We start from the raw sequence: 242,487 nt of genomic DNA on the forward strand, positions 1-242,487 counted from the left end.
TCCTCCATGTTCTGGAGCCCAGATATGATGTCCCAAGCCGCCGCTACATGACTGACACGGAGCTGCCTAAACTACACGACTCCGTGAAAAAACATATCCATAGCCTACTGCAAGCCTCCTCTGCGTTTAGTTTCACCACGGATATTTGGACAAGCAGTGTTAGCCCCGTGTCGCTAATTAGCCTAACCTCCCAGTGGATAGACGAGAGTTTCTTGTTTTTTTTGTTAAATTATATGACTAAAGCTGTTACCTGTAAATTTAAATCATGTTTTTATTAAGTACTCGGTATCGGCAAGTACTCGGTATCGGCGAGTACTGAAATGCAAGTACTCGTACTTGTACTCGTTTTCCAAAAAAGTGGTATCGGTGCATCCCTAATTATTACAAATACTAAATCTGGACAGCAGGCGCTTTGAGGTTCTGCGTTATTAAAGCCGCCAATCATTACGTCTAAAATTCTTGTGCCCTGCTATTTGTAAGGGTATCCCAGTTAATACTGGTGTGATTAAAGACCCCCATGACTAGAACACCCCCTTTTTTTCCTAAATGAACTTTAATGTTTAGACCTCACTCTGGTCGTCGGCTGTGTAGAGACTGCATTGTCTCCATGCCCCTGCCTTGAGCTCAGTGCTGACTCCCCTCAACCCTGAATTAGATCACAAAGGCTCAAGAACGTTCTTCGATGTGAAATGTTGAGTGGGACACATCTGCTAGGTGGGACACATCTGCTAAGTGGGACACATCTGCTACAGCTTTATCTGTTTCTTTTGGAAACACAACCCACAATGAAGCAGAAAGATGCCCTCTTAGACAAACGCAGTAATCCAGAGAGACAATGAAACTGTTACCCAGAGTAGTTGGGTGAGCTTGTGGTCTTTGAGATCCCATGTTGGCCGGTTGAAAACTTGATGACCTTCCTCCATCAGCTGTAGTGTACTTCTGCTGCCTGATGGGAATTGTAGTCCCTGTGTCAGAGCTGGTTTTCGAGTTGCCCTTCCGTGGTATGACATTCAGTCTTGTATTTTAAGTCGGACCAACGGCAAGGCACGAAAATCATTTCAGTCGTTTTAAGTGAACGACATCCAGACAGCTTACGACTTCACTTACGTAGATGGGCAGACATGGAGTTGTCATTGACAACCCGTTTTCCTTACAGATAAATATTTGACTTTTGAGGAGCAGAGCTGAATGATCACGAGGCCCTCACTTTAATGGAGTGCAGTTGAAGTAGAACTTGTCCTCACTTGCTGGAGCTTTGCTGTATGGCCAGCGCCATTTACGGGGCTGGCCTCATCGTGGTTACTTCTTAAGCTAGTGTCTCATGATTTTCAGTCATAGCCTTAATGAGTCGAAGGCAGTCGGCAGCATGCTGCCCATGAAGCTGATCGTCTAATGCGACACCCCAACTAGCCTGCGACTCACTGACTGATAAAGTCAAACAACTTAATTTGTCTTCAGCTGTATGGACGGCTCTGTGTACGCGAGAGCTGACAACCAATGACTGCTCTTCAGGAAGTACGATGCATAGAATGCAGCAATGCGGAGTATGGAACACGTGTGTTTTGAACCTCGCAAACCAAAGAGAAGCTCATCTGTCTGATGTCTTTTGGTTTACATACTAAAACTGAATGGAAAAAAGAAAAATAAAGTGCAGAGACTGTGGCTGAACTCGCTCTTCCTGTTAACCCTTCGTACAGCACCGGCTCTGTCAGGCAGCATGCTATTGGCTGTCACCAAAAGGGCCGAGCAGAACTGCATGGAAGTTTGGCAGACAATCACTAAATGTGTCATTTACAGTGATGCGGTCCGGCGACGAGAACAGCGACTGCGCTGTCTCTGCAAATCTGACATAGCGCATGACTAGAAATTGTGTAATGTGACATCGGCTTTAGGAGGCCACTAACACATCCTGCTGTTTTTTCATCATTTATTTAAGCATGAGGTTAAGTGTGGTGTTTTGAAGACTTGTTTCTCTGGTCCTTGGCACTGCAGACATAATCCTAAAAGCTGCAGCAGCCATGTGTTCTCCAGCAAGGCGCCTGGTGTGGCGGCATTGTTTTAATCTGTCGTCCTCTCCTCCTCAATTAAATCGCAATTCTTGACTTAGTAAAAGCTTTGCACGTGTTCTGATCAGCTGCCATGGCCCGCTGAGAAGGGTTTTTACGCTGCCCACTTGTTTCACAGCACTATGTGAGGTGGGCAATGCCTAGTCGTGTGTGAAATCTGAAACGATGCTGCCTCCTGTCTGTGTGATGCGGCATGAATGGTGTTGCCCCTTGAATGGATGAGTTTGCCATCTCTGGGTGTCGCTGCCAGCCTTCTTCTTGTTATAAATGAAGTCTCTAGAAGCAGAGCATGTGAGTCTCGCACTGGCATTTCAAAGAGCTCACTGATATCAACGCCACTTTACATGAAATCTGACCTGCTGCTGGCATTTTTTCGTGCTGAGCTTCCACTGTCTTTGGTCTGTGTGGTAGTGCTGCCATAGCAGAAGGTCTGCTCAGGAGAGTCTGGCACATGTCGCAACTGGAGCCCAGGCTGTGGGGCAGCTCTCAATGGTTTTTTTATGAATATTAGAGAAGGTCATATGCACTGACGCCTGAACATAAAACCTCCATCCATCCATTATCCCACCCGCTATATCCTAACTACAGGGTCACGGGGGTCTGCTGGAGCCAAACTCAGCCAACAAAGGGCGCAAGGCAGGAAACAAACCCTGGGCAGGGCACCAGCCCACCGCAGGGCCATCATGTCTAAGATAGCTGGATGGTGGCCAGTCTATAGTTACAAAACCCTGTGACTGGTAACAAGAATTGAAGTGGTCCGTGGTACTCGATTTCACTGCTACGGTCCATAAAGAATGTACAGTAAAACCTGTTGTCAAGGTGACCCGTTTTCCTTGGTCCCTGGTGTTTTATATGGTAAGATGTTTGTGTAAAGCGACCGCCTGCCTATTGTGACCATAGACCACCTCTCCTTGATCCCTAGGAAGAAAATATTGGCTATAGTGACCAGATAAAAAAAATAATTTGGGAAAATATAAAAAATGTGGTCCCTTTATTCTCTGTAGGTGTAATAAATCATGTTAGAGCTTCCGGAAGGGACAGGTTTCTGGGAAACTGCTGCAATGGCCCTAACTCCCCACCCCTCATTTACTCGTGTCGACTCTATGTTGCTTCTGCAGATTACTCATTGATTTTGCATTCTTTCTTTTTTAAATATTATTTGAATGTTTTATTTTATTTCAAAAAAAGAATTAACATTGAAATATTTTTTCTTTGTTTTTTGCAGCTAAAATTTAATGTTTTTAAGAATTATTATTACTACCAGTCACATACATATTGTATTCATACTACATAAGATTTGCTCAATATGGTTTCCCAATATTTTTAACAGTATAAATGGCAAATTCCCATTTTTTCTTCAATATTAGTACTTTTTTTGTTTTTCCTTGTTTGTTAGTAATAAATAATGTTTTCATGCATCCCTTTGAATTTTTATTCTGTAGAGCCTTGATTTTTTCCTTCCATATGTCCTTCTTTGTTTAAGGCGACCATTTTAGGTCGGTCCCTTGAGTGGTCACTATAAGCAGGTTTTACTGCAGTAATAATTATGTTGATAAGAACTTTGATGGTCGGTGGTACTTAAAAATAAACATACAGCAGCTGGAGGGCATGTGAAATATCTGGCGAAAACTAAATAAAGACCCTTGTAGATCACTGGGTCACTCTACAAGACACCATGTTGAATGTTTGAACCACTGAGCCACATCAACAGAGGCATCATTTTCACTGGTCAATGGAGGGATGGTGTCATACCCACATCATAGAAATGGGGGCTGCCCTATCCAAGCTAATAATAGAGAAGACAGAAGATGGTCTGAACATCATGGCATACATATTGAAAGCTGAGCCTGGTTGAAGGTGCTGCCTGGTGTACTGAGGAACTACAGACTGATCCACGTCTCTGTGGATGAGGATCACATTGTGCAGCATATTGAGGATATTCTGTGCCGAGGAGCAAAGAGCCAGGATACTGAACACAATGACTTCCATACTCTGTTGTGCCTCTAAAAAGTGCAGAAGAACCGAAGACCGAGCTACTCCATCAGAGATGGGAACAGCAGAGTTCACAGTGGAGTTCTGATGGCAAAGTCTAAGCTAAGAGTCAGGATTAACAGAGGGTGCAGAACATGACAGCTGCAGGGTTAACAGTGCAAATCGCAGCTCCTACAAAGAGATGAGATGGTTGAGAAGTTCTGGGCTACTAAAGGTCGCATACAGCCATACGTCAGCCTTTGTCTGGTACCCCATTCTCCCACTTCGGCTTGCTCGGGCTGCAAACATCAAATATACGACAATAAATCAAAAAGTACAGTCAATCTGAAATAGCAATAGATAGAAATGGCTTATGGGTAGTTCAAACACGCGGAGGGCTGCACTCTGCTGATAGTCAAGTGGAAGCCAAACTCAAATAAATATGGACACCCTGCTATGGGTTTGCTCCATTGTTGAACAACACACCGTAGTGAAATTTCTTTAAGCAGAGGAAGTGAAAATTGCTGAAATTCACCAATTTTCGTCGAATGGTGGATAATGTACAGTACAGGTGGGTCTCTGGTTTTCTTCTTAAATTAATTTGCATCTAGTGATTTCAATTTTTTTTATTTACTAATAAAGCAAACTCGTTTAAGACATTGTAGAAAATGAAGCAGCCAACACAAATGGCGGAGACTATTACTACACACTGTGGCCTTAGTCACCTTTTTCTGTCGTTTTGTTTTTAAAAGCACACACACCACATGCCGTAAGCTCAGTCGCAGGTAAGCAGCTCGAATGGCCGCCGGCTGTATTAAAGAATTCTTCAGTGCGCAGTCGAAGGTCAGGCCCTGCCGGGAGAACTCCGGTGAATAGCAGCGGCAGGAATGTTTCTGTGGGGGCCAGGACTCTCTCCGTCTCCCTCGCTCTTTGTTAGCTGAGATGTTCTGGATACTTGGGCTGTCATCTTGTGCAGGTGCTATTAGAGCAGACAGAAACATCTCAGGGGTGGCAGGTCAGTAGTGATTGACCAGCTCCGAGTACTGTGGTCCTGCACTTTCCTCCATCCACTCTCCACACGCTGTCCACACAGTCTCCACACACTGTCCACACGCTGTATTCAAGCTTAGTTAATGTAAAAGGGCAGCACAACTTACTAACATAGTGCTTACTGAAGTGGATTGACTACATGCTAAGTTGTGCCGATTGTCCAACACACATCACAGAACTCCATCTGTTTCACGTCTTCTGGTGCTCAGTAAACTAATCTTCTGTTGGTCCAGAGACCTTCCTAATTCATGCAGACACACTAAACAAGGGAGCAAGTCAAAGTTGGTTTGTTCACAAAAGCCATAAAGACGCTCCCTACAACCCAGGCCTTTCATCTGACACCTAAAGCGCTCCTCACAGCCTATTAATGACGACATTGTGAACTTTTATTGGCGTGAGCAGATGCACAAGAGCTGCTGGTTATGAAGCCAACGTGTTGCTAAACGGTGATAAGCTCATTATTTTCACATGGCTTTCTCATAGCTTCATTTTAGTTTAACCCTGATACTCTGTACATGCATTTAATTATCAACATCATTCCTGGTGGCTCCGTAATCCACACTAACGCCGACTCTTTCTGGTTTTGTGTGGTGGTGACCTGCGCCTCCACCACCTGTTCAAAGCACTGTGCAGTCCTTACATTGACGGATTGAAGGCCAGACGTTCACATGACCGTCATCATCAAGTTCTTCCACATGAACTCTCAACACCATGAGGACTGATTGAGGTCATGTATGTTAGGTAGAATGCCTAGAGGAGGCTGGGTGGTCTCGTGGCCTCAGGACCCTTGCAGATTTTATTTTTTTCTCCAGCCGTCTGGAGTTTTGTTTTTGTTTTTTCTGTCCTCTCTGGCCATCGGACCCTACTTTTATTCCATGTTAATTAGTGTTCCCTAATTTTATTTTCTTATTTATTTTCTCTTTTTTTTCTCTTTCTTCATCCTGTAAAGCACTTTGAGCTGCGTCATTTGTATGAAAACGTGCCATACAAATAAATGTTGTTGTTGTCGTTGGTACTGCAGCTTGGGTCCTGCGTCTCTTTTGGGGGCTGCCAGGTGCCTTTCACTTGTCAGAAACCTCTCAGTGGGCTCTTCGTTTGCCATCTAAAGTAAGTACTTCACACCTTCATGTGCCAGTCCAGTCTCCTTCATTCTTTCTTGTGGTAGGGATGGACATGTTTGATATTGGGGAGGACCAGGAGTGAGGTGTATTACGTCAACATTTATTACCAGTTTTCTGTGAGCTGAATGTCTTTTCCTATTCCACTTAGTTTGTGTGTTTTTTCTTGAACTAAACTTTAATGAATAACAAAAGAAACACAAACAGAAGGTCCAACTCAAAACAATCACCAAGATGTGCGCTTAAAGCACAAAATTCTAGACACTACTGACATTCTGGGCAATAAAATGGACTTACAGTATTCTCTATATCTTTTGATATTTACAGGCAAGAGGCCCTTGAGCGGGTATAAATCATATTACAATATACAGTGGGCATACAGTATATACACTCCCCGCCCACTTAATTAGGTACACCTTTTAACACAAATATCTAATTAGCCTATCACATAGCAGCAACTCAATGCATTTCGGCATGTAAACATTGTAAAGATGACCTGCTGAAGTTCAAACTGAGCATCAGAATGGGGAAGAAAGGTGATTTAAGTGACTTTGAATGTGGCATAGTTTTTGGTGCCAGACAGGCTTGTCTGAGTATTTCAGAAACTGCTGCTCTACTGGGATTTTCACGCATAACCACCTCTAGGGTTTACAGAGAATGGTCAGAAAAAAGGGAAAATACCCAGCGAGTGGCAGTTCTCTGGACAAAAATGCCTTGTTGATGCCAGAGGTCAGAGGAGACTGGCTGGACTGGTTTGAGCTTATAGAAAGGTAACAGTATCTCAAATAACCACTTATACTTTTAACTGAGGTATGCCGTAGAGTCTCTGAATGTATAGCATGTTGCACCTTGAAGCAGATGGGCTACAGCAGCAGGAGACCACACCAGGTGCCACTCCTGTTAGCTAAGAACAGGCATATGAGGCTACAATTCACAGAGGCTCACCAATGGAAAACACAAGACTGGAAAAATGTTGCCTGGTCTGATGAGTCTTGATTTCTGCTGCAGCATTCAAATGGTAGGCTCAGAATTGGCATCAACAACATGAAAGCATGGATCTATGCTTTCACAGGCGGAGTGGTGGCTCTGAGGCTAAGGATCTGCGCTGGTATCCCGAAGGTTGCCGCTTCGAATCCCCGTCAATGCCAAAAGAGATCCTACTCTGCTGGGCCCTTGAGCAAGGCCCTTAACCTGTAATTGCTCCAGGGGGCGCTGTACAATGGCTGACCCTGCGCTCTGACCCCAAGGGGTATGCGAAAAAAAACTAACAAACACTGTTGTAAGTCGCTCTGGATAAGAGAGTCTGCTAAATGATGTAAATGTAAATGTAAATCCATCTTGCCTTGCATTAACAGTTCTGGCTGCTGGTGGTAATGGTGTGATGGATATTTTCATGGCACACTTAGTACAAACTGAGCATCATTTAAATACCACAGCCTACCTGAGTATTGTTGCTGACCACGTCCCTCCCTTTATGACCATCTTCTACTTCCAGCAGGATAACACGCCATGTCACAAAGCTCAAATCATCTCAAACTGGTTTCTTGAACATGAAAATGAGTTCACTGGACTCAAATGCCCTTCACCGTCACCAGATCTCAATCCAACAGAGCACTTCTGGGATGTGGTGCAATGGGAAATTGTGCAGCCAACAAATCTGCAGCAACTGTGTGATGCTATCATGTCAATATGGAGCAAAATCCCTGAGGAATGTTTCCAGCACCTTGTTGAATTAATGCCATGAAGAATTACGGCAGTTCTGAAAGCAAAAGGGGGTCCAACCCCATACTAGCAAAGTGTACCTAATAAAGTGGTCAGTGAGTGCATACTGTATATTATACCATCCATCCATCCATTATCCAACCCGCTATATCCTAACTACAGGGTCACAGGGGTCTGCTGGAGCCAATCCCAGCCAACACAGGGTGCAAGGCAGGAAACAAACCCCAGGCAGGGCGCCAGCCCACCACAGGGTGCACACACACACACACACACACACACACACATACCAAGCACACACTGGGACAATTTAGAATAGGTGATGTTGCTGATATTGGTGTCCTTCTGACAGATTCCCCCATTTCAGCAGACGACTCCTGAAGCTCTGCTAGGGTGACCATTCGGTTCTTCGTCACCTTCCTGATGAAGGCTCTTCTTGCTCGGTTACTCAGTTTGGCCAGATGGCCACCTCTATGAAGAGCCTTGGTGGTTCCAAACGTCTTCCATTTCACAATTATTAAGACCACTGAGCTCCTGGGAACACTCAAAGCTTTAGAAATGTTTTGAACCTGTTGCCCTGATCTATGTCTCACCACAATTTGATAATGGACGTCTACAGAGACCTCCTTGGTCTTCATGCCTTAGTTTTTGCCATGTGAATTGTGGGTCCTTCTACACACCAGTGTGTGACTTTCTAAATGAGGTCCATTCAATTCAGCTGGCCACAGGTGGACTCATCTCAAGGAGAATTAAAGCAGACATGACGTACCTGACCACACGCTGGAGTGCCACAGCAAAGGGTCCGAGTTCTTACATGACTGGCAGATTGCAGTTTTTTGATTTTTAATAAATTTGCAAGCCTTTCTGAAAGCATGTTTTAACTTTGTCTTTACAGTTTCAGTCAGTCAGTCATTGTCCTAATCCAATGTATATGCTAACACAGGGTCACGGGGGTCTGCTGGAGCCAATCCCAGCCAGCACAGGGCGCAAGGCAGGAACAAATCCCGGGCAGGGTGCCAGCCTACCACAGGGCACACACACAGTCCAAAGACATGCAGGTTAGGTACACTGGCGATTCTAAATTGTCCCTGGTGTGTGTGGTGTGTGTGTGTGCCCTGCGGTGGGCTGGCGCTCTGCCCGGGATTTGTTACACACACCCACACACACACCACACACACTAGGGCCAATTTAGAATCGCCAGTCCATCTAACCTGCATGTCTTTGGACTGTGGGAGGAAACCCACGCAGACACGGGGAGAACATGCAAACTCCACGCAGGGAGGACCCGGAAGCGAACCCAAGTCTCCTAACTGAACACAATAAAGAGTGCAGAAAGTGAAGGGGGCCGAATGCTTTCTGAATCCTCTGTGTATCTGTCAATCTTGCCTTTGCTCAACTTGGGTCACCCAATTTTAAAGCCATAATGGCAATGCTGGGAGACACAACAAGAGCCCCCCGAAGGGTCCACCAGCTGACAGGACAGTTCAGAGCTCAACCAAAGGACGGGGAAAACTTCAAGGTCACTTTGGTCGTGTAAACAGGGACATGTTTTGTGACATTATAATTCACCACATAAACAGTAAATCACAAACCTACATGTTAAGGCCTGGCGTCAGTGGATCGGGTCAGGCCGATGATATCAGGTCTGATGTTTGTTCTGTCATTTCACCAACAGTGTAATCCAGAAAACGCCTCACTAACAAAACCAAAAGGCGCACACAGGATCTCTGAGAAAAGACCTAACGTTGTGTGAGGCTTGGCAAGAGCAGTCGGGCACTTAGCAGCGGCGAATATTGTTGAAGGCACCTTTCTTTAAATCAGCACGTGCCATCCAACGGGTGTCAGCACATTAAACATGACCAGGCATGGAGGGAGATTAGGAGCAGAGCTGTTGAAGGTTTTGTAACACCACGTGTGGACAACATCCTTCATCAAGTCAAAGTCTAGCAAGCTTCACATTTTAGAATTCCAAGTAACAGTAGGCAGGTGCTGAACCACATGGGGGGTCCCACAAAACAGACACTAGCAGGCACAACAGTCGTAGTCCACTTCAGACCAGGAGAAGCAATGGAAGTGCTTCACATAAGAGCTTATGAAGCTCCAGCAGTGAATACTGAAATTGAACGCACTCTCTTGTGGTCTCCTGCATTATTTCATTTTTACTTTGGCCTCTAATTTGAATCTTCCATCCCATCCATGCTGGTTCTGCTCACCAGCCATCAGGTCATATTTATTTGCACAGCTTCATTGTAATATACCAAATTTTATTGACATTCCATTTGTCTTAAATCAAGAAGATGTTGCATTTTCAGCACAGCACCCTCTGGTAAAGTTGCTTTCAATCCGCCGTCAGTTCGCCTTTCCAATTTTTGTCCTGTTGATTTTACAGCAGTGCACCTCGGTGTTGTCACGCACAGAGGGACAATTCAGGAAAATAGTTTAGTTCTAATCACACCTTAATCCGAACTGTCAACACAACAACACCGTGTCCAATTCTATACGAGTAACGTACGTATTACTCATGTGATTGGCCAGCGGACACATCGCTATCTCCACCGGTGTCACAGCCATCTTCATCAGGGACCTTGTCCTAAAATGCCATTATCATTGTCTGCATGCACCATGAGAGCTGCAATCTGGAACTCCATTATTTAAAACAAAGGCTTTCTAAATATAAACAGACAAACATACAGCACCTTCAGAAAGTCTTCAGTCTCCTTCACTTTTTCACATTTTGCTTTGTTGCATCCTTATGCTGAAATCATTTAAATGATTTTTTTTTCACTCATTAAACAACACTTAAAAATCCAGAATGACAAAGAAAAAACAGGACTTTAGAATTTTTTGCAAATGTATTAAAAATTTAAAAAGGGTGAAATATCACAGTGACACAAGGATTCAAACCCCTTACTATGAAATCACATTCTATTGATTATCACTGAGATGTTTCTACATGGAGTTTGGAGTCCACCTGCACTCAGTTTAATTAACTGTCTACAGAAGGTCCACGGCCGACAGTGCATGTCAGACCAGAAGCCAAGCCGTGAGGGCGGAGGAACTGCCTGCCGAGCTTACAGACAGGACTGTGTCGAGGTGCAGATCGGGGAAGGCTGCAAACAAACGCCTGCTGCATTCAAGGTTCCCAAGAGCACAGAGGCCTCCACAATTCTTAAATGAAATACGTTTGGAAGAACCAGAAGTCTTCCTAGAGCTGGTAACCTGGTCAAATAAGCAACTGGGGTAGAAGGGCCTTGGTCAGAGTTGTGACAAAGGACTCAATGGTCACTCTGGCTGAGCCCCAGAGAACTTGAGTGGAGAATGAAGAATCTTCCAGACGGACAACCATCACAACAACCCTCCATTAATCCTGGGCTTTATAACAGAATGGGAGGGCAACACATGAACGCCCTCTCTTGGAGTTTGGAACAAGGCTCCTAAAGGACTCTCAGACTGTGAGAAACAACTTTTTCTGATCTGATGAAATCAAGATTGAACTTTTGGGCCTCAGTTTTAAGTGTCACATCTGGAGGAAACCATGCATTCCAGCCGTGAAGAATGGCGGTGGAAGCATCGTGCATGGAGTTGTCATTCAGTGTCAAGTACCAGAAGAGAAGGCACAGCTGAGAGAGACCAGAACAACAAAACCTGCTCAAGAGTGCTCTGGACCTCCGCCCGAAGATTCGCTTTCCAAGAGGACAACAACCCTAAGCACAAAGCAAAGACAACACAAGAGTGGCTAAGGGTTAAGTCTGGGAATGTTCTTGAGTGACCCCACCAGAGCCCAGACTTGAGGACAATCAAACATCTCGGGAGAGACCTGATATTAGCTGTCCACCGGTGATCTCCATCCAGCCTGTCACAGACTGAGAGGATCTAAAGAGAGGAACAGCAGAAAATCCCCAAATCCAGGTGTGTGAAGCTTGTCATGTCACCTAAGAAAATTCTGGGCTCCAATCGCTGCCTACAGGGCTTCGACAAAGTAAAGGGGTCTGAGTGCTTGTGCCAATGGAATGTTTCATTTAGTCAGTCAGTCTTTATCCAACCCGCTATATCCTAACACAGGGGTCTGCTGGAGCCAATCCCAGCCAGCACAGGGCACAAGTCAGGAAACAAACCCTGGGCAGGGTGCCAGCCCACTGCAGGGCACACAAACAAGCACAATTTAGGATCGCCAATGCACCTAACCTGTGTGTCTTTGGACTGTGGGAGGAAACCCACGCAGACACGGGGAGAACATGCAAACTCCACGCAGGGAGGACCCGGGAAGCGAACCCAGGTCTCCTTACTGCGAGGCAGCAGCGCTACCACTACGCCACCGTGCTGCTCATGCTTCATTTAGTTAGTTTGAATTAATTTGCAAAAGCTTCTAAAATCCTGTTTTTGCTTTGTCATTTTGAGGCACTGAGTGTTGCCTGATGATGGAAACAAACAAATTTCAAGGATGTTAGCACAAGGCAGCAGCACATCAAAATGGGGCAAACGTGAAGGGTCTGCGTGATGTCTGAAGGCGCTGCTTGTGTGGCCACTTTGGGATTTTGGTCTTCGTCGTTCTCTGGGTTTTGCTGCCTAACATTTTGCGTTTCCTCCACAGCACTGAAGGAGTGGCCGGTGACTTGGTCACTCTGACCTGGTCCCATGTGGACTCTGTGGTGGGCTGATGGGTCCAGCATTGTGGCCAGTGTTGCCAGCAGAGGCTTCACCTACCAACATCACCACCCAAATTACATGGCGTGGACTGAAGAGGTTTTTGTGTCATTCATTTATAATTGCATACATATATTTGGGCTTATTAGTGAAAGTACGCGTTCAATTATTACATTGACATAAATTAAAGGAAATTATTTTGTTAATTTAACCTGCATTTTTGTGACATGCTTTGAGATTGTGTGTTCTGTGTAGAGAGCATTTGAGATTAAAAATCAACTTAAAGGTGCATGTGGAGTCAGGGAAAAATAAATAAAGATTAGTCTTCAGAAATCCATAAGAATCCTTCACACAGGCAGCTAAGCCGCGGTCTCCAAACAATTTTCACTCCAAGTCGGTTAGGGGGAGGCCGAGATGATCAGCCCTGGCCAGGGTTGCCATTCGAATTCCTCCAGGGCCAGTTTTCCAAACCATACATGTTGTAATTTACATTTGCAATATAAGTTTGGATATAAATTGCATTTTTTTGTTTAGCTCAAAGTATATTACAAAATATCAGAAAGACAAATGTGATGCAAGAGGGAATCACAAAAGCCAAAGGAGCTGCTTTGGAATCTGTTAGATGAGAATTAAAACAGAAGAGAAACTCAGGAAGAGCAAATCCTTCAAGGAAGTCAGCCGAGCAGGTCACGAAGTCGCGCCACGCCTGGCGAGTTGAAAGCCGCTTTTATTGGCGATGGCACGCATGTTGCTGCCCGCTGACCACTGCTTTGGTGCATCTTTGTGATGTTTCTCGGGGGTCTCATCCACGGGTTTTGGTTTTTTACTTCCTTTGTATTTTGTGCCTATGTCATCCTGGTTGATTCTCTTAAGTCTTTTGCTGTTGTTAATTATGATATGAATTCTTAGTTCCTTTGTTACTTTTAATTATTTCCTCTCTGTGTCTTCTTGTGTGTTAATACAGACTTTGATGATCCCTCTCAATTTTGTGGATTTTGAGTTTATATTCTTCTGCTTCTTCTTTTTCATTGTCGCTGTTTATTTTTTATACGTCAAATTTGTTTTTTTGTATCCAGAAGTTTTGTATTTTTAAATTTTATATCTTTTGCTTTTGAAATGTCAATTTTTTGGTTTCTGAATTTATATTTGTTATTCCTTAATTTCTGAAATGAAACAACTAGAAGTTGCATGACCGGGGATGGTTTTCCTTGTTTTCCGGACCTACACTTACAGCTTTAGACATCTTTCAAATGGAGACAAATGTCAGCTCAGCGTCTGCTCTCCACTCACCTGATATGACGCGCACAGATTGAAAGTCTTTCATACATGCTGCGCTTTATCGCTTTATTCTTGCACAATCATTTCACACCCATAATGGCAGAAGGAGACATAAATCATCAGAGAACAGAAGTCTTAATTATTTCCCCTGCAGCCTCTTGTCATCAAACTCACATTTTATTCAAATGATTGTTATTTTGGGAACATGAGATCAGACTCTGTTGCCATTTAAAATACATTTAGCTCATTTAATTGAAACACTATAATAAGGTTTATAGTTTCTATATAAAACTAGAGAACTTTTCTTTAGACAACTTGTCTGACCATATAGTTTAGAAATTTAAGTAAATAACTCCAGGAGTACAAATAAGGAATAGTAGAATATTGCAAATGTACTGACTAAAACACACACAGAATGGAGGAACATGATTCATGATATTACAGCTCTCTGAATAATTTAAATACTGAGATGTCTACCTGATATCATTTTTATGATGATAAGAGTTAAAGCATGTTATTAAACACGGGAACACAGTGGCGCAGTGATAGTGATGAGCTGGCGCCTCATCCACAGATTGTTCCTGCCTCCCACAAGATGCATGGTGCGCCGTGCGCGACCTTCGATGAAGTATTTTATTGTAGCAGTATTGTCTCTTTCAAACGTACTAACCCCCAATTCCTATCCTTCCTTTTCTTTCTCCCAGTAACCAATCGCCACACAATCAGCTCTGTAATAGACGTTAAGCCATCTGTAAGCTTAGAATGCCGATTCTTCAAACCTTTTAAGGAACATTGAAATATCTTCGTAGTACGTGTTTAATTATTCTATCCATCTATCCTGCCAGTGTTGCCAGCCCCAGAAAGAATACGGCGCGAGGCAAGAACAATCCCAGAATGGGCACCAGCTTGTCACTAGCGCTGCAACACCGTGTCCTTGCATGTTTAATTATTAACAATATAGATTATTTAAATGATGTTAACATTTTATCTGTATAATGTAATAAACATTTTGCTGCATTTCATCTTAAAAATGATATTGTCATCATATGCAAATACGCACTTTATAAAGTGGCTCAGGTTGTGCAATATTATAACTATCGCAAGTTTACAGACAGGTAATCGTACTTATAAGTACAAACAGTTCTACAAGGAGCACTTGATGGACTGATTGAGTGTGTTTATAGTTCTTGGGATGAAACTGCTTCTGAACCGCGAGGTCAGCACAGGAAAGGCTCTGAAGCATTTGCCATATGGAAGCAGTTCAAATAGACAGTGCGCATGGCTGAGGCAGAGTGTTCTTGATGCTGTATACCGATAATTCTCTTTCTGATCAGCTGCTGTAGAGCTGTGACTCCACACTCAGATACAGTGATATAAATACTCTGAGTGGTGCAGTGAGAGGAACAACGCTAAAGCAGCTATGGTATTTGGAATACTTTGGCCATTCCATGGACCATTATATTGTCACAGGTTAATTACAATCAGATGCCTTAAACTAATAAACAATATGTGGTTAATTTCAGTGTATATGATAAAGCCGCATGAGGGACGTGCATCTAAAAAAGAAAGGGAAACCACACTGGAACAAAAGCACTGCTTTGACGCTGGGTGCCGCCAGTTTGCAAATCCGAGTGAAGAACTTGCATACGCCAGGGATTGAGCTAGTGTGAAAATGTGCATAGCTATACGCCATGTTTAGTTTTTATACATCGCGATGTGAGCGTGGAAAAGGGCGTACGCAACATTTTTGTGCGTATGCACCGTTTATACCTGAGGCCCCAGGTCCTAAGATTTGACGAATTTACCTTAGAGCAGGGGTCTTCAAACACGATCCTGGAGGGCCGCAGTAGCTGCAGGTTTTTGCTCCAACCCAATTGCTTAATAAGAAACACTTACCGCTCAAGTAACACTTCTGCTTCACTTTAGTTGTCTCGCTTGTTAAGATTTTGAACCCTTATTGCTTATTTTAGTCTTAAACAGCTGTATTATTGGTTTTTAATTGCTCCTAATTAGCAATAGAATGCAAATGACAAAAGAGACCAGCATTTCTCCATTTAGCTTGTTACCATTTACACCTGTGTGTATGTATCATGCACTATTGGATTTAATTTAAATACTTGGAAGGGAAGTGAAGAGAAAAAAGTGAAGGACTGAGAATTACTCCTCCATTTTAGCTTTCAAATCGTTTAGATGATATCCTTAGAAAGGGGAGGAAAATCTAAGACATGAGAATTACCTGACACAGCAGAGTTAAAGCACTAACAAGCCATGAAATTAAATTGTTGGCAAGAATTGCTTTCTAATTAAACAACCGGGTTAGAACAAAAACCTGCAGCCACTGCGGCCCTCCAGGACTGTGGTTGAGGACCCCTGTCTTAGAAGGTAGAGCTGCCATCTCACAGATCCAACATTCAGGATTTGGACCTCACAACTGATTGTCATCTCTGCGGATTCTGACTGCTCTCCCTGTCTGTACGCCAGGTGTCACCAGTTAGGCTGACTGGCCGAGTTCAAAGTGACCTGCTGGGAGTGAAGTTATAAGCAGAAATGAGCCTTGAGGTGGATGGACACACAGTTTGAAAATATTGTGTTATTCAACAATAAAAAAAAAGATGTATTTGCTAGATCTTAGCACTCTTATTCAAAGTTGGGTTTGTGAGGACTAAATCAAGGTCTTCAAAATTTTTTAAAACAGATGATTCCACTGTAAAATACTACAACAATTGCTTAAGGACATCAGTGGAAAATAACGGGAAATGAACACGACATGAACAATCAGCATGTTTACTTGTGCTTCAATAACCGGATTATTCACAGAAAATGCCTTGCAGACCCTTATTCTGATTCGAGAAATCAGGCTTTTGGCCTTTGAGAAAGCTGACTAACAGAAGTCGACTTCTCCTTGAGTGATCTGATTATGTGGCCATGTAAACACTAATTCGGGTTACTGTTAAGGATTTTGTGGTCTACTGCACTCTGTCAGCCTGCTCCTGTGTTTTCCTCACACACATTTTCAGCTGCCACGGGTAGAAGCCTCTAAAAAACACATTTTCAGAGACAAATGTTCAGACGATCACATTATTCTTTCTCCTGGCTGAAATTTTTGGTCTCAATATTTCAGAAATCACTAAATTTCTGATGAGTTGAATGTTCAGAGCTACACTCAGCAACACAATCTTAAGAGCAGTTGGGTAACACATTAAACGTAACCTAATGCAATACTTATCTTACTGAAGTAAAAACACCTGTATTGTTATTTTTCTTATTATTATTCCAGCAGTACTGGCTATAAGGTCGGGTCCATTGCTGGGCTCAATGGCACGGCCAAGCAGTGTGTGCTGTGTGCAATCCGGTAACCAGAAGCTAGACACAAAGCGTCACTTTGACTAAACATCTCTTATATTATTATAAAAAATACTTGCGACAAGACGAGACTTTTTTCCTGCGAGGTGACATGATCTTTGGAAGAGAGACAGAGACACTTTCACTTCCCACGAGACGGACAAGTCATGTCATACTTACATCCTTCAGACGCAAGTCCTGTGATACACATGCAGAGCAGGTTAGAGATAATGGAAGTACTAAAATCCGAAAGTCTACAAAAATGAGAGTAAATATCACATTAGTGCAAACAAACTGAAAATATTACTCGGTGAAATAACAGTGAAAAGAGATCGAATATTCAGGTGCTGTACAGGCTTTTAAACGTTTGAAGCTCCACACCAAATGCAGATCACGCGGGACGGCAGCAGCAGCAAGCTAAGAGCTGATTGAGCAAAGAGGAGGTAAAAAAACACCTGTTACTTCTTTCCCAATGTCTCACCGTTTAAGAGGGGTTTTGGAGGAGCGGCCGCGTCTCCTTGAGGTGCGCTCAGCCCCCCTTTTCATAACGGCGCCTACCACTGGTGGGGGGGGGGTGGGGGAAGGGTAGGCGAGCGAATTGCAGATCACGCGTGAGGGCAGCAGCAGCTCGAGCAAAGAGGAGTTAAAAATAAACAATGTATTTGTTTCCCATTGAATCACCATTTAAGAGGAGTTTCGGAGAGGTGGGCACTGGCGGGGGGGGGGGGAGGGGTTGGCGAGCGAAGCCCCCTAGTATTTATAAAACACAAGATAATTATCACAAGCGTCATGCTTATTTTCGGATTCATGGTAGCCGATGATGACGTTTAACTCTTTTTTGCACAGTTTAATGATGCCGGAGCATTTCGCCTCAGGAGGACTCCAGAAGATTACTTGCGTGTGTAAACGTGGATTATTGAGAAATCAGGTTTCTGCCTTAATCCACTTTTGTGCATGTCAGGCTCGCACTGCCTGATGCGCTCTTTTATCCAGAAGGTATTGGGAGTCTGAGCTGTGGAAGACTGAAGTCATGCCGTCTTATATTAAGATATCGCATGTTGGTCAAATCTGAGAACCTGGTCATTCCAGACAGCACTGCCAGCCTGTGACAGCCCTGGAGACGGGTGTGCTGATGTTAACAACTTTTCCCTTTCTGAGAATTTTTCTCTGTTATCTCTTAAACCTGTTCAGCTTGTTTCCAGAATGTGGTTCTGACTAAGCGCATGTGTCACACCAACATGTTCTGCTCTTGCTTAGGTAAGCAAGCAGAGACATTGACACATTGATCTAATATCAGTTAGCCCAAATTCACATGGACAGTTTTTGTAGCAACATTACCTTCCACTGTGGGAGAAGCTCACATAAACGTAGGCACATCATGCAAACTCTGAAAAGAGGTTTATTAGCAACACTACTTTCTGTGTCACCCTCTTATCCACCTATCCATAATATCTATCTTCTTTGGTGAGGATACCAGTCCATTGCAGGGCAAAATTTACAGTACAGACATGTCTTTGGATTGTGAATGGAAACTGAAGTAACTTGAGATACATCATGCAAACTCTGAGATGAGGGGGAAGCTTCACATCCAAGGTGGGATTTGAGTCTTCGGGTGTCATTGCCACGTTCCCGAGACAAGCTTCCTCCCGGCATGAATATTTGTGTATGGTGGTTACGTTGTTATTCAAATTGTGGTGAACTGCTTGGGGGAGAAGTGTGTGGGACCGAAATTGGCAGACTTTGGTGAATTGTTCATTCATTCTGAGAATTCCCTCCACCCTCTGTGGGTCTTTAAAATTCAGGGTGGGAATTTCTCAGAGGGGATTCTGTTGGAACATGGCTGTCAAGTACTAAATATATTTGTAAGGCACAGTGCTTTGATCCCAGTCTGTACACAGATGGACCATCAGCACTCACACCAGCAGATTAAGTGAAGGAGACAGACAGAGAGTTCTTATTCATGGCCACTCGTACTAACAAATTGTTTCTTGTATATATATATATATATATATATATTGTGGCAGACAGCTGGGGACCCTACCCAGCCGGGACGCCTGGACTGTCCACAAGAGGGACAATACCATCCCTGGGCCACGAGAAGGCAGCTGCCCTGGTCTGCTTGGGGGCCACCGGAAGAGAACTGGAAAGCTCATCCCTGTGGGAGGACGTGGCCACTGCCAGGGGGCGCCCAGACAGTCATGGAACCCTGGATGGCAGCACTTCTGCCACACCAGGAAGTGCTGCCGGAAGAAATCCCAGGGGCACCCAGAGTGCTTCTGGGTGCTCATCTGACACTTCCGCCACACCAGGAAGTGTCGTTGGACAGAGCACCTGGAGCCCTTCCGGGGTCGCCTCCCTCCAGATGAAGAGCCGGAGCTGGGAGGAAGGAGATGGAGCTTGTGAGGTGGGGAGTAGAGGCGAAAGAAAGAAAGAAAGAAAGAAAGAAAGAAAGAAAGAAAGAAAGAAAGAAAGAAAGAAAGGACGAGTCTGTTGGTGACTAAGGCATTGTGGAACTATTTGTTAATAAAATGTGTGTGTTTTGGACATTCTGGTGTCTGTCTGTGTCCAGGGGCTGTCTTTCCACTATATATATATATATATATATATATATATACACACACATACTGTACCTTGGATATGAATATCACATTCAGTGTATGACGTTGCAGTTATTGTCTTTTTTTGTTCCGTTGACATTGTGTTTTTGTCATTAGTCTGTGCAAGTTAGGATTTTGTCGTTCATAACAATAAACTTGAATGGATTTATTTAGGGGATGTGCATGGAACGGACCCCTTAACCAGCAGACCCAAAGTTGCAACCTCACATTGTCCACCTGTACATGCAAAGTGTGAAATATTAGCAACTTACAGGACTGTTTCAGCAAGTTTCAGTCATGGACAAGTCAAGAAGTCACCGCCACTCCCACGACAGCCGGCTGTCTAGTGTGACATACCCAGCAACTCAGCCTGACGAAAGCAACAAGTCGGGTTGTGTCTTAAGTTGCAGTGGTCGGCTTTAAGAAGATGAAGAGCCCTAGTGTGTCGTTGTTTACTTGCCCTTCGGCTGAGGGCGATGCCAACCATTACAAGCGGTATGTCAATGACTGTTCACACTTCTTGGGTACCGCACTTTGTGCTTGGCCCAACTTTCCTGGCAAAGATGATTGTGATGGGTTACTATTTTCACAAAAGGGGCACAGTCAGACAGAGTCCTTCTCGTTAGTGTGAATGTCTCCCACCCATTCATCACCTCTATTCAAGCGTGTGACAAGTAAGAGGCGATCACAACCAAGATGGACATTCTGACTTCTACAACTTCAGTGCCCACCAAAAACACACCAAGGCACATACATCATCCTTCACTTTTGGGGGCTAGCTCGCTTGTTTGCCCCCTCACTTATAAAGAGCGCTGTTTTGCTTTGCCTCTCCTCAGCTCTGTCCGTTGTGACACCACTGAACGGCTTCGCCCTCTTGGCAGGGAGCCGCTGTTCCTCTGTACTCCCAAGTCCAAATATGATGAAGGGTGGGGCGCTGCTGTTCAGAGCGCTGGATGAGGTAAAGTGAGGGGCTTTAATGTTTAACGCTGATGCTGCTGCTGCTGCTGCTGAAAATGGTGTCCCTCAAACTTGAGAAATGTGCTAAGCTCTTAACAACAGAAATCTGATAACACACGCATCCCCACCCCTACGTTTTGTGGGTCCAAGTGGGACGCTTTTCAGAATGTGTGCAGCCTGAAAGCTTCTATTGATTCAGCAGATGAATAAACAAAGATGAAAAACTAATGATGCAATGTGCCTCAGCCCAGCTGCCACAGTGTCAGAATGTGAAAACCTGGGAACAGGACTGAAATTTGCTTTGCCATCCCATAGCAACCCCTCGGTTTTTTTTTGTTTTTTTTTGACACACACACACATTTCTGAGATGTTTTGCCAGGAAGAGGATTATGTGCTCCAAGGATATCTGCAGCAGTAGAGCAACCCGAAGCAAATCCATTTAACGTGAGCTGCAGCGCTGCCCCCTTGCACCCCACTGCGGCCACCCCAATACCAGCATTGGTGCCCTGGTGGCAGCGCTCTTCCTCCCCTAAGAAGCCGCTGCCATGCTGCACACCAGTGACCTTGGTCATTCAGTCGTAGTGAAACATTTTTTTTATTGCACTCCCTTGATGTTAAACAGGATGTCTCTATGGATACAGAAATAAACAGAGGATAACAGCCCTTCAGCCTTTAAAGGAGCATTTCATTATAGGAGGACCCAGGGAGCCGACTCGAGAGGGCTTGTGCGCTGCGGTGCAAAGAGGTAGGAGCGAGCACAGTGCCTCCGTCAGCATGCGTTGCCTTTATCGTCTTCTTCTTTTTCTTTTTCTTCTTTTTTAATTTTTTATGTGTATCCTACAACCATACACACTGTCACTGCTGTGTCTATCCGAAATAATGACCAGTCACTAAGTACATGCATTAGAACTTGGACCTGAGATAGTTAATAGGACTTCTACACCTCTCGCTTTTGGTAAGTGCTGTGCTCTCCGTGGTCATGGAGCACTCAGCCGAAACCAGCAGGAGGACCTGCTTCAAGACATGCTAGACAGTCACAACAGCAGGCACAGTAATAACAGCAGCTTAAATATGACTGAAGGGACTGCGAGGTGTCTCGCTGCCTGCCTCTGCCTGTAAGTATGGTGTATGTTTTTATTTCACACAAGAGATGCATTTCAAGGTGTTCAGTCAGGCGTAACTTTATCGAGTAATTACAGCTGGGAAGCCATCCTGCTCCCTACAGATGAGTGCTTAGTGGAACTTTTTAAAATAAACTTACAAGCAAAACAAGATTAGCCGCTTAGACTGTATCTGACTGTCAAAATAAATAAATTCATTTAGAGACCCCACATGAAAGGGGGAACAGCTTTGGAAGAAGACGAAGAAATGGATATATTATCCGCTCACCAGGCACACAACAATATGACTGAATGGAGTTGTTTGGCCCAACAGCACCGAGCAAAGGGCCACGCTGGCGAGGGTGCTGGGCACACACTTGTTAGTGCCACCCGTGTATGGCATTGGTTAAAGAATACGGCCAGGGTGATACAGGATGGCAAAGGACGCGCCATTTCGTGGTAGTTTTGAGTTTAATTGTGCACTTGCTCTTTCATTTTACATTTTATATATATATATATATATATATATTAGTTTTATATGCATATTGGTTCTGCACTTTATAATCTTATATATTTACAAATACAAGCAGTAAAAATATTTTAAAGTATTAATTGAAACAGTTACTATATTATACATACTTTGCATTTTCTCTTTGAAAATGAATGGATGGTTTATAACATCTGAATAATACAACAATGTAAATCTAATGTAGAAATTAGATTTAGATTCTTACTGTTGTATTATTAAAAAACACCACCACACTACAATATCTGTGTAAAAGTAGAATGATATTTGTCCCCATGGGAAAATTTGCCTTTTTACAGAAGTTCTTTGAATAAATAAATACTTGAATGGGTGGATATGTTAGCAAGTAAATAAACAGAGTATAAGCTAAATAAGGTTTATTTCAGTTTTGACCGGCATCCCATATGTAGTAGCCATGTCTCTATTTAAAATTCTCCCGTGTGATTTATTTGCCACCATTCTTTAGCAGTCAGCTCCACCCCATGCGACTCTTGTAAACGTGTGTTTGTGACTGCGCAGACTTTACCGTCTTTTTTGTACTGGAAATTTAAAAGAGTCATTTTCTGCGTATAACTCTCCACAGATACTGATAAAGCATTTGAAGAAGTGTGTTCGTTCATTTAAACGGGTGTCTGATGTTAAGCACGCCAGGCGTGTGTGTGTGTGTGTGTCGGGGGTTTATGTCGGCTTGTGCTGTTAAACGTGTTCTTCTTGACCAGGCACTTTTTAAATTCATTTATTTATTTTACTTGCACCACTGGAGTTGTTCTGCTCTTCGGGATGAACAGACGAGCAAATGCCTTAAAATGTACTTGTAGATCATTTGCTCTTTTTCTTTAATTATACTGATTTATGTGCAAAACACCCCCTCGATAGAGGCTGCCATGCTGCGCAAAGCCGACACTTACGTTACAAACAATGAGGTAGCGCGTGTGATAATCAACGAACAGCAAACTAATTTCGGGGTGGAAGCGAGCGGCAGGATGCTCCTTCGGATTGGACACATGGCTGAATGAGCTGCCACCAAACCGGATCGCATCCCGGGAGACTCCCCTCCAGACCTGCTTCAGTATTCTGCCGATGCGACTGTACCCCTCGTCCCTTCGTGGCTTCTTCGTACCCGTCTTGCTCCCACTCATCCGACGTCTGCCGACCTGCACCGAGATGGGCTACCCGTAAATTCCCTTCCCTCTTTGGTGCGATGTTGTGCGTGTGACCCTCGATTGTGTCCATCTTTTAAATGATAGCTGTCGGTCACCGTGTGCTGTTTAAATGCAGATTAAAACGGAATGTGCAGCGATAATAATAACAATAATCACTGTCTAGAAATGTTAGTATCTGCGATTGCAAGTACGCCGAGAGAGCCCGACGACGGTGCAGTTTCAAGTCGCAATGCAGGAAGCAGAGGAGGGCGCACAAGTCAGCAGATCTTCGCAGACAGTGGCGGTGCTCGAACGCATAAAGCGGCAGACGCGCGTTCACAGGGTGCCCGGTGGTCCCCGTCCGACCCCCGACTCGAGTGTACTGGAAATGCGCTCATTAGATCGGACAGATATGAATCTGCTGTAAAAAGTATGCAGCGTCTCCCGGAGGTGCACGTCGTGTCGGTCTACCTGGGCTTTAGGAGCAGAAATCGAAGATGGGGGATTTAAATTGCACTTGTGCTCTATGAAGCTTTTAAGGCCACCAAACCTTGCTATATATAAATAAATACCTTTAGAATAGAGAGCCTCGGGCTACCGCCTCCGGGGTCTTCTTCCTTCGGCCACAGGTGCAGTTCGGCATTCTGTGCACATCGTGTCTGTGCCCCTTTACATCATCCTGTTGTGCTTTCTCTCTGTTCAAATCAACGTTACAGGAAGGATGTTAGGCCAGGGGTCTTCAACTGAGGTCGTGGAGCGCTACAGCAGGTTTTCATTCTAACCCTTTTCTTAAATCAGTTACCAGTTTTTGCTGCTAATTAACTATTTTGCCTTCATTTTAATTGTCTTGTTTTTATAAGGTTCAGTCCTCGGAATTGCTTCATTTTTTTTCCTTAAACAGCACCCAAACAGAAATGAGATGTGAAGTGAACCAACAGAATAAATCGGGACTTTAAACTCCAAACATCTTCACTCCAACCTGTTTCTTCAGCAGATGCCGGTTCTAGTTGTTCATTAAACCCGTTATTTAATTCCACGCTTGCTGGTGCTCTCATTCTGCCAGACTAGACATTTCCAACCCTGTTGTTTTTCTTTTTTCCTAAGTTCACCGTCAAAATGTTTTGCGGACCTGAGCAGATCAGCATCACCGAGACCTCCGCCTTTCTGTACGATGGACACAGGTTAGGTGGTCAAGTGTTGGCTCGTTTTGTATCTCATTATTGTTTGACTGCTAATTCAAGGAAAACGAAACAACTGAGAGGTTTTAAATAGCAAGTCAATTAAAATTAAGGCAAACGAGTTCATCAACAGTAAAAACTGTCCGCTAATTAAGAAAATGGTTTCAATGAAAACCTGCTGCCACTACAGCCCTCCAGGACCGCAGTTGGAGACCCCATGCGTAGGCTATGGGAGTGATGTTATTTTTTAATGTATTTACTTTGAGTAAATACGAGCAGAGTGGTGGGTAGACATTGTTAAATAAACACGGGATACTCCACGGATATTGGAGCGTCCCATTTGCAATCAGCCACACAAACGTTTACATACATCTCGTAATGTACTCTCGGCTGCCAAAAGGGTTTGCGAATATATGTCCAAGTATTATGGTCTGCTGCTTTGCTAAAATACAATACATTTTCTGTCGTATTATAAAAAGCTGTATATTAATTAGTTCTTAAAATATCTATTTCAGAAGTATTAAATACATGAGGATAAACACATGAACAAATGTATTTATAAAGGGCAGCAATGCAATAATAGTACGGCTTTTCACCTGCAGGTGGCGCTTTAATAGTTACAAACACAAAACAATCCCTTTATAGTTCGTTCGTTTCATGATGTAAGTTGTTGTGTGTTTTTTTGTCATATTTATAATGCAAGTTGCTAACCGTTTCCCTGGAAACATCGCCATACATTCCCTTATACGATACAAACAGGATGAGCTACAACTGTTGTACATCTGGTTTGGATCAACAACTTTACTTCACTCACATCCCGGATATTTTTTGCAGCCGTGCTTCCACTTTGAAAGGCATTATGCAAAATAAAGATTAATAAAATGAAGATTATTATTGATAATAATTATTATTGATATCGTGTTCGGGTTCATGACTATTCCACACTCTCCTTTCATATACAGTCGCAGTCTGGTGCCACTGTGAAAGGCACTATAAAATATTTAATCATATCCTTGTTTGGGTGAAAAACATTCTGACATATGGAATGATTCTATTTTTAATCACTACTTTTTTCATTCTTACATTTTACCATATTGCTTTGAAATCGTGATGACACAACGAAGAGCGCCACGTAACGAAGATTACTTCACTAAGATGTGGCCTGATATACTTTTGGAGCAATAACTTTATTGTCTTCTGCTCAATGGCCTGATTTTATATGTCCCCCTGCATGAGCTAACTAGGAAAAATGCTCATTTTTCCAGACTCACAATCGTATTTGTTTTGTTGCCCTACGCCACCATACTGATACCGAAGTCATCTTTCCATCAAAAGCACTCAACTGAATGTTACAAGTAACTCCATCCCCACTACCTCTGCAAGAAAAGGCACTATTGAAAATAAAGATGAATGGACTCAGATTCAGGAGTTACGCCAGGCTTAAACAAATCATTTTATCCAATTAAAGGAACTTTAAGTCCGCCTTAAAAATCTGTAAATTATACATCACTGAGAGAAACGTAAACGGCGCATGACTTCTAATGCTAATGCACCTGCCTGGTATGAACAAGCTATAAGAAAGAAACGCACTGCAGTTTAATTTTCTGAAAGTTAATAAAACGTATTACAATGGACGATTGGCACACATTTATTGAGATTCCTGTAAATGTATTATTGCATCACAAACTGCAGAGAAAGCATGGCAAGAGTCTTTCCGACTGACAGCTAAAGCCACGGACTTGTGCCAAAAATAAATAAACAACGATACAAAATAAACCAACGTCTATTCTCTTTATTCTTATTTTGATTTTTAACGACACAAATGGTAATGCCACCGCGCCACTCTTTCCCTGTAGCACACCAGTGCAGCTGTATAGTCCTAACATCCACATTCCCACTACCACTGTTCTAATCCAGTTTAATTCGATTTGCACAAAACATCCACTTCAAGTATTCTGTGCGTAACGATAGATAGATAGATAGATAGATAGATAGATAGATAGATAGATAGATAGATAGATAGATAGATAGATAGATAGATAGATAGATAGAAAGCTTTCCTCCAATCCTCACCAGGCTGTCCTGGTGTGTTTGGCTGTCCCACGACATTCCGGCTATCCCGGTCACAGCAGTCCTCTTATGCTGAACTGCTCCTTGTTTCCCCCTCGCTAATTTAATGGCCTTGCACAAGAATGTACAAAATGCTAAATAAAATCATTCTCGAAATCACACGCTGGATTTTCATGTGTCTGTGGGCTCACACTCCCTCTTTTTCAAAAGATCCAACCCCGAACCCTGTTACTAAGTAAACCGAATAAAATGACAGATTTATGTAAATTCATTTGAGATTCAAAACCAACCACGTGCATATTAAACTATTGCACTATATATATTTTACACAATTGCAATATATATATATCCGAGGTTCAATTCCCGTAAGGGAGTGCAGTGAGTGTGTACGCCTGATGAGCCCAGAATTAGGGCGAAACACGTGTCGTGTACTCTTTGCATTATTTGACAGTAAACTATTTCAACCATATATATCCATCCATCCATCCATTTTCCAACCCGCTGAATCCGAACACAAGGTCACGGGGGTCTGCTGGAGCCAATCCCAGCCAACACAGGGCACAAGGCAGGAACCAATCCCGGGCAGGGTGCCAACCCACCGCAGAACCATATATATATATATATATATATATATATATATATATATATATATATATATATATATATATATACATACAGTATATATATATATATATATATATATATATATATATATATATATTGTTTTCAAACAAATTATGCCATATGTTTAAAGACAGTAAACGTCCCACCCGTGCAAGCGGCTGACGATGAAAGAAATGCGACTACACCTGCCAAGGGGGTGGGGAGGTCCGCCCCTCTCACCACGTGTGCCGGGCTAATCAAGTGAGACTTTAAGTCCTGACTGCTTTCTTGGGGTTCTTCCTTTTGTGCTGCTGAAGATGTTTAGAAGCCAATCACAAAGTTTTACAGTCCTGCTGTCCCCACTGGAGATTCGTCTTTAAGACTGCGGACATATTGTGCCACTTGGGCGAGGTTCTCCTTAACTCGTACTTAATTTTCTGAACTGATCCATGCATCCATTTGCTGAACCCAATTTTTGTGTCAGGAGGAACCAAAACCTGTGCTGCAATGAATGAAATGGCAATAGTCCACTGCGGTGGGTCATTTGCAAAGCAATAAACCCAACTTGTGGGAGAAGAATGCAATCAGAGCTTTCTATTTGTGGACAGGGGAGGATGGATGAATTCCACACAGACGGTGCTTTAGCTGACATTTCACCTAAAAGTCTGGTGCTTTAAGGCAGTGCTCCGCAACCGGTGTGCCACGGCACACTGGTGTGCCTTGAGCCGATACAGGTGTGACGCGGTCAAATAAGACAATTTTCTAACTAAATAATATTTCAACGGTCCTCCTTAGAAACACAATAACGAGAATACGTGCAATGAAATATTCGCGTAAATGGCCTTTTAAAGGTTTAATAATTTTATGTGTCATTTCTCTGAAATAATAAATCCCATCGCCTGTCGCCTACGACGTAGGCCCTACGTAGTCGCCAGACAACTCCGTAGTATGCTTTGATAGGCAGAGCGCTCCGTGCCCTCACCTAGATTCAATTCAAGCTGACGTATTAGTCGTGCTACGTCGCATTCACTCGTCTTGCGACAGTAGTTATCATTCATTACTATTAGTTGTGTTGCTGAATTGTGTATGGTTAACGTTCTTCGTGTGATTCATATTTAGTTTTATACCCCTTTAAATATGGATAAATATTTACGTGGAAAAGATTCGTCTTCACGTACAGATGATGAAGAACCCAGCACAAGTGTTGCAAAAAAAAACAAAGAAGATTGTGAAAAGGAAGTACAACGAAGACTACATTCGATATGGATTCTCGTGGTGTGGTGACGAAACGGCTCCAAAGCCACAATGCATCATTTGCGGCGATCAGCTATCAAACGGGGCAATGGCACACAGTAAACTAAATCGCCATCTAAATTCAAACCATCCCAGTTACGCCAAAAAAAGACAAACAACTCTTGTGTTAATTAAAAATGATAAGCGGTCATGCTTAAAAGATCTTGACCAAGAACTTCGGGTTGCGCTGACAAATATTGAGCCGAATATAAAACTTTTGTGTTCATTGAAACAAGCGCAGGTATCACATTAATCAGTCATTATGTTATAATAATTATTAAGATTGCATAAAAGTAAATATAGTATAGTTTTTATGTATGTATACTTATAATAAATGTATACTTATAATAAAAAATGAAAATTTATTGTAAAATTTGTGTATTAAATTAATATCTATATATCAGTGGGGTAGCTGGAGATCATGTTGCCCGGGGCGGTGAAAAATTTGACGCCCCAAAGCTGAAAGAAATTTTTTTTGCGCCTCCTCAAGGAACAAAAAAAAGGAAACTGCAGTAGTTTGGACGCCCCTAAATAGCTGGCGCTCGGAGCGGACCTCCCAAAAAGCTACGCAACAGCTAAATATTATAGGTTTTGACGTGCCGCGGAAATTCTAGGAAGAACTTTGGTGTGTCGTAGGTGAGAAAAGGTTGCGGAGCACTGCTTTAAGGCACCTCATTTAAACCCTGGTTAGCTTAGTCACTTCTTAACTTAATACGATAAGCCAGTCCATCCCTTTACACAAAATGGACACAAGCCAGCCATCTAGTCATTCTTTAAATTTGTGTCACTAAAGCATATTTCACCAGCTAAATTTAGAGTGCAAAGACAAATTGTAAAACTTAATGTGTGATAAAATGATGACTTGAACATTTGAGGTAACAGATTTCCGATATTTCTTCCTTCAGCTTGAGGAAAACAAAATATTTTGTGACCTTGTAGCACTGGCAGTCCATCCAGGGTGGGTTTCTGCCTTACACCCGATGGACAAGTGGATATTACACCGTGTCTGGCTGTGGTATCAGGCTATGCCAACTTTCTGAGAAGGCAATTCTTTGAAAGTAATCCTCCCCTTTTGGAGGTGACAGAATGCAGGGACATAAAACTCAGAGAGAGATTAAAATGGCCCCCAGTTTACAAAAGTAAAGGACCGCAGGGCGTACGCATCCAACAGGCAGATTCAATGTCGCTTTTCATTTCAGGCTGCTTTTTATAGCTTAATGCATCTTTGCCATCAAATATGACTTTTGGTCAATGGCTGCCCTCATGAAAGTAGAAAACAAAAGCAGCCCAAATCAGTACTAAACTTAGCTGACCAAATCAAGTAAAACCTTCCATAGTTTGATTGTGGAGATGAAATGTAGTTTCCTTGGTAAGTGTGATGCATGGACATGAAAGTCACCGCATCACATCTCTGCACCACCATAGAAGACGGCCTAGCGGGGCCACAGAAGACTCACAGACCCAGAAGGTCAAAGAGACCTCAAGTCCGTCTTCATATAAAACCTCAAGCACGGCTTGTGCCCATACAGTATGTTTGAACGAGACTCACTTTCATATGTTTTCTTTAATAGCTCTCCTGATGAGCAATATATCCTCTCCACAATAATAAATCCATCTAGAAGTGTAATCCCAAAATTTCCTGCTTATCCTCATTAAACATTACCACAGCAGGGCTCATGTGTCTGGTGCTGCACAAGCCCCAAAGTGGCAAAGGAAAATGAGAAAAGAGAGCGGGCCTTCCCACTTTACCCTGCTGGTTTCTGTCCATCTCATTGCAGTTCTTCAAAGAAACAGAAATGGTATGAAAACAGGTGAGTGCCTTGTAACCGCTGCAGCTACCGTGTGTGTGTGTGTGTGTGTGTGAGTGTGTAGCAGACACGGGCCAGGGCACTGGACTTAAAAGCACAAGGCTGCCACTTCGATACCCACATCCAACTTACAGCATAAACCCCAAGCAATTCATTTAGCATTTCATTGTACAACTGGGGGAAAAAATTAAATATACGTAAACACTTGTGATGCATTGTGATCCTGTAGTCTGAATCAGGTACATATTTGCAATGTGAACTGTCGTTATTAAATGTATATTTTTTGTGGGAATTTGATGTTTTTAACATTTGTTTCTCTTCAAATCTCTGAAGCATGAATAGTCATGTCAGTGAGCTCAGTCAGTGCATTCAGAGGCACAATCCTTTCTCAGAAAAGATTGTCGTGGGCCACAGGATCCTCGGTGACTTTGCTCACAGTCAGTTTTTTTAACAAAGATATGAAGTGTGTGATCATAAATCATCCATGTAAGCCAAGAGTGAACAGCACACTAACATCTCCTCAGGGCTCAGTGAAGTTTGGCCTGATGAGGAGCATCAATTTATCCCAAAACACAGATTCAGGTCACTGAGAGATGCAATGATGCTAGCGTGATGGCAGGAGGAGGAGATCAGCTGATTGTATTTCAGTTTTTCTTTGGAGGCTGCTAGAAGAGAGGAGATCCTGAAGGGGACACCAGCAGTAATATGAAACCTGACCGGCTCACTAATTCTTTTGTTAATTTTCCAAACCCTTTTACGCCAAGACAGTATTGATGGAAATCACAGCCTGTCCCAGCAACTGCATTCACGAGAGGGTGCACTCATGCACATATCCATGATCACTCATACCTGAACAATTTAAAATGCATATCCTTGGGATGATGGGAAGAAAACCCAGAGGAGAAACATAGAAACGAGGAGAATGTGTGACGTTAACATCCATAAAGTTAGAGTGCAGGGCTTAAGCTTAAGGTAGGTGTTGTCCTATTTTGAGCTTCTAGGATAGATATTCATCTCCCATTAACTAAGCAACAGAAACTATAACTATAGAGTGCCCACCGAAATATTAATATACCCAGATGTATGGTGGAGTGGTGGCTCTGTGGTTGCCGTTTCAATTGCCATTATTACCAGGAGGGATCCTACTCTGTTGGGCCCTTGAGCAAAGCCCTTAACCTGAAAACTCAGGATCTCCACTATCCAAGTCCTGTCCATGATGCTGACATCTTCACAAGCCCAGTCCGCAACACTTTCTCTGCAAATGTGACTGCATTGTAAAGTTCACATTGAAAAAAAACACAGTTTTTTAAATATGAAATCGATATGCATTGTGCTTTTATACTTGAAGAATTTTTGAGCCATGATCCCAAATCATATATATAATGGCTTTATACTTAGCCGCCTTAGAAGTTGACATACTCCATGTCAGACTCCTACTGTTATGTGTATGTCGGAAAATATCATTCATCCGCACTTGAGCATCTTGGGCAAATGGCATGCACACAAAGGCGTATTGTATGACAGCATGACATTCAGGCCATCTCCTCCATTCTGAAACATGAACCTGCCAGAAAGTCCGCATACCAGTCTAGTCTGTGCCCAGTGAAGAGGCCACTTCATATCCTTGTCTTCAAAATCACTTTAGAAAAATCCACCAGGTTTGTTTCTCACCCATAATGTATGTGCAAACAAACACACACTAAGAGCTAAAGGTCTATGCTTCCAATAAGAAGACTGACCCGTTTTTGTCCTTGTCCCCAGTTATAAAGACAACACAGTTGGAAGGCAGATGCAGTGTCTACCTTTGGCACACCAAATCTTTGGGTAAAAATGCACATATTAGATGCATTGAGTTCACAAAATACACAAGAACACAAGGAGAAGAGTTAAATGAGAACACACTATTCATTCCGCTCAAGACGCAGTAACTTATCAATTCCTATTCACAGAATGATTGTTAGTGTGTGTTGTCATTTATAGGCCGTCAAAGTATCAACTCAACTTCCTGATAAGTTATTTGATGTACTTGATCTACGACTCTCTGCTTGAATACCTGAATGCCAAACACACATATCATTATTGTTGTGGATTTGATCAGATATCACTGATCATCTTAGGAAAAGCAAAAAGACTTTAATTTAAATGATTAAAAATGCGTATATCTATATTAGCAGAAGAATTTACTTCATAAATCTCATAATTCTAACATAAATTTGAAGGAAGTTGTTGCCTTTAACTATACATTGAATTCCCTAATACTAATTCTAGAAACAGAAAAGAGCGACTTTCGACAAAGAGGGACATGATAAAAAACTACTACCACTGTATTGGACAGGGAGAGCCCTTTGAGTCGTGGGGTACTTTTTATCCCAGCAGGCTTTTGTGAGCCACAGAATGGTTGGAGTATGGATGGTAATAATTGCTTATCTTACAAGGGGACAACCTGCAGCTACAAAAACTTATTATATTGGTGTCAGCAGTGGGATGAGCTTCACCACAGAAGGCAATTTAAGATGAAGAGAAAGTAGCAGAAACAAAAAAACAAGTCTATTGAAGGAATTGAAGTGAAATCACTGACCCATTGCTTGGTAGTGAATAAAGCTCCAAACTTACACAGCTTCTTTTACCTCATAAGCCTGAAGTTTCACTTTGTCAAGAATTTTAAGTTCAGTTCCGTATCAAAGGTGCCAATGTTGGCAGTTAGCCAGCCTGAGATTTAGTTTTTCAGTTTATACAAGGCAGATAGTGTAGGAGCAATGGACATTTTCTGGAGTAAGATGTGGAACGTTAGAGGAGTTGGTGTCTGAGATCCGGCTGCATATTTAAAGACCAAGGCCAGTATTCTTGAGACCACCCACTAGACTCTAGTGACTAGAGGAAAGCATTTGGCCTACAGATTCTAGGAGTGGGAACATATTACCAGTTTAAGAGAACAGGCAGCTGGGGGGCTGTAATAGAGACCTAGCATTTTAAGGGCTACACGTCAGTTAGTGCTGCAAGAACATCAAGGGCTGGTAGGGAAAGCTTGACTCTGGAAACCCTGTAGCCCAGGAAGGCCATCTTTTCTCTGAAAGTTATTCTGTGGCTTGGCGCAAAAGTGACTTTCGGAGTGAAGGCTTACTGGAGGAAGGAAGAAAGGCTGGGGTGACATAAGACAGCAAGATCAGATATGAAAGGAAACGTTTTGGTGTGGTCCTCAAGAATCTGGTAAGTGGACAAGCCACCCAACCTCAAATAAAGATATTTTGTAATTAAAAGGGCCCAAGTGGGCAGCAGGATTTTAATTATTTGGTTTTTTTTTTGTTTTTCTATACTTTGAATTTTCACCTGTGTTATGCCTCTTTGTAAAGTGTGCTGTTTAATAAATAAATACATACTGTAGCTTTAGCTTCCTTCATATCATTTGGCCGAAAGGTTTTTCTTAATTTTCAATGTGCTTTGATGGCTCATTGTAAGGGCGTTAAACAAACATCAAGTGTGTGTGTCCACTCTGTTTCATTTATGTGTTGTCAAAGGGACACCATTCTGTCCTCAGAGACTCAACCAGCATTATTCTGTTATTGCCTTAAAAATTGGATATTAATAAAATATAAATCAGACACTTGGAAAAGCATCAATGACTTCGCATGTCATATGTCCCCTGGGTTGGACATGAACCAAAAGTCCAGTCTATGCTTAACACACTTGGAGAAACAGCCATACAAACTCCACAGAGACAGTGGCTTTTTCCAAGGTTCAGACATGTCCTCCTGAAGGGATGAGGCACCAGTGCTACCCTCCATGCCAGCAGGCCACACTCTGTCACTGTCTTTTCTAATTCCTCACTTGGAAGCAGAGGTAGCTAAGTCTGGCCACAGAAACACCTCAGCAGACTGGAGTGCCCAGAGGACTCATCACTTGGTGGCCTTTGTACTGACCTATGCTGGCTAGCTGGTACTTTCTAAGTTGGGTTTATTTGGGATTACCCTCGTTAGTTTTAGTCTTATTTTAAGTTGAGGATGACTTACACTAACAGAAATTTTACAGAAGTCGCTAACTTTCAGGGCTCTTCTTTTGCACACTTCATTGCAGGCCTGAATTCCAATTGTCCCTTCTATTTATTTTTCTTTAGTGTTGCTCAAGATGGCACAAAGCACAGACATGTCCGAACTGCAGGAAGCCTTTAAGAAGTTTGCCATCCATGGTGACACAAAAGCAACTGGCAAAGAGATGAATGGTAAAAACTGGGCCAAGCTGTGCAAAGACTGCAGAATTATTGATGGCAAATCTGTGACCAGCACTGACGTAGACATTGTCTTCTCCAAAGTGAAGTAAGTTTCCTCTGAGCCCTGTAATCTTCTTCATAATGACTAACAATTAGCTCCTTTTTTTGCTAAAATGTCACTGAAGTAAACAAGACAGTGCAGCCTTCTCCATAAAGCCAGTCGCGGTGCATGCCAGTGCAATAAGCCTCCCAAGATTTGACAAATTAATCCTGAATTACCAGGTTTCATAATCCATTTAATAAAAAACAAATCAGTCTCTTTCCTTTATAATAATCTTCTTGATAGACCAGAGAATTCGATTCAGGGTAGGGTTCCTATAGGCTCCTTCAGCACAAGAACTGCTATAAGGTAGTCTCCAACTGTTAACATCAGTGCCCCACTGTTTCTTGAGCTGCATAATGAATCATCACTAATGACTCACCCAGTCTCATAGCATCCTCACTATGCTGTCCACAGAGCAAAGACGGCCCGAGTCATCACATATGCCGAATTTCAGAAGGCCTTGGAGGAGCTGGCACCAAAGAGGTTCAAAGGAAAGAGCAACGAGGAGGCAATTCAAGACATATACAAGCTGGTAGAAGGGAAGGAGCCTGCAAATGTTGGAGTGACTGTGAGTGACCGTTAAATCGCCTCAGGATGGGGACAAGACAGATGGGGAGGGCAGAATGGCTCAAATAAATTATTATATTTAATAAAATAATCTACAGTACATACAGTGTAGACTTCCACTTGGTGACTAACAGTCTGCTTGTGTGCCCTGACAGACAGACAGACAAATAGATAGATAGATAGACAGACAGATAGATAGATAGATAGATAGATAGATAGATAGATAGATAGATAGATAGATAGATAGATAGATATGAAAGGCACTATATGATAGATAGATAGATAGATAGATAGATAGATAGATAGATAGATAGATAGATAGGAAAGGCACTATATGATAGATAGATAGATAGATAGATAGATAGATAGATAGATAGATAGATAGATAGATAGATAGATAGATAGATAGGAAAGGCACTATATGATAGATAGATAGATAGATAGATAGATAGATAGATAGATAGAGAGATAGATAGATAGATATGAAAGGCACTATATGATAGATAGATTTGCTCTTTTGATTAAAGATTAACAGCAGCTTTCAGACATTAAAATATGCAGCTGCCCCAGTGCCTCCCAGGGCACTTGAACATTTCAAATGTGTCTCATTCAACTATCCCTTACCCTAAAATATGTTCTATTTTTTCTTTCACAGAAAGTGACCAAGGCAGGAGCAGTTAACCGGCTGACTGATACCACAAAGTACACAGGGTCGCACAAGGAGCGCTTTGATGAGAGTGGCAAAGGAAAAGGAAAAGGCGGTCGAGAGGACCTGGTGGAAAACACGGGATATGTATCGGCCTACAAGAATGCCGGCACGTATGATGAGAAGGCAAAGGAGAAGTGAGCACTCCCTGCCAAACATGCAACTTTGTGGTAGCACACACACACTGGCACCTATGGAGGTTTAGACGTGCCTGTGTGCGTTCGTATATATGTATGCATTAGAAACACGTGCATATATGTATATAAATCTATACTGTATATATATGTTGTGGCAGGGAACCCTCCCCAGAGGTATAAAAGGGTCAGAGGCTTTGGGTGAGTCCATCATAAATTTAAGACTGTAAATCTTCAGTATAAGTAAAATGAAACAACTCGGCTAGTGCCCTCAAGGGTCTTCCTTGCCTCTTTCAGGAGCTCCTCCTAGCCTGTGAGCTAAACAACTCTCACTGATGCACCCTTTCTGACACCCTGAGGGGCTCTGAGGGACTCCGTTCTCTCAATGGTGCCTGGTAGGATTGGACACATTTTAAGGACTCACAGAAGACCCCCACTCCTCTGCTCTGGTTTAGCTCTACTGCTGCTCTTCCTTTTTTCTTTCTCTTTCTCTCTCTCTTCACCCTCCTTCCCCTTTGCTAATGTGATGTTGTTCTTTGCTTCATGATTTATTTTATTACCTGGATATCAAATCATAGCCAAACTGGAACTGGAACTTATTGAACCAAATAAAGTATTTTTTATTAAACTGGATGCACATTGTGCATAATGGAGTACTGGTTTAATCTCCATATTAAATGCATCCATGTTTTAATGCACTGATCAAGTTAAGAGCCATGGGGGAGCTGGGAACCAACAATGGACAGGAAGCCAGTCCACCACAGCACGTACTCACACTGGGTCAGTTTACACTAACACAAATATCTCTGGAAGAAAAACCCAATAGTGCCAGGAGTAAAAGCATTCCATACATGTGGAGAACGTGCAGATTGCACCCAGGCCATGTCCCAGACAGGACTCCCAGCACTCTGAAACTGCACACACCAACCTCTGCACCACTATGCTATGCCCAGTACTGACACAATAATGTGATGACAGTAAAAATGCTCTGATTGCTAAAACGTTACATCTGGAATGAGCCTGGACTGTCCCCGTCGATACCCCTATGGCGGCCCAGCTCACTCGCGGACCACTGCTTCCTGTATCTTCTAGCATTTCATGCATAGCAACCTCAGCTTTTCCTACAGCTCACAAGCTCAAGGACGTTCACTACCATCCCTGCTCCAGGGCTCCCTGGCTCAACTACATCAACTTTTGCCAAGTTTCCTGCCTTTCACTATCAGCTTATTGACAATGATAAATGAGCATTAATGATTAATTAATTAATTAATCAATGATTAACAAGATTAATGGCACCTCAAAAATAAAATTACAGACACGTGGGTAATTCAGCAACTGCAGTTTCAGAGAGTAGAAATTTTTTAGATGTTTGTTCGACACTCCTAGAAAATTCAAGGCCCGTAACAATAAAGACCGCATTACCAGGCATCAAATAACTGCTTTTTGAGACCTTGGGCATCCTTCCGGCCTCCAGATCCAAATGTCTGCTTTTCAGGACACAGTGAGCCCAGAACAACATCTGCAAACACTTGTATTGCATTCTGGACAAGTGAGACCCTTTGAGAACGAAAACACTGGACACAAGTATTTTAAAAATGTCCAAGACTGCAGTTTCAGACCCCTAAGGCTACAGGGGTGCAGTGTCTGACCACTGCAAGCCACAAGACTGCAGTTTTAAACTTTTAGGACTTCAGCAATTGTAACCTAAAATTCCTGAAAACCCCTGTATCTATATTTGTACACCCATGAAGCCCATGAAGACCACGGTCCTAGACCTCACTGAAGTTTGAAATGCTAGGCAATGCTTACACTGAATGCAGTTTCTGTCCACCAGAGCTGAAGTATCCAAAAGAATAGCAGTTGCAGATGTTTGACACACCTGACACCCCAAGGACTACGATGCTATACCCAAAATGCTTACAGGACTCCCAAAATTGAAGATTGAGTTCTACAGTTTCAGACCCTTGAAATGTTTATTCTTGGGAGTGGCAAATAACTAAAAAAGACACACACTAGACTTCTCATTCAAGTCCAAAAAGACCTCCAGGAAGGAAGTTTCAGTCCCTTAAGAGTTTAAAGACAGCGGTTTTAAACTCACAACACCCCATGTACCGTCTGGTCAGATGGATTCTTCAATGTCATTTTAAAAATTTAAATGACATTTAAAAATGGCCATTTTAGGCCTGTGAAGCACACCAGACTGCAGTGTGAAACCTGCTAAGCTCCATGGATAATGTTTGAGACATCTGAGAACCTGAAGACTGCAGTTTTAAACCTGAGACCCTCAAGATTGTAGTTTTTTTTAGAACCCAGAGACACAATGCACTACAGACTGCAGGCTCAGATACCCTCAAGACTGAAGTTTTAGAAACTTGAGACCCTGAGCACAACAGAATCAGCTGTATTAGACTCTTGAGACCCCCATGACCTCTTGTTCTATCCCTTAGCTCTAGAAGCTGCTGTTTTGTCATGTTTATCGTGTCTTTTAAACATTTATCGGGGATCACTCCCCCATTGACTTTATAAGAAGTGCTATGGTACCTTGTAGGAGCACATTATGATCCACTTCTGGGGATGGAACAGGGTCTTTGGGAGCCAGGGTCCAAACACAACTTAATTATTTCAAGGCACATGGATGCAGGAAATGAAGCTGTGACCACATGGCTTCACGACTCAGACAGGCTCCAGGAAGCCCATGCGGGTCTCTGTTGCCATGGCAGTGGTTGATACACAAAAACACTCCAACACCTGGCTGCAGCCGACTCTTAGTGTTGGTAACCAAACAGATGAGTTCATGGCAACGCTTGTTTGGGACAGATCCCTCAAAGCCCTAATCAAAAACATATCTATCCACAGTGAGTGCATAGGAGTCGTCTATCAGCCTCTGTCACAGATTGATAAATGAAACTGAAGACAGTGTGCTGTACTCAAATAACCCCCAACTAACTCCCCCTCCACACACCCCTGGGCGCCTAGCTGCTCTGCAGAGCCACAAGACACTTGTGATGAATGAGCACCTTTAGCCCCTAAAAGCTCACTCGGCTTGCACAAAGCAGTTAATGCGGTGGATCTGGGAGCACAGGACAGAGATGGGAAGAAGGAAGGCTGAGAAGGTGCTTGATGGAGTTCTCATAAGGCATTAAAATTATGAAGGTATGAAATGATTAAGGGGGCCTTGCTCAGCCTGGCTGGATGTGCCGCTCCCAGTGTATGGCACCATCCCAGTGTCACTCACGGCTCATCCATCAGCCCCTCACCACCTGTTTGCTTACTGGGTTGGGTGCAGGTGTTCTGCTGTCCTTTACATGTGACCACATTCTGACTAAAACCTTTACTGTTTCCCCTCTGCAATGTGTCTGAGTTTTCTTCTGAACATCACTGAGACCTTTTTAATTTTGTATAAACAGACTGCATTGTATTCAACTTACTTTTATATTTGTTTATAGTGCTCTCCAAAAGTGGGTTAGCTCTAAACAGCACACCATAACAAGACACTCAGTGCTGTGGGAGGCTGTAGCCAATTTTAGCAGCATTGGGGTCAAAGCAGGAGCTAACTCTGGACAGAGCTCAGGTCTCTCTCTCTCACACACACACACACACACACACACACACACACACACACACACACACACACACAGAGAAGGAACTCTAAATTTCTGTGAATGTAGTCTGCATATACTTTATTATTTCTCCTTTTGCCTAAATATAGCATGTTTCACTTGTTCACATTACACTCCATTTTGCAGTTATTTTGCCTAGTTTTGAAGACTGTCGCCTCAACATTTACTTTCTAATCAATTTTCTTATCACCTGCTGCTTTCATTTATTAATTTACTATATCCAAATCTATGTTTGTAACATAATTTAGAAGGAAACAGGATGAAAGCAGGAAGACTTCTCAGCTCCGCTTGTGAGGTCACTGTGATGATCTGTCAAGAAAATGCCTTGGTTGGTTTTAGAGAAACAAATGCATAGAAGGAAGTCTAAAGCACCTCATTTTCATTTTAACTTACAAAAGGTGCTCCAAGACAGCCAAAAGGCCAGGCAAGAACAGAAGAACTTTGACAAATGAGAACAGATCATCCAGCCCATCAAGTTTATGTATTTAGTGGATATCTAAGCGGTCCCAATATCTCATCCAGAACCTTCTTAAAGCTTTATCAGGTTTCTGCTTCAACTCTGTGTCTCGGTAGTTTGTTTCAGATTCCAACAACTGTTTGAGTAGAGATTGGCTTCCTGGCTTCAGTCCTAAATGCACTTCTTAATTTCCACTGGTGTCCTTGAGTAGATGATTCACTATTAAGATAAAAGAATTCTGCCAGATCTCCATTATCAATGCCTTTGAGAATTTTGATGACCATGATTACGTCCCTATGCAGCCTCCTCTGCTCGAGACTAAGCAAGTTTAGTTCTCTGAGTCTGTCTGAGGCAAGGTATGGTAGAGGTAAAGCTTATCCATAGACATCAGGGTTATACCAGGGTACACTACAGACTAGCTGGCAAATGAAGAGATCAAAGCAATCTGTCTGCAGGTCTGTGTCACTTGATGTCATCTCACAATAAACCACACTCAGTTTTGCTAGCCAAACGTTTATGTAGTTCATGGTCTCCTGAAGCTGTAGAACTTAATGCATTGGATGACATGGTGGTGCAGTGGTTAGCAGTGGCATCTCACTATTTTGGGGAACCAAGTTAATTTCTCAGTTTTGCTTCTTACTCAGTAGATCTGCATGTTCTTCCAACGTGAAGTCTAATGACTGTGGAAATGGACTCTGGACAACACTGCAAGGTCACTTTTTGGACATATTTCTTCAATTCAAAGCTGGAGCCTTTGTAATGGTAAACTTTATAAGTAAGATTGTACACTGTTAAGGATTAAGAAGGCACTCTGGGATGACGCTCAATAAAAAAAGTCATTAAAAAAAAGATGACCTTCTTTTTTAAGATGAATTAGGACAACTGGTGACTAAATGTGCCTCTGCATGTGTGTGTGGGTGTGAGTGTGTGAGAGCGTCCTTGCTCCTCCAATGATCTGCCTCTTGCCCTTCATTATAGTTTTCCTCCACCACCACGACTTAGTTCCTGCCTTTCTCCCTTTTGTAAGGATGTGCCTGCATTCTCAGGGAGCCCACATCTGCTCACTTCTGGGTTTTTATCTCTGTACAGAGCAGGCGCTCACTCACTAGCGGACGCTTACCTGACAGACGACTTTAGGCAGAAGACCGGGGCAGCTGTGCTTGATGAGCCGCCATTCTGTCATAAACGGATTCCTGGCTTGTTTCTGAAACTTATGTCTAATGTTTTGAATTACTCACAACCCGGTAACAGAAGGTGAAGATTTACAAAATGGAAGCATTAGGGGGTTGGTTATAATGCTTTGTGTCTGCAATGTCTGAGTAAAAGTCAAAGGAAAAAATCATGTTAAGGGTTACATGCGCACAAAACAGAGATACCAACAGTAGTTTCACTTGTGCTGTATGTTTTTATGGGGTGGATCTACACTGAGTAACACATTCCTGTCATTCTTGACTCGCTCATGTAAATGTCAAGCCTGCCAGAAGTTTAGTGATTATTTGAAATTTCACTGTATCATCAGGAACAAGCAGCAGACACTTCATTTGTATAGACATTAAATATGACAGGGCCTTGCAATGGGACCTCCAGAAAGTGAGTGATAGGCTAACCCTTAATATGACACAAAACTAGGAAAATGAAACCAAAGAAAGACGACCTGAGAGAATTTGTGCACACGCAGAGCCTTTCCACTTAGGAGGTAAAATACTTCCTGAACTGAACCAGCATCCCAGCGCTGAAGTACATGCATTAAATGTGTGCATCCTGTGCATTATATTATGTTTAAAATAAAACTTGTGCAGGAGACATTAAGAGTCAACTCTAAATTACCCAACATGAGTGACTGAAAGTGGCCGATGGACTGGCACCATTTCCAGATTTGCTTCCTGCCTTACACACTGCACTGCCAGGTGAGTCTAACTCAAAATGACGTCTGGCACAAAGTGTGCCATCTAATTAAAGGGCATAAATCAAAAGACGCCACTTTTATCCTTGAATGCCAATGTGACCCATCAGGACAAGGACTGAGTCCCTCTATTGATGCTGGGAAGGGGGCTGCCATGTTTCAGCTGAGTTGATTAGCACCCTGCTGCATCAACAACTCAAATTGTGGCCCGTTTACGACTCATTTTATATTCTTTCAAAGACTCCAGTGTTATTTAAATGGTGGGACTCATTCCGGCTTGAGCAGTGTGTTTGAACGTACCCCTTTAATTTGATTTCTAGATATACAATTACATTCTTGCAATAGGAAATGACAAGCTGTGCTTGACTGAAAGGGCTGCCTAATGGTCCTCTGTCCTCATGTGCCAAGTAGAAGATTGCCAACTGTATGACTTTAGCCTGCTTTATCTCCCCTCTCCTAAGATCACTAAATGGCTACTAAGGTTTATTATCATGAAATATAAAGAAGAAAACACCTGTTTGTATAGTTCATTCATTACTTAGGTAGGAAATATTTTTTTTAGACTTGCATAGGTCAAAAAGGGTATGCTTCTGTGTAAGCAAAGGTATCCAGTATGGCGGAAACAATTTTTTTGCATTCACTGTAAAGTGAGCAGTTCTAATTTACATATATTTATTCCAAGTTTGATTCTCAAGATCGATTACCATGTTGTGGACTCTTTTCCCCCTATCTCACCATCATTTACCCTTACTGCCCTACCCATTGGAGGCATTGCCTTCAACAGATGTTCCAACACACATCCAGCTTGTTCAATGAATGGTCTTCATTGCCACCCACACAAGCGTCTTGCTACTAGCAGGAAACGATGAGAATTGCAGCCTTTTTCTGCTTCATGACTGGATTTATATTTGTTCCTGTGTTCTCCCAATATTTGTGTCAGTTTCAAAAGAACAGGCCTTTAAGTTGAAAGTGGACTCCATATACCCAGACCGGACACGTACACTGCATTGGCGGACATCCATGGATGGCTTCCCTTAATGTCATCTTGCACAAGACTCTGTCAGGCACATATCACTTCAGCACTTTTGCACATTTTCGAGTTTCTTTAGCCTATTAATCAAACTGACCTTGTCATAAGTTTGACGTTTTATTTAAACTTATTAGGAAAAGCCCTATAGAGCTTAAAGACTAAGTATAGATACTGCGCCCGTAATAAAGGCGTGAACAGCTGCAAGGCTTTGTGGTTTCTGGGATGAGCTTACATACATCTTTGTAGTTTTGGTTTACATAACATGTTGGCATTTCTCCACCAGCTCTTGCTAGAACTTCTTATTGTTTTAGAAGGCGATGTAACTACATTTGGTACAAGTTCTTTTACATTTTTTTGTTACTTTTCAGTGTTTACTCCTAGTCTGTTAAATAAGTGTGTTTAAGGGGGCACTTGACAGCTCACAGGCCCAGGCCTGACTCCTGGCCTTGGTGCTAGTAGTTGTATTGTCCTGTGTATGGAGGCCAGTGAAAGTTTTTAATTGCATATCTGATGAACATGCATCACATCACCACTCATCAGTACCATAATAAACAAGAAAGTATTACAATACAACATTTCCTTTTGTTTAATAAAAACCCAAATTATCTAACCTGATGCCCTCCTTCCCCTCTGTGTGATTGGTGGTGTGTATCTGTAGCCTTAATGACTGGGTCTGTGTGTATGCATGCGCCCCATGATTCTCTCATGCAGGCTTGGTATCTACTATGATACATTCACCCTTCACCCTAAACTGTAAATGGGCACAGTAGATTCAGAAAATGAATAGATGGATAATCAGCAGGAACCATAAATGAAAGTAACCCCAGTGTGATGTTAATAGCACTGTCATTGAGTGTGTTTACATGCACACACGAAAGAAAATTAAAGAGAATAACTCAGTTAAGGCAGAAACCTGATTTCTTAATAATATGCATTTACATGTACAAGTATTCTTCTGTAATTCTCTTTTGCTGAAATGCTCCAACATCATTCAACTGTGCAAAAGAAAATTAAACGTCATCATCTGCCAACATGAATCCAAAAATAAGCATGACGTCTGTGATCATTTTCTTATATTTTATAAATATCTTTAGTTAAATTGACACTTTATTTATAGGTTGGCCCTGCAAGTGCTCCCCCAACTTACATGGAAAACCTGAGGATTGGTGACAGGATTGGCACTTCATTACACAGCTCCGAAACAGCAGACAGGACTCCTTTCTGCTCTCTGCGGGAGTAGCTCTGCTGCAGCCACCCACAGGAAGGCTGCTTGCATAATGAAGGCAATGGGGGTAAGCCTTCAGGAGCCTCATCTCCAGAAGAGAAGGGTTGAAACTGCCGGAGAGCTAATAGAGTTAGGCCTGATGGGGATAGGAACTGGTGTGGTGCTGAGGTGTCACCCGCTGAAAAGCAGCACTTGGGTCCCAATTTAACGTGGCCCTTCCAGGCAGGCACATGGACCTGACCTGACCTGTTACCAATTGCACACATCACACTCTTCTGCTTGGCCGTGCAACTGAGCCTGCAATGGACCTGATGTACATATGCTTCTTGCCTTACACCCAGCGCTGCTGGAATAATAATGCAGGTACAGTGGAACCTCGTATATCAAAGCGAATTTCCCCATAAGAAATAATGGAAACTCAGGTGATTCGTTCCACAACCCAAAACTATTAATATAAAAATGATTAATACAAAATATAAAGTAAAAATAAATAAAACAAATTAACCTGCACTTTACCTTTGAAAAGAATCATGGCTGGTGTGAGTGAGTTTCTAAATTCTTGTGGGATTCCACCCAACGGGACGACACGCGGAAGAGCGTCCCAAAGCAATTGCAGTCTCCAAGCGCTGTAGCAGTTCACTGTAAAAGCAAATCCGAAAAGATCGCAGACATGCTACAAGCGCCTGCCGTCGATGGGTGATACAAGGAACAAGAAAAATGCACACGGCACAGTACTACTTGGCCACAACCCTGCCTGACTGCTGTGTCTGTTTATTGGAGAGTGGCAGATCCTGCTACAATAAATAACCGCGCTGTTGCTGTTACAAGCTGAATAAAGCTGGTGTTGCTAAAGTACTGAGACTCAGCTTCGTGTTTTGGGGTGCAAGATGGGGACTTGCACATCACAGCACACACGTGCTCACACGCACACACACACACACACACACACACAGTCACAATGCTGTAGTAAACAGTATACGCTCGTACGGATGTTGACTATATGAGTGAGGCACGCCGACTCAGACAGAGAACAGGAGACGATTGCCCACAATCTCGCAGCGAGAGAGAAAAGAACCATTAGCTCAGTTGTGATCACATGACGCTCAACAGACAAAGCGTATACATACTACTTGTACTGCAAGACCTCGCTCATTTATCAAGTCAAAATTTATTAAAAATTTTAGCTCGTCTTGCAAAACACTCATAAACCAAGTTACTCGCAAACCGAGGTTCCGCTGTATTTTATTTGTAAAGATGCGTAATCGGACTACTGTACTTAACACAAGATACTTTAAACGTGTTACCCTGCTGCTCTTGACATTGTGTTGCTGAGTTCAGCACTGTATGCTCAGCTCATCATCATAAATTAAGTGATTTCTGAAATATTGAGATAGATTATTTCAACCAGGTGAAGTAATAATGTGATCGCCTGAACATCCATCCATTTAGTGAATCCAGTTTCAGGGTCACTGGACACCAAAGCCAATTGTACTGTCTTGAAGTGGCAGATCTTCAGTTTTAATTTGTAGATGCTTATATTTTATTTTTTGCTCAAACAAATAAGGTGAACCTAACTTTATAGAGTCAAATAACATCAAGGTATCTTCTATTCCTGAATTATATCATCTTAAAATATCAGTTTCAACAGTTTGCGTCAGGCTGTGTTGATTATCTTATCACTTAGAAACAGAACTTTGACAGTCAACAAATCAAAGGTATGTAATATCCCAAGTCATGAAACCCAAGTCACAAAGATGAAATTACAAAGCCCAAGTCACGTAGCCCCATGTGGAATTTTAATATTTTTTAAAAATGTTAAATATGGCTAGTCTGGCGGACCAAGGGAGAGAAGAACAAGGAGGGGCAATGAGAAAAAGGACATCAGAAGAGGGCAAAGGCTACATCAGAAAAGGAGACCTAGAGACATGCGACCACTTCATCTAAACATTGGAGGATGTAAATCATGTATTCCACCAATTGCTGAATCAAAAGTTGCCCCAGGACAAACTTCCATTCCTTGACATTCTTCGTAAGCTTTTTCTAAAGACATACAATATATATATATATATATATATATATATATATATATATATATATATATATATATATATATATATATATATATATATATATACAGTACTGTGCAAAAGTTTTAGGCAGGTGTGAAAAAATGCTGTAAACAAAAAATGCTTTAAAAAATGGAAGTGTTAATCATTTATTTTCATCAATCAACAAAATGCAGTGAATGAACAAAAGAGAAATCTAAATCAAATCAGTATTTGGTGTGACCACCCTTTTGCCTTCAAAACAGCATCAATTCTTCTAGGTACACTTGCACACAGTTTTTGAAGGAACTCAGCTGGTAGGTTGTTCCAAACATCTTGGAGAGCTAACCACAGATCTTCTGTGGATGTAGGCTTCCTCACATCCTTCTGTCTCTTCATGTAATCCCAGACACGCTCGATGATGTTGAGATCAGGGCTCTGTGGGGGCCATACCATCACTTCCAGGACTTCTTGTTCTTCTTCACGCTGAAGATTGTTCTTAATGACTTTGGCTGTATGTTTGGGGTCGTTGTCCTGCTGCAGAATAAATTTGGGGCCAATCATACACCTCCCTGGTGGTATTGCATGATGGATAAGTATCTGCCTGTATTTCACAGCATTGAGAACACCATTAATCCTGACCAAATCTCCAACTTCATTTGCAGAAATGCAGCTCCAAATGTTCAAGGAACCTCCACCATGTTTCACTGTTGCCTGCAGAAACTCATTATTGTATGGCTTTTTGGCTGCAACTCTTACATGAAGACCACTTCTGGCCAGACTTCTCTGGGTCCCACTGGTTTCTGCCAGTTCTGAGCTGATGGCACTGCTGGACATCTTTTGATTTTGAAGGGTAATAAGCTTGATGTGTCTTTCATCTGCTGCACTAAGTTTCCTTGGCCGACCACTGCGTCTACGATCCTCAACGTTGCCCGTTTCTTTGTGCTTCTTCAAAAGAGCTTGAACAGCACATCTTGAAACCCCAGTCTGCTTTGAAATCTTTGTCTGGGAGAGACCTTGCTGATGCAGTATAACTACCTTATGTCTTGTTGCTGTGCTCAATCTCGCCATGACATGAAACTGTCTTCCACAACCTCACCTTGGTAGCAGAGTTTGGCTGTTCCTCACCCAGTTTTAAGCCTCCTTCACAGCTGTTTCTTTTTCAGTTAATGACTGTGTTTCAACCTACGTGTGACATTGATGATCATTAGCACCTGTTTGGTATAATTGGTTGATCATACACCTGACTAGAATCCTACAAAATCCATGACTTTGTGCAAGTGTACCTATAAGAATTGATGCTGGTTTGAAGGCAAAAGGTAGTAACACCAAATATTGATTTGATTTAGATTTTTGATTTGTTCGCTCACTTTGCATTTTGTAAATTGATAACAATAAACAATCATTATTTATATTTCTGAAAGCATTCTTTGTTTACAGCATTTTTTCACACCTGCCTAAAACTTTTGCACAGTACTGTATATATATTGTAACCGATAGCCCAGCCACAGACAGACACAATACCAAATGTCCACAACACATGTGTTTATTTACAAAGTGTACAAACTGGTTCCACCAACTCACACAAGACTACTCAGTCCAGTTCCTCTCTTTGGCCGCCTCCACTCCTCTCTCGCAAGCTCCGTCTATCTCCTCCCGACTCCGGCTCCCCGAAGGGAGTGAGGCGACCCCTTTTATAGTGCCCCAGATGTGCTCCAGGAGCTCCGAGATGGTCTTCCGGCAGCACTTCCTAGTGTGGCTGAAGTGTTGCCCTTGCACTTGGAAGCACTCTGGGCATACACAGTTCCTGGAAGGGCAGCACTTCCTGGTGTGGGCGGAAGGCGCCCCCTGAGGTTGGCCACGGACCCCTACAGGGTTGAGCTTCCCAGCTCCGTATCCGTGGTCCTTGATGGGAATCGGGGGGGCTGTTTTCTTGTGCCCAGGGGAGATATTGCCCCTCTCCCGGTCCTTCCCTGGTCCAGGTGTTCCAGTGGGGCATGGTCCCTGGTCGTCTGCCACAATATATATATATAATATAAAAAATCTTGGGTCGAGATGTGATCATCTCAGAGAGACACTTTGACGTCACGCGAGACTAGACATTACAATCTTAGGAAGCAAGACCTGTGAGACGGTGACTTTTGTACATTACGTCCTTCTTACAAACAATTTAAAACAAGTTCATGGACATCTAACCTCACAGTTGTTGGAATGCTTTTGGCAGACAAACTTCATGTGCTCCCAGGTCTTAAAAATGTTATACTTTCTAAATGGCACGTGAATGACTAAGCGAAGAAGAAAGGGCAGCACGTCGAAAAGAGACACAAAAGCGTTGGAGAGAAAAGAAGGCAAAAAAGGATGCACAAGACAACAATAATAATCTATGTGCAAATTCAGAAAATAAGGAAAGTAATAATCAGCCGGATGGGGGGGTAAGCGAGCGAAGCGAGGACAGCTGCTGTACAGACTTTGAAATGATCGACGCACAGCACGAAAAGCAGAACACGCAGCACAGCAGGAGGAACAGTAAGCAAGCAGCTGATCCATCCGAAGCGTGCATTCAGCCCCCCCACCCCTTTCACAACGTGAGTGGCAGAGAAGCGAAGTGGCTGGCGCGTGGTGTGCCCCGGGGTAAGGGGGGAGGGGGCAAAGCCCTCTAGTATATATATATATATAGACCTAATGCTGTCTATATTTTCTTTTATACTTTCTTCTACTGGTATTATTATTCTTTAATAAATACCATGTTGCTTTTAAATTTCTGTACTTTGTCCTTATATCTAGAGTGACTGAAGTAATAAAGTAAATATTAAGAGCACCTGGAGCAGTAGGAAGTTGCCATACGCTCTGAACTGCGGGGTTTATCAGGCTGAGGAGGGGAGCTCCATCCAATAGAAGGAACAGTACAGTAACAGTAAGACATCATTGGTTGATAAATGGTCTATAGCCAAAGATGTTGAGCCTTTGTATGTTTAAATATATTCTTGAAGATCAAAGTAATATTTACATCTCTCTCTCTCTCTCTCTCTATATATATATATATATATATATATATATATATATATATAAAATCCATCGCCCGTCTGTCTGTCTGTCTGTCTGTTTTCCAGAACTACTTAACAGATTTAGATCGAGTTTTTTTCTATAATTTGCTTGAACATTCTGGTTGATTTTGCGACTTCTGTCAGAGTGCCAAGTATCATAGTTCGCTTGCAGGAGCGATTTATTTTAGCTAATCCAAGGCAGAGACTGCAGGCTGAGGCAAGAGCAAAGCGTGACGTCAGGAGTGGGAAGCCAGGCTGGGCCCTCCTCAATCACTTTCCAGCCTCGGAGCGTACCTTTCCTTTGCTTGGCTAGCAAATGAGAGAACTACTTAACGGATTTAGATCTGTTTTTTTTCTATAATTGGCTTGAACATTCTGGTTGATTTTGTGACTTCTCTCATCGCGTTAAGTATCATAGTTCGCTACGGTACCGATTTATTTGCATGACTCCGAGAGAGCGGCTGTGGGCCAAGGAGAGGGGTGCGGGGCCCTTCTCACTCACGTGCCAGCCTCTGTTTGAGTCGGTCTACCTCTGGTCACGTTTTGGAGAGTACTTTGCCTCTGCCTAGCTAGTGATAACTGTTCATTTATTGATTTTTAAAGTTTGTCCTTCTTAACTGCTATTTGGGCAGAGTGGCGGGGGAAAGCTAGTCTGAGATATATCTAAGACATCATATGTTGTTCATGCCAATAATAAGTAGGTCTCTTAAAGTGCTAAGGAGTGACAGGCTGTGCATATGCCATTCATACAGCACTTAGGTGGTTAGGGTCTGTGTATATGTTTATATTTATCTATGTGTGTGTTAATCTTAAGGTTCAAGAGTAGACCAATCTGGTAACAAACTTGGTGAGTTCACTTATCCCTGGAAAATATATTTAGGCCCAACAAGAAAGCAAGTAAGAGTAAGTCAAGGGTCATATAATAATACATCTATCCTGGCAGCATGAGCACAATGCGGCTGGAGTCAACTCCATCACAGAGTACATGTATGTATAAATACATTCATTCACTCTAGGACAATTAACAGTTAATAACTAAAAACTCAACCAACATAAACAAGGGCTGGAATTTATACCTGTTGATTTGAGCTGAGAAAGCAGTGCTATCCATTATTTTATCTTTTGAATAGTTGTAAACTATGGCTCTGAATTAATGTTTCTAAAATAATAACTACCATTACTTAACTTAGGTTAACATCATGGGTTAACAACCCATCAAATGGGTTGTTTAGAACCCATTTAGTCCAATACAGATAAGCAGACCTATGGCTACTATAACATCAAAATTATGAGGACTTGACTGGCAGTTATGTCAGGTACCTCTGGATGTTCTGTCTTGTTTTAAGCCTTTCAGTATCTCAACAGTCCTCCTAATTTCCTCCTTCCTCAGCATTGTACAGCTCCTTTCCTCTCTATGCTCCATCAGTTTTAATTCGGATTGCTTGCTGACACTTTCGGTTTCCTCAGAGTTTTGCACTTGGCTCCTACCCAAATGATGTCACTGTATAAAATATCATCTTAGTAAGGTGTAGGCACTTGATCATTACCACGTAATTATCAATATGATTCTTCAATGTAGTAATGGCATTGTACAAAATGCATAAACCCAGAGTAAGCAGGGTGCAAATTCATTGTGGTGCACACACACTCACTCACAAAGAGTCACAAATCAGCCCAACCTACATAGTGATGGACTATGCCCTATTGATATGAAACATGTATCATTACAGCCTTTCGAACTGATTGCCTAAATTGACATGCCCAGCGACTGAGAACAACAAGCCAGTGATTGGCTACAATACAATCAAACCTTAATTTTCTCTTTGCCAGAGGGGTGGACTCCTTGCATGTGAGTTAAGAACCAATGAGCGTTCATCTGGAAGTACAATGTGGTAACAGGAATAAGGAACACGCATGTTTTGAACCTCACAAATAAAAGTGAATCATGTCTGTCTGATGTCTCATGTTTTATGAACTAAAACAGAATGGAAACAAGAAAAAAAGGCAGAGACTGCGACTATACACACCACAGCTATTAACCCATCATGCCAGTGCCGTCAGGCAGTATGGAGAATGTGGACCTCACAAAGAGAAAAGAAGCCTGTCTGTCATATGTCGCATATTTTACATATCATAACAAAATGGAAAAAATAATTAAATGTCACTTTAACGATCATTTTACTTTTCTGCAGTTGCTGCAACCTCTCATTTTTTAACTTTCCAAAATGTATCCGGCCATAAGCTCTCCATTAAGGCGCAGATTGATTCAACGGGATAAAATATATATATACATAAATATATATATATATAGTGAGACCCGTTGAGACCCCCAATTGTCGAAACATGGGTGATACGTCTATCGAGGGTTGTTTGTCCACTGTGAAGCAATGGCAGGTTCACTGGGTCAACAAGGCTACCACGAGGCCGCAGCCCTGCCGCGCAATGAGTCCATCAGCCAAGGTTGATGTGGGGAGTGCTTTAATCCAACCACTGACCTGACCCATTTTTTCTTTTCTCTCTCCCCACTGATCTACAGCCACGGGACTGACCTTATGAGGAGGACTATCTGTTCTTAAACTGAAGAAGGCAGCCAAGGCAGGATCACTGATAATGTCACTGCTTGTTTGCTGTGTCTGTGTGTAGTGAAGTGGTAGCTCCCGTTTCAATAAATGCACTTGTTGTTCCTGTTGTGAACTGAATAAAGCTAGTTTTCCAGACGCCCGTGGACTCAGCCTTGCTTTTCAGGTGCAATACAGTGACTCACATGTCACTACACATACTGTATATATTATTATATTATTTTCTCATCCATCTTTTTCCAATACAAGTTCTCAGGAAGCAGGCATCTGCCTTAGCAGCATGAACAGTGTAACTCCAGGGTGGGACGCCCATTCATCACAGGACACAGTACACACACATTCATGCTAGGCCAATTAGCCACATTAACTTTTGGTAGATCACACAAACTACCCAAAAATATCGAGTAAGGCAGAAATTCGAAGGCAGCCTACTGGAGCTGTGAGGCATCAGAAATAACAATTGGACCACTCCACGGTAATCCACTACATACCCAGATATACAGTGTCTTTGTGTCAGATCCTATTCAGGACAGTCATGGTAAGATGAAGAAGACCAAACTCTGGACAGTAAGTATCACTCACATCCTCACTTTATGTTTTTCCTTTTTTAATGTTTATTATCAAAATTGAGTTTTAAACTCGGTCTGTTCAGCCATCCATTCTAAAACTTTCATTGTCCATTTCAGCTAACCAAGCTTGACTGTCTCCTTGTCATTGTCATTTTTAGGCCACCTCTTGCCCCATTAGAAATGAAGAAGGTTTGAAACTGGCTACAGTAATTCGTGTGGATTAAAACAAAAACACCCAAATCCTAAATGACTTCAAACCAGTTGTTCCTCTGACATCAGCAGTAATTTATTTGAAAAACATATAAAGGGGAACCTGATAAAGAAACTGGGCCTTTGTGAGATGTTTTTTTTTTTTGCTTAGCAGGCTAGCCGAGGAACAGAGGACACGGAGGTTCTATAACCACTAAGAACTCCCATGAAGCTCTTGTTTGTAGACCACCCAACTCCACCTCCCAGAAGAAAAGTTTAAATCTGGACATTAACTTGGCAGAACATCTTCTTTACATGTTAAGAAGCAGAACTCAATGAGTGAACATAAAAATGGCTGTGTGTCCAACATGCTGTCCTCATGCACAGAGTCCCCACAGAGGTTTGATTTTTCAAGTCAATACTCTAAAGGGCGTCACAGTAAATATGAAAAGAGGGTCACCTTAAAAATTGTTGGGTGTGAATCGCTTCTACAAGTTATTTTTAGGAAAGCCACAGAACTAATAGTTGACTTTAGAAATACCAAAAAAATGAACTCAACAGTTTGCAAGTAGCTGTTTGAGTTACATCATCTTCTTTTAAAATTACGAACCATCACACATCAAAGAGTAGGGAGAATCAGCTTTTACTTTACAATCAAAACTGTTTTTAATTACCAAGTACTTAAGAATTATAAACCAAAGTTGGCTACACAAAAAAAAATTTAATTGTTCCAAAGAACTTTTTTCTTAATATGTAAAGTATTTTAAGTATCATCCATTTCGTAAACCCACTTACCCAGGGCAGCATTTATCCCAGGAATTACCAGGCATAGGCAGGAACAAACCTTGGTCAGGTTGCCCACCCATCACAGGGTCAACACACAGTCATAGACACTTGGACCCACACACCGGGGCCAGCTGAGCACTAATACATCTAACCTGCATGTCTTTGGATGTTGGGAAGAAACTCAGACGGCCACAGGGAGAACATGCCGAGTCCACACAGGGAGGAGTGGGAATGCCAGTCCTAGTCTCCTTATTGGGAGGAAGCAGTGCTACCACCACGCTACTGTGCTTCCCCTCAAGGCACTGACAATGTTACACACATTTAAGTTGTTACTAATAGTTTAATCACCTTATTTGTAAGCACTGTCAAGTTAAATAGTGAAAAGGAGAGAAACCATATCTCCCAACCAACTTGATTAAGTTACCTCAACATAACTGTGTGGAGTTAGTAAAGTGGAGCTCAAATGACTTACAGTAAGCTGAAGTAATTACTATTATTACTGTGTCAGCACATCTTACTACATAATATTTGCAGGTTTAACAAAATCATTATATTTGAATTTTTGCCTTCCAAATTTCAATGAATGCATTTAAGTATTGTGGTTTAGAGTGTACCACGGGCACACAATAAATAATCATCAAAGACCCAGCAGTAGCCATTGTTGAAAGTTATAAATACCTGGGGACATTTAAAGGCTCGAAGCTGACTTGTAATCAAAATACAGAAGCCATCCACAAAAAGGGACAACACCACCTCTACTGTCTCAGTCTTTAATCTAATATTCTGTTATTTTCTTTTTTACAAATGCAGTATTAAGTCTATCATAGCTTTTGTTTCATTGGTTTGGTTTGGAAATGTAAACATTAGCAATAAAAAAACAATAAATCAAATTGTAAAACTGATCTCTAAAATAAGAAGGTGCTAACAGTCGGTTTTGTGGACAGCAGGACTCGACTACTGCATTCACAATTCCAATTGTTGCTATCCAGTCAAATATCTGAGGACAGAAATGCTATTAATTATCTCAATGTTAAAAACTTTCACTTTAATAAACATCCACAGACTTAACTTGTAGTTCAAAAGTTCTCATTTTTGTCAGTCACTGGGCAAGCCTTAAGGCTAGTTTAATTTTCATATATTACATGTATGACCTGGTATGACATCATAAGTACAGTATTACATTCTCTTCTGTATTTTGTTGATTCATATCATTATTATTATTTATTTGTACAAAGTTATGTTTGATGGCTGAGTTTTTGTTTCCTGTGCTTATAATGTGATGTCTTGGCCCTTTTGGGACAATAAATCCGAATGGAGCGATGAGCCTGGCAAAGCAGAGCTGCTTTATATGACAACTCTTATTGTGCAGAATGATGCGTGTGTGTGAGTGTGTGTGTATGTGTGTGAGTGTGTGTGTATGTGTGTGAGTGTGTGTGAGTGTGTGTGTTGCTGAGCCTTTGAACAGGAAGCCGGCTGTTTTCAGTTGCAGAGAGGGAGGCTTTCCGCCTTCACGGCCATCAGCTTTACCTGTTTAGTGGCTTGGCTGGGTACTGTAGTTGCCGTAGCGACCAAGCCAGTTGCTGGCGTCCCAAAGAAAGTAAACAGCTCACTTGCTTTTTGGCAATGCTTAGATAAGGTTCTGGAATATCTTCACTCTGGTCTTTTCTCAAGCTAAAGTTTGTCTGAAAAATGGCAACACGAGTCTTTTTGCGTTCTGACGAGGAGTTTATGAAGGACCGTGAGAAGGACATTGCATCTCTACACCTTAACAGCCCAGAGTCCTTGGGTAAAGGCATCCAAGATAATGACAGGTGAGGCTTCAGCTGTCCACTACCCATCTTCTTGTCACTTTCAGATGGCTTTTATGTTTCGTTTGCAATTTCTGATGTTTTGTGGACTTTGAGATATCTCATAGCCTGCTGTGATTTGTGGAGAGAAGTAGGAAAGCTCATTAGGAGTCAAGAAGGGCCTAAACACAGTTGCTGGTTATAAATAAAATTAAACTACCAAGTGTTTATAAAGAGCCCAAGTAAGATAGCATAATGTGGGGATGTGATTCATAGGACCCTACATTAGACGACGTGTGCAAATGACAAACCGCAGTAGCTGGTAAGGGGAGGAATCTGATAATAGATGGCTGACCAAAAGAGAACTGAGGAACATGGCCTTAATCAGAAGCGGGCTGGTGTATTGTGTCTGGATTTGGGACACTTTCTCAGTATTCATGTAGGTTTTCTTTGGAAAGCTGCCACTTTAAATGTGAATTTTGAATCTGTGAGCGAAGTTGGTGGAAGGCACCAATTTCTTCTGGGACAGGCTTTGATTTTCATGGTTGTGACTAAGATTAATCAAATATGATAAAGGATGGGTAAATGGGGATTGTGTGATTGTTTTTTTTGTATGTTCTGGACAAGTATTTGTACCATGTGTCATCATTCATTCATTCATTCATCGCCTCTACCTGCAAGAAAAAAGGGCAGAGACTGCGACTATACACACCACAGCAGGATTAATGTTCACCAGAATGAACTTTATGACATTCCCACTCAAATCATGTGTGAGTGACAATCACAGAGTCAAAACTGACTTTTAAATCAAAATAAAGAAGAAATCTGCCACCTTTACTGTCTGAAGAAGGCACATCTTTTTAGTTTTAATCTCAACATTATGTAGACATTTTTAATAAATCATGAATTGAGTCTGTATGGGCTTATGCTCAGTTGGCTTGGCATACAAAACTTAATATTTCCAACAAAAATTGAACAAATCCAATTGTAAAATGGATTAACATAATAAAGTCCCAACACTCAAATCTGATAGACCTGCTTAATAAGCAGGTGTTGTGTGCAGCAGCATGGCTTCTCTCAGAGAAAACTCACCTTCTGATTTCACAATTTCAGTTTCTGCCAGCTCACCATAGTATCACATTTCCAAGGAAACAAAGCAATCCTCCTTCAGTACCTGGAACAGAGCACTGATTTTAGATCTGGATAGCCGGGTGTGACCTCTCTGACTAGAGATGTATACTTAAGTTGCACTCTTTTCTTATCTTAGAGATCTCCTGAAGAAGAAATCCGGACTTGAAGGTTTTCGAGGTGTCAATTTGCCAGATAAGTTTAAGTGGAATCTTGGCTACACAACGGAAAATGGTAAGGATTCTGTTTAAGACACACGCAAACATATGAAATTTATTTGGTATGTACAGGGTACCCCAATCATTCATGTGTCAGATCACCATATAATAAGGGTGGGATCCTCCAAAATAGGAAACAAGAAGTTGAAAAGAATGCCCTTTCCTTGAGGATGTTTGCCACAGAGAAGGTTCAGAACACTTTGTATTTTCCTCTGTGCACTTATGGAGCTCCCTTCATCTGATAAGGGCCCATCTGATAAGACACCAATCTTCAGCATTTCTCTCTCTCTGTGTCACTATGTGTTGTAACAGTGTGCTCTCTGGTAAAGATTTCCTTACTGCTATCTGTACCAATTTAGAGCAAACTGGTTTTACTATGGAGACCGGTATTGTCTATGCTGTGGTGCATGCAGGCCTAAAAAATTAGAACAGAGGAGACCAGACACCGAACCTCAAAATCCATGAATACAAATTATGTCAACCTTGATACCTGAGACCTTCAAGTCTAGGTTCGGTTTTAAATGGCTGTGAAAGGAACAAGACAAGTCCAAGGAGGTTCTGCTCATGCTTTATAATACACTGGTGAGGCCTCATTTGGAGTACTGTGTGCAGTTTTGGTCTCCAGGCTACTAAAAAGACATAGCAGCGCTACAGAAGAGCGACTAGGCTCACTCCAGGGCTACAGGTTTAAGCAAAGGGAGATTAAGAGGAGACATGATTGAAATGTTTAAAATTATGAATGGAATTGGTCCAGTGGATTGAAACTATGACTTTAAAAAGTGTTCAGCAAGAACACAAGGACATAGCTGGAAACTTGGTAAGGGTAAGTTTCACACAAACATTAGGAATTTTTTCTTCACAAAGTGAACCGCTGACACTTGGAATAAATTACTGACAGTAGGACTTTAGGGACCTCCAAAACTCAACTTGATGTTAATTTGAAAGAATTACTTGGATAGAACTAGCAAGCTTTGTTGGGCTGAATGGCCTGTTCTTGTCTAAATTGTCTAGTGTTGTAAAGACAAAGAATGTGTCAAATTGACCACCCCATAGTTTGCTTGTGGTACAGGGAAATGCATTTTGCAGGGAAGACTCATATCTAATTCTGCTGCCCTGTGGTTTGGACAGAGAACATCTAGCATAAGAACTGATGTCATGAACCCCAACCATCAGCACTCCACAATCCACTGTCTTTCCCACCAAATTCTTGTAGGCTTGACAACAAGATCGAATCAAAGCAGCACACACAACTATAGCACACTAAGTTAAAAGAAAATGGGTACTTTTTAATGGATATATAGTTTAAAACTGGTTACCCTGGAGGGGGTATTGTGTGTTCTTTCAGCTGAGGTGTCCTTTCATCTCTGTAAAATTGTAATTTTACTTTGTATCACAGGCATTCAGGAGAGCATCACACAACGGGACCCCCAGCTAGCCCTCAGGTCTACGGAGAAGGTCAGTTCTCTTTCACAGTGGGCTTCTTCTGGATAGGATTGGTGAGTGGGGAGTTGGGGATGGGTGTCATGCCAGTGTTGTGCAAAACAGAGGAAGCCTGTGGAGATTCAGTTCTGCCTCTTATGACAAAAGAGACACTGCTTGGGGAAACATTGGAAATTGTCCAAACAACTCCAGGCTAAGGGAAAAAAGTAGAAATCTGGGATAAAAAATGATTCTGGGATTAAAAATTGAGCAGTGGGAACTAAAACTATGTATCTAGAGACACAACTGAAGCAGTAGAAACAAAATCAATGCTTAGAGGACAAAACTCAAAGACCATGAGAGGAAACCTACGGCGTGTGAGAAAGAAACTGCAACATATGAGGCAAAACTGGCAATTTGAGGGACAAAAAGGGTGTTATGTTGGAATGAAGTCAACTCTGCAAAACCAGAGCTGATGTTGTGAAAGAAAACAGCTGTTTCAGGACAAACATGGTATTGTGAGGGTGAAATTGGCCTTATAAAAACGAAATCACTTTAGAGATGAACTCAGCCCAGCGGGAACAAAGCTGGGACTGCAGGAATGAAATACTTTAGGGAGAATAAAAGTAGCATAAGGACAGAACCAGAGTTGTAAGATTAAAACCAGCGTGGTGACAATGAAACCATCACTGCTGGGATGAACTGAGTCTTGTAGGAGCGAAAATGAGCAACGTCGAGACAAAATCAGCTGGGCAGGTTAAAAAAGTTGTGAAGGGGCAAAACGCGTGCTGTGAGGATGAAATCAGCACTGAAGGTGAAGTCATCTGTTCTTATGATGCTCTCATCATGAAGCCAGCATTTGAGGGATACTTAATCCTGAAAATAACATTTTTGGGAAAGTGATGCTTCAATGGTAAAAGAGGGATTGTGGGGTTCAAAACCAGTACCGTGGGGATGAAATCAGCATGGCAGGTTCAAACCATGGACATATAAGAGATGATCAACACTCTAAGGATAAAGTGATGTTATAATGTTGAAATGAGGGCCACTAGGTAAAAAATTCTTTCTTAACAGTGCTAATTTATTAAAAAAAACACACACACACTTTTCTACTTACTGTATCATCTCTCATTTTGTAGACTTATATTTAGGTGGTGAGAAGAATAGTGATGTTAAAATTCAAGAAATTTGGTAAACAGCTTGTATAAAGAATCAGAAACATGTACTGTACATGGAATTCTAGACTTGATGTCAAATTGAAGCAACTAGAAAAAGGCAGATTTTAATTTTCATGTTATTCCGGGCTTGTTCTGCTGAGCACCAGAAGGCCCACAGTGTGCCTCCAAAATGTCTGCTAGACATTTGACAGAAAGGAGCAGCAATTTATTTCATGTTTTATGCTTATGTGGGGGGGTGGCTAGGTGGGCTTCAAATGTGCACCATGCGTTGTCCTGTTTGCTACTAAGATGCCTTACTCTTTTTCCCGTTCTTGCTCTCTTGCTGTACCCTATCCTTGCTCCACTATATGGCAGATGTGAAGTGGGTTATATAGCAGCTTGTCACACAGAGCTAATTCTGCCTGCTTGGTTGTTTTTCAATTCAGTGTGTGAAAAGAAGAAAAAAGTAAAAACAGTATTTGAATAGTGGACTTTAATCAATTAGTGAGACTTATTTACACAATGCAGAGTATGTCTGTTCTTAGTTAATACCCACATGAACTCGCCTCCCATACAGCAAACGTCAAGAAGTAAGTGACCTGTGCAAGGAAATTTTACTGATTTACTGATTGATCGTTGATTTGCTGAGGAACACTACATACTCTGAAATGGAGGGACGCTCCTGTGAGCCACTAAAACACATTTCAAAGGACAGCAGTAACAACAATATGAAAGTTTAGAATCAAATTACTTTATGAAATAAAACAAAAATAATAAAGCATGAAAGGCACTCATGGGCTCCTAAACGCCTACAGTCAGAAAGTCACAACTGTGTTGTCGCTCCAGTAGGAACCAAGAGGGATAAAACCATAAGACCACAAACATAATATTTTAAAAACTCACTACAATGTTCTTTTATGAAAGCTAAAACACTGAACAACCTACCAATCTGCACACCACCAGTCTATCAATGCTCCTGTAAGCAGAAAAAGTAGCTCAGTGAGACCCTCAATGCTTCTAATGATTTAAAGCAGCTGGAGCTCACTGGCTGCTATGCAGTATTGTACAAATATGATGATAAACATGGATTATTGTACCCACTTCTGTTCTTAGCGTGCCCATGCTACACATTCCTGTATCTCAGTCTCGCTGACATTCGCCTTCTCTCTAATTTATTGCTGGCTGCTAAACCATAACCTAATTTCCTTGTTGCCTCCTTGCCTGTGTTGTAAAATTTCCTGTGCGGCAATCCTTTCTGTTTTTACAATTTCTGATTATGTACATCATTAAGGCACACAGAATGAGGGGGTCTGGCAAAGTAGGCTTCCAAAACCTTTTTACCTGGGACGGTCAGTAGTTGCCTTTTAATAATACTTGATTTGATTCAGTTGTGCAAGTTTGACAAGATGGCTATGCTGGAATCTCATTTTCTCTGTAAAGTGCATTATGATTGGGTGTAAAGAGAAGGGGCGGGGCTCAGGTGCTAACCATTTTGAGGTGCTAAGCTCAAATCAGGTAAACATTTAAACATTTTTTGTTCATCCCCAGTAAAGAATCATATAAACAGTGAGGTGAAGGTGGGTGGTTAGTGTTGTGATCTCCGAGTTTGTCTTGTGTTAATGTATGTTTTCTTTGAAGTTTTTTTAAGAATTTTTGAAATCCTGTTTTGAAATGGCATGAGCACCACCACTTTGTGATGTTTGTTGTTTAGGGTTGCATCGTGTGGGTTCTGACATCATAGTTTTGTCAAGGCCCTAATCACCCCACACAATTTTCTCCAGTGAGACATTTTTCGTCACAGACTTCATTTACACAATCTTAGTGAGTTGCTGTGCACTCCAGTGGGCATCTGTTGTGTAGTTTGACATCCCCAGTAACTCAGTCCACCCAGTCTGCAACTCATCCTAACTAAATCAAGCATGCTTGATTTTGCCTCAAGTCGTACGGGCAGCTCTGTGTATTCGAGAGCTGACAACCAATGAGTGCTCACACAGAAGTATGGTGCATGCAATGGGAGCAGTAAGGAAACAGTGAAAGAACGTGTTATGGACCTCGCAAGCAGAAGAAGGCTTATCTGTTTGAAATCTAGTGATTTAGGTCTAGTGATGGCTGCGGTGGGCTGGCGCCCTACCCAGGGATTGTTTCCTGCCTTGCACTCTGTGTTGGCTGGGATTGGCTCCAGCAGACCCCCCGTGACCCTGTAGGTAGGATATAGTGGGTTGGATAATGGATGGATGGATGTTGAGATGGTGGTGGAACTCGCCATACCTGGAAAGCATGCATACAGGACTGGCGTGGTCAGAGAGCGCATTATTGGTAATCAGAGAAAGGGTCAAGCTCACAATACTTTGGAAATGTAAAGCTGTGCTGGAAAGTCGCCACCGTGACATGTAATTTGTCGTCCTTACCAACCTACGGTCACGTAATATGACGTTCTAAAGTGCCAAGATCAACAAGAGCTGTCTTCTAGTCTGACATCTTCTCTGACTAGAAGTAATGTAATGAGGCGTTGGCTTCTGTAAAAACAAGTCAGCATGCTAGTCTTACTATCCAGACTTATGGACTTACTAAAAACAGGCAGCAATTACAGTTACAGATCTTTTTTATTTATTCATTACTTTATCAAGAGCATCTCTGACTTAGATTTTTGGATTTTGTTTTGGTTTTGCAAACCTTGTACTTTTTGATTTTCTGATAACAGACCATTCATTACCTTTTCTCTCACTCTTTTCATGTCCTGGTCAGTTTGCTTTTTTTTCTCTGCAAAGACATAACAGAAAGTGGCAACTAACAGAAATGGCTGTGTGTGTTCACACCTGCAGCTGTATGGGTGCACCACCAACTAATGACAATTTGCACCTCGTACCAAAACCTCAAGTCTAACATATCTCATGTTCACAGGTACAGGATGTGCGGAGGTCCAGAGAAGCTCTGTATAATGACCTTCTTGAAGGTACGGTAAATTTCATTTTCACATTGCTAGCCTGTAACAGTGAGTAGAAGAGATGATAGTGGAGTTGTCGCACTTGGTCTAAACAGAAGCTATGAATGGAAAGCAAACATTTGGCCGTGGATGATATAATGCCCATCTTGAGGCAATTGCATTAAGGCTTTGGACCCAAGACTTCAGACCCTGAGGTTATGGGTTCAAATCCCAGTACTGACATTTTGTGACTATGAGCAAGTCACTTCACCTGACTGTCCTCCAACTGGGAAAAAAGACCTGTAACCAAATGCACCTCAAATGTCGGAAGTTGCCTTGGATAAATCAATATTATTATTATTAATTATATATCTTATATATAAACATCTATGTGCTTGGGGGGGTGGTAGAGAGAGAGAGAGAGAGAGAGAGAGAGAGAGAGTCAGTCAGTCTGTCTGTCTGTCTGGTCCGGAAATGAGAGGTGGAGTCAGGGTGAGGGCTTCTCCTCCGAGGAAACAGAAAACTTGCTTAGCCACCAATAACACAAGCGAGGCCAGCATGTCAGCAAAACAAAACCTCAGAAGAAAGACAAAGTCACTTAGCCGCTAACATCGGCAAAATGGTATCCCTTTTACTTTTGCATAAGTGATGCGAGCACGAATCCTCCTAGGAGAGAGATGCCCAGAGTAGTTCCTTTCAATTATCTGACATCTCTATATTTCAATTTTTTTCTGACAATTTCAATAGTTTCTAGGACCCCGGGCTTTTTACAGCACCAGCTTACACAGCTAGTATTATAATAATAATGAATGGTGGCAGTGGCTCACTGGAGGTTTGTCAACTGCAGTATCATACTTCTTGCACATGGGTTTAGAGACAAAGAAGAAGCAGGAGTATGACGGTGCTTGGGACCGTAAAAAAGAAAGAAAAAAGTGGGACTTCAAGTGTACGCAGAATACACCTGCCAGATTTTTAGGTTTAATGTTTTGGATTGGCCATTCAGTGAAGGCAGTTTCAGAATCTTACTGATCTTATGTAGACTAAGATTGAGAATCAGGAAGTAACGTAAGTTTTTGCCTTCCAGAATACAGACAGCTGCCTTCTCCAGTTCGGTCTTCACTCCGATCTCCAGGGAAATCTCCCACTCGGCTCAAGGAGGGCTTCAGGGTGACATTCGCAGACAACACCACTTTGGACTCGGCCTCTAATGGTACTGTGAAGCCAGCCTGGACATCTACAGCTCAGACTTCTGTGTCCAATGGAACAGAACGCTCCTTTGCTTCCAGAGAGTCTCAGACTGCAAAGTCTGCAAAGATGGCTGATACTGATGAGAAGGCAAATAATTTGAAGGGTGGGTCGCTACTTGAGAAGCCCTACCAAACACCCTTCACTAATCTTCTCAAGAGTCAGATCAACAAGACTGATGCTGATGTGGATGCAGACAAGGCAAAGAACCTGGAACCAGGTGGGTGTGTGGTAGATGGATGGATGAATGGAGCTGACGGATGTAGATTACTCTTAAACTGAAGTCCTTCTCCCATGTCCTCTCTGTGTCTCATTCTCCTCTGTTTCACTAACTCATTTACCATATTAAAGCTGCCTCAAAATATCACCCATCCTTCAGACAGCCCAGTCTATTGGCCAATATAGAGCCCAAGCCAACTGCTTATCAAAAGAGCACATCAGGAAACAGAAGACATTGTGCCATGATGGCCATCCTGCCCCAGTACTGCACACAATAGGTGGTGTTTCACAATATAATTCAGACCCTCAACAGGAGATGTGGAAAAACAATAATAATGAGACTGATGAATGAAGGACACAATTAACATTAAAGTCTTCCCCCATCTAAAACTGTCTCTATTTCTCAGACAACATATGAATATTTTGCTTGGTCTTCTGCTTCATGAACATTTGAAGCTGCAACTGATATTAGGAAGAGCAGAAGTCCAAAGTTAACCTTGTTTGCCCACCTGAAAGTCTCAAGCGTGTGGAGTACTCTTCTCTAAATGAGAACAGTTCTTGGTGGCTCCTCATCTGTCACTGACTCAAACAGGCTTATCTTGCCTTTTAAACCCTTTGTATTTGGGTAGAGCAGATTTATTCTTTTTCTCTCATATAGTTCCCTGTACTGTATCTCCTGGACTTCTTGTTCTCACAGCCCAGGTGCAGAAGCTATAGGTGGCCCACTAACTGCTTCAGAATCCTTATCAAGCTCACTCTTCATTACCAAGGATCTGAAATAAACAGCACACAATTAGTTTTCCGACTACGCTACGTAATTCAAAGTGATGCCCAAGAACTCATCGACTCAGCTCTCATGTCATGGCTGCCTGAATCCCGAACTATTCAATTATTTATTGCTGATTTTACTTTTCATCTTTTTCTTTAATGACATCCTTGTTTTCTTTTATGTCATAGTATGAATTTCTGTGTAAAGCAAATTTCCATAGGACTCAGAGTAAGCAACAGCTTTAACACACATTTGTGAATGGCTAAATCAGTTATTGGCACTATGAAGAAGATTTTCATCTCTTCTTTTCTTTTAAAACCCCTTAACAGGCCTATCCTCCAAGTACCTGGATCCTACTCCTATCTACTCTGCTGATCGGGTGTCCTCTCGTCAGGGCCTGGGTGACAGATTCTCCTCATTTCCTCTCAACTCCTTCACTTTTCCTTCCACCGAGGAACTCCTTAAGAAACCTTTGACTTGGTCCCAAGAGAAAACACAAAGGAATCGCCCTCAGTACCAATCATCCAGTTCATCTATACGGAGAACTGGCAGTTTGAACAGTCTGCTGACGAAGCTGGAGCAGCGAGCACCTGTGGTGGAGGTAAGGTGATAGGTGGCAACGGACTATAAGGCCGAACTCTTTACTGTTTAGTAAGTTTCATCTGCCCTCCACACTTCACAAGGCAGTGGGATTTTAAGTACTGAGACTTGACATCTTTCAGCTAATAATCTGGATGAAAGCAATTCCCAATCAAAGTGATACACCAAGAAGGTTGTCTGGAATAAGTATGTGGACACATGAACAAAACATCAGGTAGCATGGCACTATAGAACAGGAAGCTTCCCAAAAAGCAGCACACCAGTTTAGAGTGCTTCATTTGCAGATGACTCTCCACTTGTGCCTTGAGGATTTTATCAGACCTGTCATCACAACAAGGCAAAAAAAAAAAAACCACAATGCAGAAGACAGTGACCATCGATTGTCCAACTGGGTCTTTTTAGAGCTGATGCCAATCACCAGTTACACTCCCGATTCTAATTTTTGTTTTGTACACTAAACTCCTGCATAACCAACCGCATAGAAGCCTTATTTTATATTAAAATGGTACAATTTTACAATTAAACTGCAGACCACAAGTGTTAACAGCTCATTTTTTAACAAAATTAAATCCTGTAGGCTTATGCATTTTTACTAAAAAAAAAATAAAATCCCCTCAGAATATCCTTTCTATAACTAATAAAACATTTACAGAAAATAACACTTATGATATAAAATAAAATAAAATACCACAATTGAAATAAAATGTTTAAAAGAAGTTTATCAGGAAAATACAAGGCTAACATCCTAAAGAGAAGTTTACACGTGAAACAGACAAATTTGGCTCTCAAACTGACAAGCTTATTGTTTACTAAGCAGCAATTTCAGATTAATTTTTTTATCTTTACTTTATCGAATTAAAAATGTGAGCTGCTCTACTAAACACCACCCCAATCACCATTCAAACTCTTTAATTAAGGGACAAAATGAAAAGGTGTGAACTCATTAAAGAAGCTTCTCTTTTAATTTCTGCTGGAGATGTGTCTGTTGTAATACACTTTATTTGTCATATGTTTGTCAGATGTAATTTATGGGTCATGCGACTGTGATTAATGTGCTTGTGATGTAAATGGAAGTTCCAGTGTAAAAACGGCCGTGGTGCGAGTCGAGATAATTCCTCAGTCAGATTAAAAAAAACAACAAACTTTAGTGTCACTTACTTCCAGTTCTAAGGAAGCCATTTCCTAGGTGTGTTTGGGTTTTGATCTTCCCTTTGCTTTTGTTGGTGTGTTTTGCCTCAGTTCCTTGTTTGCTGGACCTACTCATTGATCTCCTGGTTTTGATTTTTTGCCTGGACTGCGACAGTCTGGGTCAGCTCCAAACTCCCTTGTCATTTGATGGAGGCTTTTCAACCTGAAACCATTGATAGACATGAACCGAGATGACCCGGGAAAATGAGGACACACACACATCTAGGAGGGTTTGGTGCAAAAAGTGTCAGTGTTTTTATTAAAAATCTCAAACCAAAAACCAAAATGCAATTAGTGCAGTGCAACAAATTTTTCTTCAATAAACAGCCAATTAAGCAATAATCCAATAAAACCAAGGTGACTGTGGAGGTTAAAAGTCATTAAACATTTCCATAAAAATAAGGATAAAGTTCACAGGCAGGAAGCTGTTCCATAAAAAAAACTCACAAGCCCTGGTGCATCCTTTAAACCCAATGGGATCCTGCAGCCAGAGGAGACATCCTTACCGACAGGCACAACCAAGCCTTTGACTGGATCAGGCCCTTGCTGTTGTCATTGACTCCTGTCAGGGTGCTGCACCGAGCCTAGCTCATCCGACTCTCACTGCCATCCCCGGCCTTGTGAAGGAGCCGTTCCTGGAGCAGTCTGTCACTCCTGCTCCCTCAGATTACTCAGCAAGATTGACCCTCAGTCCCCTCTTGAGCGGCATTCACTTGCTTCTCTCCTGGGACTCCTCCCAGCTGCCTGCCTTCTTTCTCTCACATCTTTAACCTCTGACTCTCTTTTTCTTTCTGGCCCCCTTGTCTGTTATGCAGGCCTGATCGGGTGGAGGTGTGCTATGCTGCTACCTCCAAGCTGTGAATGAGGCATCTGACTGATCTGCACGCCTTTGTATGTACGATCAGCCAAGCACTCCAATCATCCCTGGAGCCTGCACTTCATGGGACACAATTATTTCTTTAAAAACCTGCACTGTGCCACAGAGCACTCATCACACTGACTACGATTCTGCCACATGTTGTTAAGTCCTGTCATAACTCAAAATACATCTAGGGACTCATATCCAAGCTGGGCAGCATATGCATCTTCCTTTCCACTCCATGTAAACTCGGATTCCTTTTTCTCAGTTTATTATTTTATTTTCTTTAATTTAAAAAGGCAATATTCCTGTCGGCACTCTCTCCTAAAGTCTGATTGTCAGCTCTCTGTTTCCAAAATGACATGTGTCCTTACTCAAGTTTGTGTAAAGGAGCACTTCAATTAAATTACAGTAAAGCTTAGTAAAGGAAATTGTTAAAAAATTGTTCTTGAGACAGGACAATTTACTGATCACTGAGCAAATAATTCAGAGAGAAAATCAGCCGATTTAGATCAGCAACTGATCGATTGCAGCATCACTAATTGTGATTCAAGCCTTAGCCAATTATGGCGATTTGGATATGGGTCCCTGATATTGGACAAAATCATGAAGACTGAAATTCTCAAAAGTTGTTTCATTATATAAAAAAATGCAATGACGCAGATTCTGATAACCACAGGCTGGTAAGCTTAACCTGCATCACAGCATTGAATGAAACCAAATATTCATGAACATATTAATAAGGCACACTGTGTCTTGAACTCTCACATTTTTAGTTTAAATTTCAAGCCTCTCATGTGGTACTTTATCAAAAGCTTGCTGAAAACAAAGATGAATAATATCATGCACCTCTTTGATTGTGTGCTTTTGTAGCGCCCTCATTGAATTCCAGCATATTAGTGCAACACGATCTCCCACGTCTAAATCCCTGTTGACATTTCACTAATACACTTGCTCATGACATATGATGCTTGATCTTTCCTTTAATAATTGCTTCCATTATTTTACCCATGATGCATGTTAAGCGATCCTATAGTTTCTTGGATCAGCCAAATCACCTTTTTCATATAATGGAATAAAATCATCTAACTTCTAGTCCTTAGGAATTTTTCAAGTGTATAGAGGTTTTTGAAAAATACGTGTCAAGAGATTGTATATGTACTCAGTAACTCCGTTAAGTGCTTGAGGATAAATTTGATCTGGTCCTGGTGACTTGCTAAGATTTAAGCCTTTTTAATCCAAGTAGAACTTCCCTCTTTACAAGTTCCAAATCATTAAGAATTAGTACTAAGGATTCCAGCTGTTATTTTAAAACGAGTTCTTCAACAAGTGCATGGCGGCACAGACGGAACACATTGAAGTGTTAGAAAGTTCTTCTTAGAACATAAAATCATAAGAAATTTTACAAAAGAGAGAAGACCATTCAGTCCATCAGACCCATAGCTAATGGTTGAGCGGTCCCAAAATTTCATCCAGATAATTCTTAAAGGTTGTCAAAGTTTCGGCTTCAACTAAATGACTCGGTAGTTTGTTCAGATTTCCACAACTCTTTGAATAAGGAAGTGCTTCCCGGCTTCAGTCTTAAATTGCTTTGCTTTAATTTTCTCTGGTGTCCTCAAGTACGTGATTCGCCATTAAGCTCAAAGAATTCACCTGGATCTACTATACCAATGTCTTGGAGAATTTTGATGACCTGGATTAGGTCCCCATGCAGCCTCCTCTGCTCAAAGATAAACAGGTTTAATTCTCTAAGACTGTCTGAGTATGACATGTCCTTCAGTCCTGGGATGTTGTTCTCCATTTCATATCATCAAGTGTTGCTATGTCTTTTTAACTGTGTGGTGATCAGAACTGCACACCATACTCCAGATACGGTCTATCTAGTGCATTATGTAGTCTAAGCAGAACGTGCCTCAATTTATATTTAACAGTTTTTAAGATATAATCTAAAAATTTTACTTGCCATTTTGGTTGATCTTTTCATTACTTAGACAATTAAAACACTATGTTGACATAAACCTCTAAATCCTTTTCAGAGGTTGATCCTTGTAGGATGGTGTCTCCCATCTTGTATTTATAACTCACGTTCCTTTTGTCAGCATGTAGCACTTTGCACTTTTCTGCGATAAACTGCAGGGAAACATAAATTTGTGGAATAAATTAGCAGGTAAGGATGTACAGTAAATAGAAGCTATAAATGGGGGCTTTAAAATTCAATTTGATAATATTTAACACAGTTGAGGTGTATAGTGATGGACAAACTGTATTAAGCTAAATGTCCAGTTATTCTCAAACTTGTTATCTTTTAGAGTTCCACTTTCTGCACTGAGGTCTTCCCCGATAACCCCTCACTCATTCATCTCACTCAGGCCTGTGAACTTCAAAGAAAACATCAAGTGCATCTTCTGTATTCCTTGTTTCTTTCAGGTTTCTGAGAATTTGGATAACCCGGTGCCACACAGCACCAGCCCACTTCCTATTTCAAATATCCTTTCAGTGTTGAAGCAACTCCTGGATCTTGTTGACCGCCACTGGAATGGCTCCAAATCACTGCACCAGAATCACGAGTTCTTGAGTAAGTTCTTCCTGACTGGTACTTCAGTCTCCTTTGCATGTTCCCATCTTGGCGCTCTGGCAGCAGATGCCCTTATAGCAATCAGCTTTATGTTTTTGAAACTCTGAAGGCCTCACACAACAGAGATGGAAGGCCAGTTCACTTTTGTCTGTTTTCTTGCAGCTCCAGCACATGATTTGCTGGCAGGACTGAGCACCTCAGCAAGTGTAGATTCTCAGCAAATAAAGAAGCTGGAGCAGAAGATCCAAGAACTGACTGAAGAAAACAGGTCCCTGAAGAGTCGACCCAGTATGATGCTCAATTCACTGGAGCTGCAAAAAGTTAGGCTGCAGCTGACAGAGACTGAGGATGACCTGGTAAGTAGCAGACAGCTTCATATTACCATTATTGCCATCCAAGTAGGGAAGTATGATGGGTATACATTTTTCAAAATTGATCTTGTCTACTCTTTTAAAGAATTTGTATCCTTGCAGGATGTTACTCTGCTTTCTGCTGTTATAAATCGAGAGTATTTTATCCAGCATTCTGGGGTCAGATTCAGAATCACATTAGCTGGGTAGAGATGCACTGGGACTCGGGGTGGGATGAAACAGTTAAGTAGTTTGGATAGTGTAGGGTAATAGGTGGCATTTGGAGGGAGCTTTGGGCTCGGGTTGGAAGGGGTGAGGTGGGACCCTGTGTTTGGAATCAGTCAGGTGACATGTTTCCATCACGTGTAATCAAGCACAGTGTTGTGAGGAGAGGTTGCATGGAATATTGAGGTTGGTTTGGAGTGGGGCTCTTGTTTAGGAAGGAACTGGAACAGTAAGAACTTTGAGGTTGAAAGGAATAAAGCATGATCTAAAAATAAGGTTTGTAGTATAGTACATTGAGGTGGTACCTTGACAATGACAAGGATTGAACTGGACTCCAGGATCAGGCAGGCTGGTATAGAACAGTGACACGGACCAGAATCTCATCCATCAACTTTTGCTAACTTTAGAAAAAGGGAACCGGGAACTCTCAATGAATGAAAGACAAAAACGTATGTACAGGATTTGTGTTTCATTCCACCCATTCTCCACCTTTAGGAAGCCCTGAAGACAAGATTAGCTGATGTGGTGCAAGAAAATAACAATCTGAGGATGCAGATAATGAAGACAGAACTGAATTCCTCATCCTCCCTGCTCTCTCCTGGAATGGGTACTAACTGATTTGGGGTTTGCTTTACTGAGGATATGAAAAAGGCTTGTTAGAAACTAGGACAGCTTATGTCATTTTGTCATCTACAGGACATCAGCAAATGTGGGGAGGCTGTTAGTGCGCTGGATTTATGATTCTCAAGTCTTAAGCTAAAGTTCTTCATGCTGGTTGTCCCTAAATAGGGTAATTCAGAAAGAATGGAACACTTTTAAAACTGTATCACACAGTAACTAGGTATTCCATGAATAAGTAGACTAAAGCAGTCCGTAATGAACTCTCACAGGTTTTTCTTTAAATTTACAAATCCTCAACCTGTGCCCATTTACTCACATCAACTCTGCAATCTAATTCAGCCCAGGCCCTTTTTATCGAATCACCACTGATGATCGACACAGGAGCCACAACATGTTCCTTCATTTCCTCAAGTGGCAAAACCATAATAAAAAAAATAAAGGTAACTCTACAGTTTAGTGCCTACTATGTGTTCAGGATACACAGTTATTGAGTAATGCAGTTTTGAAAATGTTCAACTCTGAATACTGAAGCCATCATCTCTGGGAGCTTAAACCGCAGAGGCTCAGGGTCAGCTCTGAATATTTGCCACTGGCTATTGCAGATGACCCCCTGATCCTGAATACAGAACTACTAGAAGGGACACAAGCCTTGGTGTGAGGGCTAGGAGTGAGCAGGAGTGGGTGCCAGGCTGATACAGGGTATTGGCAGGGGGACTGTCCTGAGCTGAGGGGGACGAAGGTCAGCTGCCTCTACTGGAATTGGGTGACACAGAAAGAAGGAAGACAATGTAAGCATTGCCAGACTTTACGTATCATCCTATCCAGTTATCAAGGCTTGGCATGAGGTGGACACAGAGTTGCCATGGCACATAAGCATCAGCTGCTGTGGACAATATCTGTGATGTGCATGCTGCCATTTCTACTGCACACAATGAAGAATTTTGCTGTATGCACTACACTCAACAAAACCACTACTAATTTCGTTATTATTATTACTATCGTTATTACTCCTAGTAGTTGCGGAAGCAGTAATTCAGATTCAAGTACCCTTTCAAGTACAAGAACCCTATTTTTATTAGTAGTAATAAAAAATTATTACTACTACTATTGTTAATAGTAGTAGTAATTATAATTATTATTAGTAGTAGTAGAGATAATTTATTACTACTTGTTGTCACTCCACTGGGTGGAGGCAGCATGGTGTGCCCATTTTCCAGAACTTTTTCTATAAGTACCCTATTATTAGTAGTAGTATTAATAACAATAATCCTCTTTAATAAAACCCCTGTGTGCGTCCAGTGTCCGTGTGTATGTGTCTTCTGGTGAAGTGTGCATGCGCGGGGCATGGTGTGATGCTTCAAAGGCCACCTGACACGTCACACAAAACAGAGAGGGCGGGACATATAAAATATTGCGCGGCCGATTCAATCGGATTTCGGTAAATGAGGTAAAACCTAAAACATAAGGCACGAAAAATCCAATCGGGTACTGAGACGCGGAGACCAGCTTCCCCAAAGAGGTGGGATTAGTGTTTGTTGTTGTGCAAGTGTTCACTCTGAGGATGTCAGCTTGGCCCGGTAAAGTGTCAGTCGTTGAAGGGGTTTTCCTAAATATACGAATTTTCATTATATTACAATAGGATGACTTTTAAAAGTAGATTTATTTGCGCGCACATAAAATCCATTGCTGGGGAGACACCACACATACAATAATCAGCTGTACACAAGCACAGATTAAAATACTTGCTGGGGAACTGCACAGTACTTGCTGGAGAGACGCAACAGGCATGATTATCAACTACATGCCACACATTACATCAGTTGCTGGGGAGAATCTGCTGATTGCCCACCGTTATGACAGAAAATTAAACGCATATTACGGACATCTAAGCCAGTATTACAGGCATTTTACGGAAATACAAACCAGTATTACTGCGAGAGAAAAAGAAAGGCACACAATACAGTGACGCATATTACAGCCACATACAAGCCAGTACATATACAGCCATTTAATATAGACTGTTCCTACTAATGTTTATGCACTACTGTTCTGGCGCCCGTTATTGTAACGGGCTTAATGTCTAGTCATAATAATAATAATACTCTCCGGCACCATGATGAAGTTCATTTGAAACAGAAGGTAGAGTCATGCTGTCCATTTACGCTCCCAGGTCAAAATATATAATAGAAAGTCTTGGATATAAAATTGCGTGAAAAAACATGAAAAACCAACTTATCAAAAGAATTCTGACTTTTAAAAATGAAACTAAATCTTTTGTTTGCTTAGTATCTCACAAGTAAGAGACACTTGCTGTCGCACACTTGTTTGCATAAATTACCGTATTTCTCCAAGTGGGCTAACTCACCTGCTCAGGGTAGGAAGCAGGAAGCAGATGAGCGCAGTCGGATTTAGATTCCTAGCTGCTATCCATCACATCAAAACAAACAAACACAAATCTTCAAGGCAGGCACTAACAGTCTTCATGTTCCTGTGTCCAGGTACTTCCCAGAAGATGACAGATCTAACTGTCAGTCAGCAAGTAAAGCATTTTGGCAGACTGGAGGAAGCCATGAACATGCTGCGGGAGAGCCACAGGTACGACCCACCGGGACTGCAAGCGTATGCCAATGATATTCAGTTTAACAGGGGGGTATTTAAGAAGGTCCGCGGATCACTGTGGCCTTCCTGTGGTTGCTTTTTGTGATTCTCTGTTTGTTTTGTTCAGCTATGCAGCCAGGCACAACTCTGAAAAAATATTTAACTTTAAAAGTAAATTTGGAATTTGATGCTATGCAATACGTGAATTGAGACTGCCGTTTTAGATGTATAGTTTGCAGTAGTCAGTGCTGCTGCCTCTCCATACCAGTTGAGGGTATTAAAGTCCCAGTTTGTCATTGTGTGTGTGTGTGTGGAGGCTAGAGGGTGTTTCTCTTCAGGTACCTTTCATTCCTGTGGGCATTCATAAAACGTGTGTGTGTGTGGAGTTAAACTGAGACTCTACATTGACCTGGCATGTGAGTGTGTGTGTGTGTGTGTGAGGAAGGCTGGAGGCCTCTCCAGTGTTCCTGACTTAAACCCGTGGTTGCCAAGCTAGGCTTTGGCCCCTCCATAATCTTGGACTGGAATGAAACTGGATGGGCAGGTACAGTATGTTTGATGTTAGCTGGTAAATTATCAAACTCAGCTGCCTCACGATTTCAGACACTCACATCAGGTTCCTGTCCCGTCACTGTCGGTGTCAAGTCTACACAAACTTACTGGTGCCCTCTCACAGACAGGTATATTGGGTCAATCAGAGTCTCTAGGTTGTGTGTTTATGCCCAGCCATTGACTGGAATCCTGCCCAAGGTGTGTTCCACTCTGGTCGTCTTGTAATAGTGAAAGTAGGATTGGACACAAACTGAGAAAGATGAATGATTATTTTCAGAATGTTTGCCTAGATTGCTCTTCTGCTGACTGCATATTTAATGTCTTTGGTTTTGCAGGTCCTTGGTTTCCACAAATGACTATTTACTCCAGCGGCTTAGCAAAAGTGGGGAGCCAGCCAGTCACCCTCTTGATGACTTCTCTTCCAAAGCCGTTGCGTCTCGCCGTGCCACAGGGTCACCACCTCTGGCGTCTGCTACACGAGTCAGTCAGTACAGCCGGCTCAGCACATGCCCCATTTGACTCAGTTAGACCTGATTTGAGTCTTGAAGACAAACCGAACCTCCAGACAAGACTTGGTCAACGTATTTAGTACCATAAGCATTTAAAAAGATTGCAAAGGGAGCAGAATTACCTCCAGCCTTCCAGCTTGGGCTTCTGTGACTTTGGATGTGACCTCATGTGTCCTTCAAGCATTGCTATCCGACTGACCACCACAAAGGTCATACTGTAGTGGGATTTCTGATTGTACCTCCACGCTCATCAAGGAGGATGAGGACGTCACTGAACACAGAATATTGAAAGGATGATAAGCAGGTTAAGACCAGCCAAGCTTGACTGTTCATTTACCTTCCAGAATTTCTGAATGCATGTCCTTCAGTCCTTCAGTCCTCCCGCTTGAAAGACTCACACCAGGGAGGGTGGGCTGCCTGGACACGTAGTTGGATGCAGTCTTGCAGTGACTGCCTTTACATCAGGAGTCATTCAATGGCTGAATATTCAGAATGGATTCCTGGTCCTGGTCCTGGAGGAGCCACTGAACAACCTTCTTAAGTACGGCCAGCTTCTGCTTTTCATTAAGCCTTTGCTTGATTGATGATCTGCTTTTTCTGGCTCATCTTTTAGCCATCCAGCTCAGGAACTCCTGCTATGAGCTGCAAACCTTAGCAAACTGTGTGTGTGAGTGAAGTTCCACCGAGTACAGGCTCAAAACACTGGAATAAGTCCACAGGAGAAACACAACAACTCTGACAAGTTTCATGACTTACACTCATAAAACTTCATATTAGTATCACCCACAGCACAACAGGTTGCTGGAATTGGGTTAAAATAAGCATGAAGTCCATCTGCTCATTCTGAAATGTTCACTTTTTGATTTATTTCTTTACAGATTGTAATGAACTGATAATTTAAAAACGTCTTTACAGATTTGAGGGCACTGAATCTAAATCTGGTCACGGAATTGCTCAGGCACATAAAGCTTTTGAGAGGGAGAGATTTAAAACGAAGAAAAGCTATTATTTTAGAGAAAAATGTAATATATTTTTAAAACAAATTATTTACACTTGAAAATTTAGAAATTACACACATCATTTTTTATTTTTAATATAATTATGACTTACAAAAAGCATCCACTTGGTAGATTCTTCCTCTTATAGTCCCCTGAAGGTGTTTCACCATGATGGACTCACTCAGTCCACTGTCCACCAGACGTCTGTCCATGTGTGTGATGTCCTGGTGGGACTTCTCCCCGTGTTCATCAGAGACCACTTCTCTGTTCTCAGGGGGACAAAATCTAAAGGAGAGTGCAGGCAGTGGATTGTAAAAGACAAGCTGCATACAAGAAGTAGGCACAGGAGGACAGAAGCTCCTCAAGTTGTTCCTCACAGTTTTCCATCTTTGAATTCCCACGAATATCGTGGCCCAGGCTTTTTGTTTTTTTTCAGTGAAGGAAGGCCGTGACAGCTTTTACTATTTGCTTAAGACAATGGATGGATCAACCAAACCTTACAAATATCCATAAAAAACATTTAAACAACAACTTTCACTGTTTTGGACAATAAAAAGACATCTTTGTAACCTTCCAATTTTGAATGTACAAGAAGAAAGACAAAAAATACTGATAAAGAGCAAAACATGTAACAAATACTTGATTTTGGGTTTGTTTCCACCTCAACTAATGTTAAGAACAAGGAAGACTGCCATTTTCCATCTCAAACTATACTTCAAATAATATTCTGAACATAAAAAATACTTATGCCATAAAACAAGCAACTTGTTCTTCAAAATAGTGCTCTTTACTGAATTTGACATCTCACTAAAATGATTTCACATAGTGAAATTCCAATTTCAGAAATACACTCGGTACACCAAAACCTACACTGATTTGTTTGGGAGAGAGCAGACCAGTGGGGTTCGTGTTCATGAAGTGTGATGGCCCACGTGAGCAGCTGACTGAAGAGCCACACCATGGCAGGGCAGGCAATTGGTATCAGCGATGCCATCAACAACACTGGGGCACAATAGGAAGTTAGGTAAGGCAAAAACATGAGAACGTCACACTAAGAGACAAGTGTACTACACCATTACACAAATACTGAACATAGTGCCCTCACAATAAACTACTATAGAGCCAAAAAAACTATAGACCCCCTGTTTTTGGGGTTTAAAGTTGTTTAATGCGAGGGCACTATATAATTGTGTAATGGTTTTCTATTGAAGATATATGATGAATTTTGCACCCGGTGTATATTGTTGAGGTGCAATTCTCATATCAGTAAATGGGTTTAAGATATTAATAAGTGTATTGGTGGGTTTCTCTTGACTGACAAGGTTTAATCCAATCTTAGGAATTTGATGCATTGTTGAGTTAAAGACACAATATAAGTTTAAAAATAGTATTATAGTTCTCTCTTATTGTGACATTCGTTTCTGAGTAAGCGTATCTTTGAATTTTTCTGACCTTTATAGTGATTCCTCGTGAGGAACAACACAGTAAACACAGGCCTGATGAATTTACTCCTCAGACACGTCTTTGATTTTACATTTTCTCCCTGTGCTTGCCAGGACTTCTTTTACACACTTACAAATAAAGGTACCCGAGGGGTTTTTCAGGAACCATTTTTGGTGTCCAAAAGACCCATCCATGTGAAGGCTCCAGAAAGAACCATTTATTTATTTAGATCCATAACAGGCTCGACAAATAACCATGAATGGATTCCACGAATGGCCACAACTGGACGGTTACAGATTTGTGAAATACCAGTGGCTCATGATTTTAAAAGGACTCTCACTGCATACAATAACACTTCTTAAGTCCACGTTTTCTTAATCCGTTACTGTCCTGCCTAGTAACCTACCATACACTAAAGATTTCAGGTTTCTTCTACATATTAGGAAGTTGTTCAAAGCACAAAGAAACAACTTCATTTGCAAAGAATCCTTCGCTGAATGAAATGGTGCTTTGTCAAGCAATAGTTCTACAAGGAACCACACAACCCAGTAAAGAACTATAAAGTGCCATTAAAGAGGCCATATTTTTAAGATTGTAAGGACTCAGGAGACAAAGCATTGTTGACTACACCGTCCTGCTGTGAGTGAATCACTGTGTATGTGTGTGTGTACTTCTGAACATAAAGGGGACTCACTTAATTAAGCAAGGAAATATACTACAATGAAGGAACTGCTTGGACTAAAAATTAAGAAACAATAATGTGAAAGATCTGCACAGTGCTTCATAAATATTTTTATACAAAAATCGACATTTTAAAATTGAGTGTGCACCACAGATTTATGTTTTATATATATATAAATAACCTTGTATAACTGCTAATGATTTGGTGTGACCTGGATGGTTTTATATTTATGTATGCATTTTATTGTCGAATATCACAATGTACAGACGCACAGTACTACAATAAACTGTGTTAAACTTGACTTCACGATCGTGTCGTTTTAATCGAATTCATCAGACCGCCTCTCTTTTCAGGCTCCCGCTGCTCTCGAATCAATGGCAAGTGGGACGGCGGGGTCCATCAGCACCAGGTCAGCTCCGCGGGCTCAGGGGACGCGACGACCTCCGTCCTATCGTTCGGCCGCTTTGGCACGACACGCCTGCTAAGAACTTGCAAAGCTACATCGAATGTAACAATGAAAATGAAAAGCCGTCTCGCTTCTGCAGATATAGCGCCTCACCGAGCATGTTTTAAGCGCAGTCAGCTATCTTGACATAGACAATAGCTCCTAAGAGCGCCGAAATGCGCACTCGTTTTCAATGGACTGGCAACTCCCTCTCGTGTTGAGAAAATCTGCCTTGTTTTCAGTTCAGGACTCCGCGCAGCTCTTGTCAGCTCACGCTGCGTTCCTTACTCAGGCAGAATTAGCCCATTGGAAAAAAGATGACCGCTAGAGGGCAGCAGCACGGCATTTTGGCACAGTGCAAATGACAAAAGGACAAGCGAACGGCTTCGTTAGTTGATAGCAAAGAGGGGCCGGGCAGGTCAGAAAGGCCGCCGAGGTTTCATGGCAATTAAACTCTTAATAAGTAGTGTAACACAACACTCGGCTTGGCTTGCCTGCTTATTATCCCGTTGAATCGGTGCATTCATAATCAATCGCCTGTGACACTTAGCAAGGCCACATTGTCACTCTGGGAGCCTTGAACTGTGTGTCAATTTTTTGTTTCTGAATTGCAGGCGAGTCCCATTTGTGAGACTCAGGTGTGAGCAAATGCTAAGTATTCTTGTTAGTGTTTTAGGCTTTATTGTCATATCATATGTACACAAAAATAAGATGTCACACATGTACTGTATATGTACACACAAGGAGGTCACACTTGGTGCAAAACAAGGCAGTGCCTATTCAGAGATTGCCTACAAGCTTCAAAAAGTGAGATTAAACACACCAATACAATGACATATCAACCCAAGGAGACATATTAGTGCAAACTAAAACAATGTGGTGTTGATGTGCCTGACAGCCTGTGGAAAGACTGAGTAGAGGAGATAAAATAGATGCTTGGGTGCCTTCTTCCAGACAGCACGTGGGCAAAGAGTCCATAAGAGGGGTGGGAGAGGTCCCCCGTGATGTTGGAAGCACTGCAGATGGACAAGGGTGCAAATAATTGAACACTCCCTTTCTTGGAACTGTACACCCCACCTAAAAAAAACAGGATTCTCTTCTGTGAGTGTCCGTGAGTAGTGATGTATTCACTTCACCTCAAGTCTGGCAAAATCGTACCAATGTCTGAGAACTTCCCCAAACTGAGCAAAATGAAGTCAATGGGGAAGAAGACTGAACAAGTTTTCAGTGGATTATAATGGCCCAGTGGTCTTTTGAGTGTCACCAACAGCCAGAAAAACATCTGCCAACTATGCTTGACGGATTATTGTGGCCAGAAATGTGACCTGAGCTGTGCTAACCACTGCACCACCATGCTTCCTCGAGATAAGATTAATACAATTAAATATCAGAACAGTATGACTTCTTGCAGACAGTAAGTAAGAATTCACCTGGACTTGACAGGTACTCACCTCTCTCAAAGCGAAAAGTGAAGTTTGTGTTTTTTCTCCCTGAGCATTTGCTCATTCACTGCTGCTGCGACCAAACAGGTGCAACGCTAAAGCACACAAATTGTTCACTCCTTCCTGTCTGCATCAACTGCACAGCACTCTGGGTGAATTTATTAAAGGAGTGATACAGACAGGTCACATTCAAGTGCATACAAAGAGATATTACCATTAAGACATGAATACACCAACACACTTCCAGTTTCCTTTGCATGGACATTTTGAATTTAAATATATTTGCAAGTTGTTCTCTAATTTTTGGCCCTTGATGTTACATACTCAGGGGGGCTGCTTCAGCTCTCCGATATCATGCGCGCCTTGCAAAGCATCATGGGACACTGGCGAAAAAAATAGTTCATCTAAGCCATTTGGTGAATTTCTAAAATAAATGTTCATCAAACAAGGTCACCAGCAAGCCCAACAGATTCGTTGTGATAAAACCCTTTGGCAAGTTTTGCCAACTACCACTGTTTGTGAGCAGGCCTCCTTCTTATTAGATGACTTATAAACGCAAGAGAATCTATAAAATTAATCAGTAAGACCTTTGATTATACATCCTGATGAAGAAGGAGCAGACAGGACAATCAGGTTACAACGTAAACCCGTAGCCCTTTATGGGCTGAGCAATTGAGCAGAGCTTTGGAGAGGGGAATACAGAGCTCACAGTGGGATTTTGTTTGTTTGTTAGCTTTAAATATTTATTTATTCAGGCAAATTTAACATCACCACTGGTGGAATGTGAAATTCAGACCACCTGCCCATTTGTTGCAAATCAGAAGAAAACTGGTGTGGCGTTAATATAATAATGATGAAATGTTTGGAGAGGCTCATGTTTTTACTTATTTATTTACTTACTTATTTATGTTCAAATACTACACATCGTTATTTCTATCTGACCTGAGGCTGGCAAGTCACTTGGCACGCCTGCATTAATAAGCTCATAGTCAGTGGGCACAAGGCCTGTGGGGGAGACACTTTGGCTGAACAGCTAAATCTCACACGGCTACTACAGAATATGTGATAAATAAGACCTGGAGATTGTTATCAGTTTGATATGGAGATCTTAGGCATACAAATTGCTTGATATGCAGATAGGCAGTCTGCAAATAGAAAAACACACCAACAATAGGAGGAGAAGCCACTTTTTGTGACATATACAACAGAAACACTCTCCATCAAAGGCGGCCGCAGCTTCACCTGGACCATTTCGTTTCCCACTAGAGCTCTACGGGTGTGCTAAAGCGCCTGCATGATGTGTCAGCCTCGTTTGACTACATGTCTAAAGTGCAGGCGCCGTCCGTCTGCTTCATGACTCGCGCTCAGGTCGCTTACGATTGTGTCTGCTTAAAACTAAATCGTTATTGCCAGAGGAGAACTCGGTCTTTGATCATTCCCTCGCTCATCATACAAACACAATACAGCAACATCAATATTAGAATGTTTTGTATAATGTTTGATTGGAATTGTCTTAAATAGAATATTCAAACACAACATTAAAGTAATACATGTATATCCCTTTGTACAGTCATGAAATTACTCCCACAATACTGAACCTTTTGAAAATATTATTCACATTTCTAACAATGATTTGCTTTCAGCTTTACTTTAGCACACACTTTTTATGGCTCATTGAATGCACCGAGTTACATTATTCACGGATTCTTTTGAGTTTGAACTAAATCATTACCTGAGAATGAGTCACAAAACTCTTACTCACTTGATTCCAAAACTTAGTGTCTTATTTTAATTATGTTGTTTCACTATATTGTCATGCTTTGTATTATCAAGGACATGAACAGTTTACAATATGAATTACCAACATGATTACTATACATAATGTAATAAATATAACATTATAATTAAATAAAAATAATTTGCTCCTCCTTGGAATGTGGAAGGAGAAGCAAGCAGCAGGAAAGAGTGAGAACTTGTAAACACCACAGGGATGGCGAGGGACCCAGGAACTGAACGCAGGTCTACCACCCTGAGGAGAGTGCAGTCTTACCAGTGGAGCCTATTAAATAGGATTTCTGCCTCTTCTCTTGGTAAGCAAGTGACCCTGGCCTCTGACCTTTATATAAAAAAAAAAAAAAAAGGTCATACAAAAAGGCAATTTCCCTTCGGTGATTAACAAAGCGTATCAATATCAAAGACTTTGTCTGCACCAAAACATGCATCCTGCTCCAGGTAACACGCAGTAATTTCACAGTTTTTGAATTCAACATAGAATAACAAAGCTGCACTGAAGGACCTGTTCAAAGGTGCAGGGGCGCCCCTGAGGCTCCGCATCTCCCTTCTCCACATTCTGCCTTTATTTGATTCTGTGTTAAGGTCAGCAGACATCCATTTATGCTGAAAAAGTATTCAGTACAAGAAAAGAAACCCCTCCATTATATATGTTATAGCTAAAGGGGAGTGCAAGTGAGGCAACAAAATGATCGACAGTAAGCTGTGGTGGGACGACTGCTGAGCCCTGATAGCAGCTTTGTAATCCCTGCCTCAAGTGTTTGTGTTAGCCAAGGGGGGCATCTTGAATGGTAAAAAGGTGAAGAAATGAGCCAAGAGGGACATGAAACAGCAGGAGGTGAGATGTGGCCTGGAGGAGGGCAGCACAGACATGGACTAGCAGCTCCACACTGATTAGGTCCAATGGCCTCTGTCTGCTTTGATTTGCCAGACATGCTCCTCTTGGTGCTTCACGTGTGTATAAAGAAGGATCCTCAAACTGAGCAGTTGTTCTTAGTGCATCTTGAAAGCCAAGTGATCAGAAACCTGAGACTCTTTAGCTTGTCTGAGCTGTTTAGTTCTCCACCACCATGATAACAGAACATCTTCCTGCCTGCCTACCCCTGCACTGGGTGCCAGGCAGAGAGCAGAACATGGGCACCAGTCCATACTAGAGCCCACTCACACATAACAATTTGGAGATTTTGGTGAAGTGGTTAAAAAAAAAACCTATAATGACGAAGGGAGAACATAGAGACTGCATTCACACAACAATCATCTGTGGGCCTTGAACCCAAGGCTTTTAATCCATGATGTAGCAGCTCTGAAACCTGCTTACCTCACCTGCATCATCATCGACAGTCTTTAAAACTGTCACTGCACCTATTAATGTGGGCCACTGGGTGGCGGCAAAGAACTGTTAAGCCCCCGGCAAGCCTGACTTCAGAGGACAATTAACCGGGTAATAAAACGTGTGAGGAAACTGGAGAAGAGATGCACAGACAAAGGTGGGGCCAGGACTTGAACCTGGATCTCTCATTTCGGGATGCGGCAGCGCTGACCACAGGGCCTTCACTGTGCCATATCACGATATTACAATCGGTATTAACGAACTTATTTAGCTATATGTAGTGATGAGTGAATCCCACTGAATTCGCTTTGCCTTCAGTTTGGCAAAATCACCAAAATGTTCAGGAACTTGATTACATCTTACCTGAAGAAGAAGAGTTGCCTCGACAGCTTGCATATTGTAATCTTTTTAGTTAGCCAATAAAAGGTGTCATTTTGCTTGGCTTTTCTCTACAGGAACTTCGCCAAATTCATTGAAATGCATTAAAGTCATTGGGGAAGGGGAAACTAAACTAGTTTTACGTTAATTATAATGGTGCAGCGGTCTTTGAAGTGTGCCTGAAGGCTACGGAAACAAATGCCAGCTATGCTGGAACGATTAGTGTGGACAAAACTGTGACCTGAGCTGTGAGGCAGTACACTGTAGTGCTAAACACTGCACCACCCTGTCACTCGGAGATAAAATTAATAAAATGAAATACCAGAGCGGTCAAATTACTTGCATTCAGGATGCATGAATTCACTAAGGCTTGGCCCCCCGATATTCGATAGCTGGTACTCACCTCTCTTAAACAGAGAAGTGCGGTTTTTACCTCCGAAGACTTTGCTCCTTCACTGCCGCTGCGGCCTAACAAGCCGGGCACTACAGCACGTGGACTCTTCACTGCTTCCTGTTTACATCAAAGGCACAGCACTCTGGGTAATGCAATTAAAGCAGGATTGGCGCTCGTCGAAACCTAAGCCGGGCTCCACTAGTCAATACGAGTTTTCAGTATTTTAACATGGCATTGATTTCGAAATAATTGAATGACAGAGATGACGATACGCTAATTAATCAAGCGCTTGTGTGAAGAGATGATTTGTTACGGGAGGTTGGTGCCACTCTGAGCAGCAGACGCACTCATATCAACAGAGTGGATCTCTCGCACAGACGCCGTCGAAGAATAGTATTAAGCCGAGGCTTCCATAATAATCATGAAACCAGCCAATAGACGCGCAGTGCAAGTTCAGAATATAGTGAATTTCCCCTCGGGATTAATAAAGTATCTATCTATCTATCTATCTATCTATCTATCTACCCAGATAGCAGCCGCAAGTGGGCCACATCTGGTTTAAAACTGGCACCTCTGGTTCACTTCTGGCAGCGGCATGATGGATATGGGCCACATGTGGCGCACAGTTTATGAATCCGCCAAATCAGCTTCCGGTACGGCATATGTGGGCCAGTACTGGGCCATTAGCATAGTTCTGCGATTGGATGCATGACTCAGAATAGGGCAGTGACGGGTCATGGTGAGGTGTCTTTAAAATAAAATGCAATATTTACAGTTAGCATATGTCAATATATATTTTTTTTTCATTTCAAAATCGAAGATGGTGTGGTTAAGAGCCGGCTACAAAATGCATGTAAATATCAGACTGACCACGGAGTTTTTTTATTTATTTATTTGAGAAATCTCGTTTCTTTGTGACAAGTACAAACAAAAACACATCTCAAGGATGAAATATCGTGAACTTTACAAACTTTCTCCAAATTTTAAACACTATAAACGGCGGGCAGAATTTTCAACAAGTATCCAGCATCTGCCATGACTGCTTTCAGCCTTTTTGTGGATTCGAATTTTCTCAATCTGTGCTTAAAAAAAAAGGTAATTTCTTTGATTGACATTGTGGCCAGCCATTGAGATAATTATCAGACTGCCTTCTGACGTTCACGTTAGCCAATGAGGGAACACCTTGAGTGACGAACAGTTGCCCGTTCAGTCAGACACTAAAGTTTGTAGTTGACTGATGGTGAAACGGTAAGTTAATATTCGATTATTTAATATATTATGTGTTGGTTATTATCGTTCATGTTAAAATGTTTATATTATGAAAAACGTAACCAATTAATTGCATAGTATGCAAGGTGCTGTAACGTGCTTAAACTGTTATATAAGCCATTTTAAATTATTCGGCGGGCTTTTTTTTTTTTACTTAAATACTTATGATATCCAGATATTAAATATAATAAGCGGTGACGAAGGCAAGCAAGTAACGTTAAAATTCGGTATTTATTTTAGCACGTGATATATTAAGTTTTTAACCGCTTAGAAACACCGAGATTTTTCGCTGTTAGTGCGTTTAGTTAGCATGAGCGGAAGTGCAAACGTAAAAACCCGCGAATGTGAGTTTATTTTTATAGAGTGAAAGACGCACAATGGTGGAGGTGGCATCAGACTTAAACTTTGTTAAGGTATGTCTTGACAAATAATGAGTGCTCAATTGGAGCTTTTTACAATGTTCCAATCAGAACGGAGGCAACGTTTATCTCATAATGTAGTTTGTCACTGTATAAGCCTTGAATCGTAGCACTATGTATACGTTATATAAATAATATTTTCTTGTCCCTTGAATAAGTTGATAGATTCATTGGAGAATGAAAGGCAGGTTAGTGGTGGGATTGAAATCACTCACAGTGAAATACATGTGGATGAGATTCAAACTTCTCAGTTTGGTTGTTCTTGTGATGATTTGGAATCCAGTCAGTCAGAGAGTGACAGTGATGATAACTTTGATTGTGGGCAGAACGATTACCAGGACACCCTCCAGGCAAGTTTGAGAAATTGGGCTGTTCAGTTCAGTATCCCTTTAATTGCCTTATCTGCATTACTAACTATACTCAGAATTAATCATGCTTTTTTGCCAAAAGATGCAAGGTCCTTACTGAAAACTAAGACTGCTTACACAGTTGAAATGCTTGGTGGTGGTTCATTTCATTACTTTGGCATTAAACATTCTCTGAGAGCTTTCTTTGAAAAGGTATGGTCAACTGTTCCAAGTGGACACACTTTTAATTTGCAACTTAATTTTGATGGGCTTCCTATTTTTAAGAGTTCTTCACTTCAGTTTTGGCCAGTTCTTGGAATTGTTAAGAATTATACTGTATCAAGATTCCAGTTTTGATTGCATTGTTCTGTGGATGTTCAAAACCAAACTCACTTTCTGAATACTTGAGTGCTCTAGTTAATGAGTTAAAAACAATTGGAAAAGGATTTCCTGTGAAAGGAAAAACATTTTTCATCACTTTATCTTCAGTTGTTTGCGATGCACCTGCTAGAGCCTTTATTAAGGGCATAAAATCACACACTGGATATCACAGTTGTGATAAGTGTGTACAAAAAGGAGTATATGTAAACCACCGTATGACATTTCCAGAAACCACTGCAAGTCTTCGAACAGGTGAATCATTTAAAACATTAGATGATGATGCACACCATGTAGAATCTTCACCTCTCTCAGAAATCATAGATATGATTAAGGGATTCCCGCATGATTACATGCACCTTGTATGCTTAGGAGTAATGAGACGTCTCTTGGATTTGTGGATAGGAAGCAATGGCCCACTACAGTGCCGTGTTTCAGCCAGTCAAGTGTCGTTAATTTCTGATAGGAATGAAACCACGTAACACTACCAACTTAACGAGTTTGCAAGGAAGCCCCGTTCACTTTTTGAAAGACTACGGTGGAAAGCAACTGAGTTGAGACAATTCTTATTGTACACGGGTCCAGTTGTTTTGAGAGAGATATTTCACTCTGAGGTGTATCAAAATTTCATGCTGCTCTCTGTGGGTATATACATTTTAGCAAGTCCTGAGTACTGTTCAACTATGAATGATTTTGCTAACTCTTTGCTAGTGGCATTTGTCAAGCATTTTAGTGAGTTATATGGTCCTGAGTTTGTCAGCTATAATGTACATGGGCTAACTCATTTAAGTCAAGATGTTAAAGTCCATGGTAGTTTGGATGTTATATCAGGTTTTCCATTTGAAAATTATCTAAGAAAGCTAAAGAAAATGGTTAGACGACCTCACTGTCCTTTAACACAGGTTATACGTAGGATTTCAGAGCTTGACTTCTTGCATTTAAATTCTGATTTTAGCATACACCCTCAAAAGAGGTTTAAAATGCAACATTCAGATGGTCCAGTTCCATTACACTTTGAGGTAGTACTCCAGTTTAAAGAGGTGGAGTTTAATGGATTTGTCATCAAAGTTTCTACAGGGGATTCCTGTATTAAAATTGATAATAAAATTGTCATAGTTCAAAATATAATTGTGCATGAAGACAGGGAATATGTTGTCTGTCAGGAATACCAACACAAGGCCATATTTTTTGAATATCCAATTGATTCTTCATACCTGGGGATTTTTGTTGTGTCCAAGCTTTCCTCAAATCTTCAGTGTTTACCTATTGGTTCTGGCATGCTGAAATATGTCCGTTTGCCACTAGATGACAAATATCTTGTAATCCCCCTACTTCATATACAGTAAATACAGATTAATTGGTACAGTATTTTTTTTTGTTTGTTTCTTCCTTCCTGTTGTGTTACAGAGTTCATAAGTGCTTTTTCTAATTAGTTTTTTAAACTCTCATCACCCCACCACTTGCATTCTTTATATTCTGGACTGATTTATGGTGGTGTGTGAAGTTGCTAGGTAAGCAAATTTGATTATTTCAACTGTACAAATGAAATCATGTTTAACTAATATAATTTACTGTATACAGTATATTAATCATATGTATTATTATTGTTACTTATATTTGATTAGTAATTGTAAGCATGCATGCATGTTGTAAGTGCATTTATCAAGGACTTTTATAAATGTTTTAAAAAAATCTTTGTTTTTAGTAATTTTTGTAGGCTATGTATCACATTGTGAATTTTTCGGAATGCAATGAAGTTGAGTTGGTGCCATCCAATTGGGTATCCAATGGAGTGTGTGCTTGGCCACCATATAAAACTGGAGATATCCATAAGGCTATAATAAATAAAGAGCAGCCAAAAGAAAACTGAAAATCATTTAAGGTTGAAGTTATGTACACGACAGGTTTGTATTTATAATATTTGGTATAATTGTCATATCATATGTCATCTTCCAGCCCACTATATCCAGAAAAGGGTCACGGGGGTCTGCTGGAGCCCATCCCAGCAGGGTGCAAGGCAGGAACAAACCCTAGACAGGGCTCCAGTCCATCGCAGGGTGCACACGCATACACACACTAAGGCCAATTTAGGATCTCCAAATCACCTAACCTGCATGTCTTTGGGAGGAAACCGGAGCACCCGGAGGAAACCCATGCAGACACGGGGAGAACATGCAAACTCCACACAGGGAAGACCCAGGACAGGAACCCAGGTCTCCTTACTGCGAGGCAGCAGTGCTACCACTGTGCCACCCTGGTATAATTGTATTCCTGAGTACTGTATATCCATATTATAGACTAAATGCTCTTACATCTGGAATTTAACAGATAATTACAGAACTGCAAGACTGAAGCTTCCAGTTGCCGAAAGACACTCAGATTTGCAGACAGCAGAAGATGAAGAAGATGATGAAATTCCAAAAAGGACAAAAAGAAGGAAAATGTAAGCCTGAAATAGTTAATATGCTTGAACTGTAGCAGCACCTGCCGACTGTTGCTTGTGTTAATACAGTGAATTTTCAAGCTGTAATACTTGATCTTTTAAAGAGAAAACACTAAGTTTAATGATCCAGTTATCTCATTTTATCTATATACTGTAATTTAATTTAGTATAACTACCACAAGGCTAATTCATGAAAATTTGTCTAAATTGGTAAAGCATTTTTTCTCATAATTGTACAGTTGTATGTTGTATAACTGTGTATTTTGTCAATAATTTCTTAATCTTTTCCCAAAGAGCAAACACAAGATTTGATAGTGATAGCTACGGTGATGTCTGTAGCAAACCCAAAAGCCATCTACCTCCACCACCCAAGATAACCCCTCCTCAAAAATTTTCAAAATCAACCACCAAGATATCTGCTGACCTTGGAGAACTTGGACGAAATGCAAAATCAATGTGCAGGATGCATCAACCTGACAGTGTTCAGCTACATTCTGAATGTAGGTACACTGAATGTGGAAGATGCACTCAAGAAATGAAAAGCCTGAGAAATGATTACAAAAATCAAAGTACATCTACAGTGGAAGAGCACCTAACCCCAGAGTGTGTGGAAATTGCAAATACTGCATTTAGACACTGGTCTACCTCACAACAAAATGATGGACCAAATCAAGACATTTATGGCCGTAAGTGTTTTATCTCAGTTTCTCTTTAATATAGCTGCCTCTGTGTTTGTCACTTTAAATAAAGCCCTGATAACCAGACTCAACTGTGAAGCACGAAAATAATTACCCTAAATGTTTTACATTTTGAGTAAAAGAATTATGAATCTGTGCAACTTTGTGTGTGTATTTAATGTTTCTCACAGGACCCACTTTTCATTACCTTTATTCATTAATACAGCTAAATTGATTTTACCTTCTCTTTTCATTCCACGTCCCAAGAGCCAGCTTCTGTAGCCGAGGATCGGACCGCTAAGGTCCCCGCCTTCAGCCACCACCCAACTCACACTGCACCCGACCTCCTTGGCCGCTCCCATAGGTGGTGAGCCCATGGGAAGGGGGACTCACGTTGCCTCTTCGGGCTGTGCCCGGCCGAGCCCCATGGGTGCAGGCCTGGCCACCAGGTGCTCGCCTTCGAGCCCCACCTCCAGGCCTGGCTCTAGAGGGGGGCTCCGGTGACCCACGTCCAGGCAAGAGAAAACGCCGTCCCAAGTTTTCATTCATCATAGAAGGTTTTCAGAGTAGAGCCGCTGCTCCTCCACATCGAGAGGAGTCAGATGAGGTGGCTCGGGTATCTGATCAGGATGCCTCCTGGACACCTCCCTGGTGAGGTGTTCCGGGCACGTCTAACCGGGAGGAAGCCCAGGGTAAGACCCAGGACACGCTGTAGGGACTATGTCTCTCGGCTGGCCTGGGAACGCCTTGGGATTCCCACGGAACAGCTAGAAGAAGTGGCCGGGGAGAAGGAAGTCTGGGCATATCTGCTCAAGCTGCTGCCCCCGTGACCCGACCTCAGATAAGCGGAAGAGAATGGATGGATTCTCTTTTCATCTGTTTCCTTTATTTTTCCACTTTTCATCATGCCAATTTTTAGTTTACATTTCATCCCCTTTGGTAAATGTCTGTGACAATTATGATCTTATTTTGTTTGATATTAATTTTGTGGTGTTTGTACATTGTTTTAGCCATTCTTCGAAACATTCAGGTTAAGCAGGAAATGATGATGGAGCAAGTCAAAGTGATTTTAAAAACCGTACAAGACCTACATGAGAAATGCTGTAGTGACAGTGGTTCAGATCCAGTGCTGGAAAAAGACATTCTTCCACTTCAAGATCTCACATCCATGCAACAGCTTGAAAGTGACCTAGCGGTTGGTGGAGATTTAAAAAAAAAACTAGTAAGGAAGAACTTTTTTAATAACAACTGAAACATATACCTTCAAACAACGACAGCTTCAAGTTGTATTGTCTTAAATGCCCAAATGGTGCTCATCAGATATGCACAAGCTGTGATGTGTAGTCAAAATCGTAGGCATAGTTAAAAAATAAATATATTGTTAATTATTTAAGTCAGAAAAGCTTTTAACAGTCTACAACATTACATTTTTAAAAGGACTGAAAAAATTCCTATCCGAGCATGGTTGTCAGTTTTTGGGAGTATTGAAGACTGCTACTGTAGTCAAATCTTTGTTGAAAATTAAATGAAGTGCTCATAACTTGACATGTCTGACCACAGATAACATCTGTAAAGGCCGTCAGTATTGGGCATGACAATATGCTAAAGGACTGTCAAAAGCTTTTTTTTATTTGACACTGCTGGCATATCATATCAAATGGTGCTTGGAGTCCCATGTCCAAGTTTACCCCAAAGATTCAGCATGTACATTTTATTATATAGCTCCACCTATATTAGCTTTATTGGAAAGCTACCTAAAAACATAGGTGCTTGAACTTCTAGTATATTTTACTTTGTTGCTTGTTCCGATTCCTCCTAATGTTTCTATTGCATCGAGCATTTTAAGAAGTTATGAACTCCAGTGAATTATTTTTTTTTCTTTCTGTAAACCTTTGGCAGATTACATTGCTTGGGATTCAAGGAGGCATTGATGTGAGAGACACGGTGTGGAGAATCATGAGGCAAACTTTCACCAATTCATTGGCCAAACAACTTAACTGGAGGGGAATAAATGGAAAAACATGTTTTCATAGCCTTCACATTAAGGATATTGTGATTGGTGAGTATTTATAATGATTTCAATATGCATACACTGCCATTTAAAATGAAGTAACCTGTGACTGAAAATTTCTGTGAGATGAGTATCTTTTTGTTGTTTGTTTACAATAAATCAAGCTATTAAAGGTAAACTATATGCATTATGACCAGATAAAAAGTGTACATGTTCTCTGCATTAACCATCTTAAGTTTCACATTGACATGGACAATTGTTCCTTATTAAATGTCACTTTCCTTGTCAGAAACTACTGTTTGAAAAAACCTTAACACACAAACACTTTTTTAATAGCCAGGTCAAGATGTAAACAAACTAAGTGGCTGCTCAGGGCCCTCCGGCCACCAAGGAAACCCCAGTTGAATGGGGGGGGGGGAGATCTAATGTTTAACATTCAACATTAAATGAAATATATCAGGCAAAATACTAAATGGTGTTAAAAAATAAAGGGAAATTATAGCCATGTATGATAACTACTTTACTTTATTTTCCATATACAAGTTCTTACATTAGGAATTTGTCATTTTTGCATACCCCAGCTTGTTCTCCAGAGACACAGAGAGAGGGAAAGAAGCTTTTGCATCAGAGTGCAATCTATTTGTACAGAATAAAATTCTACTTTGGGTCTTAAAGTCTTCAGCCAGCAGTGATGCTAACCTGTAATCGGGTTAAACATTAGTGATAAGCAATTGGTCATGTTTGTGAACTAACTACAGGGAAGTATTTAAAGCCAGTCATTTAGGCAGTAACGAATGCAAATACTGTATTGTACAAATATCTCTAGTTGTAAATATTGTTTCTTGTCAGAATACAACTACATTTTATATAGTCGCTTTGTTTACTGAAAATAAACAACAAAGACATAGCCTGCACTTGCAGCCTGTTTCTTTACCATTATGGTTGGATGCAGTCAATGCTCATGTCTGACAAATAACCAAGTATCAACTGCTGATTGACTCAGACTGTATAATGACTGTTCTTTAGATGCAGTACGAAGAAACTCTGTAACATCAAGAGCCACAACTCAGGAAATAGAAATGTGGATTAAGAGACGGCTTCATCTGGCTGCAGATAGGGATGGAGGGAGACGAGCAAGAATGGAGCGTCAGAGAAAGAACAGCTATCAAGAATCAGGTGAGCACTATCAACCCTCAAACACGTCTAGTAAGAAGTTAATTAGGAAATTGTATAATTTCAAGTAACTGATCAACTGTTGATTTCTTGGCTGCAGGTGAAATGCATGTTCTTTCAAGTCATCATTAAGACCAGCCTTCTAAACCTTTGCTGAGGACAAGCTGGACAAATGTGATACCTTGATCTGCCACAACCTTCCCAAAGAGATTAGTGCTCATTCAATGCTTTCTGAGTTCTAACATCAGGCACCATCTGGAACTGTGTGTAATAGTGGGTATCCAATCACGGACTTTATAAAATTAATGTTTGTACATTTTGTTGACTGAAATTTTTACCATCACTGTTTGATACATTCTTGTTTTGTGCTTGTTTTAAAGATTTACATTTAGGAAACCTTTCCCTGTTTGTTTATTTAAATAATTCATTGTGCAAGACAACAGTTAAAATTAAGTTCAATATGTAAAGTAAAAATCTATTTTATAATATGTGTATCTCACCTATGTGATGTTTTTTAGGCACATACAGGCTTATTTGTTATTTTTCCATGTGTATGCTCACATGATTCATAAGAAAATGGTAATGTAAAACTGTATAAATTGTAAATGTATTATAGACTATTTTGTCATGGTGGTTTATTTATTTGGATATGTCAGAAACGCAAGGAACTTTGTTTTGTTCGTTTTCTATATAAATAAAACATTTACTTTTATTATTGTCACATCTACAAACTTTAGTATTAGTAATTTTGTTACTGATTATGTAATGCAGATTCAGGATTGTTCTGTTTGTTGAAATGCATTACACTGTATATGACAATAAAATGTAATAAGTTTAAATATGCGTATTTGGGTTTGTTTGTTCATATTAAAGATATGCAGTAGATAATAGTCGGATAGCATATATGGAAAGTAAGAGTAAATAATTGGTATTTAAATAAGTAATAGTGTAACTTAAAATACTATATACTATTATACTATGTAATACTATAGTCATATAGAATATAGAATAGTATAGAACTATATAGTATAGTATAGTATATAGTTATAATATTATTTACTCCATATTTACTACTACTTATAATTATATTACTAGGGTGTATAATTATATTTAAATTATAAATTATATTTATAATTTATAAATTATATACAATTATATTAATTATATATTTAAATTATTTTAATTATATTTAAATGAGCAAAGTGAAAATCTGACCTGTGGCCCACATGAGGCCCAGTTAATTTTCATCTGGTTCAGTGCTGGGCAGACTTCGGCAGTTTTGGCTGAGTTTTGGCTGAGTTTTAATTTTGTTTTGGCTGGGATGCGGCATCCGGATGTGGTCCACTCTCTTGCCATCAATCCATGTGGTAAGTGGGCCAGAAAGTCCTAGCAGAAGTGGACCAGATTTGGGCCAGATGAAATTTGCTATCTGGGTATCTATCTATCTATCTATCTATGCGCTTTGAGTACTGAGAAAAGCGCTATATAAATTGAATGAATTATTATTATTATTATCTATCTATCTATCAGTTTCTACAGACTATATTGATAACACACTGGACATCAGAATAGTGCATCAAATAGTCGGACAGCGCGTGTACGCAGAAAGCAAAAGAGACAACGTGGCGGCGGCTACTGCTGGACGCGCACACTCACGCACCAAAGCACATAAACAGACCATCCCCGTAGGGCACTCCGCTTTCTTTCTTCAGTACCGTTTGGTTAGAATTGTCCGTGCACATGTCATCCGCAGTGATTGAATTTGGCACGTTATTCAATTCGGCGTCTTCGTCACGCAAAATCCGTTCCGCTCCTACCACTTCATGGCTGAATTCTAGTGCCAATATGAGGAGAATCTTCTGGAGAAATATCGGGTAGATGGCCATGTAATTAAAGAGCGGCGGCAGTGTCCAGTATTTTCCAGTATCACTAGTGTAATTGTTTGAAACTGATGTGCTATTACTGACGGTCAACGTTGGTGACTTTGGACAAACGCACAACCTCCTGTCCACGTCGATTAACCAGTTTGAGAATGAAATGTCATCACACTCGCTAGAGGGGCGCATATCAATCAAAACTCCCCGATTCAGTTATTTGTGAGTCTACAACTATGTTAGTCTATTCGTATGGGAAAGAGAGTTTTTTTCCTTCATTAAAATAAAAACTAGCGGATAGGCCAAGAGGTGTGATTGGCAGCGCAGGGACCACAGTGGCCCACCCACAGCAACGGGTCCGGGCTTACATTTTACACAGGTGAAAAAGTAAGTACACCCCATGGACTTTGTTGACGTTTTCGACATATTTAAACAGGCAAACATTAGATCTTCACGCAGTACCTCCAGATAAGGTGACTGATGTACTTGAACAAATGACAAATACATTTGACATGGTGTATTCATTCTCATAATCAAAATTTACAGAAGTGCAGATTTGTCACATGCAAAAAGTAAGTCCACTGCTACATTTATCACCACGCCACATCCTCAAGATTAGAATCAGAGGTTCCAGATTAGGTGTCAATGATTAGAGCCTCCTTAAGGAGTCTTCAGGCTGACCCTGTCTTATTTAAACTGCAGATTTAGAGGGCTGCTGTTCTCATTGCTGTTGACGTGTGTATTGTCATCATGCCAAGAGCGTTCTCTATGGTCCTTAGAAAGAAGGTAGTGGAAGCCTAGCAGTCTGGCAATGAATTAAAAAGATCATCAGGTTATTTGAAATCAATCATTCCACTGTAAGGAGAATCATCTGCAAGAGGTGTAGATTTCAAATTACTGCTAATTTTCCCAGGACTGACCAGTCCAGCAAGAGCTGATTGTTTGATGCTAAAAGAAATCTCCAAGAACACACAAATTTCATCACATATCTGCAGGTAAGTCTTGCAAATGTTTGGTGCCAAACTGCATTCTTCTACATTCAGAGACTGCACAAATCTGGCCTGCATGTGTCAGGAAAAAGCCTTTGCTGTTAAAAAGATCATTAGGGCACAACTACAGTTTGCCATTGAACATCATCTCTGACGCGACTTTATTAAATACACTGAAATTAACCACTTATCCTTTTCTAGTTTAAGGCATCTGATTGTAATCAACCTTTAACCATATAACGGTGCATGGAATGGCCAAACTATTCTAAATACCATATCTGCTTTAGCGTTGTTACTATCAGTGCACCACTTGGAGCATTTTAACCCAACATATCTAAGTGTGGAATCACAGCTGTACAGCAGCTGATCGGAAAGCTCTATGGCAGATTGTGTCAAAAGCAAGGAGAAATATCTGGATACAGCAACTAGCACACACTGCCTCAGCCATGTGCACAGTCTATTTGAGCTTCTTCCTATCGGCAAACACTTCAGAGCCTTTCCTGTATGGACCTCGCGGTTCAGAAAGTTTCATTCCAAGAACTATAAACACACTCAATCAGTCCATCAAGTGCTCCTTGTAGAACTGTTTGTACTTATTAGTATAATTACCTAACTGTAAACTTGCACTACAATTGAAATATTGCACAACCTAAACCACTTATACTTTCATATTGTATATTTTTCGTAGTTTTTATCGTACTATTATTATTGTTGTTGTTGTTACTTTACCATTTTAAAGGAGAATAAGTGGAGGATTTTCATATTGAATTGCATTGTACCATACAATAACAATAAAGGAATTCAATTCAATTCAATAGAAGAGAGCGAGTATTTACAGATGATGACAACTGGCTTCTAAGTCAGTTTAGATTTCCAGGCGCTATCTTCTCAGAGCTCTTGATATCATTTTTAAAATGAAATGCAGTAAAGTATATATATATTACATTATACAGATATATTTTTAACTTAATTTAAATAATGTATACTGTTAATAATTAAACATGTGGACATGGTGGACAACGGTAACAATGAACTGGCGCCCCTTTCAGGGATTGTATGCTTGCTGGGACTAGTGTGACCCTGGATGGATAGATGGATGGAATAATTAAACATGTATTACGAAAATATTTCAATGTTCCTTAAAAGTTTTGAAGAATCGGAGTTCTAAGCTTACAGATGGTTTGACATTAAAATGATTGATATTGATATTAAAATGACACTGATTGTGTGGCGAATGGTTACTTGGAGAAAGAAAAGGAAGGACAGGAATTGGGGGTTAATACGTTTGAAAGAGACAGTACTGCTGCAATAAATTATTTTATCGAGGGTTGTGCACGGCACAGCAAGCATCTTGCGGGAGGCAGGAACAATCTCTAGATGGGGCACCAGTTCATCACTACCCCTGCGCCAGTGTGGCCCCATGTTTAATACATGCTTTAATTCCTATCATCATGAAAATGATATCAAGTATACAACTTAGTATTTAAATTGTCCAGCGAGCTGTGGTATCATGAATGTAATGTATTCTGTGTCCTGTCGGCGTAAGAGAAAGCCTGTTTAAGAAGGACGTAGTGATTCACACACATAGAGCACATAGAAGAACACATAGATTACAAAGCATTTAATGTGCTACTTTAGTTACGATGGGATTTGAGAAACTAGTAAATTAAACAATTTTAAGATGAAGTTTATGACGTTCTAGTTTAATGACAAAATAAACTGTGATTAAAGTGGAAATTTTGACTTTTTTTTCACTGCCCTGTTTTTTTTTTCTTTTCTCTGTACCTTAATACAATTTTTAATATGACACTCAGATGGTGGGCTACGACACGCCTTTTTATGGCGACTGTGATATCTGACTACTTCTTTTTTATTTCGGGCACTGCAACTTTCTGAACATGAACTTTTAAGTTCTCTGCACTCTGCACCACTCGATCAACTTCCTTTTGTTGTTTATACCACTGCTTAAGCCAGCGTTTCTCAACCTTTAAGTATCTGCGACTCGAGTTTTCATAACAGTTTTAATCGCGCCCCCCTAACGTTTTTTTGAAAGCAGCCCACTAATACCAATTTGTTCTTTTTTAATTAATGATATATCATAGGTGTATATTTTATTATACCTACTTAACTTTTATCGACATTTATCTAACTCTATATTTATTTTTCTAGTATCAGAATGTAGTTTAAGTTAATTTGTTTTGGTTTCAATAGATGTATTTTTCTTATTTTCTTTTTTTCATATCTTCGCGCCCCCCTAGGGGGGCCCGCCCCACAGATTGAGAACCACTGGCTTAAGCCAACAAATAGTTTGTTTTTCCTTGACTCAACTTCACATTCACTGAAACCCTTTTTTTCATGTACTTCTTCCATTGTCTTTAAACCAAACACTGAACAGAAAAGGCTATTTATATTGGATTGCATATTAAAATATGTAAAATTCTGGGAGGAGTCAGGGTGTAGGCATGTGCATGAGCGATGCTTTTCACACTGACTGGGATTTATGTAGCAGAAGTGCATGGAAGTTGGCTTATGCACAGTTTTGTGCGTCTGAATTTGTTTGTACGTACAGTACACCCCCAAAATTCGCGGGGGTTATGTTCCTAGAGGTCCTGCAAATTGTGAAAAACCGCAAATTTTGGATGTGGTTAAAAAAATGCCTATTTTTATAGTTTAAACCCTAAATATGCCCCAAAACACTGTTTAATTTAATTTCAAATTCAGCTTAGTACAATGCCTAAAAATAAAGAATGTAAAGGTAAACCCGTATACTGTACAGTACTGTACTGCTATGTCTCCTGCAGTGCTAGAATGTAAAATACCGATGCTACTGCTATATGTACTGTAATTCATGCAGGCGCGTTTTCATTGCCAGAAGCCTTAGAAGGTGCAGGGCGTTTCAGCGGCATCTTGGGGCTTTAAACCTTAAACTGCCACATACTTGGGGGTTAATGCATCCCTGGACGCCAAATACTTTTTTGCTGAATTTTTTAAGTAAACGTCACAATTCACAAAGAAAAAGTGAAATTTTAATGGAACACATTTTTTTTCATGCTAGGAGCATCACAATTACTGCAACACTGATCATTTTACACACTGCTAATGAAATGTAAAAGCTATTTAAAAAACTACTGGAACAATATGTCCAAGGTGCAACTGACACCATGGATGAAATTCAGTAAATCACTGAGTCAACTGTGCTTGAGTTGGCTGCACGCAAGCACACAGAGGTAAGCGCTGATGCTGGCAGGCTAGTCTAGTGCAGCGGCTCAATCCCAGGGACAGTGAGGCTGCAGTGCTGCAGGGTGTCACGCTTGGGTCACAGAATTGCACAGAAACACAGGAGATTGTAGAGACAAGAACTTTATTCAAACACTTCAAACAAATGTGTCTCTTTGAGAAGTTATACAAGCTCAGTATGCAGTTAATTCTCGATTAAAGAATAGACAAACATCATAGGGGAGCACAATGGGAGCGGTACCCTCAACAGGAGCAGAGGATGTCTGGGGGAGGAGAAAGAATCAGCCAAAAATGACAGGTGCTGTTCAGGCTTTTAAGTATGCGTAGCATCGCGCGAGAAGCATATCACGCGACAGAGCAGCCGCAAGCAATGTGAAGGTAGTCTATCCGCATTTTTTAAGAGGGTTTTTTTGAGGAGTTTCCGTGTCTTCTAGGGGTGCATTCAGCCCCCCTGTTCACAAGGGGCTGGCAGTGGTCATGAGTTGGCTGCTCAACGAATGTACGGCACTGACTGATTAGCTCCTACGTGCTCACAAATGGCACTGGGAAACGACTATAGCCAGATGTGGCAGTTTAAGGGTTCAGAGAAACAAAACGGAAAACACAAGAACACTCAGCTGGAGATGCATCATAGTCAATCAGCAGCAAGGAGAAATGAATAACGCTGTAGCAGTCTGGTGCCGCTAAGATTTACATCGTTGAGAAGACTGCAATTTATTTATTTTTATGGTGGAGATTCCAGGGACGCACCCAGCCTTGGCCCAACCCACACGCACTCACAAACAGAGACAAAAACAAAGCAAACCGGTAATCAAACAGCAAATAAAGAATGTAATGAAAACAAATGAAATAAATGAAAACAACGATACCACCCCTGTTCCCCTTACAGTGATTACACATTAAATACAACAAAGCACAAACAAAACACAGAGAGTAAATCATGAAAAACATTCGTGAAAAATGGCAATGGATGAAATGTAATGATGAAAATAAATAGTCCAGAGATCCGCATGTTGAATGTGAATGTAAAGATAGTCCTACCACTAGCTCCTGAAATGGTGAAGACGGGTGGAAGGGTTCAGGAGCGCTCTTTTCTTTGCAGGATGGCCATGAATCCACTTACAGTCCTCATGTACACAGGCAGACGGCAGATAATCCAGACCCCAACCATGAAACAATTCAGGACAAAACGAGTAAGTACAGGTAACCCAACAGAAGGCACAGACACAAATTACAAAACCTTTTTTTTTTTGCTTTTGGTCCCCGGCCCCCTTTTTAAAAGCCGCGCTGACATCCTTTGACCCCAACAGCCCCAGCATTCTCAGCAGAAGACCAATCAGAGCCACTGCTGAGACTGCTGGGGGTTGCAGTTTCAAATTCTATTGGCTCCTTTCACCATCCCAAGCCGCATTTCCCTCTACAGTTGCTTCCTGTTCTCTCTACAGTACAGTATCGCCACGAAAAAAGCCATAAAAATATTTGTGGTTTCCGCTAATAATAATTAGATAGGTTCTAAGGAAAAATCCACAAATGACTGAGGCCGCGAACTCTGAACCACGACTTTGCGGGGGTCTACTGTACACACATTTCCACTTTTGTCTGTATGCCATGTTTTAGTGTGAAGTCTATGCATGGTGTTATGCATGAGGCCCCAGGCCTTCTGTGTCCACTATATGAATTCGGTTTTCTTCCATTAAGGGCGACCAGTCAGGAAATGAGTTGTAATGAGCAGAATCCAATCAGGGAAGGACTATGTAATAATTCAGAGCGTGATTAGAGTCTGTGTTTTCCAAAGTTTACATTTTGACCCCTCCACATTGCAAGACTGAGCCGGGGTTTTCAGAAGTAAATGGCTCTGGCAAACATTTTCAAATGTCTGCTTTCAGAGTTTAAAAATGCCTGGATAGTGTGGATGAAAGACGTGCCCATTGTTAGGATTAACTACTAATTGGTGCGTGTCTCTGTCTTTCCATTTCAGTATTCATCATAGTGCTAATAATAACAGTTCATTCAGGACATCAAAAGCAGAACTTTACGTATTTATCTTTTTTTTTTTAACAGCCACCACATTGATACTGAATTGTCTGGCTAGCTACGCAGCAGAAGACAGATAAACACAGCCATATATTTTTTGTAAACTGGAAATGGAGAGTATGTCTGCTGAAATTTCTGCATTGATTTGTATAGATTTTATGCCTTTTTTATTATTATTTTAGTCTGATCATTGAATTCACTTGAAGGCACAGATTTTCATTTTAGCTGCTTAGCAAACTCTTCAATGACTCTCTATAACTCTCGAATTGCCTAGCAAGATAGAAGATTAAAAGAATGGGTAGCATCACTCCCAGAAGGGGTCCTACTCCATTGGGCCCTTAACCTGAAAATTGCTCCGGGTGGGCAGTACAATGGCTGACTGTGCACTCTGACCCCCGAAGATCATGTGAAAAGACAATTTCCACTCAAGGATTATTAAAGTATATCATCATCCTCATTTTTTTTAAAGTGTGTTTAAAATAAAGTTTTGTCTAAATTTTGAGAGTTTCTATTAGCGCACACTCCCAACCTCTCTAGGAAGGACGCCTGTGTCTGACACCAATTACAGTCAACAAAAGCCACACAATAATCGACAAAACCTGACAGAAATCATAGAACAGAAAACTGTGACTGAATGGCAAAGAGGAAAACAGAAATACAGGGCAAAGTTCATTTCTACTTATACACGTGCTCAAGTAAGAGTTACCAAAAAACACCATGAAAAGCTAATTTTTACTTGAAATTTCCTTAAGGACAAATAAATGAGTTAATGTAAGGGACAGGGGTCTCCTACCCACCTCTGTAATGCACACTGTCTTCAGTCTATAAAGCTCTTTTTCTTTTTTATTATACAAACAGGAATCCTCTTGACAACATTCTCAGAGATACAAGGGTATTGCGCCACCTAGCAGGTAAACATTGAAACAGCTTCTTCTTCTTTGTTTTGTGTAGTTTTTTAAAAAAAAATGTTTTCTTTTCAGTGCTGTTTCTTCATGCCTTTTGTTTCTTGTTACAATGCAGTGTGTGTATGACTAGGGGGCGTGTCCACACAGACATGGGGTGTGGTTACATGTACATGGGGGTGTGGTTGTGCATGTTATTTCAGTGTAGTTACAGTATCTTTACAGGGCTGCACTCAATATCCAAACTTTGCTTTAAGTAAAGGAGCAACTGTACTGAAAGTACAAGGAAAAGGATTACATTCAGAAAAAACACAAAGTAGCAAATAAAAGAAAACATCAGACCTGCTGCTCTGTTGAGCCCACCTGCACAGCTCACACCCGTCTTTAAGGTTTGGTCCCTAAAGTACTTACCCATTCCCCAAACCATACAATTTCTCTTCCTTCTTACCTCACTGGTCCCTCTTTCACTACATTTTGTCTCTTCTTCTTCTCCTCCTCCCTGCCAGGTCAAGCCCATGCATGGATTCTGCATTCAGGTCACCTGCAGTTCTCTCAATTTATCATGTTTTTAAGCACTCTGTTGGATCTACCTCTAGACCCCAGCTCTGAATTCCTTCTGAAGTAAGGAATGTTCCATAGAACTCCTGGAGTCACCTATACACATCTACCCAGCAGCCACCAGGTCCCAGGTAGATTAGAACGCTGATCTATAAGGGTGAGACAGACATACCTGCAGAGGTGAGTCTAATAAAGAAGGGAGTAGAGGTCCAAGTGTAAGACCACAGAACTCCTGGAGTCACCTATACACATCTACCCAGCAGCCACCAGGTCCCAGGTAGATTAGAACGCTGATCTATAAGGGTGAGACAGACATACCTTCAGAGGTGAGTCTAATAAAGAAGGGAGTAGAGGTCCAAGTGTAAGACCACAGGTCCACCCACCTCTATCTGTTGGTCTTCCTGAGGAGGCACACAAAGCCATCTCCCAGTCTTATCCCATTAATTTTTCCAAAAAAACATTTGGTTGAGTTTATAAGTTCCCTAAAATCCTACTCTCTACCACACTTCTCAGCGCTTTATTTAGCTGGGCTGGAAGACAATTGTGGCAAAAATAACCGCAGTTCCACCTGCTCTGTAAAGTTTCACTAGTGATTAGCCTGCTCTGTCAGCACACGGTCTCCGTTTGGGAACCCCTCTTAATTCTTTGGATTTTTCTTTATCATTGGCTGAGCTTTCAAAGTAGCAACTGCCTTTTAATATATGACATGCCTTATGGAAACAGTAGTATTTCAGCAGTGACATTAAATTTATTGGATTAATAGAAAATATGCAATATGCATCATAACAAAATTAGACAGGTGCATAAATTTGGGGACCCCAAGAGAGATATTACAGCAATACTTAGTTGAGCCTCCTTTTGCAAATATAACAGCCTCTAGACGCCTCCTATAGCCTTTGATGAGTGTCTGGATTCTGGATGGAGGTATTTTTGACCATTATTCCATACAAAATCTCTCCAGTTCAGTTAAATTTGATGGCTGCCGAGCACAGACAGCCTGCTTCAAATCATCCCATATATTTTCGATGATATTCAAGTCAGGGGACTGTGACGGTCATTCCAGAACATTGTACAACAAGACTTCTACCACAGTTTATTCGTTCATAATACCACCCTTGTTTTGTGGCATTTACTCTCATTGTTTTTGTTTTCATCTTGCTAATGTTTAGTCCAACCTATTTTTTGGCTACATTTGTTAGTTTTTTCTAGCTTTTCAAAGATTAGGCAAATGTTGCTAGCAAGTTCAAGAGCCGAGTAAATTGATTCACTGTAGATCTGTTCTACCTTGTGCTGCTTTACTCATGAACTATCAACAAAGAGAAGGAATAGTGTGAGATGTAGTATGCATCCTTGTCGGACACCACTATCTAGTTTTATCAATTCAGAGACTTTTCAGTGGTGTACTACTCTTACTCTCTAATTTTCATTAAATCGTTTCATTGTTCATATGTACTTTTCTAGTATTCCATACGATTTCAATATTTTCTGTTTTCCTCCTATAAACACTCTCAGGCACTCCTTCAGAGTCAATGAAGTTGAGGTATAGTTTACTGTGCCACTTAAATGATTGCTCAAGCAAGAATTCTTAGAATGTATATACATGCATGACATATCTGTGCAGAAACCAGCTTGAATAAGACACAATTCAGGATCAAAGATGGACTTTATCGATTCTACAATAATAATTGTTTGGAAAACTTTACTTAGTGAACTCAGCTAAGTTATCCCCTCCAGTTTTCAAGTTCTGCATGGTCCCTTTTCTTTGGTATTTTAACTATACATTCCTACACAACAATCTTCGGGTGTCTTCTGTTCCTGCCATGTTTAATCCAACTGAACATACTGTATATAGGTTCTGTAGATGTTTCCTGTTATTCAGAAGTTCTGAAGGAATATCATAATTTCTTGCAAGTGTCCTAATTTGGAATCCTGAGGTGGCTCATCGTATGGTGGGTGCCTCAATGTGCTGTATCAGTGCAAGCTCCCAAGCTCTCTATCTCTTTGTATTTTTCAGCTGTGCTATGGCTTACCTTACTTCTTCTTTAATTATTCCATTGTTAGTGATTCTTAGATGTTACTGGGGTTCATTTTCTTCTGTTTTTCATTCTGCATTATGCCTTTCTCTAAAATATTCAATCTTTTAAGTCCCTTTCTCTGTACAGAATTTTTCCCTCTTTGTTTCCCACATTATCTTCTTTATAACATCAGTGTTTCTTACATAGTCGTACTGCTACCCGCTTGTTTTCCCACACTGGCACAACAATATTGAATTGCCAACTGCCAGCACCCGCTTTTCTTTTTCTTCTGGGGCATAGATGAGCCTTCTCCATTTCCTGTACACCCTTTTCCCTGCCCACTCAACAGAGTATGCATATATTTTTGTATCTAATTTAAACTTAAACAATATACATTGTGGCGGATGGCCGGGATGCCCCTTTGACACTGGATCCGGGGGAGCAGCCATGGGATGCACACTACGTCCCCTGGAACACTTGGTGGCAGCCCCCCTGTGTTGCATCGGGGCCACTATTGTGGAACACTGGAGCTCATCCCTGTTGAGCTACAAGGCCACCACCAGGGGGACCTGTACAGCTTTCTGAGCCCGTGTGGGCGGGAATGCAGCCACACCTGGAATTATCACCTGAAGCACTTCCAGCTGGGCTATAAAAGAGACTGGCAGACACCACTCTGGAAACCAGAGTCAGGAGGAGGAGGACAACGCTTGCTAGGAGGAGTGGTGGCGAAGGAAGATTTGCTGTTTTTGTTGGTGCATTGCTTGTGTATGTTTTGGGGACTGTGTACTGCCTGTGGAACACGGGGAAGACGTTGCCCCAAGGGTGATGAAAAATAAATCTTTTTGTTTAGTTTTCACGTGCTTGTATTGTCAATCTGTGTCAGGTCGGCGCTGGTGAAGTGCTCATTTTCACAACATAAACACATTTTTGCATGAATTTATAATTAATGCTCCCAACCTCATCTCTCTCAAGATTATAGACTTATAATGCATCATGAACAATATGAGTCAGGATGGATGACAAGTATACAGTTAGAAATCCAGTTTATGGAAGTTTATGATTTTCATGATATACATTTCAGTGTCTTGGGAATGTTTTTATAAAAGATAAAGGAATCTAAATCAAAATTAAAAGAAAATTATGTGAGGTGTCACAAATTACTGCAGCATAGTGATGAATCTTTAACATGTTCCCATTGTAATTTTGTCCACTGTTTGTCTATGGCACAATTTTGAACATTTGTGATGTTAGCAATAAAATGAACTTGTAAAGGTAAAAAAAACCCAAAACATATAAATAAACATCCAATTGTTGCAAAAAATGACAGCAAGTAAAGCCCTAATATGAACAACAGGTATGGAAATCGATCGGATAAGCTGATTTGTATTTTCTATAAATAACAGGAGATGTATATTTTGATGCATTCCTGCTTGTCATGGTGGCAGAGACTGTACTACTACTACTGCTGCTGCTGCCATTACTGCTCTCCTCAGCTCATGACACTGTCTACTGTATGGTGTTTCTTTTACCAAACTTAAAACCCTCTTAGAACTTTCTTGAGTCTTTTTCTTTATAATGAAATTTGCCATTTGTACCTTATGAACGACTAAGGTATTTTTCTTTATCTCTCCTCTTCCTTTTACATTTTGCTAAGTTCCATGCTGTGATCAATTTCCTATTGCTTTTCTTCTTTATTCCTAAAACCTTTTTTACAGTCTCTGCATATACCTTCTTACAGTAATTCCAAAAGGCGTCCACAATACTTTAGAAAATATTAAATGCAAAGCAGTTCATCTTTATTGAATACATTTAAATTAACACAGTAAACACTTCCTGCTGCAACTCTAAATGAAAAAAAAAAACACCACCAATTTATTACAGGTTATGAATGGCACTTTACTGAGTCCCTGCTTTGCTAGTTAATACAAATGTAAAAAGATCTGTAACCGTATGACAATCTCCCTAAACCATGGAGCAGCTCAGCTACAAAGTATGGTTTATTTACAAGAATTCAAGAACTGCTAAAAATGATGCATGTGAACTAGTAACATCAAGTGTGCCTTTACAAAATAAAAAAGAAGGCACATCAGAATGTTAGCACAATGTTAATATTTAGAGTGGTATTTGAAAATAGAGTGGTTGCATGCAGTAGAAGAGCTGCATTAAAAAAAACACACAGAAGAAAAAAAAACTAGTGTCTCAGCTTTCCCTCAAATGTTGGAGCAACGATTAGAATGACTTTCTACATGTGCGCTGAATTGAGCCGTGGATATGTAGATTCCAGATTATAAAGATTATAAACTGTACAATACTGTACACATGTTGAGGCTCTTTAGTAAATGTGACACAGAATGTCACCTTACTGTGAACTTTTATTCCGCAAATAATATGAACATGGCGGCCTAACAGTTTACATGTTACTTTGACCAAATATCCACATGTAAACAGTTTACACCTTCTTCCAGTTATGGATTAGAAACTGCAATTAAATTATCTAACAGTGTTCCACTAAAATGATGAAATATAAAAGGAATAATTGAAAACTATTAAAATACTTATGTACAATATATCCAAATTATACACAGCCAAAACGCATTGAGTTCAAACAGATAAACAGAAGAATATGTGCAGTCAGACATTTGTCCTTGGGGCTGCAAAAAAATTCAAAAGCTTGGGCTTCTTCTGGGAGTGCAAATATTCCAAGTACAGTGTTTTTCAAGATTTACCAAAGTCCCGAGGAGTCGATTAAATGCTCTACTTCTCCCAATATGTGGATTCATCACTGTCTTTAAGAGAAGACAAACATCAAACCTAAAAACAGAAAATGCACAGTATTGGCTCAGCATGGTGCAACTAGAGGAAAAAATAAAAGTTTTGCTCTGCTCAGGATAAGACAACATCATTTTTCCAGTATATTGCTTTGAACAATTGCCTGTCTAGCAGAAGGAATACACAAACACAATACAAGACACAGATCGATGCACAGAGTAAAATTAGAAAAGCAACGCCCCACTTACTCTCAACAAAGCCGGGATCCTAGCGCTCACACTACTGTGGATGGGCTTATGATTTGACCTGATTTCTGCAGATGAGACAAGCAGCCATTACAAATGGACTAAATCAAGATGGTTAAGTTATGTTAATAACTTGTCTTAAAATGCACATAAGCATGGATTATTATAACAATAAAAATTAGGGGTTTAATGCAACCTAAAATTATTATGAAAGGCAAGCAGGTTTTGTGATGTCAGTGTGTTTAAATGTGTTAAAGTAAAAGCATAAATTACATTTTATAGACAAAATACACACACATATGCACACATTTTTGGGTCCTAAGTTTCTGTAAATTTTGATTCTGAGGAAATTATCAAATGCAGTTTTACAGGTACAAGACAAAATAAAGAATACACTGAATAAAAACAGAGATACACATTCTTCTAAAAGCAGGTGAGATAATTAAATAAATAATATCTAGTCATGCTTAACGTCAGAAAGTGTCCATGAGAACAGTCCATTATTACACCTAAAATTTGCTTTTGTGAATAAGCTGTTGTATCAGTACTGAGCAATGGGCAAAAGTCAAGGAAAATGTCTCCATCCGCAGGGTATAACTGGTTAACAAATGACCTGAAGAGCATGACTACGGTGTAAACCATACCCTGGTCTCTATGTCTCAATCCAGTTGAGAACCTATGGGAGATCCTGGTGATGTCATCACCAAATGAAAGAATGAAACTGCATCTTTCTACAGAGTAGGTCCACACTGATGGTGTTCTTGTGGCTTGTGATTGCCCAATACCCCTATTATGCCAATTTAGACATGTGTATCCTTTATTATGACAGTAAATGTACAGACCTGTGTGCTCATTACAGGTTACATATCAAGCAATTATGGGGCCAGCCACACATATCATTAATTTCTGATGCAGTGTTCCAACTTTGAACCAAAAGGCTACACAACTATACGCTCTCACTGAATGAATACTATCCCTTTCACTATACTTACAGCTGAAATGTACTGGCTGTTACTGAACTTGGCTTTTTCTTCAAGAGGGGAAGTGGCGCTTGAGCTGTGCTGAGAGGCAGGATAAGAGTAACAGGCCATATCACAGGGAGAGCCAGGTTCCTCTGAAAGGTTCTCAGGAAGTATACTGGACACGCAACCACTGTCTGAACCACTGGAGCCACTGCCAGACATGCAATGTGAGGAAGACTCTGAGCTCTCTGTTGCTGAAAGAACAAACAAGAAATTAGACTGTTTATCCTCAAGGTAAGCCAGTTCTCTTCATAAAAAGAATGTTCTAACATTTGCTGATAACGGTTCTCTAGGTTTTACATATTTCTTTTACTTTTGTGAACCAATTCCAATTAGGAAATTCCAAAATATTTTCATTTTAATTTAAAAGTTCTATCAACTCACCTTACAAACTAAACCCATTTGAATTTCTTAAGATGAATCCCAATCAGTTCTGGTCCATCCAAGATACATAATACTTTAAGTATGTCCTGGGTATGTACTAATGTGCCTTCTCATTGGGCATTCTCACAACATGAATAGATCCCCATGATTTGGAGGAACAGCAGTAATGCTCTGAGATGCTTCAGGATTGTCAAATTCCTCATACTAACACACTGAATAAGCCCAACATCTGTAAACAGGGTGCATGTTTGAGCTCTCCCTGTTGATTACATTCCACAATTCATAATGGAAATGTAGCATGAGCTTGCAGTCACTGCACAGATCCATTAATAAGTCACTAATGAAGGCGTTGAAGATAGCAAACCACTATTTTCTGACATGTAACATTCACATTAGATATGCTGATTCTCATCCTGATTATTATTCCATTAATTGCTCCAATGCACACCCGAGGCCACGGTCAGCTGAGGCCAAAGGAAAAACATCATCCTCAACTCTCAGGCCTCTAAACTGTACAATTTTTAAGCCTTAGTTAAACCTTGATATTCCAGTTATGAAAAAGATACATGTTTATTTGAGTCATAAGCTCACTTTAAAAAGGTAATACTTAATGATAAGGTAGTGGACATGACAGGGAATAAGTATAGGGAGTGAATGTTATGTGAATATGGCCCCAGAACCAAATATGTTTGGCACTTCTCCCAAACAATGGACCAAGGCAAGCAACCAAAAACAGTCTTGAGGACCTGGAAATATATATCCAGAAAAACTTAAAAGAACCCCTCAAAATGTGTGATAGGGCATTGAATTCGTATTTTGTATTATGGCTAGAATATTCCACATCCAAAAAAGCAGTTTCCATTACCAAGTTCTGTTTCATCACAGTCTGTCCCACAATTTCCCATAAAATGCCTAGCATTCAACCTCTCATATATTCCACTGAAATAAATGCAGTGCCAAAACGGTCAGGCCACACAGATATTCCACAGATCTTTGCCGGGTTGAGCCTGATCTGGCTACATGGATTATCCAGCTTCCAGATGATGCTTGCCAGGAAATACCACCCCATAGAACTTGCTCCCTGGAATGGGTCTACGGTATGTATCCCTGTTTCGGATGAAATTCCTCAAGTTTTAAAGGGAATCACAATAGAAGTCTAATTGTGACTGGTCAATAAACTTGACTGGTAAATTTTCAGAAATAATTAAGATAAATATTTTGGCTTCTAGTTGTACTTTGAACTATGCAATCTGCTAGCAGAAGCCACATGAATTCTAAAGTTGTCACTGCCTCATACAAATAGAAAATGCCTAAATGCTAGTTTTTTTTTGATTCAGGAGGTAGGAACAATACCAAGGTGAAGCAGACACAGTGTTAAAGACAGACTTCTCTAAATGGGTATCTTCCCTTTTGTAAGTTGTAAACTTAATCTTTACACCAGTGAAAACCAGCACTAGACCTAACTGCATATGTAATCCATCCTCAAACAATTAGATTTTTAATTTCATTCATATGCTGGCACAGAAAATTGTGGACTGAAGGTAGGCGTATTTAAGGTATTAAAATATGTACAGTACGTGTGTTAGGTTAACTAACAACCCAAAACTAGCCATGTATAATAAAGAGTGAGTGTGTTAATGAAAAAATGCAACATGCAATAGACTGGTGATGTCAGCTGTTGGTTCCTGCCTTACTGTATTGCCCAATATTGCTGGGACAGGCTACAGCCCATTTTCACAGAGAAATGAAATTAAGGTTGTTCAATAAATAAACTGATGAATATCAAATGTATGCATGCTTACTATAGTGCACTATTTAAGGCAACTATTGAACTTTGAACCCCTGGTAAGATGATCTTCAAATACTACATAAAGTACAAGCCCAGTTGTTTTGCTTTCTATTGTTTTTGTGTAAAAATGACTGCGTTAGGTAATATTATACCCAAACTGGAATTATGCTTCATCTGGAACACAAACATACTCATTGAAGGTTGACTGCTTGTCTCATGCTCCTGTTCATCCTCTTCTATACAGGTGCTGATACAGAAAGGTCTGTCAGTTGTAAGGACGCCTCCAGACATCAGTGACTGATTTGTGTACATGTGCAGATTCAATGGCCCCAATAATGATGAGGAGGAAGAACTGTTAATGATAGGGGTTCCAGTTGCTGAAATGGGTGTCTGTGTCCTCTTAAAAGGATCAGAGTGATCAAACAATGACACTGCAATGGAAGCTCTTGTCCTGGCCCCTGAAACAACAGGAGAGCATGTCTAAGAATTAATTAGAATACAAACTTCTCATCAAGGTTCATCAAAAGTATAACATGTTCATAGCTATTTTTTGTACTGTTGGAGACACAAGAAAAGGGTATAAAGTAATATTATCAACTATTGGTATTTTATTGCTAAGTAGGCAGTGACTTAGACTTAAGGACCAAATCCCATAAATAAAACAGATCACCTGTGTGTAAAGCAGCAATAACTGTGAAACTATTAAAGATATTTATTTAACATTTTACTGTTATAACTTTATTATTAATTAAAATATATACTTATAACTAAGTATCCATAACCAATTAATGATGAAAATAACATCGAATTGAAATAAAAAGATAACTTTGGTTGTAAAAGAGGCCTTAAACCTACTGCAAGTGCAAAGCATATACTTCTGTATTAGTATCGCTTTGTTTGAAGGTACAGGGACACTAAACATTAGTCAGTTAATGCCAGGGTTATGTCTGGTACATAATGAGTATATCTGTATAGTAGAGTAATAAAAAATAACCTCTTCCTTTCATGATGTAGTCAATTGCTCTGTCATTGATGGCAGCATCACTTGGCTTAATATCTAAAAATGGCTTATTTCCTACTCCCATCGACACCATTTCTTGCATTCTTATTTCTACAAGAAAAACACAATGCAATAGCTATTGGTAGAACAATATAAATAAAATGTAATATAAACATCTCAAGCAAACTGTTCCTCCATTTGTCTAGCTTAGCATTTTTAAGCATGTGTTACCTTTATTTCTAGTAGCTTGCTGCCACAGTATTTTTGCTACGTCAGTGGTCCAAGCTTGTTTGATTTCAGGTGTACTTGCTTGAAGGACATAGGTTTGATTTTTGGATTTTCTCCTCCTGAACCAGATCTCAAAGCGCATGCCACTTTCCCCACAATTTTCAGTCAGACCAACATCTGCAGTCTAGAACAAAGTACAAAAAAAATAACTTCTGACCAAGTTAAACACTCTAAACACTTTGTTTTTACTTCATAGGGAAAAAGATGATATCTTACTTTAAATGAATGTTTATATATATAGACATCCAGGCCTCCTTCAATTCGCTTGGGTTTGCTGAAAAGAACTAGATCTTCAAATAGAAATACATGTCGTTGGCATTTCTTTCGTCCATACCAAACAGTAAATTCATCCTGTCTGACAAGTTGCCCTTGTTCCTTCAGGTTAACCTATTAAAATGGATCACAAGCATGTAAAAATGCATTCTGGAATGTAAAATACACATACTTTGAAAGTAAAGTAAAATGCCATAAAAATATGCACCTCAAAAGTAAAAAACACTAAAGTCAGTTTAAAAAGGCCCTTGCTCAGAAGTCAGACAGGATTATCTCACTGGAGAAACAAATGCTCAGGTCTATAAGAGGATAGCACTGCAGGTGGTTACCCTCCCACCACATTAACTTTCAAACATTTCCAGACATCCTAGCGCTAATAATTACAACTCTCAGACACCTCTGGAGAAAAAGCAGACAGTGAAAAACACTTTGCTAAAAAGATTTCTACAAAGAAGAGTGTGGAAATGGACTGTACAGCAACTCTTTGATTTTCTCCTCTATACTTCTGCAACCTATTCTGTGTACTTACTAAAAGTAAGGAACTATGTATCCTGTATAGGACTCTCTTACTGGTATAATTTATTCTATAATCAGAAAGCCAACAACATGTAAAGGTTAACTTCTGTATATTTATGTGTATCTTGACTGTTTTCCCTTTCTTCACTTTGGATTAATGAGGACTTTTTTGAGGTTGACTTATAGTTCACATGCACAAACCTGGTAGACACAGTAAAATCCTTTCTCTTTAGGAATATGAGTAAATCAGATTCAAACAGAGTAGTTTGTCTACATCCTATACATCCATGTTTCCATAAGGTAAGAAAAAATATGCAAAAGACAAATGCCGATACTGTACTTACATCACAGTCTCTAATGGCATCCATTGCCAGCAAGTCATTGCCATGGCGAAGCTGAAACTTGACCATTTCTGCTGCAGCTCTGAGGTAACTAAGCTCTTGCTCTTGAGCTTCACTACACTCTTTAAACAGGTCTTTCAAGAGCAACGCATATTTACTCATTCTCTGGATTGGTTTTAGTAGATATGAAGCTAAGTCCATCTTATCTTCCAACTGAAGCTGCTTAAACTGAAAGAAGTAAAAATAAGATAGCAATGAGAAGCCAAAGTGAGGCTTCCTCCATACACTGTGAAACAATATTTTAAGTAACCCATAAAAGCAAATCTGAAAATGAGACTTCACACAAAAAACATCAGCTCTTACCCTAAAAAATATGTTTCCGTGACTGGCCAATAGGGAGTCAGATTTTGGTTTGTTCTTACTGTACAAGGCATACATTCCAAACTGGTCTTGCTATAATTAGTTGAGAAAAAAAAAAAAAACTAAACATTAGTTGTATTATGGCAAACATTCATCAGAGTCATTGAGAGGAAGAAACACATGAGAAAAATTCAGAGTATTCAACATGTAGTACATTATGTTGTAAACTCAATTACATATCATAATTCATTATAAAACATGTCAAAACTTGACAAAGCAAAAGTTTAATTAGGATATACATTTTTTACTTGAGAGACGTTAACCTTTTGTTTGCCTTTAATCATGTTTCTTAAAATGCAAATGACAGACACCACAGAATCTCAACATTAAGAGAGGACTAAACAAAATGAGAAAAAGATCCTTCACACAACAACAATAATTATAAAAAGCAAAGTATACTGGTGTAATGTGGCAGTGGGATCTCAGAATTATCTCCAGTCAAAATCTCCAATGTATGTTTTAAACAGGACCTTTCAAAGGCTGGTTTAAGAGGGAGTACAACCGACAATCGATTAAGTCTCAAATATTTAAACATGTCAAATCCCTCTACGTATCTGTTTGCATTTCCTTCAATTCCTCCTCTAGCCTTTTCACTGCTTCATTCGCAGCATGCCCATGAAAACAAGAGAGGGCTGAAAGTCTCTGCTTTTGTCTAGACCATTTCCCATAGACAAAAGGAAGCCCAACAAAGAAACAAAATATTAAGCTGTTTCATTAGATTTAGAATCCATTTATTAAATATCAGCTGTTTAATCTGCTGAAATGTCAAAAACCATTGGAAAGTTTTACTGGGTTTCATTAACAAAAGAAATTTTATCTGCTTTGAGATTATCATGTAATCATGAATAAAGACACCTTATGTGCTGTAAATGTTTAGAAATAATGAATTTCTATTAACTGAAATTTCTACAAACTCAACAAAATCATACAAACAGAAACACAAACCACAACTTTCATTAGTTCTGTGTAAATTGAGAGAGAAAGCACACTTAAAATAAGAACCTTGTATGCAATGCAGGGTGAAGAGGCCATAAGCAGTATTTTTTGGGGCTGCAAAAATAATTACAATATTGCACACAATGCAACTGATTTTGCAGTAAATTAAATTAAATTAAAAATTTACTTCAGCATAAGAAACATAAAAACTCATGTATTTTAGCTTTCCTTTGAAACAATGATTTTTTTCAAATGCGAGCCAATCTTTTTACAGATGGTATTTGAACTTACTTTTTGTAGTACAGAAAAGTTAAACGATGTAACTAGTTTAGTACATTACATACTCCATCTACCATACTAATCCAGAACACACTTCAGGAAAATGCTTTAATTGTATTATATAATACAGGATTTACTGCTGCCAGTTGTCCACACTGGCATATAAAGTGGCAAAAAACAAGATGTGAGTGTTGCCATCTACCTCCATCATCACTAGGCCATATATTTTGGGAGTGCACTAAATTAAATAAAAAATTCTTTACATACTTCTCAGAGAGCCTTGGTGTCACAATCATACCTAATCCATTAACAGTGATATTTGGTGTACTCCCGGATGGTATTATAGTGCATAAGGATAAATCCATTGTAACAGTGTATACCACACTACTAGCATGCAAACCTATCCTGCTTGACTAGAAGACTCCCAACCCACTTACTATAACTCAGTGGGTAAGCAATGTTCTATATTGTATCAAATTAGAAAAAATAAAATTCTCCATAAGAGGATTCATCCAAAATATTTATAAAAGATGAACAGAGTTCATTAATGCAATTTTAGAAAAAGCATGCTGGGATTGTGACTGACTTTCTTATGCGATTAATTGTTCTATTATTATTTTTTTTCTATGGCGTGATTAAATCTGTCCCACTGCTCATCCCTTATGCTAATTTAAATTTTTGATTGGAGGAAAGAAAAGCAACCCATCCAGAACTTCATCCAGGTGGTTTAACTTTGTCTGCACGCTCTAATTTATTAGTTCTTTCCTACTTTCCTTTCTTATACAATGCTCAAGAAAACTAATTGATTCTTTAAAAAGATAACCTACAGCATGATTTTACTTGACACAGTAAGTGATTTAAGCTTAGCATAATTATAAAGGTAAACCAAACAATGAAGAACACAGGTAAACAAGCTTAAATGTCGAAAATGTAGTTGTGGTCAGGACTTGAATCAGCAGTTGTTGTTATTACATCCCAGACAGGAGGCAAATCTTAACTTTCCCTGCTAGGGATGCCAGAAGGAGACTCAGGCAAGACAGTCCCATGGATTATTCTAGGGATGTGTGTGTAATGGAAGGGCAGTAAGGAATTTATTATAAAATATTACTCATTCCCTACATCTGCAACTGCTGGTGGCAGGAGGTTGTTATTGAAGCTCCTGCAGGGCTGTCTGATCCTTTGTGAAAAAAATCAACTAGCAGTCTGATAAGAATACCTAGGGCTGCGAGATGGGGCTCTGCGCAGGAGATATCAGGTGATTTGTAGTTTTATATCTGACCTGGAAGTGCTTCACAGGAGACCCAAAATTACCTTGAACATACTCTGGGGATAAGACTTGAGAGGCCAATAGCCACTGCTTGTGTGAACAGAGTGGGTGAAGAGTGGACAAGAGTTCATCTGGGAGGAGGACGAGTGGTAAAAGAAGGAAATAAGTTAAACTGACTAGTCTGGGAGAGGTGTGAAGGGGATTTGACTTGTTCCCTTTTTGTATTTTTTGCCTCCAAAGCCCTGTATCCTTGTGTATTGTTACTTCTTTGTTGTAATAAACTGATTATTTTGCATATATTGTGGTTCCCTTGGTGTTCTATTGTGTTTGGAGGTGTGAGCCACAGGATACAGCAGTAATATAATAGATTAAGTGTACCATGAATGGATTTAAACGTCTTCTTATACATATACTCACATCAAGAATACTTACATGCCTTAAGAAGCAATGGCTGACTCGTAACGGGTGGTTGCAACAACTCTCTAGCTCCTTCAGAAAATACTGACTGTGAAAGTCATAGAGCTTCTCCAGGTTGCCAAAGATGATGCTCCGCTTCCCCCGCAGGTCTTGAGGAAGGTCAAAGCGCTCCATTTCAGGAAAGTAGTTGTCAATAATATAGCGCAGTGAACGAACATAATCCCGCTCTGTCATCACCATCTCTTCTATAATGTGTCTGAGTTTGCTGCAATGAGAAAAAAATATTTAGAAGTCATCTTTTTGATATAATTTCCCAGCTTACTTGTTCTTAACATGTATGGTACTGTACAAAAATAATAAAGAGTATGGATTTATCTTTTCAAAGAAATGGCTATAACTGCTATTCATATATGAGAAAAACCTGCACAAAATGAAAGTTAAAATAACTGAGCTAGTGTTGGACACTATATAAACTGGGTACAGTAAGGCTTTTTAATGATTTTAAAATTATTTTGGAGTGAAACACAGTGTTTTACTTTTTATGTAGCCTTAATAAAGAGTAATGGAGTTGGCGTACATAAGCAGAAAATCAGGATTAGATTATATAATTAAAGAAAAAGCTAACAAAGAGCTAAAACTTAATTAAAATAAGCTGTATGAATTGTAAGACCCCTTTCAGATAAAATTATAGTATCACTGAATTATTTTCTCTCCACTCTAATTTTATTTTTTTTCTTTCACACAAAAAACACATGAAAAAAAGAGAGAAAGGAAGAAACACAAAAGAGTACATTTATCCAAAGAGCAAAATGACTAGAAGGCTTACAGCAATTCAATAAGGATAAGGGTTATGTAAAAAGAAATGATAGGTGAGGACGTTATGAGCTGCAATGTTGAAAACTCCAAGTTGCTGTTTGTAGAATTCATTTATTTTTAACATTGTATGTTATATACAGAACATTGCTTTACCATTGTGCATACAGATTAGAATACTGTGATATGAGCAAAATAAGATGGTGATTATGTAATGAGGCTACTTCCAATGTAATATTTGGCAGATTAAGTATAAAGATATTTATATACAATATAATGTTTTTTGCAGTTAATAATAAAAATGCATTCTGTCAAGGGATGGCTTCTATTTATCATTTGAGAATCTAACAATTACATTTCCTTCAATGGAAAATGGGTTGCTAGGCTCTCAGTTTACTTAGTGATTAAATCTGTATAGCTGTATTTTGTCAGATGATGATCAGGTCAAAGTGTATCACAATGATCTGATGCCAATCGAGACAGACCAGGCAACAGAACCATACTGTGTGATTGACTTTTGTGGCTTGAACTGTGCATGAACAAGCATGTCTCATTCGTCATTGAATAATGAGGGACTGATATTATCTGTGCGGTAAGTTAATGTAAACGTTAGTTAAGTCCGCACACATATGCCAATGAGATTAGAAAAGTTAAATACGTTACCAAAATTTGACTTGTCTTCTAATGGATGTGAATGTAACTTCGTTGATGGATATACTGTATGAATTATGGTATATGAAAATGTAAATGAACAAAACTAAAAACTAAGCTGGCTTTTAAATAGTTTACATACAATTAAATGGTGCTAAATTTAATAAAATAATGAAAAAATATACAGTACGGGACTTGGGCTCATCAATAAACTTAACATATTTATGTCCCGTAATTGTATCAGATCCATTCCCTTACTTCTGTCCCACTTTATTATTAGCCATTATTACTGGACTGAATTCAGGATTTATCACAGAAATTTCCCTGAATAACATGATTTGTGGTATTAGTTAAGAATAATCAGAGCAAAATCAAAGATAAACAAAATATTAAACAAAATAATAAAGGTGGTAGTTTGTATATTTTACAATCTTCCAGGGGTTGGCAAGCTTTGAATGGAAAGTATAGAAAGTTGTGTTCATGAATTAGCACAGATCAATGTAGGTACTGGACTGAACATATAGTATGTTGACATATAGTAATTTAATATCTTCATGTTCTTCATTTGACATTTTACTATATGTTATTTTATTGAATGTAACTCAAAGGCTTTTTATATGCCTATATTCAAATAACAACTAAGGCAAACATCAGCTCAACTTTGATATATAACTAAGATTTGTTGTTAATTAGCCCGGAACTGTATTCAAATAACAACTAAGGCAAACATCAGCTCAACTTTGACATATAACTAAGATTTGTTGTTAATTAGCCTGGAACTGTACAAGTAAGATTCAACATATTGTACTTACACTAAGATATTTGCCTAGCTGTTTTAATCTAGTCACAGAACAATCAAGTGATATAACATTTCTGCGTATATGCACTAAGGCAATGAATGCATTAAACATGTCAAAACAAGACGGGTAAGTAACAGCAACTTAAAGCTTCCTGGCATCCCACAGATGCCCCCACAGCATAAAAAGGAAATGACTCCATCAGTACACCCATACGATTAGGTAACAGATACGTCCACCCTTTGCATCCTTACAGCCCGACTTGCCACAGAAATGTTGTCAGACAACTGAAAGTATTTCTTAGAAGTCTAAAAAATCAATGGAAACCTAAGTAACTATTAAAATATAACAGGGTGTTGTTATGAACAGAAACTAAGCCATTGAACCAAAAAAATCTAGTATTAAGATCAGCACTTGTTAAAGTTGACTGACTTTTTTGTTGGATAAATTAAAATAATACATCTGAAATATTCTTAAAGCCATATAGTATTTACTGAAGAATATTAGTATTTTTTCCCAATCCACTGTGTGTTTCAACGTCTTAAAGGAGACAACTATTACACAAGAGATGATGGAGTCAAGCAAGGAAGGTGAATTCATTTAGTCACAGGAAGTACTCCTGTCATATCACCCTGAGAAAGCTTCATTCTGCATTTATGTGACTTGTAATATATGTGGCCAGATAAGGTTTGTGCCTTTTCTTGGAGGGCCTCACAAAATGCATAATGAAAGCTCTCTCAGAGTTAAGTTTTATTCTAAATATATCCACCAAAAATAGCCAGGTAAGCTCCCTAAAAAAAATCAAGAAAATTATATTACACAGACAATACTTTCCTCATGAACACCTCTAAAGAATATACAGCATAAGAGTGAAGGCTGACTAGAAAACCAAAACAGTTTACACCTTGGAATGATATTATACTGTATCTAGCAGAGGTGAGCTAATGCATCACATTTTAGAACTGCTTTTGGTTAACTCTCATTATTTATCTCATATGACCATAACCTAATCCTAAATTATGCTGTAGGTTTTTGTAGAGGAAATGTCTAAAATTACCATTTTACACAATAATATCCAGTGGTTCCTTTTTCAGTGCAGCTGAAGACGCTACATGTCCAGTGTTTGCATCGTCAAAGGGCTGATCAAGTCAAAAGCATACTGGAGTGTCACAAAACAAAATACGAGTGTTCATAAAAAAAGGGGCTACATTAGTTAAATGAGAGGCTCTCAAAAATTGGGCAGAAAGAAGCAAAGACTGGACTGGCCAGAAAGCAGTACTGTATAAGCTTGAAGATTTTTCCTACGATGTGCTCAACACTTATCTGAAAACTCAATCTAAAAGGAAAAATAAAATATGCTACACACCATAAATCATTTGAATCAGCATTTTAGTAGGTGTGACAAAGAGGAAGGCTGTGTTGAGATTCACCAAAATTGAGTGAGGTGCGTTGTCAAACGTTTCCACGGTGCAATTGATGTTTTGCAGTCTGCCATCATTTGTAGGTCATTTATTAGTTAGTGCTACACTTTTATGATATACAGTAACAGTAAACGTCACCTGTGAAGGAGCTGCAGAAATGTGCGTTCTTGCAAGTTTCTTGCTGTGGGCAGAGTGTTTGTAAAGGTGAATAACTTTTACTAAGAGAATGAAATTGGAACCTTGCAATAATCCATTGCGAAGGACAAGGTCTAGTATTGATTTTTGTGCAAGCCCTAATCATGAAACATCACTGATTTGGAGGTTTGACTGACATTTTTCTCAGGGTGGGACAAGCGGGACTAAACTGATTGCAACACTTGGTGTTTACACTCTCCTGGTGGCAGTCCTGACAGAAGTACAGCAATTTTAACTATGTGGCACATCTGTGTTTGAACTGTAGTGCAGGTGCTATCGGGGGACAAAGCTCACCGACTATGTTTCATTGCTTAGCAGCTCTTCATGGTGGTCTCCAAACTCCTTCATAGTGTGTCATTTCCTTGCACTGCTTGATGCTTTGCAGGATACCCCAATTACCTAATCTTCAATCAAGTGTCTAACCTTCATAGGACACATTTACAAGACATTTCAGATTTATAAAGGCAAATTGCTCATTTATATTTAAATGTTATGAGTTAAAGCTCATTTTTTTGATTTCAAGGACTACATGTGGTTCAAAAATTAGAAATTCATCTTCAAGTGTGATATTACTTTTGTAGAGAGTAAAAACATAAATCAAAGTTCTTCTAAGTGTGTGGGACATAGAAAGGTTGGTAGTTACTAGAATAGAGCAAGGAGAAAAACTTATTATGAGGGTATTAATGAAACCAGAAAAACATGATCAGAAATGTGAATATAAATTTTACTTTATCTCTTACTCTTTTGCCTTACCTAGATTTGTGGTAAAGAGTTATGGAAAGCAGCCTGCCACAACCAGAAAGTTTCACGAAAAAGGTAATGTTTTGTTCTATGTAGGACTGAATCACCCAAAGCTGTCTACCAAATGGTAATGGATCAAACTGAGATGTCCAGAGTGTGTTAGGTCTCTGCTGAAGCTGGTAGCATTCTTCTTCAATTAGGCTAACACTTCCCAATGATTCTCTGTGCCACTTTCACTGCACGATGCAGATCTTTCCGCTTGGCAGCTGGCGTACCACACACTCAAGAGTAGGTAAGGATTCTCTCAGTGGTGATGAGGCAGAAGCTCACCACAAGTTGTTGAGCAAGTTGGGCCTGTTTCAGTTTCCTAAGGAAGTATAGTCTTTGCTGGACCTTTCACACAAGGTAAGAGGTGCTAGGGAGCCATGTCAGCTGTTTCACTGTGTAAACTCCAAGGAACGTCATGCTCTGCACATATTCCACTACTTCTTTATAAATGTGGAGGAGGAGGAAGTGATCTGTGTTCCTAGTTATTCTGAAGTCTACGATGATTTTTTACGATTGTTTTGGTGGTGTTTAGGATTATGTTCTTGTCATTACACCACTCAGGCAGGTGTTCTACCTCATTCCTGTAGGCCTAGATTACTCCAACTATTGTGGTGTCATCAGCGAATTTATTTGTTGGATGGGTGACTGAAGGTGCAGTCAAAGGTAAGTAGTTCCCATGTTCAGGATTAGAGTGTAAGTAGTTCGCAAACCTCACACACTGTGGACTTTCAAGAGGAAGTCTATTACTCAGGACTTATTATTAAGTTCTTTGAGGGACTATGGTATCGAATGCAGAGCTACGGTCCACAAATAGGATTCTCATGTAGATGTTTAGTTGTTATAGGAGTGTCAAAACCATATGTAGTGCAATTAACACTGAATCCTCTGTAGACTGATGGTATTCCAGATCTGAGGAAATGAGGATCTAATGTGTGACAGCACTAATGTCTCAAAACACTCTATAATTATTGGAGTGAGAGCAACTGGGTGATAGTCTATTAAACACTTCACTCCCAACTTCTTGGGCACGAGAATAATTGTGGAGGATTTAAGGCATACTGGAACAGCAGCATATTATAATGAGAGGTTGAATATATTAGTAAACACCTCTGCTAACTGATTTGAGCATACCTTCGATGTTTGTCCAGACACTCCATCTGGTGCTGCTGCTTTGCTGGCATCACTTCAATGCAATGTGCATCTCATACAGTGGTGTTGTAGGACCAGCAAATTCTCTCCTACAGATGATGCAGTAAAAGAGCAGCCCCACTGTTTTAAGTGTCAAAAAAGGCAAAAAACTATTTCAGGACATCAGGCAGGCTGGTGTCATCGCTAGACTGCAGAGTGCCGACGTTGTATTCCGTCAATGCCTTAACTCCATTTCACATACTGCATGGTTGGTTGTTCTCAAGGTGTTGCACCATGCACTGCTCAGATTTGAGCTGATCATCCTTGATGCTTGTCTTGAGGGTTCCTTGTTCTTCTGTGTAAGCATGTTTGTCTCCCAACCTAAAAGCCACATCTTGTTCTTTAAGCAGTGCCCATATGTTGTTATTTATCCTTGGCTTTTAGATGGTAAACACTCTTATTTTTTTGTGAGAATATTCCCACTGCAAAAATTTATTTATCATGTGGCTTACAAGTTAAGGAACGCCTATCAAAATGTCTAACCTTCCAGGTAAAACAATGCACCCCTAACCACAGTCTCCTATTTAGAAGGTCAAGAAAATATTTTAAGTACCATCTATATAAAGTAGTGCCTCGTACTTCAAACAATTCTAACTTTGAATGTTCCAGAGTTCGACTCAAGAGAAATTCAATCTGGAGTTCAAACAATGCTTTTATGTTCGAACTGCATGCACAGTGAAAAAATGCAGCAGCAGATCTGTTGTGTGCCAAGTCGTCTTTTTGGTCTTGCTGTGAAAGCATCCCTTGCGTTACGTTATGCCTGTGTATTTTCAGTGCTTTTTTCACTTTATTTTTGGTGTGTTTGGTTATATACATAAACCCATCTATTAACCAAGGCATCCAAGAAGAGTGTAGAATCCTAAGAGGAAGCTTGTAGTATCGACGATTGAGGTGAAAAAGGAGCATATCGCAAAGCATGAAAGTAGTACATGTGTGGCCGATCTGGTGGCCATGTTTAAGATACCGAAGCTGACTTTGCTTCTAAACAGCAACCTTTCTCTTCCTCTCCACCAATCACACGGTATATCACCACTCCTCACAAAGGTACATTTTATTATGCAGTATTTACGTATATTATTTATTGTTTTGTGTTTTAATTTATTATTTAGGGCATTTAATTGTGTTATTTTTACCTTAAATGATGTGGATTTGTTCTTTAAATTTATCTAAATGGGTACTGTTTAGGGCAGGGGAACGGATTAATTCACTTTCTATTATTTTTAATGAGGAAAACTGATTCGGACTTAGAATAATTCAGAGTCTGAATGGCCTCCTGAAAAGAATTGCATTAGAGGATAAGCTTAATACTAATTTTAACGCAAAACCCCAAAAAATGCTGAACAGTACAACAATTATATTCACAATTATATAGAGCAATAATTAAAACACACAGTCATATACAATAGTCAAATGTACTTAATTTACAAACCCCATTTTCAAAAAAGTCCAAAGAAAAGTTTGTTGAAAAACCAACAATTAGTTTCTTCAGAAATGGGGATGTGACCCAGTGGTAAACTTGCCTTCTGTCCCAGCGTTTTTGGAATGTGCTGTAGACATCAATTTCTAAATTTGTTTATGTTTAACAAATAGAATTAAGTTTGTCAGTGAAAACAATGAAAATCTTTCCTTTGTCCTTTTGCCTGTTAAATAAAGGTTCATGTGAATTACCAAATTATAGATTTTAACTTTTATTGCAACTTTTTTGGAAATTTTGTAATGACATGAGTTTAATATATCTTTGTTATAGTCAACCTGTTACATTTGTGAGTGCCGGCATGGATTTACTGGTATCCCGACTGGGACAGAGGATAATTTTCTAACTAGCCAGGAGGCTGTAATGGAAGAACCTCAGGAAGCATTAACCAACTGAGAGGATCCTCAGTTCCTATTCCAGTCAGGATGAACGAATAGCGGATGGATGGGGGAAGGTTGGATATTATGAACAATTCATTCCCCAGCATGACAAATGGCAATATTTTCCTCAGTGTTGGTTCCAACTTGGACACCTGCACGGTTTCCTGGGAATTGAAGTGATGAAGGGCAGCCCTGCCAGTGACCTTGGGTACTGCTAGGGTGTGTGGCAGGAGGAGAACCTTCCTGCTTCGCGCAGCTTACGTGTGGCTTGAAAGTGATTTCGACATGTAATAATACTGTGGTACCAGAAATGCTCCTGCTCTTCCTCATACAAAGGATCTGGAATTGGAAGAGGAGCTGAGCAACACTTATCTACTTGGGAATAAGTGGGAAAAGAATAACATTTCTGTGCTATATGGTGCTGTGTGAATCAAGATGAAGCCTGTTAAAACCCTTTGCTTAATAAAAAAGTTTAGTTTTAAGCCCAGGACAGTGTGTGTGAAGTTGTGTTTGCAGCACCCCCTACTGGTCAAACAATATACAGTAATCCCTCCTCCATCGCGGGGGTTGCGTTCCAGAGCCACCCGCGAAATAAGAAAATCCGCGAAGTAGAAACCATATGTTTATATGGTTATTTTTATATTGTCATGCTTGGGTCACAGATTTGCGCAGAAACACAGGAGGTTGTAGAGAGACAGGAACGTTATTCAAACACTGCAAACAAACATTTGTCTCTTTTTCAAAAGTTTAAACTGTGCTCCATGACAAGCCAGAGATGACAGTTCCATCTCACAATTAAAAGAATGTAAACATATTTTCCTCTTCAAAGGAGTGCCCGTCAGGAGCAGAGTCTGTCAGAAAGACAGAGGAAAGCAAACAAATCAATAGGGCTGTTTGCTTTTAAGTATGCGAAGCACCGCGGCACAAAGCTGTTGAAGGCGGCAGCTCACACCCCCTCCGTCAGGAGCAGAGAAAGAGAGAGAGAGAGAGAGAGAGAGAGAGAGAGAGAGAGAGAGAGCCAGAGAAAATCAAAAATCAATACGTGCCCTTTGAGCTTTTAAGTATGCGAAGCACCGTGCAGCATGTCCTTCAGGAAGCAGCTGCACACAGAAGGTAGCAACGTCCCTATCGTCTAGGTGTGCGAACAGCCCCCCTGCTCACACCCCCCTACGTCAGCGCAAGAGAGAGAGAGAGAGAGAGAGAGAGAAAGTAAGTTGGGTAGCTTCTCAGCCATCTGCCAATAGCGTCCCTTGTATGAAATCAACTGGGCAAACCAACTGAGGAAGCATGTACCAGAAATTAAAAGACCCATTGTCTGCAGAAACCTGCGATATATATTTAAATATGCTTACATATAAAATCCGCGATGGAGTGAAGCCGCGAAAGGCGAAGCGCGATATAGCGAGGGATCACCGTATACAGTAATACAAGTATATATACAGTACTGTATGTTGTGTGACTGTAGCATTAAATTATATCTTTCTTGAGATATAACATTATGTATTAATTAAAATGTGTAAAAGTATAAGAACATTTTCACTATGATTGCATTATAGCTATGTAGTTCATTAACCAAATATTCTGAATGACTGCATATTAGTTTTTTCTAAAACCTTTTGAAAAAACATGTACACACATCAAAAATATGAGCTTATCTGGATTGAAAAATATAGGCAAGTATTTTAAGGCTTTGTCTTTTTTTCCTTCAGCATACGCATATTCTTTACTTATACTGAACACTTTAAAAGAAGTACTAAGATACTGAAGCACTAAGAACAGTGCTATAAAGGAAATTTTTTCTATAATTAACCAAACTTTTCCATATGAAGGCTGGTTTCTTAAAGACATATTTCTCTTCTCCTCATGGAAAAGTCATTAGTGGGGATTTTTAAAAGGGATACTTTCTAATGACAAAATAGTGGTTATGAAAACTCTAGCTCACTTGACTTGGATAGCTATGACTACTGTTTAAATCCAAGAGAGAATATGGTTTAGATTAAATTTTTATCTTTATGTGTAACTAGGCAAAACTCCTGACACAGGTTTTACAGAGTCCTTTTATTAGTGGGCTACAAACTAAAAGAGCTGGTCTCTTTTTTATTTCTGATGTGGTTTGTGCTTTTATTATCTCTTTTTTCTACTGCTTTTATGAGACCACAGCTTGATAAAAAATCACAGAAGGGAGATACAAAAAATTTGAAGAAAAATGTGTGTTACATTATGTGTTTGCATTTTTTTATATCTCTTACAGCATTTTCCTGTAATTCCAGTTAAAGTTATAAGGATATTTCACAACAGATAATTTGCAATTTCACAAACTATTGGTAAAAGTTGCTGCATTCATGCCACACATAAATCTTCTTCCAACAGTCATGTTTACTGGTGGTCTCCACAGTGGTGAGGTGTTTAATGCTGCAGCGTCACAGACCCAGAGTTTTGATTTTAAATACTGAACCAACAAGGCACTGTTTTTGTGGTGAATACATATGTTCTCCCATATACGAAAGACATTTGCTTGACTAACTGACAATTCCAGACAGGCCCTGTATGACTGAGTGTGAGTGTGTACAGTTTGCCCAGCAATAAACTGATAATCCAATAAGGACTGGTTCCTGCCCTGTGCCTGATGCTTTCTCAGCATCCCAGAACTGGATTAAAAGCAGGTTTGATAATCGCTGGATGCATGGATGTATGTATGTATATTGATTGCTATGCTGATTCAGAATAGGGAGAACTGATGGGCTGCCATAGTAGGGAGAGGTGTCCAAGTGATATTTGAGGATGATATAATGATGAACTTCACGCAGCCCTGTAGGTGTGGGTTGATGAGCCGGTGGTGCAGTAAATTTAGTATATGCAAACAAAAACACATCAGTTAAACAAAAGATTTTCTGATTGTTGCTGTATTATTTTTTTTCTTCTTGTTTTCGTTAACCATTCATGGACACCACAATAAAAATACTTCAGGTCTGCATCTTCTTCAAGTGTTAGAGAGGGGGTGATGGATACTGTATCAGTTTTGTGTGTCTGCCTGTTAAGTCTATAGTATGGTAGACTGTTTCATTTTGCTAAAACTTGAGATCTTTTTGCTCACTGAAAGTGCAAATATAGTGCAGATAGTACAGTTAATAAAAAGGGGAAAATGATCCCTACAGCTGCTTAGAATTTAGAATCTTAAATGTAGTTAAACATGTGAGGTCCAAGAATGTTATTTTTGCTATTACTGGTTAAGCCATTGTATTAAAAAAGGCCATGTTTCACTGTTGTATACATGTCAGCTGTGCCTTGTCTCACATTTATAATGCAATAGCAATAACAATTTAAAGGATAAGTACAGAATTTGCTGATGTATTTTTCACAACCAAGGAGTACTGGCATTTGCTAGTGATACTTGCTTGGGTAAGTGAAGCTCAACTTAATAGCTTCATAAGCAACAATATTCTTGACCGGCCAAGTAGAGGACAGTTGTGGTCAAAGGGGCAGCAGTCTAAGTACAAAACATGTCTTTAAACCTAAATACTTACATTATTTTTTAAAGCTTCTAAGCTGTTTCAGATCAAATGAAGCTTTAACATATTTCACATAGTCGAAGACTCCATTTGTTAACATAGATTAAAAAAAAGGAAAAATGGATTAAATGTGATTGAGTGATTAACTGTAATCCATATTACTAACCGAGAATGCTACACCGGATGGACGCAGGGACATCCGGCCATGGGCCGTAGCCGCAAAAAGACGTACTGCGCAGGCGCCCCAAGAAATGAGGGGCCGCGAGAGGCGGATGAGGGGCCGCGAGAGGCGGACAAGACCACAGAATAAAGGAGTCAAAGAAATGAGGCGCCGTGAGCACAGAAAAAAGGAAAAGGCACAGAAAAAAGTAGTCAAACGCAGGCGCCGCACAGCGCCACACGAAACCCATTGCACACGAAACTAGCACACAAAAAAAAAAGAAGACGCTCGTGCACAACAGCAAGGCCCCCCCCCCCCCCCCTACAGGCACCAGACGGGACACACACCAAGAGGGGGATTCAACAAGCCCCTGGAACACAAAAAAAAAGAACACAAAACCACCCCACACACCCTACAAGCAACGGACGGGATACACACAAAGAGGGGGATTCAACAAGCCCCTGGAACACAAAAAGAAAGAAGACGCTCGCGCAACAACAATCCTCAGCCATAACCCAATACTCATCAATAAGAAGTGACACCCAAAGCCACATTAGGCAGCATAGGTGTCAGCATAGGTGGATCTCCTTACAATAAAGCACTATTAACCATTCAACTGCAGAAAAGGCTCCATATTAACAGTGAGTGCGATCCTCCTTATTACTTATCCATATTTCGCATGCTGAGGAACAAACAAGTCATGAATACATGGTCACGGGTACAAAACGATTCGGATCGGATAACGGGACCAAACACACGAACACGAATGAAACAACAAAATACACGGCGGCGCATACAACGCGCTTCGGAAACTCCGGGAGAAAAAATGTCTCGGATCAAAAAACGCAAAGCTCAAGTAACCCCGTTACAGAGACGTGCCCAAATGGACAGACACAATGAACGTAGACGCATACAGCGCGCGTCTCAAAGTGCTGCATCGAAACAAGCACGATTTCAAACCGAAAGAGCTTGCGTCTCAGACATACAAAAAAGGGAGCGAAGAGACAGAATAAATGAACGCAGACGTGTACAACGCGCATATGAACTGCCAGAAAACAAGCAAGCAAGACTCCAAAAGCAGAAAGCTCAACTGACCGACATACAAAAACGGACAAGGCTCGATGCATGACGTAGACTGAAACGGACTTTTCGCAAAGCGGAGGCGAGTCAATTAAATCTGAATTTCCACTTAGAATATTTGAAGACTATTAACCCGGCCGGAATACCACAACACAACCTTACCCTTAAAAACGGAACAATAATCATGCTATTAAGAAACCTTAACACTAAACAGGGTTTATGCAATGGCACACGGTTAGTTGTCAACACCATGACACACAATGTTATTCAAGCAACAGTTCTTACAGGATCACATGCTAGCAATACTGTTCTCATTCCTAGAATTGACCTTACGAGTTCTGACCTAGAATTACCTTTTACATTGAAACGCCGACAGTTCCCCATTAAACCTGCATTTGCCATGACCATCAACAAATCACAAGGACAAACCATGGACAAGCTTGGCATCTACCTCTCTGAACCCGTTTTTGGATATGGACAACTTTATGTTGCCTTCTCACGTGTTCGACGTTCATCTGACGTTAAAGTTAAAGTTATAAATAATCCATGCCAAGGAAGACTCATTCAAGGACAAGACACCATCTTTACTACTAATGTTGTATACAAAGAAATATTCCAATAAAACATTACTCTATGCCAAACACTCTATTTGTTATTTCTATAGGCATCATCCAAACCTGCACACTATTCTATATCTAATTCATACATCTCACTCTTTGTCATGCCCCAACGCCAGGGGTTGGCGAGCGAAGCGAGCAGGGGGCGGAGCCCCCTAGTATCTGATCTATCTTGAGAGGGTTTGCTAATAAATGACTTTGACCAATAAAGCAATAGTACCATCTGGACACCGCAGTTGTAATTTAACCAGAGGTTGATTCTCAGCATGCACCATGTAAAGAAGCAATTTAAATATATGAGGTATTGAACAATGGCCAATATATACAAATTAATATTTAAACAATCTCTTTTCTTACTGTACACACAAATAAAGATTCTAATATTTCAAAATGTACATGCATTTAACCCTTCTGTTTATTACTGACATCACAATATTAATATACTGTGAATTTCCAGCTGATATATAAACAGTAGAAGCACTTATTAATAGTTTGCAAGCTCTATATATTTAACTAACTGTTGATTATATGTAGCTAGTTGCATATATATCTTTTGGCAAAAACTATGGGTAGTGATTATTCTTACAATCTAAAAATATTCAGAGACCTCCAGGCTAAAACACAAAACCATATGTATATATAAAATGCCAAAGTCAGTCTGTGTGTCTGTGATTACTCGTGAACTGATAGGGCTGGAAATTTGATCTTTGTCTTAATTGAAACCTTTTGACACAATATGTGCTGGAAATTCAAAAATATTGAGGTGGCGGAAACCTGTAGCCATTACCTGTGGTCATGTCTTTGCAGCAAAAGTGATTGAGAAAACAAATGATTACCACCACAATGGCAGAAAGAAAAACAACAGCAGCGACATCTGCTGAGCATCAAGCACATTGCAGAAAGCGATTAAGTGATGAAAAACAAAAAAGAATAAGAAGACAAGATGCAGAAGCACATATACAAGCACAAAGTACTTCTGAATATACCCAGATATGTTCTGAAAAATTCAAAAACTTTTAGGCCATGACAACCTAGTGGCCACTTTACTGGTGGCCAGAAAAGTTTAGTGCAATAAAAGAATAGTCCCCACAAGCCCTTATATTGATAATCCCTCAGGACACAGTACATGCTTGTTCACAATTCACAATCAAGTGTAAATATTGCGTTTATCGATCATCGAGCATTAAACTTTATTGAACATAAATAAACAATGACAAAGTGGTTGTGTGTTTACAGCAATGTGATAGCACAAAGAAAAAGAAGAAAAATGCCATCTGCTGGGCCTCAACCAAATCACAGAAGCCGCTTAAGTGACAAAGAACGATAAACCAAAAGAAGACAATGCAGGATAAATAATACAAGAAAGTCCCAGACAGAGAAATGTACAGCAACAATCAAAAAGGTGGTGAAATAGCTGAACCTTCTGCCCAAATAAAAGCATTGTTTTTACTTCCTTACATTACTTTGAACACCACTGGTTGGGAAAGTTACATCACGAATATGATCAATGTCAAGCTATATTTTTTGATGCTGAAAACAAAAGTGCTGCCAAAACAAAAAAGTTCTGCTTGCAGTTGATATGCCACCAGAAGTAATAAAAGACATAATGACTTCAAGAGGAAACAGCAGAAGTATCAATAGTTCCTTATCTTTAACTTGGTTTTTATCTGTATTTTAGAAAATTCAGGTCTACATGTTTTACTAGTAACCTAATGAAACTGATTAAAAAGTGCCTGCAGTAGATCAATTGTCTCAGATTATCAGCAAGAAGTTGAAAAAGAACCAAAGACAATATAAGCACATATCTCTCTGACATATTGGAACTATAATTTGTCAATACTGAGATTATAAAAAAAAGAATTTTCTGTTAAGTACAAAATAATTCATAATTCCACAAATGTTAAGCTGAATTCCAGACCTCATTTCCTTTTGACAGAGACAACACACAAGCAAAAAAGGTCCCTTTCATTCACGGCATAAAAATAGGCATATCACTAAAAGCCTGGAAATATTTAGTTCCTTGGATGAATTAAAATATAACATTATTTTTCAAAGAATTCTATGTAAACATATTATTTTAGCAGGTATAGTCTTTAAAATCTATCTATCTATCTAAAAAGACTGGGATTGCAAGTCATGTACTATGCCCTTGCCTGTAAACTAGGCAAATGATTCATTTAATATTGAAGACGCCTACAAGAAGCTATTATTCACCAAGTCTTTTGTTAGCACATCCCATCACTGGAGGGCAGATACTGCACTGGAGTTCTCAATCATATATTTCCCTCTTTTTCCTTCCGTCCTCTTAAAGAAACCAGTCAAGGCATTCATTGTGTGCAGGGAAATGAGGCCCTAGCCTTTATAAAATGATTCATGTGATATTAAACATTATGGCCTCCAATCCAACTAGTGTACAAATTTATAGTTCTATATATTATATATATATATATATATACAGTGCATCCGGAAAGTATTCACAGCGCATCACTTTTTCCACATTTTGTTATGTTACAGCCTTATTCCAAAATGGATTAAATTCATTTTTTTCCTCAGAATTCTACACACAACACCCCATAATGACAACGTGAAAAAAGTTTACTTGAGGTTTTTGCAAATTTATTAAAAATAAAAAAACTGAGAAATCACATGTACATAAGTATTCACAGCCTTTGCTCAATACTTTGTTGATGCACCTTTGGCAGCAATTACAGCCTTAAGTCTTTTTTGAATATGATGCCACAAGCTTGGCACACCTATCCTTGACCAGTTTCGCCCATTCCTTTTTGCAGCACCTCTCAAGCTCCATCAGGTTGGATGAGAAGCGTTGGTGCACAGCCATTTTAAGATCTCTCCTGAGATGTTCAATCGGATTCAAGTCTGGGCTCTGGCTGGGCCACTCAAGGACATTCACAGAGTTGTCCTGAAGCCACTCCTTTGATATCTTGGCTGTGTGCTGAAAAACATCCCCACAGCATGATGCTGCTACCATCATGCTTCACTGTAGGGATGGTGCCAGGTTTCCTCCAAACGTGACGCCTGGCATTCACACCAAAGAGTTCAATCTTTGTCTCATCAGACCAGAGAATTTTCTTTCTCATGGTCTGAGAGTCCTTCAGGTGCCTTTTGTCAAACTCAAGGCGGGCTGCCATGTGCCTTTTACTAAGGAGTGGCTTCTGTCTGGCCACTCTACCATACAGGCCTGATTGGTGGATTGCTGCAGAGATGGTTGTCCTTCTGGAGGTTCTCCTCTCCCCACAGAGGACCTCTGGAGCTCTGACAGAGTGACCATCGGGTTCTTGGTCATTTCCCTGACTAAGGCCCTTCTCCCCCAATCGCTCAGTTTAGATGGCCAGCCAGCTCTAGGAAGAGTCCTGATGGTTTCGAACTTCTCCACTTACGGATGATGGAGGCCACTGTGCTCATTGGGACTTTCAAAGCAGCAGAAATGTTTCTGTAACCCCAGATTTGTGCCTTGAGACAATCCTGTCTTGGTGGTCTACAGACAATTCCTTTGACTTCAATGCTTGGTTTGTGCTCTGACATGAACTGTCAACTGTGGGACCTTATATAGACAGGTGTGTGCCTTTCCAAATCATGTCCAACCAACTGAATTTACCACAGGTGAACTCCAATTAAGCTGCAGAAACATCTCAAGGATGATCAGGGGAAACAAGATGCACCTGAGCTCAATTTCGAACTTCATGCCAAAGGCTGTGAATACTTACGTACATGTGCTTTCTCAATTTTTTTATTTTTAATAAATTTGCAAAAATCTCAATAAACTTTTTTCACATTGTCATTACGGGGTGTTGTGTGTAGAATTCTGAGGAAAAAAATGAATTTAATCCATTTTGGAATAAGGCTGTAACATAACAAAAAGTGGAAAAAGTGATGCGCTGTGAATACTTTCCGGATGCACTGTATATTTATTGTCATGCATGTGCATCAGAGGGTCATCCTCCTGGCTCGTTTCAGGTGTGTAATACCGCTGCAAGTGTTGTCATTGTAAGTTTAAAGTGTATAAAATCCACTTCACTGATAATGTCGCCTATCTGGGCTGAAAGGCTGTAAGAGGTCTTTTTCTAATTTTGTGCAGTTGTTGTATGTGTGCACAATGTTAACATAGGTGAAAAATATCGTACAAGAGAATATGCAAAAATTAAGAATCCTACAACCATAACCACACATATATTTGAATGATAGTAGGAACTAGTTTTCGTATAATGGAGAATGGTATATGATAAATTAAAAAATGGGTCAGTGAATAGAATAGAAAGAAATCAGAAGTGTTTCTCCTTGTTGAATTTCTGCTGACAATGTAAAGTGAATACCAGGACTGCAATGCAATAAATGTTAATTTCCTGCAGCATATGTCTTTTTCTGGAAAGAAAAAATCAGAAAAATCTAATGTCACTTTTTGGAGTTTAAATGAAACACTGATAGACCACTATAGATAAAATACATGTTAATGAAAAATGATAATAATTTACAAAAAGATATATAACAAACACTATGGACAGTACAAAATTACATATTAAGAGATCTTTAAAGGCTTGTTATTAAGAGATCTTTAAAGGCTTGTTATCCAAAATACAAGGTGAAAATGATGTTATAACTTGTGCAAGAGATAATAATGGCTTCTTGAAAATTCATTAAAGTACAATGGTAACCTAAACATAGTGATGTACACTTCTACTTTTATTTGTGAGTTTTTTGCAGTAGGTCAGTGTTTCATTTTAGGGAAAATTGTTTAAACATAATGGGTATTCTTAATAAACACAGTACCTACCTGCTTTTAGCTCTAGAATCAGGTATTGGATTACTGTTTCTGCACCCTTCTGCAAGGCCTTGAGTCCAGTTCTGAATCGTCTGCTGCCTGTAGTAAGGACGCTCAACAATTTCAGTGCTGCTTACTTCCAATCCTTTTATGAAAACGCCTGTATTTCCATGCCTTGCTGGCTCACTCAGGGTTCTCTGACAAGTGCCATAGCGTGCTACTTCACTGGGAGCAACATCAAAACTTTGAGTTTTCCTTAGCTGCCTTTTTCCATGATAGCCTGAACCTGATGCACTGGAGCAGGAAGATGTCCTAGTCTGAATGCGTGGCTGGATATCTCTGTTTGGTTCATCAGCAGAAACACTACGAGTCAGTTTGTAAGAGTCTGGAGACACTCTACAAATAAGAGAGGTAGATGTACCTGAAATTTGCTGATTGATTGCATGCCGGTTCAGAATAGGAGTTGTGCTGAAAACACATTCTGCACTGGAATCCTCAACATTACCACTTGCAGCTCCATAATAGCCAGTGGAAGAGTGACAGCCCAGTCTGTCTCTAGACCATCCACTGGAAAATACCCTTTGGCTGCTAGAAAATGAAATACTGTTGCTCCGTTCATATAACATGCTGTGATCTGTTCCTTCAGAATATCTCCTACCCGCAGAACCAACAACATCACAGGCTATCTTACCCATGGGTAAGGACCTCCTTGTTCTCAGTGCTGCTTCTAGCTTCTTCTCAAACATTTGCTTAGTTTCCTGGCACTTTGACCAGGCAAACTTCCACTGCTTCTGACATTTCTCACTTTTTAGTTCACAAGCGAGTTCCTTCATCTCCAGAAACTTGGCTTCTGAGATGTCAGGATGCTGCCGGTGATATTCCTCAAGACACTTGATAACTGTTCCACACTTTTCCGTCATGCTGCAGTCTTCCATGGTGATGCTTGCCAGTCGACGCATACCCTCCAGAGCCCACTCATAAGCCTGAAAGAAAGAAGTGAGAAAAAATAAAAAGCAATCGGAGCCTGAAGGATGAAGAATGATGACATCAATTAAATATATTTGCACCACATGGTGTTAAAAGGGTACTGTGTGGCACAGTGCACACCAGCCAGCTAAGTGCTCCAGTATTACAACAGTGAAGTGAACAAGTGCCTCTTTATCACTGCTCCATCAGACAAAGTAAAAGGCAATTCTGTTTTTCAGTGTTTCCCTGATATTTAAAGGGTGCCTTGTCCTTTGTTATCAGATCCAGGAAAGACTCACAGAGGGTAATTCTGATACTAAACTGGGTAGAGTAATACATCTACATATAGCAATGAATGTAAATACTGTATGAATAAGACCAGTTTATAACACCATTGTAAAAAAACAAAACCTTTCACTTCCAGAAGATCCTAAATGGTATGTTATTTCTTTTACATTACAACAGTGTGATTTGTATGAAGAATAAATAAAATAAAAAGTGTCTTACAGACACTAAACTTGTGTAAAAATTACACTTTAAAATAAGGTACAAAGGTAGTATTCATAATAAAACCATAAATTCCTATGCTCTTTGCCTCAGAATCTTGCCAATGGATTTCTATATTACAAATTACTTAACTGGCAACTTTTTAATAAAAAAAAAAACAAGCAAATATTATAATAATTTATTAGAGGCCAAAGTAATACAGGTGATATCCAAAATTCATTAAGACATTTCCCCTTTCCTATAAATACTCTTATGTTCATCTCTGATGGAGCATTTATAGGAAGATCAAAGATAAATCTAATTCCCGTGGAATAATTTTAATATATGATGACTCTGTAATGGTTGTCAAGACAAGTCAGTGCCTTTGCTTATTAAGCAGAAAGATGGCTGCTCGGATTCCAATCAAGCTTTCTTGTCTTGAACTGCCTTGTGATTATGTTCTCTCTTGTTGACAAGTCCCGGTTGACTCAACACTGCATACCACACATGACCTTCTGAAAGGGTGATGTGACATTGCTGCCACATACCAAGGGTTTCAGTTAGGCTGCACCAAGTTACTGGGGGCAGTATGTACCCCCCAAGGTCACATGGAATTAACAAAAGGGAAAACAGGAACGTGACAACATTGAAGAAATTAAATATACTACGTTACAACAAAAGTGCTGTCAGCCTAATATTATTACTTTTACAGGACAGACAAACATGGGACAAAATTATAAAAGTTTAAGATTTTTCAAGTCTATACAATAATGTAAGCTAGTGGTGAAACATGGAGCAAAATGCAGGATACTAGCCCTGGACAGAGTGCCAGTGCTTTGCAGGCCCCATTCACGCACACACCCACACAGGGCCAGTATAGAATCACCAATCAGCATAACACAGATCTTTAGGAAGTAGTAGCAAGAGAAGAAATCATAAAGCAAAAACTGGGTGGCTGGGGTCCATGGAAGCTCTACACAGATGGTGACTGAGTTTTGAGGATTCAAAATAGAGGCATCAGCAGTGACACCTTAAAACAACCATCTCAATTTATAGCTCTCATCTAGTGACAATGTCCTCCTTTATGACTTTTTTCATGACATTCATTGTCCAAAATTTCATTGGCAATTTGCTTTTACTTTTTAGACTTCTCATTTCATTAATCTGAAATAGCAAAACATAGTATTTAAACTGTTTAATCACCTTACTTCAGTATTTTGATGGCACTCCTGTCTTCTACTATTCAAAATGAAACAAATGTCACCAAAGCTACAGTTCTGACAACATTTAACATTGTTAAGAGATTCATCTATTTAAGACCAGTTTTTAGCACAGGTGTTCAATGATAGGTTAAATGTATTAGAATTTAAAGCTTCACAAAGGCTGCATTTGATTTTCTCGCCCTGACATTAAGAAAAAGCAGAGACAATACGCTAAACATTAAATTTGGCAAATTCTTTCTAGAGGCCCCTTATTTAGCACATGCCCTTAATTATTGTTATGACTTGGACCACCCACTGCTATGTAGTAATTATTAATGAAAAAGATACATACAGTAACCGAGAAACAGTTACAATCCTGGCAATTTTTTCCAGTACACTACAGAACGAATTCGATACTTCCTTGTATAAAGACAAAACAATTAAGTCTGTACCTTTGGTTCGTTAGGTCATATACTGTAATGAAAAAAACAGACTTTAAAAACAGATGTACAATCTCATGTCAGGTAGGCCTTCTTACTTTATGTTTGTTGATGAGAATAAAAGCAAATGTGGTTGTGTTTAAATAATCTCATTAGTTATGCAAAAAGAAACAGAACGTCTGACAGGTTCCACGGCTGTCATCAAAAACTAAGAACGTGCTTGTCTGCTTCACTAGTACAGTACGTCGGGTGCCTAACCTCTGTCATGATTCTGCAGTTATGATGGCAGATGCTGTCAGCTGACAGGAACAATATTCTTCAAATACAAGTCTAGAAACTGTAATTAGGATATTCACTGTTATATAAATAAATAAATAAAAGCAAGCAAGAAAGCCGCAACAAAATACAGACTAGTCTTAAGCCTTGTGCCAATCTGTTTCTACTCTAGGCAATATCAGCAAATCCTTTAGCAAGAACCCTTATTTAAAATACAAAGAATTAAACATGTTAAGAGGCACATCATGTCACAACAAAATCTGAGAAAACACCTAACGTGACCAACTTGCCAAGTTGCACTGAGCTTCAGATTCTAATGTGAGTAATCCTTGCATTCTCTGAAAAATTAAAAGGAAGAAAGGTTAACAATAAAGGGCAGCTTTCCAGTTAATTACACCTCTGCAATGTGGCATCTCCTTCAGTGAGCTGCACTGACATGTGATTTCAGCAGTTACTTACATAGGCCCATCTTTTATAATGAGAAATTAGCTGCGTTCATCAAACGCAACATTTCATACCAGTTTTTACAAATATTCTGGTGATTCTAAATCAGGTCTATTACTCTTCTACAGTTGAAAAAATAATATATTTTTTGTTTTCAATTAAATCTGGTCACACCCAGTTTGGCATTAGAAATACAAGGACATACTGCATGTGAAGTCATTTTAAATATATTTTATATGGTTATATGACAAAGTTCATTAATAAAGGGTTTGAAAATTAAATATATGCTGCATTGTCAGGTTCATATAGACAACTTAATCTGGCAAGCTGGTAACATCACACAGGCTACTTTTTGCAGGACTTTCTTGTAATTTCATTCATTCTTAAAAACCGACAATGGTAAAATACTATCCTTGCCAGAATTTAATTTTCCAGTGCCAGTTTGATAAGCGAAAAGAAAGAGCAAGGAAGGCACAATAACTTCCCTAGATATAGGCATTTTATTCCAAAGACTTTGTCAAGCTAAATGATAATTTCTTTTTAGGTGTGGTTCATTTTTACACATAATGTTGAGAAAAGAGTTACATCATAAAATAATGTATCATTTTAAAATGGTTTAAAAATTATAGACAGTGTGCTGCCACACAGTTCACATGCAGTAATATCATAACTTAGTATCTTCAAACCCGTTAATAAAAAGAATATTTGGCTAGCCTACTTGAACACACTAATCACACAGATGCATTACGTGGGAGAGAATTGTCCTTTGATCCATCTATCCATTATATAAATGCATATGATATATAGCACAAGGATAAATAGGGCTTGTGCTTATTCTGACAGCAAAGGATAAAAGACAGAAGCAAACAGTGGCTGGAAGCAAGACAATCTAATGTCCACAGCCACCATTACACACATACAGGGGAAAGTTAGTTGGCAATTAACTTAACAGGTGTGTGTCATTGGGACATAGATTTCCCAGAGAATACTGGGAAACATACAACACAGGGAAAATGTTTGAACTTCATGAAGTACTAGTTACCGAACCTAGGCTCCTATAAGGGCTATAAGATAGTAGCACTCATTATGAAAGCACAATGCAGTCCTGGGAAAGAAGTATTCTCTTTCATATTTCCAAAGTATAAGCTTCTGACCTTAGATCAAAAGTGAATTTATTTCACATTGTGTGGACAACTGTATGAGGAACAGTAAAACACAAACGTTTATTGTACAGCAAAGCAATAATATCCTACTTGCCAAGCTTCAAAATCAGTTCTTACTATCTGTGCTGGACTCCTTACTAAATTGGTCAAGTATGTATTTCAGTATGGGTGTGTGTGTAACCTTCAATAGACTGGTGCCTTGAATAGTGTCAATTAAAGTATTCCACATCTCTGAAGTAGCAAATACTGGTTTTGAATAGAAATTGGATAAATAATTGTTGGTCTGGGTGGTTACTGTTACTGACCTAAAATGAAAACATGTTACATAAAACAGAGGTGTACTGGAACAGTTAAGATCTAAGGGAAAAAAATCAAACATAAATAAATAATATATAACATAGCTACACAGGGTCACAAGAAAATACTAGAAGCAAAGGAAACAGAAACAATCATATATTACAGAAATATTTTCAGCTTGCCAAAGAGTACAATTGACATCATAAACCTTGTAGTAATTAAGCCTATAATTATAAGAGAGCCGAGCACAAAAAAAGAACATAAGGTGTTTGACAAATGAAGAGACAATTTAGTGCACCAAGATTGTTCAGTTACTTAATAGTTAAGCTTTTCCAGTATCTTATCCAGATAACATAACAGTGTTCTGCCCATTTAAGGTGCAACATATCACACAAACGGAATGCATTTGATATGAGATATATGAAATGTTTTTCAAAATTTTCACTGATTTTATTCATTTTTATGTTATCGATAATTATTGTCATTCAGATATAATATTATTCCATATTCTATAACATTATAACATAGTCCACTAACTATGTCAGGAAAACTAAGAAATTAGTATGGTTAGAAAAAAGAGTTTAATTGTTAAACTTGTTCACCAGGCCTAAAGCATATAAAGAAAGCATTAAAACATGCACAGATTTGCAATAACCATCTTAATATTTGGAACTCGGCTGTAGCCCTGATCACATCTAGTTAGACTAAGTGTACTTACAGGCCTTTTCAATTTCATCTGGGATAATGAAGGAGAAAGACATTTAATATACAGCAAGATATCAGACCCTTGGCTCTTCCATAAATTGCAAAAACAAAGATTCATGGTATGCAGTAACAGAGAATCTAAAACCTTTAGCAATGTGACATCTGCTTACTGGTATTTTACTTTTTTCAAGGTCAACAGTAAGTTTTCCTTTGGTTTTTGTGCAACTGGAACTCAAAGAAACACCTGTCAATTGGAAAAATGCTAATTTGCCTGCAGTATGAAGAGAGAAAACACTTTATGCCAACATAAATTGCCATCTTAATCAACAAGCAAACGATTAAAATGCAACCTGTTACAAATTAAAAGGAGCATGTCTGTAATTCACAATTTTTATTTCTTTATTTTTATTTTAACTTGACTGTATGCAATGTTCTTCAAATAAAATAAATACAAATATTTATTTAATAGGCAATTCATTGAGCTTTATGAGCAACAGGTATGCAGATGAGTTACATAGCATTTAACCATGTGAAAACTTCACATACTATATGTTGATTTCAGCAAGGACAGTGGATTCTTTAGGGTAGCAGTAACTTGCTGCCTAGCTAAAGACTGAGTGTGGCCGCCATTCAATCAATTCACAACGCTCCTTTAGCTGAACTGGAACCTACTTAAACAAGATGCTCCAATTGCACTTTTTATTATTAGTGGTTCTATACTACTACTAATACTACAGCATGTAATAGTCAGCAGATTAAATACATATGGCTAGTTTTACAGTCTCTACTTATATATTTTACTAAAGGCAAGTATTTTATAATCATGGAACAATATCTAACATGCACCATGCAAATTTTGTAGAAAAGGAGGACTAAGTCACTCAGTTCCACACAGAATAAAATGTATTGACTTCAACAAACCTTTGTCAGATTTCCAACAACCCAGTAATCCTTTGCAGGCACATTTTGTATTATAATTCATCTTCTTTAAACAACTAAAGCACATGGTGCTTAGTCTGAATTCTGAAAATGGCTGGAAGGTTGTTTTCTTGTACCTAGATATTCCTCCAGACTGGATTTATTTTGAGGGTTGGTAAAACTTCTTCAGTTGTGCTGTGTGGTAGTGCTGACATTCTGTGCAGAGTCAGACTGAGCCAGTGGCGCCCAGATTCTTCTCTCTACAAACTCCTACTATTCACAGGCAAATGTTAGCCAAAATACCAGATGGGCTACCCGCGGTAACTAAATAAAAAAGAAAGCAAGCTGGGAAATGGGAGGGGGAGGGGAAAGGAGGAGTTCTCTTAGTACCAACAAGAAAAGCCACTAGATTTTGCAGACAGAATGACAAGAAAAACAGAAGTATCCTTGTCATTGTAGTGTTATTTTGGGGGAAAATAAACAAAACAAACAAAACTTCTAAATTGCACACAGTGATGGATTTTAAAAACCCACAGTATGCGCTTACTAAAGGGTGCTTAAAGAAGAACACCAAAATAAGATGCATATTTTAGTGAATCTGAAAAAAAATAAAACGCAGAAATACTAAAAAATTATCACTATTTCACTCTAAATGAATTTGAGAAAATTTACAATACAGCTAGCGAGAAAACAAAAGCTCACTGAATACAACAGGCTGCATTTGTTGCTTATACAATATGCAATAAAAAATATTGATTAAAAATAAACTATGAAATGGTACATCCAATTTAGTATGAAATATTCTAAATGTAAAAAAAAATATTTTTATTACTACCATTCAAAAAACAGATCCTGATAAGTATTTTCTAAATGTTAACGTTAAATTACCGTATAATTATTACCGTAATTATAAAAATATTATTTTGTGATGGGACACAATCTGATGCTGTGATCTGTCAATTTAAATATGCAGTTATTATGAAACAAAGGATAACCATTACTTAAAAATATGTTAAAGTCTTATAAATAAAAGATTTATGCATTACACAGCATGACACAGTAACTACTTAATCTTTTAAGATATCCTGTCTTTAGATTTTTTTCCCTTAATATTTTCATTAAAAACAGCAGGGCAGCTGCTTTGGGAATAGTAATGCCCAGTGGAAATTTGTAGTCATATTTTCTTGCAATAGTGAGTTTGAGGTTTTGCATTGATTAAATAATCCATAATGAAAAAGCTTCTCTGTGTGTTAACTTAACTCAAAATGAATGTTAAACGTTTCAACTTTGTTCCAAACAAGAAAAAAAGTACTTTGCCTAAAGATGCTTTAAAGTTGATTGGAGATATACTGTACCATACAGTATACATAAAAGCATTTCTATTACATAAAACAATTCGTTATCATTTTTGTCTTATTTCAGTCAGTTAAGATTTATATTTACTTCTGTCCAGCAAATGTTTCTAATTTATCTTTCAATCTTTGCATTTAAAAGCTCTTCATTATCTTAGTATAAAATTCAATCTATGCTACACCGATTATAAATTCTTAGCATTTAGAGAAGTGTGAATTGTGACATGCTGGCACTGTAGTTAATGATGCTGATTTGCTGGTTCACAGATCAAAAGGCTTCAGATGGCTCAAAGACTACACCTTTCCTATAAATCATTGTTTTCTCTAGTCACTCAGAAATCATAGTACATTTTAGAGATAAGAATAGTGGAAAAAAATTGTAAATTTAAAACTGGCTAGTATATGGGAGTGTACACTCTGTGATGGACAAAAGTCACTAGGGTCTTCTGGGATAGGTAATACTTTTGGGGAAGAAGCAGATTCAAAATTTAAAGAATGCTACTAACCTCTACTTGGGGAATGCCTAGGCATATGCTATTTTCATCTGATATCAGAAAAATTTAAGTATACTCAGTTGGCACCAATCAAGCTTTTATACCATGTAAATAAATGTTTTTTTTATTAAATGCTCATCATCTTTTTTATCCCCCCAAGCAAACTTAGATATCAATTTTTCTCTTCTGCCTGACATTTCCTTATGTGAGAAAGTGTGTGTTTGTGTGTTGGAGGGAGGGGTGGTTGGGATTGGGATGGATTGATTGGGGACATCTGTCCATTCATCCATTTTTAAACCTGACTTATCTAGTGGTTTGTTGTGGAGGGGGTCCAGCGGCCACATGTTATCTTGGAAACATCTGGTGCAGTGCAGAAACTGGGTGGGGCACACTCAAGCACAAAGCCACAGTCAGTCATATGATGATAATTTAGAATGCCCAATCAACTGAAAAGTAATGTCTGAAATATGAAAAAGGAAAAAAAATGATGTAAATATAGTATTACTGTATTTTTTCTTTCTTGAATGTATTTGTGGCAGGGGCCAAGAGGACTAACAAAAACCGGTAAATACAGACTATTAATGACAATGGAATCTTTTTGCTAAAAGATAAAGGGCGGATTACAGTGGAATATTGTAAAAAGAATGTGGGGAAGTCAACCCACCAGACAGACAGGAGTTCAAGGACAATTTAGGCAGGATCAGAGAGGCAGCAGGATTTTCTTTTAACTATCTCTTTATCTGTTCATTATGCTCTCCTTTTTATATATCTCCTTTGAGTAATGTGTTTAATAAAAGTGCCTTTTGTGTTCATTTCTGGTCTCCTTTTGGCATTTTTGCATGTGAAGGGCAAACACAAAGGTCACCTCATGAACATTTTATATATATTAATATGCAATAAGAAATAATACTGTACTTTACAAATTGTATTTTGTGAATATTATTTGTGGGATTAACAGGCCACAAATATAGAAAAAAGGACTTTTTAAATTAAACAATTGCATTGACAGTATAATGCAACATCTCTTCATCCATATGCACTGGGAGATCCACTTTTCCAGAAATTCTCTAAACATGGGCTAAATAATAAAATACAAGTAACATGTCTAGAGGTTTCTGACTCACCATGAGACCCTGTGTAAGTCACTTCACCAGTCTATGTTCCAACTATAAGGAATCTAAACATCTTTCATAGACAGAAGCTTCCAATTTAAATTATGTAAAAACAGCATCAACCGATGTCCTATTGTTGGTTGTAGAGTGTCTGTGACTAACTGTACACCAATTGTGTTAAATATAACATTACTGGAAGAATTACCCAATGGACAGATAAAATCTCTGATGAATCTCAAGGTCAAATTGTTGGCTGCTTCAAGTCATGACAGATAGAAGGTTTGGAGCTTTACCAATAAATTATAGCATCAGAGAAATGCTGAATCATTATAATGTGTTGACAATGCAAAAATGAAGTTGTTTTTAGTGTAACATAAAAGCTGAGTACATATTCGATCGCTCTATGCTTACAAAGTGATGCTTAAATTCCTTTCTTCTTACAATAATTTATAGACTAGTGACTTCTTTTTTTTTACTTTTACAGTTAACTTAGTTTATGCAACAGCAGAAATGAGCTGGTATATAAGAGACTTTTGTGTGCCTCACCCAGCACTGGACTTGTATTGGACTTTGTTTTTGCGGTGAGGAGTGACTGTCGAATGAGGAAAAGAAGAAAATATACTAAACATCCAAGTTGATGCGACATCCCTTAAGGTAAATTTGAAGCAGTAAAGTAATCAAAAATCAGAGTTGTACAGAATGTTTGTTTTAAGACAGACGAGATTGCAAATTCAGAACTTCAGTTCAATGAGAGAGTTTCTTTGTATGGCATGCTATACTTGAGACAGCCAAAGGAAAATGAAATATTTCTGTAAAATTTCATTGAAGAATAAGTGTTTCAAATTTCAACAAAATCCATCCACTGGGTGTTGAGTTGTTTCAAGCAGACAGACAGAAAGACATGACAACTGCAGTAGGCACTTTTTGCATTATAACCAAACATATAAAAGCAGTGTTTAACCCATCCATAAATTCAACTTTATGTTTATATTTTTCCTTTTTTGGTTTTAATATAAAGATAATGATACGCGTCATAGGCCTGTCTGACTATAATTATAATTTAAGAAAAGCAATTTTTATCTCTACCAACTAACAACATTAAATTGAATGTTTGGAAAGATATAATTAACAAATCTTTTGGTACATCCTCTACAGAATGAGCAGCTCTTTTGTATTCTACATTTTATTTGTATTCGGATATGCACATGGTTATTTGGATAAAGGAAAAAACCTTACTTAGCAGATAATTAAAATGAATATGAAACCTAAATAATAAAAAAGAAATACACTTCTTTTGACTAAGAGGTAGCATAAAAATGTACAAATCTATTACATTTCTTATAAACGCTTAAAAAGTTTTAAATTAACTTGAGGAAGAGTGTACTTTTTCCCGTGAGTAGTATTCAATGTCAGACTAATCTGGATTACTTTTGCTTGATAATATTAGAACGGTTAAAATACATATTACAGTAACAAAAATTCTATTAAAATTCAGTTTTCAACGTGATGGAAACCACCAACCAGAATATGATTTTAATAGATGGTCTTCTCTTCATCTCAGATTAGCTGGGTGAACTAATTAATTACTTTCTAAGTATGCTGCTAAATACATTAAAAAATCCTTTATTAGTTTTGCACTAGTTTTGCAAAGACCTTAAGCAGAGGGGACCATGACACTAACAAACTTCTCATTTCATTAGTGGGTTGTGAATGTACACTGAAAAAAGTATAACATTGATGTTGTTCATTTAACGTACATTTTCTCTTTCAAGCAACTTAAGATAAGTCATTTAGTGTTGTAGCTTGAAATATTTGGTTTCAGATCTCAATCACAGTAAAAAAAAATTGTTTGTACCAAAGTAAGTTATGGTGGAGGGAATAAACATAAAAATCCTATTTCAGTTAACCTAATATTTTAGGTTGCTCATGTGCTGTGTGGGAGGGGCCATTTGTATATTCTTCCGGTCGAACTTTCCAGTGTGCTGGTTTTCCAACTGCCAAAAAAGAAGAACACTTTCCCAAGTGGAGTGGACGTGGCTATACCTGTCTGGTCATTTTCAGCAGCAGACTTTTATAATGGAGGATTTCTGGTAATTAACCCTGTTTCTCAACTGTTAATTTTAAGTATAAGAACTCGTAATAAAACGATTTAAAACGTTTAATAATTTTTTGTTGTATACTTAAGATTTATATTGCAAAATGCTCGTGTATTTGCACTAGATTTTAAAAGATTTTTAAATAAATGTAAAAAGTACAGCATTGGAATGTGTTACGTTCATAATATTTCTAATAGCATAAAAACAGGTTACGACCAATAACCATTTTAAATTGTAACAACTTAACAAATAGATTTACTTCAGTATAAAACAAGTGAATTAGATAGATAGATAGATAGATAGATAGATAGATAGATAGATAGATAGATAGATAGATAGATAGATAGATAGATAGATAGATAGATAGATAGATAGATAGATAGATAGATAGATAGATAGATAGATAGATAGACACTTTATTAATACCAAGGAGAAATTCACATACTCCAGCAATTACACCCAATCACTCTAAATGATATGCCTCAACTTAAAAATTGTGGGTTCATAAGTTGAATGAAGGTTATACTTTTTTCAGTGAATGTATTTTATGACAATGGAAGGAAGGAAGCCAAAAGTAATGAAACTCTTCTCGCTTATCACCAATTTACCAGTAATGTCTGAGAACATTTCTCAAAATATTATACCGATGTAATGTGGACTGTGCATGGCATAACCCAAGATATTACTAAACCCAAATAGCACTTAAGGTGGGCAAAATTTTGAAAATATAAATGATTTATTAAGGGAAAATTCAAGAATAATAAGGAGAGAACAGGCCCCTTGCTATTACGTAGGGTGGCTGATCCAATACTAATTCAGACTAACAAATAAGTATACTTAATTTACACAATACCCCTCTCTACACTCTGACCTCCTAATCCCTTCCATCACTTTGATCTCTGTCAAATGCTTATGTGATTCAAAGCTCACCACAATACTTGCTGGAGAATGCTTTTAAGTCCAAGAAGCGAACCACTACCAGATAAATGTTGAGAAGCATTGCTTGGGCCACAGACAATACATAACAGGTCTGGGAATAAATTCTCAGAATCCCCTTGAATGAACCTAGGTGCTGATGTCCCACCTTACTACAGATATTGCCAGAGAGAGCCGAAATAGCTTGTCCACCCCATGACTCTAGTGCAACATATTGCAAAGAGACTCTGCTATGTCACCGATCATCTTGGGGAACTCCTACCACACCAAGAAGAGCTTTCCCGGCACTATTTAGTTAAGTTGAGGGCTTGTAAATTGTCCCATTTAATGCTTTCTGTTGGCTAGGAAAGGGGTTGCTACTGGACTTGCTCTCATAGTTGGAAACAATTTAAGGCTCTGATGCTACGCCAGCTGCTCTTGCCCACGATAACTATTGTTTCCTTCCATCCATGACCAATAATATACTGTTTAAATCAAAGAAGCTACTTGGTATGTGGACATTTAGACACCTCTATATTTGCCTTATCACTAGTTTTATCAGTAGGTTTATTATGGAAAAGTTTGAAATATTTTGTTAAAAGAAACCTGCCCAATCACCACAAACTTCCATTAATATCCATAGCTGTTAACAATGGAAAGGAGGCCTTTGAACTGTTATATCAAATAACGAATGGAAACAAGCCATGGTTAAGATCAACTCTTCTCCGTTAAATCATGGAACACTTCAGTTATGAAAGTGTTCATCATACGTTCATATCATGACTAAGATTATACAAAATATATCCAGGTCATGATCCAAATTGTGAAAAAATGTCATTGAGTATCTACTACACTAGGATACTTGTTTTGTGGATTTATAGATAATTTTGAATTGAAATTGATTGTAATCCTCTAACAGCATTATTCTGAGTAAAACCCGTTGGAACAACACTGTCATGAAAAATCTGAGATCTAAGATTGGAAGGTATTATGATACCTTACAATCTTACAAACTAATCTTACTCAGCTGGAGGAATCCTCTATCACCTTCTATAACTCAATATTTTAATTAAATTGGAAAAAATGATATTTTCTCTGTATGAAACATTCTAAGACATTTTTATTATTTTGCAAGTATTATTGTCATGTAATACAATTAATAAAATGGGCTTCTATTAAGATTTTTTTGGGTTTCCAACACAAAGAAGGTCTAGATTTTCTGCAAATGCAAATTAACAAGTTGTATTTTTATATTTTATTCAGACTATATTTTAGAAATAAATATTGTAATTAGAGTCCTATATTTTTAGTTTAGTTCTGAATCTTAGTCAGATATACAAAGATGTACATCAATAAAATACTGTATAGCCTCCTACAACTCTCTGAAAAAACTGTATACTACTCTATACTCAACCACTCTAATTCTGAAAGTTACTGTCCTAACATAAAAACAAAATGGTTTCTGTCAAGTGACACTTTCAACCAAATTAAGATTTGGACCTTAAAGCTTCAGCAGTGGATTGCCTGACTAAAGCTGTTTTTTGCTGTGTTTATACCTTTGTAACTTTGCATGAACTATGCTAGTATGGATACATCTTTGCAGCATTTTCAAAGAAATATATCCTTGTTATAACTGTAAAAGCAAATTCACTGAACTATTGGAAGGAAAAAACTCTGATGTGGTATATTTCAGAAACACCAAAGGCAAAGGATGACAACACCATTTTCCACTAATGCAAAATGTGCAAACTCTCTAGCCAGAAAGCACATGTTATTCATTAGTTCAACAAAATTAGAGCAGTATTTACTTTAAAAGAACTCTCCAATCTCATTAATGTCTCCCATATTCAAAAATCCTACAAACCTAGTGAGCTGGAAACTTTTACAAAGAGAGAAACAAAATTTAATTGAAGACTTCTGAATATATGAACTGTAAAAAATATACCAGATAGCTTTATTGTCCAAAATATCTCATGGAAAAATATCCATCCATCCATCCATTATCCAACCCACTATATCCTAACTATAGGGTCATGGAGGTCTGCTGGAGCCAATCCCAGCCAACACAGGGCGCAAGGCAGGAAACAAACCCTGGGCAGGGCGCCAGCCCACTGCAGGGCGCACACACACACCCACGCACCAAGCACACACTAGGGACAATTTAGAATCACCAATGCAACTAATCTGCATGTCTTTGGACTGTGGGAGAAAACCAGAGCACCCGGAGGAAACCCACACAGACACGCAAATGAACATGCAAACTCCACGCAGGGAGGACCCAAGAAGCGAACCCGGGTCTCCAAACTGCGAGGCTGCAGCGCTACCCACTGCGCCACCATGCCGCCCATGGAAAAATATACAGATTTTAAATACAATTAAGAAAAAAGAATGAAACTCAAATATACAATTAACAAAACTTCAATCCTATAGTAGTAGAATATTAGACAACACTAGACAATATTTATTATCTTAATTTTTGATCCACCTAAGGACTAAAATTTTAAAGGAATATTTTTAAAAAATGACCAGGAGTTTATCTGCATTTACTTATATACAGGAATAAATAAAATTTTAAACACAAAATATAATGCTAATACTTTAATGTAAGGCTTCTCTAGGAACTGGGCTACTTTGTAAAGAAAAACAAAATCTAACAAAGACACATCTGCAAATTGAGGTCAGTGTTAGAGTAAGTAAACATAAACAACAGTGTTCCATACCTTTGAAGACACCAAGAGGAAAACAAACTCATTATTACATCGAAGAATGGGATTCTATGTTGTATAGAACCCATATCTAATTGTCTGCGTTCCTTTAATTTTTAAAAGGTTAAACATGATGTTAAAGTAGTTGGCACTGCTATTTTATAGTCTTTTCTGACTATTCCTATTTCCTCCTACAACCCATAGACAAACTAACTATGGTGACTTTAAAATTGACCTGCTATGATTGTGCATTTTTGCCATGATCAATGATGGACTGGCACCTTGTATAGGGTTATTTGTTGGCTTGTGGTCAATGCTTATGGCACAAGATTCCCTTTTTAATCAAAGAGTACTCTGAAAATGGATCAAAGTTTAAAATCTAAAATAATGTCTTTCACATCTACAATAATTTAATAATAAACAATTGTCTTATAGTTAAATAAATACATGGCAAAATATTACTGTATATCCATTTCATTCTATATTTAATTAGTATATGCTTAACTTAAAATAACCATTTGAAATTGATCATATTTACTGATGTAACTGAAAGAATGTAACACTTTGTCAAAAGTAACCATGGTTCAAATAATAAAACTACAACATTTGTAAAAGAAGGCAGGTTGTAAATCTAAACTAAACAACTGATTTTGTTGCATTGTTTAGACATTCAAAATAATTAGAAATCTACAGTATCTAATTGTTATTTTTAACTAGTACTAGCAGTTCTTTCAATGTAAAGGAAAGTAATTAGAACAGACCCACAAAGATAAAAAACACAGAATGTGCTTACATAGACTTAAAGTCTATACTGTAGTACTGTAGTTGATTAACTTTGTGCTCCATTGGTCAAAACTTTGATAGTTGTTTCACGAATGTTTATAAGCTGCTAAGAAGGAAACAAAAAAGTCCTTCTCCTAAAGTAAGAAATAAATGACATTCTGGCAACTATACATGTTTTTTCAAGGGTGAGCATTTCTCAAAAGACACAATTCTTCCTATGAATTTGGATGCTTACTTGCCAATGCAAAAATTGACTAGATTAATACATGGTAAAAGCAATGTCAAAATACTTGCAAAAATGTATTGTACTATTAATTGAACTTATTTTTGCTCTCCCGTTTAATGAGGTGGGACAGAAGCAGCAGGAAGAGTTTAGTACCTTGTTAGTTCTATTGAACGAGAGAGATAAAGTATGGATGGAACCAGCAGAACATTACCACTCAGAAAACCTGAACTATGTCAATATACCATGACTTCTGGAGCTATCAATCTTTTCTTTTATATATACCATTTTTGAATAACTACTACAAACAGATGTGATTTATAATTGTAAAAATAAGTCAATAGTGGCTGTAACTAGTTCATAAAGAAATACTATATGATCTTTGAATGTTTCAGTGATGAAATGTTCAGAATACCTGCAGTATTATAAAGAAAAATCAAACTGAGTCTCACCTTGTCAAAAAACTCATAGAGCTTTACTGTTTTATCAATCCATTCCTGAGTATCCTCTACCTTCTGAGAAAAATCCTTCAGCTTCTTCCAGAATGAATGAACTTTAACTTCATAAACCTGCAGTTCTGAAGAAGAGATGTCTTCATACTCTTCCAGTTTCTTTAACAGTTTTTCTCCAGTCTTGCAGTATTCCTGCCAAAATAAAAACTGTATTATATGATGTACAGTATTTTGCCAGCAGGGACAAAATGTGATTTTTCAGTCAAATAGTATAATATGCAGAGAAAATCAAATATTTCTATTTTCTTAATAGTTTAAATGAGCACTTAAATTTGAATGCAGCACAGGGTCTTGTACACATAATAATGAATATGTACACACAAATTTAATGTAAAATTTGAGGTTTAACAAATTACTCTTAATTACAGGGAATGTGGACGTTAGCATAAAATAGGTCAGGTCATAAAACTATATCATGAAAACACATAAGGAAGTAGAATCTCTTCAAATAGAGTATTAGTGCAAGCAATAAAAAATATTTACTGATTCAGAGAAAGAGTTTACCTATGAGAAGCAGCTAGGAAAAAAATATTGCTTATTAGAACTATAGCATCAAAATTAAAAATATACGGTCATTATCCATCCATCCATTTTCCAACCCGCTGAATCCGAACACAGGGTCACGGGGGTCTGCTGGAGCCAATCCCAGCCAACACAGGGCACAAGGCAGGAACCAATCCTGGGCAGGGTGCCAAACGGACTACGGTCATTATACAACATGTAATTCTGCCATTTTCTAGTGTTTTAAGATATTCTATATGAGATTATTGCCTATGAAAGACACCTGCATTTTAGGGCAGTTACAATTTACAATGATAATAAACAAAACACACACTTGCAATGAACAGAAATATTGCAACTAGGCTGAAGGAGCTACACCTTTTCAATTCAGGAGGGGACATTATTTAAGTGTTTAAAATTATGAAAAGAATTAGCACACTAGGACCTAGTTGTTACTTTAAAATACCTGTAAACTCTGCAACAAGAACACATGGACATGGTTGGAAACTTGTTAAGGGTAAATTGTGCAAATGTTAGAAAGTTTTTCTTCACACAAAGAACCCTAAACAAATGGAATAAATTACGAAGTAGTATGCTGGAGAGAAGGACTTTAGGGACCTCCAAATCTCGACTTGATATTATTTTGGACAATCTTTGTGAACAAGATGGACAAGCTTGTTGGGCTAAATGGCCTCTTTTTGTCACAAATTTTCTAATATTCTAATTCAATTGTCATGACATATAAACAAAGTCTTTTTTGACAAACCGGTCACCAAGACAAATTAACTATTTAAAATCAGTAATGTTGATGATCTTTCTAGCCTCCACACCAATCTGATATGCACACTTATTTCTAAAATTACAAATTTTGACTTTTTCAAATCTCTACCCCTAACTTCTTCTTATTCATAGGGTCATGGTATGGCTGCTGTAATAGTAATAAGCAGAATTGCATGAAAAATAATCACAGCAAAATGTTGTCAAAATCTAATACCACTCAGCGATTTATGAAGACAGTGGGTGAACATACAACCAGCCATATAACCATATCATGTGTTCCAACAGGTTGCAGTTGTTTTTAAGTGCTGCATTATATTATTCTGAGGGTCAGTTATTTGTGTTAACAGGTATGCATAAAGAGGATGTCCAGATTAGTGGCGGTGTTGTGCAAAAAAGGTGGAGGGTTAAGTATGACGGAGCTCATGCAGCTGTCACCAGGACGTGCTCTGCTTGCACTGCTTAGAGGCAAAATCTGCATACATGGGCACAAGAGTTGTTCTAATGCTCTTGCTGCTAAGAAACTGCTTCTGAGGGCAAATGCAGTTCAGATGTTGTGGGTTCGTGGTTTGTGTCCACATGCAGTCACCACAATCCAAAATGTGCAACCTGTGATGGATCATTGTGTGATTCCATGACATACCACCAAGTATCACCCAGTAGCCATCCACTACCAAACTCAGCATTTCTTGTTGTTTGACACACAGTTGAACTGGCTTAGTTAAAGGTATCATATATACTACTAGGCCATTTCGTCACAGAATCTGTAAAAGCCACCTGTACATTCAGGGCAATAAACCTTCACAACAGGTGTATCTAGGCTACAAGATACTAGTTTAAATGCTTGTGTTGTATTGACCCCCTTCTTTTGACACCCACTGCACGCCCAACCTACCTGGAAAGGGGTCTCTCTTTGAACTGCCTTTCCCAAGGTTTCTTCCATTTTTTCCCTACTAGGTTTTTTTTTGGGGAGTTTTTCCTTATCTTCTTAGAGAGTCAAGGCTGGGGGGCTGTCAAGAGGCAGGGCCTGTTAAAGCCCATTGCGGCACTTCCTGTGTGATTTTGGGCTATACAAAAATAAACTGTATTGTATTGTATTGTATTGTAAACGGATGTTCCCTTTTTTTCCCTCCTTAAATAACTGCAACACAAAAAACACCTACTTCAAAGTAAAGCTAGCTACAACCTTATAACCTGGATTTTTTAAAACTTTTCAAGAATGTAGAAATATTATCAACTTGTAAGTTTGCAATTATTAACAGTATAAATTATTTTAAATTCATTTAACAATTTACCTATAAAATACAATACTACAAATGTATAAATACATCTAATCACGAAAAATAATATAATCTCAAGTATAAATCTTAAAGGGTGCATTTTTCAAGTCAAGTTACTTCTTCACAATCATGGTACATAGTAAATTGGCACATGAAATTGCATTCTAAAGTAAAGCATATTTTATAAATTTCTCTATTATAAAAAAAATCTTGGAAGGAGAAGAGACGTGATTGTCTCAGAGACACTTTCACGTCCCGCGAGACAAGTCTTCATGTCAAGTGATATAACCACTCCTGGGGCTGGAAGCCCCGCAAAACAAGAGCTTATGCAAAGAGATTTGGAAAAGTCCTGAGTGGTTATGTCAAGACACATTTCTTGTAGAGAGAAAGAAACAATTTTCACTCACAGGCAGTTATACGTTGCGTTGTCACGATGTAATTCCAATCAAAATTCAATGCGATATTGATGAAAAGGTAAAAGTGAAAAGAGATTGAATATATGGACATAGGTGATATGACAGAAGTGCGCCGCGCAAAATGCAGATCATGCGGCACAGCAGCAGCAGCAAACTATGTGTTTCCCATTGTATCACTGTTTTAAAAGGAGAGTTTCGGAGGAGTGATCGTGTCTTCCGTGGTGCGTTCAGCCCCCCTCTTCACAGTGCGAGCGGCAGAGACGCAAAGTGGTTGGCGCATAGCGCAGACTTAGGGGTGGTGGGCAAGCAAAGCGAGCAGGGGGGCAAAGCCTAGTCTCCTCTATGTTTTATAAATTGAGCTTATAGGTACCGGTGTCCCACTGTGAGGACATGTACCAAATAAAAAAAAAAACTTTAGACTTGAAAAATACCTAATTTATCTATTTATTCTTTAATACTGTATTGTAAATGTGTTAAGAACCTTCATGACATGAATTTAATATATTTTGAATGGTGGTGGCTATCTACGTCTATGGTCATTGCAAGAGGTAGCCAGTTTAAAAGGTATAGCGATTAATGAGGGAGTCAGTGAGCATACAAATTACAAGGATTTAATGTGCTAGTTTAGTTACAATAGGTTTTTGAGAAACACTCATAAACGAACAATTGATCTTACCGTGTTTCCCCGAAAATAAGACAGGGTCTTATATTCATTTTTGCTCCAAAAGATCCACTAAGGCTTATTTTCAGGAGATATCTTATATTTATTCATGTACAACATATACATTTATTCAAATACAGTCATGTCATCTTCTTCTGGAATATCATCAAAACTCTCCACATTCAAACCCTGAATTTCAGCCTGAATTTCTTGCTACGCTTTTAGGATCCTCCAGGATCAATGTGCGTGCGTCGATGTTTGATGAATGGTTCGATGTGGTGAAGCAAAATGCCAACATACAAATGCATTTGTGGTGCTTTGATATTCAAGTGTTGCATATTCCCCAAAGTAATGACATGATATATTTTAAAAGTCTCACATACCATTTTCTGTGCCGTCTTTTTTTTTTTTTTTTTGCACCTTTACAATACCATCAGAATGTACGGTGGCATATTTGAGCCACAGAGAAAAAGAAAAAAGGACATAATGAAAATATTTATTTTGTAATTAAAGTGGAAATTTCAGCTTTAAACTTGAAATGTCATCTTTAATCCCATAATTTACTTTGGCAATAAAGTAGACCATCGTACACGTCATCTTAAAACCAACTCAGTTGTTAAATCGCTACTTGCTTCTGGGGCTTCCTCCTGACTTGACAGCAGCGGCAAGCAGCATCGCCACAAAGAACACATTAAATTTATAATACTCCAGCTCTCTGCACATTTAGAATTCTTAGATTTATACTTGATATCACTTTCATGATGAAATGCATTAAAATAAATATGCTACATTTTACAGATACATCGTTAACTTTGTTTAAATAATGAATACTGCTGCTATCTCACAGGGAGTCACGTCCCTTGTGATCCCTGCCTGGAGTTTGCATGTTTCCCTGGTGAGTTTCCACAGTGTGCTCAGTTTTCCATCCAAAGACATGAAGGTTTGGAGATTTGGTGAAGCTACCATGACGCCAGTGTATGTGTGTGCTTGTGTTCACCTTGCAAATGAGCTGATGTTACTGTCTTGCGCTGATGCTGCAGGAATGGGCGCATCCCCGAATTGATGGATGTAATCATTAAACATCCCTTACAGAGATACTGTGGCAAGATGTCCTCAGAATTTAATGGATGTTTTGGGCACATGTGTTGCATCGCGTGAAGAATAAACCTGCCCTTAGGCACCTTACTTTTCAGCTGACGATCTTGACTGGGGCTTATTTTTGGGGTAGGGCTTATATTAAAGAGCAGCCTGAAAATCATGCTAGGGCTTATTTTCGGAGTAGGTCTTATTATCGGGGGGAAACACGGTAAGATGGTGTTTGTGATCTTCTTAGTGTTATGATGCTTTTGGGAAATGCATCCCAATTGTCTGGCCTGTACATTGCTCTATTGTTAATGCCTATTAAATACTGGTACATAAAACATACAGGAAATAAAGCAAAATAAAAAATGTAATTTAGCCAACAATTACTAACAAAAAAAATAAAAAAGACAGTTTTATACTATTTCTTGACAAGTTTTTTTTTCTTTTTGCTGAAAATATCTCCTGCCAGTCCAAATATGGGCAGAAAAATATTTTGATGCAGTTTGGCTTTATATTTTTTACATGCCTCTTTATAATTTCTTTTTTCACAAAACTATTTTTTGACCGTGCTGTCATTCACATCATTGATAAACTCATTACGTCATAATATCATTTGCTCAAAAGTAGGCAGGAGTGAATGGAACACATAAATAGCACCTGCATTTATTAATTAAACTGACTCATTGCAAGATAACAAGAAATGAGATGCAATGGTGCCTTTTCATCATAAAAACTGCATGTGTCAATACCATCTATCCATTTTCTAAACTTTCTTTTATCAGTAGAAGAAAGACAGATTCTATCCCAGTAACAACTGATGCAATATATCAGCCTACACTAAAATCTAATGATAAAGATTTATCATAATCAGTCACACATCAATGTACAATAACTGGAATTAAAAATTACAACTCATATAAACATCTTACATATGCAGATGCATAGAAATCCTTGAACTCGGTGTGAGTCACACGTAAACTTTCCAGTGAATCTTCTAGGTCATTAAAGTTCCCCAGACGACTTTCTCCTACGTCCTCTATCCATCCACAAACCTATTGGCATAGACACATGCTTATTAAGTTTAACTTGAAAATTAAACATAGAGATTCTGTACAGCTGTTCTTAAGAATTACGTTTATGTTACAAACTGCATGTCAACTTTTAGGTTGATGTATAATGTAAGATGAAAAGCATTTCTGTTCCTGTACTACCTAGGAATTGCTATGTGAGATAAAAACAAAAAGACGACAGGTACCTTCTTGAAACCTTCTTCCAATGTTTTGAACTCAACAACAAACTCCAGCTCCTGCATGTGCTTATTAGAAAGCATCACAAGACAATGTACCAACTCATCAACTTGGTTGTACAAACTCATCACTGTTTCAATTTCATCCCTAAAAGGTGAAAACATATAAAACATAAACATTACAGAGGCAATGTATCTTCAGTAGCATTATCCTTATAAACCAATAATTAGTGACTGAGAGTTTATAGACTATGTAAATACATATGTAAAATCCTGTCTACCACTGTACTGCAGAAGGAAGTGCAGAAACCACAGAAGGAAAGGATGCACTCAGTAAGCCAAGGTACTAAAGCTGTTAACAGTGACACTCAAAGTTGCTTCACACAGCTATTCCCTTGGAAGGTTTCAAATGAGAGGCAACATTTCACTAAATGCAAGAGAAAATGAAAGCAGTTTCAAGTTCTATTTGTTATATGTGCCACTACATCTCTTAAAAAGTGGAAGCAATGTTTCCTTCTAGTACTATAACATGCAATTCAAAGGTACCATTGATTTAAATGTCTAAACTTTTAGATTTCTAAAAAACATTTAAAATTACAAAAATGTTTTGGATCACGCATGAAACAAAGAGGATAATATATTGTAGTAGTTATATAGCTGCCATTATAACCATAAAGATGTTTTGCTTAAATGAACAGGGATTTAATTATAATTTAGACATATTTACATTGGCTGACACCGTTACCCAAGGCAACTCACAACATTTATAATACAACTGGTTACATTACTTTTGGATTTCTAATTGGAGCACAGACTGGTCAAGTGACTTGCTCAGGATCACACAGTGTCAGTAGTGGGATTTGAACCCAAACCCTTAACAACTATACCACATTGCCTGCCTAAGCTTCTACAGTCATTTTCTCATGGTGGATAGTTAAAATTGCTTCTTTTTACCACACTGTAAATGTGACACTGCACACTGTCTCCCTAGATGGAATGGATACTGAAAAGTTACATGTGTATCTAAAACTTTTAAAGGATTACTTCATTACAGTATAAATAGTAATTTTATGTTTGTGAATGAAGATTTCAAACTGTTAGCAATTTTCTTATGTTCTGAAGTTTCAAGCATCTTAGAACTGCTCTATCTGATCATCTGAACAGCTGTTTGTAAAGCAACATGAACATTTGTACAACAAACAACAAACAAAAAGCCTGCAACATTCTTTCATTTTAGCCAGTAACATGACCACACATTTTATTCCTGCCACATTAATTAGAAAATATACAAAAGCATATACAGTATTTTGAATGAAAAAAAATATGTATTATGTATATTCTGTATTCTGTCCTCCCTGACAATAAAAGTCTATTCAGCACAGAGAATGTTTCTCAATTATTATGCAAATTCTTGTAAAGCATTTGGGCTATGCAGTGAAAAAGTGCTTTGTTTTAAATTTTTTTAAAAGAACATTTTACCACTTAATAAATAAAAGCAGCACTTATTTTCAGGGACAATTTCTGAGAATGAATCATTTATAATTAACCAACAATTTTTAAAAAATGTAGGAGACTACTACACTCTGTAAAGTCCTAAGCGAACGGGAAAAATATATTTTTCCACAGTGTATGTATTTTAATATTTATTTCTGAGTGTTTTTATAAATAACACTAAACCATATTGTACACTTACTTAGCATTAACACCTGTATTCACATTATTTTTCTCTTGGTGGTTTAATTTTATATTGATATTTCTTTCTAGATGTACTGTTTTTTCATATATGCAGAGCCTCTAAGACATAGTTTTAAAATAATAAAGAAAAATGCAGACAGAATCTTTCTTTGTTAATGTCATTTTCTTCTCTAAGTCCTTTTCTGTTTCAAGCTTTCATTTATTTCACACAGGAAAAAAAACTACAAGTATAAAATAAAAAAATAAAAAAATATTGAAATGATGAGAAGTATTACCAGGTTTAGCTTGGGACTACTATTTGATGTCCTTTCCTGTGTCTCTGGTGTATCTTTGCACTGATCAAATTACCCCTCATTTAATATAGGCATAAACATTCTATTAACAAGCATTCACTAGACAGAAGAAAATACTGAAAGGGAAATATAAAACATAAATCTTACTTATACTAAAATCAAAAGGATTTCCAAGCTGTACAAATTAAAGGAACTAGGTTGTTAAAGCATGGCTGTGGTCACCTTACTAACAGAGCCCAACTGCCAACATTCTAATGCATTTTGCTTCATAACTCACTTATTTCTGACTGTGTCCTAGTTAACCATACTGCTCTAAAATATGGCACTGCCCCACTAAGAAAGTCTCCTTTCTCCAAGCACAGCTATCTCTTCCCATTGTTTTCTCTTCTAAATGATGAAAGCTCAGCAGAGAAGAAGCATAGAATGCATTTGACCTACATAATAGTCAAATAATCAGCTAAGGTGCACTTCAACATACACACAAAACCAAAAAATGTTTTTAGTGACAAAGAGTACCACACACTTGTAGACTGTTCTTTTTTTAGACAGTACTGAAAGTTAATATTGTATTACTAATTTTAAATGTACTTCCATTGCTGCTAATATTTAAATTTCTTACATCTCATCATCATGTACCTTTTACATATTGCCATCAAAATGTTAAATAATTGTACTACAATATAACATACTTAACATTCCGTCAAAACCAGCTCACTACCTGAGATGCAAACACAATAACCGAGTAAATGATTACTCACTCTTAAGATATCTGCAGCTGTAGATATGATTCTTTTAAAGTGCATTATTAAATATATTCTATACTAAAAAGAGTACTACATGTAAGTCAGAAAACAAAGCAGTAGCTCCTATTAAGTATAAAAGCTGTGGGGTAGAATGAATAAGGCTTGTTTTGTTATTGTATACAGGGAAATGACTTAAGACTTACAGTATCTGACTTGGCTATTTCACATGGCTTTGTTTAACCAAGCCCATTCAAACTATAGTACAAAACGTGAAATGCGCCTGTAGGGTTGATTCATCTGATGGGGAACCTAACTGCAAAAACAATTCTTAGATAGTAAGAATAATGATAAAACAGTAAAGCTAAATTTATAATCAAAGTTTAATATAATGCAATACATTATTATAGCAAAGTATGTAGTATACTGTATGTGACATTCCTCTATGTAAGGGAAAATGGAAAAACCAGTGTTAACAAAACTGGGAAACTAGGGTGTTGTACCGTGTTAGCCATTATGAATGTAGAGAAAAGCCAAGCAAAATGACACCTTTTATTGGCTAACTAGAAAGATTACAATATGCAAGCTTTCGAGGCAACTCAGGCCCCTTCTTCAGGCAAGATGACATCTTGCCTGAAGAAGGGGCCTGAGTTGCCTCGAAAGCTTGCATATTGTAATCTTTCTAGTTAGCCAATAAAAGGTGTCATTTTGCTTGGCTTTTCTCTACAAAACTGGGAAGAAATACAGTTCAAACGAACATGGCTCCATACAAAATGTTGCACTTTAAAGTAACAGCAATAAAGGGAGAGCAATTCCTGTATTAATCATATCAAGCTAAGATATAACTATCCTTTGTTGAAAACTATATAGTAAAAACTAGGAGAACGAATTATTGAAAGTTAGTCTTAATAATCAAGTAACATTATTACAACTGCAACAACTGGCAACAATAATCTACAATCAAACCAAATTAGTTTTAACATGATTAATGTTAGTTTATCTTACTCACAACATGTAACAATGGCTGGCCATTAATTACTAATAATTTTAGTTACTATAAAGGAATCAGAGAAAAAATACCTCACTCAATTTAAATTTTCTATGATAACTACTTACACTAAAACTTTTGAGCTGTTTCAAGATTTTTGTAAAAGTTCTTCATGCTAGTGATCTCTAGCTAGCATGGCAAGCAACCACATTAATAAAGTAATAAGTCTATTTGAGAGAACTAATAGTTTGTAGTTCATGTTATATTTAAAAGTTAATGTTAAAAAATACATCCATATTTAATAAACAAAAAATGATTTTTTTAAGAAAATCATCAGTTATTGAAAAACTACCTGCTTGACAAGATAATAAGTGCAGCAATATTAATGTTTCAAAATACAGTATATAAGCAATCTTTTCAGTAAACATAACTTTGGTTATGGCACTTTTACAAAATATTGTGATCATTAATAAAATAACCTAGCCACAGGGGATGCACAAACCAGTGTGTTTCTTCGTGCCTGTCCCAAGCAGGGATAAATGGGGAGGGTTACGTCAGGAAGGGCATCCGGTGTAAAATTTTGCCAAATCAATATGTGCACAACAATATTGATTACATCTTGCCTGAAGAAGGGGCCTGAGTTGCCTCGAAAGCTTGCATATTGTAATCTTTCTAGTTAGCCAATAAAAGGTGTCATTTTGCTTGGCTTTTCTCTACATTCATAATGGCTAACACGGTACAACACCCTAGTACTGCACAACAATACAAATTTCCATACCGGATCGGTCGAGCCCCGGGTTAATGACCGCCACCAGTAGTGTTAGTCAACAGGGTGCTGGCGAAAATTGGGCTACTGTTGGCCGAAGAAGGAGAAGGAGAAGAAGAGAGGGGAGACGTGTCCGGAGGCAGGAGGAGAGGAGGAAGGTAAAGATAGTGGAACTGAGGTTAGGAACTTTGAATGTTGGCAGTATGACTGGTAAGGGGAGAGAGTTAGCAGATATGATGGAGAGAAGGAAGGTTGATATATTGTGCGTACAAGAGACTAAATAGAAGGGGAGTAAGGCCAGGTGGATTGGAGGTGGATTCAAATTGTTCTATCATGGTGTGGATACTAGGAGAAATGGAGTAGGGGTTATTCTGAAGGAACAGTATGTCAAGAGTGTTTTGGAGGTGAAAAGAGTGTCAGACAGAGTAATGATTATGAAGCTGGAAATTGGAGGTGTGATTATAAATGTTGTTAGTGCATATGCCCCACAAGTTGGGTGTGCGATGGAGGAGAAAGAACATTTTTGGAGTCAGTTGGATGAAGTGATCTGGGGTGGGTTGGCACCCTGCCCGGGATTGGTTCCTGCCTTGTGCCCTGTGTTGGCTGGGATTGGCTCCAGCAGACCCCCGTAACCCTGTGTTCAGATTCAGCGGGTTGGAAAATGGATGGATGGATGGATGAAGTGATGAACAGTGTACCCAAGGACAGAAAGTGGTGAATGGAGCAGATTTCAATAGACATGTTGGTGAAGGGAACAGAGGAGACGAGGAGGTGATGGGTAGGTATGGTGTCAAGGAAAGGAATGAAGAAGGTTAGATGATAATGGATTTTGCCAAAAGAACGGACACGGCTGTGGTGAATACGTATTTTAAGAAGAGGGAGGAACATAGGGTTACGTACAAGAGTGGAGGAAGATGCACGCAGGTAGATTACATCCTGTGCAGAAGAGTCAATCTGAAGGAGACTGAAGACTGCAAAGTGGTGGCAGGGGAAAATGTAGTTAAGCAACATAGGATGGTGGTTTGTAGGATGACGTTGGAGATCAAGAAGAGAGTGAGGGCAGAGTCATGTATCAAATGGTGGAATTTGAAAAAGGAAGACTGCAATGTTAAGTTTAGGGAGAAGGTGAGACAGGCACTGGGTGGTAGTGAAGAATTACCAGACAGTTGGGAAACTACAGCAGAAGTAGCAAGGGTGACAGCAAGAAGAGTGCTTGGCATGACATCTGGACAGAGGAAGGAAAAAAGGAAACCTGGTAGTGGAATGGAGAAGTACAGGAGAGTATACAGAGGAAGAGGATGGCAAAGAAGAAGTCGGATAGTCAGAGAGATGCAGAAAGTAGACAAGAGTACAAGGAGATAAGGCACAAGGTGAAGAAAGAGGTGGCAAAGGCTAAAGAAAAGGCGTATGATGAGGTGTATGAGAGGTTGGACACTAAGGAGGGAGAATAGGACCTGTACCGATTGGCTAGACAGAGGGATCAAGCTGGGAAAGATGTGCAGCAGGTTAGGGTGATAAAGGATAAAGATGGAAACATACTCACGAGCAAGGAGGGTGTGTTGAGCAAATGGAAAGAGTACTTTGAGAGGCTGATGAATGAAGAGAACAAGAGAGAGAAGAGGTTGGATGATGCAGAGATAGTGAATCAGGAAGTGCAACGGATTAGTAAGGAGGAAGTAAGGACAGTTATGAAGAGGATGAAACATGGAAAGGCCATTGGTCCAGATGACATACCTGTGGAAGCATGGAGGTGTTTAGGAGAGATGGCAGTGGAGTTTTTAACCAGATTGTTTAATGGAATCTTGGAAAGTGAGAGAATGCCTGAGGAGTGGAGAAGTGTACTGGTGCCGATATTTAAGAATAAGGGGGATGTGCAGGATTGTAGTAACTACAGGGGGATAAAATTGATGTGCCACAGCATGAAGGTATACAGTAGGAAAGAATAGTGGAAGCTAGGTTAAGAAGTGAGGGGATGATTAGTGAGCATCAGTATGGTTTCATGCCAAGAAACCTGGAGAAAGCATATGACACGGTGCCTCAGGAGGAGGTGTGGTATTGTATGAAGATGTCAGGAGTGGCAGAAATGTACATAAAAGTTGTACAGGATATGTACGAGGGAAGTGTGACAGTGGTGAGGTCTGCGGTAGGAGTGACGGATACATTCAAGGTGGAAGTGGGATTACATCAGGGATCAGCTCTGAACTCTTTCTTATTTGCAGTGGTGATGGACAGGTTGACATATGAGATTAGACAGGAGTCCCTGTGGACTATGATGTTTGCTGATGATATTGTGATCTGTAGCAATAGTAGACAAAGTCAGAGAGGTGAGATTACATTGGTTTGGACATGTGCAGAGGAGAGATGCTGAGTATATTGGGAGAAGGATGCTTAGGATAGAGCTGCCAGGCAAGAGAAAAAGAGGAAGGCCTAAGCGAAGGTTTATGGATGTGGTGAGAGAGGACATGCAGGTGATGGGTGTAACAGAACAAGATGCATAGGACAGAAAGATATGGAAGAGGGTGATCTGCTGTGGCGACCCCTAACGGGAGCAGCCGAAAGAAGAAGATTGTGATCATTAATAAAATCTTTATCATTGTTGTCAGGCTGGTATTTAACATGATATAACATTCTCAGACCTGCTCAGCACAATTCAGTGTGATGGGGAACTGAAGCCTACCAAGGCAGCACTGAACACAAGGCATAAGCCAGCTCTGAACTTGTAACCAGTCTAATGGAAAGCAACTTTTTACACATACAATTTTGGAATTTAGAAAAAACCCCAACTATTTACACTCTTTTCTGGTGGTCTAAATTACGTTTGAAAAGAATTGGCCTAATAACAAAATTAATATATTCAGCTACTTATATCACTTCTGCCATTTCATGTTTTTAAATCAGTAACGAAGGAAGAGTTTAATGTCAGCTATAACGTAACACTTGAAAATTTATAAATGGTTTCATTCTGAAATCAATTATTATTTTGATATGTACACAAGTACTTTTATCAATAAGTAAGTAGCTTAAGCAGAATAACATGAATCTAAGTGAAAATTTACTATCCATCCATCCATCCATTTTCCAACCCGCTGAATCCAAACACAGGGTCACGGGGGTCTGCTGGAGCCAATCCCAGCCAACACAGGGAACCCATCCTGGGCAGGGTGCCAACCCACCGCAGGACACACACAAAACACACCCACACACCAAGCACACACTAGGGCCAAGTTAGAATCACCAATTCACCTAACCTGCATGTCTTTGGACTGTGGGAGGAAACCGGAGTGCCTGGAGGAAACCCACGCAGACACGGTGAGAACATGCAAACTCCACGCAGGGAAGACCCAGGAAGCGAACCCGGGTCTCCTAACTGCGAGGCAGCAGCGCTACCACTGTGCCACCATGCCGCCCGAAAATTTACTACATTATGCAATTTGTATTAAACTTAAGTTGTGAATAAAAAAACAGAATGTTGCATGTTTCAAAATTAGGAAGAACAACCTTTGACATGAACAGACTTTTTCTATTTCAGGAAAAGAGTGGGACAGTTTTTAAATTACTTCAGTTTCTTGCATTGAAGTTGTTCAACCTCTTCCCCTTACATTACAGAAGTTATTACTGCCAGTACTCCAAGTTGTAGACTTCATTCTAAACACTTGGGCCATCTTATATATAAAACTAATGTTGGTTGCAGACCTTTTGATCTGCCTATGAATATTAGAGAAGCTCCATCTTTCTCAGTATTTAAAACAAAGCTGAAGGCTCATTATTTTAGCAAAGAATATATCTGTTAGAACTGCTGAGGTTGTTTCACTTTCCTCTGTTACAATGCATTTCAGTTAATTGTAGTAACTCCTTTTAATTTATCTTCTCTGTACCTTTTAAGGAACTTAGTCATCTTTGGAGAGGATGCATTGTCACAAACAAAAGATCTATTATTCTGTCATCTTCAGTCAAAATTAAATTGTTGTCATTTGTTTACAGAGTGATTGGTAACAAAGTTGCACAGACCGTGGAACATCTGTTACACAACAGCAGTTACATACCTTGATGTTATGATTACATTTTAAAGTACAGATACAGTGTAATTATGCAAATGAACTTGCAACTTGATTAGTGATAAATTGTTATACTGTACTTATATAAACTGTCAAATCAAAATTACAACTGAGCATTTAAATGTAGTGTTACACAATGTTACGCAAATACAAAGCAACATCATATAGTTACAGTACAGTTATTCAGATAATTAAATCAGTTAATTACATGGTAAGCACAGCGTAATTAGGGACATTTAATGAACTGTAAAGTAATAACAAATGATATGGCCATCCATATGATCTAAAAGAGCTCATCAGACCAACATTGTTTTTCATTTATGTTGCACTTCCTTTTTTCATGTAAGTTTGTAATTATTATATAATGCTGATGATTCAGAAGATGAAAGTGCATTTAATGGAACCAATTAAAAATAAAGATTAGTTGTATTTCAGCTCTTCTAATTAAGAGTGAAAAATCCTGTGATCTTTAATAAGCAAAGTAAGAAATCTTTAAGTGACAAAGTGCTTGACTCCAGATACTATACTTTGGTTCTTACCTGTAATTATCTGTATGTGACACACAGGACTCCTCCTTTTTCAGCCTTGACAGAATTGATCCTCCTTCCAGCTGCAACATGACCAATCGCTTATCTTCCAAAACATTTTTCATTTGATCCTTATACTCTTTTAAGGCATACTCAGCTTCCTAAATATATAAAAAACAAATTACGTACTTCTCCTAGAATTATGAAGTTGGTATTGTGGTAGAACTTGTACGCCTCAATAATCCTTAAAAGATATTTTGCCTGGAACTATGGTATGTTAGGGCTACCAACAGAAAATTAAAGATTGTAAACTACTGAGCTCAACTCTACTCACAGCATTTGCTCAGTTCCCCACCAAAGAAGCCCCAATTGTGTTTTCCAGTTGGGAGCTTGTCCCAGTAGATGAAGAAGTCATGTTAATATGGTTTGAAAGTTCATAGGGGAAAATTCTGAGTAATATTTGTGTATATGTATTAAACAACTATTCGGCCATTTTAGAAACACTGGATTCAGTGCTTCAATGTATACAATAAATTGACTTTCTAGGCCTACTGGGAGACTTTAATATTCACATGATACCTGGAGCAGCATGATCAGAAAGAACAAGTGGTGAATTGTTACTAGATTTTTGTGCCAGTTAACAAGGAACATCAACACAATTGAGCCAAAGATCTATGATCACCGTTTGGAGTCATGTCATATGGTTTCTGTGTTCTGGACAATTGAGTAAAGAGAGTTGCTGAGCTGTCACCTGATCATCATTTGATAGTAAGCCTGTTCAGATAGATGGAACACCTGTTGGACAAAGCAGGAGGACCTAGATGGATAGTGATGTATGCTACAAATGACTAGAAGATGTCTCTGTTAAGAAAGAATTCAGCATTCACCTCTGGAAGTGCTTCTTTTGTGATTCAGGAGAGGTTTGGGATGTAGAGTCCAAATGGACCTTGTTCAAGACCTTGGTAGTGGAGGCAGATGCATAAATCTGTAGCCAAAAGGTTGTTGAGGTCTGTCATGTTGGCAACCCTTGGATTTGCTTCTAGACAGCTGTGTTAAGGAAACTAGGTAAAAAAGGTGGCCTCCTGTACAGTGCTAGCTGGCGTTTGCTGAGGTAATGGAGAATGACTTTTGGACAGCTTCAAAGGCATTGTAGTAAACTATTTGACAACCTAGGCTGTTCTCAACAAGAGTGAGGAAACATTGATCTTTACTGGGGATAATATTTAGTGGTGGAAACGGCACTTTGAAAAACTCCACAATCTGGTGGATATGCCCTCCTGGGAAGATTCAGTATCAGAAACTTTTACTGAGGATGGGTCTATCTCTGTGGCCGAGGTCACTGTAGTGATTAAACAGCTTTGCAGATCCAAACTGAAACAATTGTAAATTGTGTGGGTGTTTTGATGTTGAATGGAAAGTGGGTTCATTTTCATAAAATAGTCATGCTAGACAAACAAAAGTTAAAAGGACAGAAGTCATAACTAACTTCCACTTAATAGGCAACACTGTCGTTTAGTTTAACTCAATAGACAAGCCATTCATTTCAAGCCTATAAATTTTAAGTAAATCAAACAAGGCATTCACAAATTTTAGGCTGCTGAAAATTTATATTACTAAGTGATGGCAACTGTGAAAGAAACCTGCTCTTAGCAACCAGACATTGCACAAATTTACATATACTGAATGCTTAGCAATTGTTACCAACTCCGCTGTCAAGGTATTAAGCCTGTATTACTTGGGTTTTCTCTGCACTGTGATCCCCAAATGACATCTGTGAAACGATTCCTATTATGCGATAAGCACAACATGGTTACAATAAAATGAGAGTGGACAGTTGGCCTTTTTGGCTTATCACAGATCTACTACCAAAGTACTGTTCAATATGTAAATAAAACCCTTTCATCATGTTTTTTTTCAAATGACAGAAGGTAAAAATCAATATACCATCACTCAACTCACTGGCCTTCAAACTAGCATTGAGTCCCATTTAGCTGTTTCAATAACGAGAGATTGATTCTAAAAGATACATATGCCCCAGGGGCTCCAACAAAGCTACAGTATACTGTTTAATTACTTTTTCCTACTTTTACCCCAGAGGTTCATAAATATAAATATATAGATCTAGTGCTCCACAATTGGTTATGAGGCACATTGGAAAAGGTCAATTCACCATATGAGGAATATTAATGAAAGGATTTACAAGTTTTTGAGCAAAAAGAGAAAACAAAGCACAAGGGAAAATAACACACCAGCCTTCCAAGAAAAACTGATGAGGCAGTCCACAAACATCATCATGCACACAACACATTCTTTTCTGATTGGCTGTGCAATTGAACCATGCAAAGGACCACCATACCATCCATCATGTTTACCTAATCCCACTAGTCTACTAGTAGTACTGCAATGATCACAGTATCCCTTTGACCCCAAACTGGGTCAATTAAATTTGCCCTTTAGAATATCCATCCATCCATCCATTTTCCAACCCGCTGAATCCGAACACAGGGTCACGGGGGTCTGCTGGAGCCAATCCCAGCCAACACAGGGCACAAGGCAGTTCAATTCGTTTCACTTGATTACATGCTAAAAAAGGCAATATTTATAATTATAACTACCAACGTAACAATAGGCTGCATGGCAATAACTCTTGGGGAAATAAGAAATTAAGGTTAAAGCGGTCTCACTTCCAGTTAAGACTATAAAATGACATCAAAAACTCAGAATCAATATCTCCATGATGGGACAGTTAACTTTGTGAGCTGGAATGTTAAAGGCCTGAATCACGAATTAAAGAGAAAGAAAGTACTCTCTCACCTAGCAGGTTTAAACGCTAAAATAGTATTTTTACAGGAGACGCACTTACTAAGCAAGGATCAGTTCCATCTGCAAAAGGACTGGGCTGGCCAAATGTTCCATTCTAGCTTTACAAAGAAAATTAGAGGTGTGGGAATTCTCATACATAGAACAGTCTCATTTGTAGCATCAGATGTAGTATCTGATCCAGAAGAGAGATATGTGATGGTCATGGGCAACTTATTTAACTGTAAAATGATTTTCATAAATGTTTATGCACCTAATGTTGATGATAAGGAATTCATACAAAACGTATCTGCATCCATCCCCAATGTGAACACTCATAAAATTATAATGGCTGGGGACTTTGTGTTTTAAATCCACTCTTAGGACTCCTGTCACAGGGGGGATGACATCTAACACTGCAAAGATAATTACACAGTTTGTAACTGACCACAACTTATCAGACCCTGGAGGTTTTTAAACCAAAACTCAAGAACATATTCTTTCTGCTCACCAGTACATTATTGCTGCTCAAGAATAGATTATTTCTTTATAGATAATAATTTCTTGCCTACAATTAAATCTTGCAAGTACGATGCTATTGTTATTTCCGACCATGCACCTCTGATCTTGGAACTAAAGTCACTATGCCCCACACACTCACCTCATAAATGGCATCTTAACCCACTTCTATTAGCAGACGAGAACTGTGCAGAATTTATATCCAAACAAACCAGTTTCTTCCTAGAGACAAATACATCCTCAGAGGTTTCTGCAGGAATACTCTGGGAAACTCTAAAGGCCTTCTTAAGAGGACAGATTATTTCATATCTTTCTCACAGGAATAAATTAGAAACCAAGAAAGTATCAGAACTAAAAAGCGAAACTACTAGAATAGATGAAGAACATGCCAGGCAACCAAGTGAGGCTCTACATAGGAAAAGGTAGGCTCTGCATTCAGAACTCAACCTCCTGACAACTAAAGAAATTGAACTAATTTATAAATCAAGACATCATTGCTATGAAAACGGAGAGAAAGCTAATAAGCTTTTAGCTCAACAAATCCACAAGCAAGAAATTCGCAATGCAATCCCAGTAATCACCAACACAAACGGAGACGAAATCATTGCCCATAAAAATATAGTGCACTCATTTAGAGACTACTATAAATCTTTATATTCTACTGAGTTTAAAGAAGACAACACACAATCTAATGCATTTCTGTTACAGTTACCACAAATAGATACTTTTAGTGCGGAGGAACTGGATAAACCTCTGGCGCTATCAGAATTACTAGATGCTATAAAGTCACTTCAAGGCGGGAAAGCAGCAGGCCCTGATGGCTACCCTGCAGAATTTTATAAGAAATTCTCCGCTCAGCTAGCTCCCCTCCTATTAGCAACATTTACAGAAGCTAGAGACAATCAAATTCTACCTCAAACTTTTCGCCAAGCATTAATCACCTTCTTTCCTAAACAAAATAAGGACTTATTACAATGTGCATCACACAAACCAATTTCACTTCTGAATAATGATGTTAAGATACTCTCAAAAATCATAGCTATGAGGATGGAGAAAGTGCTACCTTCGGTAATATCACAAGATCAAACTGGATTTATCAAGGGTCGATACTTATCCTCCAATCTTCGACGCCTGTTTAATGTAATATACTCACCAACAAAGTCAAACACCCCAGAAATATTATTATCAGTGGATGCAGAAAAAGCATTTGACATGATTGAATGGAAATACCTTTTCACTACATTAGAGAAATTTGGGTTTGGCCCGAACATTTGTGCATGGATTAAACTACTGTATACCAATCCAGAAGCTTCAGTTTCTATTAACAACATTTGTTCAGACTACTTTAAACTAGAACGTGGTACCAGACAAGGATGCCCCTTGTCACTACTGCTATTTGCAGTCGCCATTGAACCACTGTTGAAATGCTGATTAGATAAATGGGATTATCAGAGAAGGCCTGGAACAGAAAATTTCTCTATATGCAGATGATACGGTATTGTATATATCAGACCCACAAAATTCTGTTACTGCAGTCTTAACAGCATTTACAGAATTTCAAAAGATCTCTGGTCTCAGAATTAATCTGAATAAAAGTGTACTCTTTCCAGTGAATTCTCAAGCATATAATATTAGATTAGACACCTACCTTTTATCATTGCAGATCAGTTTAAATACCTAGGGGTAAACATCACAAGTAAACATAAAGCTCTTTATCAACAAAATTTTGCCGTCTATATGGAAAAAATTAAGCAAGACTTGCATAGATGGTCAACCCTTCATCTCACTCTAGCTGGAAGAATTAACGTTGTTAAGATGAATCCATATTACTAACCGAGAATAAACCGGATATGGACGCAGGGACACGGCGTTGGGACCATGAGACGTATCTGCACAGGCGCACGTCTCACAAACCGCAAGCGAAGTCGTATCCACTGCGAACGAAGGAGTCACAGCCCAAGAACAATAGAGCTCAACTAACGTGAATGAGAAATGAAGCAACAACGCGCCCATAGCTACCACTAACGACACAACCACACAAAAAAGAGGATTCTGCGCTGCACCCCAGAGTCAAACGTGAGAGGCTACGGAGGCCCCACAGGTCCACAAAGATAGTACGAGAGGCGCAGGTGTCACCGCCATATTGTGAGTGGCACTACTGCGGAGTGAAGGCGCAGGCGTCACCGCCATATTGTGAGTGGCACTACTGCGGAGTGAAGTTAGGAATAATGTGCTGCTTGGGATTGTTCAAACCGCTGAACGCTTTACACCAAATTCAAACACAATACAGCTCAACGATACAAACATGAGCCCACCTGGATAAGAACAATGAACGCAGGCACCTACAAGGCACGTCTGAAACTGTGGAAGCAAAGCAGGCACGGGTTCAAAACGATACACCACAACTGACGGAGATAAATAATCTCTTTCAAATCTATTTCGGGTTACCCAAGACCAGGGGTTGGCAAGCGAAGCGAGCAGGGGGCGGAGCCCCCTAGTATTCTTCCTAAGTTTCTTTTTTTATTTCAAAACATTCCAATATACATCAATAACTCATTTTTTAAGCAATTAGATTTAACAATAACCTCATTTATTTGGAACTCAAAACATCCACGTATCTAAAGAGCGACCCTACAAAGACCTAAGGCAGAAGATGGTATGGCTCTACCTAACTTTTAGTTTTATTACTGGGCAGCAAACATACAAGCTATAGAAACCTGGACACAAATAGATGAACATACACAGGCCTGGTCCGCAATAGAAGTAAAATCCTGCAGTACTTCTTTATATTCCCTGCTTTGTGCCCCAATAAATGCAAGGTATCGACAATATACTAATAACCCAATTGTGCTTCACTCACTCAGAATATGGAACCAATGTAGAAAGCATTTTAAGATGGAGAAGCTTTTATCTGTGGCACCTCTGCAAGAGAACCACCTCTTTCAACCCTCGCAAACATATGCAGTTTTTAATATCTGGAAAAAATTTGGGATTAAAATGCTCAGAGTTCTTTATATAGACAACATCTTTGCATTCTACGAACAATTACATTCCAAATTTAACTTTCCAGCTACATATTTCTTTCACTATCTTCAAATTAGGAACTTTGTGAAACAGAACCTGCCCGATTTTCCTCATCTTGCACCCTCGTCCATGCTGGAAAAAATATTGTTTAATTTCAAGGACTTAGACACCATCTCTGCAATATATAAAATTATTTTACAGTCCCTTCAAAGATCCAAGAGGACAATGGGAAAAAAGATCTCTTAATCAATATATCAGAAAGGGATGGAAAAGTAGTAATGCAGAGACTTCACTCGAGCTCCATATGCGCAAAGCATACAATTATTCAACTTATTAAAGTTATATAACAAGCACATCTGTCTCACCTAAAACTGTCCAAAATGCTTCCAGGGCAACATCCAACCTGTGAATGCTGCAATCAAGTCCCAGCCTCACTGGGTCACATGTTTTGGGCCTGCTCCAAATTAACATCATTTTGGGCCAAAATTTTTAAGTGCCTTTCAGACAGCCTTGGTGTCACAATCCCTCCTAACCCATTAACAGCTGTGTTTGGTGTTCTTCCAGATGGGTTTAAAGTGGAGATGGACAAACAAACTGTGATTGCATTCACTACACTTTTGGCACGCAGACTTATTTTGCTAAACTGGAAGAATCCTAACTCTCCTCTTTTAAGTCAGTGGGAAACCGATGTTTTATACTATTTGAAATTGGAAAAAATCAAATTTTCAGTTAGAGGATCTGTACAGATTTTTTTTAAAACCTGGCAGGATATAATCAATAAAATTTTAGAATAAGTTCTTAAACCACCAAGGAAGCAATTATCTCCGCATTTCTTTTTCTTCTCCATTCATCTCTACTGGCCTATTAAACTCATCAATTTACGTATGTTTACAAGCCTTAAATTTTACCCCATTGGCCATGCTCTCTCTCGGGGTGGGGGTCGACTTGTTTTTCAATCCTATTTTTTGTAAAAATTGATCGATTTGTATGAATGATTACAATAAATTTAATAAAAATTATAAAAATAAATAAATACAAAAAAAAACGCAATACTTCTGCAAAATAAGTCATTTTTTGAGTGGTGGGAATAAACTCCCATTTTAACACAGTAACTTCATATCTGTTTTCTTTTAAGCATTGTAGTTATTTTTACCTCGATAGAAAAAAGACTGTGGTAGGATAACTCAATACATTTTACTAAAGTAATCTGACTACATAACACACCTTACTTTTAATGCGTTACCCCCAATACTATCTGACATAAACAAAAGCATACTGTACAAATATGACAAGTTAGCAGTACTAGTAGTAGTAGCAGCACTGTCACTTGCACAGAATACAAATATTCACTGAAATATTCTACAAATGGAAATATAGATATAACTAAGAAAAAAAACTGTTTAGAAATATTTTTGAAGATTTTTGTTTTTACATTTGTAAAGAACCAGTCCTAGTTAAGCAGGAGAATCACAATTCTGAAGCCATTCTATTTTGTTCATTTATGGATCTTAAAAGATCTTGAAATTAGTACTACAGTACATGTATACCACACCTTTTATGAAGAAACACTCTTGTAAAACAGATTACACAGCAAAGATGAGTATCAGAACATCACTTATATAACCAATGAAAAATTCTCACCTCTGCTGTTGAAGGCACTCTGGTAGATCTCAGGCTCTCAATAATTTGGCAAAGGAAGGTGGATGCTGTCTCACAGAGCTCTGTTAGCTGTTCCAGTTTCTAGGCAAAACACATATTTTAAATCATGCGCTGCTAATTCACAAAATAAAATTTGCTGTAAACTATCCACAGATTGTTCCTATAATTTAAAAAAATATTGTATAATGAAAAATGGCTTTTAAATGTTATAAACAACTTGTAATATGCAAATACTTCACAATAAATAAACATACAAAGAAAACATATTTTGCCACATTTTTTAAATAATTATTATCTCCATTGACTTTGAAATGTAATGAAATAAACAGGCCTACACTCAGAGCACTCTCATATTTAAAAAACACTTCTGTAAAAAATTGAACAGATAAACAACAATACAGATTACCCTCTTCATCTGGATTATTTAATCATCATTGTTAACAAAAGCCTTAAATCACAATTAAAGAGAGGACCGATATACCTAAATGGGCACCACTGTGCAGGACTTATGCTAAAGTTGACATAGTGCAGGCTATAGAATTTGAAAGAGAAACAAAACAAAATTTTTACTACAGAATACAAAAAGGCAGGCAGTCAATGGGAATTTCTTTTAAGAAAAAATGTCATTTGGTTTAGGGTTGGGGATAAATCACATTTTTATTTTACACCTTACAATGAAATATGTGTCTGTGCTTTTTCATTTGATATTTGAATTTTACATTTTTGCAATGATTTGATTCAGTCAAAGAAGTTTTCTCGCTAACTTTACTTAAAATTTTAAATATTGTCTAAAATGCATAAAACTGTAGCTGATCACTGGAATGGATCTTACCAGAATAAACTGTGGCTTAATTTAAGAATGAAACTGTTTATAGCTGAGATATAAATATGCCACTTGTAGACCAAGTCCCAACAAGTTATAAAAACTTGTTACATGTCAATGTAGCTGTGAAGTAGTGCAGAGTACACAGACTGTAGGTGTGCCGGTGTACTCATTTTATTTTTATGTGAATGCTGCTGTTCTCCTTGTTGGCAGTGTGCAGATTATAGCAATGGTGCAATATTAATTGTTTATGCTTTTAATGTTAAGTTGTTTCTTAGTGTTTTTTTCAGTTCAAGCCTTCATCAATCCCCCATTTACCAGTATACAGTCCAAAAAATACATAAAAAACAATGCTTTATTCTCAGACTAACCAAATTCCATGCAACTACTTTATGTATCTCATTTATATAAAGTGCTAAATCATTATCATAATACTAAGAAAATTTCTCTAAATCACTAATCTTCCCAAGTTAGCAAAACGTAACAACTCAAACACATAGTTTACAATTCACAGGACTGAAAAAATGCTGACTGATACATTAGTAATTAAATTAATCTTCAATTCACTCATGACTTTTTTCATTAATATATTACATCCTGGCAGAGAGTGAAATAGATTAGATAGATAACAATGAAAAAATAATGGGAGTACAATTTAGAAATTAATTTTCAAAAATACTGTAGGATTGTATGTCAATTTTATGATACAGTATACAGGGTTCTGTTGAGCACAAACTGCTTTTTAATATTTACTGTTACTGCTACATTTTCTCACTGCTTTCAGGTTAGCTTAGCTTAGTTTATCCTGAAATCAACCACATTATCTTTCATTTGCTGGTAGTTAACATTTTCTTTATTGCTAAAGACATATCTTAGTTTCAGGTAATAAGCCCCAAGAAAAAAAAAAAGCCAACCATACAACATGCTCAATTGGAATATTTTTACTCCATTTAACCTATTTTAGTTATTGTTTCATTTCAGGATGATTTGCTCTCTGGGTGTCACATTTCAATATTTTGATAAATGGCTAAAAGGAACATGAAAAAAAAAATTCCCCTTATTTCTAAAATGGTTAAGTTGATGAAAGAACTTGGTATCACAAGACTGTTTTCTTTGACATTACCTTGCCACTGCATACATTACCTATAGAATCAAAGAACCCAGAAGACTTGCAAATTAATGATTATAAGTCAAACAGAGAAATATCATAAGCAAATAAAACAAAAGGAAAATTAGAAATAATTAGGTTATTGCATTAACTTGTGCTGTTTGACAAATAGTTAATGGAAGCAAACAGATCACATTTCAGGCAATATTTAAAAACTTTACATGTTTGTATCTGAAAAATGAAATCGGCAATGGAAAAACAAAACACACTAGCATTAAAATTTAGACTATACCTTGCAATAGATTTAAATAGTCAGTTTAAGTTTGCAGTATAACCTACCATGCGAAACGACACCCAGTCACTGTAACAGAAAGGAAAGGTTCCGTCAAACTCTAAAGGAAGCTGAGAGCCATCAATGTGCTTGTGCAGAGACTTTAGAGATGTCAGAAGCTCAACCTGCAGGCAGAAACAAAAGATTGTAGAAGGAGATGTTATTGTTGGTGCAATGTCATACATCACTTAAAGAACTTCAGACCTTAACAATACAAAAATTGCACAGGTAAAAAAGGTGGAAACAATTTCGAGCATTTACAGAGAGGAAAAACAAGCATTATCAATCTTCACAGTTACCTAATACTATGCCTGGCTGAATGCATCTATCCAAGCCATGATAAAGAAAGAAAAATGCAGTTGTTACATCTGTAGAATAAAATGCTTAAGGGAGTACGTGTTAATTTTAATGTATACACTGTTATTTTCCTTGATTCTGGTTGTCATTCTTTTTATAGACTGAAGATGCACAGTGTGACAAATCCATATAGAATGCATGTATGCACATTATAATTATGTAAACTGAATTTTTTCTAGGGTAGTAAAACAATGCAGTAGTCAAGTCTACAGTTTCAAGCACAGAGACCACAATTCAATTTCTAGCTCATTTCTAGCCCTGCAAGTCTTTATTGAACATCTTTAATATTTTGCAACAGTCATGTGATTTTTCTTTAGGTTTCTGGGATTTGTATACATCCCAAAGACATATTTGGCAAGTTAAATAAACTCTTAATCGGCCCAGAATGAGTGTGAGTGCCCTGCAATGGAATGGCATCACCCACAGCTGGATCCTGCCTTCTGGTTTAGTGGTATAAAATGAAGGTATAGAAATATATATATTTTTTCTCTGTTTCAGTAGGCAGCATATTCAGCAACATACAGTATATTTTTTTATTTGTTACATCTAAATGATCTTACTTTAAAGATAAAATAACCAATAACCAATAAGCCAATTAAAAAATTGCAACTAATAATGAAATATGAAAATACATATGAAGTCAAAATAATTGTAAGTTTGAACACCTAACAGACAAATGTCGTACAGCATTACTTCCTTATGGATTTAAGTTACATACTGTATCTGTATGACATGTGATTGCTAAGTCAAATCATTGCTAGCACTACCTTATGTGACTTGGACTAGAAAAACATATTACAGAATTACAGAAATAAAAAACAAAAAAACAACTTTTTCTAAAATTACCTGAACAGCTGTGGGTTTTTCCATGCGGAAGGTGAGGTCTCTCTCAGCAAGCAGTAAAACAGCATGGATGCAGCCAGGAAAAGTGCTCTAGCACAAAATGATAGATTATTTTAGTAACAATTATGTCATATTTTAAATAGTAATGCTTTTACTGTATAGCAGGTGCATTACCTTTAAAACTACTTGAAAAGCCTGCTCTACTACAAAATTTGACTAGCGCTTTAGTGGATGACTGGGAATCGTGCGATTAAAAATGTATATGTTAGCCATTAACATTGTTTATGGCTAGTACCATAAACTATCCTGGGTGATATCCAGGTAATATGAAGATTACTCATCATCATGGTAAAGTACACACAATGGTAACATACTGGTATGGTTCTATAGTTTAACATACCAATATGACAAACTGAGTAACAGTACCATAACAATATAAAACATTTTTTACATCTAACAGACTTCTGTGGTTTATAACAACCTTGTAATTTATAGCTGTTATGATAAAATGTAGGATAATTCAAATAATTAATTGTTATTATTATTATTGTTAGCTAAACTCTACATTCCTAAAAATGTATTTTAATGAAATAAAGAGCAATGTTAGTTTTGTGAATTAAATACTTGTTTAACTGCCAGACTAGCTTCTACAAACTTAACTTTCTGATTTTTCTCCATATTATTAAGGGTGTTTTAATCATGCTAGTTCAACTGGTGACTCCAAATTGAAGTAATATAACTGAGTACTGATATGTGCATTCCTGGGTTCCCTGCAATGGGATAAAACCCATCAAGATTTAGGTCCTTTCTTGTATATCGAAGTATGAATAACTGGAAAAGAAAATTAAACTGTGACATTTCATGTCTATTTTCAGTTAATTAAAAAATATTATGGCGTGTCAAACACCTTAATAGTTAAAATGTCTCTGAGGAAACAAAAAATAGTCATATTAAAATGCCACCTCTGGGTAAATATTTCAGACATCACAAACTGCACACTGTCAATTCTTTTGTTAGGATGATGAACATAAGGGGCGTCGAAACCCTAAAAACTGATGCTTTCATAAAGATACAGTTTAAATGACAGATGAATTCAGATACTTTGAAAGCTGCTGCAAGTCATAAACAGTCATTCAAAATACAGCCTCATGCTCAAAATATCACAATTTTTTTTGTGTTCTTTATTTCACCTTATACAATTTCTTGTATTAGGAATTTGTTAGTTTTCGCATACCCCTTGGGGTCAGAGCACAGGGTCAGCCATTGTACAGCGCCCCTGGAGCAATTACAGGTTAAGGGTCTTGCTCAAGGGCCCAGCAGAGTAGGATCTCTTTTCACTGCACATTTGCTTTTTCAAAGATCTCCTACCCGGGTAATAGAGTTTCTCAGTTTTAATAGAAGACTGAAGTTCCTTCTGCTAGAAGCCTTGATATAAATAGGGGGCTTACTTACAGCTATCTCAGGTATACTGTAACACTCTTCTGGAAACATTTTACAAAGGAAATGTTCTAGATCCTCTGTAGGAAAATATGGCAAAGCTTCAACAGTAAATAGTATAATACTTACATTTATATAGTTTATATAAGGGAATTAATAATTTTCATTATCTCAAATGTTCATATTTATGGCAAACAGAAAATTATTCCATTATTAACTATGCTTTACTCATTTCAATGTTTAAAATTATTGATTTTAGTAATAAATGTGGCTTATTCATACAGCAAATAACAATTTCTTAATTTCACCACTTTCTGTAAATGTTCTTGTTTCATTTATACAGTCTGAGTAAATTCCATCCATCCATTATCCAACCTGCTATATCCTAACTACAAGGTCATGGGGGTCTGCTGGAGCCAATCCCAGCCAACACAGGGCACAAAGCAAGAGACAAACCCCGGGCAGAGCGCCAGCCCACCACAAGGCGCGCACACACACACACCCCAAGCACACACTAGGGACAATTTAGAATCGCCAATGCACCTAACCTGCATGTCTTTGGACTGTGGGAGGAAACCAGAGCACATGGGGAGAACATGCAAACTCCACGCAGGGAGAACCCGGGAAGCAAACCCGGGTCTCCTAACTGCGAGGCAGCAGCGCTACCCACTGCGCCACCATGCGTAAATTAGACTTTTAAAATTATTTGAGTTAACCATGCCAACATTAGTTATTAAAGCACTTATTTAAGTACTTTGTTAATAGGCAAAATGTTATTGTCCCAGTGTGTTTCTCAGAGTTTTGATAATAAAATAATATCTAAAATCTAAAAAGTACACTAACCTGAAGCCATTACCTAGCTTTTGAGATGACAAAAGTCTATCTGTTTCATCAATGTCACGATTGTATTTATTAAACAAAATGTGACTCCAGACTATTAGCCACATAAGGTATATAGTTCACACAGTGTCATACCACTTCATTTACAACTGTAAAAATATGGAACTTTTAAGTCCACATATATAAAACAAAAATATAATGCTTGAAAATATGATTCACATACTGTTTCAGATAGAGACTTGTGGGTTTACAGCAAAATGTATTTTATATGTACCACTGTGCTTCACCGCATCAGCAAATACCTGTTCAAAATGTATTTGATCTACTTCTGGCATTTTTGAGCAAACAGTTTTATTATATCTAAAGTAACTGTTCAGGAAGAAGGTAGCTCTTTAATCACCTGTCAGGACCATCCAACTATTATAACTTATCTGAATCTAATCTAGCGGTATGAATATCGAAATGTTCAAACACAGCTAGAAGGCCCTTCTCACAGCATACCATACTGCATGTATCCAGAGAAACAGTCACAGTATTCACCTCAGTGACATGACATAACAGGGTGGGACAAAAGTGTCCTGACAAAAGCACATGGTAAGAAATGTGATGAGGAAAAAAGACAGCAGGGACAAATGCACTGCTAAGAAATCTCCCTTCAGACTTTAGCACTTCAATCTCATTGTCTTTAATAAACAGGACAAGAACTCAAGCTTGACATCTTAAAGGTCGTTAGTGGGTAACACACTGATAAAAACACACTAGAAATGTAAATGAATTTATGGAGTGAGAGTGATTACTAATGAAGCTTGTGGGTGTACGCATGTTACAAAGCTGTGTGCTGGACAGTGTTTTAACACCATTTCCACAGATACTCTGACTACTCCCATCTGTTAAACAGTAATTTCAAGTCTACTCACAGAAAGTAAACCACTACAATATTAACATTCTTAAAGCAGGCACATGTTTTTGATATGCAAGTTTTCATTTACTGAAAGCACTGGTTTGGATTCAGACAGCAAGTTTTGGTTTTGTTTATTAAGGGTTGATATGGAAACTATATCCCATGCAGTACAACCTTAGTCATAGTTAACACATATGCATCAAAGACGTATCACAGTGTTCCTTACAAGGTAATATGTGCATTTTGGAGCTACTGTTAATTAAGTAAGAAACAAAATATGCCTGGTTATACTTTGGTGTACATTGCATTTAAAACCTTTGTTCATACTCAAATATCAAATCTGTCAAGATTTGTATTATGTAAATAAATCTTGATTTTTTTTTGTCAATATTCAAAGCAATATTATTTTTACTCAAGTTTTACTGCACAACATATACGCATCTTGTCATCTTGCATTTCTCAGTGCTGGGCGCCACATCTTTAACCGCATGAGCATGAAAAGGTTTTGCATACACCTCTAATCCACATCTTCATTTGTTAGCATCCTCACTTACAGTATACTACATGACATGATGGTGGGCATCAGGATTTACATTATGATAAATTAATAATGACCAAACAAGAAGGACAGTAATGTCTCATATAAAAGCTATACTTTGATAGATGGCACATAAGACACCTGGAGTCCCAGTCAGAGTTGTACTTTACTTTTTAACATTTCTAAAGTTGGAGTGTTGGAAGCTGTTTTTTAATCACTCCACAGCCCCGCATTTGCAGCACACATATAAGTAAAATTTCAATTATGATGTGTAAGCCTTCATAAGTGGCAATTTTACCATAGAAAAGTACAAAGAAATTACTTATAATTATAAACACAATTTCCAATAAAGTTCCACATTTGTTCTTACCTGTACATTATTAAATGCTTTGAAAAGGGCTGGAACAGGGGAACACCTACGAGCATCAACAAGTACAGTCAAACCCATGGCTTGAACATCCTTTCTGTTTGGTAAAAAATACCCATGATTAATAAGCATCTTAGTAATATTATGTGAATCAAAACTGTAAAAGAAATATTAAGATCTTTAAATTGTATTTTAAAATGTATCTTTTTATTTTCATTTCTACTGCATTTCATGTGGTTGGGAAAATGAATGTAAACACTTAGGAATCAGATAAAAAGTTGTAAGAATGTGAAAAAGGACAAGAAAAGACAATTTAGCTCAATTCTGTTTGCCAGTCTCTACAGAATTTTTGTAAAAAATCATTAAGTCAACATTTGAAGATCCTTTATAATACTGTTTGTGATTCTCTGTGTGAAGAAATATTTTCTAATATTTGTGAGAAATGTACCCTTTATCAGCTTACTCTACACCTCATTCTGTTAAATAAATCATTTTAAAATAACTGCTGCCATCTAACCCATTAACTTCCTTCATATACAGTATTTCAAATACTGTTATCATGTTACTCCTTTAAATTCTGTTTACTTCAACTGACACATTCAACTCCTTTAAACTTCTTGTAATCAATCTAGTATCTCTTCTCTCAGCACAGTCTAGCACTTTATGTCCTTTTTGTGGTATAGACATCAACACTATACACAATCTTCCAGAGAAGATCTCACAGGTTCCTTGTATAGGTTAAGTATACCTGCCCTAATCTGCGCTTGATACAGCATGCTGTATAACTCTAATGTGTCTTTGTGGACAATGACAAACACACTTGAACTCCAAAGTCTTTCTCAAAATATTTCATTTGAAATAATTATGAACAAATTTGGTAGAGCTAAAAGGTTCAGATTTTTCATATGTTGCAAAAGAAATAAGAGGAAATAAGACAACTGGCTATTAAAAATACTGTTTAGTGACTTACATAAACAGACTAGGTTGTGTAAATATATTTAACTGTTTTAAAGATTACACTAAATTGTAAAACAAGTTCTACCTGTAACTGTAACAAGGTTTATTTACTTATGTCTCTTGAATTCAACAAATGAAACTGTCAAATGACCTTAAAAATAAACATTTTCCCTTGTAAGTTCAAAATGATAAAATGTTTTGTATCACACTTTGATGTTTTCTTTCTATCTGTTTCTGCAATTTTTTAATAGCCGTGTTCAATTTTTACTTTGTTTTTCTTTGTTTCTGACAAAGCCAAGCTAATTCAATTAAAATACTGGCACTAAGTTCTAACTACAAAAACATTTTACATTGACCAATACAGAAATTAAAGATGCTGGAACAAGACATACAAGTACATTACATGAATTATGAGACATTGGTGAATGTGACTTGGCTATACATTTTGAAGTGTCTAGTGAGAATGGAAGAGTTATTCTGAGGCTTCATAAATATTTAAAACAATACAGTTTAACTTGCAATTTAATTTTTGAAATTATGAAAATGTATAACATATTCAAAAAGTGAAAAATTACTTAAGTAAACACTCTCAAACTTCCCCAATACTTTTAAAATAAACAGTACCTAAGGATTGCATAGAAGTATAAAAGAAGATTAACAAGTTCTTTGCTGTTGCAGCTGGGATTCAGCCATACAGTGTTTCTGGTTGTTATGATCACAACTCCACGTCCACATTTATCTCTTGTACCTAGAAATAAATGCTGCTGGGTTAAATATCACTAACAACTGAATGAATGAACAACTTCACAAAAGTGCATGTAGCACTGCAATAATGATTCCTAGATGTGTTGTCTAGATTCAAGAATGGTAACTTAAGTGTTGTCTAGATTCAAGAAAGGTAACTGAAATGCTACTACCATGTACAGTTTTAATGCTGAATATTCAACACGGACCATGTTTTAAGGAAATACACATTATAGTTTTTACAGTTATCTTTAGGTCTCATTAGAAAAAAGTTTCAGCTTAATGGAGATATATAGCACAAATACATATAGTATGAAACAAAGACACTAGAGATTACTTTGACACTTAATTACAGTATGAGAGATTCTAACTTAAGAACAGTAATCAGCCACATGAACATTAATACAGTATGATGAGGGTAACTGGTCGATAAATTTTTGGTACATACCAGGAAAGATAACCCCCGAATGCAATACATCCTGGTTTAAATCAAGTGCTTTGCATGGTAGTGACTGTTTCTTTGTATAGCTGGGTTTGAAAGTTTGCAGGGATTCCTGATGTCTCAATGTGCATCTGTCTTCTTTATCACCAGGCTGACACAACTGCTTTTGAATGGATGTGGTACCTTCCCGAAAACCCTCTTTCCCATTCTCCAAGCCAAAAATGCTTCCTTCTAGGAGAAAAGTATACAATTATATATTCAGGAGATGAGAAAGAGCCCAGATGCATGCACAAGGGTTAACTGTTTCTCAGCATTTAAGATGAAGGAAGGCTCTGTGTCAGCTCTATATTCCATTCTGTTAGTCTAATTCTGAAACATTTTCTTGTTGAGTTTGATTGCCTCTCTATGCTATCGTAATCATATGCCACCGAAATTAGTTTTCTTTCAAAATATTTTAGCATCATTTCAATGAACTATATATTGCACTAAATATATGTTTTTTTATATTCACTGCTTTATAATAATAAGCAATGATAATGTAAACAATATTACATTTCTAAGGTCATCTTGGATAAGGGTATACTGTATTTTGTCAGCTTTACCCATCTGTTTGGAACTGTTAATTTGCCCAGCATTAAGAACATACTCTGCTTGTTAGATGATTTGAAGCACTTCTACACAAAAATATACAACATGAGGCAAAGCAACCAAACAAAATGCATAAGCAATCATTAAAAAGCTATAAAAAGTATTTGCCCTTTTGTTGATCTTCCAAATTAATGCATCATGCTAAATGCACAAGCAATATAAAAACAATTTAAGGCATCACTGGGATCAAAACTTCTCCATACCCGTATGTGAGACTGATCAATAATGACAGAAAATGTCTGTGCACTTATTGCTGCTAAAGGGGATGTAAACAGCTACGGAGCCAAGCAGGAGGGGGGTATTTTTTAACACAGGGCAGTGGTTGTAGCATAACTTTAATTAAAAAATAAATATATAAGCATAAAAAGTATGTGTTGTTGATTTCCTCAGTGTACCATTCAATTAATACAAGGTTTCATCCGACTTTCTAAATCACTGTGGAAAAAACAGTAATACAGAAACTTACAAAGGTGTAGTTACCTTGTCATGGAACTAAATGCTTAATTTTTTGTTAGCTTCAATTGAAAAAAGCAAAACCTAAAGTTAGTTACATAATTACATTAAATATTTGCAGATGCTGTATAAACTTGATATTTGCAGGTGCTCTATAAACTTTGAAATATTTTGTATTTTACTACTAACCGAGAATGCTAAACCGGATGGATGCAGGGACATCCAGCCATGGGCCGTAGCCGCAAAAAGATGTACTGCGCAGGCACCGCGAGAGGCGGTCGCGACCACAGAACAGCCACGACCACAGAAAAAAGGAGTGAGCACAGAAAAAAGGAGTCAAAGAAATGAGGCACAAGGAGTCAGCACAGAAAAAAGGAGTCAAACGCAGGCGACGCACACAGCGCCGCACGAAAGCCATTGCACACAAAACTAGCACACAAAAAAAGAGAACCCGCTCGCGCCCCACAAATCCCACACCCACCTCCAAGCACCCCCCCCCCCTTCCAAGCAACGGACGGGACACACACAAAGAGAAGGATTCAAGAAGTCCCTGGCACACAAAAAGAAAGAAGACGCTCGCGCCCCACCAATCCCACCACCCCCTCCAAGCAACATCCCCCCCCCCCCAGACGCCGGCAAAGCACACAGCGACGCACGAATCCCATTGCACACGAAACGGGACGCACACAAAGAGGAGGATTCAACAAGCTCCTACCACACCAAAAAAAAGAAGCCGTGACTGCCACACCAAGCCCATTGGAGACGAAACGGGACAGACTACGGACATGGCACACGAAACATTCACAACAACGACGATTCAGAACCACAAACACACTAACATCAATAAGAAGTGACACCCAATGCCCCATTTCTAAAGGAACCGTCCGCAGACACCTGCTATACGATTGCGCCACTTAGCTGACAACGTGTTCAATAATGAGTCCACTATTGAGGAAAATTCATTGGGATTAATGAATGTCATTTGCAATCATTGTCATTCACTTAACTTCCCTGAAGAAACAACTGGCAATACAAGTAAGGAATTTACACGTTGTTGTCAAAAGGGTCAGATTAGACTGCCTCCTTTACATTCATATCCTGAATATCTACAGAAGCTTCTAACTAACGATGTACCTGAAAGTTAAAACTTTATGAACTGCATTAGATCCTACAATACTTCATTTGCTTTTGCATTTACCGGAGTAAGTATCAGGCCACCAAAAGGCAATGGCCCATACTGCTTTCGCATATGTGGACAAATATTGCATCGCATTGGAACAGTGCACCCTGAAACAAATCAACAACGCAAATATGCACAAATCTACACACAAAGCCCCATTTCTAAATGAACCGTCCGTATTAAACATACGTCATCTCAACACGTTCACACTATGCAGCATAGGTGGATCTCATTACAATAAGGCACTATTAACCGTTCAACCGCAGAAAAGGCTCCATATTAACAGTGAGTGCGATCCTCTTTATTACTTATCCATATTTATCACGCTCAAGAACAAACAAGTCATAAATTCACGATCACGGGTACAAAACGATACGGCTCGGATAACGGAACCAAACACAATTCACACTATGCAGCATAGGTGGATCTCATTACAATGAGGCACTATTAACCGTTCAACCGCAGAAAAGGCTCCATATTAACAGTGAGTGGGATCCTCCTTATTACTTATCCATATTTCTAACGCTGAAGAACAAACAATTCATGAATTCACGATCACGGGTACAAACCGATACGGCTCGAGTAACGGGACCAAACACACGAACTCGCATGAAAAAAAACAATACACGTCAGCTCCAACGCGCTTCTGAAACTCTGGAAGAAAAAATGTCTTGGCTCCAAAAACGCAAAGCTCAACTAACACAGTTACAGAAACGAACCCAAATGGACAGACACACTGAACGTGGACGCATGCAGCGCGCGTCTCACAGTACTGCATCGAAACAGGCACGGCTTCAAAACGAAACACCTCCCGTCTCAGACATACAGAAACGGCAGTGAGAGGACAAAATAAATAAACGCAGTACAAGCAGGCAAGGCTTCAAAAAGAGCAAGCTCAACTGACCGACATACAAAAACGGGCAAGGCTCAATACAAACAATGCACGCCGCAAACTACAACGGGCTTCTCACACCTCACAGGCAAATCGATTACAGCTCCAAAACAACACGTCCCAAATACTGGACATACAACGACGCGCCTCTCAAACGGCACAAGCTCATATCCTGAATATCTACAGAAGCTTCTAACTAACGATGCACCTGAAAGTTAAATCTTTATGAACTGCATTAGATCCTACAAATCGATATCCACTATGAACATTAACAGTGGCACTGCACATGACATCCGTCTTGCAAAAATGTTAATTATTGATGAATGTACAATGGCATCCACTCACTTACTCAACACCATTCATAAACTTCTACAAACGTTTATGAATAATAATCTTCCCTTTGGAGGAAAGGTACTTTTATTATGAGGAGATTTTAGACAGTACTTAGCTATTGTTCCACATTCCATTCGCTCAGCTATTGTTCAGTGCACCTTAAAATACGCAGACAATTGGCACTGCTTTCAAAAGATACAGTTAGTACAAAACATGCGATGTCCACATCCAGATCATAACAATTGGTTATTACAACTGGGAGATGGTACACTCACCAATACAGATAGACTTCTCCCAGATATTATTACAATTCCTCAAGCCTTTATCTGCGCCGACTTAGTTACAGACAGATTTGGAACAGCAATCTCATTAGACCAAATGCCCCTTTAAACACAACGCACTATGTTATGTCCAAAAAATATTAATGTAGAAAACATAAATACCCAAGTCATTGCATTACTTCCTGCAGAGACACAACTCTTTCTAAGCTCTGACAAACTTGACTCTGATCACGACAATAACCATGTATATAACCACTGTATACCTTATCAGAATGATTTCAATTACCCTTTTTTGCTCCTAAAATGTAGGCTCCACAGTTGCTAAAAAATGAAAGTTCCTCTAATATTACCTTTAAAACACATGCACACATTAATCATTAAGAGCTATTTTTTTCACTCACAATAATGCATGTTTTACTATTACACAAACACATACATAAGAAATTTGACAAACAAGGGGAGACCATTCAGTCCATAAAGATTGTTTGGTTAGCTAATAGCTAACCCGTCCCAATATCTCTTTCTGGATGCCATTTAAAAGCTGTCAAGGGTTCAACTGTGACTGCTTCTTGGCCACTGTCTTAAATAAACTTCAAATTAATTTATAGCCTTAAATAGGTGACTCAATATTTAAGATTTAAACAGTTTTAAAGAATTCTACTAGACCAGCTTTACTGAAATAAGCACTACCATTGAAAGTTTGCCTAAATGTACAATAAATACAGACGCTGTCATCTATTAGTAGGTGACTGCTTTCTGAAAACATAAATTGAAGCAAGACACAATAGTATATGTGGGAAAAAAAAACATGAATGACTTTGATAAGAGAATTATACTTCTTTGTTCAAAAGGAGAGTGTCAAATCAAAATGGTTACTAAAATTCTTCACCCACTGCAACTAATAATGAGGGATGAGCTAAGTAAGTGAAAATTTAAATAATTCTTCTCATCTGATAGACTGTAATTTTTCAAGCACTGGCATTTTTCATATAGTATGCATACAAACATATGCATACAGACATACTATACATACTGTACATGTTCTTTATAGTCTCATTAGAACCCCAATTTGCACAGAAACTGTAGGTGTAGTGCAAGTGAGTTTTCATAAACAGACCAAAATTTTGGTTGTATTTTAACAGAATTTTTAAAATAAATAATTTTTGAAAAAAAGTGGGATTACAAATGTCCTCCCTGTCAACCCTGTTTCAGACATGCACAACTGAGGAACATCTTCAGGACTCTAATGATGCCAGAATAATGGGAAGGGGAGAGGGGGAAACAAAGTTAATGATTCTTTTTTCTCCTACTCTCTTTGAAAGAACAATTTTGTCACTTCTATTCCAGACCCAGAAGTCCCATTTCTTCTGCATCACACCATATTTAAGAATCTAAGAGACCAAAAGTCAACATTTACAATTGAACTTCAGAAGAGATGCTTTCTTAGTTATCTGATCTTCAACTAAATTAGTTTTATGCTTGCATAATCTATTATTTTAGTCTTATTTTTTTGGACATTCAACAGGGCATCTTGGAGGTTCCCAACCCTCTAACCTGTTTCTTTTGTCTTATTACACCTGACATACCAATGGTACTTTAGTTTCCCTTCATATCTGGGCAGTTGGCTACAACATGTCCTGAATTGCTTTAATAAAAACATAGCTTTTCATTCATCCACTGGGATCTCGTCTTCCCTCTTAAATTGGGTTTACCCAACTCCTTGGGTTCTGGAGCATCTTTTTTTCAGTATTGCTCCTATAATGTGCCTCTCTCTTTTGACTCCCGTACTGCTTACAGAGTGCTTACTGCTTACTGGCTAAGAGAAAAAGGAGGACAGCATCGGGAACAGAACGACAGATCACAACGTAGAGGAACAAAGCAAGGAGATCAGAGAGAATCACCTAAGCCCTATATGCAAACTGAAAAGATAAAATCTAAGGACAAGCGAGAAGAAATAGAGTCTTACAAAGAGAAAACGTTGGGTGATCACACTTGCCAAAAAGGAGGATTAAAAACTATTACAAAAGATGATGTCATGACAATGCAAACTGCTGTGCATGCTCCCAGCAAACTGATCACAAAACGACAATGCCCATCAGAAACCATGATTATGTAAAAATAATAATCAAACAAATATATGAAGCTATTAAAATACATAACATAGCCACAAAATGACACACCAAGAATGCAAGATTCAAGGAAACAACCTTGCCATGAAAAAAATACTTAAACTCAGATATAAATCAATAAGCTCTCCCAATGCACTCTCCATATTATCATTTGCTAATTAATCTTTTATTTCAGGTGATTGTTACAATACAATTTAATTCCTGGATAAAGTTTTCACTTAATTTAACCTTTTTCCTTTTTGTTTTAATTAATTTGTAAATACATGGTTAATTGTTGTTTTGTTTTCTTGTCTACATGAATTTTCTAAATTAAATGTTTTAAGTTATTGTTCTATCTTACTGTATATGTTTCTTTTGCTATGTGCACTGGGGTGCAGGGCCATATGATATAGAAGCTAGGGGACCACCCCTAGTAGTATTTATGGGTCAGCATCCCCTCAATGTTTTGCTTTGACATTGGTATTGTTAATGCTTCTTTGATTTCGTTTGCCTTTTTTAGACCTGAGTCACTGGATAGATTATTCAGTTTATGGAGATTATGGCTTTGATTTAGGCCCTAATTTACTCTGGACTTGTTTTCTTAGGCTTTGGTTTGCCTCTTGTAGGCAATGTTTTGTTTATGATATGTGTCTAATACTTTTTTTTTAAGTTTCTCTCTTTCTGTTATAATGGATGGACTCTTTTCCCTTACCAGGCAAGGGGGGCAGTATAATGGATTTTGTTTTTGGTTTGGGAATTGGGGGGCTGTGACATTCACTGTCCTGACCAAGGGAATAGCATTCCCCCATGCACTTGCTGGCTGCTTCCCTTCTGGTGAGCCCCAGAATGAGGACACACAGGGCAGCATGAGAGTTGTGGTCCCATAGGGCCTGTTGGGGTACATGGGGACAGACAGAGGGAGCTGTCAGAAACTGACCATCCTGAGACCAGGGCTTTTCACTTCATCCAGAAGGGCTTCATGAAGATAGTGGATTAACCTGGGATGGGGTTAATAGAGAGCTCTCTGCTTTGCCAGGGGAGTCAAAGTCAGGGGAGGAGACAGACAACTCTCGTCTGGGAGGAGCAGATGAGAGAGAAAAGGAAGACTGTGCTGAGCTGCTGAGAAAAATCAAGTCTGTTAAATACAAGTACTTGTTTTGAACCCAGGACTGTCTTATAGTTGAGATGTGTCCGGGGTTTTGGGCTCAATGACATCCATCTGGGTGGCCATACTTTTAATAAATCTTTACTTATTTAAAGGATTATACTTGCTATTGGCTTAAGGATTTTACGGTTTTCTTCTCTCATTTTTTTTTAGTATTTTTGACTTTACAAGATTTATTCCAACTATTTCCTCTGTGCAGGCCATAAATGTACATATTGAGCTTGGAAAGGTGAGGGCTACATTTGTTGTTCACACTTGTGTGAGAGTACAGTCTGAATTTTGTCTTTGACGCTTGTACCTTTTTGACTTTGGTGAACAGGCAGAGGAAACACAACAATGACGATCCCTTCTTGAATAAGAAGACTAGCATATTTTCCTCCCAACCCACATCTGCAGCTATTGTCTGAAGGGTGACCATATAATCACTTATGCTCATGTTGTCTGTTTAAACCCAAGAAGCAATTTACCGTCCCTTCTAAGCATACTGAAGTATCAAACATTTTTCTAAATGCTTTATAAATATTCTAAGGAGGAGCAACAAGGATGATTAAAATGATTTAAGGGGCTTACAAATTGAACTCACTGGGGCTATGCATTAGTCTGTTAATTAAAGATCCGCCTACACTGATGCAAAAACCCTATAAACTTCTTTAAATCTCCAGAAAAACATGAGGGGTGGCGTATGGTTGGCTCCTTCTGACCACTACAGCTAGCAAGGTGTAATGTTTCCTTTAATGTGTCTACAGTATTTGCTGTTGTTGTTTGTTCAGTTTAGTGACTAGTTGTTAAAAAAAGAATAGTAGATTGCTACATTTTTAAGTTCCATGACATCTTTCTGTAATTGCTTTAGTTTAACAAATACACATCTTATCTTAGGGTCACTCAATTTTGTTTGTCCATGATTATCTTCTGCCTAGCTGGAAAGTAGGCAAATAAAGGGCCAAGACTAGACTGGTAGATGGATGAGACAAAATCAAATAAAATACAGATAATTAACACAAAGAAAAATTATGAAGCGTTTACATTCATAAAACTACAATGTCAACAACAAACAGAAGTCAAATATCCATCCATCCATCCATTTACCAACCCGCTGAATCCGAACACAGGGTCACGGGGGTCTGCCGGAGCCAATCCCAGCCAACACAGGGCACAAGGCAGGAACCAATCCTGGGCAGGGTGCCAACCCACCGCAGGGCACACACAAACACACCCACACACCAAGCACACACTAGGGCCAATTTAGAATCGCCAATCCACCTAACCTGCATGTCTTTGGACTGTGGGAGGAAACCGGAGCGCCCGGAGGAAACCCACGCAGACACGGGGAGAACATGCAAACTCCACGCAGGGAGGACCCGGGTATCGAACCCAGGTCCCCAGATCTCCCAACTGCGAGGCAGCAGCGCTACCCACTGCGCCACCGTGCCGCCCGAAGTCAAATATTTTCCACATTATTGTAACAAAATGTAATTAGACAGATCCAATACTGTAGATACTTAAATGGCACTAGAAGTGTTTATTATACTTCAATAAAGGCTTAATTTGATCATTAAAATCTTTTTGAATACTAATTTAAAATAACAATATAGGCACAAATCTTAATAATTTGTAGGTGCAAAGTGGGAAATAAACCTCACCTTGTTTGTTGAACAGTTTTTAGTTTTTTGAATTTACAATTTCGAATAATGAATTTAAACTAATGTTAAGCACTAAAGAGTCAGAATCATCCTGCAAAATATGCAGGAAACCAAATAAATTTTTTTTTACCTCCTCTTTACTCAATCAGCTGCTAGCTTGCTGCTGCTGCGCCGCGTGATCTGCACTTCACTTGCCTACCCCTTCCAACCCCAACCCCCTAGTGTGTGTGTGTGTATATATATATATATATATATATATATATATATATATATATATATATATATATATATATATATATATATAGATATATATATATATATATATATATAAACAAAGCAGATTAAGATCTACCTACTATAATAAAACACTAAAGTCTGTGTGTGTATTTAGTCTCTCAGAGCAATATGACTGGTCAGTATGGCTTTAGTGTTGTGATCAAAAGAGGAAGTGCTGGTGTGAGACACACAAGGAGAAAAAAAGGCATAGGAGGCACGCTGAGAGAGTTATAAAGTCTCTAAGTATAAAAGCAGACAGGAGACAAGAAAGGTGCCACGAAAATAATGAGACGCAGGCTTTACGGTAATACAATACAGTACAATACAATTTATTTTTGTATAGCCCAAAATCACACAAGAAGTGCCGCAATGGGCTTTAACAGGCCCTGCCTCTTGACAGCTTCCCATCCTTGACTCTCTAAGAAGACAGGAAAAACTCCCAAAAAAAACCCTTATAGAGAAAAAAATGGAAGAAACCTTGGGAAAGGTCTCACCCTTGTGAGAGGGAGTGCCAGTCAAGAGAAGTTCAGATATGCGAAGATACAAAAGAAAGGCAGTGAAATTACATATTGGGCAAACAATACCAAATATTTTTTAATTACTGTATTCTATTACTTGTTTTCGACAGGTAACATGCCTATTATACATTAATAAATTTACAAATCTGAAACCAAAACCTAGATAGGCATTAGCTTTTCCTCTTTTAGATCCAGGCACAATTTCTCCATAGTCAAGAGCGTAAAAAAAACATACTTTTATATGCAGCTTTCCTGCAAAACAGTTAAATTGTACACACAAGTTATTTTATATCCAATAAACTATTAGTATTACACAATTGATCCAATGGATTTAATGCAAATACCATACATAACCTATTACTTCTCCACTTTCTACATAAACTCAGGCTATGCAAATAGAGGTAGAGCTTAAATATAATTTTATATGATACATTGTTATAAGTTCAAGAAGAAGAAAGCTCAAAATCTCAATTTTCAATTTAACAATTCAATTTTCTAATTTAAACTTGCTGAAATTCTCCCTCTTCAGAATGTATTTCAAGCAATATGTGTGTCATGTTCACGTTCCCTTTGCTAAAAGAAATCAGCAATGACTTCCTCATAGTTATAAAGATGTAGCACAGATGTTATGATTTAGTAAACTAAATTTCACCGTCATTGTCAACCTGTCATACTACTCAGATTCAATATAAACCCTAGCTTCTCTTTCAGACTCTCAGCAACATGTCTTTCTGATCACAAGTTTAATTTTTGTTACATCATGTGTGTCTGGAGTAGGTAATCCAGATTAACTGGTTCTGCACTAAGCTACATGTCCATTCACTTTGCACGGTTTTGTTACTCAAAACTTTCTTTAAATGACTTTTGTACAAATTACTCGAATCAGCATTATAAGCAGATTTCCATGATACTTTCTAGATTGACTATATGCTGTTATAATCTCATATACAGTGGTGCACCATAGTTTGCTCCAAAGCCTTGCAAGCCTGAACCTATAGTTATATCCACTGAATTAGCTGCACTGAACTGTAGTGTGGTTGGGCAATAACTGCGTTCTGTGGACCATGTTGCACTTATTTATGTCTCAGTAGCTGATCCACTTAGAGGGTTACTTACCCCCAAAGATTACCACCTGTATTTTCCAGTTCTGCGAGTGCCTTTTATCTCATCTCATTCCGTCACAATGCAATGGCAGCACTCCACAGGCCATCTAATGGACTTTACAGCTGATATCAATTTACTGGACATTCTCCGACATCAACTTTCCTCTTCTATCCTCCACTCAAGTTTTACTGCACAGATGTACTTAATTCATCTTCCACCTCATTCTGTCCTGTCGTAGCCTGCACCACACGCTGTTGTAGCTGTCATTTCTATTCAGTCTAGCTACCTTTCTTCTGCAATATTTTCATTCTGTCTCACTCTCTGTCTGTTGGTATTTATATTCTGCCTTGTCAGCTTTCGTTGCTGATATTTTTCTTCAATCTTGGTCCCTGCAGTTTTTTAATTCTGTCTCGCCCCCTTTTCATAATACTGTTTTTGTTCTACTTAAATTTAAACCAATCAGATTTTAAGTAACAGATTTGATCATGACATCTACTATATACAGAACAATGAAATGTTTTGTAGCCTATTTTGGGTGTAAGTTCCAATGCTATCACATTCTTGATCATTTAGCTTATCCTTGAGCATCTAATATATTTTCTAGTGCATATTAAGCAAATGTTTGGATTATATTCATGTTTCACATTACCGTTGCATCCGGTCCCTTCACTTTATAAGTCTCTTCCAATTCAAAATCTATATCAATTCAATAACAACTAATTTCTGTTTTACTATAGTGAAGAATAGTGGGCTATAGATTTATAACTCCATTTTCCCTTGATATTGGATTTTTGCTTATTTTGCCAAGTGTGCACTTCTGATACTCAAGACAATTGCTCCCATTGTGGGGTAGCTTAACTTAAATATTTCATCTATGTCCTTCTCTCTTTGTTAACTTACGTTTGCTGCTATGAATTAATTCATTCTTAGTCTCATTCTCAATTGAATTTTTTAATTACCTTTACCTTTCCTTGCAGATTTTAGGCATTTGGATTCATCACTGTCAAGATGAATTATTTCTCCTACGGGCCCCTTTACATTGCCTAAAAGCAGATGTGTTATATATCTCTATTGATTACTTTGTACATATTACTTACTTAATTAAGGCTAGCATACTTTAACCTTATACTGAGTTTCTACACAATTAAGAAGGAAGATTTTTTTCTCCTTTAACAGATTAATTCTGTTGTCAAAAGATGCTTTATCCAGCTTCGTCTTTTAGTCAAGGTTAAGCCTTTTTTTATCTCCTTGGGATCTTGAGAAAGCTATACATTCTTTTATCTTTTCTCAACTTGATTACTGTAATTCATTGTATTCTGGGATCAGTAAATCCCTGATACATAGGTTGTAGCTGGTTCAAAATGCAGCTGCTCATTTTTTTGCTTGGGGCAAATATTTTGCCACTGTATCTACATTTGTAACCTCTTTACACTGGCTACCAGTTAGTTTTAGAACTGGTTTTACAATTTTGCTGCTGGTTTTTAACTTATTACATTAATCTGAATTGTTGTGTTTTACACCAGCCATCCACAGAGCTTAGATCAGCATTTTTTTGTTCCAACCCAGCTGCTTAACGTGAAATCAGTTACTGCTGCTGAAGCACTTATTGCTCAATCAACATTTTTATGCTTCAACAACATTTTAGTTGTTTCACTTGTTAAGATTCCCCCCCTTAATGTCTTGTTTTACCATCAATTATGTTGTCTGCCAGGCTTTTTTCTCTGAATATACTATCTTACTCTTCTTTATTTATTTATCTAGTTTAGTACAATGCTATATACTGTATACCCTGCCATTCTTTCTTAAACTCTGTGAAGTGCCTTAAGCATGGGGAAGGTGCTATATAAATAAAATGTGTTATTATTATTATTATACAACTTCATTCACTGTTTTTAATTCCTTCTTATTAGCAATTAGATCGAAATGAAAAAGGAACCAGCAGATCTCCATATAAGTTGTGTCTATTTACACCTGTGTGTATCCATTATGAACTATCTGGTTTATTAAAAATTTTGGAACAAAACTTAAGAGAAAAATGTGAAAGACTGAGAATTACTAATCTGCCAATTTAGATTAAAAAATCATTTAAATGATATCCTTGGAAAAGAAAAAAATATTCACTATAAGAATGACCTGATAAGGCAGAATGAAAAACAAGCCATAAAATGAAACAAGACCTGTTATTGGCAAGGACTGGTTTCTAATTAAGCATTTGGGTTGGACGAAAAACTTGCAGACATTAAGGCCCTCTAGGACCAACTTTGTAGTGCCATGAGCTAGGATCTATTTTTACTTTCAACAGGTTCAAGTCAGGGTCTTTTTATTTCCTTTTATATCTTAAGCTGTCTGCGTACCTAAATAATGTGTACACTTTCCCATCACTATGCTGTTTGGGTTGCTTCTCTTTAGTTATTGCCGATGATACTGAATTTGCAAGATGCAAATAGGTTTTGCTTCATATCTTACAATGCAACCACAGCAACAGTATGTTGAAATCTCTCTATTATAAAAGAAAATCTTGAGATGAGATTATTGCCAAGAGATTTTTTCAAGTCCCATGAGACGAGACTATTGACAAGAGATTTTTTCAAATCCCGTGAGACGAGACTATTGCCAAGAGATTTTTTCAAGTCTTGCTCTCCTCTCAACAATTTTCAACCATGCCCACGGTCCTCTCACCTCTCATTTGTGAAAATGCTTTTGTCAGACACAGTTCCTGCGCTCTCAGCTCTCATAAATTTTTATGTTTTCCTCACTTAAGTTCCCAGTACAAGAAGACTTATTATGTCTTATTGAAGAATTTCATCCTGAAGGGTTATCAACAGAAGAAATGAGTACTAGCACCAAGAAACGATGAAGTATTAATGGTTACCCTTCACGTAAGAAAACCAGTTAAACATAGCAGGCATAGAGGAGTTGTTTCAATTTGTGTTCGTTATGGTGTTTACCTGCATTCATCTAAACTGCATTTTGTAGAGTATGAATGCTAACACATGCACAAAAGGCAAACAATTTACCGGTTGCTACAGTTTTGCCATGGCCAGCAGTGTTACCATGTCTTAAATGATTTTTCCATCAATGAATGCATGTCCAATGTAGGTCAATGTCCAAGTTACAAGTGTTTTTGGTCATTTTGGCATGGGCAGAGATAATTTACTAAATGAATTAAAGCCCCAGTATAGACAAAGTTTTAAAATGAAAATGTAGTAGTCTGGACATAGTCTTTGTTGTCAAGCTATAATTGCTGATTCAATTTACATTATATTTATTTTTTAGAAAGAAATCAAATCATATCAAAATTAAGTAAACTGCACAATGGTTTAGCAGTATAATGTAAATATTAGGAGATCAATTTCAAAAAAGAGATTAAAAGTGGCTTGAAAGAGAAGAATTGAAAATACTACTCTGCGTCTTATAAATTATTATATACATTAACCCGTTCTAAAGTACAGGTCCACAAGAAGTATGAAACTATCCTGAAACAAATGCACTCAAGCCAGGAACTACCACTGAATGCCAATTTTTCAAAGAACTTGCTCAGATCCAAAATAAAATAATTCAGAATTGCCAAATGGCACAACATCTTACCTTTGTACTGACAGAAATAAGTCAGCATGGGAAACCCATGCAAGAAAGGGAAAACCATTTACAAACCATATAGAATGTAAACCAGTCAAAAATAAAGAAAGGGTCAAAACTCTAGAGGGTCTGCTCTCATATTATTATTACTGCTACAAAGTTAATTAGAAATATGTTCAATAAATACAGCATTCTAAAATACAAAATAAAGTCATTTGTAGGAAATGTTGTGGTATAGCGGGTCAAAAAAAAAAAAGGGCCAGTTTTAAATCCATAGAGCCGTGTTGCTCTTCATGGGCGTGACTGCACGAGCGCGTGGAGTTAATGAGATAGTTGGAGCGAGTCGTTCTCAATTGCTTCATTGGCTTCCTGCAGTGTGTAATTAAGGCACTGCGCCCACAGAGATGTGAGATATATATGGGTTGGCACAAGGAAAGGGGAAGAAATCAAAGAAGGAAGGAATCAAAGAAAAGATGTTAAAAGACGTGAAAGGCAGTCTTAGCAGGAGGATCTGGCCACCTGAAAGGAGGAAGCAGTGCAAGCTGGGGCCCCGTGAAGGAGCGTTAGCTATGGTGTTCTAGGGGCCAGTTCGCCCCACTGAACATTCGGGTGGAGTGTAGTGAGCAAGGCAGGTGCCCTCCCTAGGCTTCCGAGGTGCAACCACATAAGCGTGAAGGAAGAAAAGAGGAGAGCCGACCTTGGACGGTCTGGCCGTGATGCCTGGAGGCAGCCAAGATGGAGGTCGGCCGAAAGGAGCTCGTGGCTGCTGAGTCTCCGCCGGCTACGCGAGCAATGGGTGAGCTGGGGAGAAATAGAAGGAGGTGGACTGAGATTGGAAGAAGTTAGTCTGCATTTTTAACCTCTGATTTTTAACGGATTTATTTATTGATTTTTTTATTCCCACTTTTTACTGATTTTTATGGATTTATATACAGTATGTACTTTGTTTTTGAACACTGCACAATTGACACTTTTGTTGATTTTTACTTTTGTTTTGATTGGTTTTCAATAAAAGCACTTGAGCACTTTTTTTTACCATCCTCTGGCATCATCAGAGAATTGTCCTCATTTGTTAGCTCACCTCGGCCATAACTATCAATGGTGTTGGTTCAGCAGACTCCCATGTGGAAAGAGGGAGTCTATAGGGGACTGGCACAAACCTACTTTTACAAAAAAATTCACTGAACACAAGCACAACCTTCCAGACTGATGGCACTTGGCAGACTGACCTGTGAGGAGTGTAACTAGATCGCCCTAGCGGCCCAACCACGTACTACAAGTACCAACCTAACAACAACAAAATTCCGGTTATTTTTGGGTCCAACCTCGTATTTCTTTTTTCTAGTCCATGTTATTTGACCTTAGACAGTTTGCATTTTCATTAATGGTAAAGCTTCATGAAGTACCAATTCATTCTCGCAAAAGAGATTGTAGAAAATCAAAAAATCAAATGTAACACACATAAAAGGAGCAGAACCATTTTAATTGGTAAGATTTCTACCTATTATTAGCAAGTTCCATTAAACACCACTCATCAAAGGATTTTGCCCATCCTGTATTATTTTCCTGTTCAAGAGATCCAGGATGGGATGGTTATGCTTTCCTGTTCAATAAAATTATGGAAAGTTTATAAAGATATATATCTTGGAGCGGCATTGTGGTTAGCTCTGCTACCTCACGGCTCTACAGTTTTAATCTTGGCCCTGAATGTTTATGTCTCTGTTATGAGAAATGAGTAATATCTCTCCATTGTGAAACTGTCCAATCTGTGTTTCACACCATTTGAAGCATAATGGTGCCATAAGAAATGATCTGTTCAAAACATGCTATGCAGTGCACTGGTCTTTGGTTAAACATTCTGAGAGGGCTTTACCATAATTGCATGGTAGAAATAAGGGGACATGACTGTAGAATTCATCTATCCTCATACTGAAATGTTAAATTTCCAGTATCTTCATTAGCTGGAGCTCTCCAAGTTTTTACTGCCTCTCTGAAAACTAGATTGAAAACTAGATGGCTTTATTTCTTACTGCACACTTGTCTTCTTTTTTCCATTTCCCCAAAGGCACTGTGCCTTTCATTATAAATATGTAACAGATGTAAGGGAATTGCTGCACATTTTTACTTCTACTAAACACTTGAAATGAAAGTACTAAATTATGCAAAAAATAATGTTACAATTTTCAGCACATTTTTGCTTCTGTAATAAAGTATTTTAAACACAATGGTTGCCACCAAGGAACCATTTTGCAAAGCAGAAGTGTTGTTACCCCACAGAGCCCCAACACATGTTCAACTTGAGGTACCTTCCAAATACAAGATGCATATGCTCCACTGTTCTTGGGTGCTTTCTGTAGAGATTTAACTTTCCAACAACAGTACAAAGACATACTGTACTGGTTAACAGCCAGCACTAAACTAGCTCAATGGGACTTAGCGAGCAAGTGCTACAGTATATGAGAGACTGGTGTCCTCTATGGGTTGGCAACTGGCTACTGTGCATTTGCTGCTGACTCAGACTTCGGATCTTTGAAATCCTGTACTTAAAAAAGAAAGCTAAAAAATGGATGGATAAGGCAGTTGTAAAATAGTTTATACTAAGTGCAATTCATTTAACAAGGACTGAATTGCAAGTTAATGTTGACATCCTTTTTTCACTGAATAATCTATATCAAAACAAATCAAATTTTATTTGTCATATTCAAATTATATAGTACTAAAATGTCCAATATAGTGGGGTTCAATTAATTTTTTAAACTGCATATAAAAATATTTGAAACATCCTGTTCAGTATAGTTATATAAAATGCATTGTAGATTGTAAACAATAAACTTAAAGGGAAGTTTCAAATAAGTGAAATATGTATTTTTAAGTCATTATATGGTATTTCTGCAAAATATTAAAATGAACGTACTGCTATTATACAAGCTCCTTTCAGAACTACAATTAGATTTTTTTGTACACTGTATTAATCTCCAAGGGGGAAATATTTTTTTGCATGACCTTTTTGAGGGTCAGCCAAGGGGATTTTGCTCAAGGGCCCAATGGAGTAGGATCCCTTCAGGGAAGTAAGGGGATTTGAACCCACAACTTTCCAGATACCATTGCAACTCCTTAGCCAAAAAGCTACCACAGCGCCTTATAACCCAAGCTTAGTGATTGGACGGATACAGTAATCCCTCCTCCATCGCGGGGGTTGCGTTCCAGAGCCACCCGCGAAATAAGAAAATCCGCGAAGTAGAAACCATATGTTTATATGGTTATTTTTATATTGTCATGCTTGGGTCACAGATTTGCGCAGAAACACAGGTGGTTGTAGAGAGACAGGAACGTTATTCAAACACTGCAAACAAACATTTGTCTCTTTTTCAAAAGTTTAAACTGTGCTCCATGACAAGACAGAGATGACAGTTCTGTCTCACAATTAAAAGAATGCAAACATATCTCTTCAAAGGAGTGTGCGTCAGGAGCACTGAATGTCAGAAAGTGAGAGAAAACCAAACAAATCAATAGGGCTGTTTGGCTTTTAAGTATGCGAAGCACCGCGGCACAAAGCTGTTGAAGGCGGCAGCTCACACCCCCTCCATCAGGAGCAGAGAGAGAGAGAGAGAGAGAGAGACAGAGGAAAACAAACAGTGAAAAATCAATACGTGCCCTTTGAGCTTTTAAGTATGCGAAGCACCGCGCAGCATGTCGCTTCAGGAAGCAGCTGCACACAGAAGGTAGCAACGTGAAGATAATCTTTCAGCATTTTTAGACGAGCATCCGTAGCGTCTAGGTGTGCGAACAGCCCCCCTGCTCACACCCCCTATGTCAGGATCAGAGAAAGTCAGCGCAAGAGAGAGAGAAAGAGAGAGAGAGAGACAGAGAGAGAAACAAAAGTAAGTTGGGTAGCTTCTCAGCCATCTGCCAATAGCGTCCCTTGTATGAAATCAACTGGGCAAACCAACTGAGGAAGCATGTACCAGAAATTAAAAGACCCATTGTCCTCAGAAATCCGCGAACCAGCAAAAAATCCGCGATATATATTTAAATATGCTTACATATAAAATCCGCGATAGAGTGAAGCCGCGAAAGGCAAAGCGCGATATAGCGAGGGATCACTGTATACTGTAATACATCAGTAAATGTAAAATAAGATTTTGAACTTTTTACACTAATTACAGCATAACATTACAGTATACTACCACTATTGGACATATTATTTGAGTGTGAATCAATCTGAATGTACAGAAAGATATATTTCATGAAAAGAATTTTACAAACTGGATGGATGGATGAAGCTAACGTATCATAAAAAGTTTTGAAAGTTCAAGGTTTTAAGGTGTTCACATTGCAATTGAACTGCAATTAAATTAATATTTTTGCTAGGAAAATGAATTAAACACAAGATGAAGAATATAAAAGATAGCTACTAATTTGCAACATGAAGTTTCCCTAGCAGCATCATCAGTGTGCCTTTTGCCTATTTTTGAAATAACAAATAAAACTATTAACAATGTTTTTTAATGTATAAAAATTGTGAAAATGTATAAATTACAATAGTAAATTACTCATATTCCTATAACAGAATCATCTGTGTACGTGAAGAGATTTATACTATAGCAAGAATTGTATAATCCTTTTATATGTATTTGCTATTCTGATAAAAATAAAAAAATATGTGATTCAATAAAATAAAATAAAATAAAAATAAGTATAAAATTTAAAGTCATCTATTTCAAAAGAAAAAAAGTAAAGAATATAAAAACTAAAGCACAATTGGTACTTATCTACCTTTCTCATGCGACTCCAGTGAGGCACCATGACCTGCTATTCTGGCAGTTGCTTCCACTGTAAATGAATCTGTAGCCTGTGCAAGTTTTTCCGAGGGCTCAATTCCACATATGTACACACAATCTTCTGGCTTCTGTTGCCCAACAATGGTAGATAAAAGGTTATTATTCTCCAGTAATTTTCCTTTATCAACACTGCCTTCCTCACTCTTTGATATGTGTGATTCAGAAGAGTATTCCTCACATGAAAGACCATCAGAAATATCATGGTATTGTATATATTCCACATCAGCCACATCATTGCTACTGAGAATGTATGCACATTCTTCCGCATGGCTTTGGTTTCTTTGACAATCCTCCTCTACACTGTGCTTGCAGTTTGCCTCTGTTGGCACAGACAATTGCAGATGTACTTCCTCCATTCTGTAAGTTGTATTTTGGAGGCAATTTTCTTTCTGAACACACATGCCACTAATGCTTGTAGTTAAGCTATCATCCTCATTACAAATGACTGATGATAAACCTGAAAATGAACACTGAGTATTTGTAGTTGCCATTTCTTTATGAGCTACTTTGTTTAAATGCTTAAGTGTAACAATTTCAATATCTCCATTAGCTTCTCTGCTAGACAGCTCAGTATCATATTGTACATTTCCCATAAAACGGAAAACAGGGCTTACATTTTTGGTGTCAACCATACATTTACTGCACTCAGCATCAGAGTATTTTAAATTCTCTGACGAAGTGTTCCTTAAATTACTACTTGCTAAATAAGGCTCACTGACAATTATATCTGGTTCACTAGTGCCCACCTTCTCATCAGATGCAATGTCCTCTGAAGAAAACCCTAAAGTTATATCTGGAAGTTTTACTTTAGAAACATTTGATGGGGAGCTAAGGTTTTCCTCTGTTGGACTGTATGTGTGTGTGAAGTTCATAAATGTGGGTCTGGTTTTGTCCTTATCACAGCAGTCAAAACTATGTCTTTCTGATTGCATTTCAGTGCTAGAAACAGGGACAATGTCAGTTACTGGGCTATAATTTTCTCCAGATTGGATGTCAGATGTATTGTGACTCATGTCCCTAGATATTAATGAGTCAGCTTTACTAGTGCTCTCAGTTTGCATTGATTCATTATCAGGAATCCCTCTGTATTTTTGTAATGTATCAAAGCTACTCTCAAAACCTAATGCTGAGGCAGATTGAACTGCATCGTTTAGTGATGAGTCTCGACTAGAGCTATGACTGTGAACAGGAAGACCTTTGTCAAACATGCTACTATAGTCCTTTGTTAATGAGCCCATGCCATTGGACGTGTTAGGATTATAGCAAGCACTGTCTGATGCAGACACAACAGAGACAATTGTTGATGGTATACCTTCCACATGGTTCAAAGTCCTGTTCTTGCATAACACATATCCATTTAAATCTTTCTGTTGCCCATTACTTATGGTTCTTAAGCTAATTTCACAGGAATCTGTTGTGTTAAAGTTGTTGTCTATAAGATTCTTACATATCAAACTTTGAGTGCAAGTGCTTTTTGTACAATCTGGTACAGGTTTTTCTTTTCTTTCCAATCCATGGTTTTTATCTATATTTCTATAATTTTGACAAAGAGATTCAGTTAATGAGCCTTTCTGAGGGCAAAACCTAGGAAAAGAAACATCAGCCAGTTCAACATAGTCCCCTTCCAGGTCCTGATCAGACTTTTCAGACATATTGTCACAAATATCCAGCATATTAACAGCATCAGAGTGAGAATGATGAGTCCTGCTCAAATCCGTTTCTTCTGATTCATTGTGCTCAACAATATCCTCTGAAGTGGATGATACTGAAAAATTAGCCAGAACTGAGGTCTGGGTGGCCTGAGTTTTTTCAAAACCAGTGGCTCCAGTATGATTCATCCCATGCGTTTTTTCAGTTATTTCTGGCCTACTAATGAACTCTGGACAGACAATCTCTTCCCAAGGCACCCGAAAAATAGTGCTGTCAGTTGATAACAGACAGTATTCCAAACTTGTTCCCATTCGTTCTCTGTTAATCGATTCTAACCATTCCTTTGTGAAAATGGAAGTGTACATAACATCTGGTACTTCCAGCTCTTCGATATTGTGCTTGTCCGTCGATAAACATTTTAATACAATTCGAGGAGTTTTCTTGAGATATGGAACTATTTGCAGGTAGAAATCCCCTGGCTGTAGCCGACGCCAGTCAAGGGAAGCCAAATGAACTATGACCTTCTCATGGATACATAAAGGCCATCCTTCATGACGAAAGATAAATCCACAGTACTGAAACTAGGAATGAGAAAAAAACATCAATAAAGAATTTATAAAAATCACATGTAAATACATATTAAAAACTAATAAAATAAAGGCCAGGCTTTGATTAATACAGAGATGTACACTACGATCTGACAATTCATTGTTAAATCATTTTTTTCTTGATAAAACTTTCTGAACACCATAAATATGTACACGTTTTTCATTACCTTTCTGAGGTAGGGAGGCAACAGCAAAAATGAATGAAGGGTACTGTCTACTTTATATCAAAATAAAAAGGCTCTACACATCTACCAAGAAATGAGGATCATGAATTGTGCTCTGTACTTAAGAATTCTTCAAAAGAGCCATAGGCCACTTGCCCACAGACTGAATCATGGCTAAGTCCTGCAGTAAGACTCTATGACTGCCCTTTTGCTCTGTTTTTCAAATTAGGTATTTAGACCTCAGCAATAACAACTTTACTATGAGTTTTGCTTTACATTTTGTGTTTAGGCACATGGGTCTCTTTCTGACTAATAGGCTTGACTTCCACAAAAGTTTTGACTACAAGTTTTCAATTTGAATTTTGGGGTTAGGTTCTTGTTAAAAAAGTCTTTCTGGATTAAACATATTGCATGTTATTTTTGATTTTATCATCTTGACCCATTTCCTAAGCCCTTGTGGAAAGCCAGTTCATTTTCCACTTGTAGCAGGACATTTAAGTAAATAAACTAGCTAACCATTAAACTGTAATACAATGATTGTTTTGGAACAAAATCTTATAACATACACTGTAAAAAAAGCAATAATGTAGAAAATTTGAAAACTAATTTTTGTTATTTTTATTATGTCAGTTTCCGATAGAACAAAGCATGACAGATAAAAAGTTTTGGGTACTGGCTGCTGTTGAAGCTTTTATCTATGTCACAAAAAAATTAACCTGTAAGGTTTGATTGTTTTTAATTTTATTTTTATAGTTTGCAATTTGGATGTAGTTTTTTGCCATGTTTAATCACTATTCTAGGGCCCATGATTATGTGCATTACTAAGGGGTGAGGTCATATGTCTTTGGTGTTCTGTCCCATTTAAACTTTGTTTACAAAGGAAATATGTTTCACTGTTTAAGACAACTACTTTCTCTATCAATTTCTGCTTAAGGTTCCATTTTTTTATTATTTATGACATACTGTAAAACTCCCTTAGTCCTTCTGTTTTGGTACTCAGTTTCTTTAACGTCGTTGACTTGACCCTTTTGTGATACTGTCAAAACAGGAAGGCCAAACACATAAAATTACCCAGCAGAAAATAAGGAAATAGCCATAAAATACAAACCAAATCTTAAAGTCTGAAATAAAAAAAACTGGAATTCTAAAATTAATTAAACAGAATTCTCAAAAACATAACTATAGCTTATAACAAAAAGAAATTATCAAAAAGTACAGCAGCTAATGCTATCTAATATCAATTTAAATAACTAGTGGCTGGCAGGAGTCTTCATTTGACCTCTCATGTAACTGCAACCATAACAACTGCAGCGCCAGACAGTCAAAATTCATTATGTCGCCTTGCTTTCACAAACACAGAACCTAATTGCTTTCTCAAACACAGAACCTAATTGAGAGTAAGACACTATCATAAAATGAAAAACACAAAATAAAATGGACAAGCTAAAGATAAGGGAGTGGAAGAAAATAAGAAAAATAAAGATTAAACATAAATAGGGAATGGAACTGCTGTAATAATTACATACTCCTGCTCTATCAAAATAACTCACCTTGAAATGCTCCAAAATAAGACATCAGTTTCCTCAGTCCTTTTTATAAACAGATTGAATGAGTCATGACAATTTGGAAAACACAACAGCTCATGTGATTGAGATCACCAGTGCCACACTCTGCATCTACCAGCAATGTATGCAAAGTCACCATGCTTTTTTTGATTTACAGTAGTAATAATGTTAATTAATATTTAATATTTAAGCAGGTTTTTGTCACTTAGCTATTATTTATTTGCATTTCTTATTTTTTCCAGTTTTACTGCATTCTTCTATCTAACTTAAACATTCATGTCACTCTTTCTTCAAATGTGATGTTTATCCTGCCCTGTTTTTTTAAAGTTTTTGTCTAATCCTGGTTTATTCTTTTTTGCATACACCTGGCAACATCTTCACCTAAAATCCACCTTTAACAACACAATTAGCCTCTGGTGTCTGTTTGCTGAGATGAGTCTACAAGGCCAGTTTAAAGTCAAAGTCCCAAGCAAATGATTAGAAAGAGTATAAACAAGACAGCATCCAGAGACCAATCAGAGTGAAATACGGGGAAAATGCTAAAGGATCTAGCTCTGCAAAGTGATTCTGATGTTTGCTGGTACTGTAATTGCACGACAAATTTAAATATATATATATAGTATTATAGATAAAATGCAGCTGAAATCCCCATAAATAACTCTGTAATGCAATCCTTTTTGTATTTTAGGTGAATTTGGAATGGTCATTAGATAAATGTGTAAAGTATGTAAGTAGCCTATATTCACATTGCAAATGTATCTGTACATCTGCAGAGTCAACCGCATTCCATTATTGCTGGGAATAGCCCATCCACATGAAAGTGTGCGTCAGAGTATTAACATATGGGCTTGGGTATAAAATGCTCTTAACGCTCATCATGTCTGTGGCCTGCAGATATACTTGTGTATTTGGGTTTACACCAGATTGCTAACCAACATTCAAGGTTTTCTATACAAAAAACACTTTGCTACACCAAAAATACAATACAATGTCCATAAACATTTTATTCCTAATTAATTTGAAACACAGGACTCAATTTGGAATTGATTTTGGTCAGTCACTAATAAAATGTGGTGTTGTTATAAAGTCTATCTGTCCATCCATTACTCCACTTGCTTAACCTGGTTCAGGGTTTCATGGGGCAAAACTTATCTTGTCAGTGCTGGGCTCAAGGCAGGAATTGACCCTAAATGTATTGATAGTCTATCACAGGGCCCACTCACATTCACATGAAGTCAGTTTTGAAACACCAAACACACATGCCTTTGGTTAAGGGTGGAAAACTGGTGTACCTGGAAAAAAGTTATACTATAGTAAGGTATAAAATTAAATTTACAACATATTTCCCAGTTAATGTCTACCACATTTGCAATATAATTCACATGTGGAATACTATGGTCGGCATAAACTTTACCTGTGTCTGGTCCATTCCTCTTTTAAATATTCATCAATCTATCTGTTAAATAAACCTGATAATTCCAGGGTTGTGGGGGTTTGCGGTCTACCTTGCTATAGTGAATGCACAACAAGAACCAATCCTAGAATGGACGCTGATCCACCAAAAAGCATATTCTACACACCAGACAATTTTGTTTCACTACTTTGACTAACGCATATAGTATCGTTGTAATGTGGGAGGAAACCACAACACCCCAAGAGAAACTGAAGTAAACACAAGGGGAATTTGAGCTATGCACAGAAACTGTGATTGGGTCAGGATTTGAAGCCAGTCACCTGCAGCGATGACATAACAGCACTAACCACTCTTGTCTAAAAGTGTAAAAAATAAAGCATGCAGAGGACAAGAATGGTACATATTTCAAATCTGTACAATTCACAATTGTAAGACTAACGTAACCTCAATAATCTCCAAGCCCATTTTCTTAAAAGATGCAAGGCACTTCCAATAATAACCTCATGTGCAGCATGAACCAGACACTAAGCACAACACATTCCCACATTGCTGTAGAGCAACAATAATGCCAACTTCAGATTAGAGTCTATTGTGATGTCATTCAGTTCTAAACATAGCAAGGAGGGGTGGATTTAACAATGGAAGAATGCAGACAGCAGGCATATGCTTAAAATAACAGGAAAAGGGAGAGTTGAAATAAGAACAGTAGTTTTTGTATGACTAATTTAAAATATTGATGTCATCAGAGGTGTCATTTTACACCTCTTTGGACAAAGAAATCACATTTCTAAGCAGTGCATTCTACTGTCTAGACATGGAAATACAAAAGCCACAGGTTGCAAACACAACATTGGCTCTTACTTTAAGATTATTTAAGATTATGATTAAGTGATTCAGCCCATCTGAGTTACTAAAACTCTCTCTAAACAATGTTTTTTTTAATTAATAAAATACTGCAATGTATTTTTGGATTAGGTTTGCTATAAAAAGTACAATTTAATTGTTCATTGGGGAGAAAACTACCAATATTAAAAAAAAAACACTTATTCATTTCATAGATAATTATGAAAGTGTTGTAATATAGTAACTGGAATATAACTTCAACTATTTTTAGGTTAATTAGGGGGCTGTGAATCCCTGCTTGTTTTGCTTGCCCACCCCCTCAGCCACTTCGCCGTCTCTGCCGCTAGTGTTGTGAAGGGGGGGGGGGGGGCAGGGGGTCGGGGGGTTGAAAGCTGCCGAGCTGTGTGTTCTGCTTGTCACGCTGCATGTCGATCATTTAAAAGCCTGTAGGGCAGCTGTCCTTTTGTCTCACTGCCTTGTCTCGCGGGACGTTAAAGTGTCTCTCGCAGGACGTTAAGGTGTCTCCGAGAAAATCATGTATCGTCTCCTTCCAAGCCTTCCAAGATTTTTTTTTATAATAGAGAGATATCCATCCACCAGGGTCACGGGGGTCTGCTGGAGCCAATCCCAGCCAACACAGGGCGTAAGGCAGGAACCAATCCTGGGCAGGATGCCAATCCACCACAGGACACACACACACACACCAAGCACACACACTAGGGCCAATTTAGAATCGCCAATCCTCCTAACCTGCATGTCTTTGGAATGTAGGAGGAAACCGGAGCACCCAGAGGAAACCCACGCAGATACGGGGAGAACATGCAAACTCCACACAGGGAGGACCCGGGAAGCAAACCCAGGTTTCCTAACTGCAAGGCAGCAGCGCTACCACTGTGCCACCCCTAGACAGATATATTCAAAAAAAAGACAAATAAAACAAAACTCTGAAGTGGTACTGCATTATTTTTTCAGCAGACATTATGGTATACAAAGTTTAAAAGCAAAAACAATCATTACACTTAGTACTGAAGTGTAATGCTGATCACTCAAGTGAAAATATTTTATATTATTACAACTATTATTTAACTGGGAAACAATTCTTGTGATAAATAACTTGCAAAGTGAAATAAGCATGCTAAGAATCTGTTTATAGCTATCTCCTAATCAAAAACAGGCACACTTTTGGCTATAGCTGAGCCCCGTGATTTTGTATTTCACACAACCAGCACACAGAGATACATGTCAATGCATTCTTTTGAACAGACAAACACACCCTGCTCTTAATTCTCTGGTTAAACTAGTTTGTTTTTGAACTGCATTTAATTTTGATACATGTAATATTGATGACTTCACACTGCAATTAATAACAATCCTGCACATCTATCCTGAGTTTATTTGAGAATTAAATAATAGCATAAGTAATCTGACAAATGAGAGGAGACCATTCAGTCCATCAAGCTTGCTTGTTTAGCTAATAGCTGAGCTGTCCCAGTATCTCAACCAGATACATATTAAAGTTTCTACTTCAACTACATGTCTCAGTCGTTTGCTCCAGATTCCTCCAAATGCTTCCTGGCTTTAGTCTTAAATGCACTTCCTCTTAATGCCCACTGGTGTCCTTGAGTATGTGATCCACCCTTAGCCTGAAAGAATTCAGCCAGACATACTTTATCAATACTTGTGAGGACTCTGAAGACCTGGATTAGGTCCCCACACAGTGTCCTCTGCTCAAGACTAAAAGGTTTAATTCTCTAAGAATGTCTGAGTACAACATGTCCTTAAGTCCTGGGATGCACTTGGTCACGCTCCTCTGTACAGCTTTAAGTACTGCTGTGTGTTTCTTGTGGCATGGTGACCAGAACTGCACACAATAATTCACATGCTGTCTCATTAGTGCATTATATAGTCTAAGTATAATATCCCACAATTTATATTCAAAGGTTTTTATGATATAACCTAAAATTTCATTTGTTTTTTTAATTGCTTCTGCACATTGCTTAGATAATGAAAACATTGTATCAACATAAACCCCTAGATCCATTTCAGAGGTAGCTTCTTCTAGGACAGTGTCTCCCATCTTGCATTTATAACTGGCAGTTCTGTTGCCCACGTCTAGGACTTTGCATTTTTCTACATTAAACTGCATTTTCCAAATGTTCGCCCAGTTCTAAAGCTTGTGAAGGTCTTTTTGAATTCTTTTTGCTACCTCTTCAGTGTTTGCTGTTCCTCCAATTTTAGTGTCATCTGCAGATTTCACTACTTTACTAACTATACCAAAGTCAATGTTATTAATATAAATCAGAAAACGTAATGGTCCAAAGACAGACCACTGACGGACTCCACTGATGATCTCACTGCACGTGTAGTATTCTACTCTTATCTATACTTTACATCTCCTTTCAGTTAACCAACTTGACATTTAGCTTTGTAAGTTGCCCTTGATGCCTATAGCTTTGAGTTATACTGTAGAATTAATCTTTGATGTGGGCTTTTTGAAAGTCAAAGTAATTTATGTCATATGCTTTGTTTTTGTGAGTTACTTCGGTTGCACGTTCAAAAAAATCTAAAAGATTGGTTTGGCAGGATCTCCCTCTCAGAACCCCATGCTGGCTGTTATTTAGTATATTATTTTCATATAGGTACTTTTCTGCTTATTTCTCATTATAGTTTGCACCATTTTACATGATACAGAAGACTTGCTGGTCTGTAATTACCAGGATCCAATTTGTTTCCTTTTTTGAAGATTGGAGTCTCAGTCCTTCATGGAAAACAACATCCACAACATTGCACTAATTATGCTACTGCATTTTAAACTATTCAGTCACTCACACGATTCCTATCCACTTGTGCTTGTTAAGTATCCTAAGAGAATGTTGTGATATGGACAGACTAGGCCACCCTCCACATTCTACTCAGGAATTCCCAGCTGACAGATGTATTTCCTGAAGCATGTCATGGGTTATCTGCTTTTTCCCAGTGTGCAATGCCTAGTATACCCACAAAGGGAGAGATGTAGCATCCAAATCCCCACTGCATATCCAAACCATCTCAACTTGTTTCCATGAGAACAGTGAGAAAAAAAATTAAATTTTTATTAAGGATCTTTTATAGACAGATCAAAAAAATGAGATGCAATATTTAATTAAATATCTCCAACATTACATTAGCCCATATTTTAATTCTATAGACTTTCTTCACTTACACAAGCATCTTGTTGAATACACTGCAGGATGTGTTTAGATGGAACCAAGAAGTCAGTGAGATAGCGCAGTCCGTCTCCACGGTATGTTTTCTCCACCACATCAAAGACCTGGCACAGGACGGTAGCTGCAGTAGCTTCAAAAGGAGGGTACAGCACTGACAAGGTGTTTTGTATGCAGCTATCTAGAGCTTCAGAATCCTACAAAATTAAAAATAAATAAAACAGTAAATTCATAGCACACACCCTAAACAGGTTAAACATAAGGCATCAACAAGGTAAAAATGATACAATTTAAATTATGAAAAATTATTATGAACCTTTTTTACTCAAACACATCACTTTATGGGAAAACATTCACAGTTATTTTCAATAATAAAACACCCTATGAAGAAAGGACGAAGGCAACATTAGACTTATCTGAAAGCACAGTAATACCCCCAGAATAAAGGTGCCAACCAGCCTTCAAAACACATTCTCCCAAGTTTTAGACAGACTGGGCCCTTTGATGCAGACAAAATGCAAGGCCTGGAATATTAGGTTACCTTGAGGGGTGTCAGATACAGAATGATAGACTCAGCTGTATAAACAGACATAGAGAGAAAGACAGCCAATAAAATGACTTAAGGATCCTCTTTATTCTCTGCTCTAGTCTGCTTTCTCACCTTATCTCTGGCATTCTTTTTCTGAAGGCTATATGATGATATTTCTCAATAATACATTTATCCATTTATGATGAAGTTATAAATCTATGAAAAATAAAGGTGTGCTTCCTAGTATTCTCATTTCCTTTTCTGAAAAAAACTTTTGATCACACTTTTATAATAACATTAATTAGTATGTCAACCATCAACAAACATTCTATAATGCCGAACAGATTTTTATTTTACTGTAATTCATTTATTATAAATGGGATTAAATAATAATTCATGTATTATGTCATTTGATTTCTCAACATGAAAAATATGTTTTTGAATGTTAAAAAATATGTTATTGGCTAATTGTTAAGCCAGTGTCAAAGATGTAAAAACACATTATATAATATATAAATTATTAATGTCTAGCTAATTAGTGACAAATGCCTTTAAAGACATATTACACTGGTTTTGTTTATAATATACAATTTTGGTGTACATAGCTTGTACAATCTATAAATTGGTTATTGCATGCTTCTGCCTGCTTTGTAACAATGGAAGAATTTATTCACTTTACATGTTTACAAATCATTTTTTCATAAGTTCTACATCTTTTGCATTGCCTAATCAATAGCTAAAATTTTCCGCATTATAAAAAGTATGTAAACATTTACTAATGAAGATCATTATAAAGTGTTACCAAAATGTTTTTTCTTCAGAAAAGTACATTTATAAGAATGCCAGCTATAGCACCCATCTAAGATAAGTTGAAATCTAAGTTGTCAATGTAGACCTCAGCATTGATGTTTGCAGTGCATTATCTATTGGAATGTGTTTTGTAATTCATATAGTAATAAAATGCATTGCTTTTGTTATTCCAACAGATGGGGCATCACTAACATTTTTAGCCTTTTGGTATGGGATTCATAAAAAGCAGTGTTAATGTTTGTGATGCACCATCTGCTGAAATGACATATGCATTTTATTACTACGAACGTTTATTACTACAAATGTTTTATTATTACGCTTGCTTTTTTATGTGTCATCTGTTGGAATGACAGAGACACCAACCAGATGCACACACAGATATACAGAATAAGCATGTGCACGTGCATTTCAATGAAGTTAATGTTAATACATCAAGACAACATGCACAATTAAACACATAAAATAATTCAAATGAAAAATATCGAATGATGATGGCACAAAAATGAAATTATGCATGAGATAACACTAGGAAATCTACTCCTCAAACCCACGTACAAATGACCTTTATAAACAAACATTAGATATCCAAAGTGCAACAACAAAAAATATCAATAATATACTCATCTTTCCTTCAATATCATCTTCAAATATGAAATATAGACAAATATACTGATTATTTTTGAGTTTTTAAAAGGTTTTTGCAGTGACTTCTTAACACTGTATAGCTGCTGTGTAAACCTCTCTCTCACTTAAAAGAACATATTTTGCCAATAACTGTATAATCTAGCATGATTTGAACAATAAACTAAACACCTGAATTGCCATAAATAGAAGTTTCCAAACATTTTTAAACAAACAGCCTCCTAAATGTTGTACCACCTGGACAGACCCCAACCCACTAAAATAAACCAAATGTTGAAGTACAGCATTACCTTGGATCTTGGCTAATGCTAAAAGTAATAACACATCATGCTTTTGGATAATAGTAAACCTATGCATCAAAGAAAATGCTTCACCATAGCCAACTGTTAATACATATGTGATCTAATGTCACTATCTTAAACTTTATATCCGGTGGTCAAACTTGCAACCTACTATTTACCGTTGTTCTAGATTTTACTTTTGCCACAGTGCCTGCCATTTTGCTAAACATTTAAATGTTAATTAAATTAACTGGTTCTTCTGCTAGTTTAAACAGCTGCCAGATTCACCTTGCTTATTTTCTTGATCTACAATATACTTGTTTTTCAGTATACTGTCCGTGGTACCTCTCGGTCATGTTTCTATGCTGATGTATGTATGTTTGATTTTACTAAGATTGTTGAGCTGCATGACTCTATTGTGTACAGGTGATCATTTCTACTGTTAAGTCATGGGCTTAAAACCTATGAGCACTTTCCTATTTGAAGCTTTCAGTATCATACAAAAAATATGGTACAGTCTTCTTTTTACCAACTTAGAACAATTAGAACAGAAGTTACACTTCTTTTATCTTTTTGGTAACACAGAAAATATCATACACAAATTGATTTAATCTTGCTTAGATTATTATAATGCCTTGTTTTATTGTTTAAACTTTTATTTATTTATTTGTATCTTTATTTGAATTTATTAAAAGCACGTAACATTCCATACATTCAAGTCAAACTCAAACTTTTAACACTGAATCAGCTTGAACATTCTTTCAGATTGCTTACTAAGACAAAATCTTCAGCTTGTATTACACCTATACATGCCTCCCTGTTTTGATTCCCTGGTAGTTGTAGGACTGATTTTAAATTTTAATAATTTTATATAAGGCATTGCTTAGTTAAGCTCCAGAGTATGTTAGGGAAATATTAAGCCTTATGAGACTCAAAGATATCTTAGATCATAAGATCTGGCCTTGCTCTTTAGGAATTTGCTGTTAAAATTCCAAGACTCCAAGATTCTGAAAAAGCATTCCTTTAAGCATTAGATCATCTGATTAATTTTCTGCTTTAAAATCACATCTTAAGATTTACTTGTTTACAGTCAATTATAGGAACTACTAATGTTTATTCTTTTTTATTTTACATCTTGTTTTATGGTTTTTAATTGTGTTTTACTTGTTGCTGTGAAGAATTTGGTACATCCTGCTTAAACAAATTCTTATAAATAAGTTTAAAACAGTAATATCTTTGTTTTTATTATTGTGTATCATGTGGTACTGTAATCTTGTTAGCATTAATAGCCTCTGAGATGGTGCATTTTGTTGACAGCAGTATATAAAATAGACATTGATTAGCTGATTGAGGGCAACACTGGAACAGACCTTGTAGTAATTTATCAATGTTAGTTAAAATTAATCTGACATGGGAAATTCAAAATTTGCAGTACTCATTCACTCATAAACAAAAACACTATTTCCCATATAGTTAAAAAGCTGCAATTTGGCAGGATGGTATATCTAGGCCAGGAGGTATCTACTGCACAATATTTAGGGGCAGACCCCCCCTCCCACAATAGAAAAACTAAATACCCCGAAATTCTCAAAAACTGTTTGATTGATTTGATTGAAATCTGGTGACTTTATATAAAAAAATAACATTAACCGGCATGTGTTTTTTAATTTCTCGATATCTATCAGTAATAAAGCTATAGCAACTGGAGTGCTCTTAGTCACTACATGCGTTTGTTGCTTCAGCTGTGATTGCGCAGAGAAATGGGGTGTGCAGTTTATACAAATGAGAGCGACAAGCAGAACAACACCACTGTACAAGCTAAAGGATGTAATTATGCAGAGAAAAGGGGCTGCAAGAGAGTGAAAAGGGATCGATGCCCTGTATAGGTAAAAGAGACAAGCTGGCGAGCTGCATGGAAAATGAGATGCGAATTGGAAGAAAAGATAGGCAAAACTCAAAGAAAACATGGTTAGCAAGCGGCCTCCTTGGATACATACAGTACAATTTTTTCTGTTGGCTTCTTCTTACTTCTCACATTGCAACAAAATACATACAAATTAAAAAAAAATTGTTGAACTTTTTATTTTGCTTCAAATTTAGCTGTATTTCCAGACCAGAAGAGAAGTTGGGAGCATGTACTGGTAGTGCGTTGACACACCCACCACACAACAAACCACCTGGATTGGGACCCGAGTGCAGTGGGTGACACCTCAGCACTACACCACCATCTACCCAAAGCACCATGATGTTCCAACAATGATGGATGGATTAAAAGCCAGAAGTCTGTATGACCATCAGCATCAAGTGACTCCGTGAAAAACCCGAACTACAAAGAGGACTATTTCATTTATGTTAGGTAGAATGCCCAGAGGGGACTGGGCGGTCTCGTGGCCTGGAACCCCTACAGATTTTATTTTTTTCTCCAGCCTTCTGGAGTTTTTTTTTTGTTTTTTCTGTCCACCCTGGCCATCGGACCTTACTCCTTTCTATGTTAACTAATGTTGTCTTATTTTAATTTCTTATTTTGTCTTTTATTTTTCTTCTCTTCATTATGTAAAGCACTTTGAGCTACTTTTTGTATGAAAATGTGCTATATAAATAAATGTTGTTGTTACACTGGAACACTGAGGTATTTTATGGTTGCTGGAGTGCCAATCCTGCCACCAAACCCCAAGTTTTCCCTGCAAGTTGGAGGACCTGCTTGCAGGCCTGGATACAAATTAATGTCATACCCAGGACGAAGCAGTTGCAGGTTAAGGGCCTTGCTCAAGGGCACAACAGAGTTGAGTCACTTCTGGCATTTAGGGGATTTGAATCAGCAACCTTCTGATTGCTGGCACAGATCCCTAGCCTCAGAGCCACCACTCAGCCTATCCAGGCCAGCAATTACAGAATTATCCTGACCTGTATTCAGGTTTCTTTCTAAACCAGTCATTTTTATTGAAGCAACACATTCATATAAACCAAAATAATTTCAAAAATGCATTTCCTTGTGCCACCTTACCCTTACTTGCATGCCAAAATGCATTTCTTCTATATTTTCACAGATTCCCTTAGACACTACAAACATACATACTGCCATGATTCTGATGTAAATGCTCTGTTCATACTTAAGTTGTACTTTGCAATGGCTTTTTAGAGAAGAACCAGTAAAATATGGAGAAGATCCATCCATTATCCAACTCGCTATATCCTAACTACAGGGTCACGGGGTCTGTTGGAGCCAATCCCAGCCAACAGAGAGCGCAAGGCAGGAAACAAACCCCGGGCAGGGCACCAGCCCACCGCAGGGCACACACACACACCAAGCACAATTTAGGATCACCCGCTCAGCAGGCTCCTATCAATTATGGAGAATCCACTGCATCCACTTAATAGTATCATCTCCAGACAGAAGAGCAGCTTCAGCGACAGACTGCTGTCACTGTCCTGCTCCACAGACAGATTGAGGAGATCGTTCCTCCCCCAAACTATGCGACTCTTTAATTCCATCCGGGGGGGGGGGGGTGGGTGGTAAACGTTAACATTTAACATTATACATAGTTACTGTCTGTTTTTCACCTGCATTATTATCATTCTTTAATTTAATATTATTTATTGTATCAGTATGCTGCTGCTGAAGAATGTGAATTTCCCATTGGGATTAATAAAGTATCTATCTATCTATCTATCTATCTATGCACCTAACCTGCATGTCTTTGGACCGTGGGAGGAAACCGGAGTACCCGTAGGAAACCCATGCAGACATGGGGAGAACATGCAAACTCCACGCAGGGAGGACCAGGGACGTGAACCCGGATCTCCTAACTGTGAGGCAGCAGCGCTACCCACTGCGCCACCATGCCGCCCTATGGAGAAGATTAAGTGGGAAAATGAAGATTGTTTTTTAAGAAAGAAGCTGAGCGCAGAATACCAAAATAAATACATAAATAACAAACAGTAATAATAAAAATAAATAAATACAAGACAGTGCTGCTACCAAAGTCAAATCCATCAAACAAAAATCATAGTCAAAAAACACAAGTCCCTGGCCAAATGCCATTTTCCTTTCAGAACTGAGTTATACAAAGTTTTGCTTTGGTGAGTAGGATCCAAATCTATTTTATACTACATAGTGTGCCACCATTTTACATAGCACTGACACAATGATGCCATACAAAATGTCACCATTAATCACATGGCAGCAACATAAAGACACTGCCAACAATAATATGGCCACAGCCTTTGGAAACACTACAAAATAGAGACAAATGTTAGGAAAACAGCAAACAAAATGGCTTCATGTTGATGCTAATAACATAACTAAAAAATTAATGATAAGACCAAAAACAAAATAAAATTAAAAAAAAAACACAGAGGAGGCAAGAATATCTCAACCTAATGTGTTAACAACAGGTTCATTCTGTTTTTCATAATGTTACAACAAAGAATAAGCATAATATAAAGCATGCATTTTGCAGGCATCATCAAATGAAAATCATTGACTCCTGAACAGCATGAACTAGGACTGGCTCTCCCCTCCAGTTGATAAGAGTTCTTGAAGGAAAATTTCAAGGGGCTGCTAAATGAATCTTAACCCTTTCAATGATGAGTATGGCACTGGCATATATAAAATTGAATTTCATCAATAACCTCTAGAATTTACATCAACAGTAGGTACATAAACCTTCACCTGGCACCTTTCACATAATTGATGAAATAATAATTGATTAAATAAATTGATAGAGCATGTCATCTCTAAATGTTTTGTAAAGCATATAACAATATCACATAAAGTTATTATGCAACAAAGAGCAACACAAGATAATGAAAATATTTGATAAGCTGAAAGTAAGTAAATGGCTAACACAAGAACCAGAGTTGATTTCTCTCTGTTCAGATTATGCCAAAATATTGTCACCATTTTTATTTTTACATGACATTTTTGGAGAGTTTAACCCTAACAAGTCTTTACTACTACAGCTATATATGTAATTTAACTTTTAAAAGATATTGTTATAGTGATAAAATATCCAAAATTATGTTTAACCCATATATAAAGCAAAAGGCTAACTATCTGGCAACCTCAACTCAGTAAAATGCAATCTGGTAGCAATAAACCACTGTGTACGTCAGAACAATGTTTAAACTAAGTGAAAAGCAGTAACAAGAAAGTCAAATAAATATCAAAAGGCATTTCATATTTAAGGTATCACAGTTCATTCTTCACATTGTGTGACAAAATGAAACAAGGCACCCACAAGCACAAAAGAAAGATATTGAACAGGTTAGAAAAGAAACCACAGTTTATTTGCCATGCATTATTATGTATGTGAATTTCCCCTTGGGATTAATAAAGTATCTATCTATCTATCTATCTATCTATCTATCTATCTATCTATCTATCTATCTATCTATCTATCTATCCATCCATCCATTTTCCAACCCACTGAATCCGAACACAGGGTCACGGGGGTCTGCTGGAGCCAATCCCAGCCAACACAGGGCACAAGGCAGGGAACCAATCCTGGGCAGGGTGCCAACCCACCGCAGGACACACACAAACACACCCACACACCAAGCACACACTAGGGCCAATTTAGAATCGCCAATCCACCTAACCTGCATGTCTTTGGACTGTGGGAGGAAACCGGAGCGCCCGGAGGAAACCCACGCAGACACGGGGAGAACATGCAAACTCCACGCAGGGAGGACCCGGGAAGCGAACCCAGGTCCCCAGATCTCCCAACTGCGAGGCAGCAGCGCTACCCACTGCGCCACCGTGCCGCCCTATCTATCTATCTATCTATATCTTATTATGTAATGATTATAATATATTCTCTTGTTCAGGAAAATCTTTTCTTTTGATGCCGTTTTGCACACATTTACTATTTTTGGCAGATGATTATATCTAAAGTAATGTTATATATAATAAAAATGAAATAAAATTTTATTTTTATAGCTATTTAACAATTAAATCAGGTACTACTTTATGTAGTAAAAATCTATTAAAATGATAAAATGTATAAGCAAACTTTATATTCAACATTTTATGAGCTGAAACATAAAGATATAAATTACACTTTGCAAAAGATGCATTCCTCTTTAAGAATTGTGAAAGAAGCACAAACTCAACCAGTCATTTCTGGCACTTTCATAATAAATAGACTTAGCCTTTCTTTTATTAAAGCAAGGCTCATTCACTGGCTGGTGAGTGCAATAACCCTGGAATAAAGCAGAGAAAATCTTACTGCTGACAGATCCTTTAACGTGAGGTCCAAAAGCTGTTCAATCATTACCATCTGAGGTGAGAAAATAAACAAAAAAGAGTAATACTGTGTAAAATCTTAGCTAGTTTACTGCCGAACCTCCAAAGACATTCACAGAAAGGATAAAACAGAAAGAGAAAACATTAAGCTGCATCTGAATTGTGTTGATTTATATATAGGCTTGAGTTCTAAAATGAGCAATTAGACATGAGCACTTCAACTGGTAATCAAACTAAAGTCTCAAGGGACAGAACATTTTTACAACCATCTCCTGTTCTCTCCAACCAGACAAGAGTTCAGTTCACACAAATGTTGCTACTACACTGCAAATAGCAGTGTTTATTACAGACAGATTTTAGGCAGGGGCACACCAACAGCACACATAAAATAATAAAATTATTTTAAGATGAATAACAATCAGACTATGGGACTTTATGTTTTGAAAAGCAGTAGCATTTCATTTCAGCAAAAATTAAAACTTCTTCTTGAGATAACTTATTTTCATACGTAAACATAAATCAGTGAAAAGGGTTACTATTTTCCTGATGCTTTGTAGTGGATGCACAGCTTTCAACTGATCTTCAGAGCATTGTTTCCAAATCTGTAATTATCAATAACAAAAGATAGTTTCTTCTACTACACTGAATCTTTTTCTGTCTTTCTCTTGCCACTACTGCTGTTCTTAAAACCCAAACAGTTACAGGGAATTTAACTTGTGCGCCTCCGTGACCTTGTGCCACAAAATAAAAAATTCTGATAAGTTACTAACAGAGCTTGAAATGTTTTGCATGTCCACATAATAATTTGCACTTTCATAAACTCTTCTGTCTTATGTCTAAAGCTTTACTGAAGGATACATTGTTCAGATTCCTTTATTTTCTCAGTTAGTGACACTTTTAAGGTTTTAATACTACTTGTGTTTCCTAAAACGTTATTATACAAAACATGCATCCAAGACAACAAACAAGCAAACATCAAAAGTTTGTTGCAAACATCTGACTCAAACAAAATGAAAAGGCCCAATCACTTTTCAGCTGTCTTGACAACAATGGCTTCCTGTGTGACATAAATCTATCTTCAAAACTGCAATAGATTACACAATGGCAAGTTCTAAGACCCAGACATCCTTTTATCACCACTTAACCAAAATAAGATACCTGACATTTTCAGGTACTAACCTCCTCGTGATCCTAAAATTTCCATAAGCAACTCTTACTTAGTCAACACTTATCAAGCCTGTGATTCTTAATCTGTGGACATCTCCCAAGGTCTGTTTTAGAGCTTCTTTTCGTAACACCATACAAATTATATGTGAACCAGACTTTCCTTTCTTGAATTTTGGATCTGCTACTTCTGTATTTAATCTTTTTAAAACTATATACTATATAACTCATATATGGGTACCAGGTTTTAACTGATAATTTAGTCAATGCAAAGTAACTGTATTACTTTACATTTTGAATAACAGAAAATATATTTACGTCATCTACTTAAGTGTCCCAGTACTTCTCAATCTCCAAGATTTATATTTAAATATACATTACTTTGCTATCATGTGGAGTTAAAATCTACCAAAGTAAAAACAGGTCAAATTTAATTCAATTATAAAAAATTGAAAAATGAATAAAAACAATTTCACCTGTATCTGTATTACTTTATGTTTTGAATAACAGAAAATATACTTATGTCATCTACTTAGTGTCCCAGTACTTACCAGTCCTTAAGATTTATATTTAAATATACATTACTTTGGTATCATGTGGAGGTAACATATATCACAGGAAAAATAATTAAAATTTAATTCCCTTCTGAAAATTAAAATGTAAACACAAATCATTACAACATGGTCCTGTTGAGTTTTGCCAATAATGAAGTAAATCCAAAGGTTATGTTATATTATGTATGTATTTTGTATCATAACTGAATTATGGGGTTTGAAATATGGCCTTGTGCTGTTATTTCTGCATTTGTGCAATGAGAGTTTGTTTCTTTTTGTCTGCAGTTTTTTGGAACAATAACAAAAGCAAAATTGGTGTGCATTTAAGAGCTACAAAGTGTCTCTCTTTCAAACATATTAGGTCATGCTCCTAAAATCCTTCATCTATTTTTTCTTTGTGATCTTATGCTGCGATGTCATGTTTACTTTATAAAGTGCCTGGTATTTTTCAGAGTTTCCTACATAGATTCAGTAAAAGAAACCCCTAAAACCCTGTAAAACCGGGCCACAAACAACTTTAACTATTTCCCTTATGACTACCAATATACAAGAGGAAACTCCGGTACCTCTATCAATAAAAGAATGAGTTGTATATCACTATAATTCAATTTTAAGAGAAAATCTGATGACTGATAAAAGTGGAAATTAGATCATTTAAGAAACAGAAAATGCAACCCACATTAAAATATACATTTTCAATAAAAATTTTTACAAATGGTAGTATATGAAAAGTTTTCGGTACACATTTGTTAAGTGAGTCACAGGTGCAGAAATGTCACAGACAGTAAGTGTTGCCTGCAGTTACCTACCACTGAGAATCACAAATGTCTAGCATTTGTTCCTGTAAAACAGTAGTTACAACACCGTTTGTGTTTCATCAAGCGTGGAGCGTCCTTAGAGTCAATGAGGTTTTACACAATGATTAGTATCTTAGGTTTCTCAGGTTTCATATACTCTCTTCATGTTCAGGTGAGATGGAGGTATGAATGTGGTTAACTTAGATCATGACCTTTCTATATCCTTCAATACACCAGGCAATTGTATGCCTGCAAATAACATGCTTCTCTGTATCCTACTTAATACAACTTAAACCACTCCTCTTCTATGGGATGGGATGGGGTGACTAGCTCAGGTAATCTAAGTAAGGAAACAACAGAGTAATGCTACTAAAAACAACATTCAAATTATCTCATTCAGAAAAAATGTCTAATTATACTACATGACTCTTTTAAATGAAACAATATTTTTTCTTTAAATGGAGTGGTCTTTAAAATTAACCATGGCTTTTATTCCCTCCTAAGATCTATTCTTTGCTCACCATAGCACTTTAAACCCTGCCTGTTAATCCCGTATTGTAAACAAGGATATCAAATAAGCTCAGTGCCTGGCACTGCAATTCCCCCACCTGAGACTGAACCCTGGCTTTCACATTTACAGATTCACCCCAAATCACACAAAATAGCAACCTGACAAGATGGTCTAAAGAGTGTCTATGACCAGCTCTGCTAGCACCACTGTTATGTGCAAGGGTGGAGCTGTCACTTCATGCTAAGACTCTTAGAATTCAAACAGTATTACATTAAAGGTAATGTTCATCAAAGAGCATCTTAACTACACAACATAAAGATGAAAGTTTATTACCCCAATTTTTGCTGCCTACTTTTTCTGTACTGTTTGGTTAACTGGGAGATTTTCCTAACAAAAGACATTTTTAGAACATACTGAATGTTCCTTGTGAGATTCAGTAAATGTGTATATTGATACCACTCTGTACTGTATTATGTTTGCATTGCCTGATGCACTTGTCTGTAGATATTGTAGTTCTGGATATAACCCATGTTGTGTATTGCTTTCTATTATAGGTAAATTCCCATACTAAAAGTGCTTAAGGTTCTATACTTAATTGACTCTAAATTTAAATACTTACTCTGGCAGAGTAGTGATACATGAAACATACTTGAAAGAAATACTCAAAAGTTCAAAGTTCACAACAAAAGGCAATTAATAACATTGAAAATGTCAGTTCACAGGAAGCCATTATTCTCTTGGTCATTAAAGGCAATGGTAAGAGCAAACAGAGTGAATCATGTAAGTGTAAACACTGCCCCTTCCAGTGCAAGGCCACCTGACTGTATTGTCCTGCATTTAGTAAGTTAATAAACCTAACATTTCATTATTTGCTTACCTAGCACAGCCTTTTCAAAAATACAAATGCAAAAAAAGGAGCAGGAAAGTTTTTATATCTTGTACATTTTTATTACATGAAAAAGAAAAGCTGATTGAAATTTTGTTTACACTTCCAAGCTCACCTGCAAAGTTATAGTTATCAACACACCAACACTTTGTTAAAATATGGTTTTAAAACATAAGGCAAAAATCAAACGACTCAAATATGGTGGCTAAAAACTTTTCAGACACAAATGGGTATGCTGAAAGAACAGCGTTATTGTTCTACAGTAAATACAAAGAAATGCAACCATGTATGTACTACACTAACTGCTGTTCCCCTTTCTTTAGCTTACAGCATATTCAATAATTTTGTCAAACAAAATTATTGAATATGTTGGAACTGTGTTGGAAATAAAATTCCCAATTTATAAGGTTAAGTAACATTAACAGATGAAATATTTAATGTCAAATCAGTAATGAAATTCATGTTTCACAGGGAATAATTTAGCACTTTTTTACTTAACTGCAAAGCTGACCAAGTTTGGAATGGAGACACATGATGTATAGCTTGTTTTTTGTATTGTTTCTGAACTTGTCAAAGACCCATAACTATAAATATATTCTGGATTCTGTTTCTACTATTAATCTGTGTTTTCTTCTAAAAGCAACAAATAAGAGCCCAAAGGAACATTCCAATATGCAGAGAAACAGAGAATAAGCCAAATAATCAAATAAAAGAAATAACCATTAGCCATGCGAATTAAATTATATATTATACAGAAAGGTCATTTTAACAAAAAAAAAGTTAATACTACACAGCAGAAGCATACTAAAATATCTGTAGTAAATGCCATCTTTCTGTTACACAAAGTCTCAAAAATAACACCTGTTATCCTATAGTGTACAGGTACAGTTAGTATGCAATATGCACTCTGCTGGTTGTAACAGAAAGGTCAATTAATTCAATTTGTATGCAACTGTCTGGCTGTGGAAGTAAATGCAGACTTTTCACCATTTCAGGCTGTTTATTCAAGTCTTTATACTATAAATATGTTATTTTTGCCATTCATATTAATAATATTAACAAATTGCAAAATCTAACTGAAAGTGAAGGAATTTTACAAATACAGAGTTTCTGTTCAGTGTATAAAGGTATATTTTAAACTGCCATTTAAACAGCAAAAAAGTAAGTTCCACAAAAAAAAAGTTCCCAATTCCAGAGGAATGTTTTTACTGGCTTTTAAGAATAATCCCTCAAAGCCTTTACATAATGCCGCAGAAAAAAGAATTCCTTTTCAAAGCATCAAATCAAGATATTGCCATTATTTGCTTTCCAGATAGCCATAAAGATCCAGTTATGAGCAGCAATTTTAAAACAGATTCTAGTGAACATCTTATTCTACTAGTAGGTTTTAGAGGTTAAAATGCAATTTTAATGTTAAACTAAATAATTCTAAGTTTAATTTTGCTCTAATAAATAAAACCCAATAACCTTATACACATATAAAGAACATTTCCACATAAAAGAGTCTGTAGCAACCTTCTGCTCTTGCTCCATCTCAGGAATAGCTTAAACTAAGGCCATCTTCAGACTGGCAAGATTAATTTGCCACTCTAATGCAATCCCAGTGTGTTGCTGAAAACCCTCCCCTGTTGTTCTCAGTCATTAAATATTCCATCAGCTTTAAGGGGAAACGGTGTTTGCACTAACCATTTTTTCCACAGCACTTCTGTATTATCCTTGTCCACTCTCCTCAGTTTGTTTCTTTTCCATTTTCTGCTTCATTCTCTCTTTATTTTCCTCTGTTGCTCCAGGCTGGTGCTTTAAAGATGATATTCTCAGGCCAGCAAGGCTGCAGAATTCACTGATCAGGGCACTGTTCCAACCCCCTGCCCGCCCCCTACTGAAGTGAAAACTAACATTCAAGGCTATGTACGGGGCCTGCACAGGGGCACTCTGACAAGCGGAGACAGAAGGAGAAATAAACAACTTCTAATAAACAAACTTTCTTTCTCATTTCCCTATATCCATGTAGGAAACTACATAAGGCAAAAAAAAATCTAACAGAAAAGTAAATGATAAAAAATATCTAAAATATGTAGCACACTAATGAAAATGTATTAACTTATCAGCTAAAAGTACATTTTTCAATGATTTAGTTGAACATAGCAGAAACGTAAAAGCAAACACATGCAAATCACCTGAACAAACATTACAATGCCGTAGCAGTAGTATAAAATTTCACCTGGACATGACCCCTCGTAACCAAATTTGGGATGATTCTGATTGAGAATCAGAGTTTTTTTTCACATTTTCTCTTGCATTTGATTTTCAAGGAAAAAATATTTAAAGTTTGTTATTAAAATAATTTGCTGTTGTTGCTTCTGCACAGATTCAAACACTCCTGTCCCATCACTGCCATTTTGGGGTTTGTGTGTTCTCCCTAATTTTATTTGCACATCTCAGAGGCATGACTGCTAAGTTAATGGCATGTGTTTTGTGGTGGGTTGGTGCACATAATGCTGCTCACTACCTCACACTACCTACAACTGAATTAAGTAGGTAGAGAATATGGACAGATGGTATTTACAATGAAAATGACACAGCATGTATAATTTAATTTTTTAAATCATAATAATAGAGTATTGAAACAAGCAAAAGTAATAAAAATGATGTTACTAGTTTTTTTTAATCAGCTTATATTTTCCACATCAGTTACAATATCCATTAATTTATTTTCCAAACTTGTTTAAAGAGTTGGGGGAATGACAAAGTAGCAAGAAAAGATGCTGACAACATTTTAAAAACATCCTGATAATGTAATTTTACTTTCTTCCTGCAAACTATAAACGTCTTTGTATTAATTGTTTATTTCTTCACCCCTATCTATCTCCTGAACTTATTTAATTCAGTTCAGAGTTGGGTAGCCATGGTAATCCTGGAAACAGCCAACTCTTGAAGGACCAATGTAGAACACATTCACCCATAAACCCACCATTATAGTTTAGAGTTGCCTATAGACGTAACCAACACATTTGGGATGTGGGTAGAGAACTGGAGAAATACCCCAAAAAGCCACAATGAGAATGTGCAAACTCCATGGACGTAATCATGCAGTTTTTGTTATTTAATTGGATCCAAGAGAAAATTAAGTCTCTGCATTCATCATATTCCTTAAATATTACTTTTTGAAGTTTTGAATACACTGTTTTGTTATTTAAAAAATGTTCTTAATGATTTAGCAAAACTTTGAACTGCATTATATATGTGTAACATATAAATGACAGAACACTTCATTGAAATGATTAAAGATGGATTCTCAATCTTTCTAGCCTGTAGCCTTAAAAATTAATTAGGAAGATCAAATATTTACTCTGAAATAACCAGCAACTAATTGTTTCTATCTTGTACCCAATCTGTGTTCCCTCCCTATAAAATAGGACAATTTTCCCTTTTTACTTGTGCTGTAGGTTCCTGACTACAGAATGCTGGAAACTGCTCCTTATGCAAATCAGTCAATCTGGCCACGTGGTGCTATGATCACATGTCCTTGAACAAATTTTATACAAAGGAATAACCACCCATTTATATAATATATAATCCACAGTGCAAATTAGTAACAATATTTTAAGGAGCAGGTTATTACTTCACAAATCTGTTTCAACCAGAAAATGATAATAATGTTAATTGGGTCAGAAATATAAGAACATACATACAAACAACAAGTGTGGGACTATACAAAGATATCAATCAAAATGTTACAAATAATAAATGCCCAATAAGCCAAAGTCTCAAAACTTAAATAAGAACCTTAAGATGGAAATTTGGTATCCAGACAGTAAAAATAAGTCTGTTTAGTTAAGAATACAGTATTGAGCAATCTGGCATTTTAAGAAATTATCCCTTCTTCAGAGCCATGTACAATAGCTGTGGATAAAACATATTCAACCCCCAGACATTTGGTGAATAATGTATACAAAACCGATAATGCATTTAAGTGGCCATTGTCAAAGCTACAGGTATAGCATAAACCTATACAAACAAATGAATAACAGATAAAAATGATAATTACCTTCTGTACAGTTTCTGGACATGGATCTGAAGGAGAAATCCACCTATTTTCCAACCCGCTGAATCCGAACACAGGGTCACGGGGGTCTGCCAGAGCCAATCCCAGCCAACACAGGGCAGGAACCAATCCTGGGCAGGGTGCCAACCCACCGCAGGACACACACAAACACACCCACACACCAAGCACACACTAGGGCCAATTTAGAATCACCAATCCACCTAACCTGCATGTCTTTGGACTGTGGGAGGAAACCCACGCAGACACGGGGAGAACATGCAAACTCCACACAGGGAGGACCCGGGAAGCGAACCCAGGTCACTAGATCTCCCAACTGCGAGGCAGCAGCACTACCCACTGCGCCACCGTGCCGCCCCTGAAGGAGAAATGATTCTCCTAAACACTTCAACTAGATTGCTCACTATTTTTAATCAAATGGACTTCTTTTTACTGTCTGGGTATCTCATTTCGATCTTGAGGTTCTGCTTTAAGTTTTGAGACTCATGGACATTGGCTTAGTGGGACTTTGGCCCGGAAAATGTATTATTTGTAACATTTTGACTTTCATCTTTGTATGTTAGAACACTTGGTTTTTGTATGTATGTTATTATATTTCTGAACTAATTAACATTATCATCATTGTTTGTTTGACTGAATTTTAGCTTTTTCTTGTGTGGGAGAGTTTGTGAGTGTCAATTATGACTACATTTATGAAATCAGATGAGAGTTGCATCTGTTTTTATGTGGATCAGGTATTTTTGAAGTGATTTAAATGTGATCTCCTTTTATTCACTGGAATGCATTACACTGAAATGCGAATTGGGTTGGGAAGATGATCTTTAGCCCCTCAGTCTGAGGTCATTGATTTCTCTGAGAAAAGAGTGACTTGCCATATCCAAGTGAGAAAGGAGCCACTGTTTCTAGTTTAAGACCTTAAGTTCCTTCATGGCCTGTCCACTAGTAAGGGGCATAAGTTGATTACGACATTGACAAGCCTTGGATGAGCCTCTTGATTTGCTGGTCAGTCAATATACTGTACCTATTTCCACCTATCATGAGCTTTTTTTAGTAAAAGAAAGGTTGTAAGCCTGAAATGAGGCTGTTCAACAAGATTTCATGGTTCAGTAACTCTAGCAGTGTGTGGAGCTCGAGAGTATCAGAGGAAAGACACAACTAACTAAAGAAACCAAATTAAGTAATTTGGGCATCTGCTGGAAATTTTATAAGGCACCAACCATGTGAGAGGTAGTAGGCAATAATCACAAGAAACAGAAGCCTATCAGATTTCTTATTAGCATCTCAAAATTCCCTTCAAATAGCTGGAGATAAGGTAAGTCTGGTGTTCCCTGCTCACCAATTTACCACTATGACCCTCCCTGAAAAAAACAAGATGACAAAAGAGTAGAATAAGATGCTGTAGCTATTAAATTACTATCTTATCCTCCACCAAGTATGGAGACTTGTCTTTGGGATATCTAAAATAAAATACAATGATCCTAGAGAGTTTAACATTCATAAGGCCTGGGCACAGTATTTTTGGATCAAACATCATATCACTGCTTAAAGGTTCTTAGAAAGTATTATGAAATTTGTATCTGGTATTGAGGATCAAAAAGCAGCTGAAAGGCATGTTTCTAAAAGAAGTGGCTTACATACAGAAACCTTTTTGCAATTCTGTAATTTGAGCTGCTGCGTGTGTGTGTGTGTGTGTACAAAAGTTTGTGTATATGCATGTTTGAGGGAAGGGAAAACTTGAGGTCAGCAGTGCAGAGTGGCTCTAGGTGTCTAAAGTGAAATAGTGATCATGAAGTCAGCAGGAAGTGAAAGAACTCAGCTGGTGGTGTGAATATTTCTGAAAGAAAAGTGACAATAATATTGGCAGTGCAAGCTAATGTAACCACCACTGCATAATGTGTCACCTTAAAACCACTGGAAAAATGCATGGTTAGAAAAGAGATCAGTTAATTATCAATGTAAAGGTCAACACTACTCAAATTTTGTTACATGTCTATTCTGAAATTTTAAAATGTCCTAAAGTCTATAGCCAGATACATTCTGTATACATTTGAGTTGTGCTGTGCAGGTGATAATGAAATAACTATAAAGACTGTTTTTACTAATATAATAATGTAATTATAATATCAAATACATATGATACAATAACTATATTTTATATCTAGATTTTCACATTGAATGTTTCTGAACCAGCCTTCCTGGTTTGCTGACTAGTAAAAAGCTCATGTGGGAGACGGATAAGAAGTGTACTCTTGTTCGCCTCTGTTTCACTTCCCACCCCCTTCTCATTTAAGTACATCAAACAGCTGCAAAAGCACTTTAGTGACTGTCAAACCTCTGCTTTATAGTTCTCACAACAATGCTATGTCTGTTGCTCTGAACATTTGCTTCGGTGTTGTTTGTCTGAGACCTTTTTCTGAAAATTCTGTTAAACTTTCCAATCTTACGAAGTGTGGTTAAATTTGAAACGTTTTTGACTGCTATTAAACTCTCAAGCACTCTGCTCTGATTCTAAGGCCTGGGAAGGCAACTTCTTTAACAATACAAATGGATACCAGATGTTATTTTTTCAGTTTCCAAAACCTTTCAAATATCTACCATAATATCCGCTTGAATTCATGGTTTTAATATTAAGGCCAAATTCTGGAGTGCCATTTATGTTAACATTTATAAAATATGTACTGTATTCTGTTAAAAGTTACCTTCTGTAGTTATTATCACTCTCTGAAAAATACAGAAATGTACAAATACGCTATGATTTCCCATATGAACAATGCTTTATTCTCATCACGCTCAAGAAAGTGCTTCTATTTCTCATGAGAACATCTGTTTTTAAATTCACTGCATAGCCAAAAATAAAGTGGCATGTTTGCTGTTTCTGTTTTGCTAGTTTGCAGATTCAAAAGTGCCACCATGGAAATAAAAGCAATAAGGCTACACTTTAAAAAGTATTAGATATCTATGTAGCAATGGCATGTTATCTCAAACATAATTAAGAAAAAATACTGAAGATGTGTAAACATTTTTGCTTGCAATATAGCTGTGGCAATTGCTTTGAAAACTGAAGGAGACTCACGGTGTAGAAAGATAAACTTGAAACTGGGACTCATGCCATACTGGTGAGTTCAAATGTTTTCTCAAATGATCCCTAAGGTACATTTTAATTGCATTTCTATTTAAATTGTAAAAATAACATAAATTTTCTCTGACTCAATCAAATTTTGATCTTATTTTTCAAAATATTCTTCAACTTGTTTCAATTCAAATTGCTTCACCTGTCTTAGCTGTTGTATCTGGGGTGGCAGGAACATTTTTGTAATTTGACTAAATTGGCTTTACGATTATTATGCTTATTTCCATCATTATCAATTCACTTAGTATGTTAAAATATTTTTATTCTGATATTATAAATGTTTTATACTTAGAATAAGTATAATCATAGAAAGGAGATGTCAAGGGGTTTCCCCATCACACTACAGGAATTGCATATGACTTGAGATTTACTTTCACCCATCCATTCTCTGAACATGTCTACTCTAAAACAGCGTTGCTGAAGCCCAATGCCATTCTAAGACAAGAATAAACACTTGACTGCACCCCTGTACAATTGAAGGACTACTCAGGCACAACCCACACTTACTAATACAGGACACTTTAATAGTCACATAGTAACCTGACTTGCATATAACTTGAATATAAATTAACTAATGCAGACTTAAGAGATCAAGCAAACACTCCACTCTGAGACCAAACAGGTATTCAAATCAAAACTTTGACAAAGCTGTGCTAACTCTGACACTATGCCACACTTCACCTTTGCTTGCATTAAACAAATGCAATAAAATGTTGCATTGATTCAAAGGATATGTTAAAAATGGTCATAGTGGGGAAAAAATATTAATACTGTAAAGAGAAACACAGAAATCAGGTATACTAGGCTCATTTATGTGGAATCCTTCTTAATATAACTTCTTAAAAACTTTTTTGGTATACAGTAACTTGAATTTATCAAAAACACCTGAGTGTTTCTTAAGGAACACTTAATATTATCTCTCTGTGAGAAATGTTGATGTCTCCTATAAAATGTCCATACATTAGCATAGTTTAGAATTTACATTTCAACCTACATCTGATAATAAAAAGAAATACTGTATAAAAGTGTTATCAACATTATTCATACATAATGCAAATCTCACTTATGGACTGTTGAATCTGGAGTTAGCTCTTATCTTGAAACTACAGCATCAGTATACATACTATATTACATACACTACATTGTCAAAAGTTTGTGAACACTTGATCATCCTACCTATATGACCTTGTTGGAATAATAATAATCTTTATTTAAAGGTGTTTTTCTAGACACTCAATGACACATTACCAGATAAAATCATTAACTGTCTACCATGTCTTTGTACGTTGTAGCATTAGCAGTGCTTTTCAGTGTCTAGCCCAAACCCCAAACCATTATCCCACCTCCACCGAACTTGTCCACCGAACCCAGATTTGTCCATCACACTGCTAGACAGTAAAGTATTATTAATCACTCCAGAGAACACATTTCCACTGCTCCAGAGTCCAAACGTGATGTGCTATTCACCACTACAGACAATGTTTGGCATTGCGTATAGTGATCCTATGCTTGTGGCCAGCTACTTAGCTATGAAAACACATTTCAAAAAGCTCTCGGCGCACACTTCTCACAGTTCTTGTGCTGATGTTACTTCCAGATGCAGTTATGTTGTGAGTGATGCAACTGAGGATAAGCAATTTTTACAAACTATATGCTTCACTACTCTGTGGCCTCACTCTTGAGTTTCCATGGTCTACCACTTTGTGGCTGACCTGTTGTTGCTCCTAGATGCTTATACTTCACAATAAAAGCACTTACAGTTCACCAGGGCAGATCTAGAAGAGAATACATTTCTTGTAACGACTTGTAGAAAAGTGGCATCCTATGACAATGCTACATTTAAAGTAACTAAGTTATTCACTACAATACATTCTACATTCAATGCTTCTCAATGAAGATTGCATTATTACGTGCTTGATTTTTTCCACCTGTTAACAATGGATGGGGCTGAAACACCTGAACTCAACAGTTTGGAAAAGTGACTACCTACTTTTGGCCTTACAGTGTATTTGGTTGCTGACGGTCTATGAACTAACCAAAATATGAAAGGAGGTGGAAAAATAAACTATTGAGCCTAGTAAGATAAATGGTTACTCTAAAGTTACTGTGTGTGAATGAGGGTGGGTAAGTGTGCCTTGCCATAGACTGAAGTTGTTTCCTGAACTTGAACACAATTCTGCAGTTTAAACTTCGTACCATATTAGCCTAAATGATGTTATGTGGTTTCAGAATGGATAGATAATAGACAGAATTCAAGTTAAATTCAGGCATGAGAACACATGCAAGAGATCTTGTGAAACATCTTGAGTGTCCACTTATTCTTTAATATACCACCACCACCTCTCAGATAAATTGATGTTGCTGGTATATGATGCAATATAATTAACTATTTGGAGGCTTATAACCTAAGAAATACATAACCCATTCTTTATTTTCAGAAATGAATTATTAGCCAGTTGCATCTGAAAAATAAAGAGAAGAAAAAATGTACAATAACATTTGGTGAGTATTTTAACTATCTTCATCTAAGGGCTGGGTAAGACTATACTTTGCCATCAATACTATGCACATTTCAGAAGCATCCTCTGTGCTTCCTGTGGTTCAAGGCAAATGTCAATTAATCTTGGCAGGAAACACCGTATTAAAGACAGCTTGTGAGAATTCAGTAGCATAAAAAAATTCTGTACAAAAATAGATTTTGTTAGGTGCAGTTGTCAAGCTGTCGCAGTATTTTAAATAACCATAAATTGTTAGATTTCTATGTATAAAACAGAAGGAAAGAGGCATAAATATAGGAAGGCAAGAAATCAGCCAGGGCAATTGTCAAGGGAGCTAGTTTCTGTTCTGTTCAGATATCAGGCTTCTTACACCAAATGTACAGTATACACTAACCTCCGTTCACACAAGAAATGCTACTAGGATGCAGTTTACCTCTGATAGTTTAAAGCATCTAGTATTTGAAATAAGACTGTGCATCTGTGTCAAGTAATTCTTAGACAAATAATAAAATCAATACAAAGCACTTTAATTATGTTTCACGTAGAAGATGGTGTACTTAAGAGTTCTTAAGAAATAATTGTGTTTTAGGACCACACAATACACCATTTTCCATAGTTTGAAGAATTACATAAAATACAGAAGTAACCACTGTTAAATTTTCACCAATCCATAACCAGTAGTAAAGAAAGTACAAGAATGAGCTGATTTAATAAAGGAGGCTTTGTCCTTGCTGGGCGTCCCTAGAACCTAACTCAGACAAGACTTCAAGTGCACAGCTTGCAACATACTTTCACTTTGCATATTGCAGATGTGGCTGAAAACTGTGCCAGCAATACAAGTCAGTGCAGTACAGATGGCCAAGCAGAAAAAAGAGAAAACTTTGTTTTACTGTTAGAATTTTGGATGTTAATGCAGCTTTAATATGCAGTATTCAACTTCAGCTCAGATGCGACAGCAAAAGCTGTTTAATGATAACCTTGGGTTACTGGAGTGCATTCAGTATCACAGTCTAGAATTCAAATCAAACTTTATTAACCCAAAATTAGAGTTTGGGTGTTCTTCCTCAACCATAATGTCAGCACCCATTCTTGTCAAGTCCATCTAACAAAGATAATAACAACAAAAACAGCAGAAGGCATACAGTAAGAAAGTAATCAGACTCCTTCACTTTCTGCACACTTTATTGTGCTGTAGATTTAATTTTAAATGCATATTTATGTTCATCAGTATACAGTACTGTATACTCAATAACCCATAATGACAAAGTGAACACATACTGTACTTTCAGAAAAGTTAACAAATTTTTTAAAATCGAAACCTGAAATCTCTCATTCATATAAGTATTCAGACCCTTAATTCAGTAATTTATAGAAGCTGCTTTGATAGCAATTCAAGTCTGCTTGGGAAAGTCCCTAAAAACTCTATATACCTGGATTTGGGCTGTTTATCATATATTTCATGTCATATCCTCTTAAGCTCCTTTAGACTGGATGGAAAATGTCTATAAACTGCTATCTTTAGATCTCTCATGTTCTACATGTTTTTAACTCTGGGCTTTCACAGGACCATCTCAAGCCACTTCAAGATTTTCATGGCTATATTCTTTGAGTCACTGTCATACTGAACAGTGAACCATCACTCCAGTGTGACGTTGTGTACACTCTGGACCGCTCTGTACTTGTCTGTATTCTTCCCTCCCTCAATTTTAACTAGTTTCCCTGTTCCTGCTACTGAGAAGCACCCCCATAACATGATGCTGTCACCACCAAGCTACACTATAAGAATGGCATTAGGCGGGTGATGAGCAGTGCTTGGTCTTCGCCAAACAAAGTGCTTTGAATTTTAACCAAAGAGTTTAGTTTTGGTCTCAGCAGATTGAAACTTTTCCTCATGTTTTCAAAATCTTTTAAATGCCATTTGGTAAACTCCAAGCAAGCTGTCATATGCCTCTGGCTCCCGTCTAGCCACTCTACCATGAACATTTGAATGATGGAGTGCTGCTGAGATGGTCATCAAATTTAACAGGTTCTCCCATCTCAGAAGATGTCTTCTGAAGCTCAATTAAAGTGACCATTGGGTTCTTGTTACTTCCCTTAGTAAGGCCCTCCTTGCCTGGTTACTCAGTTTAGCTGAATGGCCAATTCTAGGAAGTGTCCTAGTGGTCCCATACTTCTTCCAGTTCACAATTCTTGAGGTCACTGTTCTCCTAGGAACTCTCAAAGCTTTGGAAATATTTTTATACTCTTTCCCCAATCTATATATCACCACAATTTAATCATGGAGGTCTAGAAAGAGATTGTGGACTTCATGGCTAGGTTTATGCCCTAACATGCAGGACTGTATGACCTTATATGTACAGGCATGTGCCTTTCCAAACGACGTCCAATCAATTCAGTTTATCATAGGTGAACTCCAGTCAAGTTCAGTGCACTTCTGAAAGATAATTAAAGCAAACAGGATACTCTTGAGCACAGTTTGGAGTGCCACAGCAAAGGATCTGAATACTTACATAAATAAAAGGTTTCAGTTTTTGATATTTAATACATTTTTAAACCTTTTTGAAAACAAGTTTCACTTTGTCATTAGGAGTTATTGAGATTAGACTGATGGGCAAAAATGGCAAATTAATCAATAGAGCATGCAGAAAGTTAGCATGACTGAATACTTGACAGACAGACAGACAGACAGACAGACAGACAGACAGACAGATAGATAGATAGATAGATAGATAGATAGATAGATAGATAGATAGATAGATAGATAGATAGATAGATAGATAGATAGATAGATAGATAACTTTATTTGTCACCAGTAGCCCAGAGAAGACATTTTTAAAGTGCTTTTGCAAACTGAAAAGACAATTATTATTTTGTTAGTTTCAGTACTATATTATTTTTAGTATAAGAAATAAACAGAAATTACAGTTTTTTTTTGTTTTTTTTTTTTACATATGGTCTTTATAGAACACTTACCAGGATCTTTTTTGTTACTTAAAAGATACACTTAACAACCAACTTAAGCTACCCTAAATCTCATACGAGACCCTTACACTGGTTCCATCAGAAACTCACTCTATGTCCAAAATAACCTCTAAATATATATACTGTGTGTGTATATATATAACATAACTACACGCTGCATCTTATCATGGCTGCAACAGCACTTGTAAATTCAGTGCCAGTGAGATTTTATGTAATAGATATATGTAACTGGCAATTTCCCCATGTTTTTCATCTATTACATTTTGAAACACAGAACACACTAACATTTCAGTGCATAACCTCTAATATGAATATGTTATCTCGAAGTGGTAAGTTTGTCAGATTGACCTCTAGTGAGCTGTTTCTTATTGGTGTCTTAAATAGTAAACAAATGCTGCTTCATTTCATCTATGTGAGTATTTAAGAGGTAAGCATAAAACAAAGTTGCTGATTTCCATTGGCGAGGACGACAGATTGTTTAAAATTTAATGTCAATATATGATTTAGGTAAAATTAATAACATCTTAAGTGTACTTTAAACTACTTTGGAAATCTGAATTTTGGAAGGGAAAAATACTGAAATTAAAGCAGTAAACATAAAAAACAATGTAAGTACAAGTGTCAATGAGCACAAAGTTCAGTCTTCCTTGGAATCTTTCTAAAGTAGAATTCACCATTTAAAATGTTGCATTTCCTTGCCTTATTGTTCTTTCAAAATACAAATGACATGCCCTGTAGCTGCCTCAGGCAATGGCAGCAGTCAAAGAATTTACTACACTTTATGACAATACATTGTCTATCACTACCTTTTCTTCATTGTCTGTACTTGCTAAATATAGTTTATCTGTAAAGCGTATTTTATAGTTAGCTTCCGGGACAAACTAAATAGTATTTTCTTCTTGGAGTAAGTAAATATGCAATACTCAAATAAAATATTTATTTACCACAGATTATTCTTTGACGGCTTCCTGAGGGATTTGCAAAGCAAGGATACCAATTTATGAAAATAAAATCACCAGTTAAACAGGAATCTGCACCACCATCCAGACGTGCTTGGTCTGAACAATAAACACTGCTTAAGAGAGAGCTGACAATTTATACTGTATAATCATGTCCTTCAGATGCAGGTGCAAGTCTATTGTTTAAATCACGGGCTTCTGAACGGTAAGAAAGAACTGTCATTATATAGAGGAAGGGTTTTAATAATTTTTGTTTGGTTAGGTTTTAGTTCAAATAATGATATTATTGTGTTTGTTTTTCAGTTATAAAAGTTATTTCATTCTTCAAAGGGAAATATTCCCCTCCTTTAACCATCACCTTATCGTGGTGGAGGGGTTTGCGTGTCCCAATGATCCTAGGAGCTCTGTTGTCCGGGGCTTTATGCCCCTGGTAGGGCCACCCAAGGCAAACTGGTCCTAGGTGAGGGATGAGACAAAGAGCGGTTAAACAAACCTCCTATGAAGAAAAACAATTTTGGACGGCGTTTTCCCTTGCCCGGACGCGGGTCACCGGGGCCCCACTCTGGAGCCAGGCCTGGAGGTGGGGCTCGATGGCGAGCGCCTGGTGGCCGGGCCTGCACCCATGGGGCTCGGCCGGGCACAGCCCGAAGAGGCAACGTGGGTCCCCCTTCCCATGGGCTCACCACCTATGGGAGGGGCCAAGGAGGTCGGGTGCAGTGTGAGTTGGGTGGTGGCCGAAGACGGGGACCTTGGCGGTCCGATCCTCGGCTACAGAAACTGGCTCTTGGGACGTGGAATGTCACCTCTCTGAAGGGGAAGGAGCCTGAGCTAGTGCGCGAAGTTGAGAGGTTCCGGCTAGATATAGTTGGACTCACCTCGACGCACAGCTTGGACTCTGGAACCAATCTCCTTGAGAGGGGCTGGACTCTCTACCACTCTGGAGTTGCCCCCGGTGAGAGGCGCCGAGCAGGTGTGGGTATACTTATTGCTCCCCACCTTGCAGCCTGTACATTGGGGTTTACCCAGGTGGACGAGAGGGTAGCCTCCCTTCGCCTTCGGGTGGGGGGACGGGTCCTAACTGTTGTTTGTGCGTATGCACCGAACAGCAGTTCGGAGTACCCACCCTTTTTGGAGTCCCTGGAGGGGGTGCTAGAGGGCATACCTTCTGGGGACTCCCTCGTTCTGCTGGGAGACTTCAATGCTCACGTGGGCAATGACAGTGAGACCTGGAAGGGCGTGATTGGGAGGAATGGCCCCCCTGATCTGAACCCGAGCGGTGTTTTGTTATTGGACTTCTGTGCTCGTCACGGATTGTCCATAACGAACACCATGTTCAAGCATAGGGGTGTTCATATGTGCACTTGGCACCAGGACACCCTAGGCCTCAGTTCGATGATCGACTTTGTGGTCGTGTCGTCGGACTTGCGGCCACATGTCTTGGACACTCGGGTGAAGAGAGGGGCGGAGCTGTCAACTGATCACCACCTGGTGGTGAGTTGGCTTCGATGGTGGGGGAGGATGCCGGTCAGGCGTGGTAGGCCCAAACGTGTTGTGAGGGTCTGCTGGGAACGTCTGGCAGAGCCCCCTGTCAGAAGTAGCTTCAACTCCCACCTCCGGCAGAACTTCGACCACATCCCGAGGGAGGTGGGGGACATTGAGTCCGAATGGGCCATGTTCCGTGCCTCTATTGTTGAGGCAGCTGACCGGAGCTGTGGCCGTAAGGTGGTCGGTGCCTGTCGTGGCGGCAATCCCCGAACCCGCTGGTGGACACCGGCGGTGAAGGATGCCGTCAAGCTGAAGAAGGAGTCCTACAGGACCCTTTTGTCCTGTGGGACCCCGGAGGCAGCTGATAGGTACCGGCAGGCCAAGCGGAATGCGGCTTTGGTGGTTGCTGAGGCAAAAACTCGGGCGTGGGAGGAGTTTCGGGAGGCCATGGAGAATGACTTTCGGACGGCTTCGAGGATATTCTGGTCCACCATCCGGCGTCTCAGGTGGGGGAAGCAGTGCAGTGTCAATACTGTATATGGTGGGGATGGTGCACTGCTGACCTCGACTCGGGGCGTTGTGGGTCGGTGGGGGGAGTACTTCGAAGACCTCCTCAATCCCACTAACATACCTTCCAATGAGGAAGCAGAGCCTGGGGACTCGGAGGTGGGCTCCCCCATCACTGGGACTGAGGTCACCGAGGTGGTCAGAAAACTCCTTGGTGGCAGGGCCCCGGGGGTGGATGAGATACGCCCGGAGTTCCTCAAGGCTCTGGATGTTGTAGGGCTGTCTTGGTTGACACGTCTCTGCAACATCGCATGGACATCAGGGACAGTGCCTCTGGATTGGCAGACCGGGGTGGTGGTCCCCCTCTTTAAGAAGGGGGACCGGAGGGTGTGTTCCAACTACAAAGGGATCACACTCCTCAGCCTCCCTGGAAAAGTCTATTCGGGGATTCTGGAGAGGAGGGTCCGTCAGATAGTCGAACCTCGGATTCAGGAGGAACAGTGTGGTTTTCGTCCTGGTCACGGAACAGTGGACCAGCTGTACACCCTTAGCAGAGTCCTGGAGGGTGCATGGGAGTTCGCCCAACCAGTCTACATGTGTTTTGTGGACTTGGAAAAGTCGTTCGACCGTGTCCCTCGGGGAATCCTGTGGGGGGTGCTCCGGGAGTATGGGGTACCTGATAAGGGCTGTTCGGTCCCTGTACAACCGGTGTCAGAGCTTGGTCCGCATTGCCGGCAGTAAGTCGAACCCGTTTCCAGTGAGAGTTGGACTCCGCCAGGGCTGCCCTTTGTCATCAATTCTGTTCATAACTTTTATGGACAGAATTTCTAGGCGCAGCCAGGGTGTTGAGGGGGTCCGGTTTGGTGGACTCAGGATTGGGTCACTGCTTTTTGCAGTTGCTGTGGTCCGGTTTGCTTCATCAGGCCATGATCTTCAGCTCTCTCTGGATCGGTTCGCAGCTGAGTGTGAAGCGGCTGGGATGGGAATCAGCACCTCCAAATCCGAGACCATGGTCCTCAACCGGAAAAGGGTGGAGTGCCCTCTCAGGGTTGGGAGCGAGATCCTGCCTCAAGTGGAGGAGTTCAAGTATCTCGTGGTCTTGTTCACGAGTGAGGGAAGAATGGAGCGTGAGATCGACAGGCGGATCGGTGCGGCGTCTGCAGTGATACAGGTTCTGCATCAGTCTGTCGTGGTGAAAAAGGAGCTGAGCCTTAAGGCAAAGCTCTCAATTTACCAGTCGATCTATGTTCCTACCCTCACCTATGGTCATGAGCTATGGGTAGTGACCGAAAGAACGAGACTGCGAATACAAGCGGCTGAAATGAGTTTCCTCCGCAGGGTGTCTGGGCTCTCCCTTAAAGATAGTGTGAGAAGCTCAGTCATCCGGGAGGGGCTCAGAGTAGAGCCGCTACTCCTCCGCATCGAGAGGAGTCAGATGAGGCGGCTCGGGCATCTGATCAGGATGCCTCCTGGACGCCTCCCTGGTGAGGTGTTCCGGGCACGTCCAACCGGGAGGAGGCCGCGGGGAAGACCCAGGATACGCTGGAGGGACTATGTCTCCCGGCTGGCCTGGGAACGCCTCAGGATCTCCCGGAAGAGCTAGAAGAAGTGGCCGGGGAGAGGGAAGGCTGGGTATCTCTGCACAAGCTGCTGCCCCCGTGACCCGACCTCGGATAAGCGGAAGAGGATGGATGGATGGATGGATGGATGGATGGATATTATACATATTTTTCCCAAATGTGCTTACTTATTCCATTACAAAGTGATTCTGAACCAAAGTCAATACTAATAAAGAATACTAACAACTAAGCACAGAAATTTCTTCTGATTTATCTGCAATCTTAGATGACCACAAAGTGTATGGTATTGACCTTTTATCCTATCATGGTAATAATGTCAACACTAGGCACCTCCGTGTGTCATTGCATAGCAAAGCCATAACATTAATGCTCAAAATGGTGGCACCCGGGAAAATAAAGATAGTGCTGGAAAAACACACAAAAACTATAAACTTGTTAGAAAATGATGTTAAACCAAAAAATAATTCCAAAATTGAGTTTTGTGAAACCAAAAACCTATATCTTGATATATAATGTAATAACCTGAGCTCAACGAGATGAGTATTTAAAATAAAAATAAATTATAACACACTGATTGGCACAACAGAAAAAGATCCAATACATGGCACACAATCAGAGTCAACCATCAAAGTCAGTTTAGAGATGCTGCCCTATCTAACCTGCCCTTTTCAGAAATGTATTTAGAAGCTAGCATACTCATAAAAAAAGAAAACAATACTGAGAAAGTCCCTATATGGTGACTGAGCAGATTTTTTTATATTTACCATTTATCATTTTTTCTAGAAGTAAAAGACTAGTGGTACAGTACAACTCATAATGATGAATGTATATAAAAAGCAGATGTTTATTTAGGTCACTTTACTTAAATGCAGTTAAATGTATATGCGACTCTATGACCACTATGTGTCCAGTACTTTGTTCTGTGAATATTTAATATGTTTAATAAATTGTTGTTTATACTTACTCTCAATGGCAGTGAGGAACTGCACAGAGAAATTTC

At 38.6% G+C, this 242,487-nt stretch overlaps 4 protein-coding genes across 6 annotated transcripts; 3 read left to right on the plus strand and 1 right to left on the minus strand.

The window, feature by feature from the left end:
• Window positions 1–21,153: 21,153 nt before the first annotated feature.
• tppp3 (tubulin polymerization-promoting protein family member 3) lies at window positions 21,154–36,809 on the plus strand. 2 transcript variants are annotated; one of them, XM_028809345.2, is made up of 4 exons: window positions 21,154–21,487; window positions 34,574–34,772; window positions 35,184–35,337; window positions 35,992–36,809. In XM_028809345.2, exons 2-4 carry the CDS (start codon window positions 34,585–34,587, stop codon window positions 36,181–36,183), a joined length of 534 nt encoding a protein of 177 aa, XP_028665178.1. In that variant the 5' UTR covers window positions 21,154–21,487; window positions 34,574–34,584; the 3' UTR covers window positions 36,184–36,809. The 2 variants fall into 2 exon arrangements, with proteins under 2 accessions (XP_028665178.1, XP_028665179.1); XM_028809346.2 differs by lacking the exon at window positions 21,154–21,487 and adding an exon at window positions 21,755–21,857.
• An 18,398-nt stretch (window positions 36,810–55,207) lies between these two features.
• LOC114657488 (leucine-rich repeat-containing protein 36-like) lies at window positions 55,208–76,136 on the plus strand. The gene is made up of 11 exons (XM_028809349.2): window positions 55,208–55,434; window positions 56,678–56,772; window positions 58,153–58,211; window positions 62,234–62,285; window positions 63,340–63,720; window positions 64,818–65,089; window positions 69,563–69,710; window positions 69,873–70,066; window positions 70,781–70,892; window positions 73,405–73,501; window positions 74,392–76,136. The coding sequence occupies exons 1-11, from the start codon at window positions 55,313–55,315 to the stop codon at window positions 74,573–74,575; spliced, it is 1,716 nt and encodes a 571-aa protein (XP_028665182.1). The 5' UTR covers window positions 55,208–55,312; the 3' UTR covers window positions 74,576–76,136.
• An 8,603-nt stretch (window positions 76,137–84,739) lies between these two features.
• On the plus strand, window positions 84,740–92,892 carry LOC114657489 (uncharacterized). Its single transcript, XM_028809350.2, has 7 exons — window positions 84,740–87,785; window positions 88,210–88,324; window positions 88,619–89,010; window positions 90,012–90,223; window positions 90,901–91,060; window positions 92,039–92,188; window positions 92,286–92,892. The coding sequence occupies exons 1-7, from the start codon at window positions 87,773–87,775 to the stop codon at window positions 92,315–92,317; spliced, it is 1,074 nt and encodes a 357-aa protein (XP_028665183.1). The 5' UTR covers window positions 84,740–87,772; the 3' UTR covers window positions 92,318–92,892.
• A 12,676-nt stretch (window positions 92,893–105,568) lies between these two features.
• Window positions 105,569–226,168, minus strand: plekhg4 (pleckstrin homology domain containing, family G (with RhoGef domain) member 4). 2 transcript variants are annotated; one of them, XM_051931670.1, is made up of 24 exons: window positions 225,970–226,167; window positions 211,862–212,059; window positions 202,351–204,646; window positions 183,404–183,628; window positions 182,836–182,959; window positions 181,258–181,351; window positions 177,175–177,261; window positions 175,980–176,096; window positions 173,692–173,790; window positions 165,721–165,869; window positions 156,654–156,792; window positions 156,328–156,450; window positions 150,621–150,812; window positions 133,604–134,574; window positions 115,756–116,005; window positions 112,785–112,874; window positions 112,425–112,649; window positions 111,508–111,678; window positions 111,235–111,415; window positions 110,998–111,114; window positions 110,195–110,461; window positions 107,801–108,024; window positions 106,812–106,876; window positions 105,569–106,605 (listed from the first exon to the last, which is right to left on the minus strand). In XM_051931670.1, exons 1-23 carry the CDS (start codon window positions 225,970–225,972, stop codon window positions 106,838–106,840), a joined length of 6,381 nt encoding a protein of 2,126 aa, XP_051787630.1. In that variant the 5' UTR covers window positions 225,973–226,167; the 3' UTR covers window positions 105,569–106,605; window positions 106,812–106,837. The 2 variants fall into 2 exon arrangements, with proteins under 2 accessions (XP_051787630.1, XP_051787631.1); XM_051931671.1 differs by lacking the exon at window positions 106,812–106,876 and having other exon boundaries at window positions 225,970–226,168.
• Between the last annotated feature and the right edge of the window lie 16,319 nt (window positions 226,169–242,487).

This window comes from Erpetoichthys calabaricus, chromosome 9 (assembly GCF_900747795.2).
Source record: "Erpetoichthys calabaricus chromosome 9, fErpCal1.3, whole genome shotgun sequence".
Taxonomy (NCBI): domain Eukaryota; kingdom Metazoa; phylum Chordata; class Cladistia; order Polypteriformes; family Polypteridae; genus Erpetoichthys; species Erpetoichthys calabaricus.

What these genes read in the sequence shown, in the direction of transcription:
- plekhg4 (XM_051931670.1), bottom strand. An exon ending in GATTCTAGAGCTAAAAGCAG is followed by an intron (nt 116,006 to 133,603) that starts GTAGGTACTGTG and finishes TTCTCATTGCAG; the next exon opens with CAAACTCAGACACATTATAG. An exon ending in ATGCCATTAGAGACTGTGAT is followed by an intron (nt 111,679 to 112,424) that starts GTAAGTACAGTA and finishes CCATTTTAATAG; the next exon opens with GTTAACCTGAAGGAACAAGG.
- tppp3 (XM_028809345.2), top strand. Translation starts at nt 34,585, where the DNA reads ATGGCACAAAGCACAGACATGTCCGAACTGCAGGAAGCCTTTAAGAAG. An exon ending in ATTGTCTTCTCCAAAGTGAA is followed by an intron (nt 34,773 to 35,183) that starts GTAAGTTTCCTC and finishes TGCTGTCCACAG; the next exon opens with AGCAAAGACGGCCCGAGTCA. An exon ending in CTGCAAATGTTGGAGTGACT is followed by an intron (nt 35,338 to 35,991) that starts GTGAGTGACCGT and finishes TTTCTTTCACAG; the next exon opens with AAAGTGACCAAGGCAGGAGC.
- LOC114657488 (XM_028809349.2), top strand. Translation starts at nt 55,313, where the DNA reads ATGGCAACACGAGTCTTTTTGCGTTCTGACGAGGAGTTTATGAAGGAC. An exon ending in TGGCTACACAACGGAAAATG is followed by an intron (nt 56,773 to 58,152) that starts GTAAGGATTCTG and finishes TTTGTATCACAG; the next exon opens with GCATTCAGGAGAGCATCACA. An exon ending in CCAGAATCACGAGTTCTTGA is followed by an intron (nt 69,711 to 69,872) that starts GTAAGTTCTTCC and finishes GTTTTCTTGCAG; the next exon opens with CTCCAGCACATGATTTGCTG.
- LOC114657489 (XM_028809350.2), top strand. An exon ending in CATTAAGGATATTGTGATTG is followed by an intron (nt 91,061 to 92,038) that starts GTGAGTATTTAT and finishes ACTGTTCTTTAG; the next exon opens with ATGCAGTACGAAGAAACTCT. An exon ending in GAACAGCTATCAAGAATCAG is followed by an intron (nt 92,189 to 92,285) that starts GTGAGCACTATC and finishes TCTTGGCTGCAG; the next exon opens with GTGAAATGCATGTTCTTTCA.